Consider the following 282,549-nt stretch of genomic DNA (forward strand, 5'->3'; position numbering starts at 1 on the left):
CTCCTCTAACAAAAAGGAGGATGAAGGAGGAGTAGGGGCAGGGTGTAAGCAGGGAGGTGAGAACAGCCTGGAGGGTGGGGAGAGGAGGGAGAGTCGGCGTCTGGGGCATAAAGCTCACAGGACGGAGCAGCAAGAGGAGATACAGCAACTAAAAGAATGAGAAGGTAAACTCCATTTCGTATGCTGTGTCGAGACGCATTCCACTGTCTTGTATGACTAATTAGAACAAATGAAAAATAGAGAGATGTGGGTACCACGGCCCACACGAGGGGCCTTGACTGCCAGGTCATGGCACGTGGATGTCACCTGGCAAGCGCTGGGGCTCCGTGGAGGAGGGAAGTTGTTAAACAGGTGGGACTGGTATGGAGAATGATTAGACAGAGCAAGACTGCAGTCGGGGAGTCCCGCCAGAAAGCTGGGCAGCAACACAGCCAGGATCATGGTGTGGTGCACGTGGGGAGGGCCCCGGGCGTGGCCAGGAGGGCCTGTACTGGGAGCCAGGAGTCAGACCTGGCAGATGTGACTGGCCAGAGGTGGGCTCTGTTCGTCAGCTTTGGGCTGTGACAAAATACCTGACAAGAAGAGCTTAGAAGAGGAAAAGTTCATTTTGGCTCATGGTTTCAGAGGTTCGATCTGTGGTCAATCGATTCCATTGCTCTGGGCCCAGCTGAGGCGGACATCAAGGAGGAAGGGTGTGGCGTAGGTGCACTGCCCACCGCTTGGTGGCCAGGAAGCAGGGATGCAGGGGAAAGGACCAGAGGAAAGACTCACCCTTCCAGGGCACACCCCTAGTGACCCACCTCCTCCAGCTAAATCCCACCTGCTTACAGGTACCACTCAAATCTGTCCATTCAAATCAGGATGACTGGGGAATGAGATGGAAGGAAACCCTGCTACTGAGGAATAAGTAGGTGATTCAAGGTAGCAAGAAATTTGAGAGCGCTGGTGAAGCACAGAGGGCAAAGGAAGAAAAGCCCAAGAAAGGGGCCAAAGATGGAGGGAGGTCTGTGGAGATGCAGGAGAGGGTGTCAGGATGGAGCAGCAACTATCCCGTGGGTGTGCACCCATGTGCCTGGGAAGGTCCATGTTCCTGCCCCTCACCATTCTGGTGCAGTGGGGCCTTGAATCTGCACTGTAGAGTTCTACAGGCGCTGCCTCCATGCTAGAGCCTGAGGAGGGTCATGGAGAGCAGATTCCAGCCTACAGGCCGATGGAGGCAGGAACGTAAAGCTGGAAAGTGGGGCTTTCAGATCCCATGGCTCAGGAGGTCACTGGCAACTGTGAAAGAGGCAATCTGGGTGGTGTTGTGGGAGTGGAAGCCAGATTGCAACAGGCTGAAGACTGAAGGGGAGGTGAGAAAGAAGACAGCAGATGTGGACCCCCTGCCGGAGGAGTCTGGGTGAGAGGCGGAAGTGAGAGCATCATCTCACTCAAAGGCCACCTTCCATCTCCCAGAGCGAGCTGGCAAAGAGGACTAAGGAAGTCTGGAGGCTGAGTGACACATTCCATGGACCCTCACAACGTGCCAAGGCTGCAAGCTGGGAACGGCAGGGACCTAGTGCACTTCAAGCTGCCAAGTCTCAAAACCAAAATCATTGTAGCTGCCTTCTGTCTACACACTCCAAATCCAGCCCACTGTCCTCACCACCTAAGTGATCTTCTTGGATCTTAAATAAGACTTGTTACTGCCCTGCCTGAAATCCTCCAACAGCCACTCTCCCCCGTTCCTACCTCACTTGGGGGAGGACTGGAGTTCCTGAACCCAGCATCTGAACACCTTCTGTCTACTCCTACTTCCTTCTGGATCCTCACTCCCCTGGCCTCCCACCTGCACTACATTTGCTCTACATCCAAGCTTCACAGGAGCCTCCAATAGTCCCCCATAGAACTATTCTGTCTCTTGGGCTGGGGATATGGCTCAGTTGGTAGAGTGCTCGCTTCACATGCACAAGGCCCTGGGTTCAATCCCCAGCCCCACACTAGCAAAAGAAAGAATTGTTCTGTCCCTACTGATCTGTGCCTTTGGTGGAATCAAGGTGCTCATCTTGCTCCTCTCTGAATCACTAACACCTGGCCATGGCTGAGCTCCCAGTAACTGCCAGGGACAATAGAGGTTCAACCCCAAAGTAAGCATGAAGTAAATGTTTAAAATTACGGAGTCCCTCACGCACCCTTTGATCCACCCAATGTAATCTGCAATGTAATCTTCTGGCTCTTTCCCCTCCCCTTCTCCTAATTTTCGTTAATTGTCCAGCGACCAGGACTGGGCGACCTTGGAGGAGGGTGTGGCGCGATGGAAAGAGCACCTGGGTTCTTCTCCAGCGTCATTACCTTGTTTCCTTTAAGTGGTTCCTTAGCTTCACTTTAGTTCGGGAGGGAACGTGGATCCTACCAACTAAAAGTACTGAGGTGAGAACTGAGTGGGCTTCTGAGAGCCTAATAAAGTAGCAGCTCAGTGTCGCGACGCCAATAAAATTTGCATTTGTTATTTCAAATGTCGAAAAAAACCCAAGGTAATACCGCTTCTCCAAGTTCCTCCAAACCGAGAACTTCCGCCTGTCCCTGGCTCCTCGGGCACACTTAAGACGACTATAAGCGAAGCCCCGCCTCCCTAGCCTGTAAGTCACGCCCCCTTCCGTGCAAACCCGTGCGTCGTAGGTCCCTTCCACATGATTGACACTTTTATACACCAATAACAAGTGAAATTCCTGTCAACGTCCGGTGAGGGGGCAGGACTTCCTTGCTGGTTGCTAAGACACTCTTGTTTGCTCCTTGACAACCCTGGCGGGGGTGCGCTGGCTGCGGCCCCGGCTCCGGCCCCCGCGGGAGCAGGTGAGGCCCCGGGGCGCGGCGGGCAGCCAGGCGGGGAGGGCTGGCCTGGAGGGAGGGCGGGAGGCAACGCGGGGCGGACGAGGCCTCGCCCACCGCCGAGGCCCCACCTCAGTCTCCTGCCTGCTGTTCCCCAGCCCCAGGACCTCCCCCCCTCCTCCCCGCAAACCCACCAGGGGGACGTGCGTGCTGGGTCGCGACAGATTCGCCGTCGCGACTGTGCAGGCCGCCTCTCCCCTCTACCCGGCGCCCCGTCCAGCTTTGGGCTCGCTCAGCCTCTCTGATCCGACTCCCCCAGCACCGCGATTCCCCAACCTTTCGCGAAGTAATCCACCTTCCGCGTCTGGGCTGATGGTCACCTTCGCCTTGGCCCCAGACTGCTTGGCTTGGAGAGTTGGCAACTAGTGGGACTCTGGACTGGTCATTACCCTTTTGGGGACGCAGTCTCCCCATCTGTAAATGAGAACTCGGTTTGAATGATCTCGAAAGGCCTCTTGGACTTGGCGTCCAAGGATATTATTCTTAGACCCCACTGTAGGTTTTCCTGAGGATGCTTTCTCCGCGGGAGGAAGTGTGTGTGATGCGGAGAACTGGCCAACCTACTTTAGATTCCTACTTGCAGGACCCTTGCAAGTTACCTAACCTCCCTGGGCACCAGTCTGTGCATATATAAAGCCAGCGCATCTCCTTTGGGAATTCTGAGGATATGAATTGAAGTACAGAGTTCTGCCCAATGTAGAGTCAGTATTTGTTTCTCTTCCCTCCCCACATTTCCCCCCGCTCGGGGAAGTATGAACCAATTTCCAACAGCATCAGCTGTCATTTCTCCAGTTGATTCTCAGATCCGCATCTCCAGTTTTGATCGTTTGCCTGTGCTTTGTGGTTAGGGATACGGATGAGGAGGCAGGAAGCAATAAATACAGTGCTGCACCGGGTGGGACTCAATGGCTTCCCTTCTGCCTCTGGTCATCCACCATTCAGCGATTTCCTACTCTGACTAGATTCTGCCATTTGCACATCTTGTCAGCGACTTAAACCTAATAGTTCTAAAATCAAGCTGGCCTGCTCTCTTACCCCTCTGCTGGTTTCCCTGGTGTCTGTCAGTAGTGTACTCATCCTTCTAGGGCATCCGCAGTCACTCTACTGTGCCCATGCCACTTGGGCAATTGTCAGGTTATTCTGAACCTGTCATCCTCTCCATTCCTTAAGCCACCATCCTGGCTCAGATCTTTAATGTCTGTCACCTGGGCTTCCTGACTGCTGTCACTATCTCCTCTCTCCACAGATGAGATGATGACAGCAACACACAACCCACCAAAACACACAGCCCTGACACCAACCACCAAGGACACTCTAAAGGGCTTCCCATTCCCCGCCAAAAAAAAAAAAAAAAAAGCCACTTCTTAAGCCTGGGTTTTAGGGTCTTTTACATTTCCACAACCCAACCCTAGCCTATTTCTTTCCTTTTGGCCAAATTCTATACTGCAGTCAAATTGGACTATTGCATTTCCCCAGAAAATGCTTGGCACTTTCTGCCTAAGTGCCACTGTTCGGTCATCTCACTGCCTGGAAGGCTTCTCACCTGCCCACCTGTCAGGATCCCACTTACCTTTGAAGGCCTGATTCCAGTGCTGCCACTGCCCCCATCCCCAAGCTTTTCTTGCTGTCCTCTCTTAGCCTCCTTCTCCCCCTCCAGAATTTTCTTCCCTCTTCTCTACATCTGTCTTGTGACCCTTTCTGGAACGGTGAACCATAACTCCTTGAGGCATGCATGTTGGTCTGTTCGACTGTAAACTCCTTGAAGGCAGGGGCTCTCTTGCTTAAAGTAGTTGAAGTCTTATATACCTGGGTTGGAATCCCAGCTCCTCCATTTATCAGCTGGGTAAAGGATCTCCTTTACTCAGGCTCTGTGCTCCTCAGTAGAATAGGAATAATGGTGAGGGAAGGGACATCTTAAATGTCCCTTAAATGTGATTGGATAGCTTTGATAGGTCCTCTCCCTTCTCAGAGGCTAATGAAATATAATTTTTGTGTGTGTGTGATGCTAAGGATTGAATCCAGGCCCTTTTGCAAGCGAGGCAAGCACTCTACCAACTGAGCTATGTCTCCAGCTCCTGAAATATAATGTAATTACAATGTTCATATTTCTTGGACTTCTGCCATGTGGTCTTTGTGCTCCGGGACATCTAGAAGAGACCAGATGAAGTCCCTCAGCCTCAGGGAACTGTCTGGACTCTCAACACTTGGCCAAGTCGTGATCGGTTGTGAGATGTCACCGGCAATTAGCAATTGTGAATGAGTTTTTAAGAAATAAATCAGTGCTGGCTGAGTCCAATTTCTTTCTGTGATAATGTCATTCTTAGTCCCTGCGTTCAAATCTGTTCCACCAAGTGGGAAAGACGAGGGGTGGGGGAACTGCCGCCTGCATGCAGCTGCTCTCGCTCGGCGCTGGTGGCTGCACGGCCGTGACTTTCTGTATCTTGACAAAAGTGTTTGGGATTTCATCCAAATTTGGGTATGTCCACGAGGAGGTACCACCCTAGTCAGTGTCATTTATCACATGGTGTTAGACACAGATAGCTGTGGGAACTGCCAATCTCTACTAGTCGACAGATGTCCCTTCCCTCCCCCACCTCTCACCCCGCTTCTTTCCCTTATTTTCTTCCTCCTCCCTCTCATGTCTAAGGCACATGCAGTTTTCACTGGACCTCAGTAAAGTGAGAAAATTGAAGGACAGTGTTAACAAAACAAAACAGAACAGCCTGTGTGTGTGTGTGAAAGGTGGCGTCTTTCCTCGAGAGGAGCTGACCTTCCTTCTGCAGTCGTCTCCTTCTTCCCATCACATCTCCCTCTTGTACGGCAGGCGACGTGTTTAATGTTCTTACTTAGCAAAATGAAGACTGGCCCCCTGGGTTTGCCCCCGACTCAGCTGGTCTGAGAGCCCCAGGCCTCTGGGAAGCCCAGCCTTCCACCCTGACCTGCTGTGGCCCTTCCTCCTCACCTCCCAGCTTTGTTCGTTTGTTTGCTAGAAGGCGGAGCACAGGCGAGTCAGGAAAAGGATGTGCGTGACCAAGGTGCACATGCATGCATCCAGGCCGAGGCTGGGAGCAGAAGGCAGGCCTACACAGATGGCAGCACCCGTGGCTGCCGATACCGGAGTGACAAGGGAGAAAACGGAAGGAAGTAGTCAGAAAATAGATCTGGGCTCGGGTCCTGGCTCGGCCCTTGCTGACCGTGCACCTTGGGCCAGCCATAGCCTCCGAGCTCAGGTGCCTGGTCTGAGAGTCGGGTGCTCATACTTTGCTCGTACTTTCCTCGTAGGCCTCACCAGGTGGAAGGGAGAAAATGCGTGTAAAGGCACAAAGTGACCACACCCTGCCACCTGGGCCTGCACCTTGTGACCTTCCTCCTCCAACATTAACGCGGTGGTTTGCACACAGTAGGAACTTGGGAAATGTTGGTTTGCTGGGCTGAATGTTTCGAAGTGTGAGTGCTAGTCTATGAGGAAGGATATGGAAGGTTCCCATCAGTGATGGAGCTGATCCCTCTGGGAGGGAGAGGCCCCTCTTACTCCTGGTCCCAGCTGAGAGAACCAAGGCCGGGAGCAGTGGGCAGTTGTCTGACCTTCCTTCTGCAGAACTGAGATGTGAATCAGACCTGCCGTGGAGGCTGCTCTTGGAACCACCATGACAAGCTGGTGGCCTGCGGTCTCTCAGATGCATTGTAGGCCTTAGATCGTGGAAAGCTATGATTAAGGCTGTGAGTGACTGGGCTCCCCCACCCATCGAGCCGGCAGATACATTTGGCCTATTTCCCAGAGTCCACTCATTTCCCCACCCCTCCCACGCACCCTGCCCCTCTTATGTGTTCTCCATAACGGCTTCAGAAGCAAAATAAAAAATGGTGACTGAGGTCAGTGCCACACAAGAACAGGCTTGGCAACATGGGGGAGCCCTGCGTGTGCCTCTAGGCAAGGCCGTGAGAGGAACCTGGGAGGGGGATGGTAAAGGGCACCTGGGAGAGCAAGGCTGTCCCTGGCTTTGTGTGTCACTTGGGGCCAGGTGGCAAGGGGCCGGGCTTCAGCACCTAGCACCTTCGAGTCCCCTGGCGTGGACACACTTACATTATTAAAAGGCTCTTTCCAGCCTGACATGACTTCTCTCAGGCACGTGCTCATTCACGGGGGAGATTGATAAGGTCATTAGAATGCCTAGTCCTGCTATTTTGGGTAGCATCCTTTCAGCAGGGTTCTCCAACCATAGCTGAATGACTGCATCTGGACTATAATAATACAGTGTCATAAAAAATCCTCGTGCCTTTCTGTACTTGAAAACACACCATTTCCAACCACACATTTTAACCCCGTAAGTCCCATCCCTTGTACACAATAGAAGTATATGTAGTATAGCAAAGGCTATTTACAATAATAAATCACAGTCCTTAATAAAGTTGAGCGAGACTTGGCCAATAATAAGGTGGTGGTCACAGAGAACAGGCCAAGAGCAGCGCAGAGACCTTGAACATCTGTAATCTCCTGCACACGAGGTGGACCTGCATCAGCTTTCTGAACATGAGAAGATGGGAATCAGTTTCCTGTTTCACAGAGCAGACCAAGGCCTAGGTAAATTACTTGCCGAAGGTCAGAGAGCCAGGAAGTGGGAAGAATTGGACTTCCTGGGCTGGGGATACAGCTCTGTTGGTAGAGGACTTGCCTAACATGCACAAGGCCCTGGGTTCAATCCCCAGCACCACAGGGAAAAAAAAAAAAGAATTGGACTTCCCTTCTGGAACCGGCTTTCAGACGTACATGTTCTGACTTGAGGGCCAAAGCAGTCCTCTCCTCTGGGCCAGGCCCCATACCTGTCCTGGGGCCTTTCCCTCTTTGGTTCCTAAGGAATAGGCTCAGGTAGGCCCCTGAGGTCCCGTGGGCTTCCGCAGGACTCTGTAGGTAGAACAGGATGTGAGCAGCTGCCCAGACCCTGCCCACCTGGGTTGGCGCGCACAGTGGCTCTCAAGTCCCTTCCGGCCTCCTGCTTCTGGCACTTTTAGCTCCAAGGATGAATTGAACTGAATTGAAATGTTTAGGTGGAAGATGCCTCAGCAGCTGCTTCCACATTTGAAATCATTCCCACTTGAACTTCCCAGAGAGCCCTGGGACACTTTCATTATCAAGGTAGCCACCGGCTCTGTCACCCCTTGAGGAGGGTGGAGGAGGGGGCAATACAGTGGCCATCCTAAAACTGCCAGGACAGGGCGGGACTGGAGAAGGGCCTTAGCGGGATGAGCAAAGGTAAACCTGACCAGAAAGTCCAGCGAGATGGAGCTGGTGATCTGCCAGCACATGCAGAGACAAACAAAAACTGCAATATCAGAGTGGCTCAAATGCCCAGAATCATGAGATAAGAGGAGCCATCTGTTCCCTGGGAAATCAGAAAATACCAGCGTAGTGGGGCGGCAGAAACTGGTGCCAGGCTGCCAGCCTCGCCCAGGAAAGCCAAGGGAGTGCTGTGGGCTTCGGAGGCATCAGAGCCCAGCCCAGACGGGAAAGCATGCTCAGGGAACTGTGCTTGGCACCCAAGGTCACAGTCACCTTAGAACACTGGACACTGAAAGGGAAGATCAGAAACTCACATCACTGTGGGACACCCGAGCTACACTAGTGGCCAGGCGCGAGCGTGCTGTGAATGCCACCGCGGGTGAAGCCAGGAGGCCCAAAGAATAAAGCTGCAGAGTGCTCGTGTCAGGGTAGCACCTGGATGCCATCCTGCCTCTGCTGCTGCCTGGCTGGCTGGCCTCGGGCCGGCGTGTGAGGCCTCCTGCCTCCATTCACCCAGGCCCTGACTTGCAGGTCATCATCATGATGAGCTGCATAAATGCATGTGGAGCGCTTGGCATGGTGGCTGGAACACAGCACGTCACCTGTGACTATCTACCTGTTAGCCAGGCATAATAGCACCCACCTACAGTCCCAGCTACTCAGGAGGCTGAGGCAGGAGGTCCCTTGAGCCCAGGAGTCTAGGGCCAACCTGAGCAAGATGAGGCCCTGCCTTAAAAAAATGTTTTTTAATAAAATATTTGCACCTACCAGTTAGTTCCTGTGGCAGGCATCCTGAGTTGAGTAGTGGTGCAGTAAAAGTAAATTTATTTGGGAAAGTGAGACATGCTGTAATGTTGTTTGGCTGGATTTGTTCAATATAGATTATTAAAATAGTTCCACTGTCGCAGTGATCTGTGCTCGTGTGTCGGTACTGCTTCTGGGATTACAAAGCCCTTTGAATTGATACATTGATAAGGATAAATCAAAACATCCAGACATCCAGCAGTGCGCCCTGTCATTTCGGACCCAGGCCCATCTCTTTAGGAAAGGCCCCTTCTGTTATTGATACTAGATTTGGCGGGGGCCCTGCGTGGGTATAAGTTTTATAACTTCCGGTCATTCCCAGTCTCTCCCTTGGTCTCCCTAGGAAGCAGGTGGAGAGAATGACACGTACCGCCACGTGCCTGGCGTTGCTTTCCGTGCCTTGTCTCATTGAGTTCTCGTGGTGGCCCCTTTCTCATTGTGAGAGAGACGTGACTGTCCCTGGGTTGCTGATGGGGAATCTGAAGCCCAGGCTACTCTGCTGGTCACTGCAAACCATCACCAGCACCCAGTCTGCCCAATTCTAGGCCAGCCAGAGAGGACTCAGTGACCTGAGAGGGACAGCAATGGACCTGGTGTGCCAGGGAAGGTAGCGTGGCACCGTCCAGGTCCTCACAGATCAGGTCCTGCAGGGAGGACCCCTCACTTGGCAGTAATCCTAGATTGACAGTTGTCACCTGAACATTTAACTTCCTGCCCACGTCTGCTGGAAAGTAAAGCCGGTGCGTCGTGGGCACAAGGAGAAGCCGCGTTTGTTGATTGCTAGCTTGAGGCTCCATCCTGGGCCTGGCCCGCAGTCAGCATCTATCTTGACAATGACAGTGTGTTCTTACAGCATCTCGCGTTGACTCACCCTCCGTCTGCATACTTGCTGGCCATTTGGGAAAGGATGTGGGGGAGTTAAGATGGGGAGGTGTCAAATTGTTACTGAGACGTTTCTAATTTGTGATGTGTGGTTCTAAAGCCAAGTCTCCTCTCCTGGTTTTCCTGTTTTCTACAGCACCCCTTGGGGAAAGACATTCTCTGCTCCCACCAAGTTGGCAGGGCGTGCTTCCTGAGTCTCCTGGGCGTCCTTATTGCCAGTGCCGGCACCTTCTGAGAGCCCCACTCTCTCCTCCCGGGAAGGATCATGGGAGAAACAGAAGGGAAGAAGGATGAGGCGGACTATAAGCGCCTGCAGACCTTCCCTCTGGTCAGGGTAAGCCCTATGGGAGGGAGACACAGCCCAGGGCCCTTGCAGCCTGGAGAGAGGTGGGTGGAGCGCGTCCCCTGCAGGATGGTGGTGCCAAGAGGAGGAGGCTCTGCTGGCTCAGATCTAAACATCCAGGGGGCAACAGTGATTCATCCTTTCATTCATTCATTCATTTGCCAAGTATATATTTAGGCCTCTTGCTGTATGCCGGACATGGTTCTGGGCACTGTGGAGAGGGTGGTATGTGAGACAGATGTCCCTGGCCCACGTGAAAGGAATGTTTAAAGGACACGGTTGCAGACAGTAAGTGCTACAAAGCAACACGGAGCCGGTGTGCGGGACGAGCAGGCAGAGGCCAGCATTTTTGGAGAAGCTCCTCAGATCGGAGACCAGAATGGAGTTAGAGAGTAGGCCTCGCAGAGTTGTGGGGGAGGACATTCCCAGCAGAGAAACAGCAGGCCCAGGAGGCCCAGGAGGCCCAGGTGGGATGGGCACAGAATCCTGGAGCAGCAGAGAAAAAGGCCCCATGGCTGGCCCAGCGGGCAGGACATCAGAACATGAGGGTCAGAGTGACGGAGGAGCAGACGGGACAGGCCTGGCGGGGCTGCAGGGAGGACTGTGGCTAGGAATGCAGGTGCGTCCTGAGGTCAGGGAAGCAGGAGAGGGCCTAAACCGAGGTGTGATGGTTCTCTTTTTAAGATTACTCGAGCTGTCGCAAGAACATGGGCTTGGGACGCCAGGTGGCAGCAGGGAAAGCAGGGAGGCCCAGACAGAGCAGCGGCTGGGCAGGGCCTGGAGGAGGCCTGGAGGCAGCAGGGCTCATGGGGGAGGGGCCGAGTGAGGGGAGGAGGGTTGAGGACTGTTCCCAGAGTGACCAAGGAAGGGAAGATGTAGAAAGAGTAGGTTTGTGGGGAAAAGTGACTTTTCAGATATCTAAATGAGGTTGTCAAGGGGACAGTTGGACATGGGAATCCAGAGCCCAAGGAAGAGGTTAGTGCTGGGGAAGAAGGTGCGGAAAGCCTCTCCCTGTATAGAGGACACAGACAAAGTCCCCCGGAGCAGAGAGTGGGCACGGCCGGCCTTCCTGCAGCTGGGAGGAGGAGGCCAGCAAGCTAATTAAGAGAGAGCAGCCGGAGAGGCGCGGGAGGCACAGGAGCCCTCGGAGTGGTGAGGCTGTGCCTTCTGGCTCTGAGAGGTCTAATTGGAAGCCACACCACCACTGCCCCCAAGCCCGGCCTGCCCTTCTCCCCTTGTCCTGGCTGGGCCTTGGCACCTCGCAGGGCACCTAGGCTCCAGAGCACCTGGACTCCACTCCGTGCCACACCCCTTGGCCTCAACTGCAGGCCTGTCAGGAGTTGAGTCCCCTGCCCGAGGCTGTGCCAGGGAAGTCACCTGGTGTCCGTGCCTTAAGCATGAAATGGAGAGGCCAGCCAGGGAGGCCAGGCCGTGGGCTAAGAAGCCTCTCTTTGTTTGTCCCCTGCCCTCTCTAGCACTCGGACATGCCAGAGGAGATGCGAGTGGAAACCATGGAGCTGTGTGTCACAGCCTGTGAGAAATTCTCCAACAACAACGAGGTACTGCCACCAGCACAGGCGGCCCCTCGTGTCTCTGCTGACCCTGCGTGTGAACAGAGTGGCCCCCGACCCCTGTAGCCAGCGCCAAAGAGTCCTGCTAAGACTAGGCCCAAGGCTTCCTGGGATTCAGTCAGTCTGGAAGCCAGGGAGAGAAGAGGCTGCTGCTGCCCGGGCACCGAGGGTCACGCCCAGCCTAGAGGGAGAGAAGCCGGAGGGTCTCTGCAGCCCTGCCCCAGACCCTCAGGTGGGCTGCTGGCCCGGGCAGTCCCTAGGGCTCCATCTCAGTGGCGAGCAGAGGCCCGCCCAGGCGTTCATCCACGCATCCATCATCCATCCAGAGAAGTGAGGGCCCTCTCCATGCCAGGACTGTCACCGTGGCCGGGATGTGGCCAGTGGGCTTGTTTCCAGGGGTGGTGGGAAGGAGCCCGTGTCGCACAGTGGTGGGAGGCAGATCCTGGGCACCTGACTCTGGCCGAGCAGGCCAAGTCCCTGTCCCATCTTGGCCCCTCCTGCTCCCGACTCTCAGGCTGGCCTTTCTCATCTCTGAGCCCAGCAACCTAGTCTGTTAGTTCAGGATGGTGGCCACAGCTCCTTACTGGGCAGCCTTGGTTTACTTACTGAGCCTATGGGGACAGAGGGCTCGGCGTGCGCCTGTCATGGTGGTGGGTGATCCTGGTACACAGCGATGCCGGAGCATGGGCCGCACCCTGCAAGACGGGTGCTCTGCCCCTCACCAGACCTGCGCTTCCTGCTGGGGAAGCTTCTGGAGAGAGCCAGCACTGAAGGCAGTGGGCTGCCACCCTGACTAGGACAAACAGTCTGGCCTCTCCCTGAGCCCCGTTAGGACAAAGCCTTTCACCCAGGCGCCTGTGGGACAATGACAATCCCTTACAGTCTGCAAACTGCTCTCGTGTCTGCCATTTCATGTGGTCCCAAGATCAGCTTTGTGCCCCATTCTGTCAGCTCACAGCCGAGGACTTGGTGGCCTGGCCCAGGAGCCAGCACTGAGCACAGAGGCCGACTCAGCCCTGGGGCTGCCCTCAGCCCGAGCCCTCCCGCCCGCCCTCGCTGGTTCCCTCCTGGCTGGGGAGGGAGTGTCTGGTTTTGCTGTGTGATGGCCCTGGCAGGAGGTGGCCTGTGGGGAGGCCCTTCCTGAAGGTTCTAGGAGCAGGAGAGCAACAGAAATGGTGCCCCAGGACCATGGTGCCAGCTGATGCCTGCCCCTCGCTGCCCCCTCATGAGCTCCCTCTCCCTTCCAGAGCGCCGCCAAGATGATCAAAGAGACCATGGACAAGAAGTTCGGCTCCTCCTGGCACGTGGTGATCGGCGAGGGCTTTGGGTTTGAGATCACTCACGAGGTGAAGAACCTCCTCTACCTGTACTTCGGGGGCACGCTGGCCGTGTGTGTCTGGAAGTGCTCCTGACACTCTGTCCCCTGCAGGGCTTTATCCTGCCCCTGCTCTGGGATGGGGAGCAGCTCCAGGCAGGTCCTGGCTTTTCCAAGGAGTTTGGGGTCTTTTATTTTTGTCCTTGTGTACCAGTGTCTTGAGCCACGCCAGTGTGTGAATGAATTCGCCACTCCCGGCTCTCAGCCCTCCCACTGGGTCCCAAGCTACCGGTGGGGCCGAGGCAGCCCTCTCCCTGTAGGGAGGGTGGGAGTGACAGGGTAGGGAGTGGGTTTCTCCTGAGGACACGCCATCCTACCTTTCTCCAAGGGTGGCTGTCCCCTGGCATCCCTGGAGCCCGCTGCCTTCCATCCCTGTGCTGCTGGGAAATGCCCACTGTCCTTGTCATTAGTGGCCATATGAAAGTGGCCCCAAGAAGGAGCCTGTCCTCTCAAGGGACACGGGCAGCTTCTTGTCCTCTGGGGAAGTGGTGACCACCCCCCCTGAAGAAGCCCCTTCCCAGCTGGACCCCAGGTGCACAAGCCACCACATCCCACTGGACCTGCTCTCCCGGCCCGGCCTTGGCTGAGGACCAAGCAGTCCTCCCATCTCCCCTCCCCGCCCCGGGCTGCATGACCCTTGTACGCTGCCTCCACCAGCCGCGCAGTTGCAGTCGAGAGCGGGGCCCTCGAGGTGTCACTGAGCCTCGGGTGAGACGCCTGGGCCAGGAGTGCTCTCACCGCAAGGTCGCTTCAGCAGGGAACCTGGCCTGCAGTGGCTTTCATCAGGGACCGCATGCTGATTTGTACTTCGTATCTCTGCTGGGTTTTCTATATTCTTTCTGAGTGTGGGGAGAAGGGTTTAGTAGAAGGGGACGAATCATATTTTACACAGCGGTCTTATTTATATGAATGTTTTGGTTTTTACAATTAAAATGACCAAAAACTGACCCTGGTCTGCAGCCTCTTAAGGTTAGATGGATCCGTGTCTTCAGGCTTGGCAGGTCCCCGGGGGCCTAGGGAAGGTTCTGGCTAAATGCAAAGCCCTGTGCCACGCACGGCCGCTCACCCTGGCCCTGCCCTTCTCACCCATACCTCGTGGTCAGGGGTGGTCAGCGGCGAAGGCTGTTGGGTGGAGCCAGACCAAGCTCTGTCAGGACGTTTCCAGGCCACATAATGGCGCTCAGCTCAATGGTTGTGTATTCAAAAGCTGTGGGTGCCAGGCCCCGGGAGTTGGGGCTGCAAAGATGGAGACCCCCTGGCAGGGCGAGGCCTGAAGCCTACCCTGACTCCGCCACGGTGAGGGCTGCAGCGCGGTGGGGGACAACGGAGTAAACTCACAGACAAGGAGCGGTTGTGAACGGGAGCCACATTTCAGAGCCAGGAAGCCCCTTCAGTCCAGGACCAGAGAACACCAGGCATGGCAGCCTGTCTTCCCCTTGCCCACAGGTGCTCCCGAGATGGTGCAGCCAAACACAGGCCCAGAGCCTGGGGCCTTGGCCGGGTCCTGCCCTTCTCGGGCCATGTGTCCAGTTGTCGCAAGATCTGTCACCAGATCTGGCAGCTGGCATTGCAAGGAAGACCAGTGGGGTGAGGAGGGACCTTGCGGCTGTGCTGGGTCCTGAGCTGAGTGCAGAGGGAAGGCCGGGAGCAGGAAGGAGGAGCAGGAGTCACTGCCTCAAGGCCAACCCTCCGGCCAGGGGCTTGCCATCCTGGGGGCTCGAGGACCTAACCTCAGCAGGCCCTGGCCCTCCAGACTTGGTAGTGGGCAGCTTCTCGACCCAGGCAGCTCACTGGCAGGCTGGATCCCTGGGCCTCACCAGGTGCTGCTGGAGAGATGGGCACGCGTGCAGATGGCAATAGAGGAGTGAGGCGGGGGTGGCGCCGGGGGTGGGAGGGGGCCGGGGCCTGGAATAGCCGCGGATCCACCGCCTGCTTTGCATCTGTTCTGCTGCATGTGGGAGCCCGCAAGTGAGGCTGGCTCAGCCTCGGCGGGGTGGCGGGTGGCGCCGTGGCCCCAGGAGTGTAGACCCAACCTCCCCAGGTCTGGCCGGGTTCAGCCTTGCTCCTAGGGCTTCTGCGCCCCGGCTGTGGCCTGTGGAGTGGAACAGGAAGCGCCTGCCTCCCAAGCCCTGACCCGCAGTGGGGCTGTCGCTGCTGGGCACTCCTGCCAGCCCCCCAGGACTGGGCCGAGCTCACGAGATGGGCCTTATGCAGTGCCCTTCCCTCGCGACACAGAGCAGTGGTGCCACTGGTGGGAAGCCCCCCCCATCACATCCCTCTGCGGCAGACCCTCCTGCTCCCAGGGTGGCATGGTCACTGTTACATAAGTGACCAGGGCCCGTGGCAGTTTCCCATGGAGGCCTGTGACAGCCAGTTGCCCTGGCCTCCCCACAGGCTGCTGGAAGAGGAGAGGGACATGACCACAGAAAGCAGCGATCCTGCTGGCCGATGGCCCACAGTCTAGTGAGGGAAGGGACCTAGGGATGGAAGAGCAGCGCACAGCCTCTCGGGAAAGTGAGGCAGGAGATGGCGAGTTCGAAGCCAGCCTCGGCAACTTAGTGAGACCCTTCTCAGAATAAGCAGAAAGGGCCTGGGGTGGGGGGTGACTCCGAGGCAGAGCGCCCCTGGAGGGGGGCGGGGAGCCCGCTGAAGTGTAACTTGCTAGTAGAGAGCAGGTGGGGTTCAGGGAGTCCTGGGCTCCGGGAAGGGAGGCCGATCATTAGAGGCTGGGGAGGCTTCCCCAGGGAAGTGGTGTGGAAAGAGGCCTCGGCATTTCCTGGGGCCGGTGAGCCAGGAGGGTTCCCCACCAATGGAGGAGAGGGGCTCCCCTGGGGCTGGAGGAGGGGGGCAATCTGGCACAGGGTCCAGCTGAGAGGCACCTCCACAGCTGTCCACCTCGCAACAGCCGCTGCCTCTCTCAGAGCACAGGGCTGTCCTGGGTCTGCCTGACACCAGGTCCCCATGCCTGGTGCGCCCCGTCCACGTGAGGGCCCCAGTGCCTGGGGTGAAACGCGGGTCCCTCCACCGGGGCCACAACCACCAGCAGAGGCTCGCCTCCCTTGAGTAGCCGCGTGCGCCAGGACACTGAGGCCGCCGGCGTGAGGAGGCGCAGGGCCAGGACTTGGCGACCAAGAGGTGGCCTGCTGCCTGCCCGGGGGTGGGGGCCACCTTTGAAGCTCGTGGGGCTGGTGGGGAATCTCGGGTAGACGTGTAATGTCACCGTGGAAGTGTACAGAGCAACCTAGCATCTCATTTAACCCTCCTGCAGCTTCTCCAGAGGACTGGCCCTAGCAGGCAGGGGTGTCTGGGGGTTGTGGAGTCCCAGCCTGGCCACTGTCACCACCCTGCTCCCAGTCCTCCGCTGAGCAGACTCCTTCCCTAGCTCTGCGCCCTGGGTCTGGGAGGGGAGGGTGGCTTGGCCACAGCAGCACCCAGTCCCATTTTCTTTTGTTCTGCTCAGTGTATTTAAGGCAGCCTCCTCCCACCGCCAGCTGCCACTTCAATCCCTGGAAAGGCGGCGGGGGTGGCGGGGGCGGGAGATGGGGAGTATTAATCTGCGCCAGGCAGGCATCCATCGATCTGCTCTGTCGGGTTTACTTCTGTCCCTTTGGTGAGGATGCCACTCGTGTCCCCTCTTCAGGTGAGTGGAAGGGATTTGGTGGCAGAGCCGGGTTCACTGGGGGCTGGCACCTGAGCCCCCTTCAAAGCCTCTCAGTCGGCTGCCAGCCGGCTGGGACAGGCCACCTTGCTCCTCTGCGCCCAGAGTCCCACCTGCAAAGTAGGACCCACAGCTCCGCCTGCCTCCCCCCAGGGTTGACTGTGGGCCCGGGGGACGGGCGGTGGCCATGAATGTGCCCGTGCCTTGAAGTTGCCAGGGCTGGTGGAAGACTGGGGTCAGGGCCAGGGTGCGAACCACCCCCTGCTCCTGGGATGAGGCGTGGGCTCTGGAAGGCTGGGCTGAGGGACAGGTAGGGCACTGCTTCCCGGCCCCTGGGCCCCCCCCAGAGCCACAGCAGGGGAGCCGGCGGCCACACGGGCACACCCAGTGACCAGCACCCACACTGCTGGGATCAGATGATGTTCATCCTGAGCCAAGAGAGTCCCAACAGCAAGCGCACCCGGGAACCATGCTGTGACCAAGCAGTGGCCCCACTGTGTGTGCTTCCAGCCTCGACGACGTGGCCCAGAAGTGAGCCAGGGAGGTTCCGTGAGGGTCCCCCACCTCACAGTGAGGAAATGGCTTCCCAAAGATCTCAGGCCATGCAGAGCGGGGCTGGCCCAGGCCGCGGTGCACCGGCAGCACAGGGCAGCCGGAGTGACACCAGCCCCTCCAGGACACCAGCTCCATGGCACCCCAGACATGCATCCAGTCACTTGTGTCACTGCTGGGCTGTGTCCAGTGTCCACCCCTGCTGCCCCTGAGTAACTCAGTAGCTAGGACTGTGACCTGTCTACCTGTGCTTCCCCACGGCCTGGCACAAGGCCTGCCTGCAGCCAAAATGCATGTGGCCGGTCTCGGTGACGCACTTAACGCCAGCAGCTCGGGAGGCTGAGGCAGGAGGATCGCGAGTTCAAAGCCAGCCTCAGCAACTGGGAGGCACTAGGCAACTGAGTGAGACCCTGTCTCTAAATAAAATGCAAAGTAGGGCTGGGGATGTGCCCCTGAGTTTAATCCCCGGTACCAAAAAAAAAAAGAAAGAAAGAAAAAGAAAAAGAAATGTATTTTGACGAGTGGGGGAGGGAGGAAAGGATGAATGGACCAGTGGATGGGTGGGTGGTGGAATGGATGGTGGGTGGGTGACGGGTGGGCGGTGGGGTGGGTGGTGGGTGGGTGGATGGGTAGAAAAGATGGAAGAGACTTCTCCGGGAGGCTCGCGGTGGCAGGCACATCTGTAACCAGGAAAGTGCCTGATCCCTCTCCTTTGACTCCGATGCCCTCTGCCGAGCTCCCAGGCCTGCCACAACAAGCCCCGGGTGTCGGGTCTGACAGTACCGACACGGCTGGGCTTCGACCTGGTTCTTAGGATGAAACCCAGAAGCAGCATGAGTGGATTCCCGCGGGGGAGCCCCTTTGCTCACAGGGAGCGCGCGGGGAGCACGTGGGTGTCACCATTAGACCTGGGTTCTAGCACAGTCTTGCCACTTGCCAGCCATGTGGCCTTTTGTGAGTCCCTCTGTCTCCTGAGCCCGTCCTCCGTGTGTATGGAGTGGGGAGAGGTCCTTGCTCCTGACCCCAGAGGGCCACTGGGAAGGCTGAGGCATGGAGGAGGGAAGGCCAGTGCAGCCTAGGTAGCTTCCATGGCCAGGTGTCCGGGGGCCTAGCCAGCAGCAAGCCAGAGGTGACGTGGCCCTAGGCCTCGGCTGCCCGCGACAGCAGCTTCCAGCCTCACTTGCAGACGGGGCCCGGCCTGCTGTCCTGGTCCTCCCAGCGGTCACTCAGCAGGTATCCCAGGAGCTCAGGTGAGTGCTGAGCCCACTCGGGACAAAGGGACCATCCTGGCCTGGGGGTGGGGACTTTAAAGAGACTTCCTGGAGGAAGGCTGGCAGGGCTGGGGGTGCCTTCCCAACAGGAACCTCTTGAAGCCCTTTCTAGAGCCTTCCCTGACCACCGTGGGCTCAGAACCTCCCTGCTTTTGACTGCTCTGGAGGTCTGGGGCCTGTAGAAGCTGAGGGGCCTGGCAAGATCCTCTGTGGCACTTAGCACAGGGTTGCGTACACTTCTGGCGCTCAATAAATGGTTATTAAGTGAACATCCTTGTCATCCATTCATCAGAACTTCCTGCCAATTTTTTTTTTTTTTTTTTTTTTGCCAGATTCTGCTGGGACCAGGGACACATGACTGTTACCCTGTGTACTGCAGTCAGGCCTCTGGGGGAACCAACAGGATCACGAGTGTCCCGGCAGGCACCAAAGAGGCACCTTTGAACTGCATCTATTTTATTTATTTTGGTGCTGGGGATTGAACTCAGAGATGTATCTACCGCTGAGATCCATCCCCAACCTTTTTTATCTTAAGACAGGGTCTCACTAAGTTGCTGAGGGTCTTGCTAAGTAGCTGAAGCTGGCCTCCAACTTGTAATCCCCCTGCCTCAGCCTCCCAAGTTGCTGGGATTACATCAAATGTGCCAATGAGGCAGGAGAAAGGCTTAAAACAGGCACAAAGGAAATTTGGGCCCCCTCTGGTTCAGGTCTCCGTGTAGCAGGGCTGAGAAACTACAGGCACAAGCCAGGCCATCAAGGTCAGGTAGACCTGTGTAAGCAGAAAAACAGTGGGACATGTGTTGCCTTGTACCCAGACCCCCACCAAACAAAGGCACTGATCAGGTAACCTGATTGGACCAAAGGGCACGCCTCCGATGACTAATGACATCGAGCACCTTCTCACGTGTGAAGTGTGTGAAGAGCTCGTAGACACTGAGTGCCTCACCCAGCACTGGGTTGGGGGCTAGCTTCTTTAACCCTGTAGATTCACAAGAGCCCCTAGAGAGAGGCCACTCTCCGGGATCCCTGTCTTAGGGTCTTGGGACCTCCCACCGCCCCTTTGGGAGCTATGCTTTCTATTACTTTGTTTTTCTATTTTTTTTTTCTTGTTTTTTAATTTTTTTATTTTTTTTTTTTGGTACCAGGGATTGAACCCAAGGGTGCTTAAAAACGGAGCCATGTCCCCAGAACTTTTTATTTTTTATTTTTGATACCGGATCTCACTAAGTTGCTCAGGCTCTCACTAAGTTGCTTAGGGCCTTTCTAAATTGCTGAGGCTGGCCTTGAACTTGTGATCCTCCTGCCTCAGCCTCCCAAGTCGCTGTGCCACCGCACCCGGCCTTTTCCTGTTATCTAATACATCCTGTTACTTTGCTGTCACCCTGTGTCTATGGAGTTCATTCTTCACAAGACAAAGACCCCAACCCCGTGCTCCGTCCTGCATCACTGCGCCAGCTTTGAACTGCCTCTTCAGGAAGGACGCGGAGCTGAACCCAGAGGGGGCCTTGAGGCAGAGCAGGAGTGCGGGCACAAGTAAGGAGGACGAAAGAGCAGGGCAGTTTCCAAGGACAAGGCCTGGGCACAGCCAGAGTGAAGGGGCTCAGTGGGTGACAGTGAGAGGGCTCTGGGGAAGCTGGCAGGGGCGGATTTTGTGGGCCTCATTCGCTGAGGTGAGTAGAAATGTGGTAGTGAAGGGGGTGATGGTGTCCATGGGCAGGTCTGGCTGCCACACGGGGGGAGGTGACAGTGTGCTCCACTGAATGTTGGAAGCCAGGTGTGGGGAGAGGGCCTGGAGGACACATGGATGGTCCCGCTCTCTCGCCACCCCACCCTCGGCTCAGGGGCCTGTGGAAGGGGTCAGTGCCACCCTGGTGATGCACCAGTATCTGTGAGGCTTGTCCAGGGCAGACGGGCCTCTGTCACCGAGCAACTGGAGCCAGCCCTGCCTTCTCCAACCTGGTCCTGCAGGTCAGAAGCAGGATGCTGCTGCGTGCTGGGGAGAGGCCCGTCCCTCCCGCCTCCCCATCAGAGTGAGCTCGGACCCTCGGGACTCCAGGACAGGCCCTGGCTGGTTCTCTAGGCCCTCTGGGCCTCTCTGACCCAGGCTCCGTCCTCCCTCCCCCTCCATCCCTCTCACCAGGAGCTTCATGTGCTGTGGGCCCTGCCATTAGGCGGCACGCCTACTGCCAAGGCCTTGGACAAACCCGGCTAGAGGGGTGGTGGTTCCCGTGGGCTGGAGGTGCTGGGGAGCCCCGAGGAGGGGAGGCCTCAAGGCCAGGACTGGCCTGCAGACTTCTGAGAGGAAGTGTCTGAGCTGGGCCTGAAAAGGATTTCAGAAGGTAGCCCAGGAAGGTGAGGGAGGGCTACGGCAGCCGGGGATCTATGGGCAGGGAGGGGCTCACTGAAGAAGCGGGGGGCTCGCCCCTATTACTGGACCAGTGTCAGGAGCCGGGCAGGCGGCTTGTGGGATGGTCACGCCACAGATCAGGGCCTTAGAAACTCAGGCCTCTTCTCCCAGCTCTGAGCCAAGGGTATCCTCTAGCCAAGGATAGAGCTGGGCCTCAAGCTACACCACAGGCACAGGAAAGCAGTGGCCTCCTCCCGAGTCCCACTCCATCTTACCCGCAGTCAGCAGAGCGCCATGTCGTAAGCTCGGCTTAACCTCACTGCCCCTGGATGACACTGAAATCTTGAACCTGTCCTCAGGGTCCAACCTGTCCTGGTCCCACCACCCCTCGTTAGGGCCAGTGTGCTGGACATCCAGAGATTGGGCCTGCAGGCCCAGGGTCAGCGAGGTCCAAGCCAACTGGGACATGTTGTACCTCAGGAAGAGCCAGTTTCACCCCCATGCCCACACCCCACGATCCTCCCCAGCCTGCCCTCTCCAATCTCATCTGCACCGTGCTGCAGCCCAAAATCCAGGGCAACCCCCCTCAAGCTCCTGGTGTGTGCCCCAACCATGGGAAGGCCCTGTACAAGCCAGGAGGTGAGGACCTGGGCGGGAACACACTCTCTGCTCCACCACAAGGTAGCTGTGTGTCCTTGGGGCCAGCCATACCCTCTCTGGACCTATCTCTCCTTTGTGCTCCAAGGGCCCCGTTTTCAAAATGCTGGTCAGTTAACACCACCCCCAACCCGGGGCTCTGCAGGACTGACCTCCAGAGGGTCAATTCTCCATCCTTACCCAGTTCATCCTGCTTTTTCCACAGGATGAGCTCCTTCCTCTGAGCCCTGTGCCAGGCTTGTCTCGCTGCTGCTGACAGTGCGGGGCGACCTCTTGTGGTCACATGTGGGTATGACATGGTTCACCTGCTCCTGCCCTGATGGTGGCATGGTGGGGGGGCCCGTGCTGGGGGCAGGAGAGGATAGGACAGGCTGGAGGGCAAACCGGCCCTCGAAGATCGACCTCCACACCGCACTGCCACTTCCTCCAGAGGGTCATTCCCAGGTTCCTGCCTAGGGTCCAAACCCCAATCCCTCAGCGCCTCCCTCCACACTGGGCACCTCCCTGGAGCTCTGTGGGTGGCGCAGTGACCCAGACTCCCCCCAGAGGACAAGGTGACGCAGCTGGTTGAGAAGCTTGTAATAAGGGTCCTTGTGCAGATCGGGGGCCATCCCAGAATTTCCTTTCTCAGCCCTTCTGGGCTTTTCTGAGGTTTGCCTGCTGGTCTACCTAGGGGACAGACACTGCTCTCTAGACCCACGGCAACCTGGGACGGCCACCCTCAGCCCCAGAGGAAGTGCAGGCAGGGCCAGTCCCCTCAGCCAACTCAGTCCTCCCCAGTCAGCAGACACCCTAGGCGCACCTCACCCTGTGGCCTGCCTCCCCGGCTTACCGTCTCCCTGGGAACAGCTCCTCGCCCTGTTCCGCAGGCCCAAAATAACCCCGTCCCAGGCGGTCCTCCTCCACCCCCGCTCACATCTGTGAGGACAGGGTGAGGAAACTGAAGCCCAGAGAAGTTCAGTGCCCTGACCCGGGTCACACAGCCTAGGGAGGCTGTGCCGAGCAGACACGAAGCCCAGTGTTCTCGAGAGACCCACTTTCCTGGACCTCTGCCCTTGATTCTAGAATGGCCAGCCGAGGCACTGTCTGGAAGGGAGCCAGAGAGGAGGGGAGGGTTCATTTAAGTTCAAGGCCTTCTAATTCCATCCTTCCCAGAGTCCTTCGAGGCACATGTCATCATCCCACTTTTAACAGTTGCAGAAACCAAGGCCCAGGGAGGCGAGGCCACGCCCTGGTCACCTGGCTCCCTCCCAAGTGGGGGAGAGAGACCGGGGCTGCTCCCTCCACCAGGACCAGCAGTGGCCGCCTCTGGGCAAGCGTGGCACACCCCAGGCATCCCCAGTTCCCGGGACTGTGGGGTGGAGGGCCCCTAGGGAATGGGCCCTGTGGCTAAGTGGGTGACCAGTTCCAGGCAGAGGGAGCGGCCAGAGCAAGGGCCGAGGCAGACAAGGTGTAAGGACCTTCCGTTGCTGGAGTGATCCAGGAAGTAGCCCTCTCCCCGGGGAACCGGGCCCAGGAACCCAGGCCTCTCTCATTCTTTCCGGGAAAAGGTAAGTCTGGCGGAGGTTCCTTGAGTTAATCAATGGCCACGCCCCTTCCTGGGAGAAAACCGAGGCCCATGGAGGAGGCTGAGCCAATCCTTCCTTGAGTTAAAGGAACAGGTGAGCCCGGGACCAAGTCTGCTGGGACACCCGCGGCCCTTTCCATGACACCCCAAGCCTGTCAGGCAGTGCCTTCCTTCCTGGGCCAGCCTGGCCTGGCCATCGCCCCTTGCTGGGGCAGCATGGGCCAAGCTTGCCCTCCCCTTGCCTGGCACGGCTCTTAGCTGGGAGATGCACCTGGACTAGGGGGCCTAGGTCCAGGGACTCCGCCTGCTCAGCCTCATTGACACGACAGTCCTGGACTCAGGTGCCAGCCCTGTGGCCAGGGTGGGATCCAGGGTAGTAACTGGCCAGGTCAGTTCTCTTCATCGTCACCACTATCTTCGCTGACGTCATCTCAGCAGAATACTTATCTTCAAATACTTGCTCAGGGAACCCCCGTGGGTCAAGCCAATAGAGAGGAGCAGCTGTCATTGCAGTGGGACAGTGGACAGGGAGCCTCTCCTCAGATCTTGGGAACATTCTAGCGAACTGTTGCATGGGCCGAGGTCACAGCAGCTGCTCAGCTTGGGTGGCATCCAGGTCCACCTGCTCCCGGGCGGGGGCTGGCCCTGGAACTCGGTCAAGGCCACACTGCTGACTCCCTCCTTAGTGGTGGACCCTGAAGACTACAGCCTCCTCATTCCTGAGCACCCACGGGCCCCACCATTGTCCCTTATGGCCCCTCATTGGGGCTTGGAGGGCTTTCCTGGACCTGGGCATCCCCAGGGTGGCAGTGGCTTTAAGTGGGCAACCCCACACCCTTATACCCCATGTGTCCTAGGGGAGCCCCTTCCCCTGACCCTGCCTACCTTTTCCCCAGGGTCCCCTTGGGGCCTTACCACATCCTTCATCTCTTCCCTGCCTATTTCTTACCCCAGGAACCTGGATCAGCAGCATAACATGTTCAAAAGTCTGGTAATGAAGGTGCTGCTCGCCTGCAATCCCAGCAACTCAGGAGGTTGAGGCAAGAGGAAGGCAAGTCCAAGACAACCTCAGCAACTTAGTGGGACCCTGTCTCAAAAAGTGGGGGTGTAGCTCAGTGGTAGAGTGCCTCTGGGTTCCGTCCCCAGTATGGAAAAAAAAAAGTCTGGCAATGGCACCTCCCTACTCCACCTGGAGAGCAGGTGGGGGAGGCCAGGACCCACAGGGGCTCCCAGGAGTATGTGTTGTCCATGTTTCCTTGCAACTTTGTGTGTTTCTGTACCTGTCTGTCTCTGCGGCCTTGTGTGCCCATGTGTCTGTATGCCTGAGTGTCTTGAACCTGCTTCATCTCTCCAGGCGCTGACAGAGCAGCGAGGGCCACCCAGGCTGTTTGCCTGCTGTCCTTCAGGATTCTGACACTTCTGTGACCCAGTCCAAGTGAGGCTCCCTGGACTTCAGGCCGAGCCCAGACCTGGGTGCACCCAGGGTCCCAGTCCTTCCTGATCTAAAATGTGCAGCCCAGATTAATTAATTAATTAATATTAGATTATTTTTAATGATTAAAAAATCATTTGAAATGAAAATCATTTCATTTGACCCTTGCAATAACCCTACAAAATATCATCGTCCTCTGAGATGGGCGGTGTCTGACAAGGTCTCACAATGACTAAGGTGGGGCACCTGAGGCCTGGCGGGGTGGGCTCGGCGACCACTTCACACAGGGATGGTTGCCTTTTGGTCCTCACTAGAATAAGGGGTCCTGAGGGTGAGCCCAGGGTAGCTCCATTTCCAGCCTTGGTGACCCCACCTCCCTCCTGGGAGGGACAGCAGTGACTGTCCCAAGGGACAGGCAAAGCCAGGGTGTGTTCCAGCCCCTCCCTGGCTGCCCAGTCGGTGTCTTTGCCAACAGCACAAGAGTGTGATAGGAGGGGGTGTCCCTGGCCCCTGTCCAGCAGGGAGTGTTGTCACCTAGACGTGGGCCAGACCAGGTCTCCTGCCAGCTGCCACCAGCCTGACTCAGGTGTACCTCACTGTGTTGACAGGGGCCTCCCACCACACCATGCCAAAGAGAAACGGTCGTTCACAGCACGCTCAAGAGGCTTGAAGCCCAGAGGCTGCAGAAGACAGGGGGACCTCAGCTCCTCTGGAGATGCTTCCAAGGAATGGCCCCAGTGACACCGATTCTCGTGTCTCACTAGCCCAGGCTTGAGCCCACCTGGGCAGCTCGTGAGCACCCAGCCGCGTGGGCTCAGTGGCCAGGCTCAGACTCGAGAAGGTCCCAGCCTCCATCCCATTTGCGGCCCCCCCCCCAAGCCCTCCTCCGCTCTGGTGGGCTTTGATTTCTGCAGGCTGCTGACAGAACAGGGACAAGTTCTCCATCCTGGTCCCCACCACCCCCCGGAGATATCTGCCAAGAGACCCCAGGAATCAGGGCAGGGATCCCCCAACCCAGTACATCTCGACCCTGGAATCCCTGCAACAGTGTTAAAATGTCTCTGCCAAGTCTGCAGATGCCCCTGTGCCTTCTCCAACGGGCAGCTCTGGCAAAGTCCTACTGCCTGAGTCACGTCAGGTGGAGCCTCTGGCCCCGCAGCCCCTGGAGACCCCGGGACGGCAGCTGCCCGCACTGCTGGACACGACGCACAGGTGTGCAGACGGGACCCTCAGTTGCTGGCCAAGGGGCGCCACAGCCTGGCAGGGCCAAGCAGATGGGCACATTAGCCTCCGCAGCCCTGCCCCGCCCCACTGTGTGCCACTAAGGCCGGCCACCCGCCTCCCCACACCTGAAGAGTGGCCAGCAACAAGTAATGTCCCTAAAAAAATGGGCAGTGGGAGAGGAAGAAAGGAGAACCGAGTGAACCAGGGCCCAGATCAAGATGCCATCGGCAACCGGTGCAGCAGCGCACATCTGTAATCCCAGGGACCCGGAGGCAGGAGAAGGTTCAAGGTCAGCCTGGGCAACTTAGCAAGACCCTGCCTCAAAATACAAAATAATAAAGGGCTGGGGATGGAGCTCAGTGGTAAGGAGCCTGGGTTCCATCCTGAGTACCATAAAAAAGTTTTAAAAAGGAGGCACCAGCCATGGTCTAGGGCCCACCTGCTGGACAGCCTTCGTGAGGACTCAGCAGGACACCCCGGGTGCTCAGTGCTGCTCCCTCTGATGCCCACGCCTGCCCTGGAAAGCGGGCCAGCCACGCCCCAATCACACTGCTGCCCCAGGCAAGAGTCATCAGCTCCCTGGGTCCTTCTCCGCAGCCCTGGAGGACTTCAGCCTTGCCTCCTCCTCTGACCCCACAGCCACCTTGTGGGGAAGGGGAGGGGACGATTACTCTCCCCTTTCTGCAGGCGGGAAGCCAAGGCTGAGTGAAGGGGCGTGCTGCAGCCCCAGAGGAGGAGCTGGAGGAGGGTGGAGGATGGCACTGGGGTATCTGGATTGCTCCCGGCCGCCCAGCTCTGCCCAGAGGCAGAGGCGACAGTTCCAGGTTGCAGTGGGCCTGTCCATCAGGCAGCCGCCCGTGAGCTGGGCAAATCCCTGCTATTTCCCGTCTGTTCTTCTAGCCCTTGGATCATTTCCTCTGGCCGCTTCTCTGATTCCCCGAGTGACAGTTGGGGCAGCTCAACTCTCCATTACACAGAGGAGCTCTGCCAGGGCCCATGAACTTTTAGAGACCAATGGAAATGTTGTGATTATTATTTCTTATCAGAAGGAAAAAATGAATACAATCAGGCCCAAATTATATTTGCCTTTATACTAACACAGCTGCAAATTATAATTTTTAATATCTTTGTGGTAGGAGGGAAACTTTTTCAAAAAAAAAAAATTGTGCTATGAAAACATACAGAATCCCTGGTCACACAGGGGATCCTTAGGGCTCTGCATCCCCCCTGGGGCCTGTGTCTCACCTGGGTCCGGGTCCAAGCTCCTATGAGGCAGACATGTTAATGTCCCCATTTTACAGACGAGGACATTGAGGCCGTGAAAGGTTAATAACCTGCCAAGTTGTTCACCAGGACTGTCCGAGTCTCAAACCTGTCTGCACCACTAGCCCAGAAATGTCCCCAGAGAAGTGGAGTCTCTGGTGAATGTGTCAAGAGATAGTGACAGTTTCCAGGAGGGGTGGCCTCCCACGGGGGCCTCAGGCAAGTAGGCCATGTCAGCCCCTGAGTTCTGACCTGTAGCTCCCGCAGAGGCCCAGCCCTGCCCCCCTTTCTTTTGAGGGCTCAGCCCACCCAGGCCATTCCTCCCTGTGGCCACAGAGCCAGGCATGGTCTGGGGTGACACAGGGGCAGGTGATAATCGTAGCTCATGCTATCTGAGCACGAGGCAGTTTAATCCCTGTGATGTCCTCTGGGTCTGTGGACAAGTACTCTTTTTCCTTTTCCCCACCCACTCTGGTGCTCCACAACTGAGCTCTTTTGTTTTTTATTTTGAGACAGGATCTCACTAAGTAGCTGGGGCTGGCCTCAAACTTTCGATCCTCCTACCTCAGCCTCCTGAGTTGCTGGGATAGCAGCACCTGGCTCGTGGACATGGACTCTTCCCATCCTAGGGGACAGATGGTGGGGAGCTGAGGCAGATGTCCGTGTGGACCAGATGGCTAGAACTTGGGCTAGGAAACCTCAGGGAAGAAGAGACACGGAGCCTGTCCCCGATGGTTAGCAGGACTTCATCAGGCAGAGAAACGGAGAAGGGCTCTGCAGGCCATGACGCATCCTGACCAAGGGCTCTGCAGTGGCAGAGGCCATAGGCAAGGCCCTAGGAGGGAAGGAGGCCAGCAGGAGGTCTGCACCTGAAGCCACCTGGAGGCCACACCAGGGGTCAGATAATTGAAGCCTGGGAGTGCACACCATGGAGCATTTATTAGGAGCCAGGCCCTGTAATTGGCGTGGGGGGGATGGCGGTGACTAAGGCATACTCATCCGTGAGTCTGGGCCATCTCTGTGCCCTGTGGTCACGGACCCACATTCTGTCTCTGGCGCACCAGCTGACCCTCTGTGACCTGGAGGCTGCCCCTCCTTGGGCCGGACCTCCTCCTTAAAACAAGCTGAGCTGAGCTCGCCTCCTGGTGACGGGCTCTTTGAGCTCTCCGGATGAAAGAGTCTATAAATACGCCCCTAGCAGACCAGGCAGCTAGAGGAGCAAGCCCACATCAATCCTGGGGAGGCAGAGGAACAGCCCCTGGGAGCTGGGGCCACCAAGCTCCTCTGAGGTTACCGCCCACTGATAGCTGCTGCCAGGGAGCCTGACATGAAAGTCCCCACCCCCGCCAGGGCCTGCCTGTGATGGCTAAATGACAGACGCCAACATCCTGGCTGCTGACTGACGCTGAGAGCGGGGAGGGGAAGTGGAGGTGACTCTGGTTGCAGGAGGTGGCTGGAGACTCTCACAGCATGCCAGGCACCTACTGTGGACCTGCCATGTGTCCATGGGTGAGGCAGAGAGGAACTGCCACAGCGGGGTAACAGGGAGGCCCTGGTCTCCAGAAGCACAGAGAATCCACTTGACCTTGACTCTGGGTCCAGAACACACCAGGAGCCTCATCTCCCTCTTTGCACCCAAGACCACGCGTGTAGGTGGGCAGTAATTGGACGTCTATGTCCCTTTCCTCACTTGAACTCACACCTGAGAAAATGCAGGCCAGAGAATCTGGCTGACTTGTCCAAGATCACAGAGCCAGTTGGTGTGGCAGATACGACAGCTGTGATTATTAGTTGCATTTTATGAATAAGGAAAACGGCTCAGAGAGGTTAAGTAACTCACCCACGGTCACAGAGTGAGCAAGTGGTGCACTTGGCCTACATCAGGGCTGTGGGTTCCTTGTCCTCAAGTGCATTCACAGCCTCCATGGAGTGGGACCTCCTTGCTGTGCTCATGATTGTGCCAGGGCCCTCCCTCTCTCCTGACCATCCTCACTGACACCCCCATCAGACTTCCTGTGGACACTCAGACCCACCTCCCACCCTCCTGCCCCTCGTCCCTCCTGGTCTGCACGCTCGGCATCTGCTCCCCAGGCTCTTCTCTCTGCCCTACAGTCTGCTTCGCACTGTCCTAACAGGAGCCGGGGTGCTTGGGTGGGCCCCGTGCAGGCTGGGGTGGGAGCGATTGGGGCCCACTGCCAACCTTTCTCCTGGGCATGGCACCTGAGCTTTAGGGGCCCATGAAATATTTTCATCTTGATTTCTTGTACATCAGGAGAACCGAGCATGGTGCACACCTGTGATCCCAAGCAACTTGGGAGCCTGAGTCGGGATGACCTGGAGTGCAGGATGAGCCCGGGCAGCTGAGGGACCCCATCTCAAAACCAACAAACATTTTTCCCAAGAGCACAAATCCATCTTAATTTCTTTGGCATTAATTGAAATCCTTGAAGGGACCGCATGACACAGACTCTGCATCGCATGGCCTTAGCAGGAAAGTTGCTTCCGAATGGGGCTTGAACTGTCCACTGTCTCCATGGACACGAGTCACCTTCCCCCAGATTACTCGGGTTTGGCTTGCCACCAGGAGTCACTGTGCTGTTTTTTGCTTTGTACAGAGAAGCACAACTGTGGGAGGCCGCCTGCCCGCGAGCTAAGCACCCCCCCCAGCCCTGAGTAAAGGGGCTGTCGGCCTGGCACCGCAGCGCTGTGCGAAGCCAGTGGCCTTCACCTTCGCTGGGCAAAGAAGTTTGCTTCAGCTCTGGTCTTGGGCGTTACCCAGTGGGATTGGACAACCCCCTTTGAAACCTTATCACCTGCCTTATTTGGTGAAGAACATTCTGTCGAAACTCCTTTGTGTGTCCCCCCCCCCCCGTAAAAATAAAGAGAGTCCGGGTGCACGCACTCTTTTCCAGCGCCTTCCAGCGTGGAAGCTGATCCTTGAGGTCGCAGAGCCATCCCACCCTCCATATGAGAACTACTTCTGTGTCCTGGGCTTTCTTTTCTTAGCTCAATGCTGCGGCCACTCTTTGGAACCCAGCTCATCTCCTCAGCACGGGTCTCTGGTGAGACACATCTGTGCCCTGGCAGAATGAGTTCTATCTCTGACATCAATGCCTTCAACTTTAAGGGGGGCTGTGTGTGTTCCCTTTGGCTCCAGAGACCTCTCTCACAGCCAGCTAACTTGGCCTTGCATCCCGCCTGCTGACAGATTGCCTTCTGAAAGTTCTATTCCCAGCAGGCTCCACAGGCTCCAAGTAAAATTTGAAAAATGGACTGGGGATGTAGCTCAGTGGTAGAGCACTGGTTTGGTATGCACGAGCCCTGGGTCCAATCCTCAGTTAAAAAAAAAAAAAAGAGAGAAATATTAAATATAATGGAACTAGGGTTGTGGCTCAGTGGTAGTGTGCTCACCTAGCACACGTGTTCGATTCTCAGCACCACATAAAAATGAAATATATTGTGTCCACCTACGACTAAAAAATAGATACTTTTTAAAGTATCAAGTTTAGGGCATAGCCATCTTTGTACCAATATAACTTTAAATTATATATTTATTTTTTGGTACTGAGATGGAACCCAAGGTCCTGTGCATGCTGAGCACCTGCTCTACAACTGAGCGACACCCCCAGTCCCTAATTCTGTCCTTTTGCTCTTTTGGTTTTTGTTTTGTTTTAATGAAGGAAGGGGCCAGAAAGGTCTAATGCCAGGCAACCAGGCAAGTTATCACGTGGTTCTGCTCTGAGGAGCACAGTTGTCACTGATTCCCTGCTCTGGTTGGGGCAAAGCTGTCCCCTCCCCACCACGGTTTATGGAATCATGATGAGAGAAAAATGGAGCAAGAACAGAGCAAATGGGAGAGGAAAAGGGCCGCAGAGAGAAGAGCCTGGAAGGGAAGAGACGCTGAGTTTGCAGAGGAGGGGAGGCATGTGATGAACCCAGCCTAATTCCATCTTCAGATTGGGAGCCACCTCGTCACAAAGTGATGAAAAGTTCATTTCTGTTTTATTATAAAATACTAAGATTTTTATTTGTCCCGACAACCTGATGTTTAAACTTGTTTGAAATTCCTGCCCGGGCTCCAAATTCACCCATGCCTGGCTCTCTCTGACCAGATAACAACCCTCCCTAAAACCTCAGCGGCACCTCAAAATTCTGAAGTTGGAATCTCAATTTACTCCCTACCTTAAAATGTTACGCCATGTAGATCATTACCCTGCTATCTGCCTTTGTATTATGCTTGCCAGAATCCTGTTAGCTGTGCGTTCCCAAGACGGGGTCCCTTTGTAACTTTTCATGCTATAAAAACTTTTACCTGGAGAGCTGGGGCTGATCTCTAGCCTGGCTTTGGGAGAGACAGTCGCTGGCCTGCTTTTGTGTACACAGTACAACCTTGCTTTCATTTGATTTAAAATTGGAGTTGGTGGTCTTTTTTTTGCTTCCTGGTTCAACTCATGAGGTGGGAGGGGTCTGGAGACAAGGAGTGGTGTCCTGCAGGAAGTCCAATGGGAGTGTCAAGTGAGGATGGTCAGGACAAGGGGAAGGTCCTGGCACAAGTATGAGAACCTTGAATGCCAAGGCCAAGAATTTTCCAAGGGCCATTTGTCTTCTGTAGGAGATTTGCTGTAACAAATCTCCACAAACTTGGTGACTTAAAGCAACAGAAATGTATTCTCACACAGTTCTAGAGACCAGAATTGGAAATAGGTAGCCATAAGGTCATAAACAACATGTCCTCTTCTCTGTGTCCCTATAAAAAGAATGTTTGGAATTGCATTAGGGCCCACCCTGATCATCTAGGGTAATCTCTCCCTTCAAACCTTAATCTCATCTGCAAAGACTTTCCATTCAGGTGACAGTCACAGATTCCAGGATTAGTACCTGATAATCTGTGGGGACCACTATTCCACATACTGAAGGTTCACAGAGGCAGCACAGCTTCAGAGGCCTGTGGCCTGAGCCTGGCGTTCACAAACCAGGACCCTCTGGAGAGCAGTTCACTCTGCCCAGGTCGTTGGTATAGAGGGGAGCAGGTTCTGCAGTGAAGGGGTAGGAATGTGGAGGCTCCACTGGAACTGGTGAGGAAAGCACTGGGGACCACCTTGGTGATGGGGAGTTGAGAGGGCCCCTCCCCTACTTGGATGCCGTGGCTAATCTGAGTTCTCACTTTATTTTTTTAATCCATTAGTTCCAGGTGGAGTTTATTTAAGAAATGTAGTCCACTTCAACATCAGTAACTTAATAATTCACTATATGATAATAGACATTCAGAATAAACAAAAATCACTTTTCATTTTAAATGCACTTGATAACATTTAACATGGATTAAAAATAAGGATACTGCAATAACCAGGGGTCTAAAGAAATTACATAAAGGAAATAAAAGGCTACTCCAAATTCTAGAAATAACATACCAGCCCTGATGAACAACTAAAGAATATTATAAGTCAATATTAAGTGAATAACATTATTATATAATATTAAGTGAATAACAATGGCTATTATTACTATGAGTACTTATCATTGACTTAACATTTTTTATTTGATAAAAAATAGCAGGAAAATTACAAGAAAAGCTTAGAAAAGAAGTGAAACTGTACTTTTGCTGTTATTAATGTTGTTATATAACTTAAAAGCATAAAAATTTACTTAAGTAATATACTTTGATATGAGATAAGTGTAATAAAGAATAGCTTTTCCTCTAGATTAGCAATAACTACCCAGAAATACAAAACAGAAAATTTATAGTAGAAATATTAAATACAAAATAATTAAAAGGAGGAAAGACTATCACTACATGAAATGAAATTACCATAACATTTTCAGTTTACAGAATATTAATATATTGAGTTCTCCCTTTAATCTGCTGTTCAGTACATAATCAGAGAGCAGCCAGCCCTGATCCTCAGCAAGCTCCAAGTCTAAGCCCAGGAGCAACAACGGCATTGTCCTAAGATACCCTAAGGGCAGATGACACCACCCTTTTCAGGTGGGACAATGGAAGCCCAGAAAGGGGGGCTGCTTTTATCCAGAGTTGGGCTGGAGCCAACTCAGCAGGAGATCCTCAGTTTCCTCTGTTCCCTACCCCAGCATCTTCCAGCACCAACTTCCACCATTTGGTCATCTGTCTTGTTTCCTCTCTGCATTTCAATAAAAGTGAAATAGCAGCACTCAGTTTCATCTTAAAAGAGCTTGTACAGGGGCAAGGGTTGTGGCTCAGTGGCAGAGCGCTCACCTAGCACGTGCGAGGCCCTGGGTTCGAGCCTCAGCACCACATAAAAATAAATAAATAAATAAAATAAAGATATTAAAAAAAAAGAGAGAGAGAGAGAGAGCTTGTACAGGAAGTGTCTGTCCCCAGTTGTACACTTGTGGTATCTGTAGAGCTGGCAGGTGGGACCCAAGAGGAAAGACCCCTGGAATCAGAGGGCACTGTTGCTCATTCAGTATCAAGCACTCATTCCAGGTTGGAGAAAGGTGGAACAGGTACCAGCTCTGCCCTCTGGGGCACCGACCGTGGCAAGCTCCTTCCTTAAAACAGAAAAGCTGCTGTGAAACTCTGGGGCTCTGAAAGATGGGCTCCGGAGCCTCCTGCTAGGCCTGGGATCCCAAAGCCAAGGCTGAAACGGAAAAACAAAACAATAAAATGGGCTTGGACGTGGAGGGATCTTCTAGTCTCAAGTTTGCTTCTTTCTGTGTGGTTTTATGCAAGAAACTCAATACCTCTATTAGTAGGCTAATTTCCTTGTCTTTAAAATGGGTGTAGAAATAGCTGGCGTTAAAATGGGTGTAGAAATAGCTGGCAAAGAAGACAATTACTCAAGTGCCCGGGAGTTTAGCAAGTCTTCCCTGACGATCTTTACACGGAACCTGCTCTGAGCTAACAGCGCCAGCTCCCAGGGCGGGCCCGGAGCCAGGGTCTTCAGCCCCCACCATTCCCGCGGGCCATCTTCCAGGGCCTGTGCCTCCCCAAACCTAACGTCCCTAGGGCCCTGGCACCGCAGACAGGGAGGTGTTCGTGGAGTGAGGCGCACACGGGGCGATCTCTGGCATTCTAGGCCACCAGACCGCGACTTCCTTCCACAGACACCCGGGTGAGCCCCAGCCCCGGAGCGGGCTCCCGCCGCGGGCTCCTGAAGCCTGGTTTGCACCTGCCGGTGCCTCCCACGCGCGAACTGGGGGGCTGAGCGCGCAGAGCGGCCCGGCCCACGCGGAGGGCGGGGCGAGCCGGGGCCTTTGTGTTCAAACCGGCCAATGGGTGGTGACGGTGGGCGGAGACGGCCGGCGGAGTCTGGCCAATGAGCTTCGGCCTGTCAGCGTTGACTGACGGGCGCACACATACACACTCGGCCACGCGCGCGCAGCCTGGCCCCACTCGCGCAGCGCGGGCCTCCGCCAGCCGCATTGTCCGCTCGCCCGCCCGTCACCGTCCGGTCCCGCGACACTGCTCCGCGCCCGCCGAAGCCCCGGACCCCGCCGCTGTGTCGGACCTGCGCGGGGCGCCGCCCGCGAGATCCCGACGCAGGAAAGGGGCGCGCCCCGGCGGCGCGACGGGCCTCGGACGCCCGCGGCCCGGTACGGAGCAACCGCGGCAGTAGGTAACCAGGGTGGTGGGTCCGCCTCCCCTCGGCCCTGGGCAGGGCTGACCGCCGAGCCACGGTCGGGTCGCTCCCGCCCGGGCAGAGCTGCCAGGCCTGCTTCTTCCTCTCGGGGCCGAGCTGGGCCAGGCTCCAACCCCGCCGGGCGCACGCCCCTGGGCTGGTCGGGCAGGGCCGGCGTGGAGCCAAGGCCAGCGACCTGACTCATCCTGCCCCGCCGGCCCCCGCCCCCAGGGCTGGCCGCCCCACTGGTCAGCCGGGAGGGCGGTGTCTCCGGGCGGGACTTCCCCGCGCAGCCTCCCGGGAGGAGGAGAGCAGAGACCCGGCTGCCCCAAACCGGCCCAGGGCAGTGCCAGAGAGGCCAGGTCCAGGGACTGGCAGTTCCCGGCCAGTGACGCCTGTCAGAACTCTGGGAATAGGAAGGAGGCCGGTAGTGCTCAGTTCTAAAACAAAAACAAAACAAAACAGCCAGTGTGGGGGGCGGGGGCGGGGGCGGGGCGGGGTGTGACTTCAGTAAGCCCACCTTCTTCCCTGATGCGGGTTGGGCGTGTGGGGCGTGAAGGGAGAGGACAGTGAGCCCCCGGAGCGCCTTGCACGTCCCAGTGGAAATGGAGTGTGAATAAGCAGAGGAGTGAAAACGTCAGGTGCAAGATGTCCCAGATCTAGGTTAAATCTCAAGATCGGATGGATTTTGCCTTTTACATTTGTGATGGGGGAAGAACTGAGAAAAGAATGTAATTCTGCTCAGAAGTGTGGAATGGAGTTTTATTTGAGGGTTTCTTAACTGGTTGTATATGAGGGGAGTCTTGATATGTAAAAGATTTGGACTCCTAGAGGCTCACCTCTCCTTTGGGAGGATGGGGTCTTGACCTTTTCTATCTTGTGAAATCCAAACTGAAGGGTAGAGTGTTCTGTGATGGCAGGAAAGGCTTGCAGTTTTTAGCTTTTAGCGTGCCCCTTGCCTGGCAGTCAGAATGTGAAGATTCTTGCCAAGCAGAGTCTGGGTACTGTGTAAACATGTGGCTTTGTGTCTGCCCCTGAGCTGGAGGCTTCACCCTGCAGCAGAGCAGGGGTTAAGAGGAGGAGCCCCTGTGAGCTGTCAGGTGGGGGAGGGCAGTGTGGGGTGGAACTACCTTATAAGGAGTGGAATACAGCCCAGGACCCAGGCCAGCTTCCTGCTTTGGCTACTACCAGTTGGTTACTTTACCAACACCAGCCAAAGCCAGGGATGGTGCCAGATGGGCATCCCATCTGGGAAGATGCCCATTAGCCCAGACAGAAAGCTGCTTATTTTTCAAAAGAGGAGGTCCTAACTGGACAGACCTGATCTTCTGGTTTACATAGTCAGAGTTGGGGTGTGTTAGTGTATGCCCACCATGTGGCCCAGAGAACTAGTGATTTTGGTGTGAACCAGGAACATCAGAAGTGATAAATGTCACAAGTACCATGAGCTCTCCAATGGGTTTGGGATATTAACTGTTACTTTGTAGTCCTGCCTGCCAAGAGGCTATGTTGGAACTCCTCACTTCAGTAATCCAAGATTTGGAATCTGGGTGTCCAGAGCTGAGAGCCTTAATCTTGCTCATGTGGTGGAATGCCCTCTGGCCAGCCTTGCCACTTTGACCTCTTTTGTCCTCATTATCAGCTTCTGAGCCTTGCTTTCAGCCTCACATGGCCCGAAAACTGGGACTGAATGTAATGCCATCCTGTGGTGCCACTTCCCCCTGTGTCGTTAGTTTGAATATTTGTTGGGTAATCATGCAGTTTACAGCCTGTTCTGAGTGTATGTGGGGCTATAGAAGATTCTAGTTGGAAGACCCAACACATTCTTAAAACAACCTGCAAACTTTTTGGTGGAGTAGAAAGACCCAGGCCCTATGACCTGTCAGGTCTGAGCTCAGATCTTCTCTGTCACTTGTAAGCTGGGTGACTGGGGCAAGTTACCCATCATCTTAGCGTCCCAGGTTCCCCCCTTGATAGGTGGGAGTGATGATACCCACCTCCCTTGTGGGATCACAAAGGGAGACTGGTGCCAAGGAGGCATTTTTCAAAAAATCTTATCGAGTCACATCAGGAAGAGGGGCATGTCGTGCCTGGAGAGGTGGAGTGTGAGCAGTCGCAATGTGGGAGGCTCTACTGGAGTGGGCTTTTTGGAGTCAGGAATGACCAGGGACTCAATACTGTGGCTAAGGGGGAGCCCCCTCTGGAGGGAATCAGTGAGCCTGAAGCCAGACCCGCTCTAGGGAGAGGACAGTGCTGTGGGCAGCTAGGCTGGAAGCACCAGGGAGCCCCAGCACCTGGCTGGTGCCTGCCCTGTGCCAAGTTCTCTGCTGCATGTCGGAGGCTGAGGAGGCCCAGTTCTGGCTGTGTGCTGCCAAGCGTCAAGGAGGATCAAGGCAAACCGCATAAAGGCATAAAGCCCTGTGGAAGTTATGGTGGAGGCCCCAGGACGGCCCAGGGAGCCCCAAGGCAGGGCACAGTGACCACTGTGTCTTGGCCACACTGCAGGACCTTCACCTGAATGCAGGAGGCTCTGTCCTTCGTGGTGAGGCAGTGCCTGTTTCTCCTCCCTCAGGGACAGCCCTGAGCCTCACGTGCCATCCTTTCTTTCCCAAGACTTCTTCAAGGGACAGGCACATCCCCCCTCGCCATGTCCCGACGAAGCCAGCGCCTCACTCGCTACTCCCAGGGCGATGACGATGGCAGCAGCAGCAGTGGAGGGAGCTCGGTGGCAGGGAGCCGGAGTGCCCTGTTTAGGGACGGTCCTCTCAGGTAGGGCGCAAGGGGCTGCACGGCCCTGTCCAGGGCACGGCCCCCAGAGCAGGCGGCTCTTCCTGCTGCAACCTTCAGGGTGGCAGATGCCCGTGTGAGGTCAGGGGTTCTGCCCTCTCCACCCATGTGAGAGGTGCTGCTGCCCCGCTGCCTAGTAACAGGAAGTGGGCAGAGGCAGCTTCAAGCTAAGCCAGGCCAGAAACCCCAAAAGTGCAGGCAGGGCTCACAGCACCCCTCCACCCTGGAAGGGTGTGGCAGGCTGGCTATCCTTCTCACACCCACACCCACGCGTCTCACCACCTGCAGGGCCTCAGCAGCTGCCTGGCAACTCAGGAGCAGTGACTGCCTGCCTCGTCCTGCCCCTTACGGTCGTAGGCCCCGAGGCTCTGGGCTGCTCTAGGAGGCCAGGCTGGGCCTGTCAGGTTTGGGGCGGGCTGTTGCATTAAGAAGCTCGGGAAAGAACTTTGACTTTGAAGTTAGAGATCTGGCTCCATTCTCACTGATGCACTTGCCTGTCTCCTGTGAAATTTAGAGCTAACAGGAGCAAAGAGAGTACCTAGGGTTGGGGGTGTGGTGGCTCCTTGGTAGAGTGCTTGCCCAACATGTAGGCCCAGGTTCTAGCCCCCACTGCCAAAAAAACCAGGTGACAAAGACAGAAGGAAAAGATAACACCCGCATGAGTCGGCTGCCCCGGAACAAGGCTGACCCTGGGGAGAGGAGGCGCCAGGGCTGTGGCTTCGTCTGGAGTTCTGGCTGGGCTCACCACCCTGCTCCCTGCTTTCCCCTCGTGGCTGTCCCCAGGACCGTGAAGAGGAAATCCAGCAACATGAAGCGCCTGTCCCCAGCACCACAGCTGGGCCCCTCCTCTGACACCCACACCTCCTACTACAGCGAGTCCATGGTCCGGGAGTCCTACATCGGCAGCCCCCGGGCGGCCTCCCTGGCCAGGAGCGCCCTCCTTGACGACCACCTGCACAGTGAGCCCTACTGGAGTGAGTGTCCCAAACCTTCCTCCTGGGGCTTTGCTTCCTCCCAGCTCCCCCCTAGTGTCCCCTCATGGGACATGCTTGTTGAAGCACCCTCTGCGCAGCCCAACGCGCTAGGGCACTGCAAGGCCTAGAAGAGCCCATTCCTCCCTGGCCAGGTGGGGACCTGAGGGTGAGGAGGAGGAGAGGCACCGGAGGCACCGAGAGCAGCCAAGTCAACGGGCTGGCAGAGAGCAAGGTCTCTGAGGACTTCCTGGGCTCCTCCTCCGGCTACTCCTCTGAGGACGATTTTGTGGGTAGGTGGGGCCTCCAAGGGAAGCTGGGCAGGGGACACCCTGACAGCACGAGAGGGTGTGGTGTGGGGCATCCCTCCTGCGCCCAGCACTCCCTGAACCTGTCTGGGGTGGCCCCTCATGCACTGGGCCATGCACTTTGTCCCACCCCCACTGGTGTGTGAGCAACCCAAGGCCAATGGCTCTGTGTTTTGCCCGTTTCAGCAGTTCAGTGTGAGCCCTGCACATAGTGGGTACTTCACATAATATTTGTTAGATGCACGAGTGGTCCCTTTTGTCTAGTTCTGAACAACAGAGTGAGGGATTGTGGGTGAGGAGAGGCCGCCAATCAGAAAGCTCTGGTGGGAGAGAAATGTCAGAAGCCTCCCATGCCACTCCGCCCACAAGCATTTCCCCACCTACTGTGAGCAGGCCCGTGTGACGCTCTGGGGATGTGAAGGAGATGGCTCAAGTAGATGGTCAGGCTCCATATCCCCAGAGGAGGCTCTTAAAAGGGCCCAGGAGCTGGGCAAGATGGTGCATTCCTGTAATCCCAGCAGCTCAGGAGGCTGAGGCCAGAGAATTATGAGTTTAAAGCCAGCCTCAGCAATTTAGCAAGGCCCTGAGCAACTTACTTAGCAAGATTCTGTCTCTAAATAAAATATTTAAAGAGGGCTGGGGATGTGGCTCAGTGGTTAAGCGCCCCTGGATTCAATCCCTGGAACCAAAGGGAAAAAAAAGTGCCCAGGGGCTGAGCTGGTTTCCTCCCGTGTTCCCCTGCAGGCTACTCGGACACAGACCAGCATAGTTCGGGGTCTCGGTTGAGGAGTGCTATCTCTCAGGCCGGCTCCTTTGTCTGGACAGTGGTCACTTTTCCAGGTGGGTGCCGGCTGAGTGTGCTCAGTGCCTCCTGCTCTCCACGGCAGTGACTTCATGCTGGGCACCAGGCCCGACAGAGACAGGTCATTCTAGGATAGTTACTGGGGGCCAAAAGACCTGGGGACAGGGGGTGTGGAGCAGCAGCAAAGCAGAAGAGGGTGCACTAGTATGGGGTGCGGGGGCAGAAGGGGACCACAGACAGAAAGGGTGAAGTGCCGCACACGGCCTCAAGTCTTAGGCTCCGTAGCTGCTTTTTCAGGCCGGATCTTCGGACTTCTCTACTGGTGGGTTGGCACCACCTGGTACCGCCTGACGACAGCTGCGTCCCTCCTCGATGTCTTCGTTTTAACCAGGTGAGCGAGTCTCCAGCCTTGACAGTGAATCAGAACGCCCTGGGACTGAAGGAGCAATGCCCCATCTTAACCCGGGCGTGGCGATCCCCCAGTTTACCTGTAGCTTTCAACTGGGAGCAGGAAGTGCCCCCCAGAGCCCAGGACTGCCAGAAATGGGTGGTGTGCAGAGGCAGGTTTTGTTCCTTCGGGACAAAACTGTAAACCACAGATTCTTGTATCCTGGACACGTCCTACTAAGTGCCACCCCTCCAGCCGCTTCTGATGTATTTGTTAGATGCACGAGTGAGTCTCTGAGAAGGCTTGTGCTGGTGATGCCTTGAGGCGCTAGCTCAGCCGTGAGGTTCCCAGATAGTCCAGCTTCCCTTTGGGGCCTCTGACAGTCCAGACAGGTTTGCCTGCTTGTGTTCAGAAGCCACAAAGAGATGGTGCCTGAGGATGCTGTGAGTCCTCCCTCAAGTTCCCAGACCAGCAGGACCACGGTTTGGGAACTTGTTTCCCTTGGCAGAGGAAAGAAAATTGGACCAGAATCAGGATCCTTCTGTCCATGATCAGGTCAGGGCAGGCAACCAGCAATGCCAGGAAGAGGGCCAAGGACTGGTGCATGTCACCAATAAAGGTTCCTTGTTCTAGAAGAAAATATTTGTGTATAGGGAGTTACATATTATTTTCTATATTTGCTTGCTTACAGGGTCTCTCTTTACAAAAATGTTTATAGATGTCTCTGAGCCCACACTATTTATTGTCGGTAACATCCATAAGATTCCTAGAGTCAAAATTGTCCTCATCACTTCATGACCAGTGGATAAGGCTGGTGTCCAGTCTGACCCTGACCCCATGAAAAGCTCACAGGTTGCTCACCTCAACCCTAGTTCAGGGTTCAGAAAGCCTCCGGGGCTGTCTGGGGGTCAGAGGCCCGCTCCTCATGCTTCCCTCCGTCTGCCTGCCCACCACCCAGGCGCTTCTCCTCCCTGAGGACTTTCCTCTGGTTCCTGCTGCTGCTGCTGCTCCTGACAGGCCTGACCTATGGTGAGTCAGGGTGGGAAGTGCCAGGGGGCGGGGCAGAGCATGGCAGATGCTGGGCTAGCGGCCAGTGTGACAGGCAGGGACTGGGCAGAGCTCTGGGCCTGAGACCCTTCTCGCCCGGCCTCCACCATGTCCTCCACTGACCCGTGCTGCCCCTTCGTGGGGTGTCCCAGGCAAAGGGAAGAGGCCCAGTCTACTGATCTTGCGCTAAATTGGGACAGCCACATGGCAGTTCAGGGTGCCTTGAGAACATCGCCCTTGGCAGAACACACCCAGGACAGCTGTGCTGGGTGCAGCAGGAGCTCGGGGCTTTTATTATTAGCAGTCACTTCTCCTCCTGTCTGGGGCAGGACAGAGCCGTGCAAGCAGACCCATCTCACAAGACCAGGCTAGGGCTTTAGCTGTCCTGAAAGTAAGAACAAAGCAGTACACTATGGTGTAGCCACCTGGTCACTTACCTGGGACTCTGCAGGTTCCAGTCTTGGCCGCGGGACTGTCCCATTCACGTTTCATTTTGTGTGGGCAATTTTACCCGAGTTTCCTGATTTCACGGGACTTACCTATGTGGTCTGAGACTCACTTTTTTTTAGTTGTAGATGGACACAACACCTTTATTCTTATGTGGTGCTGAGGATCGAACCCAGCGCCCTCCACTGAGGCGAGCTCTCCACCACTGAGCCCCAGCCCCAGCCCGAGACTCACTCTTAATGACTGTGTCAACTTCTAAATATTTTTTAGAGTTGGTTTGATAGGCTTAGCATCTATTCAACTTGTATTTCTTTTATTAATATCAGGCAGAATATTTTCCCACCATGTTTTCTCTTTGCTTCCTGTTGCAAGAACAGCTTGTGCATACCCAGTGGGGCCTGGGCATTACCCTAAAAATAACCATGGTCCTTGGTAATCGCGTACCACTTTACCTGGAGAACCTTTCCCCAGACACCATCTCCCTGTCACGTGGAGATGCAGGTGGAGAGGGGTGCATGTCTGGGTGACACATGTCCACCTGGGACTTCAAGCCCAGAGGTCATGTGCTTCCTCTCAGCTGCTCACAGCTGATGACTGAGCTGCCAGGGTGGAGTGACCAGGACGGAGACTTCTCAGCCACTGACTTCTTCAGGCTCACACTCCCCACCCAGCCCCCACTACTCAGGAGTCAACACGTCACAGAGAGGCCACCCCCAAAGTCAGCAGGTGTTTCTGTGGCTGCAGCTGTGCGAGCAGCTGATGCCTCCTGTCCTCCTAGTGTCGTGGTGCCCAGCCTGACAGCCCGGTCACCTGGGGAGCTTCTCAAACATACCCTCACCAGGCCCTGAAAGCCAGCTAACTTCCCCTGGAGGGGGCAGCAGGTGCTGGGTGTTTGAAGGCTCCTGGGTGATGAGGCTGTTGGGCCAGACCCAGAACCACTGTCAGGTTCTACCCTGGATCCTCCCTAACTGGCCAGAGCCATTTTGAGTTTTGCCATCGACAGAATAGATGAAGGACCTCTGAGGAGGCCGCGAAGATGAGGATGAGCCTCATGCTGAGGCTCGAGGAAGAAGTGCGGCCTCTAGCAGAGCAGGGCTCCCTCGAGTAACACAGGTCACCATGCCCAAGGTGAGGCCGCCTCTTGCTGCTGGCCCCAGCCTGAGTGACTGTCTTCACCCTGTGCCAGGTGCTTGGTATTTCTACCCCTACGGGCTGCAGACGTTCCACCCTGCTGTGGTTTCCTGGTGGGCAGTGAAGGACAGCAGGAGGCAGCCTGAGGTGTGGGACTCCAGAGGCTCTTCCCCACAGTTCCAGGTGAGTGCAGGGCTGCGCAGACCTCCCCCACCTGCCTCTGCACTTGACTTCGCCCCACGCCCCTCTGTGTTCTGACCCCCCTTTCCCTGCTGTCTGGGGCACAGGTGTTAGGGTGGGGTGGCCTGCACACCAGTATGACTCAAAAGTGTCCAAAATGTAGTTGCAGCCTAAGGACAGAAAACAGAAGGAAAAGTGACCAGCAAATTGCCACCTGCCTTATTCCTTTTCAATACAATGCCACCGTGTTGCCCGCTCAAAGGAGCGGCAGCAGACTGGTGTGCAACGGCGACTTGCTGGCCTTGGCCATCCTGCTGCACTTTGGTCACCTTGCTGGATGTCCCAGGCTTGCTCTCTCAGTAGTTGGGCAGGGTTCCAAGGATGCTGGCCAGACTGCAGGGACCTGCCGGAGGCCACACACTGTCACTTCCATTCTTTTGGTGATGCAGAGCTCAGGGACAGTCCAGATTCAAGGAGACAGAAGAGGAAGACCTCTCGAGGGAGAAGCGGCAGGGTGTGCTGTAGAGGGCAGGCCCGGGGAGAAGCGAGGGTTTGTTGCCAGTTTTATAATTGCCAGTGTATGAAGATGGACAGGCCCAGGCTGTGCCCTCAAGGAGTCTGCAGTCAGTCAACGGGGACAGGAGGATGTGCAGCCAGAACATGGTGTGAGCATGGGTTGCTTAGGATTCTCTGTCCCCATTGGTTGCTATGGCGCCTGCCCACAGTCCCAGTGATAGGAGGCTGAGGCAGGAGGATCCCAAGTTTTTTTTTTTTAATGTGATGCTGGGGATTGAACCCAGGGCTTTGTGCAAGTGAGGCAAACACTCTACCAACTGAGCTTCACCCCCAGCCCCAGGATTCCAAGTTTAAGGCCAGCCTGGGCAACTCAGTGAGACCCTGTTCCAAAATGAAAAGGGCTGAGAAGTAGCTCAGTAGTTGAGCTGCGGGTTCAGTCTCTAGTACCAAAACAAAACAACACGATCCCCACTATAGTTACTTAAACTTTGCTTACACCTCGCTGACTTTATTTTATATCACATTTTAATCATATATATCCATGGACACTGCTTTCCTCAACATAATTTATTAATTTATAAAATGATGACATATTCTGTCATCTATGACTTCCTTTTTAATTATCAAAGATCACCTTTTGTGCAAAAAGGGGAAGTGAAGCTTGAACACAGCTTCACCTTTGCTTATATTTGAATAAAGACAGCAGATGGGGCTGGACAGGGCGGCCAAGGCGGGGCAGGCGGGGAGAGCTCTGCTTTTATTGGTTTTTTGAGGCCCGTGAACACGCTGCTATGTGAGATGGAACTTCTAAAACTCAGAAGCCCTTCCACCCGTCTGTGAGCCTCTTGCCATTTAACTGATGTTTGACAGATTGCATTTCATAATCTCTCTTGCAAAGATTTTGTTTTGTCAACAATATTCTCAAAATTTGTGACATACTATCAAATGCCACTCTCTGGTCCAAATGACCATTACTCCGCCTTCAGCTTCCCAGTGGGGCACCCAGCTAAAGAGGAGAAGGGAAGGGCTCACTCCCTAGTAGCTAGGGAAGGGGTGGAGCTGAGCACCGCTGTGGCTGGAGCTTTCAGTGCTCATCTCTCCCACCTACACACCTGCCTGGCGGAGGGGACAGGGCAGTGGGCCCAGCAGGTCACTCAGGCCACCCTACCCACACTGACACCTACTACAGCTTCCCATCCTTTATTTGGACCAACCCTATTCTCCAGTCCCCTCCCCTGCCCCTCTGCACCTCCTTGGGCTCTGATTCTTGCAGCTCTCCCTGGGGCCCGCCCTGGGGACCCCCGCCTTCCTATCTGGGAACACCTGCCTCTCCCTGGCATGTACCCCAGCCACAGTCCCAGCCTGAGCTTAGTCACAGTCTTCCTGGGGCTCTCTTCCCTCTCTGCTGGCTCACAGTGGCGTGTGCATGAAGTGTCCTTGTGGGGAGCTCCTGGGTCCCTCACCTCTGTTCCTGCCCTGCCCACCAGGCAGAGCAGCGCATCCTGTCCCAGGTGCACTCCCTGGAGCGGCGCCTGGAAGCTCTTGCTGCTGAGTTTTCCTCCAGCTGGCAGAAGGCGGCCATAAGGCTGGAACGCCTGGAGCTGCGGCAGGGTACCACTGGCCAGGGGGGCAGCAGTGGCCTGAGCCATGAGGACACCCTGGCACTCCTGGAGGGGCTGGTGAGCCGCCGAGAGGCCGCCCTGAAGGAGGACATCCGCAGGGATACCGCCACTCTCCTCCAGGTGGGGAGCAGAGCTGCCCAAGGGTGGGAACTCGGGACCGTGGGCGTTTGGGGTGGAGGGGACCCTGCAGGGTGAGAGAATGAGCACTGATAGGGTCAGCCAGCTCTGCCACTTGGCAGCTTCTCTGTCTAAGCCTCAGTCACAAACAGAACCTGTCCTGGTGGAGGCACCTGGAGCACCAGCCCCTCAGGAGACCCTGTCTCAAAGTAAATAGTTCAAAAGGCTGGGGGTGTAGCTCAGTGAGGGGGCGCCCCGGATTCCATTCCCAGGACAGCAAAACATATTTTAAAATATTGCTTTAAAGAGAAAAATGCAGATGCTGTCTTCTCTTCCCCCAAGCTGTGAGGGGTGTGACGTGGAGCGTGGCCGGGTGCCTGGCGCCACAGGCGTGGTGTGCCATAGAGATCAGGCGGGACTCTTGCCTGTTTCAGAGAAGCACGGTGGCCTATGGCCAAGAGCCGAAGCCCGGGAACCAGAGCCCTGGTTCGGATCCCGGTTAGAACACCTCCTAGTGGCAAGCGCCCCTCCAGCGCTGCTGTCAAATCTTCAGTCCTCCCCTCGTGTCTGACAGGAAGAACTGGTCACTCTGAGGGCAGAACATCACCAAGACTCGGAAGACCTCTTCAAGAAGATTGTCCAGGCCTCCCAGGTTGGTGGGCCGGGGCACGTGGGCCTCTGCTGGGGTCCTGACCCAGTTCCACAACTCTTCTTGATCTGAGAGACACTTGGGACCCCTGGTCCTTGCAGGGACACTGCTGGGTGTGCGTGGGAAGCACGAGGTCTCCTGCCTTCCCTGTGTGAGCGGAACTCACCCCTCCACAGGGAGCACGCTCAGGACCAGGACGGCTGTCCCTGGTTGTGCCCATGCCGAGGGAATGGGGACGTGGAAATAGGAGGGTGCATCAGATGTGGGGCGAGACTCTCAGGACTCTGGCCAAGTGGCCAGTTTGACCTTTGCTGTGAGGAACCCTGGGGCAGAGATGTGGTCAAGTAGGTGCCCAGTGGAGGCGTCGCTCCTCTCTGAGCTCGCTGTTTCTTGTGTCCCTCAGGAGTCAGAGGCTCACATCCTGCAGCTGAGGTCAGAGTGGCAAAGGTAAAGTCCCAGCCATCTGCTCCCCTCCCGCCCAGCCCCAGGTCAGGACCCCTGTGTGCAGCCTGTCTGAGGGGCGGTGCTTAGTAGGGGCTGCTCATGGTGGGAGGTGCCTCTGCAGCAGGACCAAGGTGTGTGGGCTGCCTGTAGCCAGCGTCATTTCTGCCTCGTGCAGGCCACCGCCTCACAGCCCACCGTCCACAGTTGGCGAGGCGAGAGGCTGCACCAGAGCGGGTCATGGGATCAGATCTGAATTAGCTCTGGGACAGGGATGCCACCCTCTGGCTTCTGGGCTGTGTCCTACAAGTCACTCTCTAAGAGCAGGCCCTGCTTAGTGGGCACCACTGTATGACAGAAGCCAACCAAGGGTTCCTCTTTCTTCCTCTCTCTGGGACTAGGATGACCCAGGAGGCCTTCCAGGAGAAGGCGATGAAGGAGCTGGGGCGGCTGGAGGCCCAGTTAGCCAGCCTGAGGCAGGAGCTGGCAGCTCTGTCCCTGAAGCAGAGCGTTGTGGCAGATGAAGTGGGCCTGCTGCCCCAGAAGATTCAGGCTGCTCGCGACGACGTGAGTTGGAACCATCTGAGGGCCCTGCCAAGCACCCTTTGCTCTGAGTCCATCTGCCCTGGGGTCTGCACAGCAGGAGCCTCCTGCCCCGGCCTGTTATCTCCAGGGTACCACTGCAGAGCTGGACTCGGCACAGGCCTGGGCCTGCCTGGCAGGAGTGCCTGCTTCTCCTGGATGCCCAGGGATTGTGGTTCATCAGCCTTTCCTCCAAGGGCCTCCCTCCCGCCCAGCCCTGCTCCCCAGCTAACTACCACCCCGCCTGGCCTGGCTTTGCCACAGCAGCCTCTGCTACTCCTGCAAGCCTCTTAGTAACACCATGTTTTGTCCCTAGGTGGAATCTCAGTTCCCTGCCTGGGTCAGTCAGTTCCTTCTCCGAGGTGGAGGCACCCGCGCTGGCCTCCTCCAAAGAGAGGAGATGCAAGCTCAGCTGCGGGAGCTGGAGAGCAAGATCCTCTCCCACATGGCGGAGATGCAGGGCAAGTCGGCCCGGGAAGCCGTGGCCTCCCTGGGACTGACGCTGCAGAAGGAAGGCGTGGTCGGGGTCACAGAGGAGGTGAGGAGCAGGCACCCCACAGACACGCTGCTGTTCTCACTGGGAGCTGGAGGACTGGGAGGTCTCAGACCCCAGCTCCTCACTTCCAGGACATAAGTGGCATGAGGAAGCTCTGACATTTGCCTTGGGCCCAGTGGAGGTGGGTGGAGGTGGCACCCATACCTGCCTGGGTGCCAGCATGGCACAAGCCTAGAGGGTCAGTCCACTGTGGCAACAGGATGGGGCAGGCTCATCTCCTTCCCATGGTGACTGCGTCCTGGGCCGTGCTTTAGCAGGTGCACCGGATCGTGAAGCAGGCCCTGCAGCGCTACAGCGAGGACCGCATTGGGATGGTGGACTACGCCCTGGAATCAGGAGGTGTGTGCGCCACCTCCTCCACGTGCCTTGTCATGGTCCCCACCCACAATAGCTGGGCCCCAAATCAGCACATGTCACCCAACACAGACTCTTCACCAAGGCAGGGATGGCTCAGGGAAGCAGGAGGTACCCAGGCATCGGAGGGGTGGTATCTCAGCTGCTCCCTGGGTCTGGGCTAGGGCAAAGGCTGGGCCTGGGCACCTGCCCTGTCCTCAGTGAGGAGACAGGCAGTGGCAGCCTCTCCTGGCGGCTCCAGCCTTCATGCCAGGGCTCCTGTGGCTGGCAGCCTGAGCTGGTCGTCTGGGTCTTCCCCTGCAGACACCCACCCTGTCCTTCTTTTCTGTTTCAGGGGCCAGTGTCATCAGCACCCGATGCTCCGAGACCTATGAGACCAAGACAGCCCTCCTCAGCCTCTTCGGCATCCCCCTGTGGTACCACTCCCAGTCACCCCGTGTCATTCTTCAGGTAGGCAACAGGGCTCAGGGCACGTTGGGATGTGGCCCCCTTCTCCAGTCAGCCAAATTGGACTTGGGGCCTCATACTGATTTATCTTCTCTCCACTCCAGCCAGATGTGCACCCCGGTAACTGCTGGGCCTTCCAGGGGCCCCAGGGCTTTGCCGTGGTCCGCCTCTCTGCACGCATCCGCCCCACAGCTGTTACCTTAGAGCATGTACCCAAGGCACTGTCACCCAATAGCACCATCTCCAGTGCCCCCAAGGACTTTGCTGTCTTCGTGAGTATCAACCAGTGTGGGGCTGGAAGGGTTGTAGGAGTGTCCTGTGGGTATCTGCCGAGATTCCAGCTGGGGTCACTGGCTGGGAGGAAGGGAGTGGACTTGGAAGAAGTGGAGCCAGGGACGGCACGTCAGTCCCAGTCATCTCAGGCTAGGGGAAGAAACCACGGCATGTGCTATTAAGTGATCATCACTGGATACAGAGAAGTCCTGTGGTAGCCATTTCCAGTGCCCAGACCCCTTGCAGCTCCTGGGGGATCCTGTCTGACCTGCAGAGTGGGAGGGAGTCACACTCTCACTCCCTGCCTCTCCCCTCCATCCTGTCACCCTCTTGCAGGGGTTTGATGAAGATCTGCAGCAGGAGGGGACGCTTCTGGGCACGTTCACCTATGACCAGGATGGGGAGCCCATTCAGACCTTCTACTTCCAGGTACAGACCCATGAACTAGTGGGTGCAGCAGATGTCTCCCTGGCAGTTACTCTGCCAGGCACAGGGTTCAGAGAGAGATGCAGTCCCTGTTCTGCCCTCCTCAGATCAGGCAGCAGAAGTGGAGAAGTCCAACTTTGTAGATGGCATAGGGGAGTGTCCCCTCTGGAAGGGCACGTCAGGGAAGCTTCCTGAAACGGGGCACTAATGAGGCAAGTTTATGAAAGAAAGATTGGGTTGCCAGGAAAGACAACTGAAGGGCATTCTAGGAGAGAGCAGGGCATGGCCAGCTAGGCTCAGACAGGACCTGTGTCTTAAACTCAAGTGGGCATCAGATCTCCTAGGACCCTTAGGAACAGACTCCAGCCTCCACCCCAGCAGTCTGATTTCTTAGGGCTGATGGGCCCCAGGGACCCGAGTTCAAACACACCATCCAGTGAATTCAAGAAAAGTGAAGAATTAGGTGGGTGAGGGATTGTGAGAGGGGAGAGAGGGGTAAGAGGCAGGAGGAATGGCCTCAGAGAGGCCCTCAGGGCCAGGGGGTGGGTGAGGACGGCATTGCTGTAGGTAACAGTATGATGTGCATTTTTGTTAAGGTCTAAATAGTGACTCCAAGGAAGGCCAGCCTGGAGCCAGGGATCTAATTCAGGAAGTGGTGGTGGGGAACATGCCAGAACTGATCAGGTCTGCACAGGGTGTGGGGGTGAGGATGAGGCAGTGGGAAGGCCTCAGAGCTCAGGCTGGGGGAGAACGGGGGGCAGAGGCAGAGCAGGGGACAATTTACAGGTTACCAGCATTAAGGGTCTAGGAGCTGGTACCCAGAGGGGCTAATGCAGAGCGGGGAGTGGGTTTGCCTACTGTTTTCCCAGTTGCTGTTGAAGGACTAGATGTAAGATGGTTGTCATCAGTTTGGGGATGATGATGGGGTCTTTGCAGGGGCTGGGTTTCTCAGGGTACGGGAGAGGCCAGGGGAGAGGATGGACAGAAGGCACTACACCTGTGGCATCAGGCAGGCGAGATATGCTGCAAATGCTGCCTCAAACATTGTGGCTTTGAAGCACAAAGGACAGGCTGACGGGCACTTGAGAAGGCCCACACCATCATGCACCAGGGCCTCCACAAGGGGAGCTCTAGCTGCTGATAAAGTAACAAAGCAACTGCAGAAGAACTCGACCAGCTCTTGACTGAACTGTGCTGTTCCTCAGCACCAAGACCACTTATATGTGGTCTGAGGGCAGGGCTTAGTGCAGCTCACATGGGTCAGTTGATGGCCAGTGTAGAATATTGGTGTCCCAGAGGGCCCTTGGCCCTTGGGCTGCAAACTCTGTGCCAGGAGGCTGAAGACAGGCACATAAGAAGCCAGAGACTCAAGGGAGAGGAGGGGTCTCTGGTCCTAAGGATGATCATGTCCCCCACCTACCTCTGTCAGTGAGGTCTCAACGGACTCTCTGACACCATCAACCCTTCTTCTCTACCCAGGCTACTAAAATGGCCACATACCAGGTGGTGGAGCTGCGGATCCTTACCAACTGGGGCCATCCCGAGTACACCTGCATCTACCGCTTCCGGGTGCACGGGGAGCCTGCTCACTAGCCCTGTGAAGCTTCTCATGCCTGCTGCCAGCCATCTGGGAGGCTTGCCCCTCCCACATGCACCCCTACTCTAGGAGTGCGTGTGCAGCACCCCACCTCCAACCCCACAAGCTTGATCAGCGCTCTGACTTCCAGGAGCAAGAAAGAAGAGCCCTAGCCCTGGGGAGATGAGAAAGAATGTGCAGAGTTTTGTCAAGCAGCGGGCAGCCCACAGTGGCCAGCAGGTTCCAGTGCTTCCAGCACCCTTCCTTCTCCAGACTGGGCTGGCACCATGGGGAGTACATAGCATACCAGGGGGGTGGGGAGGCAGGAGGCAGGGCCACCACCCAGAGAGCTCCTGGTGGGGGTAAAGCAGGTGGGAAGTGATGGTGGGCCCCACCTGACCGGGGGAGGAGGTTGCTCAATATCCAACTGCTGTGCTCTGCCCGCGAGGCTGGTGTCACGGATTGGCCCGCGGGGATCCCAAGGGGCTTCTTCAGAGGCCTGTTTTATCCTGGGTAGAGGTGGGCCACGGGGCTTCTTATACCCTGGCGGGGACTGCTCCTGTGCACCTCTTAAGGCTGCTGCCTATGCCAACCTGTTGGAGTCCCCTGTGCTGGGGGCAACCTCGGCTTTTTCTCTCCTGATGCCAGGGCAAAGCCTGCTCTGCCCCCCATTCCTGCTAGGGCCCGCCTGTGTCCCAGAGCAAGCTTCCCACATTTTCCAGCTGCAGGGGCCTAGGTCTGCCTTTGGGGTCATTAGCATTTGGGGTTACCTAGGAGGGAGGGGACAGGAGACCTCCTTGTCCAGTGGTAATGACCGTGACAGTGCCATATGACCCAACAGTGCCATTCAGGGTGTCAGGTGGGAGGAGGGCTGTCTGCAATGAGGAGAGGGGCTTTAGACCCACGGCCCTGCTGTATAATGTATATATTTTTCAAGGTCTGTTTTTTTAACTTCAAAGCTAAGGGCTTGATTCTTAGCCCCGTTCTGTGGGGCACTGGGTGGTTCTCAGCGGGGCTTGGTCCTGGCCTGTGGGGAGGGGGCAGGACCTGACTTGGCTCTGAGGCTCAGGTGACGATGAAGTAGTGGCCCCTGCACAGCCCTGACCCTGCCCCGAGACAACCAAGTCTCGTTCTGCGCTCTCCTGTCACAGATGCTGCACTGTTGGTTTTTAATTTTTTATCTTCAGATTCTAATTTATGGCTATGCAAAAATAAATAAATAAAAGGATGCCAGGATCAGCAGAGCATGGCTCTTCTCTGGCAGCTGCTCTTGGGGAAGTGGGGCAATGAATTCTTAGTCACATCAGTGTCCCCAAAGGCTTACTCCTGAAATCTGGAAACCCAGGGCATTTGGTCAAAACCCAGTCATGACGGGGTTGGGACACAAGGCAAGATCCTCTCCAGTGTTTCTGGGCTCAAGGGCTGTCAGGAGGAAAAAAAAAAAAAAATGGCTTTAGGAGCTGTCACTAATACTCCATGCAGAAGAGGCCTTTCCTGTCTGTCCCACTGGGATAGGCTCCTGCTTCTTCACCTCTAGGGTGTCAGTGAGCAGGTGGACCCATCTACAAAGTGGTCATCTAGCCCTCTCCATCCACATGCTGTCCTAGGACCTTGCTCCTGGTAAAGATCCCACAGATTCCTGCTCAAGTATAGAAGGGTCAGGCCACTGATTTGAGATCAAAGGATCAACAAGTTTATTCTTCATCAACTACAAATGGGCTGGTGTTCTGTTCCAAAGGGACACATGGGAAGGCTAAGACCTGAAGAGACCTGTCAATGACAGTAAACACTGAATTCAGTTAACTCCTTGCTGGCAGGTGTGGGACTGGGGACCAGAGCCACCCTCCTGAGTGGAGGCAGGGGCCAGGGTCATAGCTAGAGCTCCTGAGCACACAGAATGGCTTTGGCATCCACCACTGCTTATAGGGGCAAAGAGGTTAAAAAAAAAAAAGGAAGTTTGGCCATGGCTAGAGCCCTGCCCTGCCCGGCCCGCCCCAGAGCCTCATCAAGAAGGCACCAGGGGGGCTGGGGATGTGGCTCAAGCGGTAGTGCGCTCGCCTGGCATGCGCTCGCCTGGCATGCGTGCGGCCCGGGTTCGATCCTCAGCACCACATACAAACAAAGATGTTGTATCCGCCGAAAACTAAAAAATAAATATTAAAAAAAAAATTATCTCTCTCCCCCTCTCTTTAAAAAAAAAAAAAAGAAGGCACCAGGCCAGAGCCAGCAAAGCTGATGGAAAACAGCAACACACAGAGATGGCAAGAGCCCAAGGACAAGCCAGGCAGCCAGTGGGGAGAGCCGCAGGGCAGTCGCTGGTGCAGGCCGTGCTCAACATCCACCGTGCCCACCCCCACCAGCTTGTTTCCTCAACTAGGAAACCAGAGCTAACAATGCCTACCTCAGAGATGGTAGCCGTGTTATGTCCACAGCCATGTGCATGTGAACCCACCTGGCAGTCCTGGCCACTCAGCAGACACCCCAGTGCCATGCTTCTCTCCAGCTGCCCAAGGCGCAGGGCCTCAGGCAGGCACTCAACCCACACAGCCCCTGATGCAAGATCTTCTGCTTGCAGATGAGGAAACAAAACAAGGGTAGAAACGTCCCGTGTGACAGAGTTGGCCAAGGAGCCTCACCTGCCTGGAGGGAAGCAGGGTTCTTGGTGGCCAGCCCTGCTGGGCTGCCACCAGGCACTAAGGAGCAGGCAGATCCACAGTGTCCCTGTGGCAGCATCTCCACACAAGGGCCAGACAGGGAACAGGACACTGTCAAGTTGGAACAAACTTTTATTGTGAATGCTGGTCTGGTCAGTCCAGGGCCACAGGGCAGTGGTAACTAGAAACAGCTAGGAGGGAGGAAAGGACAGGAGAGGGCTGGGGACAGGAAAGAGGCAAGGCTGAAGGACCTAGCCCACCGGGTGTCTGCCCTGGCTAGAAAAGACCCCTTGTCCCTCTCACCCTAAATGAAGGGCTACAGAACAGCTCAGTCCTGGCAGGACGGGGCCATGTCACTGTCTGGTCTGGGCAGCCTTACTTCCCAATGCTTCACAAGGGCTAAATGCTCTGTGCTGGGCCTGACAGTCCTTCTCACTGCCCCACATGCCCTCCCTGTGCCCTAACTGGGGTTCAAACCCTGGGGCTCAAGCCCTTCACTGCTGTGCTCCAGGAGCTGCTCTGCTGGGTAGACACGGCGGGACCGGGGAGTTCCAGTCCTAGTCCCACTCACAGCAATGCCTCCTTTCCCAACAACAGGAGGCGCTAGAAAATGGGATCCTGGGCAGGTCCAGACCCAGCCTTGTACCAGTGCCCAGAGGCCAAAGTCCAAGCAGGAGGTGGCTCGTGGGCAAGAGACCCTCCAGACCGGGCAGACTGGCACAAGCCAGGAATAGCCGGGCCAGCCCAGGCAAGCACAGGATTGTCTCCAAGGGGAAGCCACCAGGTCTTTGGATCCACGGCAAGGGCCAGAGTTAGGGGAGAGTCCTACAGTCCAGTCACCATTCCTTCCACACGTCACAGTTATGACTGAAGAGTTTTTGTCATTACCTGTTTGAGGGTTTAAGGGGAAAAAGAGGGACAGAAAAGGGAAGCCACTACTTTCTCCCTGTTAAAATCCCCAGGATTGAGGATGCCCTGCTCTGGCAATGGAAGACACCAAATCCCAGAAGCCCCTGCCCTGAGGTCAGTCTGGTGGAGAGACTGCCAGTGCCCAGAGGAGCAGTGAGCTGAGGCTGCGGTGGCTCCGTGAGCTCCTGCCATCCCCTAAAGGCTCTGAGGCTCTCACCAAGACAGACACGTGGATGGAGGGACAGATGGTTAGTCAGGCAGCCAGCTCCTGGAGACTGGTGGCCGGCCACGGAGGAGAAAAGGGGAGAGACTGACAGGGCCCTGGTGGGCCTCACTCCTGCAAAACACACACACGCACACACACACTCACACACACACACACAATCACTGAGAGAGAGATATAATAAAAAGAATAAAAACTAAGGGCCAGATGTACAAAAGACGCATGAGTGAGGAAGGAGGCAGGGAGGGGCAGGAGACGGTCAGTCCTCAGGAAGCCTGGCCGCCTTCCTCAGCTTATAAATTACAACCCCCTGGAAAACAGGGGTGGGCAGCGAGGAGGCTCTGGCTGGGGCCTGGGGTGGGCGGGTGGCGATCAGAGCTGCTGTGCCCAGCTGGTGAGCAGTGGCCAGAGAGTGAGAATCCCTGGGTGGTAGGAATGAACCAGGGAAGATTCAGCAGCCGCTGGCAGGAGTCACACAGGCCCCCTGGGACTTCACCTTGTGGCGCTGGCCCCCTCGTCGCCGACCCCCACTGCCGGGCTTGGGCTGAAAGAGAGAAGAAGAATTTGAGAAGCACTGGTCCCTCAGGAGCAGGGCAGCAGAGGGGCAGTGGGCAGGCCAGGGAGCCTAGCCCCAGCCTAGCCAGGAGTTTATGAGGTGACCATGCACAGGACCTCCTGTCTGTAAAATGGAGCTATTTAGAGAAACAGTCAAACATGAGTGGACATTTACCACTGCTGAGGTGGTGACAGGTGGACAGGGACAGAAAAGAAGGAATAAGAGAGGCTCAATGAGGAGCGGGGAGTGTGAAAGCATGGGGGGCACACAGACCCAGGAGAAGCCTCCTTTGCCGGTCAGAGGAGAAAGACACTAGAGAGGTGCACAAGGGTGCCCGTCCTGGTGGCACACACAGCTTCTGAAGAGGCAGCCACAAGCAGGTGCCAGCACCTGCTACACAGAACATCCAAGGCCACCTCCCTTCACTCTGGCAAGGGACAAAGGAGGACCTCTAAGGCAGCATTCCTCAAACTTGCTGGACTGCTGTACACACACATCACTCACACAAATAATATTCACTCTTACAATGAACCTAAACCCTGCCCTTGGTCCACTCTATTTCATTAAAATCAAATGCTAGTCAGGACCAATTAAATTGGCTTTCTGTGGGCCAGCCATGTCTCTCTGTTTGGAAAACAACTTTGATGTTACCCACGTGCCAGGAGCTGTGGAAGTGCTCCTCTCCATGCAAGGGCTCTCCTGTGGTCCCCCTCTACCCAATCAGCCACACCCTTTCCTGCCACCCTGCTCAAGGCCACAAGAGGCCCGCTCACCTGTGGCTGGAGACTGCTGGATGCGGCTGGCTGCCCCGTGGCTAGAGAGGAAGCCTCATCTCCAGGCAGGGCTGCCCCTACTGCCAGCCCACCAGATGGGCCCCCTTCTTCTCGTTTGGTCAGAGGTCCTTTTTTTGTTGACTGCATTTTAATCTGCTGGGGCTTGGAGTTCATTGGCGAGTTGTTGGTGGTCTGGAGGAGCTGTGAGAGACGTGGGAATGAGGGTGAGGCCAGAGCTGAAGGGCAGCATAGGTTTAGCAGCCTGCCCCGTGTCCCTGTCCCTGCTCCATTCTAAGGGACTTCTCATGCTTGGCTAGCTTGGCTGGTCCCAAATAAGGCAGATGATAGAAGGACCATGCCAGGAGGTGGAGTCGACAGATCTTCCCATCCTTATTCTACTATGGACTACTATGACCTCAGGACTGTCACGTCATCTCCTGCCTCTGTGCACCCAGAAAGCTCCCAGTCCAGCTGTCATTCCTGCAGAGAACTTCCTGAACCTCTCTGCCACCTAGTACTCAATCAGCTCCTTGGCTGGAATCTAGCCTGGTCAGTCTGCTCTAGGCCAAGTTTTAACTTCAAGCCTCCCAAAGAGGCCAAGTGGATTCCTTATCAGCTGGAAATATTTGTAGCCCATCAGAAATCGTAAAAGCTACCACCCTGACACAGAAGCTTCCCCTGTGGCCCAAGTTCAATCTCAAAAATAGCAGGGAAGAAGCCTACTAAGTCCCAGAGAGTACTACATGTATGCTGTAGTCTCTGCCAAACTCTCAGCCCCAGAGGCAAGCAGGCCTTTAAGGAAATGGAGGGCCTGAGGAAGGCCATTTGGGAGGAAGGGGTAGTCTGTGGCTGATTCCAAGATCTTGGATTTGTGGAGACCACTTCTTCCTCTGAATAAACAGGGGTCAAACTCCTCATCAAATGTCCATGGCCATGGGTAAGGTCTGCAGAGGGCAAAAGGTGGGCTCTGAGACACACGAACAGCTCCTGCCCCAAGGGACTGCACACCCATGTACCCTGAGCTGTTCAGCACTCATTCCAACAGGACTTGCTGCCCTCGTCCCTCAGGTATAGCCCCAACCAGGCCAAGAGATACTCTGCCCACTGCTGCCCACAGGAGAACATCATGCCCCAAGGCCAGCTCCTCTTCTCCTATGTCATCACCAAAGCCTAGGATGGGAAGCCAGGCACACCTCCTATGGGAGTGACCAGGGTTCTTAAAAGGATCCTGTGGGGGCTGGGGCTGTGAATCAGCTGTAGAGCGCTCATCTAGCGCGTGCGAGGCCCTGGGTTTGATCCTCAGCACCATATAAAAATAAATAAGTAAAAACAAAAGTATTGTGTCCAAAAAAAAAAAAAAAAGGATCTTGTGGTGCTCACGATCACTAAGCTGGAGTGGCAGGCCAGGTCTGCCTCAGGCATACCTTGGTGATGGTGCCCACGGCCTTGGTACGGCCTTCCCGGAACACCAGCCGCTGGTCTATGTGTAGGTACTCAGGAGTCTTAATGAAGCGGAAGTGGACAGTGGCCTTGTCCCCAGTGCGCAGGCAGTCCTTGTCCATGCTCAGAATGGTGGCTGTCTGCCTGATGCTCCCACAGTGCACTGCCAAGGGAGCCAGGAGGTCAGGACAGGTTGGAGGCACCCTGGGGCCTCCGGCCAGGGAGGCAGTAAGCGAAGGCATGAGACACACCTGAGCTCAGCATGCGGGGTGGGGCTGAGTCAAGGGCATCGGATGCCTGGAAGCTGAGTGCACCAGGGCAGGCTGGAGGCCAGCTCCGCCTCCCTCAGCCACACTCTTCTCACCTTCCCTGTGGTTAGACCACCTGCCCCCACCTAGGCAAGCTCCTGGGATTCTAGGACTGTGAGCACCTGGAGGGATGGGCCCTCGCTAGTGCCTCTGTGGTCCTAGCACCTCAGCAACACCATTGGGCACAGCAGCAGCACTCAGCAGTCATGCACTTAGGAAGGAACATAAGGTCCTCACAGACAGGTCTGGAAGCCCCAAAGTCCCCATGGAGGGGACTTCAGTGAGCCTCTGCAGGACCTGATAAGTGAGGTAGGTGGCTCAAAGGTAGGACTAAGGGAATGACTTCTTAGGACAGGATGGAAACCTGTTAGAGCTGGAATAATGGGGCCTGGGTCAGCAGAACACCCTTTGTGGGGAGCTGGAGTGGGGCCTCCTAGGCTGGCAGAGCATTAGACACCTACCCATGGCCTGGTAGCGTGGGCTAATCGTGGTAGGGTGATGAAGTACAAGAATCTCGGCCTCAAATTCCCAGGAGGCTTGGGGATTCAAGCGTGGGGAAACCATCACCATGCCTTTCCGGATGGATGAGCGCTTGATCTGAAAGAAAGGAAGAACCGCAGATCTCAGGGATGATGGGGTCTCGGGTTCTAGTCCCCAGTCTTAGAGAATCAGGAGTCTAAGTACAGAATCACTCACCCAGCCCTGCCCATCATCACCTTCTGGGGGGACAGCACAGGGCAGGCTTACTGCCATATGGGAAGCTAAGCATCGTTCTGTCAGGTCAAGAAAGGCTCCATGCAGGAGCTGGCATTTCAGTTAGCGGCCTGGGAGGAAGGCGAGGAGAAAGGGCAGGCGAGCACTTAGGTGAAAGGAAGAGAGTGAGCATGACTTGACCACTGGAGAGAAAAGGCAAAGGGCCAATCTTTCTGGTTAATTTGATTGGTGGGAAAAGTAGGTGACCCCAGAGCTGGCACGCACTCCAAATCCCAGGAGTCAGAACACCAAAGGGGAAGAGGTTCTGGCCTAGGGACGCTCCTGTCTGACTTCATCATTAGCTTGGGGTACCTGCTCAGGCACCAGGAGGACCAAGAGGCAGGCAGACCTGGGATCAAGTCCTGGTTCTGGATTTTACTGTTTTTGTGTCTTGGGCGGGCAAGTCATTGGGGTCTGAGCCTCAGTTTCTTCATCTATGAAAATAAGGTTGGTAATCCCCACCTTGCAGAGCAGACACAAGGACCAGAAATGGGAGGTAAGCACCTGGCTTATCTGTGACATAGCCTACGGGGAGATTTTGGAACTACCCACACTCACCTTCTTCAGTGCGAAGGAGGCTGTCTGGCCACCCCGCACCTCCTTGACAGGCATGCGCTTGCGATGAATTGACTTGACAGCAATGGAGAGGAAGTTGCCCAGGGGATCTGGGCCCAGCAACAGCGTGTCATTCAGCTTAATCAGACCCCTCAGTGTTGTCCCTGACACCACTGTCCCCACACCCTGCCAAGGAAAGACCCAGACTAGTGAGTTCATCCCCATCACAGAACCATTCCCTGATGCCCCTGGAGGAAATGCCCACCAGCCACCCTCCTGCCCAGTCCACCTGAGGCCGCTCACCGGAACGGAGTAAGTGTCATCAATCTGGAACTCAGCAGGCTCCTCCTCCCTGTAGCTGGTGCGAGGGGACAGGAGGTTGAGGAACATCTTCAGGAGATCCAGGTTCTCACCTGTGACGTTGGAGATCTGGAATATCGGGCACATCCTAAGTGGAGCGGGAGGAGAAGGAAGAAGGGACACGGAGCTCAGGTGGCAGCTCCTGCCTTGCCGACTAATGGCCACCTCTGCCTCATCCGCCTCCAGGGGCTCAACCCTTCTACCCTCAGTCTAGTAACTCCTAGCCACTGCTGCCCCAAGGCCTTTTCTGACTTATTTTGTCTCCGAAACCTATCCCCTCCTGCCCACTGCTGCCCCATGTTGGAACCTCACACCTGCCTCTTCTTCCTCCAGCATACGTGCTTGCTTAAAATCCCTAACCCTCATCAGGGGACACAGCCAAGCACCTTCTCCCAGCACTCACAGCCCTTCATGCTCAGGCTTGTTGCCACCTCTGCAGATTCACTTCACCCAGGATCCTATATTACAGCCAGACCATAGGACCTCCCCTTCTTCGAAAGCTGGCTGCTTCCTGGTCCCACAGATATGCTCACTCGGACCCTCCTTCCCGAGTTCCTGCCCTCTTATCAATTTACCAGACTCTTCACATCCTCCAGAGTTCATTTCAAATACCACTTCCTCCTTGAAACCCTTCCTGGACAGACACTCTTCAACTTCCCGAGGCTCTGAGAGAGCTTTTGGTGTCTGTCATTCATGATGACATCTGATTTCCCATCGTAGTCATCTAAATGGCTGCTATCTCCTATTCAGGGAAAATTAAGCTCCCTGAGATCATGAATTACATATTCCCCAAAGCTCCTGCAATAGTGTCTGCACAGACTAGAAAAAAACAAAATGAATGGAGTGGACCTAGGTTCCCTGAAATGTGCCCCCTCTACTGGCCAACTGGTGACACTGAAGACAGCACCAGGCTGGAAAAAAGGAAAAAACCCAGGCTGCTCAGGGTCCTTTATACAGACCAAGCCAGGAGACAGATGGCTCCCAAGAAGGCCCAAGGCTCTGGACTGAGTTAAACAAGTTCACTGTTACCAAGAAAGTATCCCCAACCAAGAAGCTGAATGCCTTGAGGATCACGCTCAACCATCTCTGAATCCTTTATGTCTGGATGAAGAGCCTGAGAACAAACATCTAATAAATAGGGTCTTGTTTTTTTGCCCCTGGGGATCAAATCCAAGGGGCCCCGTACCATTGAGCTATGTCCCCAGCCCTTTTTTTATTTTGAGACAGATTCTTACTAAGCTGCTTAAGACCCACCTACCTCAGCTTCCCGAATAGATGGGATTAAAGGCATGTGTACCACTGTGCCTGGCTCCAATAAATATTTATGGAATGAAAAGATACATTAAGGAGGAATTGCCAAAACCAATCTGTGATTAGAGAGCTTTTGAGAAACAGTATAAAAAAGAAAGCTGGGCATGGTGGGCAAGCGTAATCCCAACTCCTCAGGATGCTGAGGCAGGAGGCTAACAAATTCAAGGCTAGCCTGGGCAACTTAGTGAGAACCTGTCTCAAAATAATTTTTTTTAAAAAAGAGCTGGAACACTGGAGGCAGTGGCGTATGCCTGCAATCCCAGTGGCTCAAGAAGCTAAGATTGCAAGTTCAAAGCCAGCCTCAGCAAAAAGCGAGCCACTAGGCAACTCAGTGAGACCCTGTCTCTAAGTAAATTACAAAATAGGGCTGAGGATGTGGCTCAGTGGTCGAGTGCCCCTGAGTTCAGCCCCTGGTATCCCACATCAAAGGGGAGGGCTGGAGCTGTAATTCTAGAGACTTGGGAGGCTAAGGCAGGAGGATCACAAGTTTGAGGCCAGCTGTGGCAATCTGGTAAGATCCCATCTCAAATAAAAAATAAAAGGGGTAGGATATAGCTCAGAGGTAGAGTAACACTGGGTCTAATCCCCAGTATTGCAAAAATAAATAAATAATCAAAAAATAAGATACAAAACAATCATAAAAATGGTTGTATATCTATCATACACCAAGCCAGACCCAGAGCTAAGTGCCTTACATATACATCACTTCCAACACTCATAAGAGTTCTGTGGGGAAGCTAATATTGTTCCCATTTCACAGCTAAGAACAATGAAGTCTCAGCTGGGATTTCAACCTCATTGAGGCCAACATTTCAGAATCTGAGCCACACTGGCCATGGGAGCTATACAGCAACCTTCTGTTTCCTCCCATCTCTGAATAACAAGTGTCCATGAGACCTTACACCTGGACAGACTGCCATTTCAGGCCTGCTGCTCCCCATGGCCCTGCAGACACACACTCTCCACCCATTACCTCTCAGAGCTGAAGTTGGAGGCAGTAACAATCACGTCATCCTTGCTCTGCACCAGCACAGGGATCTTCCGGCAGCCTGGTGACTTCAGCAGGCGCTGCAATAGCTTCAGGGTTTCTTAAAGAGTAAAATGGAACAAAATTAAGGGATATACCCATCTCTTTGGCCAGGCTTCCAGGGCAGAAAGGTCCATCATTACTGATGCAAGGAGACAGACAGACAGATGAACCAGTGTTAAGTGCCACATGCCTGAAGATGCAAAAAGAAGGATCAAAACTTTGGGTGGGTACATTTTTACTTGTGTAGAAAGGGCACAGATGGAGTCTCTTCTAGACTGAGTCTAAAAACTGGCAGATTTCTCCAGTCTCTTAGAAGATCCACATTCCACAGACAAGTGATTCAGGAAACCCCAAGACAGACAATGTTCTCCCCAGAATGTTCTGCTTCCTGGAAAAAATCTCATCTGACCAAAGGATCTCCTGGTCATTCAGAATTCTGCAGAATCCATTATTAAGAGGCTTTCTAACAAGACAGAGTCTACTTATCTTTCTAAAATTTGTAAGTGAGGAAAAGGTGCACAGAGAACTCGTCCTGCAAACCTGGTTGGACACTTTGGTGGTAAAAAGCCACCAGGCCCTCTGTTCAGATTCCTCCATATATATTCAGCACTGATGGCAGAGCCCAATACCTGCTGCCAAGGGTTTTATGAAAAAAGGAGCCAGATTAGGGACCTTAAGAATTCTGGGGCTGGGGATTTAGCTTAGTTGGTAGAGTGCTGGCCTCGTGTGCAAAAGGCCATGGGTTCAATCCCCAGCACCACAAACACACACACACACACAAAGAATTCTGCAACTGGAACCAAAAGTGACAAAGAGCAGAGGAAAAATCTAGGCTGTGCTCAGATCAAGAGCTAAATAGAGGAGGAATAAGCAAAAGGTTCTGGGCTGATAGAAATTCAGGTTAAGGTCTGACAGAAGATTCTGGGCTGAAGTCCTGGTAGCAGAGGTACAGTTGGTGACAGTCTCCAGCAGAGAGGCTACCACCAGCTGGAGGAGACTTCACTTACCTTGTAGGATGTTGGCAGGACACATGTCAATCTTGGTGACTACCACAAAGACGGGTACATTGAGTGCCAATGCCAAGCCCAGATGCTCCTTGGTCATTCCCACAATGCCAGCATTGCTGCCCACCTGCCCCAACGCAGAAAGAAACTGTCAGGACAAGGGAGGCAGAAGATGCCCTGGGTGGGCACGGGGGCTCAAAGAAGGCTATCAGTGAAAGCTGGGCTGGGCACAGATCATTTCAACCCTGTTTCAGCACTGTGGGCAACCCAAACTTGAGACTTGTAAACACTTAAACAGAAAACTCTTGGAGGCTGGGGAAACAACTGTCTAGAGTCCTCAAATTGGATCTGGCTTAACATCTCCAGCCCTCTGTTTCCCCCATCTGCAACATAAAGAGGATAAACAACCTCCACTTTGGTAGATCACTTGAGCTTTAGATGCCTTAACATATAAAGGGTCCAGCACACAGCTGGCATGAACTAGGTGCTTGTGCAATGGCAGCTATTTCTATTCCTTCCAGTAACAATAAAACATTTTCCAAAATCACCATAAAAACTGGTTAGTTTAAATAAATTAGGCCATGTACAAAAGAAAGAAGAAACGTTTATCTTCTTTTTTAAAAATTTTTTTTAGTTGTAGTTGGACACGATACTATTTATTTATTTATTTATATGTGGTTCTGAGGACTGAACCCAGGGCCTCTCACACGCTAGGCAAGTGCTCTACAGCTGAGCCACAACCCCAGCCCACTTTTATCTTCTGATATGGGCTAATCCCCAAGATATGTTCCTAAGCAGGTAGATGAAAACAATGTGTATACAATATCCCACCATAAAAAGAGGTGAGCAGGATGGGGACTCTCAGTGGTATAGCACTTGCCTTGCAGATGCAAGGCCCTGGGCTTGATCCCCAGCATTGCAAAAGAAAAAGAGGCATTGCAGGCAGAGAGGCACATGTTACTCAAGAGGCTAAGGCAGGAAGATCTCAAGTTTGAAGCTAGCCTGGGCAACTTAGAGAGACCTGTCTCTAAAACTAAAAAGGGCTGGGGATATAGCTTGGTGGTACAACACCTGCCTAACACACACCAGGCCCTGAGTTTGATCCCTAGTACTGAGAAAAAATAGAGGTAAAGGAATTGGATCCATATTTGAAAAAAGCAGCTGTAAGGTAAGCCATTTGGGGAACATGTGAGGTAATATAAATACAAACAAGACTGGAGGCAACTGTGGGCAACCCAAACCTGAGACTTGTAAACACTTAAACAGAAAACTCTTGGAGTCTGGGAAAACAACTGTCTAGAGTCCTCAAATTGGATCTGGCTTAACATCTCCAGCCCTCTGTTTTTCTTGGTTACAGTAACAGTAGATTACCCATACTTTTATAAGCTATATGCTCAAGTATTTGGGGTAAAGAGTCACTGTCTTCAAGATACTTTCAAATGATTAATTCAAAAAAGGAAAAAAAAAATTACATGTACCCATATGTATCTATCACATTAATTATTATTGAATCTAAATGGTGGGTTTAAATATTCATTGTACTGCTCTTTCAACTTTGCTCAATGTTTGAAATTAGAGGGAGAGAATATATACATATTTGCTGATATAAATATAAAGTGTCTCTGGCAAGTTCACAAAAGAACTAGAAACACTGGTTGCTTCTGGTAGGAAAGTGGAGAGAGGAGGAAGAGACTCCTCCCATCCCCTCACAGCCTCACACATACTGGGCAAGCACTCTGCCACTGAGCTGCACCTCCAACCTGGAGACTTGTCACCATAAGCATTTTGGTGCCCTTAACTTTTGTACCACATGAACGTATTACTCACTGAAACAAAATTAGGAGAGCAGCTGCCATGATGTGTCTGCTTGGTGCTTTGCACACTCCCAGGTGTCCTCTCTACCAGGCCTTGGTAAAATACCCCTACTTGAGGGGACGTCGCCACCCACTGCTGCACAGGGCCTGACTGTTCCTTTCCCCTTTATCAGGACACTTCCAAGTCTTCTTCCTGATTGTCCCATCCCCTTTGCAATCCAACTCAGACTTTGTTCTTCTCAAGCTGGATTAGGAAGTATTCTATCACTCTATTATTGATATATTTTAAGTGTTTTTCTTTCCCCTTAGAAACCATTGCCATTGAACCGTTATGAAGTATTTCACTGTTCTCTATAGAAGTTTTAATATTTGAAACATGGCCTAAAAGCCAGACATGAACATTCCATCTGGGGTGAAAATAATTCCATCCACTGTCTTTCTGTAGCTTAGTTAGAAAAGCTTATTTTTATTTTATGAAGAATTAAAAGAGGAAGTTGAAGTTTCCAAACAAAGAAATGATGAGGGCTGGGGATACAGCTCAGGGGTGGAATGTTTGCCTCACCTCTGCAAAGCCCTGCATTTAATCCTTAGCACCACAAAAGAGGAGGAGGAAATGATAAGGAGAAGGAAATGCTAATTACCTGATTTCATGGGTACACATTTTACACATGTATTGAAATACCATACTACGCCGGGCATGGTGGTGTACGCCTATAATCCCAGCAGCTCAGGAGGCTGAGACCGAGAATCACAAGTTCAAAGCCAGCCTCAGCAACAGCGAGGTACTAAGCAACTCAGTGAGTCCCTGTCTCTAAATAAAAATAGGGCTGGGAATGTGGCTCAGTGATCAAGTATGCCTGAGTTCAATCCCTGATACCTGGGCCCCCTATAAAAAGAAACACCACACTACTATACCTCCATAAATTTGTACAATTATTACATGGTCATCAAAAATTTTAAAAAGAGGGGCTAGGGGGTTGGGGATGTGGCTTAAGCGGTAGCGCGCTCGCCTGGCATGCGTGCAGCCCGGGTTCGATCCTCAGCACCACATACAAACAAAGATGTTGTGTCCACAGAAAACTAAGTATTAAAATCCTCTCTCTCTCTCTCTCTCAAAAAAAAAAAAAAGGGGGGGGGGCTAGGGTTGTGGCTCAGTGGTAAAGCACTTGCCTAGCATGTGTGAGGCACTGGGTTCGATTCTCAGCACCACATATAAATAAATAAAGGTCTATCAATAACTGATAGAATTTTTTTTTTAAGAGAGAGAATTTTTTAATATTTATTTTTTTTTAGTTTTTGGTGGACACAACATCTTTATTTTTATGTGGTGCTGAGGATCAAACCCAGCGCCCCCTGCATGCCAGGCAAGCGTGCTACCGCTTGAGCCACCTCCCCAGCCCCTAATAGAATATATATATTTTTTAAAAAGCTATTTTTAAAAAATTTTTAAACAAAAACAAAAATGTGGGTTTTTTTGTGGTGCTAGACATCAAACCCAGGGTCTTGCACTTACTTCTGAGTAACATCCCAGTCCTAGTAATTTGTGTGTGTGTGTGTGTGTGTGTGTGTGTGTGTGTGTGTGTGTAGGCATTGAACCTAGGGGTGCTCTATACCCCAAGCCCTTTCTATTTTTTGAGTCAAGGTCTTGCTAAGTGGCCCCGCTGGCCTTGAGAATTTGCAATCCTCCCTCAAACTCTTGTGTAGCTGGGATTACAGGCATTCACCACCATGCCTGGCTCCAGTGCTTATTCTAAACTGGTTTTTATCCACGCCTTAATAGCAGCTGCCTCAAATATGCTCTATGGATCTTCCACTGGGATCTCTTCCTCTAGCAGCTTTTCTTACCCAGTCAAGAGAGTTGGTGATGGTCCTTTGCAATGTTCAAAGAAATGAGAGATGAAATCACGTTGAAATCCCAAGAACCTCAGGCACAGAGCCGACTAGTGTTCACACAACATGCTCCACCTCTCTACTCCTCTCCAGTTTGTGGAGTTGGCCTGAGAACCTGTGTTTGTGGGGCAACTTGAGCAAGCTTGCCAGGAGCAGATGCTTGTGTTTACCACACTTATTAACACACACAGCTGAGGAACCGGGAATGGGGAAGGACTCTGGAAGGACTTGCCAAAGGGAATCTTGCTCGCTCGTGTGCTCACACGCATTCCTCCCACTCCCTCTGTGAAGACCAAAACTATGCACAGGTTGCAGTCCTCAGCACCTCCACCCCATCCAGGGAGGAAGCTCACGGGACATACACACAGCACGGTGATGAGATCCAACTCAGGGCCCTCTGCTCCCTCTCCTTTTTAGTGAATCTACATAATGAGTTGCTCAAAAATCACTCATGCCACACTAAGCTCTCTGGGAGCCCAGGATAGCCTGTCACTGGGCGGCGAGCACAGTGTCAGGCACACACTCCTCCCTTCTAGGCCCTCCTGGCTGCTGCTCTGCCTCCTCATGTGAGGCACTACCCTCTACCCTGCCTAAGCCTCCCCTCTCTGAGGGAGCCACCCGGAACACCTACTCAAAGTATCCCATGCTCTGAAGAAAACATTACTGAAGGCAATCAAGAAAGCTCAGGAAACCCCTATGCCTCTCTAAAAAATAAGAGACATCAAATGACACCATTTCTTAACCAAGAAGACCCCTCCTGATCTAACATAGAGGAGATCAAGGTCCACCCCTTGAGAAGACTATAGAGCTTGCCAAACATACCAACCTTACCCAGCATCAGAGCCCCAAATCAACAGGCCTTCTAAACTCTTGCACATGACCCCCAGCACCCCAGAAGCACAACACACTTACCATGAGCATGCAGAAGTCAGGCAAGTGGCCAGTCATGCCAAACACAGTGGTCTTCAGGTACTTCTCATGGCCAGCCAAGTCAATGAACGTGATCACCTTAGTGGATTTCTCACAGATCTTTGTCCACTCCAGGCTGCCACCGTGGCTGTCAGGTTTGTTCACTACATTGCCTTCACTGTCAAAACCCAGAATGTCATTGCCCACACTGCTGGTGCGACCAGATTCAATCTCATGTTTGTGGCGGAAAAGCTTCTGGCGGGCAAAGCCACGGCCATTGTCCAGTTCCCCATGTGTCAGGACCCCCAGAAGTGTGCTTTTGCCGGCATCCACGTTGCCCACAACTGCTACCCTGTGTACACAAACCCACACAGCATGTGAGAATCAGTGAAGAGAAAACTCAGAGCCCAGAAACTTGATCCCTGAGCCCAGACTTGCCCCATGCCCCTTGGGCTCAGAGCTTTTCCTGTTCCTGGATAGGCATGAGCTATATTCAGGGAGTAGAAAGTTATTCAGAAGGTCCTGGGCTCCCTCAACAGTGATTTCCCCAAACTTCTACCACTGGGAAGAGCCCCAGAGCTACCAGAGGCACAAAATGCTCTCCCTGCAACTTGGGCTTCTAGCATCTCAGACTGACTGAGCAGCTACAGGAGGCATGGCTGGGCCCCACCCACTCTCCCCACATGGAAATATTTAGGGATGGGAAGTACAGAAATCAGGTAGAGCTCTCATGACCCTGGGCATTCTTTCCTTGCCTCAGGAAAGGACAGGAGGGAATGGGCAGAGCCAACACATCAAGTGTCACAGGCTCCATCACTGTTCTCTGCAAAGTCCTAGCCCCCAAGGTCTTGCAGGGTGGACCTCTGCACTGTATTGAGGCCTCCTCACCTGACCTCCAGGAAGTCATTGTCTCCTACTCGTTTTCGGACCAGATAATCACGCACACGGCCACCAGCTTCCTGACGCTCCCGCAGGAGGATGACATCAGCTTCTATTTGTTCCGCCATGCTCTTCACGGTGGCGTAGGAGGCCTCCATGTCAGCTTCACTCAGCCCATACTCAGACCCATCTGGAGACAAGAGCCCAGACATCAGCAGGAGAGGGAGTCCTGACCAAGCAGCCTGCTAACCAGCTAGCCAGTCTAGCACACCTAACAAAGGCCCCGCCAGACACTGGGAAGACACGTACCCTACCCCAGAGAAAACTCAGGCACACAAAGAGTTAAGGTTTGACAGTGCCCAGGGCTCTCCCACCAAGCAGAGCAGTAGGTAACTCATTCAAGACAATCACTGAGACTCTCCTAGGATTTATGCCAAGCCTCCTGCTGGGTGCTGGGAATACATGTGCCCTTAGTGAGCTCACAGGCCTGCAGGAGAAACAGACAGGAAATTAATTAATGGCGATATACTTCAGTGCTGTGCAGAAGAGCTGGACAGAGAGAAGTCAAGCCCCGCCTAGGAAGCAGAGGGCAGCTCTGCAGGTGCCAACCCCAAGCTGGGTCTCCAAGGCTGGGAAATGAGCCCACACAGAAAAGAGGAAGGATGTTCTACCAGAGGAGCAAAGCATGGAGCATGGTATGTCATGGCACACTCAGGGACCAGGAAGTTGCTACATGTTAGGGAACAGGTCAGGGACACAGGATGGCAGAACACATGAGAGGAAGAAGCTGATACACCAGACGTCCACAAAATAACTTTTGTACCAGATCACAGGGAATCTGGGGGTCAGGCAGGGGAGTAACATGATCAGATCAAGGTAGGTTAGAAGATCTCCTGGGCAGCAAGTGAGGGTCCAGAAAGGGGAGCATAGTAAGGAAGAAATTCTAACAATCAAGGCAAGTGATGAGGACAGGAAGATGGGGAAATGGGAGAGATTTGGGGATCGCTGTAGATATAAATTTTTAACTGAGCAAAATGTGTGGCAAACAGCTGGAACAGACAGGGGAGGGGGAGGAAGGGAGGCAGATAGCAGGGATAGGCCAATCAACCACTTGTCACTGAGCACCTATGTGACAACAGCTGTAGTTGGTTTTAATTCCCACCATCACTGCCTCAGTTGGTCAGGAGGGAGGGCAGAGCCAACACATCAAGTGTTGCATGGCTGAGAACCCTCCAGTAGGGCAGCTTCTCTTTCACCACTGAAAAAAACCCTTGCTGCACCAAGCATGTTCCTGTCTCCTTCCCTCCTCCACCCTGTGCCCTTATCCCCTACAAACTAGCTTCTGACCCCTAAACTAAGAAAAGGAAAATCACCCGTTTCCCTTACCTTGTCCATCTCCTGAGCTACCATCTCCCGTTCTTCCTTTGACCACCAAACAGCTCAAAATAGTAGTCAACCCTTGCTGACTGTCCCCACTTCCTCTGAATCAACCCTTCCTGAAGAACTGCAGTTTTCAAATGTCTTCAATGGCTTTCCAGCTCTTCAATACCCCATGCCCTTCTCTTGACACCTAGAGCACTCACTGCCTGTCCTTCTGGAAGGATGTCCCTCTTTCCCTGCCTGCCAATCCCCTGACCTCTCTTCTTGTCCACCCTACCCTTTCTCCCCTGCTCCCGTCCCCTGAATGTCAGTCTTTTCTCACTCTATGGCTTCGGTCATCGCTTTGAAACACTCATTTCTAGCACTGCTGCTTCCCTGAGCTCCATACTGCATTTCCAATGGTCTGGAAGATAACTCCTAGAAGTCTGAAGTCCAAACTCAAGCTCCAGCTACCCTCCTCTTTTATTTATTTATTTATTTATTTGCAGGACTGAGGCTTCAACCCGGGATGGCCTACCACTGAACTACATCCACAGCTCTTTCATTTTGAGGATAGGGTCTCACTAAATTGCCCAGCTTGGCTTGCAATCTTCTTGCATTAGCCTCCCAAGATTACAGGCATATGCCACTCACTATGCCTGGCAAATATCATATTTTATTATCTATTTATTTAATATTTTTAGTTTTAGATGGACACAATATCTTTATTTTAATGTGGTGCTGAGAATTGAACCAGGTGTCTCATACATGCTAGGCCAGTGCTCTATTACTGGCTACAACCCCAGCCCAAATATCACACTTTAAAAAACAATAATAAAATAATCAGCATTCATAAAGCTCGGGGTCTTCACTATAGACCCAGGAAGTAAGTATTTTTGCTCCTTTTTTTTGCTACTGGGATTGAACCCAAGAATGTTTTAACCAGTAAACTACACTGCCAGTCCTTTTTAAATTTTTGTAAATTTTGAGACATGGTCTCACTAAGTTGCTAAGTGGCTGAGGCTGTCCTTGAGCTTGTGATCCTCCTGCCTCAGCCTCCCGAGTTGCTGGGATTATAAGCTGTAACATCACCCCCACCCCATCACCCACCCCTGCTTTCCCTGTTCTAATGATTAAAATACCATCCTTCCAGTCAGCCAAGTTTAACACTCATCGGTCCAGGCCAATTGATCCAAGTTCTTTATCTTGCCTTTCATCCTCTGCTTACCCTTTGGCTAATCCACTGCCACCAGCCTGATTCCAGCCCTTATTTTACCCAAATCACCACAATAAACTCCAACTGATCTTACCAAATTGGGACTCTATTTCTTCCGTCCATCCTGCATAGACCCACACATTTATGCTAAATAAACCACAGCTCTGAGATTGTCACTTCCAGATTAAAATCTCTGGCTTTCCAGATCCAGCAGCATTTCATCCTAATTCCCTAAGAGCCTCCCCAACTTATTTTATACCCCCTCCTCTGTCTACCCTGCAAGCTCTGTCCCAGTGCAAGTGGCCCAGTCACCAGTTCTCATGGGTTCCCGTGTGTCCAGCTCTATGTCTTTGCTCGTGGATTTTCTTTCCCAGACAGTTAAATCAGTACACCTCCTTCTGCAAGATTTGAACCAGTCTGCTCAGAGGCCCCACAAACAGCTGTCTTCTCTATAGCATTTGCCGTGTACTACCCTGTGCAGTGCTGTCTTAAGACACACCTTCCCCTCCCCATGCATCTTAAGGATGGGGATCACATCTCAACCATTCTCTGATGCCCCACAAGTGGTATTCATTTTACATTTTACAAACATTTGTCAAGTCTTCAAATGTCTGTAAAATGTAAAACGAATAAACCAAGAGAGCATAGCTCTGACAAAGAGTTTCTAAATGCATGGGCAAGTGAGCCCAGAACCCCTTCTGGGTTAGAGAAGGGCTTGGAGCAAGCATTACTAAGGGGAGGCTGCTGAACTCTGCCATTCTCACTGGACTCCAATTCTATCCAGCTTTCCCTGCCTCCATATAATTAATAGTAGTGCTTTCAGGTCCTGCTTTATACCAGGAACCACCACCAATGTCACCTTGTCCATCAGGGCTTTCAGTAGGTCACATTACTCCTCTCCAGCATGCATCACATTCCCCGCCCTGGAGTTGAGACAAAGGCCAAGGAGAAAAGTCACAGAGGACCAATTACTAAAGGCCACTTACTCAGCCATGCCCAACCCTAATCAGATTTCTGTCCTGCCAGCTTATTGACCTTTCCTATAAGCATTCTTCTGCTCAATGTGCTGCAGTGCTTTCCAGACTTTTGGGAGAGTAACCTCTACGGCATGGCATTCAAGAATCCTCAGGACTGGGCCCTGCCTACCTGTGTGGCCTCCCCTCCTGACCTCACACCATCCACTCCGACCTCACTGGATTATTTCTGGTCCACTGAACAGTGGTCTCTGGTGCCTCCAGGCCTCAGGGCATGTGGTGCCTTTGCCCACTTGTCACTCTTCCCTTTACCTGGACAATTCCTGCTCATTCTCAAGGGGCAGCTCCTCTGTGTGGCCTTTCCAGACTCCCCACGAACACCTACAACACGTCTATATCCCTTGTACTCTCAATACAGCACAAGGCTCTTTTGTCAGACTTAGTATCTGATAAGCAAATAAATTTTTTTTGTTTGTTTCTTGCAATGCCAATCGAACCTAGGGCCTTGCACAAGCTAGAAAAGTTCTCTACCACTGAGCTACAAGCCCTGCTCCACAAAGTTGTTTTTGAAAGAAATCTCATAGTCAATCAATAGCACAGGATCTTGAAAATATTACTACTGCAACTACTAATAATTATTCTCATTTAATCCTCACTATTTCACCACATGATAGGTTTTATTATTATTCATATTTTAAGAGAAGGAAAATTATTATTCATATTTTAAGAGAACCCAGACTCGATTAGAAATTTTTTCTTTCTTTTCTTTTCTTTTTTTTTTTTGGCGGGTATGTTCTGGATTGAACCCAGGGGAATCTCTACCACTGAGCCACATCCCCAGCCCTATTTTGTATTTTATTTAGAGACAGGGTCTCACTGAGTTACTTAGCAGCTCGTCATTGGTAATGCTGGCTTTGAACTCATGATTCTCCTGTCTCAGCCTCCCAAGCCATTGGGATTACAGGTGTATGCCACCCCACCTAGCCCTTTTTAAATTGTGCCACAAGGTCTTGCTAAATTGCCAAGGCTGGCCTTGAACTTACAATTCTGTGCCTTAGCCTCCTGAGTGGTTAGGATTACAGGCGTCACCCACGCCCAGCTTCATTAGAATTTTTTAATGTTTAATCTATCCATACAAAATTTCTTGGAGGTTGGGTAGGGAAGGTGTCATTACCCCCACTTAACAGAGGAAGGATGTGATAAACAGGTGAAGCACCTAGAACACCCAGGAAGAAATGATGAAGCCGACCGACGCCTGGAGGCCATGCATCTGGCTTAGTCCTCTGATGTTCAACTTGTTTAACTAGTTCTAACTCCTTCTGCCTCTAAAGAATTCCAGCAGGAAGGAGTCACTATGAATCTAATAGCATCCAACTGATCGATGCAAGGATGATGCTCGGGCTGATGATTGTTTGACATCTTCTCACACTTTGCCATGGGAGGGTTACTTAGTTGTGAACTGTCAAGGTCTGGTGAAATTCAGAGTCCACATTAAAGGACAAGAGGAAAGAGGGGGTCTTAAGAATCTAGGTCTTTGAAGACCAATCCCAACACTTGTCAAATTGACCTTTGTGTGGTTTCTGAAATTCCATAAGCATGAAGTGATCTTTGAGTAGTTCATCTTACTGAAGCAGGTCAGATGTGTATCTGACAAGCTTTCAAAAGGCTATCAATGATTTCTTAGTCACCAAGTTAAATGGCCTTTTCTGAACCTGGCATGATCAGCTGCCTACGTAGAATTAGACAATGCTGTCCAACTCCCTCCATCTCTTGATATGCATCCTGTTGGTTGCCTATCTTTCTGACCATGCCTCCTTTCAGGTGATAAGACCCACAACTGGGGAGGTGGCAGTAAAAAATGGAAAGGAAAGAAGAGATAGGAGAGACGTTTCAAAATAAGGCACAGCAGTATTTGGAGATCAAATTTTTCTTTTAGTCACTCTTGTAGCATTTCAGAACACTTCTTTATACCAAAGGTATTTGTGTACGTACCATCTTTGCTCCTTGGGGCAGGAACAAGATTTTTGGTTTTTTTTCTCTACAGTTCTGGGGATCAAGCCCAGGTACTTGCACAAGCTAAGCAAGCACTCTAGCACTGAGCTACATCCCCAACCCGGGGAACAGATTTTAAGTATCCAAAAGAGTTTTGTAACAGTATCAAGCCTTAGAAGATATTTGATAGATATGTCAAATAGTTAAAGAATGATTTTGAGATCTCAATCTGAAACTCAGACTATAAAAAAATTATCACCTGCCTTTACAAAGCCTACATTGAGTCAAGGGAACTGTTCCCTTAATAATGTATCCAGGCCCATTCTGGGCATCCTGCAGATAACAGAGACAAGTGCTGGTACAGTTTGAATTCATAATCCTCAACAACAGCAGCTGTCATTTCAGGAAAGATGTCATAGTGAAGATGAAGGTAAGTAGGCCTTGTATTGAGGGTATAAACTGGGAGTGACCAGGAAAATAAAAACCCACAATACAATCTGGAATTCTGTAATGGGGGCTGACTTCCTCTAGAACAGAGACCTCGTTTCAATGAATAAGCAGGTTGAAGGACAATAACCAGAATGAATTAAGTAAGACAAGCTTACTGTCTGACAGGATCTAGTGGGGAGAGAAGGGACCTCTGTTATTATAGCTATCGAAATGAATGGTCAGTGTTCTAGGCCAAGGCAGGGAATACTGGGCATTTCCTCACTGACATCAAGAAGAATCACAGAGGTTCTCAGCTTAGCAGGAAATGGATAGCAATGGGATCCACAAACAGGGTTTGGAGGGGGAAGATCTGATGCTGCCCCGGACAGGCTTAATTCTAGACTTAACCATGACTTGCTCCACTACCTTAGACCAGAAGTTTCCTTGCTTTGTGTTTCATTCTCTCTTATGCAAGTGGGAGTACTGAGGTACAAAGGAAGCATCTGTAGAACGCTTGGAAAGGGAATCTTTAGAGCCAAGTACGATGTGACCACTAAAGTGGGAATTGCCCTCCTAACAGTTTTGCAGCTACTAAAGCATCAATGCAACCAAGACACATGAGCAGTTAACAAAGAGGGAAAATGTGCTCTAAATAATTGTTGAAAATAAATGAAAGGAAAACTGCTCACCTGATCCCTGCCCAATGACATATATGGTCTCTCCGCATCCCTCGTCCATCCTCTCCCACATCTGCCGAAGTAGGCTGTCATACTGCTCTGATGTAGGGCTCACTAGAACCAGCTAGAAGAGAAACCAACAGCCTTAGGACCACACTTGCTAGAGAGCACCACAACCAAAGCCAATAGACAAACAGCCTAACCAAAGACCCTGACTGAACCCCACAGTATCCTAATTGAAAATATCTACACACTCCCCACATGCCCTGTCTCCTCGGATAGCATTATATGACCCAGAAGATGTACTACAATGACTCTGAGCCACAGCTTGGAACCATCAGAAACTGTACAGAGGGCATGGCACCCGCCTCCTGCTGCTCCCCAGGAGTGGCAGGACCCAACCAACTGAGAGTTGGGTCCCTTAATAATGTATCCAGGCCCATCCTGGATACAATGCTCTACACCTAGATGCCAGCCTCCTACCTGTAGTTTGCATCTGGAAATCAAGGACAGAGATCTCATACTGCCATGCCCTCCACCCAGAGGCTAATGACTCCCAAAATGGCAAAATAATTCTGTCCACCTTGTCGTATCTTAGATATCTTGATTATTTGGGAAACAACAGTGAAAATTGCTTACAATACTCATTTTCATCAACAGAACACCCCCACCACTAAGGTGAGTATCAGCACCACCACTGTGCAAATTTCTGTCAGTAACATTAAAGTATCAACTCTTATTTGGGGAGGCCATTCATCGATAGACATGTCAGACTTCATTCTGAAACCATTCCTGTGTGACCTTGGACAAAGAATTTAACCTCTCTGAATCTCAGTTTTTTCAATCTGTAAAATAGAAATAATACTACCTTGTATCTTAAGACCATTGTAAAGACCAAATATAATAACATGTAAAGCATCTAGTATACAGCTCAATAAATGGTCATAACAAAGTTTTCTCCACTTGGTCATTTCTAAAAAAAAAAAACTTGCAGGAAACTCAGCCACCACTGTTCACTAATTGTTTCTCCCTTTGTAAACTCTTAGAGCCTTAAATCTTCATAGTCAACTGTAGTAATGAAATAGATGTCTAGTGTCATCTTTTCAGGACTCAAATCTATTCAACCCAACCCTTTTCTCCTCCACATTGTGTTTTTTTCTTTTCAATATCATCAATATTTACATACATATAGCTTTTCAACTTCAAAATCATGAGACTTTCCCCAGCTACTTCAGTAATGAAGTGACACTTCCCTAACCATGAACTTTAAATAAGCTGGTCAGGAAATAAGGTAATATCTTCTTGGCAACTTCCTACTGTGTTTTCAGGTTTCTTCAGCACCTTGACTGTCTAATGACACCCAACTTGTCCAGTTTTGAGTCAGGTGCCTATCTTACAACTTCCTGAGTTGACTCATCAGAGGTTGTAATTGTAACCTGAATGGTACCTGGGTCACACTGCCCCATACATTCTCTCTATCTCTCCCAGAGCTTGGCCACCCTCATTATGGCATTAGAGATACCATAGGGGACTACTGTAACAAACAAAAACTAGCTGGTTTCCAAGTGCTCAACTGAGACTAGAAGAAGGAGGAGCAGTTGAAAAATTGCTTCTTTGGGCTGAAGGGAAAGTTCTCTCTAGTTTAGGGCCAAGTTTCAAGCACTTCTGCCACTGTATGCCAAATGTTTGCCAAAGTCACAAACATTTTCAAAGATTGATAAAAATCTCTACTGTAACTATCCTACAACCGGTAGGAAGTGTGTTGGTGTTCTATCTTCCATCAGCTCCTATTTAAGCTGCACAGGGAATTATGGGACACAGTCACTGAGTCTCTAGTATGGATCCAACACTATACTAGACATCTTAACATACATTTTAAATTTTTGCAATGTATCTGTACTTTCTTAAGATGAGGTAGCCAACTCTCCCAAGGTCACAGGGCCTTTCCAATGGCAGAGCAGGAAAGGGAAGCCAGCCCCGTTTGATTCCCAAGTTGGCATTCTTTTAGCGATGCTAAGCACCTTAAAAACAACAGTCACATCTAACACTTTATTTTCCACAATGCTAAGCAGATGGTGAGCCCTTAATTCCTGCCTATCTTCTCAACAACTCAGAAAACACTATTTAAAAAGCCCTCCATTATTCCACTCATACAAGATGAGGATCCACTCCCAGATGGCGAGATTCTGGGTCATGCCCATCTTTCCATTTTGTTTCGGGTGGACTAAAGTGGACATTCCTCTCCCTGCCTGAGCGGCTACTTTCAGTTTCCTCTACCGAGACCAGGAAAGGAGCGAGACCAGGAAGGGAGCGGGGGCCACCCCTGCCTCCCCTCGGGCTACCTGTCTGCGCACCTCGCCCGAGCCACCTGGACCCTCAGCGTCCCGGACGTTCCGGGGAGGGGGCCACCCTGGGTTCGGGGGTCCCCTCACAGGTACGAGAAGAGGGGTTGGCGGCGCCGCGCGGGGACCCGCGTCGCGCAGAGCGCTTCAGGCGTCGGAGCATCGGGGCACCGCGTTCCACGTGGCGGAGCCGGGGGTTGCGATCTCGGCGGGAGCCCCGAGCGCGGGAGGCCAGGTCCGCGCAGCCGGGGAACCGAGGTGGCTTCCAGGGACCGGGAATGGCCCCGGCCCGCGCACGTCCCGGGGACCGGCAGGTGGCGAGCTCCGGCCCCTCCCCGCGTCCCTGCCGCCCCGCGACTGGACGGCCGGCTGCCCGTCGTCGCCTCGGAGACGGCTCGGCCCTCCAGGGTCCCCTCAGCGCCCGCCGCCGTCGCCCGGGCCTACCTTGCTGGTGAGGTCCAGCTCCGGCTCACCGTTGAGCGCCTCGCCGTCCTCGCTGCAGTCCGACTCGAAGCCGCCGTGGAGGCGGGCGGCGGCCGCCGCGGCCCTGGCCGCCCCCGGGGAGCTGGGCTCGGGGGCAAACATAGAGGCCGGCACCGGCGAGTCCATCGGGGAGCGACTCCGCTCCGCCGCCATCTTTAATAACTTAGGCTAATTCGCAGCCGGCTGCCCTCCCTCCCCGGCTTATTTGACTAATCTATGCGTGGCCCCGCCCCCACCTCATCGGAATAATTTATGCGAAGCCTCTCCCGCCGCGCAGAGAGTGACACGTATCTCTAGCTAAGACACAATCGACCAGGCCTCGCAGCCACCAATCGCTGCAGCCCTTTCAAGTACCTAATGAATAATTAATGAGACCAAAACCCCAACAACAAATGTCTGGGACGTCAGGCGCCCGGGAGGGAACAGCACCGTGTCCACACTACCTGCCTGGAGCCTTCCCGCCAACAGAGGCAGTACAGGGTATGACTGATTCGGCAGCCAACCAATGAGGAGAGAAATTCAAAGAGCATTTCCCGCGCACCGCCCCTTCACTCCTGCTTTCCAGAGGCGGGGCTCAGCTCCCAAATCTTACTGCAAAACAGTCGCCGCAAAGAGCTTTCCAGTGATAGACAGGGACCAGACCCAATCCAGTCCTCCGTAGGTCCCGCGCCTCCCGCTGCCTCTCACAGATAGTAAACTGCAAAACGGGCCTCCCACTCTATCCAGTGACTGAGGCGGTCGCTGGAACGCGGAGTCTGACGTGCTGGCATGCTCCAGGCAATTTAATAGTAGAATCGATGCTGTATATCCCAAGAGTTGTAATACTGTAGTAGCCGGAGTAAGACAATTAATTCAACGCTGACCTTGCTGGGCACCGCGGCTTTCGCTTATCATTTCAGCGATTCGGGAGACTGAAGCAAGTACGAGGACAGCCTCAGCAATTTAGCGGGACCCTGTCTCAAAACAAAGATGGGGAAAAAAAAAAAAGTCCTGGGATTTGGCTCAGCGGTTGAGCGCCTGCAGGTTCAATTCCTAGTACCATCCAAAGGGCGGGGTGCGGGGGGTGGGGGTGGGAGGACACGCAGACCTTCAGGAAAATTCTGCATTCACTGCCTCTGCGTAGAGAGCAGTTTACACGAACAAAAAGGCAAGCAGAAAAATATAAGCCAAAACACCTCCCACATTTCATTTCTGGTGAACAGTTATGTCAAGATCTAAGGTCTGTTAAAGCAAATTGCAAGTTCGAGGCCAGCCTTGGCAATTAATTAAAGGAGCCCCTGTCTCATCAAAAAAATAAATAAATAAATAAAGGACTGGGGATGCAATTTAGTGGCAGAGCGTCCCTGGGTTCAATCCCCAGTACCACTGAAATAAATAAATAAAACGCTAACCTTAGGGAGAATCTCCCATTCATTGCCTCTGCTGAGAGGGCAACTATACAAACAAAAACAAAGGCCAGTAGCGAAAAGATAAGCCAAAAAGCACTCTCTCTCTCTCTCTCTCTCTCTCTCTCTCTCTCTCTTCTGGTGAACAGCTATGCCAAGATCTAGGGTCTGTTAAGGTAGTTTCCTTCAGATTTTTTTCCCCTACTGTCGTCAGCTGTGGAAAGCCCCAATCCAAAATGTCATCCAAAGTGCACCAATTTTAATGTCTTAAGTTTCTGTTTCAAACATCAGAAAAACCTTAGAATTTTACTGGTAGGTGAAAAGAAGGATTAACCCAAGATCTAATGCTGGCTGGCCTTGGCCACTCATCCTAAGCAATAGGTGAGAAAGCACAATCATTTGAGAAGTTACTCCAGTTTTAGGGTTTGAATTGCAAGATTTAATGAGCAACAGACAGGGTTAAATACATAACTGAGCATAGTGTGCTGGTGCAAGCTGTAATCCCAGAGGCTGGATTGAGACAGGAGGATCACAAGTTCAAAGCCAGCCGTAGCAAAGGCAAGGCGCTAAGCAACTAGGTGAGCCTCTGTCTCTAAAACAAAATAGGACTGGGGATGTGACTCAGTGGTCAAGTGCCCCTCGGTTCAATCCCTGGTACCAAAAAAAAAAAAAAAAGGCCTTGTTAGTCGCAGGGATCTATCTACCTGAAAGAGTCTCATCTTGTTTCTGTTTTAAAGTAGGAAAGTAGGTATCATCAAGTCTTGTTTGTACAAACACAGCTGGGCAGCTGGGAATCTGGAACAAGAAGTCATTAAACTTCAATGGTCGTGATAATAGTTCCTTTGATATGCTTTTTTCTTCTTCCTGGCCAAATTGTTCACCAGCATCCTACAACCCTATCTGGTCCCAAAATACTAAAATCTTAATTAGCAAAGCTAAATACTGTCAGACATGGTGGTGAATGCCTGTATTCCCAGTGATTCAGGAGGCTGAGGCAGAAGTATCCCAAGTTTGAGGCTAGCCTGGGTAATTTAAGTTTGACCCTGTGTCAAATTAAAAAATAAAAGGCATTGGTAGTATAGCTTAGTGGCCAATCCCAGCACCACAAGACATACAAAAACTGAATATTAAGACACTATATTCTACAATAATTTGTGCCTATGTTAAATGGCACAATTATTCAGTCTTCATTGCAATTCCTGTTATGAAGCTTCTAAATCATTGGCATCTCCCAAGTGATTGATGGTTTTTGTTTTTTTGTCATACTGAGGATTGGACACAGGTGCACTTAACCACTGAGCCACAACCCCAGCCCTTTTTATTTTTGAGTCAGGGTTTCAATAAATTGCCAAGACTGGCCTCAAACTTGCAATCCTCCTGCCTCAGCTTCCTGAGTCTCTGGGATTATAGGTGTGCACCACAGCAACTGGCAGTGACCAATGTTTTCTTGTATACTAGTAAATCAACTGACAGAGACTGGTTACAGAAAGACAAAAATCAAGGGTTGAGAGTTCAGGCCTATCCCCCAATTACTGGGGATCAAAGAAGAACTGAAGTTTAAGTTGATCATCAATGGCGAATTATTTAATCAAGTCTATATGATTAAGTTTCCATGAAACCAGAAAAGGACCAAGTCTGGGGGTCTTCCAGAGACATGAATGTCTCTGAAGGCTTGTACACCCAGAGAGGGCATGGCAGCTCCATGCCCTTCCCACACACTTTGGTGCAAGTCTCTTCCATCTAACTGTTCATCTACATCCTCTGCAGTATCCTCTATAATCAACTGTCAAACTTAAGAGTTTGCCAGAGTTCTCTGAGCTGCTCTAGCAGATTAATCAGACCAAAGAGGGACTCATGGGAACCCTGATTAACAGAGTTGGTCTGCCAAAGTTCCAGAGGTCCAGACTTGCATCCAGCATCTGAAAATGAGAGGCAGTCTTGTAGAACCCCGCCCTTAACCTGTGGATCTGATGCTCTCCCTAGGTAGTCAGAGTCCAACTGAATTGCCAGGTACAGTGGCACATGCCTGTAATCCCAGTGACTCAGGAGGCTGGGGCAGGAGGATGGAGAATTCAAAGCCAACTTTAGAAACTTGGCAAGGTCCTAAGCAACTCAGCAAGACACTGTCTCTAAATAAAAATAAAAATAAGGGCTGAGGATGTGGCTCAGAGGTTAAATGCCTGGGGGTTCAATCTCCAATACAAAAAAAAAAAAAAAATCCAACTGAATTAAAGGATATTCACCTGGTGTCTACTGCAGAACTGATTGGTTTCTTGGCAGGGGGTGCAGGGGGGTGCAGTCCACATTTTGGTGACCAGAGGTGCTGTGTTGTATTAACTCCATTGCTCAGACCAACATTTAGCATCTTAACAATTGGGTCTTCAGAAAGAGTTCAAGTTTGAAATGTATCCACTTGAATCAAAGTGTGAAATATGATATGTCAAGAACTATGTAATGTTTTGAACAATCAACAATAAAAATTTAAAAAAAAGTTTGAAATGTGCTGACACCTGATAGCAGACTAAAAAATATGCTTTTCCCACTATAGGACTTTGCCTAGAAAAGATACTCTCAGAACAGATGCTTCATGAATTGAATGGGAAAGTCTAAAGTAACATTTTAGAGGGAATTCCCTACCCATCTTATATCCTCTTTCTGAAGACAGGTTAGCCTCCGTTCAAATCCTGAATCCAAGACAGACTTAGGTGACTTCCAGTACTTAATTAACTTCTTTGTGTGGCAGTCAGAGGGATCTAATGGGATAATTGGCAGTAAATGTTAATATACGTAAAGCACTTAGGACAGTGACTTGCACTGCAAGCCTTTTAAGTACATCATTATCCCATAGGCCGCTTTCAAACAAAAAAGTTTAAGATAACTTAAAAGTAGTCTGAATAGAGGTACCACACTCAAAATCTTGAGTCAAGTTGAAGCATGGTCAAAAAACAAAACAAAACAAACAAACCAAAAAAAAAAAAAAAAACTGATTTCGAGATGTGACTTATTTTTTATTGTTTTACCCATTTTCTTAACAAAAAATTCAAAAGACGAGCAGCCAAGGTGGATAACGACGCCTTTCACAGCCCCAGGAGTAAAGGGAGGAAAAGCTAAGCCCACTCGGGTCTGCAAGTAGTTTGCTTCTGACACACACAATCGCTCAGCTGGACCCTGAGAAAGCACCAAAGAGCCCGTGAACACCGTTAGTGTGGCGAGAACCGAAATACGACACCACGGAGCTGGAAGAGGATCCCACTTTTCACTTGAAATGTGACCCCCGGTGAGGCGCACACCCTCGGTGCTCCTGGTAAGCTCGAGGTGGTCGGGCTCTCTAACCAAGAGATTTGCGCGCGACCGCGTCCGTAAGGTGTGTTACAACCACCTGGTGAAAGGCGCGCTAGGCAAACAAACAAAAAAACGGTCAGCGCAGGAACCGCAGTCCAGGTTCGAGAAAGCACTTTGCCCAGAGACGGGAGGGGTGGGCAGGGCCGCAGGCAGCGGCTGGCTGGGTCGCCGCCCCGGAACCGTGGCGCCGCGGCCGCCTAAGGGAGGAACGAGCGTCGAGGCGGGACTCCCCGCCTGGAGGGGGCCGCCGAAGCCAGACGCCCGCCCTACACATCCAGTGCCCTGCATTCCCACACCCGGCGACACGCGAGCCTCGCAAATCCCCAGACAGCTCCGCGCGGCCGGACTCTCGCAAAGGCGCGGCGGCCGCGGCTCCACAGCTGGCGCCGCTGACGTCAGGCTGACGTCAGGCATGACGCCGCGGCGGGGAGGGCGGGGACGGCGCGGGAGGGCGTTTCCGGAGCGCGCGCCGATTGAGGGGCGCTGACGTCGGGCTCAGGTGCGCGCGCCCGTCCGCGCGTGGCCCAGGTGGCGGCTAGCAGCTCTAGGTGGCGACCCGCGGCGGAGAGGGGGCGACCCACGGCGCGAACCCAAGCTGTCCCGGTGCGGCCGGGAGCCGGGGTAGGGGGCGCGGCGGGAGGGCGCCCGGGCTTGCACGTGACGGGCGGGGAGGTCAGGGCCGAGGCGGCGAGCCGGGTGGCCCGGGGCCCCGGAGGGCGAGGCGAGTGTCCGGCCCCACCCCTCCGGGCCTGCCCGGCGCCGCGCAGGACCGTCCCGCGGGCAGGGGCCGGGCCCGCCGCGCCCCTTCCCCAGCCCGCCCGCCGGGCGGAGCTGATCAGAACTGTCTCCTCCGCAGGGCCGCGGCGGGAGGACGAGAGCCCGCGCTTCCCGAGGAGCTGTGCCCGCCTCGCCACCGCGCCCGGGAGGATGGAGGGCTGCCCCCGAGGCCCCAGCGCGACCCGCGATCCCACGCTGGCCGGCCCTCGCTAGCTGCTTCGGTTGTGCGTTTTATCCACCACCCAGGCCTTGTCTCCTGAATCTGTGGCGTCGTGATTCTAAAGAAATGGAAGAAAAGGAACGATGTGACCGATTGTTTTTGGTCTTCCTGCTTTGAGGCCTGGTGGCATTTTCAGGGAGGAAAGAAAATACCGCAAGGAAATAGTGTCTTTTAGGAGCAGGGAGGAAGGGGAGGGTGGGAAAAGGGCAACGGATCTTACATTTTATATGAGTTTTTAAAAATTCTGCACTTTGACAGTGATGGTGAAATAAACTAATCCAAAAGCTATTTTTCTATTGAGAAGAGAGAAGAGGTGGCTTTTCCCCACTTTTGATTTCAACCTTTTCTCCCAGTGTCAAAGCATAAATCATGGACACCAGAGAATAAAGTGGACCTCAGGAATCCTGAAAAGACTGAGAAGTTTACATCTTCCTCAGGAGGGAAGAGTGGGTGTTTTCAACCCTCTTTGGAACCTCAAACGAAAAACATGAGTTGCATGCCATGGAAAGGAGACAAGGCCAAATCTGAATCCTTGGAGCTGCCCCAGGCAGCACCGCCACAAATCTACCATGAGAAACAACGCAGGGAGCTTTGTGCCCTCCATGCCCTCAATAATGTCTTCCAGGACAGCAACGCCTTCACGCGGGAAACGCTGCAAGAGATTTTCCAGAGGTAGGGCACCTCTTCTTGGCATCCTGATACTCACTGATATTTCTGAATTTGAGTGGATAGGGCGCATCAGGTGCTTAAGCCTTCAAACCTACAGGTATTAGCTAGATGCTGTCAGTGGGTATAAGAGATGCAGGAATGAGAAAGAGAATCATTATCATGTATGTGCTACCTACTCTGGAATAGCCTTAGTTGTGTTATTTCAAGTGATCTGCTCAACAATGCTGTGGAATCCATGTTATATCTGTTATTTCCATTTTACGGATAAAGACAGCTCAGTGAAGTTCAATGATGTGACCACTGTAGCGTAGCAAGCACTGGAGCCAAGGTTGAAGTTAGGTTTCTATCCTGCTGTTAACTACTGGGTTAGAATGCCGCCTCCTCAAGTCCTGCCACCAAGGAGTTTACAATGTAGAAGGGGGACAAGATGTGTCTACATTCAGTCAGTCACCTGTCATCAAAGGTGGAATGTGGCAGGTACCACAAGAAAGTTGTGCATACTGTGCTCCAGCTTCTCTTTGAGGCCATGTGCCAGCATTGATGCTTTTCATGCATTGTTTTGTGTGGCTACTTCTGAACAGTTTGTTTTACTGATAGAGAAACAGGAAGAAAGGTCAGGTAATTTGTCCAAGTAGCTTCTAAGTAGCAAAGCTAACATTTGAAGCTGATTCCAGATCCCTCCCCTTTCTACTTTATTCTAGATGGCTGGCCTTTCTTCCTTCCTTCCTATACCAGCTATTGAACCCAGGAGCGCTTAACCACTGAGCCACATCCCCAGCCCTTTTATTTTTATTTAGAGACAGGGTTTCGCCAAGTTGCTTAGGGCCTTGCTAAGTTGTTGAGGCTGGCTTTGAACTTGCCATCCTCCTGCCTCAGCCTCCCAAGTCACTGGGATTACTGGGGTGCACCACTGCACCGGACCTAGATGGCCTTTCTTACCTACTAAAGCAAATGCCACGAGTGGGTAGAAGTTCAGCTTGTTGTTCTTTGCTTTGATTTTCTGAATTATTTTGCCAGAGGGTTTGAGAATTAGTTCTGCAGTGTCTAGGTAGAGATAGCAGCACGTCTGCAGTCCATTGGCGGTGAGCCTATCTGATCACTCAGAGAGAGTTGGTTAGCCTTACTTAATTCTCAGTGCAGGGAAAGCTTAAGAATTCTATTCTCTCTCTCTCTTTTTTTTTTTTTTTTTTTTTTGTGCTGGGGATTGAACCCAGGGTCATTGAACCATTAAGCTTTGTCCCAGGTTGTTTTTATTTTGAGGCAGGGTCTTGCTAAGTTGCTGAGGGTATTGCTGAGTTATTGAGGCTGGTGTCCAACTTGCAGTCCTTCTACCTCAGCTTCCTTAGTTGCTGGAATCACAGGTGTGTACCACCATGCCTGGCAGCTCAAGAATTCTTCCAGCAGTGTATATTCAGCATAGTTCCAGAGGACCCTTTTTTGATTCCCTTCACTTAAATAGGAAATTTCTGCAGCATTGGAACCCGAATAATAGCTAAAATCAACCAGTTTGCAGTGATTTGTGGATCATTTACTCTGAGAGAACCATAGGCATTCTCTTAAAAAGAATGTTAATCCAAGTATACTAACAGAACTATAATGAGAGTAATTGTTTTCCAATTCCAATAATATACAAAGTAGTGCCTTCACCTTAACATACCAGATGTGTCTGCATCATGACCATTATCTGGCAGCAAGAAGATTTCACCTGGGAAGTAAGATAATGTGTCTCGTGTCACCAAGTCATGTGACATAAAGGAAGACCCAGTTCACTGAATTGATTTCTTTTGGCCAGCCATTGATATTTCTTATTTTCCTACTTGGATTATCTGCAAATTGTTTTCTAATCCAGAAATAGAAGGAAGATTCACAGTGATTACCTGAATGCTTTATGATATGTATTGGCAATCCCAAAACGACTGAATAGCAGTGGTCCTAGGAAACTAGAACTCAGTGTAGGAATTTGCCCAGTATTACCCACTAGTAAATATCAGATATAAAATTCTGCAAATGTGGGCTGGGGTTATGGCTCAGCAGTAGAGTGCTTGCCTAGCACATGTGAGGCACTGGGTTTGATCCTCAGTGCACATAAAAATCAATCAATCAATAAATAAAGTTATTGTGTCCATCTACAACTAAAAATTTAAAAAAATATATGAATGTAGTCATATTAGGTTAGAAAACATTTTACTTCTGTAAATTTGACTTCTGGTTGGACAAGAGGCGCAATCATGATGAGATCACTAACGTGAACAGTACAGTGAAGCGCTGTTCTGAGGGCTTCCCTGGGGCTAGTTCAGTCCTCACACTGAGCTTGGGAGGTAGACTTTATTTTCCATTTCTCTAGATGAGGAAATTGGCACAGATAGTTTCCAAAGATATTAATGGCAGGATTTGGACCCAAGCTTTGTGGCTCCAGGGCTTGCCTCCTAATTGCTTCAGCTGCTTGCTTTATCCTGGCAAGATTTGTCAGAGCTGTCCTAGCACCAGAGCTATTCCCCCTGCTAGTAAGTGGGACTGTGGATCTGGACTGTGATCAACAAGAGTTTGTGGCTATAGCAGTCTTTCAGCTGTGTTTTCCCTGAGTAGAAGAATGCTGGATGCTTGCTAAACACCTTTATGGAACCATGGTCCTCTATTTTTTTTTTTTTTTTTGAAGATTTTGCAAATTATATAGTGCTTCTCAGTTCCCTATTAGCACAGTATAAAAATCCACCTTAAAAAAAAAAAATCAACCTAAGATCCACCTCAGTAAAAGCAAACCAGTACATAAAAGAGAAGTCCAGTAGTGGAATTCTGTATGGAGCATTTTAAATGGAAAGATTCTATTAGGATACATAGAAACAAAAGAAGTATGGAAAGAATCCAGAGAAAAAGCAAAGAGAGAAAAGGTGAAGGAGAGTAGATGGAATTTTTAAAACAAACACTGACCAGCTGCTGCAGTGTGCCAGGCACCGCAAGCCTCCTTGGAGAACACAGCTGGACAGGACATTTTGGGGCTGTACCGAGCATGCCTTGAGAACATATTGAAGTGAGAACCACAGCAATTTGAAAGTGAAAATATCTTGAAGCAAAGGAGAGGAATGCTGGCAGGTTTAACTAGGTAACTTTAAGTTCTCAGATCTAAAGTTCTTTGCTGGTTTGAAGATATAACTGATGAGTGGTAGAAATGGGAGAAAAATGTCAGTAAGTGCTATTTGTTGAGAGGGCTTATCCTAACAGTTGAATTTTAGCCAGATAAAAGAGAAGAAATACAAAAATAGCAGGGTGGAGTTTGAATAGAGTTGTGGCTATGAAATGACTCATGCTTGGAATACAAATGAATAGGAATGTGGAACTGAGCTAATGGCTGGTCAGCAACAAGGGGCCAAGGAAAAGAAAAGGTGTAACTGAGGCTTGTGCCTAGAGAGAAGACCAAAGACAGTGGGCAAATGTCCATCAATTTGTATCTATGTAGATGAGGGGTTTGACCTTATGTGTATCCAGGCTTTGAAAAAGAAGGGTCAGAGAAGTCAAACAGAAAGTGCTCAGACCTCAGACATTTTCATTAGATTCATCCCAATTTTTCAGAGATCAAATGTTCTTGCAGCTAGCAATACATTCCTCTTTCAAATAGAATTGCTGTTCAAGTGTAACTGGATGAAAGCTGGCTTGATGGAGAGAAACTAAAGAAAGTTGGAAGGAACAAAGAGAATAGGGATAGTGGTAAACAACCAGCATTCTCTACCACAAAGGACAAGCACTCCAACTTCTCCATTAGAAGATCCCTGAGCAGGTAGAAAGGGCCACATTTAAAAGTGAGGCAGTTGCTGGCACTGTGGCCCCACTTGCAATCCTGGTGACTTAAGAGATAAGGCAGGAGGATTGCAAATTTGAGACCAGCCTCAGCAACTTAGTGAGGCCCTGAGCAATTTAGTGAGACCCTCAGGAACTTAGTGAGACTCTATGTCTCAAAAAATAAAAAGGGGTGGGCATGTGGCTCAGTGGTAAAATTTCCCTGGGTTACCTCCCCAGCTCCCTGCACTCACCACCCCTCCCCTCCCCCTCCCCCCCAAAAAAAAGGTTCCATGGAAGAGAGGATGTGAACTTGAGCTTGAAGAAGTTATGGGATTTGGGGTTGGGGATGTGGCTCAAGCGGTAGCACGCTTGCCTGGCATGCATGCGGCCCAGGTTCGATCCTCAGCACCACATACAAACAAAGATGTTGTGTCCGCCAATAACTAAAAAATAAATATTAAAATTCTCTCTCTCTCTCTCTCTTAAAAAAAAAAAAAAAAAAGTTATGGGATTTGGCTTAGAACCAGAAGTAGGAGAAAAGAATAGAGGCCACATAGTCATGGTACTGGAAGTGTACTAAGCCTCATGAGAAGGGAACAGCAGGTGGAATAGGGCTGGAGGATTTGGAGGTGGCCGCTCAGGCAGTTCGTATGTAATATTATGGGTTTTTTTCTTTTTCCTTTTTTTGGTACCAGGGATTGAACTCAGGGACACTTAACCACTGACCCACATCCCCAGTTTTTTTTATTTTTTATTTTGAGCCAGTCTTGCTAAATTGCTTAGGGACTTGTTAAGTTGCTAAGGCTGGCCTCAAACTTGGGATACTCCTCCCTCAGCCTGAGCCACCAGAGTTGCTGGGATTACAGGTGTGCGTCACCATGCCAGCCTAGTTCATTTGTAAGGGAAGGAAATGACAACTTGGTGAATGTGGCAGGAATATATAAGCTAAATCAGTGGAAGGAGTGTTTATAAGCAAGGAGATCAGTTTGGGGAACCTATTTCAAAAGTCCTGGTTTTAGTCTCTGTAGTGGCTCACACCTGGAGTCCCAGCTGCTTGGAGAATCACAAGTGTGAGGCCAGCCTGGGCAGTTTAGTGAAAATCCTGTCTTGCACAAAAGGAAGGAAGATGTAGCTTGGTGGTAGAGTGCTTGCCTAGCATTATGACTAACAGGTCATCCTAGTACTGAAGAGGAAAAAAATCCAGGTCTATAGTGAAGGGAGAGATAGAGGAAGTGGACAGGAAAGAAATCTGAGAGAGAGAAGATGAAGGCTGAGGAAGAGAGATCCTTAGAACACGAAATCTGAAAGGTGTACCTTAGAACAAATGTCTGTGGGGGTCAACTCTGGGAACTGAAGCATATTATGTAATCCCCTTTTTGGAGGTTCAAGGTGAAGATTGGCATAGGGGGACTCCCAGGAACCCTGTTTACTCCCTTGGTTCATTCATTTACTGTACAGAAGTATCCCATATCTTCAGGATCCTCCAATTATGAGTCTGGAACTAGGATCACCAGACGCATGCTCAAGAATTCACTGCCCTGCTGGGAGCCTGCTTGAAGCAGACAGCAGCATCAGCCCTGGGGGAACCTTCATCTCTGGGTGGAGGGAAGGGAGCCTGCTGGAGCTCAATACCTGGGACCTGACGGGTGCTCTGTCCTGTTGAGCTGTGTTGCAGCCCCAGGCTTTGGGGACTCTGCTGACCTTTCCTTTCACAACCCTGCACCACCTCCCACTCTGACTCTTGGGTCACTGCTGTAAGACAGCAAGCACAACTGCAAATTATTCTCTTTTTTTTGGTACTGGGTATTGAACCCAGGGACACCAAACCACTGAGCCACATCCTCACCCCTCTTTTTTTATTTTATTAGAGACAGGGTCTTGCTGAGTTGCTTAGGTCCTCACCAAGTTGCTAAAGCTGGCTTTGAACTCACAGTCTTCCTGCATCAGCCTCCCAAGCTGCTGGGATTACAAGGCATGTGCCGCCACACCCAGTTACAACTGCAACTTCTAATGAACATGTTTTTTAATAATTGTATCACTTGTAAGTGTTCATTGTCAAATCAGTTAAAACTATCAGACTTTGAATTTGTTTTTACAATACGGGGGATTGAATCTGTGGGTGCTCTACTGAGCTACATTCCTTTTTTTTTTTTTTAATACAGCGTCTTGCTAAGTTGCTTAGGACATTGTTCAGTTGCTGAAGCCAGCCTTGAACTTGTGATCCTCCTGCCTCAGCCTAATCCCCCGATTCTCTGGGATTATAGGCATGTGCCACTACACCTGACCCCAGATCTTTTTATTTTTTACTGTGAGACACTGTCTTGGCAAGTTGCCCAGAGTAGCCTCAAAATTGCCATCCTCCTACCTCAGTCTTCTGAATTGTTGGGGCAAGCATATGCCACCATGCCTGCCTTAGACTTCATGCTTTTACTTATAAAATATAAATAATTCATCCCCTCGTAGTTTCCTGTGAGGATTGAGACACATATTAAAGCACCTATCTTAGTGCTTAGGGTGGGTGTTGAGTACGTGGGAATTGTTTTACAGGTCAAGTGTTTGGTTACAGAATGGGGTTTGGTGTTCTTGGATTTCCCCATCTTTGCTAGCTCTGGAAGTAAGCAATAAGCCCTTTTATTTTAAAGTCTACTAGTATTTAGAGCAGAAGATAAAGAAAGAATAACAGAAATAAGCAGAACATTTCAACAAACTCCTTGAGTGTGTTGCCTGTGCCCTGTAGGTCCTGGGCGTGCGGTGTTGACTGGACGGTCAAGGCTCCTGCTGCACTCTAGAACAGAGGAACAGGCAATGTGTTCCGTACTGATGGAGGGCTAGAAGTGAACCAGAGCAGCCAGAAGATGAACGAACTGGGAGAAACTTACAGTGGGGTGGTCAGAAGGACCTTTCTGTGACAGTTACATTTAAGACCAAGTGATTAGGAGCAAAACCAATGAAGAGCTCAGGGAAGAGCATTGCAATCAGCAGGGACATCGAGTGAGTGCCATGTGAGGAAGAGCCTTGAGTCTTTAAGAAATAGAAAAAGGTCTTGTAACAGGAGGTGAGAACGGAGGTCAGCAGGATCCTGAGGGCCTTGCCAGCCAAAGTAGTTCGGGTTGTATTTATGTGCTGTGGGCATGGTTGGAGGGGTTTAAGTTAGTGGCAGCAGTGTGTTTTATGTTTGGACAAAGTATCAGTAAGGGGTTAGTGGTGTAGCTCTGTGAGACTGCTTGTCCAGCATGTGTCAGGCCCTGGGTTTGATCCCTGGCACCACAAAAAAATGGGGGTGGGATGGGCATGGGATTCAGTGTGGTTGCTGTGTATGCAGGAGAGTTGACATTTTTGACTGAAGTCTGGATTCTGTTCTGGAGATGGCACTTGGCAACCTCCTGGGTACCTCTCTTCTGCCCCTGTCCTAAGGAACTCACCACATTACCCTCCTTCCCCTTCTCAGGAAAGTTGAGGGAATGCAGACCCTCCTTCAAAATGTCCTTTTCTGAGCCCAGCATGGTGTGCACATGTGTAATACCAGCAATTTGGTAGGCTGAGGCAGGGAGATGGCCAGTTTCAAGCCTCGGCAACTTAGCGAGCAAGACCCTGTTTCAGAATAAAAACTGGGGGTGTGGCTTAATGGTAGAGCACCCATGGGTTCCATCCCCAGCACAGGAAAAAAAAAAAATTTTTTTCCCCAACTACTGTGCACGGTCCAGAATGCTTTTAGGCCATGCATCCCAGGTTAGCATGCGCCTCACTGCTTTTTATTGCTTCACATCTGTCTCCAGCTCATGCATTTATGCATAGGGACCCCTGTGTGCCTGTGTGTGCTGGTGGTGGGGAGAACTGAGAATTGAACCAAGGGGCACTCTGCCACTGGCTGGGTGATATCCTCAGCCCTTTTTAAAATTTTGAAACAGGGTTTTGCTAAGTTGCTGAGGCTGGCCTCAAACTTGTGATCCTCAGCTTCCTGAGTTGTTGGGGTTACAGGTGTGCATCCCCCTGTCTTGGTCCCTGTATACCTTTAGGTATTTAATGATTGCCAAGTGTGAAAGCCTTAAGTAGAAAGTATTTAAGTTATAAAAAGCAGGAGTGATAATTACTGACCATGCAAATGAAAACATCACCTATTTATTTTTTATTTATTTATTTATTTTTTTACTGTCTTTAAAAAAAAAAGATTGTATCAGGCTGGGGTTGTGGCTCAGTGGTAGAGCACTTGCCTAGCCTGTGTGAAACCCTGTGTTTGATACCCAGCACTGCACAAGAACATAAAAAAGTTGTGTTAGGGCAGGAAGATAAGCAAGAGGAAGACTGTAGAAAGACTGCAGTAGGCTGGGGATTTCATGAATGAGACTCAATTCATGGAATATTCTTTGTATCCATTGACTTCACTAGACACACTTTCCCCACATAGAGCCCAGGGGCCTCTACAACTGAGCTACACCCCCAGCCCTTTTTATTTTGAGACAAGGCCTCACTGGCTGGCCTCAGACTTGTGGTCCTCCTGCCTCAGCCTCCCAGGTCACTGCAATCACAGGTGTGCACCACTGTAACAGTCTGTAGACACAGTTTCTAAATGGCAGGTAGATAGGTCTCACCTGACTTGTTTTGCAGAAAAAGCAAGGTGAGGGCTGGGGTTGTGACTTAGTGGCAGAGCACTTGCCCAGCATGTGTGAGACACTGGGTTCGATTCTCAGCACCACATATCAATAAATAAAATTAACGTCCATTGACAACTAAAAACATATTAAAAAAAAAAAAAAGAAAGGTGATCCCTAGAGCAGCAGGATCCCAGGGAACAGAATACTTAAGTAGAAACGGGAAATTATACTTGATTGGGTGGGGGAGGGTAACCAGCTTCCAGTGTACTGGTAGAAATTGCTCCTTTGGTATGGCCAGGGCGCATTAGGCAGACCAACAAGTCTCAACATCATCTTTTCACATTCATAGGTTGTCTCCAAACACCATGGTGACACCCCACAAGAAGAGCATGCTGGGAAATGGGAATTATGATGTGAACGTCATTATGGCGGCTCTTCAGACCAAAGGCTATGAAGCTGTTTGGTGGGACAAGCGCAGGTAATATGATGGGGAACAGCAGGTTGTGGTGCAGGCCTTGGTCGGGGATTCCTGGCATGAGGGGACTGCATGGGACCTTAAGGCTGGCTGCCTCAGAGTCTGATATGGTTTCTCTTCTGCAGGGATGTTGGTGTTATTGCTCTCACGAATGTCATGGGGTTCATCATGAATCTGCCCTCCAGCCTGTGCTGGGGTCCACTCAAGTTGCCTCTCAAAAGGCAGCACTGGATCTGTGTTCGAGAGGTGGGCGGGGCGTACTACAACCTCGACTCCAAGCTCAAGATGCCTGAGTGGATTGGAGGCGAGAGCGAGCTCAGGTGAGTCCCAGTGTGGCTCAGCTGCTGGGCTTCTGGTTTGCTGTGTTGAGGGAAGTCAAGCTCATCTTTGGTTATTTGACAGAGGAAATGAAATTCTTATGTGCTCAGAGCCTCTCCCTGCCTTACTTGGAATCATGGGGTCTCAGACTGGAAAGGCCTTAACAAGGAATTTCATCCCTTTCGTAAGCAGGGTCCATAGCCTGGGGTATTGGCCTTCTGGTCTGGTGGGGCTGGTGAGGTAACGTTCTTTCTGCCTGCACCACTGACACAGTGTTGTTACCAGTTCAGAGAAAGGAAGATACATATTCAGCCAGAGGGTTAAATTGCCCTAAGATGAAAGTAGTTGGTTTTTTTAAACAGAAGCACTTCAGAGTACTTTGCGCTTCTGTTCCTCACAGAACCAGTTCCTCTCGGCAGTAACGTGAGGATGAGCAAAGATTCAGATTGGGATTTGAACTGGACAGACTTAGGGGTAACTCTAGAAGAACCTACTAGAACGTGTTAGGATTGCCAAGGGCATAAAGGATCAGGTGTCTGGTGACTTGTGGCCCCGAGAGTGGAATTTGCAGTTCACCAGCATTTCATTTTCTCTCACCTCTTCCTTTTTCCATAGGAAATTTCTAAAACATCATTTGCGAGGAAAGAACTGTGAACTCCTGCTGGTGGTAGCAGAGGAGGTGGAGGCCCATCAGAGTTGGAGAGCTGATGTGTAGCGCCGCTAGGTCCAACCCGCCCCTGCCTCGGTCCTCGAGCCCTCGTGATGCGCTGTGGCCTCTGCAGTGGGTCCGCCCGGCCACCTCCCCAAACATCTCATCGGGTTTCCCCTTCAGACTTGCCAGTGCAATAGGACGGATGTGTGGACTGTTACAAGAACCCCCAGCATTGTCTGTGCCTGGGGAAGGCAGGCGGGAGCTCTGAGGGCTTAGGGCAAGCCACTGAAGGCCTTCGTTTTATTTTGGAGAAGAGAAGGAAAGGTGGGTCCGAGCTTATTTTCCCCTTTCTATGAGGACCTGACACAGGTTTTCTTGGAGTCCTCACTGCTGCTCCAGGCTCACCAGAGATGCTGCCTCCACTTTCGTCTCCTGTGGCGCCCGTGTCTGAAGACATAGTAGTACACGCAAAGCCCAGTGACTGACTGAAGAACCCAGAGCATAAGCGTCTCTCAGGAAACCATCTCCAGAACCCCAGCAGCAGTGCTGCGTGCTGTCTGCAGTCCTAATGCCACCCCTCCCCCCCACTTTTGAGGGTGGTTTATGGACAGCCTTGGAGTTTTATAATGAAAACTTCTTGAATATCCCAAGCCAGGTGGTTGAGTCCCCCAAGTCTAGCAAGACAGTGGTAAGATAGACATCTAAGAGGATGTGGCTAAGCCAAACTGGGAAAAGCATGGGGTGGCTTTCTTCACTCCAGTTTTGTCCCCACCATTTCACTACATTGATTTAGGAAGCTCTGGGGCAAAACATAAGGAAAAGGGGCAGTTTCCCCAGTTGGCCCACTCTGGCAAAATCAGAAGAAACATCTACCCTTGACAGGTTGGGTCAGCCAAAATCACGTGAAGAGTTTAAGAGCAGCTGGAATTGGTAGCTGGCCTGGGCTTGAAGCCTGTCACTGTAGTGACAAGCAACAGCCCTCAAATTAGGTGGTCATGTGCATTTTGTTATAGGACCTAGGTTTGTCATCTTCTGGTAGTTTCCTTTAAAAATCAGAGGATTGACCTGCCTCCTACCTCTTGAAATAGTTGTAGGCTACTTTTCTCTTGTAACTTTGGAAAACAAGAGGGGAAATAAATAATACCACACGTGTCACCAAAGTGGCTGTGGTTGCCTCAAGACAGGAGGGCAGGCAGGGGTAACCTGGCCAGTTCTTACTGATCACTGGTCTTGGCAGGTCTGAGAGCTGCCCCATTGGCCAGACTTCTCTCCACCAGGAGAGCCAGCCTGGGGCTTGCATGTGGATCCTAAGCAAGTGTAATGGGGAGGCTGAGGCACTCTCCCCACTGTGACTGGAGTGCATGTTTACACCAGCACTTTTTCTGCACATGTATCTTCAATCCAACAAGGCTGTTTTTTAAGCCAAGAAAGAGGCCCCAAGCCGCTACTGCACATTATGCCCTCAACAACTGGCCGTGGTCTCTTCTGCACCATTTTCTACACCAGACCTGCTTGGCACCACAGGGAGCTCTCTACCCCTGCACAATGACATTCCAGCTAACACCAGCCAGAAGTTACAGCCAATCTTGCTGATTAATCGTCACAAGCAGGACCTTGGGGTCCATTGGCACTGTTGGTGATTGTAAGCCATTTCCTGGGAAGAGGAAAAAACTTCCCACAAATCTGCTTGGGCCTGTGCAAATGGCACTTCAAAGGAGTCCCATGCACACGGAGTCCATGAGCCAATGGGATATGCAAAGACGCTTCAACTTTTCAGGGCTGGTTTCTCTGTTCATATCCAATTCTGGTGCTTAGGAACAGGGACCCATGCTGATGCCCAAGGGCAAAAAGCCCCACTTCTTTTAAAGAAGGGAGCAGGCCTGACCCTGATGCCCCACAAGGGGCAACCCTAGGCTTTTTCTTGCTTTTATTCCCCCCTTTATTTTTTCTGTTGGCCTTGTGCTGGGTTTGTTTACAAAAGATGTATTTTGTTTAACCAAATATTAAAAATGGTAAACTCCATACGCGAATCTCCTTGTCTGCCTAATATAATTATATGAAGGGAGGAAAAAAAACCCCAAAACTTTAGTATGATGCAGCTTTAAAAGGAATTCCTTACCATCATCTCTCCACTTAGAGATATAATAGTTTGATCAAACTTCACCAAAAAATACAAAATATTCACTTAAGTGGAATTTATTTCAAAAGTTACCATTGAAGCATTTTTCAGTTTAATGTTAGGATTGCCAATTTGAAGAACCAATATACAAAACACAGCTTGTACCTCACTGACCAGCTTTTGTACTAGTGAAGCAAAATATGCATCCAAGCCAAGGACATGGAGTATGTAGCATGGTTCAGTAGTCAGGAGGCTGGATTTGAATCCAGATCCAGCACTTATTATGAGGCCTGTGGATATTACTTAATCTTTCCATGGCTGTTTCCTCCTTTGCAAAACAGGAATACTACTACCTCCAAAACTGCATAGTACTGAGAAAAAGATTCACATTAAAGACTCTGTTTTATGCTCAAAAATTTTTTTGTTAAATGGAAAAGCTGCAAAATTCAAATATGGGGCTACAACTGACTTCATCATCAGTTTCTCCAATCACTAAAGTAGGCACAAAAATGTCCTTTTTCCGAACACTAGAAATCAGTACTTCCTATAAGTTTATAACTGTGAAATGTCTATAGACTACAAAAACACTGGCCTGGCCCTTTGCTTAGGTTGGTGGAACTGAATTGATTACTTCAATTCAGTGCAAAGTTGTCATTAAGAGGTTCTTGGCCAATAGTGCATTTTCTTTTTCAAAATTTAACTAACTTTAGGCCTTGAAATTATCAGTGGAGATGGAGATGCCAGCTTAGATGAGAGGAAATGTGAGGCATTGTATATCTTTGACCTTGAAAAATGGTACAAGTAACTTTTAAGTACTTATTACAGACACATGGATGACACTTTGAGTTGGAATCATTTTTAATATTTAAATACAAAAAGTGAGCACTGACTTTTTTTTACACACAAGTCTAATAGCCAAAATGTGCAGAGGAAACGAGCCTTTGCTCTGTCCTCCACACTCACTGTCCCCATTTTGTGGCTGAAGCTATAAACAGCCTCCCTTCAGTATACATGGGGCTTCCTGGTGCTTTACAAGACAGCCACAGTGCACTTTGTCAGTTTTAATATTAATATGTGCATGTCCCTTCTCAACGTCTCCTTTAAAAAAAAAAAAAAAAAAGAAGAAAGAAACAAACAAACAAAAGTCATTAATGGTCAGGGATCCTTCCCTCCCATTGTGGGGCATCATTTCTACCCCATAATGAGATAGACAGTGAGGAGATCTTCCAGTTAGGAGCAATGTACTAGAAGGGGTAAGGTGGCCAGAGCTGGAATAACCGTCTGCATAGCTGCATTCTGGTATCAGAGCGAGGACAGAAGAAACATTGAGGACAGCGTGGAGGGTACAGTTGAAAGTTGGGAGCCTCTGTGAGACAATGAGGGGAGAATTCTTCCCACCAGGTTTGGATCAGTGTGCCACAGTTTAAAAAAAAAAAAATCCCCCCCCCCCCCCCAAATAATCAGTTCAAACATAACTGAATTTCAAATTTCTCCCATTGAGACAGCTCAAATATAGCAGTAACAATCTAGATCTTTCCAGGAAGTGAAGGCAGAGCCCCTGGCACTCCTCCTGACAGCCCTGTGTTAGGCCCTAGAAGTATCTGGAAAAGAAAAGGAGAGATGTAAGGCATTGTACAGGCCTAGATGTCATTTTCATGGTACCTGATGAGGCAGACAAAAACAATGCTGAGCACAGGCATCTAAAAGGGCCTGGGCCTAATCCCAATCCCCACCCACACAGTAACTGCCAATCTGCTGGTGCTGGAGAAATAAATAACTAGTGTCTTCCCCCTGGCAAAAAGTCAAGAGTTTGGGTTCACCTGCCGCTGTTGCAGTTGCTGCTGTTGCTCCATTTGTAACTTCTCAGTCTCAAAGACAACAGGAAGAACCAGTATCATAAAAGAAGTGGTCCCAATCCACAAGGCTGCCCTGGAAAACCTGCAGAGAGAGGGTGGGCAAGCAGAGAGAGATGCAAATAGGCAACAGATTAAGAACAAAGCAGTAACCAAACCTCTTTCACTATATACTCCAGTGCTTTTAATGTGTATTCTACCCACTCCTTGCATCATACTCCTCCTACCAGGGACAAGAGGAGATTTTTCTGGGAGTTAGCTATAGCTACTTAACAATCTTCTGAGTTCTTATAAAGCTACTTAAACATCAATCATCTCAGATAAACTAACAACCTTGTCAAGTAAGAACCCCGCCTTTATAGAAGAGAAAATTAGAACTCAGAAAGGTTAGGGTACAAGCAGTCCAAGGTCACTGAAACCCAGATCTGCTGCTTCCGAAGTCGGTATTCTCTTTTCTCATAGGTTCAGACATCCCATGCACACCCCCCAATGTCTCTGCCCTCTTGTCCCTTACCTGTACATTTTTTGAGCCACGAAGAGGGAGAGATCAAAAGTGGCTCCGGCCGCGGACCGGACCCTCTCCGGGAACATCTCCGTCAGACCCCAGAGTCTCTCAGACAGGGTCTCATCTAGCTGTGGTGAAGGAGGTGCGGGTTTTGGCCGAAGCAAGGGCAGGCACCTGCGGCCCTCTGCGACGTGGGAAGACGCGGAGGCCGGCAGAGCTGGAGCATTCCCAGCCCAGCAGGGCCCCTAACCCCGCCTCCCGAGAAGCCACCTTCGCGGGGATCCCGCAGCACGCGGATCCCACACCCCGGGGAGGGCCCGCTCCTTGCCCCGCACCCCGCAGGGCCCTAGTACCTCGTCGTCATCGTCCTCTTCCAACTCTTCCTCAGTTTTCTCCGCGTCGCCTTTCGGGAGCAATTCATCGGGGGACAGCGGCTCCCCAGCGCCGGCAGCAGCAGCGGCGGCGGCAGCCATGGTGTAGGGGACACCGGAAGCGGAAGGGAGCAGTCGAGCTGGGCCCTGGGATGGACAGAGCCGCCCTTCCGGGAACGAGCAGCATGGGGTCTGGAGAGAGCGGCACGGCCTGGCCGGCCGTTTTTCTGACTCGGCTCCGGGTACTGCCGCGGCGGCGTTCCCAAAGCGTCTCTTGCCTTATCCTGGGGGTTCTGACGTCAGAGGGCCGAAAAAAACGCTCGGAAACTTTAGAAAAGCAGCTCCGGGTACTTCCGCAGTAATTTTGCGCAGTGATTGGGAGTGGACCCAGTTTAGCAAGCCTCCCTAGGATCACACTTGAGAAACACCAGCCCGGTTTCATTTTCCTTGGGGGTATGCTTTTTTTGATAGGAATAAGCGACTTGGAGGTTTGTTGGTCTTTGGGGAAACCATCTATTAAACCGTTTCAAGGTACCAAACAAAGGTAAGAGGGAAGGTAGAGGCCCCAGGTCCTGCGCGCGCATGCGTACTCTAAAATCTTCACCACCCGTTGAGGTAGGCGCTGTTATCTCAGTTTTAAAAACGGAAGAACTCGGGGTTGGGGCAGTGTTAGCGTACTTATTAGAGTGCATCCGTAGCATAGATGAGGCCCTGGACTCAACCTCGAACACTGCAAAGAAAATTTTAAAAAAAGAAAGCGGGAGAAGGTGCAGGTTGCAGTAGTGGGGTGCTGCAAAGATTTCTAGAGGATGGGTTTCTAGAATTGGGCTTGCTGGCCAGAGCGTATATATTGAAGTTTTGCTAAGTATTAGTAACTACCCTCCAAAGAACTATATCCTATACATTCAAAACAGTAACAGGAGAGGCTGGTGGGGCTCAAGTCTGTAATCCCAGAGGCTCCAGCTCAGAGGCTGAGGCAGGAGGTAAGAAAGTTCAAAGCCAGCCTTAGCACTTTAGCTAGGCTCTAAGCAGTTTAGCGAGACTTGTCTCAAAACAAAACAAAAAATTAAAAGGGGCTGGGGATGTGGATCGGTGGTTAAGCACCCCTGGATTCAATCCCTGGTTCAAAACCAAAAAGTAAACGGAAGTGTCCTATTTCCCACACCTTCCCTAGCATTAAATATTATCCATGTTTTCTTTTTCTGTGTGTGTGGGAGTAGGGGTGTGTGGATACTAGGGATGGAACCCAGAGGCGCTTTACCACTGAACTACAAGATCTAACAGTAGTTGCTTAGAGCCTGACTTAGTTGCTGAAACTGGCCTTGAATTTATTGTCCTCCCTCAGCTTCCTAAGCAGCAGGGATTACAGGCATGCCATATTTTAATTTTTTGCCTCTACCATGAAGAATGCTTCTTTTTATAATGTGCCCCCACAAATTATTAATACAAGGATTATTTATATATATTTAGCCAACTGACCTGAATCACAGACTCTGAAGTTTGGATAGCCCAGATCCTTATCTGACCCATGAAAATGTAGTAATGAGTCTTTGTTGTATGCTTACATAGTTTGGTGGGGCTTAGAGGCTGGCAATATGTCCTGATACAGTCCTCAGGCTTTTCATCCTTGGAAGGGTATTTCTGAGTATGGTTTTTCTTTTCTTTTTTGGTACCGGGATTGAACCCAGAGGGGCTTAGCCATCGAGCCACATTCCCAGCCCTTTATATTTTGTTTAGCAACAGGGTCTCTCTAAGTTGCTTAGGGCCTTGCTAAAATGCTGAGGCTGTCTTTGAACTTGCGATCCTCCTGCCTCTAGAAACACCTAAGCCACTAGGATTACAGATATGTGCTGACTATAAGGTATTCGTGTCACACTGGTGAGAAGTCAGAATATTGATTCCTGTTGAGAGGATAATATTTGGGAAAGGCAATAGTGTAGCTTCTGGCAGTTGGGAAGTTTCCGTTTCTTGAACTGGGTGATTGGTACATTGGTATGTTCATTTTGGGTAATTCATTAAGCTGTACACTTAAGAATTATGCTCTGGTATGTGTGTTAATTTTTTTTTTTTTAAGTAGGCTAGCTATATAATTTTGAGGGCAGCTTAATAGCTCGGTGCCAGTGGTTTTTTAACTCTTTTATGGGTTCTTTTAAGAAATGCTAGAGCTAGGAGTAGCTCAGCATGCATGAGGCTGTGGGTTTGATCCCCAGTATTTCAAGGAAAAAAAAGAGAAAATGCTAGATCAACACTGTTGAAGGTAAAGCAGGCAGTCTTGTGTGAAAGGCACAGAACATGGATGATTTCAATTACAAAGTCATTCACAAAGCTAACGTGAAGAAGTTTCAGGAAAACCAGTTAATTTTATTGATATTTACAAAAGCAGTACATGATTTTTAAAAATATTTGTTTTTTAGTTGTAAGTGGACACAATAAACTTTATTTTATTTTCATGTGGTGCTGAGGATCCAACCAGTGCCTCACGTGTGCTAGGCTAGCGCTCTATTGCTGAGCCACAACCCCCGCCCACAATACATGATTTTTTTTAGATGGTACTAGAGATTGGACCTAGCTGTGCTCTACCACTGAATTATTCCCCATCTCTTTTTATTTTGAGACAAGAGTCTTTCCAAATAAGTAGTTTTAAGTCTAAAAGAGCTCTTTCAGTTATAAAATTGCCAAGGGATAAGAAGACATTGGGAATCATGCAGCTCAGTGCTTAGCCCTCTGGGCGGAAATGAGATGATGCATGAAATGAGAGAAAGCAGCATAATACAGAGGACAGAGCGCTGTGGAAGGAATAGTGAAAGGCTGGCATGGGGAGGACATGGGGAATGTGACATTGCTGAAGATTCCCAGGAGAAATGCTCAGCAGCAGATGCCACATTAGGTGAGACTGTTGCCAGTTAGAGGTCATGTCAATGGACAAAGGAACAATAAGGGTGCTTGCAAGCAATGGGTGATGCCCCATGCTGGAGCCAAGGGAATGCAGCCGTGGTGGGGTGTCCTAGAACCCTAGGTTCCCTGGCTCTTCTATCCCCCAACCCTAAAGCCCATGGTTTACACCTTTCCTGTTTCTGTCTTGCTGAAATTTGAAACTAGTGATATGATAGTTCTTAATAAGGGTAAGGGGTGGGTTTACAGTCCTTTTGAAAATTTTTTATTATTATTTTTTGGGGGTACTGGGGATTGAACTCAGGGGCACTGGACCACTGAGCCACATCCCCAGCCCTATTTTGTGTTTTATTTAGAGACAGGGTCTCACTGAGTTGCTTAGTGCCTCAGTTTTTGTTGAGGCTGGCTTTGAACTTGTTGTGATCCTCCAGCCTCAGTCTCCCCAGCCACTGGAATTATAGGTGTGTGCCATGGTGCCAGGCCCTTTTGAAATTTTTATAAAAGTTGTACGCCCCTCTCATAAATACGCATGTTAGGCTGGGATGTACCTCAATGGTAGTGTGCTTGTCTAGCATGCATGAGGCCCTGGGTTCAATCCCCAGTATCAAAAAAAAGAAAAAGCACATTAGCTTGTATCTCCATAATCATGCATATGGACTGTCTTGCTAGGACTCACACTGTAAGATTTCCTCTAATTATTGCCTCTAATACTGCACTCACTGCTCATGACCACAGAACTTTCTATTTTAGCTCTTCAATGACAGTCCTTCCCTAATTCAGTTCACACAAAAATTCAGAAAATTGTTACAGTAATTAAAGTGGCAGTGTCAAGGAGCTAGCACTGTTTTACGTGGGTTCCCCATAACTGCTAGATTTGGTTAAGAAAGGCTCTGAAGGGGAAGAATTTTAGCCAGAACCTGAAGGACCTGACTAAAAAGGTAAGATCTTGGACAAATATACTGTCTCAAAGGGGGGAAAAAAAAATTCCTGAAGGAAACAGTTCTGAGTGATGAGATGTGGATGTTTTTTTTTTTAACAGGATCATCCTTGACATCACACTCTAACTCCCATCAGCAAACACTCGGCTTCACTGCAAGTCCTGTCTAGAATCTGACTGTCACCTCCTCTATGGCCACCTTGCTGGTCCCAACCTGGCCCCCTTCAGCATGCTCTTAGCACACAACAGCCAGAGAGATACCAGTTAGATCACAGCATTCCTCACTCAACCTAAGGCCTTCACTGCCCCACATACCACAGGGAATTCTGGGGTCCCTGGATTAGCCCCTAAGGTGCTGCAGGTGATGCTGCTAGAAGGACCCACAGCACCATGATGACCAAGTAGGCCCCAGGATTCCATAACTTTCAGTTCTGCTCCATCCCTTCTAGCTGTGTCACTTTGCTAGGCTGGTTTCTTTATCTAAAAAATAAGGAGATGTGCTGGGCAGTGATATTAGCAAAACCATATTGTTTTATTGTGTGCAGGTCCAAATATGTAAAAACGCAGCCATTATGAAGTCAAACAACAACAAGTGCTGGTGAGGATGTGGGGAAAAGGGTACACTTGTACATTGCTGGTGGGACTGCAAATTGGTGCAGCCAATTTGGAAAGCAGTATGGAGATTTCTTGGAAAGCTGGGAATGGAGCCACCATTTGACCCAGCTATTCCCCTTCTCGGTCTATTCCCTAAAGACCTAAAAAGAGCATGCTACAGGGACACTGCTACATCGATGTTCATAGCAGCACAATTCACAATAGCAAGACTGTGGAACCAACCTAGATGCCCTTCAATAGATGAATGGATAAAAAAAATGTGGCATTTATACACAATGGAGTATTACTCTGCATTAAAAAATGACAAAATCATAGAATTTACAGGGAAATGGATGGCATTAGAGCAGATTATGCTAAGTGAAGCTAGCCAATCCCTAAAAAACAAATGCCAAATGTCTTCTTTGATATAAGGAGAGTATCTAAGAACAGAGTAGGGTCGAAGAGCATGAGAAGAAGATTAACATTAAACGGGGATGAGAGGTGGGAGGGAAAGGGAGAGAGAAGGGAAATTGCATGGAAATGGAAGGAGACCCTCAGAGTTATACAAAAGTACATACAAGAGGAAGTGAGGGGAAAGGGAAAAATAATACAAGGGGGACAAATGAATGTTAGTAGAGGGGGCAGAGAGAGGGGAGGGGAGGGGAGGGGAGGGGGGATAGTAGAGGATAGGAAAGGCAGCAGAACACGACAGACACTAGTATGGCAATATGTAAATCAATGGATGTGTAACTGATGTGATTCTGCAATCTGTATATGGGGTAAAAATGGGAGCTCATAACCCACTTGAATCAAAGTGTGAAATATGATATATCAAGAACTATGTAATGTTTTGAACAACCAACAATAAAAAATTAAAAAAAAAAAAACAAATATGTAAAAACAAGTCCTGTAATGCACCAATAAAAAATGCAAAAAAAAAAAAAAACCCTGATAAATTTGAATAATGAATGGTCACAAGAATGAGAAAAAGATGTCTGTGATGGAGGGTGCTCATTGAAAGGCTGCCCAAGATCCAGGCCTGGACCCACACAATCTCAATTCCTCCTATAATCTATACTTGAAAACATACACCCTGTGTGTGTGTGGATCCATCTCTAATAAACTTTCTCTCCTGTATCAGGAAGTGAGGTCAGGCTAGAGCTAGAAACCATCCTCTTCTGCCCACCCACTGCACTCTGCTGGCCAGAGCGTGCCAGCAGTCCTTGCTTCACAGGCTGAGGGGAGATGAGACAGCGTGCTGAACCCAGGGCTAGGAGTGTGTCGGTCTGGATCTGCCGACCTCAGCCCCAGGTGTAAGCCCCTGCTCCACACCCCCCCTGTTGCCGACTGCTTCACTTCAGGAGCTGATTCCCCTCCACAAGTCCAGCTCAGGCCGACACACTAATTCTGGTGTTAACCACCAGTCCCTGCCTTGTCCCAGCCAGTCCCATTTCTCCAAGGCAAAATGGCCAAGAGGGCAGTTTGAGCAGAGAGAGACCATTTCTCCAGGTTAGCCTCCACCCAGGCCTAGGAAAGCTGGAATGCTGCTGTTTCCCCACACCCTGAAAATTTCATCTTTCAGTGGAACAAGATTAGACTCCAGGCTCATGTACTTCTTGAGGAACAGAGGCTGCTTTTTTCAGTCATTTTGGCCACAGAGACATTATTTAACACCATTTAATAAAAAGAAGTAGTGTAGACAGGAAGGTAGTGCAAAAAATAGTGTTGCCATGAGGACTAGCACTTGATGCTGGGAAGCTAAAGCCAGAGGAGACCACGGGTTGGGGGATGAGCATTCTTTGAAGGCAGGTGGCCTGCAGGCCAGAGAACCAAGTGAGCTGCTCATCCCAGGCCCCTGGATATTGGGCTCTTTGGAACTGGTGAGTATAAGGGGACGAGATGTTGAAATCCAGCTGCTGCTCCCCAAAGTGTCTGTCCAACAGAATGACTGGGATTCAGGTAGCTGAACGCTCACGTGTGGAGGGCACCCAAAGGCTTGTCCTGCCCTCAGAGCTCCCCAGGTCTGCTTGTGGCGTGGCATCCCTAGGCAGTGTGCCTGGTGGGCCTTCCCAGCATCTGCCCTGGCCTGGCATCTTGGCTTCCTCCATGCATCACCTTCCTTCTGCCAGCCCAGGAGTGCCAGTGTCTGCTCATGCTCTCATCCAGGACCAAACCCACTGGTTTGGCTAAAAAACAAACTACTCAGCCACACCCTCTCCCCTGGTCAGTGGGATTCTCCCCGGTCAGTCTCCTGACACATGTCTCTGGGTCTTCATTTCCTCCTTCGGCTGATGCTCTTCAGTTCATCCAATTCTTTCTCCATTAAGTGGGATTCAGCAGTGGTCTCAGAGAGCTGGAAGTCAAGCAGCAGCAGTTACAAACAAGTTTCTGGACCATGTTTGGGGTCTGAAAGGCCACTCTGCACTGAGGAAGGGCTTCCTGGCATTCCTCTAACACTGCTGGCCTCTGTGATGGGAAGCCCTTGGCAACTGGGCAGATATAATCCCAATGACCCAGGACCCACAAGAAGAATATTCACAATCCACTTTTTTTGGGTGGTGGTGGGTACAGGGGATTGAACGCAGGGTACTCAACCACTGAGCCACATCCCCAGCCCTAGTTTGTAATATTTTTTTTAGGTGTTGATGGATTTTTATTCATTTATTCATATGTGGTGCTGAGAATTGAACCTAGTGCCTCACATATGCTAGGCAGGTGCTCTACCACTGAGCCAAACCCAGCCCCCTACTTTGTATTTGAAACAGGGTTGCATTGAATTGCTTAGCACCTCATTTTTGCTGAGGCTGGCTTTGAACGTGCCATCCTCCTGCCTCAGCCTCCCCAGCTGCTAGGATTATGGGCATGTGCCACCAAATCCAGTAGTCAGTGGGTTTTAATAGTCACAGGAAACCAATGCTAATGCAGTGTGTGTCCCTCAGCAGGTCTGTTTTGGGTGCTGGTTAATGCCTACTTGGTATAGGACACCCTCCAAGCCGTGGGCAGACTGGTCTCTCTTCCTGGCATACCCTCATCCCAACCTGCATTCCTACTATCACCCTTCAGCATTAAGCTCAAATATCCCTTCCTCTATGGAGCTCTCCTGACTTGACAGAATACTTCCTCTCATGTGCTGACAACATCAGACCACACAGACTATGTCACCCATACCACAAAGCAGTGTAATTGTGTGTACTGTCTATCCCTGTTACAGACCTTGAAGGTAGGACCGTGTCTCATTTGTGTGTTTGGATGCAAGCAATGTACCTGGGCTCACAGGCACGGTGAGATATAGACTGGATGCAACGATGAGGGTGGGGCCTCCCTGAAGGGAAAACCTAGGCATCCCTTCCCCGTCACCTTCCTCACCATGTCCAGGAGGATGTCCACTTTCAGCCGCAAGAGATTGTTCTCTTCCTCCAACTGCTGGTTCCGCCTGCGGAGGCGCTGAGCCTCCCTCCGGTCCACACCCGCACTGATCCCTGTCTCTGGCAGAAGGACAGAACCCGCAGTTAAAAGGGAGGTTTCCTTCTGCAATCTTGTTTGAAAAAAATGTCAGGAAACACAGCCCACCTGTTATCCAATGGCCATTTTCAAACTTCAGGCTTTGCCCCGTCAGGTTCATAGTGGGGGTTCCATAGTCGAGGCCCAGCTCCACCTCCCGGGTTGAACGATCCAACTGTGGGTGAGAGACCACACATGGGCTTCAAGAGGCCACAAAACAGCACCCTCGTCCCAGTTCTTCTTCCACTAATTCTAGACTAACAATCTGTTTCTATCCTCTAATCATTACCTGCCACCTTTAATAATTTTTTAAGGGCCCAAAAATCAAATGATGTATAACAAAAAATTTAACTATAAAAGAGAAATGTCCTGCTTTAAACATGGGACATTTCCCCCAAAAGCTACATATGCTGAAATTTGTAAATTAAATTATTTTACACTTAAGGAATATACTCTTTTTCTCCTGCAGGGCTGCAGGTTGACCTCAGGGTCTTGCACATATCAGGGAAGCACTCTACCACTGAGCTATGTCCGCAGCTACAGAAATGAATTCCGCTGTAAATTTTTAATAAAATATTCTTTTCAAAATGTATTATAAATTATCATTTGCTTAATATGGAGCTATATACATCACAGAAAAAGCATAAAATTATAAAACCCAATTAATATTAGTAGCAGAAGCCATGTAAGCAGGCTGCTGCTTTTACCATGTGGCCAGAATGTGGGATGTCCCAGGTGCACTGCATCTTTGACAAAGAGGATTGGGAAGCTCATGGCTTGTAGGCATCAGGAACAGATCCCAGAATGCCTAGCCCTGGTCACAGCGGGGCTGTCCCCTAGTCTGATTTTAATTGGGGCAAGGAGGCAATGGATTCAAAGACCCAAAAGCTGGGCGAAGCCTCAGCCTTAACAGCCTTGCTGCCCTACCCTACTGACCTGGGAAGGACTGGCTACCCTGCACAATCAGTTTTGTAGGAAAAAGTCAGAGAAACTAGAATACATCATTCCTGGTGTGTTATATCAGCCATGGCAGACAGAATTTTGGTGGGGATGAACCCAGTACCTGGTCGTGGACACCAGAAGACTTCAGGAGAGATGACAATGACTGTATGCGTGGGATCTATGTGTATTTATGTGCTGAGGACAGAATAGAGACAGTTGGGAATGGAAGTAGATTTCCACATGTTCTGACTTCCTGTTATATAATTCTTTTTAAACTCAGCTTATACATTCAAATGGGTAGTATGTTACTTCAGAAAGGTATCATTTATTCCAATGACACTGTTATTGACATATTCACAGATATTTTAGAAAATCTCATTTTGACCATCACTAAGGAAATCATCATCCTTGAGATTAAATATGATGATTTCCTTGAGATTAAATTTGATTCTTAAACATGACTGATTCTAGCTGAGCCTTGGGAATAAAGTAGAAGCCAAATTGAATAGTATTGTTTGAAGCATGTCATAATGCGATTGTCTTCTCTAGAGTCGGTTCTATTTTTTTTAACCAAGGGCACTTAACCACTGAGTCACATCCCCAGCCCTTTTTTTTTTTTTTTTGTATTTTATTTAGAGACAGGGTCTCACTGAGTTGCTTAGGGCCTTGCTAAGTTGCTGAGGCTGGCTTTGAACTTGCAATCCTCCTGCCTCAGTCTCCCAAGCTGCTGGGTCTACAGGCATGCACCACCATACCTGGCTCTTTTTAGGTTCCTGAATAAACTATGACAATAATTCCCAAATAGGAGTTCAAAAATGGTTTGGGCAATAGCAATAATATGAATCAAAAGGATGCCTTCCAATGATGATGCCTCCTCTGGAGGTCCATACTCTCCACTTGGGAGACCACACTGGGCACTCCAGTTACACTGCACACCAGGCTGACCCCAGTCCCCACACTCACGGAACGTAGGTTGGAGAGGGAAGCAGATTTCCGAGGAGGTGTCTTCTTTGGACTGAATATATTCCCAAAGAGAGGCATCTTTGGCCTGATAAAGGAAAGCCTACTCTCCCTTCTCCTAGGGTCAGAAAAAGTCAGATAGTTGGATCAGTGATCTTGCGCCACTGCTCTCATATCATAAAAACATATTTTCTCCCACAGCTACTAACAGCCTGGTAACAGTTCCCATGTGTTGAATGTTCTCTATGTGCCACGCAGTATGCTAAGATCTCTGCAAGAAATATTTAACTTACAACCTCCATTTGACAAGCTGCTTATCTGCCCCAATTGACAGCTGACGTTTAGAAAGCTAAGGTTTGAGTGGGAGTGAGTGGTGTAAGTGGCTCTACAGTTACATTAACCACAGGCAGGTCCATCACAAGTTGACATCACCAACTATTATGGCTTAGACGGGAGGTGTTCCCCAAAAGCTCATGGGGTGAGACAATGCAAGAAGGTTCAGAGAAATGATTGGGTTGTGAGAACCTTGACTCAGTCAGTGCATTAATCACCTGATGGGATTAACTCTGTGGTGATTGAAAATGGGTGGGGTATAGCTGGAGGAGGTGGGGCACTGGCATCATGGCTTTGGTGTATATATCTGTATCTGGCAAGTGGAGTCCACGTTCTGTGCTTCCTGATATTTGTGTGAGCCGTGTTCCTCTGCCACACTCTTCTGCCATGATGTTCTGCTTCACCTTGAGCCCCAAGGAATGAAGCTACTATCTATGGATGGAGACCACTAAAACTGTTGGCCCCCAAATAAATTGTTATTCCTCTACAATTGTTCTGGTCAGGTCCTTTACTCACCACAGTGAAAAAGCTGACTAAAATACCAACTTCACAGTTAAGAGCAAAGAATGCCATCTCTGCTGTTCAGGTCACTGTTAAGAACTGCTTTGGGAGTAAAAATATGCTCCATTTTGAAGAAACAAGGTTATACTTATATTTCACCCCCAGGATGATAAGAGAGCCACTTGGTCCACATGGCAAAAGGTCCATGTGCCCTATATAAGGTGAGGACGAAGGAAAGAGGAAAACATAACAGGCAGAGCTGACGTTGCCACCCACCATACATCCATCAGCTTTCAGAAGCCTCTGACCTACCTAGAACAATTCACACAGGCCCAGTGAAGTAGATTTACTGTCACCCAAGTTTGGGGGAGGAAGAGAGCAGAGGTAAATTTTTTATTTAAGTATAACATATAGATAGGTCTAAAATCATAGTGTAAAGTTTTATGAGTTTTTACTACACACACATGACCATCTTGCAGATCAGGGTACACAGCTTTCAGCACCCAGGACACACCCATCAACTTCATATCCACAAATTGCTATAGAAAGTTTCCTTTTGCACCTGGCTTTTTTTTTTGGGGGGGGGGGTCTTTTTTCTTTTTTGTACCAAGGACTGAACCCAAGGGCGCTTAACCACCAGGACACATTCCCAGCCCTCTTTATATTTTATTTTGAAACATGGTCTCATTAGGTTGCTTACACCCTTACTAAGTTGCTGAGACTGGCTTCTAACCTGCAATCCTCCTGCCTCAGCCTCCTGAGCTGCCGAGACAGGGGTGTCCCACCATGCCCAGCAGCACCTGGCTTCTTACACTCAACATCATGTTTATGAGATTTATCCACGTTGTTGTATGTGTTAGTTTGTTCACTTGCATGGGTGTATATATTCTACTGCAAGAGCATATCAAAAGTTATTTGTCCATTTTATAGATGGTGGACATTTCCCATTATTTGGCTATCAAAAATAGTGCTGCTAAGAACACATTTGGGGAGCTGGGGTTGTGGCTCAGTGGTAGGGCGCTTGCTTAGCGTGTGTGAGGCACTGGGGTCGATCCTCAGTACCACATAAAAATAAATAAAGGTATTGTGTCCATCTACAACTATGAAAAATATTTTTTAAAAAAAGAACTCACTTGGACATGTACCTCCATACACCTATGAACACTTTTCTGTTTCTTTACTTCGGGGTAATATTGTTGAATATAAATATTGGGGATTGAACCCAGAGCCCTGTGCACTGAGCTACATCCACAGTCTTTTTTTTTTTTTTTTTTTGGTGGTACTGGGGATTGAACCCAGGGCCTCAGGAATCCTAGGCCAGCACTCTACCACTGAGCTATAACCCCAGCCTCACCCCTAATCCTTTTTAAATTCTATTTTGACACAGGGTCTCACTAAGTTTCCTAGGCTGGTCTTGAACTTGTGATCTTCTGCCTCAGCCTCCTGAGTAGATGGAATTACAGATGTATGCCATCACACCCTGCTATATCTGTAGGGTTTTGTTTGTGGGGGTTTTGTTGTTTTTCAGTGCTGGGGATCAAACTCAGGGTCTCATGCATGCTAGGCAAGTGCATGCATGACTGAGCAGCAACCCTAGTCATATATCTTTGGTTTTAATAGGTACCGCCAAATAGTTTTCCAAAGTTACTGTACCAATCTATACTCCTAACTGCAGTGTTATGAGGGACCCTTATGAACATTTTCTGTCTTTCATTTTAACCATTTTGCTAAGTATGGAGGGATGCTGCATTGTTTAATTTGCTTTTCCACAATAATTAAGTTGAGTATCTTTTTTGGACATATGGATACACTCTCTTGTGATATGCCTGTTAGAATCTTCTGCAATCTTTCTATTGGGTTGTCTGTCATCGTCTTGTTGAGTTACAAAGGTGCTTTATATATGCTACATACTGGTCCTTTGTTATATATCCGTATAGTACTGAAAATATCTTTTCTCAATTTGTGACTTGCCTTTTTGCTTTCTTATTGATTAAAAATGTTCTTAATTTTAATTATTATTCAATGATAATAAACTTTTTATTCAGTTTAAGAAATTTTTGTTATCCTAAGGTCAAGATAAACTTTATGTCTTGGGCTGGGATTGTGGCTCAGTGGCTGAACACTTGCCTCACACATGTGACGCACTGGGTTTGATCCTCAGCACCACAAAAAAAAATAAGTAAACAAAATAAAGATATTGTGTCCATCCATAACTAAAAAATTTTTAAAAAAAACTTTGTCTTGCTTTTTCTTTTTTGTTATTTTTTATGATAATTTTTAAACTTCTAAGATTTTATTCTTTTACTTTTTATATTTGGAATTATAGTTCATTAAATGGGAATTAATGGTCTATGCCCAGCTGGAGACATTTAAAGAAGGAAAAGCAAGCCAGGTTGTTCTTGCCAAACCCCTCAATTAAGCTAAGGGCACTACATCTGAGTACAAGAGAACCAGCTACAGGCCTAACTGTGCTCCTCAGTTGATTGGTAAACCACAACATGTTGCTTAATTTCTCAGGTTTTAACTAAGGCACCTCGCTCATTCTCAAAACCTTTAACCTATTATCTGTCAACCATACAGTCATGCACAACATAACAATGTTTCAGTCAACAATGCACCACATATACAACATTGGTCCCATAATACAATGGAAATGAAAAAATCCCTACGACTTAATGACATCATGGCCAGTCGTATAACAGTACAGCAAATACATTTACGTATGGCATATAATAATAAACAACTATGCTACTGGTTTGTGTATTTGCTATAATTTTATCATTAGAGTACAGTGCTTCTATTTATAAAATATAGTGTAAAACAGCATGCCATGTTATGCCAATAGTAGCCTCAGACATTTCATTTCCCTGTCTCTTGACTGCATCATTTTCTCTTCTGCTTGATTTAATGCCCTGTTTTGTTCATTATGGCCCTAGGCGTAATAGGCTGTAATGTAAATATGCCATCTATATGCTAGGTATATAATACAATACCTAGCAAATAGCCTAGGTGTATGCTAGGCTATACCACACAGGTTCATGAAAGAACACTTTCTCATGTCTGCACAATAATGAACCCCCCCCCCCCCCCCCCCCGCCATGACACGTTTCTCAGAATGTGTCTCTGTCATTAAGCAACCTGATGACTGTATTACAGATGAGGGAAAGGATGGGTCTTCCTTTTAAGTCAGCTCTAATAATCTATAAACAACTCTGGAAAGTTTCTGGGATTCTGGGCCAGTGGAGGAGCCCTGGGATATAAGCTGTCCCTTGGCCCAGGGCAGCCTTCCTTCCTTCTAGTGAAACTCCTTGGGGGAGAGGGCACAGTACAAAGGAAGTGAAGAGAGGGCGCTTAGCTTCTAACATCCCCCCCCTGCTGCTAACCCTCAGCGGGACCCCCGCATTCATCCCCCTTGGGCCTGGCTTCTTTATTTGTAATCAGGAATAATAACAGAATCTGGATCACACACTGTTAAGAGTGTATTATTTGTAAGACATTGTAGCATTTGGTCCTACAATGACCTTGGAATAGGATCAAGTGTGTTCCCATCTATAGATAATAATACTGTTAATCAAAATGCAAAGCTTAGTTTCCAACAGCTCATAAAATCTATTATCTTATTTTAATTCTAATAAGAAGGCAATGGAGAAATTTTCGGCTTTCATCGGCTTCTCAAAGGGAAACGTGTCCCCCAAAGACTTAAAGCCAGGTACTGGTCTCGAAGACACCCGGGCCGCCAGGGCTGTTGGACTCCAGTAACGGTTGTGAACAAACCTTCAGACGCACGATTTATCTGACCACCTCCAGGCCGAGTTACCGGGAGGAACCCGCGCCCCGGTCGGTTCCCCGTTCGGGAAACCCTGGGGCCCGGCGGAGACGCCCCAGCGCACCGCCTCCCGGCCCGACGCCCTCTCAGGGGCGGCCCGCGTATCCCGCCCGCCTCGGGCGAACCAGACCTCGCTGCCCGCGGGTCTCAGAGACGTACCCGATGCGTCCCCAAAGTCGGCGTTCAAACCAGAAGCCTCGCGCGGCGACCCCTCTCCGGCCCCTGTCACAAGCGGCGGCGCTTGGGGCTGGTCGCCCCACTCTCAGCCGCGCGCATGCGCATCTCTGTCCCGGACTCTACCACAGCGGAAAGAGGGGGCAATGGCGCGGGGGAGACCCGACGCGTGCCTACGCGAGGCACCGGAAACTTTTGGTGGTCTCCCTTTGGTTTATCAAGTGGATGATAGAAAGGAAATGTCTTATGGAGCCGTAAGGAGCCTGTGTCATACGACAAGGAGGAACAGCACTCACTCTCCCCACAAACACATTGGTCTGGTCGTCCGCGGGTGTCGCCTTGGTAACGGCGTCTCGCCGACTCCCGGGAGGCTGCCGGCGGTTCCATTGTTGTGGAAAAGGTGAAAGTAAGGGCCGCGCCCGGTGTTGCCTGGAGAACGCCGAGACTCACAGAAGCAAAATGGGCCTCTCCCCGACTCCCTTCCACCCACTGCTCCCCACGGCCACAAAGCAAAGGGCGCCCCTTCTTGGTGGATGTAGGGCCGCGGTGCTGGTGCCAGGCACAACTTTGCTGGGTCCCTTGAGGGACCCGCGGGGAAACCCGCCCCAAGTTCCTTGGATTCCGCGGAAGCTTTTAGGTAAGACAATGGACAGGTGCACGATGACCCCACTGCGGCAGCCTCTCCCTGCTCCCTGACTCCTGGGCGGCCTCGGGTAAAGGGCACTGAGGCCCAGGGACCGCTGCGGAGTCGCCCAGTGAGCAAGGGGCAGAGAATCCGACAACTCCTCATCTCCAGGAGTCCTAACAGCATTTATTTATTGGCGCCATTTGGTAAATGAAAAAACTCGGGTCATTCAAGGAATATTTACTGGCTGCTTAGTGGATGTACCAGGTCATCCATGCAACTAGGGACAGGATCCAGAGGTGCAGTTCTCCTCCAATTATGCCACGCTGCATTACAGAGCGGAGAGTTCTATGCCCTGGCACCAAAATCTGCACTGTTCAGACCAGAACTGTTCATTAAAAACATAGCAGGCCACATATGTAATTTTAAAATTTTAGTAATTACATTTTATAAAGTCAAAACAAGACCCCCCCCAAAAAAAAACAAGTAAAATTAATGTGAATATTTCAACCCCTTATGTCCATGATATTCTCACTGCAAATATAATCAATATTTTAAACTTTACACTGCTTTATTTTTGTTTTCTTTTTGGTCCAGGGATGGAACCCTGGGTCACTCAACCACTGAGCCACACTCCCTGCCCTTTTTTGTATTTTATTTAGAGACATGGTCTCACTGAGTTGCTTAGGGCCTCGCTTTTGCTGAGGCTGGCTTTAACTCGCAATCCTCTTGTCTCAGCCTTTCAAGCCACTGGAGTTACAGGTGTTTGCCACTGTACCCAGCTAGTTTTTTAATTTAAATTAATTAAAATTAAAATTTAACTAGGCATGATGGTGCATGCTGTAATTTTAATGGTTTGGAAGGCTGAGGCAGGAGGATGGCAAGTTGCAGGCCAGCCTTGGAAATTTTGTGAGACTCTGCCTCAAAAATAAATAAATAAATAAATAGGCTGGGGATGTAACTCAGTGGTACCAAAAAAATTAATTAATTAAATTAAAAAATTTTTTTGAAAATTTTTTTTAATATTTATTTATTTTTTAGTTCTCGGCGGACACAACATCTTTGTTTGTATGTGGTGCTGAGGATCGAACCCAGGCCGCACGCATGCCAGGCAAGCGTGCTACCACTTGAGCCACATCCCCAGCCCAATTAAATTAAAATTTAACTTTTTAGTCACACCAACCAAATTAAGGGCTCAATTGTCACATGTGACTAGAGGCTACTGTATGAGTAGCCTTTCCAAACTTGCTGCCCTATGTTTGGATGACAATTTCCTCTCCCTGTTATCTAATTAACTCCAGTTCTTCTTTTGACAACTTGACTTCCTTGATTAGGTCAAAACACTATTTAAGTCCTCTAGCACTGTACAGTGCCCTTCTAAGCAATAGTGACAGTAGTAATTCATTTTAATTCATAATTATTTTTCATAAATTATAATTAATTATGTAATCATTTGATTTTTACAAGTCTTCCCCAGTAGATATAACCCCCATTAGGATAGGGTTCAAGTCTGGTTTAGTTTCACCATTCTTTCCCCAGTAGGAGCACTCTGCTGGCTTTTGGCAGAATTGAGTAATTGAATGACTAAAAGTTAAAGTGAACAGGTTCAAGGTCAGCATTGTTTTTACATGCTAGAACATGTTAACTTTAAGTGGGATATTCACGCCTCAGTGGCCAGGATGTACTGCTGCCTGGGGATAGAGTCCCTGACAGTGCTGGCCCTAGGACAGCTACTTAATGAATCTAGATTTGTTCCTCCTTTTCCTCCCCAAGTAGCAGGAAGCAAAAAAAGCTGGGAAGAGAGTGTGTATCTTAAACATTTCTCTAAGCAGCATGCTCTTCAGTCCTCCCATTAGGCATGAGTGATAAGGTTAAGCTAAAGCAAGAGGCCTGTGTATGTGTGTATTGTGTATGTGTGTATTGTGTATGTGTGTATTGTATATGTGTGTATTGTATATGTGTGTATTGTGTATGTATGTATTGTGTATGTATGTATTGTGTATGTGTGTGTGTATGTGTGTATTGTGTATATATGTATTGTGTATGTATTGTGTATGTGTGTATTGTGTATGTGTGTATTGTGTATGTATTGTGTATGTGTGTATTGCGTATGTATGTATTGTGTATGTGTGTGTGTATTGTCTGGAGATAGAATCCAGAACCTTAAAAAGGCTAGGCAAGCACTATACCACTGGGCCACATCCCCAGCCCCAAAGCAGAAGGCTTTTTGACAGTGTCACCTAAGTCTGGCTTCTCTGAGAAGATGTTGCCGTTTTCCAGTCCTGCTGGGGAATGGGTGGGAGGCAACTGAGAAACCCTACAATGTGGGTATCTCCTCTCACCCTCTCCTCTTGGCCTGTATGGCTAAAGGCTGGAACCAGGAGGGAGCAACTATATTGTCCAGGGCCTGAGCTGGCCTTTCCAGCAGTCCTAGTGACTTGGGGCAGCCAAGACGGGTAGCCTTTTTGCACCAGAAAGAAGTGTGGGCATGAGTCTAAAAGAAATCAAACACTGCATGAACTGAATCCCTAAGGCATAATTGGCCTGACGGAGAAAGATGTAGAAGCAAATCATTCCCGTCCAACGTTCTAAATGCTGTCATAAAGGATGAATGTAGAAACCTGAGGGTCTCAAAGGAGATATGGTACTAGTGGCCTGGAATAACAAAGATGTGTCACCTGGGATGAGTACAGTATGGAACAGCATATGCAGAAGCAGAGAGGCACAGAGGGTGCAGCATGCATGGCCAGGGACCAGAAAGGTGGCCAGTGGGCTGGGCGTATGGGATGCATCACAGCTGGGGAGAAGCAGATGGCCTGAACCAGGAGAGAGGGAAGGAGAGTGTGGAAGGGCATCCAGGTTTATTTTCCCAACATACTTGACCTTTTCTCCCTAGTTCCATCTGTATGTTCTGCTTGAGGACAGGGTCTAAGTCTTGGGCTTCATTATAATCAGGTCTGTAATACTAGGCTCTGGATATGGAGGGCCCACAAATGGTGGTGATGGCCCCTTGGCCAAGAAACAAGGACTCAGGAGAGCAGGCAGCCTGGAAGAGTAGTGAGGAGACTAGTTTTCTGAGAGGGAGCAGAAAGCCCCAGGTAGATGGAGAGTCTGGTGCTGAGGAAATGGACCCAGTATCCTAGAATCACAGCATCTGAGATCTGGAAAGGGTGTTAGAGCCACTTAATCCAAATCTCCTCCTTTTTCAGTTGAGTCTCAGAGAGGCAAAGAGATTCAATTTCATTTCTAGTTTGGAACCCAACTTGCCTGGTGATCTGGAGCGCTAAACTTTTTAGTGTTCTAGGCTTTTTATTTTAAGTGGAGAGAAGCACGGGCCTCAGCAGGTTGAAAGAACAATTGGGTGTGCCTGGAGGTCCTCAGTGAAGAGGGGCTTCACGGACAAGCCTCCTCGGCCCCCCACCCCGTACACTTGTGTGGCGAGCCTGGCCAGCCGCCCTGCTGAGCAGGTGAGTGGGTCCGTCTCCTCCTCCTGTGTTTTCTTAGAAATGGTTTTATGCTATTTGTGATTTGTGATTTCCAGGAGGATGACTGAACCAACAGCAAGATTGGAGTGGGAAATGACAAGCTTTTAAACGTGAAAACTCTTTGATAGCCAATTTACAAGAAATTGGACAATGGATTGTTCCAAGAAGATGGAGGTCATCAATGTCATTGCCTTACCCATGATACCAGTGGATGAGAAGCTGGTGGTTTCACTCAGTGCACAGAGTGCAAGGGCGAGGGCTGGGAGGAAGGACATTCAGGAGCACCGCCCCTGTATCCTCTGGTGGATCACCAGCAATCAGACCAGATGCACCTGAGTGCCACCACTGAGGAACAGTGTTACAGTCTTGGCATTCATCACTCGCTAGTCCACTCTAGTCACATCCATTAGGTCATTAATTCTTTTTCTTTTTCTTTTCTTTTTTTGGGGGGCGGGGTACTGGGAATTGAACCCAGGGGTGCTTTACCACTGAGCCTCATCCCCAGCCCCTTTAGTTTTTATTTAGAGAAAGGGTCTCGCTAAATTGCTTAGGGCCTCACTAAGATGCTGAGGGTGGCTTTAAATTTGCAATCCTCCTGCCTCAGCCTCCCAAGCTGCTGGGATTACAGGGGTGGGGCACCGCACCCAGCAATTCATTAATTCTTAAGCCCTACCTAGCCTCTAAAAGAAGGTGAGACTGTGAAGGATTGTTTGACCTGTGAGGTTGTTGTTGTTGTTGTTCTTTTGTGGTAGTGGGGATTGAACCCAGGGGTGCTCTAGATATCTCCCCAGCCTTTTTTATTTTTCATTTTGAGACATAGTTTTGCTAAATTGCTGAGGCTGGCCTTGAACTTTCAATCTTCCTACCTTAGCCTCTCAAATAGCTAGGATTACAGGTGTGCACCACTGCACCTGTCTTGACTTGAAATGTTTAAAAAACTAATCAGAAAAAGCCCAGAAGGAAGTCCTGGATGTATTTGTTGAAAGAATAAGGAAGAAGAGGGAAAAGTCTAATTTTTCCCAGGGTCTTCTTTCCCTCTGTCTTCTAAGAAATAGTAGGCCAACCCTCTGTCCTCAGACAAGTGACCTTTGGCCCAGCTTTCTGCCTCAGATTGCCTTCACCTCTCCTCACCCACCAGCCCTTCTGCCTTGGCTCCACATCTACCCCTCTGGCATCCTCCAGGGTCTGCCAGCACCCATCTTCCCTGGTCCTGTCTTCCTTGATCCTCATCTCACTCCTGAACTGAGGCACCGCAGAACCCCCTCTTCTGGAGGACCACAGAGCCCATCCAGCAGCTAGACCCTTCAGATTATAAATCCCCCAGACTTTCCCACTCACACCTTCGAGTGCTGTGCGTGTCATCCCGCACCCCTCCCCTTCCAGCCCTCTCCAAAGCTCCTCAAGACGCAGCAGCAAGGTGGGAGCCCATGTGAATCTGCCCCGGGGTCTTGCTTTGCTGGGCCTCTTTCGAATTCCCCTTCTTTTTTTTTTTTTAGAGAGAGAGAGAGAATTGAGAATTTTAATATTTATTTTTTTTAGTATTTGGCGGACACAACATCTTTGTTTGTATGTGGTGCTGAGGATCGAACCCGGGCCGCACGCACGCCAGGCGAGCGCGCTACCGCTTGAGCCACATCCCCAGCCCTCGAATTCCCCTTCTTTCTTCTTAATCCCACACTCATCTCAACCTGAGCAATCCATTTCACTTATGGTTTGTCCTCTCCCTTCTTGGCATCTGCATTTTTCAATTGTTCTCCGATTGGTAAGAGCACTTGAGGGTAAAGGAGGTAAGAGAGCTTTATATGAGAGGGGAGAGAGGAGTGTGGCCCTTTTCCAAAGGCTGTCTCCTACACCAGCAGAGGCTCAGACAGGAAGAAATGCAACAGTTGAGAACATAAGGAGGGGGCCGTAGAACTGAGCATATTTTAACTGTGATAAACAAGGTCAAGATACTCTGACCCAGTCATCCCTCACCTGAAAATCTCTCTTAAATATTCCAAGATATAGAAACCGCTCTCTGCATGGCCCTGTGGCCTCGCAGCATTAGTTACTGATGTGGGAAAAAAGAGGCTGGGCCCCCAAGGAATTTTCAGGAAGCAGGTTTATTGACTGCAGAGTCCAGAGAGGCTATCGCCTTAAACATTCTCTGGACCAAGGATTTGGAAAGTCTTTTAACTTTATACCCAGTGGTAGGAGGGGCTCGAAGATTTACATTTTTGTAGGAGTCTACATGACTGTATTATATTTTTTTTCTTGAGTTCACAGAAAGTGCTTTTTGTCCCACTTTTTAGATTAGTCAGAGGTTTTACAACAAAAGCAGAAGTGATATCATCGAATCTGTGGCCAAACTTAGTTTTTGCAAGCAGAATAACTTAGTCCTCACAAGAAATAGGAAGTCCTGTCTCACACTGAATTTTTTTTGGTAGAAATTTTTGCTAATGTTCTATTATAAAGCTTTCCAACAAGAAGAGGAATTTATATGTTACAAATATCATGGGGGTTTCTGCTTAATTAAGGTAAGGTTCTTCTGGGTATGTAGGGTCTCTGGTCTGCTTCATTGTAACTGCAATAAGTTGTAAATAGCTTAAATATTCAATAGCTTAAATGTATTAAGGTGCATCCTTTAAAAGGATTAGTATGTTATTGAACACAATTAGTATGAAGATTACCGTACAGAAAATGCCCCTAATAATAGCTGGGAGAAGTCAGAGCAGTAAAACAGGCATCCACTGAGATTGTAATTATGTATGTAAAAAATAATGGAAGGAAATCTCCCCTGAGTCTAACAGAATTGTTAGCCTGGTGGCATTACAGATGGTTCTTGCTCTTTTTTGTATTTCCCAAGGTATCTGCAATATGGTCAGCTTTCATTTATACTCAGAGAGCAATTCCCTTAAGATGAAGAGGTGTGATGGGGCTTGGGGTGTACCTCATACTTACCTAGCATGTGCAAAATCTAGGTTCCATCCCCCAGGAAAAGTGTGCATATTTGCAGAGAAAATAACTGGAGACAGGGCCGCCCTCTTTGCTAGGCAAGCCCCCGCTTCTTGTGGGTGATCACTGCCTGGAGACTTTCCTTAGCTGCCTCACCTCCCAGCCTGCCTAATTGGCTCCATGCTCCAGGTGCATCAGAAGATTGGGAATATGGACCTAGAGCACAGCCCGATGACCGACAGTCTGGTGAGTTTTAGGTCCTAGAGCTGAGGCAAGGATTTGGGGGACGGGGGGCAGGGGGCAGGGGGTCATCAAGATGTTGCAATGCCTGCATGCTCCTCCACATTTTTGAAAATATGTGAATATTTGAAAGTTTGTTTGCACAAATTTTTAAATTTAATAGAGCCAGACATGGGGTGGCACACTTCTTTAATCCCAGCAGCTCAGGAGGCTGAGGCAGGAGGATCAAGAGTTCAAAGCTAGCCTCAGCAATTTAGTGAGGTTGTACATAACCTAATGAGACCATGTCTCGAAATAAAAAAATTAAAAAGTATGAGGGTGTGGCTCAGTGGTTAAGTGCCCCTGGGTTCAATCCCTGGTATAATAATAATAATAGACTTTCTAAACAAAGTTTGACATTCACAGAAAATTTGAATGGAAAGTAGTTTCTCCATATAACCACAATCCCCAGGACACAACCTCCCTGAGGATTCCACACCTCAGTTGTTACAATCCATGAACCTGCATTGACACACTGTTACCACTCAGCATCCCTGGTTGACACTGGGTTCATTCTGGGGTTGCACATTCTGTGGGTTTGGACACATATGACCTGCATCTCCCATTGTACCTGTAGAATAGTTTCACTGGCCTAAAACTCCTCTGGGCTCTATGTGTTCATGTCTCCCTACCCTTAACCTCTGGCTACCACTGATCTTTTTACTGTCTTTGTAGTTGTACTTTTTCTTTTTTTAATTTTAATTTTTTTAGTTTTTTAAAAAAATTTTAATTTGTTCTAATTAGTTATATATGACAGAAGAATGCATTTTTGACACATTGACACAACGGAGCACTTCTCATTCTTCTGGCTATACATGGTGCAGAGTCACTCCAGAAATGTAATCATACATGTATATAGGGTAATAATGCCTGTCTCATTCTACCATCCTTCCTGTCTCCATAGCCCTTCTTCTCCCTGATAGATCCAACCTGATCTTTTCTTAAAATTGGGCATCTTGCCACAAAACCATGAAAAGATAATTTCGGCTTTACTATAAATTACTGCAAATTCTGAACCTGCTTGGAATGCCTGCCCGTGCCCTGAACTCACCCATGTCCGGTTTTCCCTGACCAGATAACAACCTTTTCCTAAACCTTAGTGACGCCTCATAAATTCTGGCCTTCCCTGGCCGGATAACGACCCTCTCTGAGTCTCTAAGATCTCCATAAATTCTGATGCTGGGGCCAGCAAAAATGTAAACTTGTGTTATGCTCCTCAGAGTGTTGTTATCTGTAACCCCCCTTTGTGTAACTTTTTGGGCTATAAAACTGGGCCGCAAAGAAGCCTCGCGGCTGTCCTTGGCTCCCACGATTTTGATGGGCAAGGCAGCCCGGCCGGTCGAAATAATAAGCTTGCTTTAATTTGATTTTAATTGGAGTCAGTGGTCTTTTCTTGCGTCCTGGTCTAACATCCCCTCACTCCCCTCTACACAATCCATTGGTTCCTTCATTCTTCCCTATACCCTCCCCTCCATAGATCAGCATCTGCTTATCAGAGAAAACATTTGGGCTTTGTTTTTTTGGGACTGGCTTATTTCACTTAGCATGATATTCTCTAGTTCCATCCATTTACCTACAAATGCCATAATTTGATTCTTCTTTAAGGCTGAGTAATATTCCATTGTGTATATATGTACCACATTTTCTTTATCCATTCATCTGTTGACAGACATCTAGGTTGGTTCCATAGTTTAGCTATTGTGAATTAAGCTGCCAAAAACGCTGATGTGGCTGTGTCACTGTAATATGCTGTCTTTAAATCCTTTAGCTATAAACCGGTGAGTGGGATGACTGGGTCAAATGGTGGTCCCATTCCAAGTTTTCTGAGTAATCTCCATATTGCTTTCCATAGTTATTGCACCAGTTTTTAATCCCACTAGCAATGTATGAGTGTACCCTTTCCCCCCACATCCTCACCAACACTTATTATTACTTATAATCTTGATAATTGCCATTCTAACTGGAGTGAGGTGAAATCTCAGTGCTTTTCTCTAATTGCTAGAGATAATGAACATTTTTTCATGTTGGTTGATTGATTGCATTTCTTCTTCTGTAAAATGTCTGTTCAGTTCCTCAGCCCATTTATTGATTTGTAGTTTTACTTTTTCTAGAATGTCATAGAATTGGGATCATACAATATATAGCTTTTTCAGATGGGCTTTCCTCACTTAGTAACATGAATTTGAATTTCTCTTCTTGTCTTTTCATGGTTTGGTAGCTTACTTCTTTTTAGTGTTTAGTAATATTCAATTGGTTGAGTATACCATAGTTTATTTATCCACTCACTTACTTGGGGCATCTTAATTGCTTCAAAGCTTTGGCAACTATGAATAAAGCTATTAAAAACAGCTCTGTGTAGAGTTTTTTGGAGGTGGATATCAGTTTTCAGCTTCTTTGGTAAATACCAAGGAGCAGAATAGCTGGATCTTGTAGTAAGAGTATGTTTAGTTTTGTTAGAAACTACCAAACTCTCTTCCAAAGTGATTGTACTATTTTGTCCTCCCACCACTGATGAGTGAGAGTTCTTGTTGCTCCGTCTACTCACCAACATTTGATGGTGTCAGTGTTCTGGATTTTGGCCATTCAAATTGGTATGTTTTAATTTGCATTTCTTTGATGACATGTGATGTGGATCATCTTTGCATATGCTTGTTAACCTTCTGTTTATCTTCTTTGATGAGGCATCTGTTAAGGTCTTAGGTCCAATTTTTAATGGAGTTATTTGTTTTCTTAACCACTGAGTTTTAAGAGCTTTTTGTGTATTTTGATCAACAGTTCTTTATTAGACATGTCTTTTGCAAATATTTTCTTCCAGTCTGTGACTTGTCACTTCATTGTCTTAACAGTGTCTTTGGCAGAGCAGAAATTTTTAATTTTAATGAAGTTCAGCTTTCCTCCTTTCATGGATTGTGCCTTTGGTATCATATTTAAAAAGTCATCACCAGGACCAAGGTCAGGTTTTCTCCTGTGTTATTCTTTAAGGGTTTTACAGATTTGCATTTTACATTTAAGATTGTGATTCACTTGGAGTTAATTTTTGTGACATCTGGAGTTCTTAACTCAAGAGTTGTGTACACTGAACCTTCAGCAATTCATCAGTGGTAGGTTAGGTTTTTCAACTGGTTCATGTGGAAGTTTCTGCTCCTGGGTTATGATTATCTGCATCTGCTTGTACCCTCCCCAACTGAGGAGGGTGCCCTGTGACTTTGATTCTCTGACAGGTCTAAGAAAAGTCTACTTTTCAGCTTTTTACTTATGAGGATATAGTGGTAGTTTGAGCTCCTTAAGTGTTGGACCATAAACTGGAAGGCTAAGGGTCAATTTTGATTTATTTTTATCAAAAAAAGTAAAACAAGCCCTCCAATAATTCCCTGTCTCTGTGTGTCTGTCTGTCTGTCTCTCTCTCTCATTCTCTCTCTCTCACACACAGCTTGTGGGAGGCCGGCATTTGAAGGTCCACTGCGCAGCCAGGTGTGGCTGAGCCCCTGTGAAAAGAAGAGCACAGGCTTGAGTCCCCTGCCCCTGCCTTTTGGCTGTCTTTGGATTTGGTACCAGTATGTGTTTGATTTTTATTTTCAGCTGAACTTAAGAACTCTGGGGCTCATGAAGAATATTTGAAAATGAGAGTAACAAAGCAGTGTCACCTGTCGGAGTTGTACCGAGGACCTGCCCCTCCGCGGAGTGGGGTGTGTCATTCAGAGTGGGCTCCACGGCTGCCCGGATTGTTCATGGGCACCTGGCGGCGACGAGGAGGGGGATGGAACCATGAAGACTTACTCTGGGGGGCGCCGGGTGCTGCGGGCAAGTCCTCGCTCTAACTGCAGGATTCCCGTCCACACGGAGGTCACTCACCTGCAGTCTGGGCCCGCTCTGGGCTTCCCTGTTTTCATTGTCCTGCACCAGGGGGCCTAGCGGCCTCAAGGGCAGTCCTGCGGTGGCCGAGCAGAGTGCGCCCTCTCTGGTCGCCCGTGTTCCGCTGCTCCCTATTCTTCGCACAGGTCTATTTGGCCTGCTTTCCAGTGTCTCCGGGCTCAGTGAGGGACTCCACTTGAAAGCCCAGGCCATCTGTTGGTAGTGCCCTTCTGTAGTTCAAGAGGAGAAGCTCTGTGTGTCCTGGTCCTCACTGGCGCCCCGGTGCTGTCCCTGGCCTTCCTCCTCCTCCTCCCCCTCCTCCTCCCCCTGGCCTTCTTCCTCCTCCTCCCCCCCTCCTCCTCCCCCTGGCCTTCTTCCTTCTCCCCCTCCTCCTCCCCCTGGCCTTCTTCCTCCTCCTCCTCTCCCTCCTCCTCCTCCCCCTCCCCCCCCCGCCTTCTTCCTCCTCTTCCTCCCCCTCCTCCCCCCCTGGCCTTCTTCCTCCTCCTCCTCCTCCTCCTCCTCCCCCTGGCCTTCTTCCTTCTCCCCCTCCTCCTCCCCCTGGCCTTCTTCTTCCTCTTCTCTATCACCCCCCTCCGTTGCTGTGGCCCGTCTTAACTCTACTCCTTCACTTCCTGCCAGTTCTCCACCTTAACTTTTTCACCCCTCCCACCCGGAATCTTGCTTCCCACCAAGTTCTCTGCCCCGGTATCCTGGCCTCACGATTGGCCTTCACCATTTTTAGTTTCCCCCTCACCCAACTTGTCCAGTACTGATTTGGGGGGTCAGTTAAATTCTTGAGTCAATCTTTTTGTCACACTTTTAACAATTTAAATAGCAATATGATGCATACTATTTCTAAAATTTTCAAACCATCTACAAGTATACAAGAATTAAAGTCACAGGGCAAGTCACAGCCCCCATTTCCCTCACTCACCCTAAGGATTGCTAATCCCAGTGGCATGTATCCTTTCAGAACTTTTATTTTTCATCCTGGAGATTGAACCCAGGGGCACTTTTCCCCTGAGCTACATCTTCTAGTCCTTTTAATTTTTTTTTTTTTTTTTTTTAAATTTTGAGGCAGAGTCTCACTACGCTGCCCAGGCTGGCCTTGAACTTGTGATCCTTCCACCTCAGCTCCTGAGATGCTGGAATTACAGGCGGGCACCACCCCACCTGGCCCTTTCAGATCTTCTTTAGGTTATTATTTTCATAGGTATTACATAATTTGGGGTTATTGTTTTCTATTTTTGACAAAGCCATGACTGTTACTTTGTAACCTGTGTTTGTTTTCTCTTATTCCTTTTCTCATTTATTTTTAGCATAAATACTTAGAGATTTTATAAGTCAGTACTACTGACCTGCCCTATCTTTCAATGGCTGTGTAATATTCTGTAGGTTGAAAATGGCATAATTTATTTAATTCATCCTTAATGCTAAATGTTTCAGTGGCACTTTGATGATACACATTTGAATATTTTTGTGCACATACCTTAGTGATCATTTGCAAGTATTTCTACAGAATAGAGCCTTATAAATAAATTTATAAAAGTCAAATTGTTTTTCATACTGAAGCCATTGACAGGAGAGAGACCAATAGCATTAGTCTCTCTACCCCACTCTTGAGTAGAGCTTCAAATTAAATTGTGGGTAAAAGCAAAGCAAAGTGCACACATACACACACACACACTGTTTGGAATGATTCCCCGTAAGGTGAAAAGTCATCTGTGGGAGAAAGTGTATGCTTTTGAGGAGAATTGTCAAAGTTTAAATTTCTGCTTTACTGTTCCCTCAAATCGTGACATTGGGGAAATGATTTAACCACCATGGGTCTCAATTTCCTGTAAAACATGGCAATAATGTATCTACCTTATAGGGTGCTACAGTACTTAGCTCAGGACACAGAAGTTCACCTGGCTCTCAGCAGAAGTGTTTTATGTGTATAAATGCGTAGGAAATAAATCTGGAGGAATCTACACCAAATGGTTACACAGGGTTAGCTCTGGAAAGAGGAGGGAATCCAAAGGATATGAACTCTTTTACTATTACATTAGATTCTTCTGTAATGTTAGGATATTTTAAAACAATAAGCATATGTCACTTATATGATTTTTTTAATAATAATTTTTGAAACCAGGAAGAAGAATGAAGTTACCTTCCCAGAAGCAGGCTCTGATGGGGAACTAGGGAGCATGGACATAGCTCCTGGGTGTTCTTGACTGCAGGCAGAACCTACAGGCGGGGTAGTGGGACTGCAGGAGCAACTTTGAGTGCCCATGTGACCTGGCGGAAGGAAGGGACCCCTTGCCTCTCCTCCTTGCCGCTCTGCCCAGGCAGCTCACAACTGCTGCTGAATCAGAACCATTCCTGGCCACCCTGGCCACCTTTTTGGGTCATGGTTTGCCATGCCCTTTATGCACTAGGCAGTGGCTGACTCAGCTCCTGCTGCCAGATGGCTTCCCCAGCCTCTGTTCCACCTGGTAGACGGCAAGCACGTGGCACGGGATGACTGCTGTCCTAACGCAGTGCTGGGCTTTTGGTTGATGATCAGTGCAACTTGTGGGTCACTGACGTTCATTTTTCTTTCTTTCCTTTCCTAAGGGGCAGGAGTGGAGAGTCAGAGTGATCAAGAGAAGACTCTTGTGGGGTCAAGGGTATCATGATTAATAACAATAGTAGTTTCCCCTTAGTGAGCAGCCCTATCTGCTAGCCTTTGTGAGAGTGTTTTAAAGTGCATAAGATACTTTATCTCTGATCCTTGTAAGGACCTGAAGGTGGGTATTGTTATCCCCTTTTACAGAGAGATTCAACTGGAGCTTATAACCTGTGAGGCTGTGATTGGAACCCTGTTCCAAATCCTGTCCTCAGAGGGGCAGTGTGAGAGGACTGTGGTGTGGAAGACAGATTGATGACACTTGGGGAGGATTCAGTGACACTGAGGGGCACAGATGGTGCCACCTGGGGGAAGACAGGAAGTGTTGGCTACAAACTTCTCCAGGCCTTTTGGGTACCAACAAGGAAGAAGCCTTGGTCCCCAGGATTTGCATTAATTCCTAATGCCCCATTTTTTTTCTTTCTGTTTTTTTTTAAAGGCAATTGAGAAATTTGAATTGGAGAAGAAGGCTTTAAGAGAGAAAAGCCACAGTCACGTCAGCGCAGGAAACAGAGGCAAAAATCCCTTCTCATAGCCTTGATGGGGTTGTCCTGGATTTGATTTTTTTTAGTTGGATATTTTAAGCTTTGGTTTGCTTTTCTGCATGCTGGGGACTGAACCCAAGGCCTTGCTAGAAGCAAGCACTGCACCACCCTGCCCCAGCCCCACCCCTGAGTTTTCGGTTTTGAAAACATAATTGGGTAGGAATTCAGAGTTGCAGGTGAGGAGACTCAAATCTGACTTCCTCATGTTGGGCAAGGACAGAGGGAAGAGGGTACCATTTAGGGACCAGCTAACTATGTGACACAGGACTCTAGGTGCTTTCCCTCTGGGTCCTTTTAAAAACATTTTGTGGAAGAGGAAACAGGGCTAGGGAGAGAGGAGCAACTTGCCTAAGGCCACATAGTTGTCCCCTCTTTGGTCTAATCTGATAGGGAGGGGGATCTTGGTTGTTCAGACCCATGGGACCTAGTGAGATCAGCAGGATGAGCGTCATTGGGCAGCGCAGGTTGAGTGACGAGTCCCAGTTAGGTTGATCACCCAGTAGTGCACACCACCTGTGGCTGCTCATTTCTCATCTCTTTTCCTCCACTCTGCAGTCAAGAAACAGCAAAGAACACCGTATATATGCCAAGGCTCCGAATTCAAGAGTGCCAAGTCTTCCTTTGTGAAAAAGGTAAGGGACTGATTGCTGTGTCTGTTTTGGATTGGTTTCTATTAGGCAAGAAATAGGTTTTACTCCGGGAGAGGGGAATTTGGTGACTGGGTGGAGATTGAATGGAAAAAAAAAAGTTCTCTTTTTCAAAGAAGATCTTAAAATTTTGACAACTTTGGAATTTCTCATGACACCCTCAAAAGGGCAGAGATGACCCAACCCCCGAGGAGGGGCATTGCAGAGCCGTGTGTGCTATTTTTAGAACTGAGAATGTATTTCTCCTTAGAAACAAGGCCTTTGGGTCTTGCTGAGGTGCCACAGGGCCTTCCTGGACTGTCCACACAGCAGGTTCCTGAGGGGCTGCTCCGACTCTCAGGACAGGCTAGTTATGGAGATCATTGCTGATGCCCCTGGAAATGGGATTCAGGATTAAAGTTAGGTGATGTGTCCAGGGTCCTGCAGCTCATCCATGGAAGGGCTCTGTTTCCCGCTTAGTCCTCTGACCTGCATTCAGGCCCCCTCTACTGGCCCTCGGCAGCAATCTGGCTCCGTCTCACAGCTACCCACTTAAGAATCTCCCTGCGGACTAGAGGTTCCATCCCCAGCACCACAAAAAAAAAAAAAAAAAAAAAAAAAAAAAAAAAAAAGATTTTTCTCTGCTTGTTCTTTAAACTACCCAAGAGATAAGCATTCAAAGCTTTAAGTGCTTGGGCTGGAATAAAAGAGAATAAAATCATAGCATTTGCAGGTAAATGGATGGCGCTAGAGAAGATAATGCTAAGTGAAGTTAGCCAATCTCTAAAAAGCAAATGCCAAACATTTTCTCTGATATAAGGAGGCTGATTTATAGTGGGGTATGGAGAGGGAGCACAGGAGGAATAGACAAACTCTAAATAGGGCAGAGGGGTGGGAGGGGCAGGGAGGAGGCAGGGGGTCAGCAAGGATGGTGGAATTTGATGGACATCATTATCCAAAGTAAATGTATGAAGACACAAATTAGTATGAACATACTTTATATACAACCAGAGATATGAAAAATTGTGCTGTATATGTGTAATAAGAATTGTAATGCATTCTGCTGTCATTTGTTTTTAAAAGATCAATTTAAAAAGAACCCCTAACTTGAAATTACTTTTTTCCACATATAAATTGTATTTAAATACTTAGCTGTGTTATGTGATCACTGTGATCTGTCCATTGCTTTTATTTTTGCTATTTCATCTCATATCACAATTTCCTTCCTCTGATCACACTAATACCCTTGAAGATGCTCTGTATGTGGGAACCAGAATGTTACCTAAGTCTAACCATAGGTGTGTATCTTGCATTTGACTTAATTAAATTTAATTGCATTTACACAGAAAATTGGTATGATGCATAGTTTAAACATGAAGAAAAAAGATCATTTTGGAATTCTCTCAAGTGTTGCTGTGGTAGAAGAGGAGTCAGGCAGATGCTCTTTTTATACCACTATTTAGGTTTAATCTAAGCAAGTGAAATTTACCTTTATTGTGAATGTTAAAGCTTAATGTAAAGTCTTTGTTGATCTATTTGTATGCACATGTAATTTTTTTCTTATAATCTTTGGCTATTCTATGTTTTTTGCTGTTTTGTATTAAAGTAATCACATTTAAAAATATATATAAATAAATAAATGCTTGGGCTGGGGTTATGGCTCAGTGGTAGAACACTTGCCGTGCATGTGTTAGGCACTGCTTTTGATTCTCAGCTCTGCATATGAATAAAATAAAGATCCATCAACAACTAAAAAAAAAAATAAGCTTTAAATGATGGACAGTGTGAAACACTATGCTATTTTCTTAGTTGTCAATGGACCTTTATTATTATTATTATTATTTTAATTTATAGGTGGTACTTAGAATTGAACCCAGTGCCTCACACATGCTAGGCAAGTGCTGTACCACTGAGCCACAGCCTCAGTCCACTATTTTTATATATTTTAGACCAGAAAATTCCAAAACAGCAAGAAGACTCATGGTTGAGGCTGCATTGAAATTGTGCTACTCACCATTGGTGGTGGCTGAGCAGGTATAAGTGTCCTGCCCAAGGTGGCCCAGCTAGTAAGTGGCAGAGCTGTCATCTGACTCAGGGTTGATGCAGCAGATCACCAAGCTGCTCTCCCACTGCCAGTACCACAGCTCAGTTAGAAAGTAGTTCCATTACTGGGCACAGTGGCACAGGCCTGTGATCCCAGCAGCTCGGCAGGCTGAGGGTAGGCAGGAGGATCACAAGTTTGAGGCCAGCTACAGAAAATTAGTGAGGTGCCGCAGTCTGGCTGGGCACAATCAGGAGCCACTTGTCAAAAGAAACTAACTTTATTTTTAGAACCAAACACGCCAAACAAACAGCCTCTCAGGAAAAACCCCTCAGAGCCTCAACTGCCACCACCGGCTTTCCACAAGCCCTGTCTCTCCCCCCACAAGCTTCTCTCCACCTCCCACAATCCTCCTGCTCTTGAGGCTGATTGGCTGGGTCACGTGGGCAGAGCCAAAAAGTCCCCCAATGAGCAGCTCCGTGGTCTGAAAGGGCAGGGAAACAGTCCAATGAGCATCACCGCAGAGGAGCCAATCAGCTAGATGTTGCTGGGGCCGCTGTGAGCCAATCATCAGCCGGCAGCTGGATTGCTGGCAGCTGGAAGTTTGCTGGGGCCCCTTCGGCTGTGGCTCTCAACATCTCCCCCTCTCTGTTTAAACAACAAGCATGTGGCTTAGGGACCGTGCCTGTTAGGCAGTCCAATTCAACATATGGTCCTTACCCGTCATCGGATGAACTGACCTCTAGGCGTCAGCCTCCTGTCTTAGGTTGGTACCACTGCAATTGGATCATACCCGTCACTGACTACCGGTCCAGCATACAGCTATACTTGTGGATAGGCCTTTGCACCAGTGGGGGGGTGAGGTTCTTTGCCTCACCTCTGTTGGCCCCCAAATTTTAGACCATCACTAGTAGAGGAGGATGCAAAATGCCATGACATTAAGCCAATTGAGGGCTCCTTTGAAAAATTGTACCACCGGTGACATCATCAGCAAAAATACCCCAACACTACCACAAGTCGCTGCACCAACAGATAGTTCAAAATGCATACAGGTGAGCTCACAATGTGTCCAGGCAAGTTCTGCAAGCAGTTCAGTGATGGCTATTGTAGAAGGTGTAGATTGGTTTTATCTTTGACTTCACCAGCACTGGGATGAAGATAGGAATTCTGGCAATAATGGCTAAAGAAAAAATTATGTAACATTACAGAAGGCACTAAAAGAAAACAATTTTCTTAACAATTTACATTGTCTTCACCGGCACTGGGATGAAGATAGGAATTCTGGCAATAATGGCTAAAGAAAAAATTATGTAACATTACAGAAGGCACTAAAAGAAAACAATTTTCTTAACAATTTACATTATCTTTAAGAGAATTATTAAATATAATGAAAAGGAAAGGTGAAAGTAAACAAACAGATCTGTTAACCTTCTTTTTTGTTTACATATTAAAACAATCCTCAACAGTTGTTTACCCAATATAAATTAAACCATATAAATCACGTGAAAAAAAAATATTTGGATCCATTTTATCATGAGCGCTCATCATATATGATATATGGACATTCAAACATATAACACAAAACACAAGTGTGCACACATAACATAATACATACAACACATAACATTATAGTAAAGGCCTTATAACTTTTTACAGGTGAAATCTCCATTGCAATGTTTAAAAACTCTATAGTCAAAAAATAGAACTGATCAGCAAAACATTAACCTAGGTCTGTATGAGCTCAAAAAACAAAATAGAACTTCATGATATGGCAAAGGGCAATAATAAAATAGATATTGAAAAAAGCATCCTGGTTCTGTTGCAGATGTAAGAATAGCCAAACTGGAGTTTTGGATATCAGTTGTTATGGATTTGAGCCAAATCATCTTCTTTTTGGTCTGTAGAAATCGCTTTAGTTAATCTTTCTGGAATCCAAATCGGCTGCTGTTCTCCCTGTGGAAACACATAAACAGACCCCCGACTCCAGACAATCACTGGGTCAGGACCTTGGTTAATCTCTCTGGAATCCAAATCGGCTGCTGTTCTCCCTGTGGAAACACACAAACAGACCCCCGACTCCAGACAATTACTGGGTCAGGACCTTTCCATTGTCCTGTTAGAATATCCTTCCAAAGTACCTTGGGCTTATGTACATTTTTTGGACACATATGCCTTTCCGCAGCACTAAGTCCTGATGAATCCAAATTTAAAAAGTTTAGAGTAAAAAGGGTTATTTTAAGTTTATCTTTGGGGAATATTTACCCCTTCCCAATTCCTTCTTTTTGCTTTAATAAGTACATTTTAATAGTTTGATGAGCTCTTTCAACTATGCCTTGTCCCTGTGGATTGTATGGGATTCCTGTTATATGAGTAATGCCAAATGTTGAGCAAAATTGTTTAAAAGAGGTAGAAGTATAACCAGGGGCATTATCTGTTTTTAACTGTTTTGGAACACCCACAGTGGCAAAATTTTGTAAGCAGTGAGCTATAACATCTTTAGTTTTTTCTCCGGCATGAAGGGAGCCCATCAAAAATCCAGAAGAAGTATCAACTGTAACATGCAAATATTTTAATTTTCCAAATTCTGGCAAGTGTGTGACGTCCATCTGCCAAATATGGTTAGGTATCAATCCTCTAGGATTGACTCCAAGATTAACTTGTGGTAAAAAGGTCACACAATTTTGACATTGTTTTATTATTTGTCTAGCTTGTTCCTTAGTTATTTTAAAACGCTTTTGTAAAGTATTAGCATTGACATGGAACATTTTATGAAAATTTATAGCTTCTTCTAGTGTAGAGAAAATATGTATGTCATGTGTAGTTTTATCTGCTAAATCATTGCCCAAACTAAGGGCTCCAGGCAATCCTGTATGTGCCCTGATATGTCCTATAAAGAATGGATCTTTTCTGTCCCAGATTAGACTTTGTATAGTGGAAAGCAAAGAGAAAACAGTAGAAGAAGGGGAAATCCTACCAGCATCTTCAAGAGATACTATAGCATTAACTACATACTGACTATCAGAAAATAAATTAAATACAGAATCTTTAAACATCACAAAAGCTTGTAAAACTGCATTAAGCTCTACCTTTTGAGCTGATTGTTTGGGTACTAAAAATGTAAAAGTTTGATCAGGGGTAACTACTGCTGCTGTACCATTATTTGACCCATCAGTGAATATATTTGGAGCATTCATGATAGGTGTTTTTCTTGTCATTTTTGGAAAAATTACAGGATGCAATGACCAAAAAGACAATAAAGGATTAGATGGTAAGTGGTTATCAAATGAAACATTAGATTTGCACATGATTATTGCCCAAGTATTTAACTCATTAGCTAACTCATCAATTTGATTCATAGTATATGGAATAATAATTTTATTGGGAGAAATTCCAAACACTCCCTTTGCTGCTTTTATTCCTTTGAGTATTAATTGTCCTACAGCCTCAGGATACCTAGTAAGAATAGTGTTAGGAGAATAAGATAAATGTATCCATAATAATGGACCTTCTTGCCAAAATACTCCTGTAGGAATATTTTTTGTTGGTAGTACAATAAATAATAAAGGCAAACTTATATCAATTCTATCCAAATGCATATTTTCCATATATGTTTCAATGATTTTTAATGCCTTTCTTGCTTCAGGCGTTAACATTCGGGGTGAATTTGGATCTGATGGACCTTTTAGGATATCAAATAAAGGTCCCAACTCTCCTGTTGGTATACCTAAATAAGGCCTTATCCAATTTATGTCTCCTAATAACTTTTGAAAGTCATTAAGTGATTTGAGTTGATCTACTCATATTTGAATTTTTGGTGGACGGACCATGGTTGAGGATAATAGAACTCCTAAATAATTAATTGGAAAATTTAATTGTACTTTATCTATTGCTATCTCTAGATTATAATTTTTTAATAAGTTTGTAAGTGTGGCATAACATTCTAGCAATGTGTTTTTATCTTTGTGTGCTAATAATACATCATCCATATAGTGAAATATTTGTAGTTCAGAATTTTGATTTCTAAGTGGCTGGATTGCTTTGTTAACATAAATTTGACACATAGTTGGGCTGTTAGCCATCCCTTGAGGGAGTACTTTCCATTCATATCTCTGATCAGGACCTTCATGATTCAGTGCAGGGATAGTAAATGCAAAACGTGGACTATCCTCAGGATGAATTGGAATTGAAAAAAAACAATCTTTAATATCTATAACTAAAACATACCAGGTTTTTGGCAAAGCAGACAACTGAGGAATCCCTGATTGAGCAGGTCCCATAATAACCATCTCATTATTAATGGCTCTTAAATCTTGCAATAATCTCCATTTACCAGATTTCTTTTTGATGACAAAAATGGGAGTATTATGGGGAGATACAGAAGGTTGTATATGTCCTTCTGCTAATTGTTGTTTGACCAGGTCATGGGCTGCTTGTATCTTTTCTTTAGTCAGGGGCCACTGAGGAACCCATACTGGTCTTTCTGATTTCCAAGTAATTTTTATTGTCTCAGTGGCCCTTTCTGAAAATCCAACCCATGTCTGTCTGTTCCTTGATCTATTTGTATTGGTGCTGCTATACCTTGTTCTTGTTTTTCTAATCTTTTTCCTTTCCTAAAACCTTGTCTAGTCATAATAGTGGGTGCATTTTGGTTGATGTTATTTGTTAATGTCAAACCTAATTGATCTAGGACATCTCGTCCCCATAAATTTACGGGAAGATGATCCAATACATATGGCTGTATAGTTCCTTCACATCCTTCAGGATCCTTCCAATCTAATACCATTGCACTTCTATGGGGATTAGTCGCCACTCCTAGGCCTCGAAGCGTTTGAGTGGCTTGTTGTAATGGCCAATGTTTTGGCCATTCTTGACGAGAGATGATGCTAAGGTCTGCACCTGTATCCAGTAGCCCATTAAATTCATGTCCTTGAATATTTAGTTTTAGCATGGGGCGAGAATCTAAATTTAAAGAAAGCATAGCCCAATCTACACCTGTGGAACCTAATCCCTTGGAACCTCTTTCTACAGTACGACTGGAAAATTTATCATGTAGGCTGGGTATTATTAGTAACTGTGCTATTCTATCTCCTGGTGAAATTACTGATATACCCTTTGGAGAACTGGCTATAATTTTTATTTCACCTTCATAATCGGGATCAATTACCCCAGGACTTATCATAAGTCCTTTTAGAGTAGAAGAGCTGCGTCCCAATAATAAGCCTACTGTTCCTTTGGGAAGAGGTCCTTTCACCCCTGTGGGAATGATTTGAACTCCCATCTCTGGAGTTAGTACTGCTCTGGCGGAGGCGCAGATGTCCAACCCTGCGCTCCCTCTGGTTTGTCTGATGAGGGATCTGATGGACAATGTGTCCTGGGCACTACCCTGATGGGGTTGCTGGGTTCCTCCAGTGCTCCGTATATTTGTGGTTTTGGGCCCCGGAGCATTGGGCCCCCTTGTCCATTTTTTGGCAATGGAGCCTGATGCCTTTCTCCACGATATCGTGGATAAACACCTGGTCCTTGTTCGTTTTTTGATAATGGAGTACCCTCTATGGTGGTTTGAGAACGGCATTCATTAGCCCAATGTCTCCCTCTACGGCATCGTGGGCAAATACCTGGTATTCTACTCCTTGGATACCTAGTTTTGTTAAACCCTCCTCCAATGGGGCAATTCCTTTTAAAATGTCCTGTTTGTTCACAATTGTAGCATGTTCTTGGCCTGGCATCTAAAGCCTGTTTTACTGCAGCTGCCACAATTTGCCCTTGTTCATTAATGTCTCTGGCATCTAAAGCCTGTTTTACTGCAGCTGCCACGACTTGCTCTTGTTCATTAATGTCTCTACATAATTTAATATATGTGTTTAAATCTTCATGTTTCCATGGTCTAATGATATCTCTGCACCAACGATTCGCTTGCTCATAAGCCAGGTGTTTTAGTAATGGCATTGCTTGTTCTGTATTCCCAAAAACTCTGGTAGCTGTTTGAATAAGCCTATCTACAAATTCAGCATAAGGTTCATTAGCTCCTTGTATTACCTTAGATAATTGACCTTGTAAACCTCCATGTCCTTGTAAAGTCTTCCTTGCCTTAATTGCATCTGCAGCAATTTGTGCGTATACGCCAGGATCATATGCAATTTGTTGCTGCTGATCCTCATAAGGTCCCTTTCCTAACAACATATCTAGATTTCTCTGAGGATAACCAGCTGCTGCATTTCGCCTAGCCGTCTCCTTGCAAAATTCCTCATTGGCAACCTTCCATAACAGGTATTGTCCTCCATTTAGCACAGCTTTACACATATTAGCCCAATCTGCTGGCGTCATGTTCAAGTTGTTAATGGATTCGACCAAGCTTACAGTGAAGGGTGCTTGAGGACCATAGGTTGTTACAGCCTCTTTTAGCTGCTTCACTGTTTTGAAATTTAAAACTTGGTAAAATCGCTGCCCTCCTGCCTCAAATACAGGGCATGTTAATATTTGAGATCTTGTCTCAGGATCCCAACTATCAACTGCGGGGGTTGGGGACCTCCCAGCATATGGAGGTGGCCTTGTTAGTTGGACACTTACGTCCTCTGGTGATAGAAAGGTGTTAGTAGCAGTCTCCTGTAGAGGTGGTGCTGTTGGTTGGACACTTACACCCTCTGGTGATAGAAAGGTGTTAGTAGCAATCTCCTGTTGTAACTTTCCCCCTGATGGCTTTTTCTGTTTTACACTTTCTTTCTCTGTCTGACTAACTTGAGAGGCCTTCTCTTTTACTTGAATCTTTTCCTCTGTCTGACTAACTTGAGAGACCTTCTTTTTTACTTGAATCTTTTCCTCTGTCTGACTAACTTGAGAGACCTTCTCTTTTACTTGAATCATTATGTCTTCTCCTTCCTCTACCATTGTCTGAACTGAAGGCTTTGGACTAAGCAAACAAGATACGAACGTCCACAATGGCAATGTGCCAACTGGCAGAGTCCCTGGGCTTTTCTTTTCTATTCTTTTTAAATCTTCACCATGATGGTTCCATTGTGATATATTTAACAACTCCTCCTTAAAAAGCCATGGGCTACATTTTTGTATTGTATCAACGTATGCCCTGACTGTTCTTGATTTTACTGAGATGCCTCCTTCCTCTAACAATTTACTTAACACTCTTTCAGTTTGTTTTTTACTAATTTCTGATCCCGTATTTCTACTATAATGCAACCCAACAAGATGACGCCAAACAAAACCGAGACAGAATGAGATAAAAAGGGAACAACAAAAAGTCATTATAGCCTTTCTATCCTCCTGACATGTGCATCCGTCCTTTCTCCCTATCTGTTCCTCAGACGTAAATAGTTTTTCCTCAGATGTGAGCGGTTTTTCTTCCGTCTCACTCATCTCCAGGGACAGGCAACTTAAAACAAAAGTGAAACAAAATAACAAAAGAAGAATCTTAAAATGGCTACCCATCCTCTCGCCCTGCCCTCAGGGGCGAGCAGTTTCACTTACCCTCAGTCGCTCCCCGTGCGAGCCACCAAATGCCGCAGTCTGGCTGGGCACAATCAGGAGCCACTTGTCAAAAGAAACTAACTTTATTTTTAGAACCAAACACGCCAAACAAATAGCCTCTCAGGAAAAACCCCTCAGAGCCTCAACTGCCACCACCGGCTTTCCACAAGCCCTGTCTCTCCCCCCACAAGCTTCTCTCCACCTCCCACAATCCTCCTGCTCTTGAGGCCGATTGGCTGGGTCACGTGGGCAGAGCCAAAAAGTCCCCCAATGAGCAGCTCCGTGGTCTGAAAGGGCAGGGAAACAGTCCAATGAGCATCACCGCAGAGGAGCCAATCAGCTAGATGTTGCTGGGGCCGCTGTGAGCCAATCATCAGCTGGCAGCTGGATTGCTGGCAGCTGGAAGTTTGCTGGGGCCCCTTCGGCTGTGGCTCTCAACAGTGAGGCCCTAACCAACTTAGTGAGACTGAGACCCTGTCTCAAAATAAAAAATCAAAAAAAGGTCTGGGGATGTGACTCAGTGGAAAAGTGTCCCTGGGTTCAATCCCCAGTACCAAAAAGGGGGAAAAATATGTAGTTCAGTCTTACAGAAAGTTTCCAGTGGGTGCCTTTGGGTGAGGAGAATCAACTCCCTCTTTCTACTTTTCTATGTTTTTACATTTTTATAATCATTATGTTTTCATTTTGTTCAAAAATGTTAGTGGTAGTACAGCACCTGCCTAGCATGTGTGAGACGCTGGGTTCAATTCTAAGCACCAAGTATAAATAAATACAATAAAGGTCCATCAACAACTAAAAAAAAATATTTTAAAAAAATCAATTGAATGGTATATATTAAATACTATAAAGATGGTCACAGCCTTTGATTTAATATTACCATTTTAAGGAATTTATGCAAAATAAGTGACCCAAGGGGGATAAGAACCACATGCTCCAAGATATTAATGACAGCAGTGTTTATTGGAAGTAGTTGGTGAGTAAATTAAATTGTAGTGTTTTATTTGTTGTTGTTGTCATTTTGTGTGTGTGAATTGAACCTTTACTGGTTTACTTTACTGCTTTACTGATGAGCCACATCCCCATCTCTTTTAATTTTTTTTGAGACAGGGTCTCACTAAATTACTGAAGCTAGCCTTGAACTTGTGACACTCCTGATTCAACCTCCTGAATTGCTGGGATCACAGGCATGAACCACTGTGCCTGGTTAAATTATAGCATTAAAAATTTTTTTTTTTAGTTGTAGATGAACACAATACCTTTATTTTATTTTTATGTGGTGCTGAGGATCGAACCCAGTGCCTTCCACATGTGAGGCGAGCACTCCACCAAGGAGCTACAGCCCCAGCCCTAAATTATAGCATTTTAACTGATAATTTTGGGGACAATGCAACTAGATTAAAAAAAAACTAAAGTAAAGTAGATAAAGCAGGATGTAAAAGTGTGTGTGTGATGATTAAAGGTACATATATGTATTTGGATACATTTGCTCAAAGCTATAAAGGAGAATAGAAATCATATGAATAGGTAAGGGCTTTGGTAAAGGGTACTGGGTCTTGAACACCCTCTCATTTTCTGTGTCTATACTGTCTTCATAATAAAAAGAGGAAGATATTCTATTATTTTAAACTGTCAAAACAGTGGTCCCCATTTTCACATTCCATTCTTTTGCTTCAGAAAACAGCAGAAAAGAATCTTCTGGTCGAGCTATACCAGCCTCCCAAATTTAACAACTCTGGGCCCAACAAGCTTCCCAATGGAGTGGACTTCTGCGACATGGTGGGCAACGTGATTCGGGCAGAGAAAAACACCTTGAGTGGCAAGGTAAGGAAAGAGAGCTGGCAGCTCACCCAGCCAAGGGCCAACTCTGGCCTATGGGAGGGGTGGCAGGGGGTGGGCAGGCACAGTTGTCCCCCTTTCACAGCCTAGGAGGGACTGAGGATTCTGCTCAGGGCCACATGCTCCAGGGGACTAAGCTGAGTGAGTAACCACAACTCAAGTTCACTCCAAAACCTCGATGCCTGGTCTCCAGGGGGTCTTGATGATCCTCCGATTGCCAAAACATCTGGAGCACGCGCCTTCATAGGTACATGTCTTTTTTATAATTCTGTACATGTTCCTCTGACAGCTACTCCATTGCATATCGGTGAGGTGAACTTTTTTCCTTAATCACACATTAGCTATAATATTTTCTTCCTGCCCCCCCTGGTGAGTACAGTACCCTGAGAACTTGCTCAAGAGCCTGCTGGTACCTCAGGAGGGGAGGATGCCAAGCCCAGGGGACCCACATGCTCATGCTGATGGGAGAGAACTGGAAAGAGGCCAGCAGAGGAGGACACCAGGAAGTAGCCCCAGCAGCTATACAGCTGGGCCTCTTCCTCCATCACAATTGCTTAACTCCTGTGTCCCCAGAGCAGCTCTGGTCATTGTCCCCCCAGTTCTTAACTAGTTGCCCTGCCTTTCCTGGGACCCAGCATCTTGAACCATCTCTTCTACCTTTACTTCTCCACCTACCCTCCCCTTTCTCTCTTTCTCTTTCCCTCCTCTCCTCCTTCCCACTCTCCTTCCTGCCCTTCTTCCTGGCCTCTTCCTACTGCTTGGCTGTGGCCATGTCTGAATCAGTCCCATCTAAGCGAGAGGAGAAATTAAGGTACACAGCCCGGTGGCAGACACCAAGGAAGCATCCAATAAATGTTGCGTGTTATATTCTGACAGTGGCAGCTTCAGATCAAGGGCAGGGTTCAGACCGGTTACATAACAATGAAAGCTAAATTTTCTGCTGCCCTGAGCTCATAGATAATTTTTTTAATTTTAGAATTCCATGCCCTCCCTCCCTCCCTTCCTTCCTTCCTTCCTTCCTTCCTTCCTTCCCTCTCTCCTCCCTCCCTCCCTCCCCCTTTCTCTCTCTTCCTTCCTTCCTTTCTTTCTTTCCTCTTTCTTCCCTCTCTCCTCCCTCCCTCCCTCCCCCTTTCTCTCTCTCTCTCTTTCTTTCTTTCTTCCCTCCCTTCCTTCCTTCCCTCTCTCCTCCCTCCCTCCCTCCCCTTTCTCTCTCTCTCTCCCTCTTTCTTTCTTCTTCCCTCCCTCCCTCCCTTCCTTCCTTTCACAGTGCTGGGGATAAAACCCAGGACCTCATGCATGCCAGGCAGGCACTCTACCACTGAGCCACATCCCCAGTTCCCGTATGTTTATTATTAACTCAGAAGAATCTGATGAGCCAAGTGGTGAAAGCTGCTAACACAGACACAAAAGCCAAACTCAGTGAAGCACTAGAGTCAGGAATACACAGACAACATTGGCTCGCAACTTAATGTGAATTGTTGATATTCAGGACCAAAAGATGATTTATATGAAAAAATGTTTCGGTTGGGGGGGGGACTGGGGTTGTGGCTCAGTGGTAGAGCACTCGCCTAGCATATGGGAGGCCCTGGGTTCAATCCTCAGCACCACATAAAGATCAATAAATAAAATAAAGGGATCCAATTACAACTAAAAAATAATTTAAAAAAAAAAAAGAAAAAATGTTTTGGAAGCCTGAGAGCTATATAAACAATAGTTCTGAAAACAGAAAGGAGTATAGAGGAATTTTCTGGTCCAGTCTTTTTCGTTTGTACGATATCTACAGGGATTGCTGAAGGTTGTTGTCAGTCGGCCCTGGGGGTGAGAGCTGGAGCAGGTGGCATGGAATCCCGACACGAGTTAGTGTTCCAGTCCTGGCTCGGCCACTTGCTGGCCATGTTACTCTAGGCCAGTGCTCTCAGCTCGTCAGTCCTCAGTCTCCTGACTTTTCTAGCCTCTCATTTCCTAGTCCGTGATGGTGGATGTGTATCATAAGATTATTGAGGGTTAAATGGGAATACATAAAACACCTGGCTTAAGGCCAGGCAAATTGTGGACACATACTACAAGATTAGGTGGCTTTTTTTCTTTCTTTCTTTTTTTTTTTAATATTCTTTAGATGCTAATGAACCTTTATTTTATTAATTTATTTATATGTGGTGCTGAGAATTGAACCCAGTGCCTCACACATGCTAGGCAAGTGCTCTACCACTGAGCTACGACCCCAGCCCTGAGCAGCTTTTTTGTTGACTCCAAAGATGACTGGCAGGCGATGGTGCTCTTTGTAACGATAGCACGGGCGGAAAGGCAGGTTTTGAGTGAAGACAATTATGAATCTGGTTGCGGTTCAAGGTGAATTTAAAAAATAAATATAATATAGATTTTGTGTTTTTCTTCCCTAAGTCTTTCTGTTCAGAGAGTGAATTAGAGAAGTTTCTCTCTTCTCCTTCTCCCAGAACCTTGTGGCTGGATAGCTTTTGGTGGATGTTTCATGAAAGGTACCAGGTAAATGAGGAACTGATTGTTTCTTTGGTTTGCTTACTTTTCTTTAGAACAAATTCCAACCTCTTTAACCTGAGCTACCAGCTCCTTGGATCCCGTGGATCGCCCCTGCAGGCTCTGCTATCACTCTGTCTCCTCCCTACTCAGGTCTCACCTGTGGACGCCGCACATCATCCATCATCCAATGTCCTCTGGCTCCCCCAAGCTTTAGGAACTAGTCCACGTTAGGTGACTGGCCCAGGGCAGTGCTGAGAATAGAACTCAGGACCCATGACCCAGAGTTGGTGTGCCTCCTTCAACAGCACACTGCCTCTGGGCACACGCTTTGTGACTCTGATGCCAAAGATGAGTCGGTTATTTCATAAAGCACGTGGGGTTCATTAGCCAGAGAAGAGGATCCCTGAAAGTGAGAGTCATACTTGGCTGTCTCAACAAGGGACTCAATAATTCCTTCCCCAATTCTGTTCCTGGCAGCCAAACAAGGAGGTCCAGAACAGGCTTCTCGACAGGATAGCCCGGCACTATGCCTTCCTCTTGTTTCATCAACCCAGATCGCATTTCATGGAAGCACTCTTGAAAGTGAGTATCATCCACTGCCTAGGAAAACATAATGTTGGGTTTCTGTTCACCTCTAGTGTCGAAGAGCATGCCCTAAGCATCCTTTACATAAAGCAGTGAGTAGAAAGTTGTGGTATTGTCGCCTTCTTCACAACTAAAATACTCAGGGTCACTCCAGGTGAACTGGGCTGCACAAAATAATCACACAGAGACAGAGATACCTTTTTCTTTGGGTCCTCTGACCTTAAGGTGGGGGTGGGGGGGTGGAGAGAGAGAGAGTAGGAGGGGCAGATGCTGAACCCTCCCATTGAGGAGAAGCCATTCAAATGAGGCAAGGGGTCAGGTTTCAGGGAGTTGAGTCTAGCTTTGTGATGTCTGCTGACAGCAGGTGACTGACATCTAGGAAAGCCACACCCAAAGGCAGAGCAAGAGAAGGGGACATACAAAGGGCATTTCCATGGAACATTCTATCCCAAATAGGGCAAAGGAGTAGTATTACAAAGGAACAGGTGAATGTAGCTCCTGAAGACACTCCTACTTCCTGGGCTGGAACAACACCCAAGTCACCACGAAATGCAATGATTGGTCAGAGCCTCTTGCTTCAGGATGGAAGGCATGGGTCACTCAGAGTGGCTCCCCACATGGTATCTCTGTAACCCACTTATAATATAGCAGCTATGAAAATATAATAGAATTCTACATACCCACAAGGAGAGCTATAATCATATATTTTAAGTGAAAAAGCAATTCATACAACTCTATGTTCAAATATATACACAGTCATGCACCACAAGTGACAGTTTGGTCAACAGTGGATTGCATGTTATGGCTGTGACATGAGATTATATTTCCCAGGGACATCACAGCAGTCAGTTTATGTAAGTGCACTCTGTGGTGTTCATTCAGTGACAGAGTCAACCAACAATGCACTTCTCAGAACCCAGCCCCATTGCTGGGTGGCACTTGACTGTATGTGTACGTGCCAAAGAAGAGAAGAAAATTTGAAAAAATATTTACCAAACTCTTAACAATATTTATCTCTGAGGACTGCAGTTGTGAGAGTCTTCCCTTTTCTATTTTACATATTTCTGTGAGATTTAAGTAAGCCTGGAATGTTAAAATTAAAAGTGTGAACATACATATGTACTTTTTAGATGTGTGTGAACATAAGTACTGAAGGGATTGCTGGGAGAAAACATGACTGAATACTTTACATGACTGGGGTGAGGGAGGGCTTTCTAAATATGACTTGGAGGAAACAAGGGAGAAGACCAATAATTTAACTATATAATTTTAAAAAATTAATACAGATAAAATTAAGAGGCAAATGACACACTGCAAAAATCCTGATGGCACACATGTTACACGATATAAAGGCCCATTACCGCCTTGGCCAATGGTAACAGGGGGATGTATCTCTCGCCATCTTGTTGGCTGCACTTTGGCCAAGCTGCAGAAGGGGCTAACGGCTCACATAAAGGAGCTCTGGGGAGGGAGGAGGCTATTGGCCAAACATAACTTGATGGGTGAGGAGCAACCCTCTTATAGGATAAGGAGATGTGGAGGCAGCGGAAGACAGACATTACTTCCCTTAAGAACAGGAAGTGGGGCTAGGGATGTAGCTCAGTGGTCAAGCGCTTGCCTAGCATGTGCAAAGCCCTGGGTTTAATCCCCAGGGCTGCAAAAACAAGAAACAAACAAACAACAACAAAAAACAGTCAGGGCTGTCCCCAGCGCATCTTGGTGGCACATGCCTGTAATCCCAGGAGGAGGCTGAGGCGGTAGGAAAGAGTTCAAAGCCGCCTCAGCAATTTAGTGAGGCCCTAAGCAACTCAGCCAGATCTTGTCTCTAAATAAAATATAAAAAAGGACTGGGAATGTGGCTCAGTGGTTTAGTGCCCCCTTGGGTTCAATCTCCAGTGCCAAAAAAGGAAGGAAAAAAAATAGGACCGTGGCACAGTGGTACTCGCCTATAATCCTGTGATTCCGGGTTGGGGCAGGAGGATCACAAATTCAAAGCCAGACCCTCAGTAATTTAGCAAGACCCTGTCTCAAAATGAAATGTAAAAAGGACAGGGGATATAGCTCAGTGGTAAAGCACCATGGGTCCAATCCCTAGTACTGGGGCGGGGAGGAAAAAGAGAAAAAAGAAAAAAACAGCAGGAAGGCAGCTTCTCGATGGAAAAGAATTTTAGTGCAGGCCCTTTCTGAATTCAGGGCTCTGACATGTCGAGAAGGTTGCCTGAGCTCTGCTTGTCCCCCTAGAGGTTGCCGTCACTTTTGAGCAAAGCCCTGTACACCAGCTTCTGCTGCTGCTTCCCACAGTCCTGGTTCAACACCCACGAATTCAAGTCGGACATCTGCAACACCATCAACCTGTGGATGACAGGTGAGAGCTGGCTGCTGCTCCCGGGGGCTGCAGTTCCGGAAGGATGCTGTCCACCAGAGCCCAGGTGATTCTCATTGGCCATCACATGCCTTCATCAGGGCCATCTTCCTTTTCTTTCCTAAATACCAACGAGAGTACAGTGTCCGGTGAGAGCCCAAGGAGCATGAGTTTTCCCGCTGCCTCAAGGCAGTCCCAAGACACCCCTTCTAATCCAGGTTTGGGCCCAGCTACATCTACAGGGAGCTTGGGAGCCTCTCTTAACACATACCCAAGTTTCAGCTCAACCCTGATAGTTAGCCACGTGCCATGGGTTGAAGGATTCAAAAGCAGTAGCTGGTTAGATAATCCCAGCTTTCTACCCTCCATGTGACCAAGGGGCCCACCATGGCCTCTCCATCCAGCACCCACAGCCACCCCCCAGTGCCCTTCCCCACTGCCCCAGCTCAGCCTAGACATTGCCTAAGGTCATTGAAAACTTCTATTTATTGCAAGGTTCCTTTGTGCCAGATTCTGTGCCAAGTAAGCACTTTTAACCTATCCTCTTGTGCTGGGGTTCCCAAAGTCCCCCCACACACATTAGAAGAACTCACGGGTCTCAGCACACAGCTGTAGTCACGGCTGAGCTTTATGAATAAGGATGCGGTCAGGATACCCGGCTGGATCCCAGGGTGAAAGACAGGCTCCTTTGTGCTGTCCCCCTCCCACAAAGAGTCCCACGCAGTTACTCTTCCTCCTGCCATGAAAATGTAGCAACTTGTATGTGATGTCGTTGTCCATTAAAGATGCAGTGGCCAAAGTTTCATCAGTACTTCTCACAGTTCTAGAAAAGAAGGTGTGTGGCATAAGCCACACCATGCAATCTGGGCACAGTGAGCCCTCTTGGTATCAGAGGAAGTTTTGTATCAGTGTAAGGAACTGTTTACCTGCCAACTTCCCAGCCACCAGCCAAGAGCCAGTCTAGCAGGCTTTTCTAAGGCCTCTCTAAGGCCAGCAGTCTCAGACCTGCTGTGCTAATGTTTTTCTTTTCTTTTCTCTGTTTCTTTCTTTCTCTCTCTTCCTTCCCTCCCTCCCTCTCTTCTTTCTTTTCTTTCTTTCTTTCTCTCTCTCTCTCTTTATTTCTCCCTCCCTCCCTCCCTTTCTTTCTATCTTCCTTTCTTTCAATTGAACCCAGGACCTCACACATGCTAGGCGAGCACTCTACCCTGAACCACAACCTCAGCCCCCACTAATGCTTTTCTCTCTTTTTTTTAAATTAATTTTTTAATTTATATGACAGCAGAATGCATTACAATTCTTATTACACATATAGAGCACAATTTTTCATGTCTCTGTGTACAAAGTATACACCAATTCGTGTCTTCATTCGTGTACTTTGGATAATGATGTCCATCACATTCCACATCATGGTTTTCTGAAACCCATTTAATCCTCTTAACATGGAAGATCAATGCAGTCCAACAGCAAAGGAGGGGCAGGGATTAGTTCCAGGGGTGGCCCCTCCCAAGCTAGGCCTCTGACCACTGTGGCATTCTGCCTCCCGTTCTCTGACCCTCGCCTTGCTCTTCCTTTTTCCCAGTCTTTTGCCCAAGGCTTTATCTTCCCCAACTCATCCTCGGTAATCAAGCTCCTGTCCATTGGCTTTGTCCAAGGAACTGCGGCTTTGCTCAGGGGCCCAAGTTTCTTAAGGATCCTTAGAAGCGTCACCATTCCTGAGAACCCATTTCTGACACTTAACTGAAAGTGTCATAACACATTTAACAACCCCTTTTTTTTTTTTTTCTTATTTCTTTTCCTTGTAGTGCTGGGGACAGAACCCAGGGTCTTGCACATGCTAGGCAAGCCCTACCTCTGAGCTATATCCCCAGCTCCTGCTTAACATTTGCTCGCTACTACCTATTATGCACCAGGCCCAGCAGGAAACCCTGGAGGCCAAAGATGACTAAGACCCAGCCCAGGCCACCAGAGAGCTCATGGTCCAGCAAATCAGGGGCAGTGGGGGAAATGAGAACTGTAGTGCCTTCACATTTACACAACACGGGAGAGTCACACACCTGTCATCTGACCTCAACCCAGCCATCCATTTGGCAGGGAAGACAGGGGAGGCAGGTGGCATCAGGCCCCATTTTCCAGACGAAGACCCAAAGTCCTCTAGAGAGGAAGTGACACCTCCAAGGCCACAGGCCAGCCTGGGGTGGAGTGGTACTGGAAGTCCCACCGCCCCAGAACTGGCAGGGCCTCAGAGACTCTGTCTTCCTCTGTCCTGGGTGGTCTGCCTCCCTTCTTTTTGGCTAGTGTCCTTTCTGGCTCTCCACTCCCTTAGGGACATATCCACGCCCCCAGGGGTATAAGAGTTGGGACTACTCGGAACTGGATCCAGAGAGATTCCGGAGAGAAGAATTAATTTTACAGAGAAAACGACTGGCAAAGGGTAAGATACCAGTTATAGGTCCCTCTGCCCTCTGCCACACCCAATACCATTTATGGAGACAGAGGGAGTCAGAAAATTGATGTCCCCAGGCCAGAGTCTCTCTTAGGGACTCTCAAACCAACTGAAATGTAAGTGCCTATGAGCTGTGGTTAGAGTTCATGCAGCTCGTTTGTGGGCTGGGAGGAAAGGGTTTGATTTTCAAATAGCAGATTCCTGTGAACGGGTGTCCACGGTAGGCTGGCACCATGCCGGGGGCGCTCTCTGTTTTATTTCATCCTCTTGACAACCTGCTGCCACACTATCCATCTCACACCACAGTCAGGAAACTGAAATTCAAACCTTGCCCCGGGTCACTTGATTTTATTTCACTCAACAGTCACATCACAGGCCCTGTGCTAACCACTAAGGGGCACAGTGGTGGAGGTGAGCCAGGGCCCTGTCACCATCCATAATGTAATCATGGCACAGTGGCTTGGGCACTGTGATGAGGGGCACAGGATGCAGAGGCATGCCCAGACAGCCCACCATGGTCAACGAATGCTCCTAACTGAGATCTGAGGGTCTCAGGCAGGGGAAGGAGAGGACTCGTGTGGTAGGAGGACCAGCAGCAACGTTTTAGGAGACAGAGTGAGTCAGATTTGCTGCATTGTCCAAGTCCCCAGTGCAGCTGGGGTAGCCCAACCTGGGCACAGGGAAGAGAAGACTGCAACCCTCGGCACGGAGCAGGGCACGGCTGTTTTTCTGGAGAAGCTGGCACAGCCACCGCTTATTCAAGCCAGACACACTCATCCGTCAACTTTCTGAGCCTTCACGATTACTTACCCACTTAGCAGACAGGCTTCCTGGTGGGCATGCGCACACACAGATCTTTTTTTTTTTTTTTTTAAACACATTAGTTGTGGTTGGACTCAATATCTTTACTTATTTATTCCTATGTGGTGCTGAGGATCAAACCCAGGGCCTTGACTGTGCTAGGCAAGTGCTCTACGGCTGAGCCACCACCCCAGCCCCAGGGATATTTTTCAATGTAGAAAAAAAAAAAAAAAACCCTAATTTTAATTGTCGTCATTTTAAAAAATTCCAGTGTTGCCTATATTCAAATTTAATGACATTTTAATGAATATTAAGTTTAACATGTTATGGGCTTAATAGTTGTTTGTCATTTTTTGTGGTACTGGGGATGGAACCCCAGGGCCTAAGCACACACTCTTCTGCTGAGCTACAGCCCTAGATTTTCTTTTATAAGGAAATTCATTCATTTCACCCCACATTTACTCATTGTGATTTTCTAGGGTTCCAGGTTGTTTTTCTTTGGGAACCAGTCCTTTTTTTTTTCCCCCATGAGAGTTGCATGCTTGCCTGCACACCGCAATCTGCAATCCCCGGATGATATTGCCTTTAATTAGCTGGACAGCCCTTCATGATAGACAGTGTTCAAACTCAGGATATGAGAGGTGAGGTGACTTGCTGAGGTCACTCAGCAGGCGGAAGGCATAGAGAGGCTCCAAATTGCCTGAGGCTGTGCTTAGGGGAGAGTTTGGTGGGGGTGGCTTGTGGAGTCCCTGGTGGCAGGAAGGGACTGTCTCCGAACTCCTGGCTTCAATCTTGGCATCCCATGGCCAGAAGGGACTAAAGAACAGCTTCTTTCCTTCCTTAGGAAGATATTTCTCTTTCTTCACTCCTAAGAAGACGTTCCAGGGCAGGAGATCCCACCGCCCTCAGGTAAAGGGGAGGACTAGACCGGGACCCCTGGAAGCTCCAAGCTGCAGACACCTTGGATCCTCTAGAGCATCAGTGGCCTCTTGTCAACAGCACATCTCTGTGCCCCTGCCCTGGTTCTACCTCATCTTTTCAGTGAGGGGTCCTGTAGGCCGCCATGGCCTGTGGATGAGTGGAGCACTGAGGGGCCACCACAGAAGCACAGCAGCAGGCCAAGCACAGTGACACACGCCTGCGATCCAGCTGCTCAGGAGGCTGAGGCAGGAGGATCGCAGGTTTGAGGCCAGCCTGGGCAACTTAGCAAGACCCCGTCTCAAAAAAAAAAAAAGGGACTGGGGTGTAGCTCAGTGGTAGAGTGTCCCTGGGTTCAATCCCCAGGAGCACAAAAAAATAAAATTAGATAAATTTAAAATAAAAAAGAAAAAGAAAGAAAGGAAGGCAGTCAGCAGTGGGGGAGCAGCAGCCCAGCCTTCTATCCTGGCTGCCATGCCAGGGGGCTTCCTGCCTCTTCTTCCCCAGCAGTCCCCAGGGCAGACCTACAGCCTGGCCATCACCTTGACCCCTGCTCTTCCTCTGCCCTTCCTCAGTGTCCCTCCTATAGGTGCTATATTCTCGCCTTTTCAGTCCTGCCACCCTGCTAACTGTATCTCCTGTGGCAGCTGCCGTCCCCCCACCCTGAATGCCTCCTTACAGCCCAAACAAAACACCTGTCACATGAGGAAGCGTCCTCTCACTGCTGGTGTGGACTTTCCTGCAAGGTCTTATCTGGACTGGTCCAACCCATCTGTACCCACGGGCTCTGGGGGCTCCTGCCACAGGCCTCTTCCAGTTCCTGTGGGCACTCCACTCTCTGCCCAAACGCGGCCTCTGTACTGGATGATGCTGGTGTCCCGGGTGAGTTACCCTCTCACCTGCCCTTGTTAGCATTTTTCCTAGAAAAGTCACATGGGTGGCATGCAATTAATCAAATGCCACAAATCACAGCCTTTTTTTTTTTTTTTTTTTTCTGGAGAGCTGGAAAAAACAAATGTCCAAGGCAGAGTCTGGTGAGATGAATGAAGCCTTTCCCTGCTTCTGTAAACAGAATTATTGTTCACTGCCAAGCCCACTTATTTGCTATCTCTGTACTGAAATAGCAGAGTTGAATATAGTGATTACTGAGAACCTGCGACTGGCAGAGATGAATATTATTATCTGACTTTTTTTTTCTTAGAAGAAAAAAATTTGCTAATTCCAGGTCTTTCTTTCATCTTCTTATTCTCCTCCTCCTTCCCCTCCTTCTTTTGTTTTTGAAACCAGAGGCATTCTATCACTGTACTTCATCCCCAGCCATTTCTATTTTATTTTGAGACAGGGTCTCACTAAGTTGCCCAGTTTGGCCTCAAACTTGCAATCCTCCTGCCTCAGCCTCCCAAGTCGCTGGGATTATATGTGCCCCTGTGCCTGACCCCACCGCAGGACTTCTTAAAAGACTTATCTGTCCCCACATCTCCTTTCCCCACCTTGAAAGTGTGCCTCCAGTTGGGGCCCTAACCACGCTGGCCATTGGGCCACTCTTGCCACCTGGAGGGTCAGTCCTACAGAGGGTTTCACAGGATAGGGCATGCCCACTGTCTTTTTTTTTTTTTAATTACATTTTTAAATTAACACATAATTGTCGTCCATATCAGTGAAGTACAGTGATGTATTAACACCTGCGTACAGGGTTCTCACATCCGTGTGATCAGCATTTCTGTTTCCTTATTATTTCTCTAGTGTGGAGCCTTGAGTCCCTCTCTTCTAGATCTTGAGGAAATGAGCTCTTGTGAACCACCCCACTGTGCTGCACGATGCCTTCCTTCTAACTCTCCTGCTACCAGTTATCCAACCTCTGTCCCACTGCCTGGTCCTGCCTGGCCTCTAGGGATCACTCTCCTGCATTCAATGGACCTTTCTTTTCTTTCTTTCTTTCTCTCTCTTTTTTTTTTTAGCTCCCACATGTAAGGGAGAACTGCTTTTCTTTCTTTTTCTGGCTTCTTTCCCTTGTGTATCCAGTTCCATCCATTTTGCTGCAAATGACAGGATTCCATTCCTCTTCCTGTTGTACACATCCTGTTTTCTTACCCACTCGTCCCTAGATGGCCACCTAGGTTGATTCCATGTCTCAGCTATTGGGGATAGTGCTTCAAGAAACCTGGGCGGGTGGGCACCTCTTTGATGTCTAGATTTTGCTTCCGTTGGTTATGTACCCAGAAGTGGGGTGGCTGGATCATATGGTAGATCCAGTTTTAGTTTCTTGTCTTTTCTTTTTGTGGTACTGAAGCTTGAACCCAGAGCACTCTTTCTCTCTGAGCTACATCCCCAGGCTTATTTTTAGTTTTTTAAAGACCCCCTCCCCCACCTATTGTTTTCCACAGTGGTTGGACCAGTGCTGTCCCTTGTTCTCCTGGTAACGTGGCTCAGCAGTCCTGAACACGCATAAGGCCTGGATTTGATCCCCAGAAATGTAAAAAAAAAAAAAAAGTTTCTTGATTTCTTGATTCTGTGTTGTCACACAGTTGTCACACACCTTCCTTTGTCGCTCACTGCCCATCCTCAGTCATCTCTGGCGGCTCCCTATCCTGCTGATCCAATCTGTCCTGGGTCCCCCTCCCTGCTATATTGATTTGTTCTCCCTTAGTGACCTCTGCTGGTTTGGTGGCTTCAAAAGCTATTCATATGCTAGTTCCCCCCAGACCTTCCCCTCCCTGGCCTCTCTCAGACCTCTCTGTGGGCTCTCAGCTGCCCTCGGCCTCACATCTCCCAGCTGTCTCTAGGAGCCGCCACCTGGGCTCCTTTTATCGGTAGCCCCAGCCTAGTGTCCACACAGGAACCAGAAGGACTTTTGCAGACAGACATTAGGCGGGGCCATTCCGTGCTTAAAACCTCCAACAGCTTCTCATTGCCCTTGGAAGAAGATCTGGTCTCGTTCCACGGCGTGAAATGCCCTGCAGAACCGGCCACCATGGCCTTCTCTCCCTTGATACCTGACCATCAGCCCACTGGATGTCCCTGTGCCCCTTGGACGCCCAGACATATGCCCAGTGGGCCTTCGTGCTCCTTGTCATCTTTTCTGGAAGGTGCATTCTTCTGGCTTCTGAGGGATGTCTGGTTCCTCCTGTGCTTCTGACTCCAGCTCCACTGCCCAGGCTGCCCCGACTCCCCTGCCCCTCACCACCCCCCAGCCCACTCCCTTCCTCTGTCCCGTGCTTGTCCTCTTCCACACGTCCAAGGGTTCAGGTATTGTTTAGGACGCCCACACCTTAAAACATAGATACGCAGGCTCTCCTTGTCCTCCGTCTCCTCGCCTCGTGGTCTCTCTCCTCGTGGTCTCTGAGGACAGGCCCAGCACAGAGGGCACTGAGCAAAGCTTTCTGGCCTTCATGAATGAGGTCACATACTCACCTACGAAGCTCTTGGCTGCGCTTAGCATGTGATGGGGCTCTATAAATGTCAGCTCCCAAAAGTACAGACGGAACAGGTGCTGTGGAGGGACACTTGTCACTCAGAGATCAAGATCAAAATATTATTCAGTGTTTGGGTGCTGCCTGTCACAACTGCCAGAAACAAATGCATTGCTTTGTACTGAGACATGTAAAGCCTTCTGACAGTTATTTCAGCAGCTCAGTGAAGAGATTCAATTTTCTGCCCCTAGAAACACAAATGATAGAACACTCTGGAACCTTGAAAACAGCTGAAGCTTTAGTGGCCAACCAGGATGGAGGGGGTGACTCCTGTGGGAGGCAGAGCTTCTCTGAAAAGGGTGTCTTGGAACTGCTGTGAGGCAGCAGGAAAACTCTCACTCATTGTCCTGTCTGCTCAATGGAGTAGCTGGCGGTGTTCAAAGTATGCTTTCCAGTGGCCACAGACAGTCTAAGAGTTCATAATTCAGAGGTGTGAGTTCCAGTTTCTCTAGGACTGACCTGCGGTCTGCCCTTGGAGTGTTAGGGATTTGCCAGGAGTGAGAAGTTATCTGCCAATCTGGCTCCTTCCGAGAGGCTCAGCTGTAAATTAGGGCTCCTACCTGTTGGAAACTGAGTCATTCAATTGTTTAGTGAATCTTAGAGAAGGCAGTGAAAGGTGGTCTCTGTAAGGAGGAATCAGGGGTATAGGGGTTCTAAGGGGTTCTAATACCCCTCAGGAAGTGCTTGCTACTCCTGAACTATTCAAATTGGTAGGAAAATAGGTTTTATTCAAATTCAACTTTGAAGGAAGATGGAAGAAACTTAATTATTTCAAAAGTTCCCTCTTCACAATCCTGGAAGGTGAGCAGGATCTTAGAGAAGAGGCAGGGGCAGGAAGTGAGACAAAAGGCAGGAGATGCACGTATGCAGGTTTAGTTAGTCCTGCTGCACGGGCCCCAGCGGGCAGCTCAGCTCCCAGCTGCTTTGGCGCCTTGTCTGCAGCAGAGGAAGGGTGAAGAGCCTCCATGTTCTCATCGGCAAACTGAGCCTCACAACTGGTATCACCTCTTACAGATTCTATCTGGGGATAAATAACATCCCATAAATTGTTGTATAGTCATGTCCTGTGAGAATGTCTCATGATTCCACCCCCACCCGGGACTGGGGACTGAATCCAGGGGTGCTTTACCATGGAGCCACATCCCCAGCCCTTTTTATTTTTTATTTTGAGACAGGGTCTCACTAAGTTACTGAGGCTGACCTTGAACTTGCAATCCTCCTGCCTCAGCCTTCTGAATTGCTGGGATCCCAGGCCTGTACCACTATGCCCATCTTGTTTTGGAATTTTAACCAGAATTTTCCCAAGTTCCAGAGCGTGGTCATTAACAATAATGACCTAAATTCCTCCAGCTCCTTCTCATACCTGTGCAGCCCACTCCTTTCCCTGGTACCTGTAGGCATCCCAGATTGTATCTCATGGTCGCTCCAAACAGGCTCCCCCTGCTTCTCTGTCCCCATAACCTGAGCCCTCAGCCAGGTGACCAAGTGAGGTGAATCAGCCCTGTCTTCTCTGTGCCGGGTGAGGGCAGTCTTCCTTTACCTTGATCCTAACCATGGTCACCTTGATCCTAACCATGGTCACCTTGCCTCACCCACACATGTGTGGCAGCTGGTCACAGCCTGAGAGAATGGGTGGAAAAGTGCTTTACTTGCAAGTGGAAAGGTGTGGTCATTAGGAGAGTCCACCGCTGCGGGTTTCTTTGCACAGGCCTAGCCTCTGCCAAAGCCATAGCCTCCTGGTCCTTACAGCAGCCCACAAGGAGGGTAATTAGTAACTGCTACCTTTACGCAAGAAAGGAAGAAATAGACCCGAGAGGTGAGTGACTTGTCCCAGGTCACTGCGTGTTTGTACATCATCCTGCCCCTTCTCCCCCAATGGGAGGATCTACTAACTTACACTCAAGCTCACCTCCTTGCACTGTTCTCTCCTCTGCTAGAGATTATTACAGGCCTCTTAAGAATGAATGTTGAGCCGGGTGCCGTGGCGTACTCCCAGCAGCTTGGGAGGCCAAGACAGGAGGGTCGTGAGTTCAAAGCCAGCCTCAGCAACTTAGCAAGGTCCTAAGCAACTCAGTGAGACCGTGAGACCGTGTCTCTAAATAAAATATTAAAAAGAGCTGAGGATGTGTGGCTCAGTGTTTGGGTCCAATCCCTAGTACCAAAAAAAAAAAAAGATGAGTGTCGATGTCTCACTGAGCCCTGGGAGTGCTTCTTACAAACCCCGGCCACAACCTCAACACCTCGAGCACTGGACACACAGCTGCGTGACTTTCTCCTGCCCACTCAGATACTGTATTTATTTAACAGCAAAGCAGTTGTGGTCACTCCTGGTGGACTACTTGTGCGCCACTTGGTGGGCCATTTGTCAGACACCACCAAGCTCCTACTCGTCCTCAAGGACAGAAAGCGAGTGTCTCCTCTCTTGGAAGCCCTCCAGCACCCTCACACAGCCCAGAGTCCCCCGCTCGGACTCCACAGTCCCCTCCGCGCTGTGTCAGAGTAGCCATGGCTCCCCGACATCTGCTGTCCTCCTCATCTATAAAGGAGCACCTCTGTCTTTTAACTGGGCATCTCATGGCCAGAATAAAGATGGTACTTCCTAGTCTCCCTGCATACACGTATAGCCATGTGACCACCTCAGTGAGAGGTAGGCAGAGGTACCATGTGGCAGTTTCTGGAAAAATTTCTTTAAAATCTAACTTGTATAAGCCCTTCATCTCTGTGTTCTTTTACATCCTGCTGCCTGGAGTGGGAAAGTGATAACTGGCACTCTAGCTGCCATCTTGGACCCTGAGAACGAAAGTCCCATCTTAGGACGAATGGAGCAGTGAGCTGGAAGAAGTCAGAGTCCCTGAGGGCTTGGCACAGTACAAGTCCTGCCTCTCTCCAGACTTTTATGGAGGAGATCAGTTTCTACCTAGTTTGACCCATTATAATTCTGAGTCTCTGTCACTCACGTCCCTAACATGATCCTAATTTATTTCCCCTAAGGAATATGGGCTACCTTCTATGTTTAGTGTACTTTTCAACCTTCTCTAATCTCTGCTGCTAGACTGGGAGCCATTCTGGGACGAGGGACGAGGTTTATTGACGAGGTTTCAGTGACTGCCTGTGCTAGGCTCATGAGCAGTGGCTCAAAGAAAAGCTGAGGAACGAGGCAGGTTGCGAGACTGCTAGGCCAGGGGGCAGTGCCCTGGGAGCCCCTCTGCCAGCCAGCGAGTGCTCCGTCTGAGTGACCTGGCTGAATCCTATGGAAACACCCACCACAGAGAGGCTCAAGGACTGGCCCAAGATCGGCAGTCTCCGCGTGCAGAGCTGGGTCTGGAAGTCCACTCGCCCCGTCCCCACCCCGTGGGCTCTCCGCTAGGCCTCTTCTCTCTGCCAGGACTGCCTGGATTGTCAAACTGGGCCTGAATGGTCCTCTTCTGTGTGTTCCTTGCTGAGAAAGATGAGGAGTAGCTAAGAAGTCGCATTATTCCTCTTGCTACCAGTTTCCTAATGACGTTTTCTCCGTTCTCTCCTGGAGTCTTCTATCACACCTTCGGCCAACGACAGAGTCTCCGCAGCCAGGCTGAATTCAGGAGAGAACCTGCGAGCCCAGAGTGCTACGAGAGGTACGCTGACTTCCACAAAGAGAAATGGTGGCTTTTGACTTGGTTCTTATCTCCCAAACCCTAGTTTCTTGGGTCATTTTGAACACAATTTGCTCTACCCTTGTGGCTCTAGCCTGTACCTTGGCACCAAGCAGCCTTCATGAGAAGATATGGCTGTCTTTTTGGTTCAGTGAGCACTGATCAAGGAAAATGGTCAATTATATTTCTTTTGTGTGGCCAGATAATTCCAGTTTCTGTTGCTTTTTCTTCAATCCTGAAGACCCAGGTTTCCCCGAGCTCTCATTTTCCTCCCGTGTGAAAACAAAACTTCCACGAGAATTTCATTTAAAATAGGCCTCTTACCGTGGCCTGCCATCCCTGACTTTTCTTCCGTCTGAAAATGTCTTTTTTACACCTTCATTCTTGAAGATGTTTTCCTGGATGTGGAATTAGGGTTGAGAGGTCTTTTCCCTTAGCACTTGGAGTTGTTGGTCCCGGCTGGGGGCATGGCACGAGGACCTTGGCATGAGCAAGGCCCTGAGCTCATTCCCCCCCACCCCAGATGTCGGTCCGCAGCCTTGCAGTCCCTGAGGTTCCCGATGAGAAATCCAGCCCGTCAGCTCTTGTCCGCTTTTGAGCGATGTCCCTCTCTCTCTGTCCTCAGGACCCCGCATGGTCTTTCAGCAGACTGATCAGGATGAAACCCTGTTCACATGACATCACAGCTTCTTTGGGGCTTACTGAGTTTCTTTTCTTTTCTTTTTAAGTTGTAGACGGACAACATACCTTTGTTTTATTGGTTTATTTTTATGCGACACTGAGGATCCACCCCAGTTCCTCAGGCGGGCCCAGGCGTACTCTGCCCTGAGCTACAGCCCCAGCCCCATTACTGAGTTTCTTAAATCTATGTGTTTTATCCAATTTGGGACTTTTTCAGCTATTATTTTTCATTTTTTTTTCTTTCTTCTTTCACTTTGGGACTCTGGTGACACAAACTCTGGACCTTTTCATAGTGTCCCATAGGTCCCTGAGACTCCACTTTTTTTTTTTTCTAATTTTTCTTTTAGATTGTTGGGATTGTGTGGCATAATGATAAACTCTATTTGGCATTTGTCCCAGTTCCTGGCACAGAGCCCCTTAAGCCTTTGTAATTTCCAGAGTGAAAGAAGTGACTTGTTCATAATGGGTCTTTTTCAACCACACTGAACTCAGGCCAAATCTTAGGGTGCAGCCCCTAGGGAGCGTGAGGAAGAGCATTGGTCACCAGAAAGACTAATATACGTCCTGGCTCCATCCCCAGCCTCCCAGGAGGAGAGGTCTGCCAGAAGTGGATCACAACAGCTCCAGGACCACCACGTTGGACAGCTCCGGGCTGTGCGAGTGTATGTTGTGTGTGTGTGTGTGTGTGTGTGTGTGTGTGCCTGCACCCGCAGGGCATCGGGCAGAAGAGGGCAGAGGACCCCTGCACCTCCAGCCCTGAGATGCCTCTGAGCTGGGAGATACGAAGGAAAAACAAATCCTTGTGGAACCAGGTTTGCATCTGGATTTCCTTCCAGTTTACCTGCTACTGTGCCTTTTTCAGAGTCCTCAGACAGTGGGGCCGGGGGTTCTGCGCAGGGTTTTTAGCTGCATTCACTGAAGAACAGAGTGGAATGCGCTTATTTCATCTTAACCTAATCCAGATTCCTGATTTTTTTCATTCTATCTTTCTTACTCCGTTTTATTCTGTTTTTTTGAAAAGTTCTATATTCTGTTTACATTCTTCATTGCAGTGGATCTCAAACAGAGACATTTCCCCCCAAGGAATGTTTAACAGGGTCTGGATATAGTCTTGGTTGCTGCCTCTCAGGGGCAAGGTGCTACTGGCATTTAGTGATTAGAGGTCAGGAATACTGATGACCATCCTCCAGTGACAGGACCTTCCCCACATCAGACAGCCCTCTGGCCCCTGACCTCAGTAAAGCAGAGGGTGAGGAAGTTGCTTTATTGTGAGCCTGTGAAATCCTAGCATGCATATTTAACTTTATTTGAAGTTAAATAATGACTTAGCCCAGCCCCTTTCCTGAACCAAACAAAGACCTCAGAGCCATGTAACCCCACCCCTTCCCCACAGGCTGAATGCATTATCGTCCCCAACTCTCCCTCAGTGCTTTGGTCATTTTGCTTGACTGTTTTCCGGTTCCATTGCTATTGCTGAGAACTCTGCAGTTGTTCTGATCACCTATTTAGAGATGATCTATTGTTTCTCTACTTATCTTTGAGATATTCTCTGTTAACATTCTGTGCAAGAAAGCATAGTTTTGTGCCAAGGTTGGACCTTTTTTGTCCCTTCCTTCCTGTTGCTATTTAACTTTTTTTTTTTCCTTCTCATTTTCTTCTAGTACTAGAGATTGAACCCAGAGCCTTGTGCTTGCCAGGCCAGTTCTCTGCCACTGAGCTACATCCCCTGTTCACTGCCTACCATTTTTTAAAGACTTTAGGCCTGTTCTTCTTTATTCTGTGGCCACACAGTATCTGTAGAGAATTCTATCATGACACCTGAGTTAGTGTTACATTGATTATTTACATGTCTGTTTTTCCCCCCTCACTAAACTGGGAGATCCTTGAAGATAATCTCTTTCTGGCACCCAGAAAGTGCCTGGTGCATACATAATAGGTATTCAATAAATACTTTCTGGATGGATGGATGGATGAAAGAATGGACAGATATTAGATGAGTAAATGGGTAAACACATGGCCTGCAGGTGTGTATCTGGCTAAAAAGCAAGTCACATAAAACGCATTCACTATAGCTGCATCCACCAGAGTCTCTTTAATGATCCACATCCCCAGGCATATCCCCTTTACGGGGAAGCTGAGACCTAGACCTTGCCTGCATCGGAGCCGGCAAGCTTCAGTGATCATTCTTTTGCTGTATCACATTGACAGAGGTCCGACCCTGGTCTTGAGGAAAGCCACACCACTGGTCAAGAGGATATCAGAAGCAAGAGAAAGTGCAAATCTGCTCACTAAAGAGGTAAGCACCTGACTGGCAGAGTGATTTAAAAAGGGGGTCAGAGATGGGCTAGAAAACCTAGCTTTATGACAATGTCAGGCTAAGAACTGGGGTAGTTCTGATTTTAACTCTCGTGCTCATTCAGGAAATCTCCTAAAGGCAATTCCAACATAGACAGAGCATTTTTTTGTTTGGATTTCTTTGGGATTCAAACCACCTGCTGGAAACTCAGGAACCTGTGTATAGTGGAAGGAGAGCACTGAGCCCCAGTTTCCTACTTTACAAAAAGGGACACCCACTCAGAGAGATCATGGTGTTCTTATGAGGCTTACCTGAGGTCATGATGACAATTAATATTTAATGAACACTTATTGTGTGTTGGGCACTATGCTAAGTCTTAAAGGCACAGTGTATTTTATTTTGCTGTGACAGTCCCCTGAGATAGTCACTACTACAGTAACTAGCAGTGTGGAAAAAAAATGCTGAAAGATGATACAAATGTGGCCAAGATCACAAAGCAAAAAAGTGATACGACTTAGACTTGTCTGTCAAGAAATGTCAACATTTTTAAAAATAGACAAATTTGAATATTTTTGTTGCTATTTTGCTTTTTCAACTTAACATATAATAGGTAAAATTCATTGAGTGTTGACTGTGTGCCAGATATTGTTCTAATAACATTACATATGTGTATAAATTAATTTGATCCTCACACAGCCCTAATAAGTTTTATTTGTTGTCTCCATTGTATAGATGAGGAAAGTGGAGCTCAAAAAGAGTAAATACTTTGCCCAAATTCAAATAGCTAGGAAGTGGTAGAGCCAAGATTTTTTAAAAGATGAAGTTCATATGCCATAAAGTCCAGCATTTGAATGAATGAATGAATGAATGAATGAATGAATTTCTGCAGTGCTAGGGATCAAACCCAGGGTCTCACATGTGCCAGGCAAATGCTCCACCACTAAGCCACACCCCAAGCAGTGTATAAGGGGTGGTTCATTCACAGAATTGGGCAGTCATCACCACTAATTCCAGAACATTTTATCACCCAAAAAAGAAACCTCACACTCCTTAGCAGTCATATCCTAGTCCTCTCCCCAGCCCCCAGAAACCCACCAATTCACTTTTGGTCTTGTGGATTTGCCTATTCTGGACATTCCATATAAATTAAATTATGTAATATGTGGCCTCTCGGGACTGGCTTCTCACCCTCTGGTTTGTCTGTGCTGTAGTATGAAAGTACTTCATTTCTTTTTATGGGAAACTATTTCACTACATGAGAACACCTTATTTTGTTTATTCATTTACCAATTGATGGACATCATTTCACTTTTGGCTCGTGGATAATGCTGTGTCTGTGAACACTCATGGAGTTGTTATGTGGACAGGTCTTCTGTTTTCTCTGGTGTACACCTAGAAGGGGGGTTGCTATGTCTGTGTCTAACTTTTTGAGCTCTGTCTGTTTTCCATAGCATTTTGCCATTCTCCATTCCTACCCGGTGTGAGCATGTTGGTTTCTCCACATTCTCACTAATGTTTATTTCATTTATTTGATTGTAGTGGAAAGGGGGTGTCTCATTTGACTTGCTTTGCTCAATGACTGATGGTATAGAGCTCCTTCTGTGCTTATCAGCCACTTGTGCATCATTTTTGGAGAAATGTCTATTCAAATCCTTTTCCCTTTTCTTAAAAATATTTTTTAATTACAGTTGGACACAGTATCTTTATTTTATTTATTTTTATGTGGTGCTGAGGATCGAACCCAGGGCCTTGCACTTGCTAGGCAAGCGCTCTACCGCCAAGTCACAATCCCAGCCCCTTGTCCTCTGTTCTTAACTCCTGCTCCACTTGGGCTGCACAGCTGCACCTGGCTCACATCCGCTTCAGGGTTCTCTGCCTAGAATGTCCAGGGATCCTCCCCCAGCTCCCTATTCTCACCTAGTTTCAGCCTGCTAGGATCTGACCCAGAGGCAGCCCTCCCTGACACCCCCTGGAAAGTGGTCCCCTCAGCCTCCACTCTTCACCCCTTGACCTCCTTGCTGCTCATTGGTCACAGCCATGTTGTCCTTCCAGTTGTTGGCTTAGCCTTTGTTTTCCTAGGATTTGTCTTGTTCTCTGCTGAGTCTTCAGTGCCTAAAGTGATGTGCAGACCTAGCAGTCAGTCAATAAATATTTGCTAAATGAATTGTTCACATTTTGGTAAATATCTTTCCAGTATCATCCATCTTTCATTTTTACTGATTTATTTAATATAATTATATTTATTTAATAATTATATTTATTATAATTATATTTCTTATCCTGTTTTGCATCTCAATTTTAAAAATTTTACTGTTATACCTGAAATACTTTAGGTTATCAACTCTTCATAAACTTTTTTTTCCTTTTTATAGTGCTTAGGATGCAACCCAGAACCTCACATGCTAGGCACGCACTCTACCTTAACCTAGGTCCCAGCCCCATAAGCATTTTAAAAGTGATTTGCTGCTCCTTCGGGTGGAGATATCACCGTCTTCTCCTTAAACATTTAGCCTATTCTGAAATGTCTGCTGTGTTTGGTGACCATCTCTGCAGCAGACATCTTAGTGCCTGAAGCTTTTCTCTTTACCTTGGTTATGTCCTTAGGCTGCATCTTAAAGCTGGAGTTATGGGATGGGAGGATGGGAGTGCCATCACGTTTCTTAATATGTGCTATGAAGATGGCAGTATGCTTTATCTTTCCCTCTTTCTTTCCCCCTCAGTCTCACCCTGCCTGCAAAAAGCCCGAGCCGTCGGCAAACCTCTTCAACGTGTACGGGAAGAGCCCCCTGATCGTCTACTTCATCCACCACTACCTCACCCTGCTGCATGCCGGCCAGGATGTGTTGGTAGTGAGGAGGGAAAATACCACGGTCATCCCATATCCTTATGGCTGTAGGCAGGTCACAGGTTGCTTCAGGCAACCTCTTCCAGGAAGTAGGGGTCAGCAAGAGGTCCTCAGACTGTCACTCAGAGCCTGGCACAAGGTGGGTGCTGGCCAGGGGTAGCCACGACAAGAGCCTCAGTCTCAGGGTCCTCCCCCCATCCTAATTCCAGGTCTGGAGCCACCTCCTGAGCCGGCAGGGTAACCCCAAGCAAGCTGAACTTCCCTGTGTGCAAGATCTTTCTTTTTCCCACTTACCGGAATGAATAGGCTGATAGTCCTTATTTTTGGAAGCTTAGTTTAGGAAGCTCAATGTCTTAATCTACTTATTCCTAAACTAAGTATAGTTATACCAAACTAATAGTGTCATGATTAAATGGCACATGGGACGTTTAGAATTGGTTCCAGAGACCAGGTCTGTTTGGACCAATAGACCTATGTCATTTCAAACAGAACTCAAGTTCTGATCCCCATGGTAAACTGCCAAGACTCAGCACCCCAACACATGCCATACCTGTTTTCTTGAGATCTGAAATTTTTACCAAATCTTTAGGATAAATAGAAAAAGGGCCAGGAATTTGTTGGTGGCCTTGGAGAAAAGGGTATGTGTATTAGATGAAACCCTCACACCGACACCAAAATTGCTGATCAGTGCTGTTGGTCCTAACCCTCATCATAACCCTCATCATTATTATTAACATCATCTAGAGTAGGTATTATTATCCCTGTTTTACAGCTTAGGAAATGGAGACATAGAGGATGACTTTTATTTTGTCTGAGGCTTGTGATAAGCATAGCTTAGATTCCATCCAATCAAGAAGAGGTGGAGCCCTGTAACCCCAGCAGCTCGGGAGGCTGAGACAGGAGAATCAAGAGTTCAAAGCCAGCCTCAGCAGAAAGCAAAGCCCTAAGCAACTCAGTGAGACCCTGTCTCTAAATAAAATATGAAACAGGGAGTTCAATCCCCAGTGCCAAAAAAAAAAAGAAGAAGGTGTGGAGGGCTGGGGGTGTGGCTCAGCAGGAGAGTACCTGAGCATGCAGGACACCTCCCATCCCCAGCACGGCCCCCACCCCCCCCAAAAAAAAAGAAGAAGGAGGGATGGAGGAGGGCTGGGGACTAGCCCTGGGTTTAATCCTCAACGTCACAGAAAAGAGTGGGCCTGGAGGGCATGTGGAGCAGAGAGGCTCTTCAGCATGCGACAGGAGGTGGAGCATGGAGCCGTGGCCAGAGGGAGAGGAGGGCCTGAGCCCTTCCTGTCCACCAGGTGAGCACATTAAGGATCCCAGGTGGCCTAAGAAGTGCTGCCTCTCCCATTTCTTCATCAGGGCAGAGAGGACTGGCTCCAAGGAGAGAGCTGAGGAGAGCCTCTTCCTTCCCGAGCAGACCATGGCCGCAAGTCCTCTGCTCAGACGCCAGCTGTCCTGTCCAGAGCCCAGGGTGTTCCCCGGCTCTGCCATCCCAGCTGCCTCAGCCCACACATCAGGCTCAAACCTCTAAAAATGCAAGACACAAACACAGTCCAACAGCACAGGGTCTTCCTTGACCATAAAAACCACCGAGTCCACCCCGACGTACGCCGATGTCATCAACTTGACCCTGAAAAACATGAAGATGCGAAAGGAAAAACTCAGCAAGCTGATCGAGTTTCACGTGGAGGAATGGAATTCTTTCAATAGTTACCTAAATGAACTGCAGGACAACTTCTTGAGGTATTGGAGGGGCTTCTGGGCGGGCCACGGGTCCAGCCCTTGTCCCTTGCAGCACATCATGTTGCACCGAGGGCAGGGCTGGCTTTCTCCCCGGCGCGAGCATCCTCAGCTCTCCTGGGGTAGAATGGGAACTCCTCAACTGCAGAGACTGACCTGGACTTTTAAAAGTTTTCTTGGGGCTTGGCGCAGACACACTTAATCATGACAGGCTAGTGACAGACATTCCCTCTCGTGCTGAGTTCAGAAGTCTCAAGCCTTAGGCTTTACGTCCAGCAGGTGCCCACTCACTCCGACCGCGGTGACCAGGTCCGGAACAAGGCAGGCTTTCCCTGGCGTGGAGTGGACGGCCGGCTGAGGAGAGGGTCGCGGGGAGAAGTTGCGGCTCTCACCAGGGTAGAGTTTGGAGCTGTGAGGATCACACAGAGGATCGGGAAGGATGACAAGTGATGGGATGTCAGGTCCTCAGCAGGCTCTCCAGCTCCAGTGCACCCTTGTTTCCGCTGGCTGAATCCCTGCTCATCAGCACTTTCATCGTTAAATACCCCTGCTCTTTGTCAGATAAGGTGTAGCTCAGGATAAAGCCCAGTGCACTTTGTATTGATAAAGTGATGCTCAAAGTTTTGCCTGCAGATACACAGTGGTCACCTTAAAACACATCTGTGTCACTAGACTCAGGGCACAGTGACCCTTGGGGGGGCTTGGGGAAAGATCCCCATTGTTGGAATTACCACTGGTTTAGGCCAAGTTCAATGCTAGCTTCTTACCAGTCTATAATTTGAGCCTTATGGTCCCTGAGTACTGGACCCCTTCTTTCCCCATGGAGCCCGGGGTCTGGTATCAGTGACTGGGTCATTGCTGTGCTCAACCCGGTTTCAGCCAATGTTCCTGGCAGGCTAAGGAGCTTGTAAATATTTGCCCAAAGACCACACCGCCTGTGTCCTCCTCGGCCATGTGTGTTGTTATTTTCCTGCAGGGAGGTGACAAACATCGATAAAAAAGAAGCAGATAAAAAAAAGGCCTCTGCCTTCCTCCCACCTGCGCCCGGCTGCCGCCCCGAGGAGCCCCGGAGGAGACTCCAAGGGAGCGTTTTCAAGGAAGATGCGTTTCTTTTAAGGTTTGTTCAAACAAAAACTGGGGGGAAAGTGCAGGAATTCCCAGTGAGGGAAAGAGCACATAAAAGTTCACTTTCTTTTATGTTTTATTCACTCTAGAGTGATTTTTTTTTTTTCAATTTTCCAAGTGATGGTAAAAGCTACCAATGGTTTTGCGTTTCTGTGTGGAGCACTGGCTGTTTACTTTATGAACTGCTTTCTTTTTCTTTTTTTTCCTGCACTGGGGGGCGGAATCCAGGTGTGTTCTAGGACGGCAGCCTTTTTATATTGAGACAGGACCTTGTTCAATTGCTGAGTCTGGCCTCAGACATGATCCTCCTGCCTCAGCCTCCTCAGTAGCTGGGGTGGCAGCGTGCACTGCTGTGTCTGGCTTTGTACTTTATGAACTGTATGGATCAGAGCTCTTTGGTCACAAATGCTAGGAAGCCGGCTCCAAGCGGCCTACACAGCACATTCCACCCAAGGGGGCTCGGCGACATTTTCAGGTGCTCCGTCCTTGACTCTCTCGGCCTCCTCCCTCTGTGTGCTGACTTCTTTTTCAAGCTGCCTCTGACAGGCACTAGGCCCCTGGACCTCCTGACAGCGCCTGGCCCACAGTGAGGAGAGCCACTGTGCACAGTCAATGACACGGGGTAGAATGGGTGACCGAGACAACTTGCCCATTTTATTTTATTTATAGCTCCTCAAATGCTATTTGATGCTATCACCTCCATTTTTACTGAATAGGAAATTGAGGCCCGGAGAAGCCAAGAAAAACTTCAGGGAGGACCAGCCATGCCAGGTTCCAAGGATACAAAGACATAAGGGTTAGGATTAGGGTTAGGGTTAGGGTTAGGGTTCAAGTCCTTGACCTCAAGGGCTCCCATTCTAGAAGGGGACACAAAGCTGTGAATAGTTAACATGAGGTACAAATGCGAAACTCCCAGGCAGTCCCAGGAAGTCCCTGAAAGTCCCAGGAAGTCCCTGCTCCTCTGCACAGAGTGCAGATCTTTGCTCATCAGGGGGCAGTTTGAAGAGCTCGCCCCTGGGTGTGGCTGATGGAAGGACAGGAGGGAATGAAGGGCAGCAGGAGGCCATAGGCCACACCCTCTGGAGCCCCTGGGCAGTCTTCCAAGAGCTCTAACAGGAGCAGCAGTCAGATCAACATTTTGTTTTTGTCAAACAAATACGTGCAGGTGGACTCTAAGAATCAAGCAATCCTGTCCAGCTTCTGAGGCCCAACAGCAGCCCCTGCCCTCCCCTCCCCGCCACCCTCCCCACCGTGATTACCACCCCCTTGGCGGCTTTTCTGGGATTCTCCTCTGTTGTCTAAATAACATGCTTACACATGTAGTTTGTGTTTCCTTTTTCATTTTAGGCCTTATCTCTAGATATTTTTTGGATTGCTAAAAGCTATCAAAAGCCAAGCAAGGTTATTTTCCATATTCTCAAACGCATCCTATATGCCACGGGTTTATTCCTTGATTCAGTTGGTCCCACAGTTCTCTCTCAGGTCCTGACCTCCTCCTGGTGGCCTGTGGCTGCAGGTGAGCTCCAGCCGACCACTCGGGACTTTTCTCTCCCTCACCTGCCACTTCCCCCCCGTCAATTTGACCTGTTGGGGTCACTGTTTTCGGGCCCCATATCTGTCTAGTAGCTCCTGAAGAAAAAGTATGCAGTCAATTTTCCCAGTCTCTCAAGTCCAGTGTGTGTTTTTTTCTTAATTAATAATTGTTAACGGGCTGGGGATGTGGCTCAGCAGTAGAGCACTCTCCTCGCACGCATGAGACCCTGGGTCCGATCCTCAGCACCACATAAAAATAAATAAAGGCATTGTGTCCAACTATGACTAAAAAAAATAATAAAATATTAAATAATTGTTAACTATTTTGCTGGGAATAAAATTCTAAAATACAAATCTACTTGCCACAGAATTTTGACCTTTCTTCCCACCTCCTACTTGTGCTGTTGGGAAGTCTGATGCCATTCTGATTCCTATGGATTTTATGTCACCTCCCCACCCCGAGGGAGCTCTGAGGATGTCGTCTCTATCCCTAGCAGGTGAGGTTTCACAGTGACCAGACCTGGCACCAACCTCTTTCTTGGTGTGTTCCAGTGGGGTTCTGGAAGGTTGTGTCCTTCAAGTATGTAAATTTTTTTTTTTTATCATTTCTTTGATAGTGTCCTTCCCTTCATTTTCCTAGTTCTGTTTTTCTGGAACTAAGCAGGACTCATGAAATGGGTTCTGAAGTACTTCTCTTCTATTTTTTGAAAATTGGTATTAATTCGTCTCTGGTAGAATCCACCAGTGAAGTCACATGATCCTAGACTTTTCTTTTTTGGAAGGTTTTTGTTACCGGTTCAGTCCTCTTTCTTATAACTCTATACAGAATTTTTATTTTTTTCTTGAGTCACTTTTGGAAGTTTGTATGTTGCTGGGAATTTTTCATTTCATTTGAGTTTACTTATTAACATTCATATTCTCTTATAAACTGATTTATTTTTGTAAGATCAGGGTCATGTTCCTCTTTTTATTTCTGAATTTTCTTATTCCTTCTCCTCCTCCTCCTTTTTGTAGTCAGTTGAACCAAAGGTTTGTTAATTCTGTTGGTCTTTGAAAATAACTAGCATTTTGTTTAATTGACCCTATTTTTTTAGGGGGGTACTTGGGATTGGACTCAGGGGCACTGGACCACTGAGCCACATCCCCAGCCCTGTTGTGTATTTTATTTAGAGACAGGGTCTCACTGAGTTGCTAGAGCTCACAATCCTCCTGCCTCAGCCTCCTGAGCCCCTGGGATCACAGGCGTGCACCACATAATACAATATATACTATTTTTTTAAATTCTCTATTCACCTTCTTGGCACTACTCTTTATCAGCTCCTTCCTTCTGGTAGCTTTGGGTTTGGTTTACTCTTCTTTTCTAGTCCTTGAATGAAGTTGTTGTTGAGATCTCTCTTCTTCACAAAATGTGGCTATGAATTTCCCTCCAACTCTTCCCTCCAACTTGACCATCCTTCAGCCATTTCTTCACCTGGTCCTCAAACCGGCTGAGCCACCAGCACTGTTTTTGCTTCAGGCCATAAATTTTGTTGTGTTGTGTTGTTTTCATCTCAAAATACTTTTAAATTTGTTTTGTGATTTCTCTTTTGAGTCTCAGCATGTTCTGTAGAAAGGAGGGCAGTGAGCCCAAAAAGAAGAACGGTGCTTTCGTCAACTACTAAAGGCAGGCCTTCAGGGCTCCTGGGGACAGTCCCCATCCTGTAGCCCAGCAAGTAACATTCTGAAGATCCACACCTGGAGCTGCAGGGTGGATGCAGAGCGTCAGTGAGCAGTACAGGTTTTCAGCTGCACCAGCGCATGTCACCGCCAACAGGTGCAGGACCCGCCCCTGGCTGTGGCTGGGGCAGCTTTCCCATCCCCTCAGAGAGATGCCTCCTGCCCATTCAGTCAGTCTCTGTCACTGCCTCCGTCCCCGGGACCCTCCCTATGTGTGTAACATCACCACTTCTTTTCAGTGGCCAGCGGTCAGTCACATGGTGATAGCTGCAAGAGAGGCTGGAAAAGTAGGGTTTTTGTTTTAGGGTTTTTTTTTTTTTTCAGCTTAAAAAAAAATCTGGACCCATTGCCATCTCAAAAACTGCCTTGTTTGCTAAAGAGGGAGAGTGAGCTGGTACACACCTGATTCCAGTTACTTTGGGAGGCCCAGGCAGGAGGATCACAAATTCTAGGCCAGTCTGTGCAACTTAGTAAGGCTGTGTCTCAAAGTAAAGTTTAAAAAGGGGCTGGGGAAGTGGCTCAGTGGTCGAGCACCTCTGGTTCAATCTGTAGTACCACAAAACAGAAGAGAAAAGAAAGAAAAAGGGGAGTCTGGCCAGTGGGTTGGTAACCGTCTCCGTCACCAGTAGATAGTGTTATACTATCCGTTTTTGAGATGAAGAATCAAAACTTAACAGGGTTAAAAATCTTGCCCACGGAAACCTTGTAATCCTAAACCTTCCATTTTTTTTTTTTCCTCTGAACTGAGCAAAGACCACAATTTTTTCTTTATTAGAGCAGGTTAACTTGAGTCAAGAAATCTTACAGGATTGGCAGTGGATCATTAAAAACAGATCTTCTGTGACTGGGGACATAGCTCAGTGGGTAGGGTGCTTACCTCACATGCACAAGGCCCTGGGTTCAACCTCCAGCATCACACACATACACACAAAAAAAAAACCAACAAAAAAACAGACTTTCTATTATCCATTTTAGATTCTTGGAAACAGAAAAGTCAACTAATTCACCAATATTATTGCTCTTCCCTCCAACTTGACCATCCTTCAGCCATTTCTTCACCTGGCCCTCAAACCAGCTGAGCCACCCTCTCCTCCGGGAAGTTCCCTGACCACCCACTCGGTGGCCCATCATATCCCCTGTGCTCTCCTGAAATGTTCTGCTCTAGTCATAGATTTGCTCGCCCACCTCTTGTGGGATTGTCATTAAGTCAGGAACCTCGTCCTGGATGCCCCTGTGTCTCCAGGGCCTAGGCCAGGGCCTGGCACTCCTAGAAGCAGAACGAGGGGGCACTGGGTATTGCTTAAAGCACTTCAGTTATTTTCTTCTGCCACCATCATTGACAGATCTGCAAACTTTTTCTCTCAACACTATCAAGATTCCAGCGAACCCTTTGGAGAAGTCACAGTGAATTTCTTAACCAGTTTTTGTCGATGTCTTGTTTTCCCACAGGAGGGAAAGAGAAGAGAAGCTGAAGTTTAACCACTCTCCTCTCTTATTTCCAAGTCCTGAGGACCCATATCCCCTGGAAGTAGGAAATCCCTACAGCGCCCAAGATATTTCTGCTAACAGGTGGGTTGGAGTGCGAGGAAAAAGACTCTGTGCCCAAAGACTGAGAAATGGAAAGTCCCTGCCCTCCACATTGTAGTTTTTTCTGGGCCAAGAGGAGAGCAAAAGGGGGCATTGGATGCACGGGGCACCGCATTTATTCATATATTCACTTTCACTCATTATTTTATTTAAAATGTTACATGTGACAGTGTCCCTCAGAGCACGCCAGGCTGGGTGCAGCTCAGGGGTAGAGCGCTTGCCCAGCCCACCCAGCCCATGAGTCCCTGGGTTCAACCTCCAGATGAAAACAGCCCCCACAGGGTGTGATGACCTCAGCTCCTTTATCATTTTCCAAGCCGGCAGCCTGGTGCGGACATACCTGGTGTGGAGGTGGACCTCTCCTGAGGCAGGTGGCATCCGAGCAGCACAAACCCAGGCCGAGAGGGGTCCTGCAGGTTCCCTGCTGTAGACAGTGGGGACTAGGGAGCGGTTAAGGTCATCCTGCTCTCCAGGGGCTGGTGGCGGGAAGGCAGGTGTATCAACAAGTGAAAGGCCAAGGACCCAAGGGAGGTGGCCGTGGGCAGCCGGGAACAGAGCAGAGGCCCAGGAGCCAAGCAGAAGCCATTGAAGGGGTGATGTCTAGGACAGAGGGAAGGTGTGGGTGGGGCTGAAGGAGAGCCTGAGGGAAGGGGCTGGCAGAGCAGGGCAGGGCGCAGCTGGGAGGAGGCCAGCTACTGTGTGAGGAACTGCCAGGGGGCATGGCCATGAGGGTTTCCAAGTGTGGGGAGCCTCTGAAAGGTGACAAGTGGGAATCTTGTGGTCAGATTTAGCTTTTTGTTGTTACTGGGGATTGAACCCAGGGGCATTTAACCACTGAGCCACAGGCCCAGCCCTATTATTATTATTATTATTATTATTATTATTTTGAGACAGAGTTTCACTGAATTGCTTAGGGCCTCACGAACTTGCTGAAGCTGGCTTTGAACTCACGATCCTCCCATCTCAGTCTCCTGAGTCCCCGGGACAAATCTGGCTTTTGGAAAGTCCTGAAGGTAACTGGGCATGGTGGTGCACACCTATGATCCCAGCCCCTCAGGAGGCTGAGGCAGGAGGATTGCTAGCCTCAGCAATTTAACAAAGTCCTAAGCAACTTGGCAAGACCCTGCAACAATTTTAAATGCTGGGGATGTGGCCCAGTGGTTAAGTGTCTCTGGGTTCAGTCCCTGGAACTCTCCCCTCTCCCCACCAAAAAAAGGATGCTGAAGGGGGAGTTTATATGTATGTTTTGGGAACTTGTAAAATCTCCCACAAATATTTACCTTTACGGGATACCTGGTCTGTGTCTCTCAGTCAGGAATACTCAGGCTTTCTTGCTCTTGTGTCCCTCAGTCCCTAAATATATTAATTATTAAGAGAGCATATACCAGGGCTGGGACGGTAGTTTAGTGGTAGAGCACTTGCCTAGCACGTATGAGGTACTGGGTTCAATCCTTAGCACCACATAAAAAAATAAACACACAAAGGTAGTGTCCATTATAACTAAAAAAATTTTTAAAAGAGAGCATATACAATTATTTCTGTACTAATACACTGTGTAAGCTATAAAACATACAGAAATTTAGAAAATTAAAAGGGTGATTTAAAAATAGGCAAGGAAAAGGTTCAGTTTCTTCCCCCCAACAACTCAATGGCTCCACCTTGTGGGTGGAGCGGCTGCTCTGCCTGAGCCCCAGTTAAAACAAGCAGGGAAAGGGCTCCCTTTTGGATTCCCCCACAGAAAAAGGTGGAGCTGAGGAAGCTTTGACTCTAAAAGGTTCTAAGGCTTGACTCCCTGCCCCACCCTTTATTTGCCCCATGACTTGAGGACAAATTTTCTAAGTTTTTTGTTTGGACTTGTTTCCTGTGGATGGTTGTTAGGTGTAAAACAATCTAAACTGCATAGAGTCTTGCCTAGGCCTGGCAATGATAAGCATTACATGGTTGTTTTTATTTTCATAGTCTTTGCAAAGCCTCTTACGTCCCTTCTTCCAGGAATCCCTGGGTGTGTGGTTGAGGGCCCCGCCCAGAACTCTGAGGTTCTCTGGGACCAGGAACTAACGCCTCCTCTGCTCCCAGGGCTTAGCTTGCTGCCAACCCAGTGCTGGGCCCAGAAAGGTGAAGCGTCAGAAGACGCACAAACTCTCACCCACAGGGAAGAGCCCTCCACGTGCCTCGGGCTTGACATTTAGACCAGGCACAGAATGGATCCAAAAATGTTCCTCTAGACCCCTTTCAGAAGTCCCTGAGGACTGGTGACCCAGACCTTTTGTAGGAAGTTAGAGTCCAGCATCTGCTCTTCGCACAGTGAACACTGGAGGGAAACTGAAGGGAAGTGACCCTGGCCCTGAGCTGCTGCACGCTCAGAAGGGGCCTGTGGGGCGAGTCTGTCTTCTCCTCTCAGGCTCTCAGGGGATCTGAGACTTGTGGTGGTCCAGACCCAGGCTCCTCCTAGGTCTCCCAGTGTCAAAAGAGGTCCTCCCAAAATGCACATCTCAGCCTGGGGCAGTACACCCCTGCAGCCCCAGCCACTGGGAGGTTGAGGCAGGAGGATCGCTGGAGCCCAATTCAGAGCCAGACCCCAAGATCCTTGTCTCAAAAGCAAGGAAACAAAAACAAACCAAAATCCATATCAATCCCACTACTCCTCTACTTAAAACCCAGTTTGTCCTCATTCCTCTCGGGACCCTAATGACAAAATCCACACTCTTCATGAGGTGGCCCCTGCTCTCCTCTCCTTCCTCGCCTCAGCTGTCTCTGCCCAGGGCTTTTGGGCCTGCAGCTCCCGCTTCTTCAGAGAGTGCTGAGGTCTCCTCCCAGGTGACCGTCCCTGACAGGTATCGGACCTTCTCTGAGCTCCCAGGGGTCCTTGCTCCTTCCCCTCCCTAGAGTGTGTTTCAGTCACTTGTCACTGGCTGACTCCTTCCCAATGCTGGAAGCCTAGCTCAGGCAACACCTCCTCCAGGAAGCCCACCCAGACGCCTGTTCTGTGCTCTGCATTTCCTGCACTTGCCCCACGGAATATATCTGACTGTGGTTGTGGAGTTGTCTGTCGCCTCTCTGTATAGTGAGTCTCTCAACCTCTGGGACTTTGTCTCATCCCAGGTCAAGTCCCCGATGCCCACTTCTGTGGCTGGGATCCAGGAATTCTTAGTGAAGAAATTATCAGTTGCTGTGTGCTTAGCCTTCCACTTCCTTTAATTGCTTATAGAAAAAAAAATTATGTTACATTTTAGAATGTTGCCTCTCTGTACTTACATGTGAAGTTAGGAATAAATCCTCTTAAAAGATCACACTGATTTTTAAATTTTTAAAATTTATTTTTAAAAATATTTTTATTAGTTGGTGGACCGTTATTTTACTTATTTATATGCAGGGCTGAGTATCCAACCCAATGCCTCACAATGCTAGGCAAATGTTGTACCACTGAGCCACACCCTAGCCCTCATACTGGCATTTTAATCCATTTGTCTGTCTTTATGTTCCTCTACAGAGAGGCAGAAATCCCCAAGAGGTCAAAAACAATGCAGAAAAATGAACTAGTCATCCTCAGCCTCTCTCCTTACAGTTCAAGGGCATCGAGCCCAAGAACGGAGAAAATCTTTACGGGTGAAGGCTGCTGAATTCCGTCTAGACAAGAAACGGCGAAACAGAAAACTAGTACTGTGATTTGGGACACGTCAATCATTCCCAATCCACCAGACAAAGAATAACATTAAAGTTCACTCCTACTGTGGGCTGAAGTCAGGATTTGAGTGGAAGTTAATTCACCTCCTTCATTTAGACATGTATTTACTAATGCTTTCATTTATCTATGTATTAATAATAGTTGAAGGAACAGGTGTTATCATATAACAATAAGAGTAAGTGAGCACCACTGGCTGCTGAGTGCTCCCCTAGTCCTCTGTAAACCTTCTCTCAGTCTCCCCTCCTGGCAACACTCCGAGGTAGGTGCTGCCACCTCTCCCCCTCTCCCAGGAGGAACCGGGGCTTGGAGGGCTTGAGGCAGTGCGCTAAGTGTCTGTTCTGTGCCCTCCCCGCACTGGGCCCTGGGAATACTGAGGAAGAGAGCCGCAGTCCAACTGCAGAGTGCTGCCAATCAGGAGGAGGATGAAGGATGTGAAAGCCAATAAATACATAATGCTTTCAGAGAGAGAAAAATAAAGATAAAATAGGATGGGAGGCAGGGAAAGAGGGGAGAAGTACTAGGGAATGACAGTGGCCAAATTATCTTGTGTGCGCATAATGAATATGTAACACCAAATCCCATCGTTGTGCACAACTATAATGCACCAATAAAAATGTAGAAAAAAAAAAACCTCTTGCCTAATAAATGGGGCTCAAAGGGAAAGGGATAAACACAGCCTAATTCCCCCTTAAGATTGGGAGCCATCTCACCACAAAGGCATAAAAAGCTAATTTCGGCTTTACTATAAATTACTGCGATTTCTGCACTTGCTTGGAATGCCTACCCGGGCCTTGGACTCACCCATGCCTGGCTCTCTGACCAGATAGCATCCCTCTCTGAAACTCTAATGACCCCATAAATTTTGATGTCGGGGCCAGCTAAAATATCAACTAGCCTTTGTGCTATGCTTGTCAAAATTTTGTTAACGGTAAGTTCTCAAACCCCCCTGTGTGTAACTTTCTGGGGTATAAAGTTGTGCTCCTGGAGAGCTGCAGGGCTGTCTTCTGTTCCCGCGGTTTTCAGGAGAGGCAGCCCGGCTGGTCGGAATTACAAGCTTGCTTTAATTTGATTTCAATTGGAGTTGGTGGTCTTTTCTTTGTGTCGTGGTCTAACAGAGGATGGAAGGGATTACAGAGAGATCTAGGGGAACTTGGGGTGAGGGAAATGCCCCATCACAGTGAAGGCTCTTGGACTTATATACCCCGTGTACTTTAAGTGCTTTCTCATATATAAATTATACTTCAATAAAGATGTTGTTTTTCTCTCTCCCTCTCGTACACACCATAGTTCCCAAGTCTGTCCATTGAAATGGCCTAGAAATAAAGAGTGAGCCAGCTGTAGTGACCCGGCCTGTCGTCTTGTAAAACCATCCGCACTCAAAGGATCCCAGTATCCTTGAGGGAATGATGACCCCATATCCAGGGCAGGAGGGTCATGGGATGAACCTGGAAGTCTTACCACACTGGACTCTGACAAAAGTCCTGTCAGAAATATGCAGGAGCCATTTTAAAGAGGGTCCCATGCGCTAAATGATGGGACCATTTAGGCACTAGTATTACTACTACTAGCCATAGACTGAAGTACATCAAACATGTTTCACAAAGTTTATGTTGTTACCTTAAAGAAACTAATATAGGTCACCATTGAAGGATATTAGGAAATCAAATTGTTATTTTGAAAACTGGTAACTACAGGGAACGTGTGAGCATTTATCATGCCAGTACCACATAAACCACGTCACCAGGTAACCAGAGAGAGGGCGAGGGAAAGTTTTCTCTTTAGAAACATTCCAGTTAATAAATTGAGAAAGAATGATAGAATTAAAATATCATCATTTTGTAACCTAGTGGGTTAATGGATCTAGGCTGGTCGTTAATGGCTGCTAATATCCCCAAAAGATAAGCAGCCACCGAGCGCCTCCTGCTGGTAGACCTAGGACCACCTTGATCTGACCTGGACTCCAGATCCAGCAGGAAGTATAGAGGACAGAAGCGCAAATCTGCAAACCGGGGCTGTAGAAAACTCCAGGGGAGGGGACTCCCTTCTTTTTAACAAACCTCCAGAGAAAATAGAGGATCTATAGACTAAAAGAGGTTTAAGGGCTGTGGATATTGCTCAGTGTAGAATGCTTGCCTAGCATGCATGTGGTCTTGGGTCAGTCCCCAGTATAAAATAATAATAATAATATTTAAAAGGCAATAAGGCATGGTGGGATGCACCCCTATAATTTTAGCTGCCCTTATAATCTTAGTGACTTGGGAGCCTCAGGCAAGGATCCCAGGTTCAAGGCCAGCCTGAGCAATTTAGGGCTCAAAGTATTGCTCAAAGTATTGCTCCTGGGTTCAATCTCCAGTGCCACTAAACAAACAAACAAACATCAGTCCATTGTAATTTGTGGCCATTATCTAGATCTTGGTTGGGAAAATCTTTTGAAAATATATGATACTTCTAAGACAACTGGATATTTAAGCGCTGTCTGGGCATCTGATATTAAAAATTATTAACTTTTAAGTGTGATAATGGTATTCTGATTATGTTTTTTTAAAAGAGTCCTTCTCTTTTAGAGATACAAACTGAGATACTTACAGAGGAAATGAGATGAAGTATGGGATTCACATCTGGATAATATGGGAGGAAGAGAACGGAGGCATCAGGTGAAATAAGATTGAGCCTTGAAATTGTTGCAGTTGGTTGACGGGGTTATCTATTCTCTTACTTGTGTATATATTTGAAATGATCCATAATTTTTAAAATGAGAGGCATTTATGAGGGAGACTTCTACACCTATTTGAGGTCTTATTTCATTGCCTTTCCACTACAGCCCTGTGAGTGAAGTACAGTTTTCCCTGTTCTCCGTGGCTGAAGCCACCCTGGCTTTGACGTTCACAGTGTCCTCTTATTACTCTCCTGCTCCCTGTGCCCCCCCACCCCAGCCCATTCTCCACACAGCAGCCCAAATGCTTTGACTCCCATGACAACTCAACTCTAGGTTTCTCTTGGTTTTCAGAGGAGGAAATGAGGCACCCAGTGATTAGATCATTTTCCCAGAGCTCACAGTTAATAAATGGCTGGAGGGCTGGGGTGGGGAGCTCAGTAGGAGCAAGCTTGCTGAGCACGCCAGAGGCCCTGGGCTCCATTTCCAGTGCAGCAAGAAGAATCACACAAACAGGTAAGGTTGCTGTCACTCTGGCTTGGGGGCCTTTCGCATGTGCACATTGCTATAAACAGAAAATAAAATCACATGTGAAGACACAGAGCCCATTGTTGAGTGGTTCAGCATGGCTCAGAGAGCAGACAGTGGAGCCAAACCCTGAGCCTGGGTCACTCTGTGCCTCAGTTCCACCATGGGTAAAGGAGGAGTAAAAATAGTCCCCACCCATGGTGTCTTTGTGAGGAGTGGGTCACTCAGATGCGCAGAGCTGTCCCGACACCTGGCAGTGCTCTTTGTTGTCATCGTCACCAGGTGTGTGGGGAGTGAACTATGCCAGTAACATACACCAAAACATCTGTGTCAGAATTACCTGAATAACAAAAAATTCACAGGCTACACTTCTTTCAGCAGCGGCAGGTCACCAAGTACTCATGGGTCACATGGGAGTCATAAGCAGAGCAATCACAAGTTCTTTTATTCCAATCATAATGACATATGACATAATTCCAATCATAAAAACATTCAAGTCACACAACACACACACACACACACACACACACACACACACACAACAGAGGGTTACAGCACTGTAGGGGCTCAGGGGCACTGAACTGAGAGCCAAGGCAGAGAGCCTGGTCTTGCAGAGTCACTGTAGGTGGTCAGAGCTGCAAAGTGCAAAACTTGTTCTAGGCCAGAGTCTGACAGGCTGAGGTTTCAGAGTGTCAGCTTGACACCTCGGTTTGGAGTAGGCGATGCATGGTTTTTGTGGACTTGTGAAACCATGCTGTGCTGAGGCCAGGAGGGACAGAACCAGAGGTTTGTTGCTATGGTGACTTTCCTGAACAAGGCTAGTGATGAGTGACCAGCGATGGGGTTCGAGTGCCAACGTGTCCAGTATCGCGATGGTGCTCCTCCTCTTATGGCCCTTGGGCAAGGGGGTTGCTTCATGCAGGGGTCTGGTGTGTTTGATAAGCTCACGGGCCTGATGTTTCCAATGTGGAGTTGATATACCCATGCATCCATGTGCTTCTGATTAAGTTAATAAGTTCACAGGTGGTTATTTTTATTAGCATGATTAATTTATCAGCTTCTGCCTTATGGTTGTGCTAGGTAGATAGTGGTTGTTTACTTACACCAACTAGGTACAGAGTAGTTTCTACCTTGGCACTAGTACTCAAAATGGAGTAACTCATGGCAAACTACTGTTTTATGAAAATGGAGTAACTCACCAGGCGTGGTGGTGGCTCAGAGGCTGAGGATTGAGAGTTCAAAGCCAGCCTCAGCAACTTAGCAAGGCAATAAGCAACTCAGTGAGACCCTGTTTGTAAATAAAGTATAAAAATGACTGAGGATGTGGCTCAGAGGTTAAGTGCCCCTGGGTTCAATTCCTGGCACACACACAAAAAAAAAAAAAAAAAGAAAGAAAGAAAGAAAAAAAAGTAACTCAGGGTTAGGGAGAGCTTGAACACTGTTGCTCCGTCCATCATGAACTGTGTTCCGCAAACACATGTTCTCTCCTGGCCTCTCCTCTCTGATTCTGAGAGCTCCATTCTCACCAGTGTCTGACTCTGCAGAAACACTTGCAACTTCTAGGATGAGCCTCTGAGTTCCTTTGCCTTTCCCACTGTGCCCAGTGGTCTTCCCACCCAGGTTGAGTCCCTCCCCTGTGGGGCTCCCAGCAGGGAGAACTCTACTTGATTTGCAGAGACCTGTCAGTCCCTCTTATTCCGCCCCCAGGCATTGATCACCTGTTTCCGGCTTCTCTGCAGCCTGTTGCTTTTTGAGGACAAGGACCTGTATTTATCTTGAAATCCAGTGGAGAGCTAAGACTGAGCAGTGTTTAATAAATGTTTATGAAATAAACAGTCACAGGTGTGCCTCTCTGGCAGGTTGGAAGTTTTTCAAATTTGGAAATAAACCTGAATAAATGAGAAAGCACAAAATATATTAGGTGTCATTCATATTATATAAATCTATAAATAACTATATAAAACATTTGTATATGTCATGTATGAATGTGTCTAATAAAACATGTTTGGTACTGGGGATATATATATATACACACACATATATCGAGATATAATACATTTTTTAAATATTTTGTTTTAGTTGTAGTTTGAGACAATACCTTCACTTTTTATTTTTATGTGGTGCTGAAGATGGAACCCAGAGTCCCTGCACATGCTAGGCGAGCGCTCTACCACTGAGCCCCAGCCCCAGCCCCTATATATATATCTATATCTATATATATATCTATATCTATCTCTCTCTATATATATTTATTTATATTTAGAGACAGGGTCTCACTGAGTTGCTCAGGGCCTTACTAAGTTGCTGAGACTGATCTTGAACTCACAATCCTCCTGCCTCAGCCTCCCAAGCCACTGGGATTACAGGTGTGCCCTACTGCACCTGGCCCAAGACGTGTTTTTATACATAACAATTATTTGAGCTTCTCATGCATATTAAATTATAGATATATTGTACATATTTTTAATATTATTTTTTAGTTGACAATAGTTTACTTTTGTTTATTTTTATGTGGTGCTGAGGATTGAACCCAGGGCCTTGAACGTGCTAGGCAAGCGCTCTACCACTGAGCCACTGTTTTATGAAAATGTAGTAACTCACCAGGTAAGTCCCTTTGAACTCTCAATCCTCCTGCCTCAGCCTCCGAGCCACCACAGCACCTGGTGAGTTACTCCATTTCTCTCAATCCTCCTGCCTCAGCCTCCGAGCCACCACAGCATCTGGTGAGTTACTCCATTTTCACCCCAGCCCTATTACACATATTGTAATGTATCAAAAGTTTATTCAAATGGTTATTTATAAAGCAAATTTAAGCTAAACCAGAAATTCATTGGTGCCTAGATATTTGAACTTCTTTAAAGCTTGTTTCAAATAAACATCCTCCTTTAAAGGTTATATGCACATGAAAATATTTGCTATTTAATTTCTCTATATAAAGTTATCATGATTTGTCTTTACTGGTTCCCTTTCTTCTGTGTAACCCCTGGAACTTCAGTTACACACAGCGGAGAAGTTGTCCTAACTCGTTCGGTTGCGTTCCTTGCAATTTCTGCAAGTCGTGGTTTTGCCTTAACATTTCATTTATCTAGAACTTGGTTGGAGTCTGAATTTTTCTCAAAACAACACTAATGGTGAGTTGAAATTAATATTATGTGAGCAAAGAAAAGAGGCATCTACCCACCTCGCTACAGCATGTTGGAGCACGGTGAAATGTTTATGAAACTCAAAAGGCAACAAATTAAAAGGCAAAGAATAAAAGACCATGAAAAACAAGTGCTACCTAAAACTGCAGGAAATGCCACATGTGGATCCTGTCACTTAGGTTTGAATGACCTGTTGGTGGGGCTGCTCTCCCAGGAACTGTGGCGTCACCTTTGTGTCCAGTGCTCAGCTCACTTTGGACTCCTTTGCCTTTGGCGTGCTTTGTTCCTATAGTTCTTGGCGTAATTATTTTTATAAAGTCTGTCTTCCCTGCTGGACTGCAGGCTCTCTGGGGGGAATTGGTACAACAAATATTTTCTACAAGCTTTGAAATTTTATCAAGATCCTTAGAGCGGTCTATGCCCTTTGAATCAGTTATCACACTTCTGGAAATTCATCCTAAGAAAAGTAATCCTGTGGGCACAGTGGCTCACGCCTGTGATCCCAGCGACTGGGAGGCTGAGGCAGGAGGAGTGTGAGCTCAAAGCCAGCTCAGCAACTTAACAGGGCCCTAAACAACTCAGCGAGACCTTGTCTCTAAAGAAAATATGAAAAAAGGGTTGGGGAGGTGGCTTGGTGATTAAGTGCCCCTGGGTTCTATTCCCTGTATCAAAAAAAAAAAAAAAAAAAAAAAAGAAAGAAAAGCAATCCTAACTATGAAAAAATTATGCAAAAAAGAGCTTACATTAATTTGTAATATCTGATGTTAAGGAAATTGAGTCTATAAAACACAGCCATGCTAAGGAATATGATGTATTGTGCAGCTGTTTAAAATTATGCTTAGTGGCAGGATGCTTGTCTAGCACGCCTGAGGCCATGGGTTCCATCCCCAGAACTGCAATCAAACACAAAACAAAGCAAAGACATGGAGAATGTTTATTAGAAAATAAAAGGGTAGGAATTGAATATATGTGAATTATATATAATGTAACAATTTTTTATTAATCAGTACTTTGAACAAAAAAACTTTTTGGTTTACACTTTAAAAATAATTTTCTTAGTTGTATATGAACACAATACCTTTATTTATTTGTTTGTTTGTTTGTTTATTTAAATTTTAAAGTTGTAGGTGGATATACCAGTGCCTCATGCATGCAAGGCACTGCTCTACCACTAAGCACAACCCAGCCCTTTGGTTTGCATTTTTATTTTTAGTTTGTAAACCAATAAATTATTTTTTTCGTGCCTAACCCAGAGAGTACTTTTTGAAACAAACAGAATAAAACATTGAATGGGCCAGTGAGGCTGCACACACCTATAATCTCAGTGACTGAGGAGGCTGAGGCAGGAGGATCAAAAGTTCCAGGCCAGCCTCACCAATTGAGCAAGACCATATCTAAAATTCAAAATAAAAAAAGGGACTGGAGAGATAGCTCAATGGTAAAGCACCATGATATGGTTCATTCCCCAGTATCTAAATAAATAAATAAACCAATGGGTGATTTTTTTTCTTTCTAATTTCTATTTTTCTTCCTTAAATCTGTAGGAAGCCCCCTTAGGTTAATACAAATGCACACATTGTAGAATGGTTATTATCTCTCAGAAAATTTCCTCCCCTGCCAGAGACAATAAGCACAATATTTGAAATATCTATATAAACTGGAAGTAGAAGGAAAATGGGCATGACAAAATGGATGAATCTAAAATACCAAGAGGAAAAAAAAAAAGGTATTCGAATGTTCAGAGAATACCAGAGGTGTTTTGTAGCCATACATTCTACAAAAAAAGTATTGAGCTTCAGTAAGCACCCTCTCCTGAGTCAGTTCCTGTCTCTTCTTACTGCCTGACTAACCAGCCACTCAAGAGCCTCAGCCTCAGCTTCTCCACCCACCAAATTCCCAGAACTCTATCAATTCTTACAACTGGAGGAGAATAAGGCAAGACTCTGGCTTAAGAATTTAACCAACACTGTACAAACAGCAGTCACTCCAAACCTACGTGTAGTCCTAAGAGCAGCCACTGAGAGGCATAGGGCTCAGCAGAGGCTCCGGGGTCTCAGTCTTGGAGGTGCATGATTTGAACATGGAGATGGAGCAATGGAGCGTGGCTTTTCATAATGTTAGGAAGTACTGGCTTCATTGCATGAGGGATGGCCCACAACAGAGGAAGTGAGGACAATATTTTTCTCTTATGGGCTTGGACTGTATCATTTGAGAAACAATGTTTGTCTTCAAGAAACCCAGGGCCCGGGTAGGGCAGTATTTAACAATTTCTTGCTAAATACTTAGGGGAATATATTTCACATTGGTAGAGGATCTCAAGGGGAACAAAACTGGTGAGCCCCCAGCTTCCCTGCACCAGAGCAAGAATCATGAATGCTAGCTTCTGCCTACTCCCAAGACTATTCTAGACCCTCAGATACCACCAGCCATCAGTGAGTATTATCCCAAAGGCTCCTCCTGGGGGCTTACTCAGCACCTGGAATAGTAACTGGCACAAAGTAGGAGCTCAATAAACATTTGCTGAATTGTTGCTGTAAGTAGAATATTACCTTGGGTACAATTACTCAAACCTGAGTAGCACATCCTGTGGGGTAGAGAGGAATGTATCCTGCTAAAAAAGACCAACCTCATTTTGAACATGGGCAAAAGTACCCAAAGCTAAGTAGAGATTTACAAGGCAGAGAAAGAAAACAGGTTTCAGGAGGGAAGTTAGTGGGAGGCGAAGAACCAGGTTAGAAACTAGACTTTCTCATTTCATGTCCTGACTGTGGGAGGCCAACCTTACACATGACTGAGTTACACTCCCTGGCTGGGTGCTGAGGCTCTCAGTCACAGAAATGTGGCACCCTTCTTGGGTGCGAGGGTCCGTGTCTCGAGCATGGGTGTTTCTTGCTACAGCCCCGTGGGTGAAGCTATGCTCACCTGTTCCTTTGTAATATAACCCTTTGCCCTGTTTAGGATAGAATCTTCCATGGAAGTGCCTTGTGTGTGTCCCCTTCTCTTACTGTGCCCTTGGGTGTGGCCTACCCAGGTGTCAGTCAACCTGCTGACAGTGGACATCATGAAGATACTCAGCCCCCTGAAACCTGACCCCTTGCCTCATTTGAATAGCTTCCCTCAATAAAAGGGGTCAGCGCTTGCTCTAGCTCTCTCTCTTTCTGCGGACCCTTAAGGTCAGAGGAACCGTCACAGTGACCCCAAAGAAAAAGGTATTTGTGTCTCTTGTGTGGTTATTTCGTGCAGCCCAGTTAGCCCAGTTTAACTGGAGTGACCCCTGAGCCTTTTAGTCGCAAGAACAGAAACCTGGCGCCTGACTACTCTGGTCAGTTTGGTTGGTAGGTCCAGTTGTGGGGACCAGTAATTTGAAAATGTAAACCAGTTCTTTATGGGCAAGGTGGAAGTTCAGAATTAAAGACAGGATAAAGTGATTCGTGCCAGCTAGAAATAATCTGTATATTTATATTTAAAGTGATTATATTGGTTTAAATAATTTATTAAATGTGAGATCTCCAGATCATTCTGATTTCAAATTAAAACGTATTAATTGGGTTTAGATTAGTTATTTTTAGTTGAAAGGGGTAAGATAATTTTGCAAAGTTATGGAATATTTATGAGGACTTGAGAGTTGCTATCTTAGACTTCAATGGAGTGGTTTAATTGCTATGAAAGTTTTATCGATCAGACCAAGCAATGGAAGAAATTCAAATATACTAAAGTGAATACTACTATTTAAATTTTTTTTTTAATTTAAAAATCTCTCCCACCAGCAATCTCATTTTACATATTAACTTGGACTTATTAAAGCATCAGCTGGCACTAGCTGTGCTCTGAGGTTTTTTTTTTTTTTTAAGAGAGAGAGAATTTTTTAGTATTTATTTTTTAGTTTTCAGCGGACACAACATCTTTATTTGTATGTGGTGCTGAGGATTGAACCCGGGCCGCACGCATGCCAGGCAAGCGTGCTTGAGCCACATCCCCAGCCCCTATCTAAATTTCTTAATATAATTTGGATATGATGGTGTACACCTGCCATCCCAGGCATATGGGAGGCTGAGGCAGGAAGATCACAAGCTTAAGTCTGAAAAAAAAGAATGTAATTTAAGTTGATATAAATAGAACCATTCATTTGAAGGAGTTTGGTCTGTTAAATTTGAGTTGATTAAATGTTAATCAAAGTTCCCCTTAGAAATAATTATTAAAATGTATTAGATTTATCAATTAAATATTATTGAAGGCTTAAGAAGAACTAAAGTGTTTTTACTTTCAGAAAATTGAATGTTAACTTTTAAAAACTGCCTTGAACTTACCTATATTTTAAGTTATCTACTGCTATGCTTTCAGTAAAATTTAATGTAATGAGACAGCTGTTCATCCGTGCATGTGTGGAATGAAAAATCCCCAAATGTAAGAAGTGGAATTCAATAGGGGCAGCTAGTATTTCTGCCCCTCTGGAGAGAGATGGGGCTGGAAATTTTTACCTTTAATATAAAAGGAAATATTCATGGAAAATTAATGATCAATGGAGGTCCACTCTGAGGGTAAGCCATGACAGTAGCACTTCCTGTGATTGCCTCTGTACTTGTCTGTGATCCTTTCTAGGGCTGGCATCTTGTTATTTAAACCTAGCACCCAATGCCTAGCACAATGCCTGACAAATACATATCAATATATATCTTCTGAATGAATTAAACATGTTTAAGAAAAGATCTACCAAGTGACACTTTGTGTATAACAATCTCTGCTTCCTCCCCCCGCCCCTCTCTCTTTCTTTCTTCCGTACCAGAGATTGGTACAAAAGAAATAATCTGTATAAATTATTTCTATACAGAAATTATAGATTATTTGTATATGGAGGCCTCGCTGAGCCACATCCCCACATATTTTCAAAAATATATTTTTTTGAATATATATTTTTGAAAATATATTTATTTCGAGACAGAATCTTGCTGAGTTGCTGAGACTGGCTTTGAATTCATGATCTTCCTGCCTCAGCTTCCCAAGCTTCTGGGATTACAGGCAGGTGCTACCATGTCCTGCTCCTCCTTTAGCTCTCTATCAAAGCATTTTTGAAATTTCACCTCTTGAAACTCCAAGAATGTAAATCCACAGGCAACAGTTTGAGGAAGACTAACTGTACCCACTGGAATCATGTGCCTTTATTGGTTATAAGGTGATTGTCCACAGAGGGGCAGTAAAGTGTAATAGTTTAAAATTCAGGTACTGATGATTATCCCCACTGCCTCCTTTTCTTTTCTTTTTTTTTGGGGGGGGGTGTTGGTTACTGGGGATTGAACTCAGGGGCATTCCACCACATCCCCAGCCCTATTTTGTATTTTATTTAGAGACAGGGTCTCACTGAGTTGCTTAGCGCCTCATTTTTACTGAGGCTAGTTTGAATTTGTGATCCTCATGTCTCAGCTTTCCATGCTGCTGGGATTACAGGCATGTGCCACCATACCTGGCCTGTTTTCTTATTTTTAGAATACAAAACTGACACAGAATTGGAGAAATTGGGGTTCCCTGAAGGATTTTTAAAAATTAGGTGAACTGTATTATCTAGTTACTACTTAACATGAAACCTCTCACTTGCCATGCTCCATATCTTGGGTAGGAAAGTTGCATTTTGCCATGAAGGATTTAAATATATATGTATATGTATATATATGATATATATATGTATATATTTGATAGTATATGGTTATTTATCAATGTCTTTATGGTTTCAGAGTTTTGGGTTAAAGAGATTTTTTTGTGCTATGAAATAATAAACTTCCCCATATTTTCTTCTAGTACATTTATTAATATATTGTTCAGATTAGATTTTTTGATCCATCTGGAATTTATTTTGATATAAGGTGTGAAATATGGTTCCAATTTTATTTTCCTTCCAGATGGCTACCTAGTCATTCCAACACCATTCACTGAATTCATCATTTCCCCACTAATTTGAAAGGCCACCTACATCATTTTCAGAATTTTTGTATGATATGAAAGACTCATGTATTTTTGGCCCTGATTTGACTGCAAAGGACTTCCCATGCACTTTTTAACTCCTCCAGGGCTTGTCATTGTTTTAAAATATTTTAAAAGTTGTATATAGCCATCAATATGATACCCCAACAAGATTCTATCCTCACTTCATGAATTTGTCATTACCAAGCTCACTTCAGTTTCTTTCTTTAAGTATACTACACACAACCTTCAAATATTATGAACATTTCTCTCTCCCAGCTGTCACTACACCAACTACATATGTTAGATTTCCCTAAATCATCTTGCTGTGCTCTTTACAGCTCTTCTGTAGTCTGTTGATGTCTTCATCTCACAAGTTGCTCAAAACTTACTATAATTATTTTAGGTGAGGACTCCAGAGTGAAAGCCTATCATAACCAGTTCCTTCCAAAATGGGCATTAATTTCCATATAACAGGGACAGGTTGTATTTCTGGAAAATAACAGATTTTGAAAAGCAACGGCAGTTATTTAAACAATCTTTAAACAATCCACCTGGGAGGGAGTTCAAAATGACGGCTGCGATTGTGGGAATTGCTTGCTATTTATTTCAACAAAATGATTCAGAAGAAAAAGGGCCGCCCTCTACCAGGTCTTGTACCCAAAGAACTGTTTGCACAGATACTCGTCCAAGATTCTTCGCAACCTCTACCTCAGCAGATGCTTTTTCAAATGTTTCATGACGCTCCTCCAGTCAGTCCCCATAAGGGGAGAAGAAAGAGGCCGCAGGAGCTGGCTGTGCTGGCACGAAGGCAGGCCTAAATTTTCTATTTAAAGGCAGAATCAAAATATGTTTGTCTTCTATGTTCTATTTAAAACTTCAAGCCAGGACAAAGAAAAAGCACTCTCCGTCTTGAATGGGCCTTTGGCGTGTCAATCACAGAGAAGAGTGGCACGTGCCGAGAGTTAGGGAATTGAGGAACACGGAGGTACGAAGCCAGGTATGGGACGCCTGGAGTGAAGAAAGCCGTGGCCCGTGGGGAACAGACCACCACATCCGACCTCCCAGCCCAGGGTCCCCATTATGGTAGACATCGATGGGTCATCTCCCGCTCACATCAGCCACCTGACTCAGCAACCCCGGCCCCGATTCCCAAGGTCCGCCATCCCTGAGCCTGCCTCAGCTCACCGGACGCCCAGCGCTCTCCTCCCACCAAGACCCCTCCTCAGCACTCTTCCTTCACGTCGCCGCAGCCCCATCCCAGCGCGCCACCCCCAGCAGGCTACTCTAGCGCTAGCCCCTGCTTCCCGCCCCTTGCCCTCCGCCCGCCCCTTTCCCCGCCCAGTGGTCCTCTGACCCGCCCATCGTAGGCCCCGCCCTCTGCGCCCCGCCCCGCGCTCCTCGCCCCGCCCACGCCGAGCGCGCGCCGCCCCCCCTCCCCAGTTGGCGCTAAACCTTTTGGTCAGCTACGCGCGGGTCGTCAGCCTGGCGTTCTAGGTCGGAGTTTAAATTCTGAGCTGAAGGCGGGAAACCTAAGCTGGGGGGCTCACCGTCAAAACCTCGTGGAGACTGTGGGTTTGGGGGGCGTCGAGTGACAGAAAGGGAAAGCGTGTGGAGAATCTGAGGGGAAACGCAAGGTGTGCGGAAAGCGCGCCTCTTTGTGGGCCTTCCCTGGCGGTCGTTGCCGGGTCCTGGGCCGACGACGGGGTCCCGCCCCACGCCCGGGAGGGAACCTAGGGGTCTTGAGGGGCTTCCAGTTGCGTTTCGAGTCGAGTCGGGCCGAGTTGCACGGGCCTCCTGGGGGGCCCGGGGCGGGAGGCGGCCAGGAAGCCAGCGGGGACCTCGGTCCTGGGCCCTTTGTCCGTGAGATGGGAGGAACGGGGGTGTGGGGGGGGTAGGTGTCCCTCGGTGGAGACGGTCCGTGGCGTCCTGGGAGTCGCGATGGCCAGCTGAAGGTCCCGCTCGCATTTTCCCTCGTTCGCCCCGTGGCCGCGGGTCCACTTTGCGCTGCCTCCAGCCCCTGACTTTGCCGTTCATCGAGGAAATGGAAGAGACCTGGAAAAATTATACTCGGGGCAGGTTTTATTGTAGAGAACCTGATAACTTAAAAAAAAAAAAATCTGCAGTGTTAAACTGGAGGCTATTTACTGCCTACCAGTCCCCCCACCCCCGCCCAGCGCTGGGATTGAACCCCGGGGTGCTCTATCACTGAGCTGCATCTCCAGCCCTTTGTAATTTTTGAGACTGGGTCTCACTAAGTTGCCCAGGCTGGCCTAGAACTTGCCATCTTCCTAACTCACAGGTGTGCCCCACTACACCTGCAGCCCTAACCTTATATGGGGTATCCACTTTTACAAAATCATGAGACTAGTCAATACTGCAAAGCAAAATATAGCAAATGATTTATGAAACAGTCACCAGAGCTCCTATTCACTACCATTAAGCAGGAAGGCATTCATTATATATGAGAAAAACAAAACCTGTTTATCGAGAGTAGTCTTAAGTTTGAGGTGGTGAGGAATACAAAGAAGAAAGGCACAATACTGAGGTTCTTAGGGTGTTGTTAAACATAAGCCTAAAAAGTTAAAAGTAATAATTCTGGCGGGGCGTGGTGGCACTTGCCTGTAATTGCAGCGACTTAGGAGGCTGAGGCAGGAGGATGGTGAGTTCAAAGCCAGCCTCAGCAACTTAGCAAGGCCCTACCCAACTTAAAGGGTTACAGATGTGGCTCAGAGTTTCCCAGAATCAGCCTTGGTTTAATCCCTGGTACCAAATAATGAAGTAATAAGCAATTCTAAATCACATTCCAAGTAAACAATAAAGATATCCTCAGTCATTAACTGCAATAGAAAATCGGAAGACAATAAAAAAGTGAACAGTGCTAAGGAAAGAAGAAACTAAGCTTCCACAATGCCCCCCCCCATACAAAATAATGCCATAAGCCCAGTAGAAAAGATAGATCAGCCTAGTTTTTCCAAAGCATTTCTTTTATTGTCCTGGTCTTTGGTGACTTTGAAATGAAATCAAAGAGTCTTCTAAGCAGAGGATTTTTTTTTAACTTTATGAACTATAATTACTTCTTTAAAAATATTTCTTATTTTCCCAGAATTGACTCAACATGAAAGAGGATCAAGTTGTACAGGAAGAACCAGGATTCCAAGATGAAGAGGTATAACAAATATGTTGAAAGATACACAGATATTCAGTCATTTCACACACACGCAAAATGAAGTTCCTTGTCTCTTAGCTACTATATTTGGAAACAGTAGAAATAAGACATAGTTATGCATTACAAATATGAACAGTTTGATTGGCAAGGGATGTTAACATTAACTACTTAGCAACTGGCTTGAAAGGGTTTTTGTTTGTTTTGTTTTTGCAGTTCTGGGCTAGACCCCAGGCCCTCATGCATGCTAAGCAAGGGCTCTACCACTGAGATACACATCCAGCCTGCTGTACAAAAGTATTTCAGTAACTTAACTGGTATGGCCATGCTGGTGCCTAAGCACATTGGTACTGAATAGCTGTCTGGTCCTAAAAGGAGAACAAAATTTGGAGGGGAAGAATGTTGCAAAAACATTTAAAATGGGTCAAATGTTCCACTGCTTTGGGTAAAGGTTTTAAAATTTTAGGGAAGCTGTGGCAAAGGTTATTGGCTTTGCAGACCTTTCAAAGTTGGTGCCTCTTCTAAATATGTAATGATGTGTTTGAAAAAATGTTATCAATACCACCACAATCTGCCTAAAAAAGTGGAATTTGAGACATTTTGGGATAGGTCTAATATTCAATTAACTCTTTAAAAAATATGTAACATTTGGATACAAAGAATCAAAACTCCATTTTTTTCTTTTCTGTTCCATTTCCTTTAGGAATCTTTGTTTCAAGACATTGACCTATTACAGAAACATGGAATTGTAAGTAGTTTTTCAATGCCATGTTGAATTGTCCGATTCAGAGTTTCCCAGCATCAGCCTTATAAATATTTGGATGATTCTTTGTGTATTTGGGGGCAAGGGGTTGTTCTGTGCTTTGTAGGGTGTTGAGCAACAAGCTTGGTATTCCAGAACAACCTGGTCCCAGTGTGACACCCAAGGTGCCATGAGATCCTAGCAAAGAGGTGGGCAGATCCAGGATTGCTAAGTGCAATATACTGGGGGAATTACTGACGAAAGCACAGCCCAGGCATTGGGAAGACCAAGTAGATATCTGTAATTTAGGTTAGAAGGAGGGTATATACTTGGTTAGAATGAAAGTGACTTCATGCAAACTGTAATGTTTCTGGCTTAGCTTTAATATCAAAAAGTCAGACACATTCCAGGGTCCAGTTGTAAAGCTCTACATATCACCCTAATGGTTTGTTCTGTTTATGGTAAGCTGGGAAATTATGCAGAAAAAAAAAACAACTGATATTATTCTGGAGCATTTATGTTGCATATGGCTGTGGTCATGTAATGTCCAGATGACTCCATAAAAATGGCCTCTACTTACTCATTTCATGCCAGTAGCACTCCTGCAGCTGTAACACTAGACACTATCATATGTACCCAGGAATCAGAATTGTCCCTCATTCAGAACCACTAATCCAATTGGAGGTATTAAGAACTTGCTCTAAAATCATTATAAATCTTCTTATCTATCTAGATTTATTCTATCCATTAACACAAAATTTAATTCTGTTTGTCAGGTGGCTGGCTTAAAACTAGATGGATTTCAGCAGTAATTATTGATAGTAAAATTCTGCTGATGTTATCTTTTGAGAGCCTCCTATCTAAAGTCTTTTTTTATATTTATTTTTTTAGTTGTAGTTGGACACAATACCTTTATTTTATTTATTTACATGTTGCTGAGGATCGAACCCAGGCCTTGCATGTGCTAGGCAAGCGCTCTACTGCTGAGCCACAACCCCAGCCCTCTAAATCTTTCTATTTTAGAAAATAGAAGCAAGGAAAAAAAATTCTGTCTTTTGGCGATCTTTTTATTTGCATTCTCCTGGGGCAGAAGGAAAAATAATCTTTAAAAAATTTAGAACATTTTAATAATGAAGTTCTGTAGAAGGAAGGAACTGAACTGAGGGGGTGAATGTGTGATAAATTTGTTAGTTTTTCCACCAACAGACTTTTCTTTTGAGTTCCCTGTTACATTGCCATTGTCTCACTAACATTCTTGGGAAATCAGGGCACAGCCAGAACATTTGGCAGCCTGGTGGGTATGTTCTACTCAGATATTTCCAGAACATTTGGAAATATTTTTTACCATCCTCCTTCTTACTTTTGTCTTGTCTTCTGAAATATACCTAAGGCTCTTGCAAAGCACTCAGTATCAAAGCAGTATTCCACCTGGTTGCTTGTATAAAATTGGCATCATGATGGAAGGAGATGGACAGAAAAGCACATGACATACATAGTACGGGAACCTTTTAGGCTGGCATTTTATAAATCTGTTGTGCCCATTCTTCCATTTACAGAACGTGGCTGACATTAAGAAACTGAAGTCAGTAGGAATCTGTACCATTAAAGGGATACAGATGACAACAAGAAGAGCCCTATGCAATGTCAAAGGGCTTTCAGAAGCCAAAGTGGACAAGATTAAAGAGGCTGCCAACAAACTCATTGTAAGCAAAATCCACTCTTGCTGTTTTAGTTTAGAAGGGCTTCATGAGTCTTTGTAGCTTTTCTCATTATGTGAGAATTCTGAATTTCTGTAGATCACAATATGTGATTATCCCCAAGTTAATGTTTTAATCATTTTGGTTCCAAAGCAATATCAATCAATTTCTCAAAGATTGTGGTAGGGAATTAAGAGACCTGGAACACTAATTAAGGTAATTATTTTTACCTAAAAACTTTCCTTTTTGTCTCCCTTTATGCTACTTTTGACTTTCTGTTTCGCTGCCTTTCTTTCTCTCATTTATTTTTTTACAACCTCCTTCTTACTTTTATCTTGTCTTCTGAAACATACCTAAGGCTGTTGCAAAGCACTCAGTATCAAAGCAGTAATCCTCTTCTGGTATAATAGGCCAGTTGATAAGAGCACATTGGTGAGCAAAAGGCTAGCAGTGATTAGTTCTACATGTGTGTGACTGATAGAAATGACCATGATGATGCCACTGATGATGCTCAAGTACCCATACTCTCCAACTGGGCCCATGGACTGTGAGTGGCCTATGAGCTGTCAGGCAAAAGTATATATGCCTTTGACCCAAGCTTTTTTGTAGAGCCCTTAGGGACCACTAGGGGTACCAGCTCTGGAACTAGGAATGTACCAAAAGTAGTCACCAAGTGTCCCTTTCTGCAGAAGATCAAGCCTCTCCATTTGTATGTGTGGGTCTCAATCCAGTCAAGTCCAGAAGTTCTCTTTACCAACAGTCATTTGGTTTCCTTCTTCGGAGACAGTCAGGACTGAAGAGAGATGCAAGTGGCATTGTGGTCCTTAACTTGGAGAAGACCCAGCTGAACTCTGAACCCTCCCAGTTGCTGTAGCTTCAGGTCCACTTTGGCAGTATATCCACAGTTCAATTCCATAATTGCCAGCGTGTCTAAGGAAGCCCTAAAGCGGTATCCAGGAAACAGTTTGGGAAACTACTACTTAATAGCTCTTAGATATTAGTCTTCTTTGGAACTTAAATTTCATCATCAAAGAAAAGAACCCCTCTTTTTCTGCACCCAAAGTCTTATCCTTTCTTAGTGAAAGCCAGGTCTGGGCTTGTTCCTCCATCTCCTAAGTTCTTCAAAGTTTGAGAACCACTATCACCATATGGAATAACAAAGGGAAACACATTCAACAACACAGGGATCTACTTTCACCACTGCACTGTGCAGCTCCACCACTGTAAAGTTGTAGCTCATTAATCAGCAAATATGTACTAAATCTACCATGTGAAAAATGTTGTCATATATTCATGGAAACAGGTATTTCTGTTCTCCTTGAAACTTCTAGAGCTGGAAAAAAAAATGATAATGTAGAATGAAATCATCTGAACCATTCAGTAAAATACCATTCTGCTTTGTGCCATGAATATATTTTATTTAATGTTCATAGCTATCATATGAGACACTATTATTATCGCCACTTGACCCAAAAGTGAAAATTGATTTACAGCAATATTAAGTAATTTATCCCATATCATATAACTAGTAAGGACCAGAGATACAATTTGAACCTAGGAAGGGTGGTTCAAAGTTAGTGTTTTTAACCATGATCTGGTCTACCTTCAAATATGTCAGAATTGTAGCTCATACCAAATGATGACCTTGATAATTGAGCATATAGTTTTGAGCAGCATTTGAAAAATTAAAAAAAAAATTTGTTGTAGTTGTATAGAATGCCTTTATTTTATTTGTTTATTTATTTATTATGTGGTATTGAGGATTGAACCCAGTGCCTCACACATGCTAGGCAAGCACTCTGCCACTGAGCAACAGCACCCCCAGCATTTGAAATTGAAACCATTATCTTATACCCTTTTTGAATCTGTCTTTTTATCTTTTTGTAGGAACCAGGATTCTTGACTGCATTTGAGTATAGTGAGAAGAGGAAGATGGTTTTCCATATCACCACTGGGAGCCAAGAATTTGAGTATGTATCTCAACATTTTTTATAACCACCAAGTACAATCTTTGGAATACCATGTTTCTTTTCTTTCATCTGGTTGTTATTTCTACTATAATCAGTAGAAATAGCTTCTTTTTTTGGAGTAGCTTGTTGGGTTTTTTTCCCAAAAAATACAAACCAAAGAAATTGCAGACTGCTTATAGGAATAGGATTAAATTTATTCCAAGAAATTCAGACCCAAAATATAAGTGATTTCTGAATCAGTCTATATTAATCTATAAACTATTTTAAAAAATCAGTTTAGCTTTTCATTTCCTTTCCTTCTCCACTGATGAAGAAAGTTTCATTTCACCTTTTGAGCTTACTTAAAAATCAGTTGTTAGCCAGGCACAGTGGTGCATGCCCATAATCCTAGCAGCTCAGGAGGCTGTGACAGGAGAGTCACAAGTTCAAAGCCAGCCTTGTCAATTTAGCAAGGCTCTGAGAAATTTAGCGAGATCCTGTATCAAAATAAAAAATAAAAAGGAATGGGGATGGGCTGGGATTGTGGCTCAGTGGTAGAGCGCTCGCCTAGCACACCTTCAAAAAAAAAATCAGTTGTTAGAAGCCAGATGTGGTGGTATATGCATGTAATTCCACACTTGGGAGACTGAGACAGGAGGACAACAAGCTCAAGGCCAGCCTCAGCAACTTAATGAGACCATTAGCAAATCAATGAGACCCTGTCTCAAAATATAATAATAATAACAACAACAACAACAGTGACTGTGGATGTAGCTCAGTGTCAAAGCAACCCTGGCTTTAATCCCCAGTAACCAAAAAAGAAAAAAAAACTCACTTGTTCGATTGAATATTTTAGAATAATACAGGATTGGTTTTGCATTTCAGCAGGGACAATTTTAATCTTACTCCTATAATTTTATTCCTTTTTGTTTACTATTTTATGATTTCTAAGACATATTATCTTCCCAAACCCACGCAAATTGATTAGAATGGGCTCTTTGCCTACCTTACTAGGCAGAATTAGTCTTTAAGTTAGAGTAGTGTTCAGGAGCAATTACAACAAAAGCAGTATTAAAGTATTCCTGAAAACTCTGGCTTTATAAGAAAGGGCAAGAAAAAAGGATTTCATAGTCAAATATACCTCCATTTTGAATGTTCAGTGAGCAACTCAGGCTTCACAGATCCAAAACCAAACTTTTGCTCTTTGCCCTGTATCTGCTCCTCCTGCAGGTCCCTCATCTGAGATCTTTTTAGTGATCTTCAGACCTAAAATCTTGGTGTCATTCTTGGTATCTTCTCCCCCACCCCCCACACTACCTATAATCCATTAACAAATCCTGCCTTCTAACTAACCTGTTTCTTTCAGACCTTGCCCCTACTGTTTATGCTTGATACAAGAACCAGAATAATCTTTTTACTTATGTATGTATTTTTTGGTACCAGGGATTGAAACCAAGGGTGCTTAACCACTAGGCAACATCCCCAGCACTTTTTTTTTTTTTAATCTTTTTTTGAGATAGGATCTCACTAAATTGCTTAGGGCCATGCTAAATTGTCAAGAATGGCTTTGAAGTGCAATCCTCCTGCCTCAGTTTCCCAGACCACTTGGATTACAGGCATGCACCACCTGTTCCATCCTTTTAAAATGTAGATCAGAATGTGACACTCTACTCAAAACACTCCAATGACTTCCCATTTTAGCTAGAGAAAAAGCCAAAGTCTTCCCCAATCCCTAATCAAATCTCATCTTTTATTCTTCTGGTTTACTGTGTACCTGAAACACTAGCCTGTTTGCATTGCCTAGAATGTATCAGATACATACCTGCATCAGGGCCTTTGCATTCAGTGTTCCCTCTGCCTGGAATACTCTGTCCTTGTATATCTCCGTGGCTTGTCATCTCTTTCAGGTCTTTACTAAAATGTCACATCTCAAGAAGGCCTTCTCTGATCACTTTATTTGAAAATGTAAGCTCCCCTCCTTTAAACTCTGTAATATTTATCCCATTTCTCCATCTTATTTTTATTCATACCATTTAATAATGTCTGACATGCTACTTATGTTTCTTAATTAATTAAATTTTTGAGGTGCCTCATATATGCTAAGCCAAGTACTCTATCACTGAGCTATCTCCCCAGCCCTTTACTTTTATTTTCTGACCTCCCTCTAGAATGTAAGATCCATGAAGTAAAGGATTTCAGTATTTTTTGTTCTTTGCTTTATTCGCCAAAGGTAAAGTGGTTCTCAATAAATATTTGTTGAATGACTAAATAAACACATAATGAATAAAATAAGTTTACCAAGTCCAATCTACTATATATTCTTCTTGAAGATTCACCATGCCTTCTGTGTTAATAAAGGATCTGTGAAATCCTTCAGTAAGACAAAACACCTTTTTAACCCAGCACTGCCCCACAGAACCTCCTCTCCAACCCCCATGGAAGAGTCTTTGGAAAATCCTGCCCCAAGGCAAATTGTTGAAAATCAAGTTGATCAATAAAACTTGATTTTCAGTGACAATCTGACATTCCCCAGTTACTCTGCCTGGTGGCTTATGAACCTTTGGGCTATATAAATAAATATTGAGTCTTCATTGATGTTTGCTTTTGGGCACAGAAAAGATCACTCGGGAGCTAAGTTTTTTAAAATTAATATTTGATTCATTAGAATTTCTCTTAAACTTTTAAGTTCTTTTATAAATCTAGTAAATTTTAAGAGGGTTTTTATGATATGGTTAACTAAATTTCCTCAAGCATTTAAGTTATACATTTAGTATATTGTATTTCATCAGTCTAAAAATAAATGGAGAGACAGGTGCTCCAAAATAAATGAATTTATTTGGGAATAGTAGAGAATTGCAATTTGGAGTACACAAGCTATGGCAGGCCACAGGTGTATCCAGGAGGGTGGGTGAAAGAAAAAGAAACCAAAATTTACAAAGATCAAAAGTCACAGGAGACTGTTAACTGTAGTTGGTGTTAGCTTATTGGCTGAGACAGCCATTGCTAGGCATGTATCCTTGTAGAAGCACTCCATCTAGAACATTGCAGTCTTGAAGTTCTCCCAATAAGTTCTATTACTGGTCTACTGAGGAATGTTTTTTAATAGGTCTTGTTTGAATCATGTATGTGTGAGAACTTCTATTCTGTGGACTTGTCAGGTTCTGTTTTGTTAGTTTGACATAAGTGACTTCATTTTGGTACTGGTAGCTCTCATAATTTCCTTTAAGAACTTTGTCTAATTATTAACAAGCAAGATCTTCCCAATTACCTAAATATCTTTTGAAAACTAATGAACTTATAAATATAGTGGGACTTTGGCACTCATAAATGTTCAGATACTGTTTATGAACTTAGATATCAACTTAAAAAATCATAGCTCTATGTCATTTAATTATCCAGAGACTATTCTGCTATTATAAAAAGATCAAATTTCCTTACATTTTAAAAGTTCTCAAAGAACAAATATAAAATCATCATGAAAATTACTGTGAAAATAGTAAGTTGTGGGTTTTAAGTTTTATCTCTATTTTAAAATCTTCTTAGATATAAAACATTATTTCTACATCTAATTCTGTATTTTCCTGAGTTTCACAAATGAAATAATTATATTACCCCAAATAATCTGGGGTACACTCCTAAACAAATTTTGGAGTTACCTTTGCAGCCTGATTGTATTACATATTAACCAGAAATTGTGTCTGGTATTTTTCAGAGCTATAGCCTTTCAGGGTGATTTTTTTACAAGATGAGGAGAGGCAAGTAAAGCTCTCTTTTAGTAGTTGCCTGACCTGTTACATCTCCAAGGGCAAAGCCTCCAAATGGGGTGATTGCTCAGCTTACATGTCCTTTAGATTCAAGCTACACAGGTCAGTATCTAGATTTTTGTGTTCTTCATTGAAGTCTGTATCCCTCACTAAGTTTGTTTGTAACTTCCAACATTGCTTCAATTTACATTTAAATTGCTCTCTTAAACTAGTAAATTCTCTATTATTCCCAAATTCCCAAACTACATCCATAACTCCTAAGGCTTTGTCTAATCAGTGATCATATCTCCAAAGACTTGCTAATAGAAACTACAAAGGTTTTTTAAGTGTTCCTACCAGGTATTAACACAGTTAATACAATGTTTGTTGTATTTGATGAATGAATGAAATCATAACTAAATTTAGTTCTTTTCATATCAAGAACATTAAATGCCTAAAACATTGGGTTACCAAATAAATATATGCTATCAAAACCTGGCAATTATTCTTCTGACTGCTAATATTACCTATAACATCTTTAAGCATTTTCTATTCTGACATGTTGTCCTTAAAATTTGGTTTATGTGAAATAAGCCAAATATGATGACAATCTCTGGATTCTCCTAATATCTGCTTTTTGTGTTTCTTTTTTTTTGGTACCAGGGTTTGAACTCAGGGGTACTCAACAGCTGAGCCACATCCCTAGACCTATTTTTTTATATTTTATTTAGAGACAGGGTCTCACTGAGTTGCTTAGCACCTCACCATTACTGAGGCTGGTTTTAAACTCATGGCCTCTTGTCTCAGCCTCCTGAGCTGCTGGGATTGCAGGCGTGGGCCACCATGCCTGGAGATTTCTTTTTGTGTTTCTCATTGTATTAAAAAATTGAATATTCAGTTGACTTTTAGAAACATCGTCCCTGCACAATTTGAAAAACCCAATTAATAACTAAGATCATTGGGCTGGGGATGTAGCTCAGTGGCAGAACACTTCCCTACAATGCACAAGACCCTGGCTGTGTTCAAACCCCAGCACTGTAAAACAATAACAAACAAAGACCCTACATTTTAATTGCAATTCAATTTAAAAGAATAGTGGAGTGCCTGTAATCGCAGCCACTCAGGAGGCTGAGGCAGAAGGATTACAAATTATTATAAGCCAGCATGGGCAACTTGGCAAGACCTTGTCACAAAATAAAAAAAAATAAAATAAATTGGGATTGGGGCTCAGTGGTTAAGTGCTCCTGTGTTCAATCCCATATGCAAAAAAAAAAATGACCTTACTTACTTATTTACTTTTGGTATCTAGAAGTAAGAATAGCAGGGCTTATAAGTTGCTTTGTTGATCCACCTGCCCATACACAATATTGAACCTATGAACTAAACAGGTAGAGTGCCATTTGTTCAGACTAGAATTCCTGTGCATGTTTATAAAAATAGATGGGTGAGATAGATGGATGGATGGCAGGTAACTAATATACAAATTCCTTCTCCTTTCTTGAAATCCCTATTTCTATGCCTATTACTAATGCTTTCTTTCTATTTCCAGTAAGTTGCTAGGAGGTGGAATTGAAAGCATGGCAATCACAGAAGCTTTTGGAGGTAGGTGGAACCTTAATATTTTGTTATATGAAATATATATTTATGCATATCTTTGTATACACACATATAATTAAACAAACAACAGGGGCTGGGTTGTGGCTCACTCAGTAGTGGAACACTTGCCTAGGTTGTGTGAGGTACTGGGTTTGATTACTCAGTACCACATATAAATAAGTAAATAAAATAAAATAAAAACATATTTTTAAAATAATGATAATTAAACAACAAATAGACAAATAATTTCCTATTTTGTAACATTATGAAATCTCAATTATAATACAAGATCATTTTGGGCTGCAAATCCATCCATTAACAGATGGTTCTTGGGGCTGGGGATGTGGCTCAAATGGTAGTGCGCTTGCCTAGCATGCGTGAGGCACTGGGTTCGATTCTCAGCACCACATAAAAATAAAATAGAGATATTGTGTCCACTTAAAACTAAAAAATAAATTTTTTTAAAAAACAGATGGTTCTTATTTATATTTTTCATCCTTTTATCTCTGATTACTATAGGAGGGAGTAAATTTTTTTCTCTTATTCCTTCAAAAGATAATTGAATAATGAGGTTGATCTTACATCTAGGCAATGCATGTTCCATGAACAAAGAGATTTGTTTCTCTCTTCCCTGATTATATTCTCTCATTTTTAAAGACAGTTCATGCATAGCACATTATATACCATGTTTGATAATTCAGTATTTGCTGTCCTTGAGGAACTAAATCCGTTTTGTTGTTTTTGTTGACTTGGGGAACCAAATCTGGTTTTCGTTATTTCTATTGACCCAGGCCTAGTGGCTTATCTTATTCTGCATTTACTGATATTTGTAAGTTTATTGTTTAATTTTAATTTATGAGAGTTCAATGGACCTAAATTGGCAGATAGGGAATATAGAGAGAATTTGCTTCTACTGGTTACTAGGGGTTGCCACCAGTTTGAGATTTCTTCAGTTCCTTCAGTTCAGTGGGAGAACCCCAGGTTTTCCTTTCCTTTCCTTTGGCACCTAAACTTTCATTATGTAAATATTCCCATGGAAATGGAATAAATTAAATTTAAATTAATTTTTATTTAAAAGACAGTTCTGTGGGAAAAAATCTTATTTTTGTAACTGTTGGTATTCATATGCGCAGAATCCACGTATGAATTGATACAAGAGGTATTTTTTCATGTTTTTTTTTTAGTTGTAGATGGACACAATACCTTTATTTTATTTTATTTATTTTTATGTGGTGCTGAGGATCAAACCCAGGGCCTCACATGCTAGGTGAGCATTCTACCACTGAGCCACAACCCCAGACCACAAGAGGTACTTTTGGAGTGAGATTTGACAGTTGGGAAAAAGAACAATAATATCTTGAGTCTGTGTTTGATTTTTTAATGAAAATATCTAAAAACTAACTCTGCATGTTTTTACTACCATTTCTATATTTCACAGAATTTCGTACTGGAAAAACTCAGCTCTCTCATACCCTTTGTGGTAAGGACACATGACAACAACATAATCGCAGTAATAATCATAGCATTCAATTATTCAGCATTTACTGTGTTCCTGACACTTTACATAATCTTATAATCTGAACAAATTTGTAAGAAAATTGAAGCTCAGAGAGATCAAGTCAACTGCCTACAGTTGCCCAGATACCAGAGCTGGTTTTTGAATATGAAATGCTTGAGATACTGCACCAGGAATACCTGAATGGAAATTTAAAAAAAGGCAAATTGGTATATGAATGTTTTGGAAAGGAGAGGCATCCACTGTCTCAATTTCCCCATTCCAGCTTTTCTATGTCATTTTATAAAATAACACAAAATCTGTTGACATCTAGAATCCTTTACTTTCTGTGAAGCAAGGTTGGCCCTAAGAGATACTTAAAAACAATTTTCCTAAGACAAAATAAGCAAAATATTTCACAAAGACACTACTTTGCATTTCTTTGACTTACATAGCAAAAACTGGAATCAAAATGTCTGACTCCAGTGTTGGCTTTACCATTAATACCTGTGTGACCTTGGGCAAATTGCTTTGCCTCTCTAATTTTCCTCATCAGTAAAATAGAAATAATGATAGTGCCAAATCTTTAAAAATAAATAAATAAATTTCATTTATTTTAAAATGAAATAATGCACATACCTGGTACAAAGTAACTCGCTAGTGTTAATTATTGCAGTGTGAAAAAAAAATCATCTTAAATTTTTGTCATACATTAATTGAAAGTAACTTAAATGAGTTATAGAGCATAAATTATATTTGTCATTATTTCTTATAAAAAAGAAAATTAGTAGCCAGATGCATTGGTGCATGCTTATAATCCCAGCTACTAGGGAGGTTAAGACAGGAGAATTGCAAGTTCAGGAGCAGTCTGAGCAATTTAGCCAGATCCTGTCCCAAAGTTAAATTTAAAAATGACTGGGGATATAGCTCAATGGTAGAGTTCTTGCCTAGCATTTGTGAGGAAGCCCTTAGGTTCAAACTCTAATATTGCCCTCCCGCTCCAAAAAAAAAATATTTGAATTCTACTTCCATTTCTTTGGAACAACTAAATTGCATGAGTATTTTCCATAGTGAAAAATGTTGAAATTCTTTATTGAATTAATTTATCCCACAGAATACTTATTATTTCACCACTGATTAATAAAATGAAAAATACCGCATACTTTTTAGAAACTAAAGGATCTTTTTTTTGGTTTTTTTGGGAGGGGGTACTAGGGTTTGAACTCAGGAGCACTAGGCCACTGAGCCACATCCCCAGCCCTATTTTGTATTTTATTTAGAAACAGGGTCTCACTGAGTTGGTTAGTGCCTTGCTGTTGCTGAGGCTGGCTTTGAAATCTCCTGCCTCAACCTCCCCAGCCACAGGGATTCCAGGCTCCAGGCGTGCGCCACTGCACCTGGAAAGGATCATTTTTTGGGCTGGGGATGTGGCTCAAGCGGTAGAGCGCTCGCCTGGCATGCATGCGGCCCGGGTTCGATCCTCAGCACCACATACAAACAAAGACGTTGTGTGCGCCAAAAACTAAAAAATAAATATTAAAATTCTCTCTCTTTTAAAAAAAATTTTGTGCTAAAAATAAAATTATTAAAAAAAGGATCATTTTTTTCTTTATCAAATTTACTAAAGAATTGCAACCAGCATAAATTCAATGTGTATTTATATATTCATTAGTACAAAGTTTATTTACTCCTATTAATATTGACTTTTTAAATTGCCCCCTAGTGACGGCTCAACTTCCAGGAGCAGGTGGCTACTCAGGAGGAAAAATTATCTTCATTGATACAGAAAATACTTTGTAACCCTTTTATTTAAACAAGATGCTAACACAATATGATATAGTAATGTGACTAACAGAGAGTTTGTTTGAAATATGTAATTTTCGTAATCATTCCATAAACCAGCAATAATGAGAAAAGCCAAAGGGAAAAACAATTACTGGTCAACTTCTCAAATCAATTTTTAGTTAGATTTTCATTTTCCACATGGGATTGGTGTAAAACTGACAAAAAAAAAAAGTGGTAGAGCATTCATATAGCACGTGCAAAGTGCTGAGTTCTATCCTTAGCACCACATAAAAATAAATATTTAAAATAAAGGTATTGTGTTCAACTACAATGAGAGGGGGGAGGGAATTATATCTTTTTAATCCTCTTCTCCAAAGAAATTTGCTCATAGAAGATAGAAGGACTTTAATTCATTCAAACTATGGCCTCAAAGGGGAAATATGGAGAGAAAGAACACAAAAGGAAGAAGGGCTGAAGCTGTTTGAGTCACAGAAAGAACTTCAGCTTAATAGAAGTGTGAAGTAGTCCAGAATACAAGGTGAGGCTGGAAAGGTTAGCCACAAAAGGCTTGGAAACCACACTGAGGGCATAAATTGCATACTTTTGCAAAAATCTAGGCAAGTAATGAGAAATTGATCTAAGTGGAAGAGTGACAAAAAGAAAAAAAGAGAGAAAAAGAAAAGGACAAGAAACAGAAGGAAAATGACAGGATTTAATGATTGCATTTTTGGATAAAAAAGTTTTGAGAAACTACTCGCAGGGATTTTGTTTAGATATTGGGAGAATAATGAGGCTAACAATAGAATTGGGAAGATTATGTTTCAGAGAAAAGTGATGTTCCATTTTTTAAAATATTTTTATTTGTGAATTGACCTTTATTTAATTAATTTATTTATATGTGGTGCTGAGAATCAAATCCAGTGCCTCACGCGTACCAGGCAAGTGCTCTACCACTGAGCCAGCCCTGATGTTTCATCTTAATGAGCTTAATGTGAGGTACAGGAGGATATACAAATGGCAGTTGGAAGTACTGAACTCAGCTTGAGGAAGGGTGGGACCAGAAATATAGATTAATTAACCAAAGCAGGAAGAGAACTTGGAAGAGGGAAGAGAATTAAGAACACAACTTTGAGGTGTGGCTAAAATGAGGAACTTACAGAGGTAGAGGAGTAAGAGGCAATCTGGTTGTTGAAGCCAAGCAAAGGAAAATTTCAAGAAGAGAATAATCAATAATAGTATACAGAGAGGGAGAGAGAGGTTTTGGAAATATAGACTGTAAACTGAAAAACATCACTGATATTGGTCATCGCGAGTTCAAGGGTTAGGTTACAGTAGGGTGAGGTGATGGAAGCTTCTTGCAAATAAATACTAAGGGAGTGAGGCACATGTAATTGCCCAGTGGATGAAAGAAGAAATACAGTAGTTGGATGAGGTATTAGGTTCTTTTTAAAAATATTTTTTAGTTGTAGATATCTTTGTTTATTAATTTATTTTATATGTGGAGTTTAGGATTGAACCAGTGCCTCACACATGCTAGGCAAGTGCTCTGCCACTGAGCTACAGTCCAAGCCCCACCTCCTCACCATTTCTATGATGGTTATCACACTATATAAGGTAAATTCAGGCACTTGTGAAAAATAAAATCTGGTACAGAATTTAAGTGGTTACTAGGATCCTTCAGAATACTTTTGCATGTACACAGTTTTGGCTCCGTTACTTTACTTATTTAAGGTGTTATATTTTGTAGTTATTGTGTACTTTTTTTTGGAATTGATTTATTGGATCCTTAATCATGGCAAACTCCAGCCGTCCGGATCGCCTTCGGGACATTGCTGATCGCTTCAATGTAGACCATGATGCAGTACTGGACAATGTGCTGTATGCGCGTGCATATACCAGTAAGAGCCCCTGCAATTGGATGTTTGGATTATTATAAGTTGGCAGGACTCAGAGGCCCTGGTTGAGTCATGCCATGATTCCTGGCCCATAGAAATTGTGAAACAATAAATGTGTTTTGTTTTAATCTGCTAAATTTGTGGTAAACTGTAATGTAACAACAGATCATTAATACAATCATTATTTCTGGTAAAAAATGTCTGGGATTGGGGCTGGGGTTGTAACTCAGAGGTAGAGTGCTTGCCTAGCATGCGTGAGGCACTGGATTTGATCCTCAGCACCACAAATAAAAATAAAATAAAGATATTGTGTCAACTTACGTAAAAATTAACAAATAAAATAACTAAAACGTAAATATTTTTAAAAATCTGTGATTTAAAATTATCCACTAAAATAGAGTTTCTAGGGATAAATTTTATAGTTTAATACTTTTAAATACATATCATTCTTTTTTAAAATTTTAAAAAAGTTGACAGCACTGATTTACAATTGAGTGACACAAAATTTGGACTGTTTTTCCTTGTTTTATTAACTTTTCTTCAAATTAGTTTTCCCACAATTTTATCATCTGCTAAGTCCTCAGTTACTAAAATGCCCTCAAATAATTTCTTATTCTTTGTCTTTGAAATACAGAGGTGTGTGTGTGTGTGTGTGTGTGTGTGTGTGTGGCTGGGTATTGAATCCAGGACCTCATGCAAATATGTGAGGTATGAGCTCTACCACTGAGCTCTGCCCCCAGCCCCCAGAGCAACATTCTTTTTGGATAAAGTAGCAATTGCCATGCATGCTAAGGCAGGATATGCAATCATGTTTAGTAAAGTCATAAATAATTAAGAGAATCCTTCAAGGACTCTTTGTTGCCTGGTTCCCAGGGACACGAATGATCTTAGCGTGTGCTGCTCCTACCTTTTCTAACGTTTTCTCACTGCATTTTCCATTAGGTGAACATCAGATGGAGCTACTTGATTATGTAGCAGCAAAGTTCCATGAAGAAGCTGGCATCTTCAAGCTACTGGTACAAGCTTTTAAATATTGCTCACTCACAGAGCTATTTACCATGTTTTTCTATTAATTCCTATATTTTAATGGACTTATTACTTCTATTTTTGAATGTATATTTACTTTACATTAATCCTGTGCAGATCATTGATTCAATAATGGCACTTTTTCGAGTGGATTTCAGTGGTCGTGGAGAGTTGGCTGAACGACAACAAAAATTGGCCCAGATGTTGTCACGACTCCAAAAAATCTCAGAAGGTAAATCTTTTTTTTTTAATATTTATTTTTTAGTTGTAGTTGGACACAATACCTTTATTTTATTTGTTTATTTTTATGTGGTGCTGAGGATCGAACTCAGGGCCTTGCATGTGCTAGGCAAGCGCTCTATTGCTGAGCCACAACCCCAGCTCTAAGAAGGTAGATCTTTAAAATAAAATGGCACTATCCAAATTACTATATGTTTTGCAGAGAAGCTCAGAATAATGTCAGGAGGTAATATTTTTTACCATCATGGAAATACAACTCTTTAATAAATAAAAAAAGGAAAAAAAATTTTTTTAAAGAAATACAACTCATGGGCTGGGGATATAGCTCAGCTGGTAGAGTGCTTGCCTTGCATTCACTAGGCCCTGGGTTCAATTCCCCAGCACCACACACACACAAAAAAAAAAAAAAAAGAAGAAAGAAAGAGAAAGAAATACAACTCTTAAAATTAAAATATTGATTCTGACTTTGATAATAAAATAATAACTTTAAATAAAATAATTTCTGTTATCAATGAAAAATGGGAATATGATCTTGTTTATAAAATAAATTCATGTATAATATTCCTAAGCTCTGAAACCTAAATGATGAACTTTTAATCTTCTTATTATCCTTCTCTAAGTTTCTTAATTTAATTTCTTTGTGCAGAATATAATGTGGCTATTTTTGTGACCAATCAAATGACTGCTGATCCAGGAGCAACTATGACGTAAGCCCCAATATTCTGCTTTTGTACTTTACAGGTTAATATCAAGAGGTTTAGAGTGTAGAATAAAATAATTTCAAAATAATTACCCTTGATGTGAGTACAAATATATCACAAGTCACTTTACTGCAGAATGCATAGTATTTAATAATTGCAAATATTATGTGTTATCTGGAATCTTGTTTTTCTCTAATTCTTTATAAACTAAAGCAAGAGTTTATTTAGCAGTACTGCAGGCTACACTTTGATCTGTGACTAAAGGCGAAATGAAAGACAATAAGAAAAAAAAAATACTAGGGAAATAAAAGCTTTTATTCCAGATACACAAATGGTTTCTATTACCTTGATAAATTGTTAGCCTAAAAACTAAAAAGCAGGCTTCCTTCAGGATATTCATGAGATATCTTTTTAAAAGGCCCTAGAGAGAAGCCTCCTGCTTCGAGAAACAATTTCAGTCTATATGAGTGAATTTGTGGCCTGCTTCGAGAAACAATTTCAGTCTACATGAGTGAATTTGTTGAAGTATTTATGCACATAACAGAACTACTAATGGCTCTGTGTGGAAGATGACAGGGAACAGAAGGATAAGGAAAAATCAAATAGGATAGTAAAAGCAGAAAATATAAAAAAAAGTTTGTTGTCACTATCCAAAATTTTGAGCATTATGGATCTGAATAGGCAGTCAAAATAACCCTAAATTTGTGATATTAAATGATTTTAAAGAACATTTTCTTTAGAAATTTTTTAACTGGAGGAAAGGTGCAAGATATGTGTGTGTGTGTGTGTGTGTGTGTGTGTGCGCGCGCGCGCGCATATATATGTATACAATGTACCAGGTTCATCAATTAACATTTTATCTCATTTTTTCTCCTTTGTGTATGTGTATGTGTTGGTATGTATGTATCTATAAAATCTCTTTGTCCATACACACAAACATACTCATACATACACATGCACATACATATGTATTATTATTTTGATGTGTGAATGATTGTAAGGAGTTACTTTATTTCCTCTGATCATTGAGAATTATTTGCAGACACCATTAATCTTTACCTCTTAGAACTAGTCTATCTCTTCTAAGAACAAGAATATTCACTTACATAACTACAATATAATTATCATAATCAGGATATTTAAGATTGGCATAGTAGTGTTATCTAATATACAGTGTCTTGCTGGGTACGAGGATGCCTGTCTGTAATCCCAGCAACTTGGGAGGCTGAGGCAGGAGGATTGCAGATTCAAGGGCAGCCTCTGCAACTTAGCAAGACCCTGTCTCAAAATAAAAAGGTCTGGAGATGTAGCCCTGTGGTAAAGTGCCCCTTGGTTTAATCCCCAACAACAACAACAACAAAGATAATATATATTACAGTTGTCTCCAGATATTATAATAATGTTCTTTATAGTTGTTTGTATGTAAACCATTTTAAAGGAGTTTGTTTTGTTTTTTTACCTTCAGTTTAGGATCAGTTGAAGATCATGTATTGCATGTAGTTGTCATATCTCTTTAGTCTTCTTTAGTCAGAACAGCTTCTCAACCTTTGTTCAATTTTTATGGCACTGACATTTTTTAAGAGCAATTCTGCAACATCCTCAATTTGGAGTTGATTTTTTTTGTTGTTATTTAAAATGCTAAGACTGGGGATGTAACTTAGTGGTAGCATGCATCAAGCTCTTGGTTTGATCCCCAGCACTACAATAAATAAATACATAAATAAATAAGTGAAATGTTAAACACTTTGGGCAGAAAAACTCTATAAGTGATACACCTACCTTCTCAGTATATCATGTCAGGAGGCACATGATGGCAGTTCGTGACATTTTTAGGATGTTTGATCATGTGATTAAGATGGAATTCATGAGATTTCTTCAGTGTAAAAGACAAAAATTTCTTTTCATAAAAAGTAATTTATTGGGTGAGAATCTGAAGCTTTGTAAATATCTTCTTCTGCAATAGCTTTCACCATTTATTTTAGTATCTCATGCCTAAATCAGTTATTGTTTTGATGGTTGCAATACAAAGTTGTATTACTTTGAAACCAAGGCAACCTATTACATAGTATCAGATGTATATATTAGAAGATATTTGATATGCTAATGTAAATTCTATAAATTGTACTGAGATGAATGTCTCTTTTTAGGCTTTTTCTAAAAAGTATTGTTGCATCTTCTGCAGTTTAATACATTTCTCATTTTCAATACCTTTTATGAGTATTTTCTACTTAATTACAAGAGATTTCAACATGATAATTATTAACTATACAAATGTTATTAAGAAAGTTAAAAGAGATGAGGAAGGGAACTGAGGTTCTAGCTCAGTGGTACAGTGCATGCTTAGGGAGACCTTTGTTCAATCCTTAGCACACAAAAAGAAAAGATTGAGGAGGATAAAATCAATCATTTTTTAATTCAACATATATTTATTGAAAATCTATGTAATTGAGATTCTGGGAAATAATTCACTAGTGAACCAAGAGACAAAACCCCTTAGACAGGCCTAGAGGTACACACTTTAATTCTGGTTACTTGGGAGGTTGAGACAGGAGGATCGCAAGTTCAAGGACTGTGCAACTTTGCAAAAACCCTGCCTCAAAAAGAAAATTTAAAAATCTGGAAAGTAGCTCAGTGGTACAGCTTGCTTGCCTAGCACATGTGAGCTCCTGGGTTCAATCCTCAGTACTGCAAAACAAAATAAAACAAAATTGTAAACATTTGCCTCCATAAAGAATAATAAAAAGAAGAAGAAGGATAAGTGTTGTCCATCTAATCTGACATTTTAAACTCTTGGTATGTTGTACATTGTCAGTAGTATAATCCTTGAGTGCCTAAAGCAACCTTCATAAAGTACTTCACAAAAAGAATAATTTTAAACCGAAGAGAAATGGAAGATTTTTAAAGGCTTGCTTTAAAAAGAAAAAATGACTCATTTGCTCAGAGGGAGGAAGTGGGTTGCATTCAAATAAAACAGCACAAGTTAAAGAGCAATGTTCTGTCTTCAGGTGTGGGGAGGGAACATTGAAGAGGCCAAAACTGTCACTCTGGAGTTGGAAGGCAAAGGAAATTGGTAGAAATTAGGTCAGATAGGGGTGCTTTTTCTTATATTTGTAGAAAGTTTCAAAAAGAGTAAAACCATTTTGAATTAACTCTTAAAGATGATGAAAGGAGAAATCAAGAAATGACAGAAAGTTAATAATTGAAGAATGAGTTGGAAAGAGGAGGAGATTTGTAGTGAAGAGAGCTAAGTAGCAGTCAAAGAAGGTAACAAAGGCTAGTATTTTTGCTGGATAGGTCTGCTGTGAAACATCTCCTCCACCTAGCTGAGTTGTAAGGAAACAAGGTTCACTATAATTAGTATGTTCTAAAGTATATTAAATTATAACAGTACAGATTAAATACATGTCTTCCTATAAAGCACAAAATTACTACATCTAAATGAAAAAAGCCAGGAGAGTTTTAAACTAAAGAATTTCAAATGCTACTAGTAAACCTCCCATAAAGAAAATATCTTTGTTTCTCTGTGTTGAAGAACTCCAAGCTGCAGCTCGCCTGGAGCCTGTCAGAGAAATATCACTATAATTGGTATGAGTCCCTAAGTACACTGACAATAATTGAGGCTTATATCCCATGCATTATACTTGATTGCACATCGTATTAAAAAGGAACAAAATTATAGAGGCGTGGAGCTGCCATACGATAGAGCGAGCAACAGCTCCTAGACAAGGCTCACAGATACAGACTTTAGAACTGAAATGATCCAACTGATGAAGGCCTGGGAAATAACAAGTCAGTTGCAGCCTGGTAAGCTGCACTTCGGGGCAAATAATGTCATGAACAACAAATAAGACCATGAAGTTGCCACCTACTTCTGTTGTGTATGTTTTCCTAAAACAAAAAGTCACCTCAGAACATTTGCAGGCTTACAAATGCACAGTTTATTCCCCATGCATGTCACCTACTGATTCACATCCTTAGCATAAATCAAGAGGTGATGTGTTTAGAGAGAAAAAAATATTAAACCAGGGTCACTAGTAAAGTGACTCTTTATAAAGCATTTAAACTATTTGAACTTCTTCTCCCCCAAAATGATTTTTTGCTAGGTACTTTCATGACTTATCTTATATGTGACCACAGTGTATCTCAGCCTCCATGGGTCTCTCTGTCTTTTCTGTGAACCCAATTTCAATATGTGGCTACATTCCTTCCACCCAACAAAAAACTAGAATTCCATCTTCAAATTTTTGGGGAAAAAAATGTAAGTTTTTTTTGAGGGGGGGGGGAGTTGTTTGTGTGTTTCACATATTTTAGGGAGCAAACAGAGGGAAGTGTTACTTAACAAACTTCTTAAACATAACACTCTTTTTAAAAATGCATCTCTATATCCCCCAAATTCTTCTCTCTTGACAGTCCTCTTTTTTCTCCATGTTCCCTTAATCTCAAAGCCTCCTCCTTCTTGGGCTAGTTCAATCAGCCCTCCTCTCCTCTATGGACCTGTTTTCAAAAATTCCATCTATAAACTTGACCCTTACAAGTCAAAAGCACCAGTGCCTGTTGTCCTCAGGCTTGCCCTAGCCTCTATCTCTCAGGGTCCATACTCCAACCAAAATATGAGTAGGTATTATGAGTATTCCTCACTTATAAAAGTGGGAATGGAGGCTCAGAGTACTTAATAGTTCTCAGTCACACAGTTTAAAAAAGAAAAATTAGGAAAGCCAGGATTTGCACCCAGGTGTCTGATGTTGATGTTCTTTCAGCCTCACCATGAAGCCTCCCATCTCACCCCATCCATAACTCTGTACCTCATGACCCCAGCATCTTAATTTGAAGTTGGTAAACCAGAATGTTCTGGGTCAACACAGAACTACCCTCAATGATATAATATTCTGTATTCTGTTCAACCAGAGTGGGAGAAATGAATAATCTCTCTCAGTCCCTCTTTATCTCTAATATCCACCCGTCTCTTCCTCCTCTTCATTGTACTTGCTGTCTTCTGAGAACATGAGGAAAGTAAGGGAAAAGAAAACATTAAAGAAGAGAAAATAGAGAATAGGGTAATGGAGGGATGTGGGTGGTTTTCTGATGCTGTTTTAACTTGGTCAGAAATAGAAGTAAATTAAAGCCCTCTAAAGAATGTGAAGTGCTATTACACCTTCTTGTACTTCACCTCAAGACTTAGCTGCTAGAATACTCAAGAAGGTCAACGAAACATGAAGAAAAATTTCTTAGTCTACATTTCATTGAAAAAGTGATTGTTTAAACTGAATAATTTAATTAAATTATGATAGTTTTCATTTATTGAGGATCTCTTATGTGCCAGGATTGCTGTGAGGTTAAAGCTGATGTGTATAAATGACCTGGCACGTAGTAGGCTCCCAATGGATCATATTAAACATATCTTGAATTTTCACCACATCCCTAAAAGGTAAGATCTTTTTATTCCCATTTCACCATGAAAGAAACTGAGGTTTCTAAAAGTAAGTAACTAACCCAAGATAAATAGGTAATCAGGTTGGGGTAAGGATTAGGAAAGTAGATAATAATATCAAGTGTAGTCACTGGTCTACTGCTTTACCTCAATTATTTTAATAACTGTCGTATCAGGTACAGTTATTATTGCCTATATAAAATGAAGAAACAGAATAGCTGAATAATTTTTTTCTGAGGTCACATAGCTGACAAATCAGAATTTGAACTCAGGACAAATCCAAAGCTTATATGCCATACAGTACACCAGGGTTGTACCTGTCAAAGGGAAGGCAGGCATCCTGTCACCTGAGAGGCTTTGCAGGGCATATCCACTACTCTGGTTACCTGACTATGATTTAGGACCTTCAGCCTTGCTGCCAGAGATTTTATTAAGTCAGTCTACTGAGAACTAATGCATTTCTCCAGGGCAGACTCACATTAATTAAGTTCATGAAACTCAATGAAAAAACCAGAAAACCAGTTTGTTGATAATGAAAAACGTAACTACATTTGAAGTTCATGTGACCAGTAAGCATGTAGGTAGACTTTTATCAGAATCCAAATTTTAATCTGTAATTATTTACTAAATACAGAGCCCAAGCAAAGGGAAATAAATTATATGATTTAAATAATGTCTGTCACATAGTGAGGACTCAGTAACTCTTGGTTATCATTATGATTAATATTCATGTACACCATAGGGGAGGTTCATGAATCTTCTAAACTTAAATGAAAATTTTATGTGTGTGCATATATGCATTTTGCTGGAGGAGAATCCAACTCTTTTTTATTAAATTATCAAAGTATTGATGACCTGTAATAAACATTAAAAGCCATAAATTCTACACAGAATCCTAAATACCCTACCATGATAGAGCAAACAAAATTGAATTGACTTGAAATTCTCGCAAGTCTAAGGTTTTTATGCTGTATCACAGTCTATTTTGATTAACATCTCAGTTTATCATTTTTGATAACTTTTTATCCCTATAATATCTTTTCTATAGCTTTCCTTAGCCCTTTTGCAAATTCTATAATTTATTTCCCCATACAGTCCATCTCCCTTAGAGATAACCTTCTTAATGTTCAGGCTTTCACCTGTAATAATCGGTGACAAGCAGCAGCACCTATTCTCTTCTGTGCATAGGGCATCACACTAGTAACAGCTGACAGTAGTTCACATAGAAAAAAACACAGAACATCTACAAGCTCCAGCTTCATGCTCTTCTTTAAGTTATTTGTCATGGCCAGGGGTTGGAGAATTACCTTAATGGTGGTGGGGGATCAATCTCCTTTTATATTTACCTTTCTGTCAGAGTACTTTTCAAAAGTTCCATGATTTAAAGCTTCTTTGAAGAGATGTCACAAATGTGTCCAGAAAGACCTAGATCAGGGAGAGCCAAATTATCTTCTCTGAATTTATTCCACAATGTTAATGGAGGACATTCTACATTATAGGCACTTTTTTAGACACTGGAGTTATGAAGATGAACAAGGATTGAGAGTATAATAATGGAGTACGCTTTAAAAGAGAAATACACACTGTGCCAGAAGACCACACAGGGGACAGAAGATCAGGCAAGGGTCCCTAGAAGGAATGGCCCTTGAAGGATGAGTAGGAGCTGCATGAGCAAACCCAGTAGAATAAGGTTTTCATTTTAGAGAGAACAGTGTGTGCAAAGGCACTGAGGTATAAGAAGACTTGCTTAAATAAGAAAATTTTTAAAAAAGAAATTTGAGAGGTAAGGAGGGAAAAATGAGTGCAAATGTAAATGAGTACATAGGCCGAATATTAGCTTTCCATTACTATAACAAATACCTAAGACAATCAACTTATAAATAGAAAAATTTTATTTTAGTTTTAGAGGTTCTAGTCCATGATCAGGCAGACCCATTGCTTTTAGGCCTCTGGTGGGTATGTCAGATGTCAATGGCAGGGAGTTTACGGCAAAGCAAAACCACGTCTTATCGCTAGAAAGAAAATGAGAAAAAGGAAGAAACCAGAATCTTATGTTTGCTTTCAAAGGCATGCCCCCAGGAACCCAAATCCTCTGATTATGCCCCACCTCTTAAAGGCTTTACAACCTCCTAATGATGCCACTTTGGTGATCAATCCCTTATTAACATATGGGTCTCTGGGAGACATTTAAGATTCAACTTATAGCAGTGATAGGTGTGAGAAACACATTCACATGTCCAAACTCAAAGAATGGACTGAGGGACAAAGGAAAGGAGAAAGTGAGGCTTTAATTTAATGATAGTCTTGGAAGATTGTTACACCCAGAATTGTTACAATCAGTATTTTATCCCCTAAAGCACAATACCCCTACCAGGTCCTCATTGGCTGAGTACTATGGGATGCACAATCTTCCCAAACCTTGCCTAGGTTACTTAAAGAAATATATCTTTAGTTATTCCAACCTATTTTGTTCTCTTGTGGTGGGAAGGCCTTTCTGGGATTGAGTGCATTTTGGCATGTATGACGTTTATCTTTGTTGGTCAGGAAGGCCCTTTCCCCTCCCCTCCTGTAGTCAAGGGGCTGTGAATCTGTCACAATCAGATGCTAACTGCTGGTAACCATTTGTTCTATTTCTTCTTACACTGATTTTCTTATATCCTCAGTAATTTTATATTTAAGGCTAAAAACTGTATTCTGAAATTGGACCACCACTTTCTATTTCTCACAGTGAGTAGAAAGAAGAGGAAGTTGAGGGAGCTTCCCTCTGAGGGCCTTTGTTTTCTTTATGAAGTAGCAGGCAGTGTCATCCTAGGTGAAGGGATAAGAATGAAAAGGGGGCTTAAGGAGATAACTGTGGAAAGAGAAGTGAAGCTAACCATGGAGGAGAATCACTGAGTAGAATTGAGACAGACTGTGAGAAGCAATAACATAGCTGTTGAGACTTCTGTAATATCCCAGCAACTTAGGAAGCTGAGGCAGGAGGAAAACCATTTATTTTGAGGCCAGCCTCAGCAACTTAGCAAGACTCTGTCTCAAAATAAAAAATAAAAAGGGCTGGGGTTGTAGTTCAATGGTAAAGTACTCCTGAGTTCAATCCCCAGTACCCCAAAACAAACAAACAAATTAATTAATTAAATAAAGACCTCTTTCTGTCCATTTGCCCATTTAGCTAACCCTAACCCTGACTATTTTCTCTTATCTCCTCAAATGGAACTTTCCAACTGGTCTCAATTTTATTTTTATCTATTTACTGTGAAAGCACTAATTTTTTTCTGAAGTCAAATATTCTTAGAATTTCTGTAGATTTGATATCTTAGGCTGAGAAAACATTTGTGAGCACCAACCTTGTAGCTGGTTGCTAACACACTAAATGCAATGTGGTTTGCTCTTAAGAAACTTAGTGATAGACAGTAAGAGAGGGAGCAAGAAGGAATATAAGAAGTAAGTGAATAACAGTACTAAAAACAGAATATGAACAGTGCATTACAGAAGCATAAATCATTATATTGTTTGCAGGTTCAGTGTCCAGAGCCCAGCTGAGAATACCATCAGGGCCTAAAACAGCCCATCTTTATAGAACACAGGCTCTATTTCTTTCTCTCTCTCTCTTTTTTTTTTTTTTTTTGGTACCAGAGAGTGAACTCAGGGACACTCAACACTAAGTCACAACCCCAGCCCATTTTGTATTTTATTGAGAGACAGGGTCTCACTGAGTTGCTGAGCGCCTTGCCATTGCTGAGGCTGGCTTTGAACTTGCGATTCTCCTGACTCAGCCTCCCGAGCTGCTGGGATTGATTTTTTTTTTTTTTACTTGTAGGTGGACATAATATCTTTATTTTATTTATTTATTTTATGTGGTACTGAGAATGGAACCCAGTGCCTCACATGTAGGAGGCAAGCGCTCCATCACTGAGCTACAACCCCAGCTCTTGCAGGGTTCTTTTAAGACCATGAAGAACCACCCACAGGAAGGAGTGACCCAGAAAGTTGAGAGCCACTCCACTAAAAAAAGTGACATCAATCTGTAAGCATTATGGAGACAACTCACTTCCTCATTTCTTTCATCTTCCTGTGATACTTGATTGCTTTCATGAACCTGCAGCTGCTGGAAAAGCAGCCCAGACTTCTGATTCCTCACTGCCTGGCTTTGCTTTCTTTTCTTTCTTTCTTTATTTTTTTTAAATTTTTTAGTTGAACATGGACACAGTACCTTTGTTTTAGTTATTTATTTATTTTATGTGGTGCTGAGGATCAAACCCAGTGCCTCACATGTGCAAGGCAAGCGCTCTATCAATGGGCCACAACCTTAGCCCCTTCTTTTCTTTATTTTTTAAAAATATTTTTAGTTGTAGATGAACACAGTACCCTTATTTGTTTGTTTGTTTGTTTATATGCAGTTCTGAGGATCAAACCCAGTGCCCCACAGTGCTATGTAAGTGCTCTACCATTGAAACACAACCCCAGTCCCTGAATTTACTTTCTTGATAGTGTTTCACTTAAAATTAACTGTTCTTGTTCATATTTTATATTTGATGAATCTTAACCAATTTCATCCATCCCAGCCAGGAATTTTCTGGTCTTAACCTCTGAGCCATTTAATCAAACAGCAGTTTATGTCAGCAGACTCCTTTACCCAAGAACTTCTTCTTCCACCAACCTATAACCTACATATTTAACCTCATGCCAATCATCCACATTCTCACTACACCAAGCCTCAAGCTTAGAGTAACAAGAATCTTGAACATCATGGAGCAAGCACAATTTGAGTTAACTTAAAACTACATTTTCTGAGAGCTAAAGCTATTATATTATATTAATCATAGTTTATTTTGGTCAAGTATAGCTAGTTAGTTTACACTCAGTTCTCTTTATTAATGATTTCTAGGTTTTCTTCTGCAGCAGTTGAGCTGATCATATTAGTTTCTGCCCCCTCCACATTTTAGTAATATGATGAATTACTAATTACTTGTGTTGAACCATCCTTGCATTCCTGGGATATATTCTGCATTATCATGGTGTATACTCCTTTTGATATACTGCTGGATCCAATTTGCTAGTACTTTGTTGAGGATTTTTGCAACTAGGCTTTTTAAAAAGATTTACCATTAGGGTCATTAAGAAACTCATTTCTTGCCATGTAATAGTCCCTTATGATTATGTTTCTCAAGATGAGTTCAATGGTATTTATAACTTCCTTCATTATGTTTTTTGAATTCTTGAATCATAGAGCTTATTTCTTAAATATCCTTATTTAGAGAAATAAACTTTAGGCAACAATAATAAAGACAAAAGATACTCCAAACATCATTCTCAAATGCATGACCAGCACAGCACTGAAGGGTTCCATCACACAGTTATTGAACAAAAGAGGTTCTCAATCTGCTTTCACGTACACAGCTTAACAGAGACAGCTTGGGTAGTTCTTGTCCATTACACTAGAATAGTGCCTGACACTTAATGGGCCATTAAGAAATATTTTTGATAAATAAAGGAATAAATAAATACAGTCTTTGTATTTTGTAAAGAATAAAATTTCTTAATCTCAAGTTTATCCTGACAGTGAATAATGTTTTATTTGTGCTTTTTCAATAGTATTTTCTTCTTAAAAAATCAAACAAAACATGAGCTATTTATCATAAGAATCTCAGGAATCTGAGCTAGATGGTAATAGGGTAGATAGTAGCTCCACCCCCGCCCCACAGCACTGTTTATGAACAGACCTCTACTTGTTTAGAATACACATCTACTCCATCTCCTACCACACTACACAGACAGGTGGCCTTGTAATTGCAAATACTCATGTGTATAGTTCATGTCATGAAGACTGAATAGAGGTTTTATTAATTCAGCTTTCAGGCAGACCCAAAAAAACCCATTGGGGGACACATTCTGGCTCATGCTTCAACAACAAGAATAAGCTTGCGCAAAGGAAGAGGAGAACTGAGAATTGCCAAGATTTATGACAGGTAAATATTTTCTTATTCTTCATCAGATTTTTGTGCATATAGTTTTAAACAGAATTGTTGCTCCTGAGAGGCTATAATTATTCTGCTGGCAGATGCTACATATTTGAGTTTCCTTTCAAAAAATTATGCAATGATTGGGAAGTTATACTGTGTGTTAGGTCCTAGGGATCCAGGGATTCTGTTGACACATATATTTGGTCTCTGACCTCTCAAAGTGAAGTAGAGAATGAAATCACATCAATTCCAATTAAAGGGTGCACGGTGCCAGCGAAGTAGAGTATGGGAAAATATTCTCTCCTTTCTCTTTGTACATTAATGGCATTTGCTTTCAGGTTTCAGTAAATATCACTTTCTCAGAGATCCTTTCCCTAATCCTCGTGATACAGGATATCCTAAATATGATATCCTTTATTTTCCACTGTACTTTAATTAAGAATTATAGGCTGGTTGATGTGCTCAGTGGTAGAGCACTTGCTTTTCATCACCTGTCCCTATAAAAGACCAAAATACATACAGCTATGTTCTAGGGAGCTTCCAGCATCTCTAAAAATTTACTGTAAACACAGGACATGATGGTATACACTTGTAATCCCAGTGTCTTGGGAGCCTGAGACAGGAAGATCTCAAGTTTGAAGTCAGCCTCAGCAGCTTAGCAAGGCCCTCAGCAACTGAGTAAGAGCCTGTCTTGAAACAAGAAATATAAAGGGCTGGGGATATAGCTCAGTGGTAAAGCACCTCTGGGTTAAATCCCCAGCACCAAAAAAAAAAAAAAAAAAATTAAATAAATAAATAAATAAATAAAAATAAATCACTGCAAATATCGGTGTAGCTCAGTGGTAGCATTTGTGTTTAGCAAGCACAAGGCCCTTGGTTTAAGCCTTAGCACAAAAAATATATATATTTAAATATGACAAATGTTCTTTGTTGAATTCAATAGACAGTTCCACTTGTTACTGAAATTTCTTGGTCTATTTCATGGACAGAATACTATGCCTAGAACTTTCCCAAACACTTTTCACCCTGAATTGTAACTCACTGTTCACTGTACATCTCCCTCACAACAGGGACTGAGTCTGATTCACTAATGTCCAAGAACCTAGCCTGGGACTTGGTACGTTGTAGACACTCAGTAGCTATTTGTTGAATTTACTAATGAATAAACTTAAGCTAAATGTTCAGTCATTTGTATGAACAGCTTTTGCCATTCTTACAGTTCTAGGAAGCTGTTTGGGCTCTACAAATTCAATAAAAAATAGTTATAGTAAATTATCATAGAGATTAGTTATGTCAAGTCCCCATAAACTTGATTCAAATCAGCAAAACCAGATCAGAGCTTAAAATATCAAAACTCAGCTATGTATCATGTATTCATTTCTTGTTGGCCCCTATCAATTTCTTATGATGAATTCTCCTTGAATTCTTTGAATAGAGAAGATGATAACACTAATATTGATATCTAACATTTAGTGGCTACTATGTGCTAGGCCTTGCTCCAGGTGATTTTTATATTTTATTTCATCATTTATAACAACCACCCTAAGAGGTAGTAGTTATTATCCCCATTTTATACATGAGGTAACCAAGGCCACAAGAAGTTAAACAGTGCTCCTTTCCAGTCTATTTTAAACACAGAAGCCAGAGTGAACCTTTGTAAAACTGTTGGATCATATCTGTCCTGTGTTTAAAACCCCATCAGTAACTTCCTATCTCCACTCAAAACAAAAGCCCATGTCTCTAGGGAGTCTGCATAGCAATCTGTGGATGGCCCTGTTCCTCTCCATCTCCCACTAGCTCACTGCGCTTCATCCTCAGTGGACAGGCACTCTATAGTTCAATAAGCATGCCAGGAACTGTTGTACCTTAGAATCTTTGTACTTGTGCCTTCTGCCTGGATAATGCCACCCTCATAGTCCCCTCTCTGCTTATCTCCTTCATCTACTTCAAGGGTTTGATCAAATGTTGCCTTTTCAACAAGGCCTGTCTTAACCTACTGATCAAAACTGCAACTGAGGGGCTGGGATTGTGGCTCAGCGGTAGAGCGCTCGCCTAGCACGGGCGGGACCCGGGTTCAATCCTCAGCACCACATTAAAAAATAATAATAATAAAGGCATTGTGTTGTGTCCATCTACACCTGAAAAGTAAATATAAAAAAAAACTAATTCCCACATTTTTTTAAAGAAAGAGAATTTTTTTAATATTTATTTGTTAGTTTTCAGTGGACACAATTATTTTTATGTGGTGCTGAGGATTGAACCCATCTCCTAGCGCATGCCAGGCAAGCATGCTACTGCTTGAACCACATCCCCAGCCCTAATTCCCACATTTCTAATCTCCCTCACTCAACTCTATTTTTCTTTCCCTATAGCACTTATTTTCTAACATAACACACCTGTGCCATTATTTGTTATCTGTCTCAACCCTCCCCAAATATAAGTTCCATAAAGGCAGAGATCTTTCTCTATTCTTTTCTTCACTTACAGATCTCAAGTGCCTACCACAGGGATATAATAGGTACTTGATAAATATTTTCTTACTGAAAAAAATTAATGTATTTATGCCATATCACACAACAAATTAAAGATAGAACCAGGATTAGAATCTATGCTGTCTGAATATCTATGCATTTTAAGTCATTACACTATTTCTTAGCTGAGAAATAGTATAATAGAAGTAGCTATTTAGACTAGTTATAGTTAATCTACTATAGTTACTCTTATGGCTTCAACTACTACTTTTAAATAGATATAAAATAAAAATTCTTTTCTTTTTTTTTTTGGGGGGGTGATACTGGAGATTTTCAGGGGTAACACTGAGCTATACTCTCAGACCTTTTTATGTTATATTTTTAAATAGGGTCTCACTAAGTTCTGAGACTGGTAACCCTCCTGCCTCAGTCTCTCCAGCATTTCTTACTTAACGAGAAAAAGAATCTCCAAGATTGGGCAGAAAAGGGTTCTCAGAAGAATTTCCAGATGTGCAGGAGTTAACCCAATCTGGGCTATGAGTTTGGCTCAGTGGGAAAAGCACTTACCTAGCATGCCCCAGATCATGAGTTCAATCCCCAGCACCACATTAAAAGAAAGAAAGAAAGAGAAAGGAAAAAGAATTAACCCAATCCTCCTTTCCCTTGAATATCACTATAGTTTCTGCTTTAGCTCTCCTGCCCCTCAATTATATATTTTTTTCTTTCAAACTTTTTTTAACATTTATCTTTTAGTTGTAGTTGGGCACAATACCTTTATTTTATTTATTTATTTTTATGTGGTGCTGAGGATTGAACCCAGGGCCTTACACGTGCTAGGAGAGTGCTCTACCGCTGAGCCACAACCCCAGCCCTTTTTCAGACCTTTAAATGAGCAAATAAAAACCCCACTTTTCTTTTCTTTTTTTTTTTGGGGGGGGGGGTGATACTGGAGATTTTCAGGGGTAACACTGAGCTATACTGTCAGACCTTTTTTATGTTATATTTTTAAATAGGGTCTCACTAAGTTCTGAGACTGGTTTAAACTTGTAACCCTCCTGCCTCAGTCTCTCCAGTCACTAGGATAACAGGCATAATCCACTACACCCTGCAAAAGTTCCACTTATTTTAATCCCTAGCATACTTGAGATAATAAACTTTAAAAACAAATAAATCTATTGAATTCAAAGTAAGAACAAAGTTTTTTTTTAAAAAAATACTACAATAAAATAAAAAGGTATACAGATGGTCAAGTTTCTGAAGTATTTGATTCTGATTCTATTTTAAGAACAAAAAAAATCAATCCTAGTTCAACTATTTTGTGTGGCTTCTTTCTTTTTTAGCTCCTTGTCTTTAGAGAGAACTTCCATTTAACTTTCTGCCATTTCTAAGTAGCTTATTGAGTGGTTTTCAATCAAGTCCAAAAAGTTATTTTGTGTTGGGCACAGTGGTGCATACCTGTGATCCCAGCTATTTGAGAGGGCTAAGACAGGAGGATCCCAAGTTCAAGGTCAGCTTGAGAAATTTAGTGAGATCCTCAGCAACTTAGCAAGGCCTCAAACTAAAATAAAAAATGGTCTGGGGATGTAGCTCATTGGTAGAGTGCCCCTGGGTTGAATACCCAGTACTACAAAAAAAAAGAAAAGAACAAAAAGTTCAAAACTCATTGCAGCAACTTAGTGAGTCCCAGTCTCAAAATAAAATTTAAAGGGCTGGGGATATAGCTCAGTGGTAGAGCACTTTCTTAGTATGCATCAGTCCCTGTGGGTTCATCCCCAGCACTGGAAAAAATTTTTTTATTTTGTAAGACCACTTAGGTCTTCTTACTCAACTTCAGTTTTAGTCCAGCAAGACCTACCTTATCTGTAGCTATCTTCAGAGGAGACACTTCTGCTATTTCCTCAGGGAAATAACCTTATCCATTGCTCAAAACTACACTGCCTATTCTCTACCCTTCAAACAAAACAAAACAAAAACATTTCAAAGTCTTTTACAGTTTTCCCCTACATTAGCCTAATCAGTAAATGGTACATACTCACTCCTATAGAATCAGGCCCCTCAGGCCCATCTAGGCAATGCCTGACTCTACACTGAAAGAACACTCAGTTACCCCTTTTGCTTATTTCCAAGTTTGGGATAATTTTTCTTGACATTCAGAACCTTACGCGTAGAAGTTGGTTAACAAATGTTTGTGAAGGTGGATAATACTTTTAGGTAAATTCTGTAGTCCACATTTAGCTGTACTGACTGTGAAGTCTCAGGAGACTCAGACTGATAGGAGCAGGATGCCTGTGACATGAATATAGTATTTATAGAAGTAAAGCTTTTTATAAACTTCTGTTCCCTTGTATTCTGTTAGCCCTGAGATGCCTGAAAATGAAGCCACCTTCGCAATAACTGCTGGAGGAATTGGGGATGCCAAGGAGTAGGTGGTGAATTGATGCAAATTGCTTCTCAGTGCTTATTAGGAGCTGAAGAGATGGAAAAGCAGTCTTGCATTTCAGATCTTGAAATAAGAATTTAGTTTTTTCATATGTTATTAAAGGAAAGTCAGCAAAAGAATTACATTTTATATTTATCTTAAAAGTCTCTGATATATAGCTATACATTGCATGTCATTTCAAGAATATACACATATATTCCTGAATTGTTTATACTAGGTGCATGTGTGTGTGTTATCTACTTAACAGAAACTAGTTGGGGAAAGGATGCCACATTGCTTAACTTTCATTTTTCCAAGTGAACCACTAAGCAAAATGAAGGTCTGGGAGCTCAAAAAGCCCCTTCTCCTGCAGATGTCCCCTCAGTACTTTACCACTGAGCTACATCCCTAGCCCATTTTTTATTTTAATTTGAGACATTAGCCTTGCTAAGTTGCTGAGGCTCTCACTAAATTTCCCAAGCTGACCTTGAACTTGGGATCCTCCTGTCTTAGCCTCCCAAATAGCTGGGATCACAGGTATGCACCACTATGCCCAACACAAAATAACTTTTTGGACTTGATTGAAAACTACTCAGTCAGCTACTTAGAAATGGGAGAAAGTTAAATGGAAGTTCTCTCTAAAGAAGTCAAGGAGCTAAAAAAGAAAGAAGCCACATAAAGTAGTTGAACTAGGATTGATTTGTTTTGTTCTTAAAATAGAATCAGAAGCAACTACTGTGGGGAAGTACTGGGGCACAGTACTGCTGACTTACAGAGCTTGATGCTCTTCTGCAGTAGGAAGATGGTTAAGCAGACAATGTTTATAGATACCAAAAAAAGCTTTTTAAATTTACACTATCAAACTATGTAGTCACCTTAATAGCAACAGAAAAAACAACAACATTAAATTAAGCCATATTTTAAATCATTTGACCTTTTGACAAGATGAAATTACTTTTAAAATGTATTTCTGATGCATGCATATTCTCTTGGGAAAGTAAAAAAGTAATTAGAAAATTTATGATATTGGATAATAAAGGTAATATGATTTTTGTATTTTAAGTTTTGGGTAGAGAATTAAAAATATTTTTTAAATGTTAAAGTTAAATTTAAAATTTCTGAATAGTAATTTTAGAAATGTATAAAAGACTATTGTTGTTTTTAATTGTTAAACAAATAAAATCTAGCTTTCAAAATATTTATATGATGAAATATTTAAAATTAAAAGATTAATGATATACGTAAGAACAATCTTTATAGACTTCAGATTTAATCTTTCATGTTGCATTAACTTATATGAAAATTCAAGTATTAAAAGCACTTTTTATAAAACTTATTTGATTATCCATTAAGTCTCTTGCTCACTAGTTGTTTCTGAATGCTAAGTGCTAAGGACTATACAAAGAAAGATGGTTCCTGCCTCAAAGAATGTACACTAGTTAGAAGACTAATTTTTATAAAAATAAGAAAGCAAATTACTATATAATTATTTTGTCAGTCGCATGGTCTTGAATTGACCCTTAAAAGAAAAGTAGAAATTCAAAAGTGGCAGAGAAAAGGTATCAGAGAGCACTTACAAAGGTACAGAGGCTGGGAACCGAAAACAAAGACCAGCCTGGAGAGCAGAGACTGCTCACAGTGCAGTAATGGAGAAGCAGAGCCTTTTCTTCCTTCTACTGTTTTTAAACCACAGAAGCTACTTCTCTGAGTAAAGCAGAAATAAAAACATGTAGGAGCAAAGTTTTTGTATTCTGCAAAATTACTTTAGTGGATACTTCTGATATGCACATTGTAAGGCATGCTTTTGTCCTGCAAGGAAGGGAAGGTTTTGTTACTTGATGCTTTGTTTATATTTTTTATTTTCTGTATATTTTGATTTATCTCAAAAAGTCTTTCTGGCCAAAAAAGAAACTGTTCCTCCTGGGGCTAGCCAATTTATAGGAATAGGAGAGGGCCTTTGATATACAAACAAACCAGTCTGCATCAGCCCTCCTGTAGGTGCTATTCCTCAATCATCCCAGGCCCTAGTACCAGCCCATTCCTGTAGTTTAGAGCCCATAGAGATTATTCCAACTGGCCAATCCTAAACCAGCTACCCAACCCTGTCCTGCCCTGCCTTGCCTTTCCCTCAGAAATTTCAGTAAAGGTCATGGTCCAGGCTCTTCCTTCATTCCAGTCTTCACCTTGGTGTTGTCTCCCATGCCCCCAAATGGCATGTGGTAACCCCCTTTCTAAAATCGGTAAGTATAAACTTTCTTTTCTATGAACCTTTCCTGTGTTTTCTCCTGTGGCTACGCTGACTGACCATCCTGTGCATACACAATTTGAACAGTCTTTAACAACATTCTTAATAAAAACTGAACATCTTGAGGTCAGGCATGCCTGTTATCCCAGCAGTACAGGAGGCTGAGGCAAGAGTATCACGAGTTCAAAGCCAGCCTCAGCAATTTAGCAAGGCCCTAAGCAATTCAGGGAGACCCTATCTCTAAATAAAATACAAAAAAGGGGGGCTAGGGATGTGGCTCAGTGGTTGAGTGCCCCTGAGTTCAATCCCCAGTACCCCCCAAAAAGAAAAAGAAAAACCTGAACATCTCCTTGAGATTCTCTGGTATGGACAGCCCTGAAGAGGGAATAGACCAATTGGTCTAGAAGCCCAGAGCCCTTTGGGGAGGAAGAAAACAAAACTCCCAAGATTGGAAAATCAGAAAGTTTTTCTGGGTGATATCGAGTACCCTGACAATGGTGAATTTACCAAGAGATGGGCAATAAGGTTGGAAACCAAGATCAACAGATGGGTTTGTAGTTCTGTGAGGAGGGCTGGTTTCAATATGGCATGATGCCAAGGCAGGAAACTTGTCAGGTCCAGCCACTCTGACATGTCCTGCTTTGGAAAACAGTGGCTGAGCATGCAAATGTGAACTAAAAAGCTGTAATTTCAGACCTAACTTTGGGTTACCGCTGCAAATCGCACAAGTGCCTGGGCCAGCAAGAGCATCACCAGGTGCCCACTGAACTTCTGTAGGCCGGAGTTCACTTTCTCACTTGTTTCCAAAGCATCAATGTTTCCCAATCCTCCATCTCCACCTGAGAGTAAAAGGAGATCTGGCTTCATATTTTAAGGGAAGTGAGGGTGTGGGGCCTAGGTGTGGAGCATTCAGAAAGAGAGTTTATTGCCCGGCACGGTGGTGCATGCCTGTAATCCCAGTGGCTGGGGAGGCTGAAGCAGGAGGATCGAGAGGTCAAAGCCAGTCTCAGCAACGGCAAGGCACTAAGCAACTCATGAGACCCTGTTTCTAAATAAAATACAAAATAGGGATGGAAGTGTAGCTCAGTGGTTAGGTGTCCCAGAGTTCAATCCCTGGTACTAAAACAAAAAGAAAAAAAAAAGAGAGAGAGAGAGAGTTTATTGGTTAGGGTTCTTTTAGTTGCAAGCCACATAAACGAGCATGTTCAAGACAAGGATTCATTGGCTTAAGAGACTGAAAACCGGGCTGGGGATGTGGCTCAAGCGGTAGCACGCTTGCCTGGCATGCGTGCAGCCTGGGTTCGATCCTCAGCACCACATACAAACAAAGATGTTGCATCCGCCGAAAACTATAAATATTAAAATTCTCTCTCTTAAAAAAAAAAAAGAGACTGAAAACCCAGAGGAAGAGCTCATTTCAGTCTCAGGTGGAGCTGAGATTTTAAACTACTCGTCCTTCTGTCTTCTACTTCATTTGTTTCTTTGCTGCCATTGTTATTGGAAAGGCTATCCCAGGACAGTAGCCGTGGCAGCTCTAGGCTACCATTCCACTACGTTAGAAACCCACTAGAAAAAGTATATCTTTTTCATCATAGATTATTCATTCTGTGAAGATAAACAAAAACCACCCAAATGAGAACAGAGGCCAGGCTCAGTGGCACTTGCCTGTAATCCCAGCTACTTTGAAGGCTGAGGCAGGAGGATTGAAAGTTTGAGGCCAGTCTCAGCCACTTAGCAAGACTGTGTCTCAAAAAAATAAAAAGGACTGGAGATGTCATTCAGTGGTAAAGTGCCCCTTAACTGAATTGCTGGGTTCAATCCCCAGCGTCTGATGCCCAGAAAAAAGAGAGCAGAGGCTATTTATTCAGAGCTTGCTATAGCAAATGAGTCTGTGGCCATCATTTGCTTTCAGTAGAGCCAAAGGCAGGTGAAGGAATGGGAACGAGTTGGAGCAAAAAATGGGAAGGTTTCCGGCATGCTCTGAGTGGAGTGAGAGAGATTTCCAAACAATCCTTAAGATCTGGAGTAAAGTAGACTATAACAAGGAAGAGCAGTTTCAAAGTCCTGCAGCCCACCAGAGAGGATTATGATTCATGAAGAGGAATAAAGAAGAGTAAAAAATCAGGGCTTTTACCTGAGAGGGTTATCATCTGAGTTTGCTAAGGCTGCCATAACAAAGTGCTGCACACTGCCAGTAAACAATAGAGATGTATTGTCTCACAGTTGTGGAAGCTGGAAGTTCAAGATCAAAGTTGATTCTCTTAGGGCTGTGAAGAAGAATTGGTTTTATGCTTTTTCCCTAGCTTCTGGAGGTCATTCCTGGGCTTGTAGAAGAATCATCGGGATCTCTACCTTCATTTTTCACATGATGTTCTCCCTGTGTGCACATCTTTATGTCCAAATTCCCCTTCTTATAAGGACATCACTCATACTAGAATAAAGTGATATCCTAATCCAACATGAACTCACTTTAACTCATGTGCAAAGACCTTACTTCCAAATAAGGTTGCATTTTGAAGTTTGGGAGTGAAGGACTTCAACATGAAAGTTGGGAAGACACAAAGCCTAAAATATTAAGAATCATGTATAACTGAGGGTTAAACACCAGGATAAACAAGACATAATCTGAAGTCAGTACTGACTAGAGTCATAAACATGCAAATCAAGGGCTGATGGTGTAGCTCAGTGACAGAGCACTTGCCTAGCCAAGTGCATGAGGCCCTGGGTTCCATCACCAGATGAAAGGAAAAGAAGAAAAAAAAATAGAAGTCAAGATCTGGAGGAACCTTTACTAGGAAAAACACAGAGGTAGGAATAGATGTTCTCTACCATCCCTCCTAATTTTCCTGCTCAATACTTCTTCAAAGAGCAAAGGAAAAATAAGAACAGAAAGTCATGAGATCAGAATAAAAAAGGACCATAAAGAAGACTGAGAGATTAAACGCAAGGGCTAGCTTTCATGGAGAGGAGAGGACTGGACCCTTGACACTGAGCTGCAGCCGGTCCCCTTTCCTGCTGACCTGGGCTTGTTAGATCAGATTCACGTGGCACTTTTGGGTTGTGGTTTCCATTTCTCTATCATAATAACACTCTGGCTCTCTTTTAAAAGTCACCTCTCCCTAGATCATGTAGTCTCTCCTGAGACACGGGATACTGAATGATAGTGAAGAGCATGAGTGAGGTCATGCGGTGACAGCAGGGATGGCAGGGCAAGCAGCAGTAGCAGTGACCTGAGCAGGCTGTTCTTGCTGCTAGGCTGGAGGCTTCCGACTTCCAGACTTCCGAGTTGCTCCGACTCCCAACTATTCCCAGGCTGGTTCTCTGGCCTCCTGCCAATTCAGAGACCCTGATGTCCATCTGATAAACTTCCCTCCACTTCAGCTAACCAGAGATGGATTCTATTACTTGCCTTCTAGAACTCCAACCAAAGAACCAACCTGCTTACTTCCAAATGTTGCTTCAGAGGACTGGAAAGCCAGGAGGACCTGCTTAATCCTTAGGTGGGTGTTCCCCATTATTCATACTCTCCCTATTCTCTTACCCCCTGGTCTTCACTATTTTAAAAAGAAAGTTGGTTAAGAGACCTTTCATTGGGATTTTACTTCGTTGAATATAGGAGCAAACTCCAAAATAAAAGTGTCTGATGAAAAAATTGAGGTTTATTTTTCTCTCTGAAAAGACAGCTGAAGCTAGGCAATCTAGAGACGCTGGGGTGGCTCCGCTCGGTCATCAGGACCCCAGGCTTCTGTCTTCTCATCTTAGCTCTTGACTTCCATCTTCAAGGTCAGCTCATGACTTAAGATGGCAGCTGGAACTCTAGCCAGAGAAGCAAAGTTGGGAGAAGAAAAATGAAAGGGAGAAGGGCACCATGTTTTAAAAAAGTTCCTTCCAGCTGAGTCAGCTCCTGGGAAGCAGGCGGCCCTCCCACACAGCACTTGGGCTTACAGCTCCTCCGACATAGTCTCTACAGACAGTAGGAAAATACAGTCTTTTGTTCCAGACAGTAAGAGGCCCAGCTCATATTTGGAGTTCTGTTACCAAGGAGGGAAGGGATAATGGTTTTTGGGTAAGCAGTCTCTACCACAAAATCTTCTTGTACTTTCTCATCAGTGATAAAGAAGGCAGAACACCTTTTCTATTCTATGCAAGGCATTTCAGATTTTGTACTTGTCCTGGAGGAGATGGTTAATGAATGTATCAGTTAGAATGCCTACAGCTGTAAGTAATTAAAAAAAAATCAAAGAACTTAAACAATGAGGAAATATACTACTGTACTGTATGAAGACAGAACTCATCCAGCTCCAGGGTGGGTTAATTCAGCAGCTTTGTGTCATCAAGGGCCCATAATGTTCTTCTCTTTATTTTTCCATCCTCAGTGTGCTGGTTTTATTCTCCAAAATCTCCCCTTATGGTCAAAAGATGACCATAGAAGTTCTACCTTCACATTCATTAAGAGAAAAACAAGGGAAACATTCTTTCAGAAGGAAGTAAAAAGCTTACTCATGCAGGTGCATTTAGCCAATGGGCTTGCAGGAGGATCTAAGATGGCCTCACCTATGTATCTGGGGTCTTTGCAGAGATGATCAAAAAGGTGGAGACTACTCTCCTCATTGTCTCTCACCATCCATTGGCCTCTGCTTGCCTCCCGTTGGCCAAAGCAAGTCCTGCCCCAAGCTTAGAGATGGTGTGGAAGGGGACACACACAGGTTTGGATCCCAGGAAGTATATGTTCTGGGATGTTATCAGAGGAAGTGTATCCCTAGCACTGTGCCAGGCTCTTTGGGAGTAGGGAGAGTTTATCTTCAAGAGTTTGAAAAATGATCAGGAACATGAAGCACAAACTCTTGAAAAGTTAAGTAGTAATAAAAAATTTAAAGACTTAAATAACATTTCTAAGACAATGTAATGAAGGCCACCATGGGACAAAAATGCCTTGAGGGACAGAGGTGGTATCTTTTCAGCTGGTCGCCACTGAACTCTTCTTGAAGCAGTCACTGGTCTCTTGTAAGTTTCCACAGAAAGTCGTACATCTTGCACACCATCCTGGGGCACTTTCAGCAACCTACCCACCACCCTGGCACAACTGAGCAGTGGACATCACACGAAGTAAAACATCATCAATGCAATTAAAGACCCCTGAACATCCTTGAGGAGTAAACCACCTTTCCACAGAATTTTTCATTCTTAAAATTTGTTGTCAATGTCCCTGTGCATTTCTTCATTCTTACACCGTGTGTGTGTGTGTGTGTGTGTGTGTGTGTAAAATACAGAATTTTGCCTTTCCTTCAGCCAATACTGAGACACCAGGTACAATGGAGATAGCTGTAACTAACAAGACATGCCTGGAACATGGAGTTGCAGGAATTGTCACCCAAATAACCAGTCACAATTGCGGTTAAGTGCCTCAAAGCAAGGGTGCACCTGAGCAGGTGCTCTAGGCAGTCACATTGTCTTGATGAGGCATTCTGTACCCACGTAATTCATGAAGGCTGTGTATGATGAACCCAGCCTAATTCCATCTTAAGATTGGGAGCCATCTTGTCACAAAGTCATGAAAAGTTAATTTCTGTTTTACTATAAATTACTGCCTTGAACTCACCCATGTCTGGCTTTCCCTGACCAGATAACAACCCTCTCTGAAACCTCAGTGGCACCTCATAAATTCTGATGTTGTGATCTGAATTAACTCCCTACCTTAAAATATCATGCCATGTAGATCATTAATCTGCTATCTGCCTTTATATTATGCTTGTCAAAATTCTGTTAGCTGTAAGTTCTCAAGACACCTCTCTTTGCAACTTTTTGTGCTATAAAACCTTGTTTCTGGAGAGTTGGGGGACTGGTCTCTAGCCCGAGTTAGGAGAGACAGCCGTTGATCAGCTCTCTTTGTGTGCACAAATACAAGCTTGCTTTAATTTGATTTAAATTTGGAGTTGGTGGTCTTTTCTTTGTGTGGGGGTTCAACAGTGATGTCAACCTCTCCCTTCCCCAAGTGTCTTCCCCATTTCTTGGCAGACAGCAGAAAACCTGTCCTGATAATAAGTACTCCAGAGGCATCGACTTCCTGTTTCCCACTCCAACAGTTGCTCTTTGCGGTGATTCCAGTGGGTAGGGAAGGCAGAGTGCCCGAGTCTGCCGACCCTGACCTGAAGAAGCTGTGTCTGTGTAAAGATCCCGCAGAATGCCTGACCTTGCCTCACTAGAACATGGGGATGCCATCAATTTATTTTTATTTTTATTTTTTTGGTGGAACTGAGGATTGAACCAAGGGCTTCATGCAAGACCTCTACCACTGAGCCACATCCCCCAGCCCTTTTTTCTATATTGAGACAAGGTCTCACTAAGTTGCCCAACATCAAACTTGCACTGTATTGGCATCGGATCAATATTGTGATCAGATTCGCCATTTCAGGTTGGGAGCCATTGCATCTAGAAGCCCCAAAGTTTCGATTCTGAGGCAGTGCTGCTTAACTTCCCATGAGAACACGTCCCTGCGAAACGATCAACCCACCCCAGCTTAAACTCCTAAGCAGCTTATGAAATTCCTTTTGTGGGCCACAAAGCTGCTCTTTGAGTGTCCATATGCCACTGCTGTCCTCGAAGGACAGCCTTGTCGGTTTGCCTCGTGCTACTGACAATAAGTCTCTTGAGTGAGATTCTGGTGTGTGGCATGGTCTTTGGACTTTGCGTGGATTCTGTGAGTGTCCTTTCACAATGCACCTGCCTCCACCTCCCTAGTAGCTGGGATTGCAGGTGTGTACCACCACATCAGGTTGTGATGATACAAAATTTTCACCCAAACTAGGTTCTTTTCCCTCTTGGAGTCATGGGATCAATAACAAAATCAAGAGCCTATTATGCAAAAAAAGGAGAAATTGGGAGAAATAACTCTCAGCTCAGTTTCTCCCCACAGTACAATTAATTTACTATAACAAACTTACTAGGACACTTAACTTTTCAAGAATAAGGGGCCAGCCACGGTGGCACACGCCTGTAATCCCAGCAACTCAGGGGCCTGAGACAGGATGATCGCAAGTTCAAGGTCTCAGCAATTTAGTAAGATCCTGTCTCAAAATTTAAAAAAATTAATTAGACATTACCACCCTATGTGCATATATGATTATATGACCTGTGTAATTCTACATCATGTACAACCAGACAAATGAGAAGACTTACTCCATTTATATATGATGTGTCAAAATGCATTCTACTGTCATGTATGACTAATTAGAACAAATAAAAAAAATATTTATAAAAAATTTTTTAAATGATTAAAAAAGGGCTCAAGAGGTGGCTCAGTGATAAAATATCCCTGGGTTAAATCCCCAGCACCAAAATAAATAAAGACTAAGGGAAGAAAGGGGCATACTTTATTTTAAAAGTAGGGTAATTTTGACTTCTTGGGGAGGGGGTGCTCTTTCGATCCTTATATGGGCCTGTTGCAATCAGGGTCACAAGCTGACCAGATTGCAATGGCCCTGGCAAGTGGGAATTTTATTGGGCCATATATCATGAAGATCTAGGTGGCAGTGCATCTGGGATGAACAGCAGGTCCACTTGGTCCTTTATGTCTGAAACCAACGGGTTTGGCCTAGTTCCATTTTGTACCTGGCTTTACAACAGCAGCCACGGTCTTGGAAGACTGCACCACTGGCCAGCTGATGTCTAGTCTGGAACAGAACCATGATTAGCAAGAAGGACTGCTTTTCTGGATTTGAGAGGGTGTTAGCCTGGTGACAGGGACTGTGGAGAGATGGAATGTTGTAGGTCAAGAGCCCAAATTGCCCGGGGCTATGTGAAGCTCCTTAGCAGCCATTTATCTTCACTTCTGAATATGACCTAACATTCTCAGGACTAATACATAAAGTTTCTTAAAATGTAGGTATGCCTAAGCTTAGCAGACCTCGAGCCTCCACCAGCCCTAAAGCTAAGCCTGCTATGACATCCGAAACCTGCAGAGAAGATTTCCCAGCCTCCTTGCAGCTGCCTACCTGATGCTCCTAGTGTAATTGGTAAATGTATTGATTTATGATTTTCTCTGTGACTATAAAAGTTCATATAACCTCCTCCATGAACATGGATCATGGAACAAACATGTCATTCATGGTAACTTGAATCGTGTTCCCAGGTGATAGTCACTGGTATTTGACTCAGAATAATTATTTCTTATTTCCTTTAAAGCAAAGTCATTATTTTATGTGGACCGACTCACTTACTCTGAGCAATAGCTAGTTCCAGGGGGAACCCCAGACCAATAGTACCCCCACAAGTTCTCACACTTGCCTGGAATCACATATACATACAAGAGCAAAGTCCTGCCTTTGACTCTGCCTCATTGCCACCTAATACCAGTCGGAACTGCCCCAGGATCAGGGATGTGAGTACAGAGGTGGGTTTGTTTGTCATAGTGGTTCCTTGGAAATAACCCTCCAAATGTGTGCAAACTCTATTTTGCCTTTGTGATCAAAATTATGTGAATACCAGCACTTTACTTCCTGTGACATAACATCCTAGAAACACCAGTTGGTGTTTAACTGACCCGTTGATGTTTTGTACTGTCTCTGTCTTTATGTTCTGATTTTTGGTGCCAGCCTGTCCTTATTCATGTTGCAATGGTCTTCCCTTATCCAGTGGCGTCTATTCCAAGACTCCCAGCAGATGCCTGAAACTATGGGTGGTACTGAACCCCAGACTTACTACTTTCCTCTAGATACACATACCTATCATGATAAAGCACGATTTTCTGGGGAGGAGGGGAGTACCAGAGATTGAACTCAGGGCCACTCAACCATTGAGCCACATCCCCAGACTTATTTTGCATTTTATTTAGAGACAGCATCTCACTGAGTTGCTTAGTGCCTCGCCATTGCTAGGGCTGGTTTTGACCTCTCGATCCTCGTGCCTCAGCTTCTAGAGCCACTGGGATTTCACGCGTGTGCTACTGGCTGCAAGATTTTTAAATTAGGTCTCCTTATAACAATAATATATGAGAACACTTATTTTAAAGAAGAAAAAATAGAACAATTATAACAATATACTATAAAATAAATGGCCAACATCACTACACCTGGGCATTGGGGCTATTGTCAAGTCAAATAAAGGTTACTTGAACACAGCAGTGTGATTCCATGATAGATGATGTGATAACTGAGACGGCTATGAAGTGACTATCAGGTGAGTAGTATATACAGTGTGGATGCTCTGGACAAAGAGCTGGTTCACATCTGGCAACAGAGCAGGATGGCATGAGATTTCATCACACTAGATGACATCTAGAACTTAGGAATTGTTTATTTTTGGAATTTCTCATTTCATATTTTTGGTCTGCTATTGACCATGGGTAACTGAAACTGTGGCCAGAAAACCCCCAATGAGTGGGGACTACTGTGTTAAATATATGTATTTGCACAGTTAATTAACTATAACAAAACATGGTTAGTTCTCCTCTCTGTTCTCTTCCTTTGCAGGATGCCGCCAACTCTGTTGCTCTCCATTCAGTCCCTGTCTTATCAATACCCTTTAACTCCCTGGGGAACACAGAGGAATCCTCTGAAAAATCAGGAAACTGCCCTCCTGCTCAGTCACTAAGGAATTGGGTCTCAATTTTAGCCTGTGCCTACCTCCTTCCCCTCCAGGCTGTGAAGGCAAACTTTTCCCAATCACCTATTCTTCAGGAAAGAGAAAGACTTGTTTGTGTTATCCTGCTAAGAGCAAGCCCTCCCTGCTGCAAGGCAGGAGATGTCTGGGTCTCTCCAGCACCAGAGTCAGTCATAAGGCGTTAACCTGGAGCCCCACCCAGAGACCTGGGAGACCGGAACCCTGCAGATGGTGGAGCACAGGGGCCATGGCCACAGTAATTGACCCCCACAGTTAGTATGGGTCAGTTTTATGGCTTCTGTAGAACTGAAGAGCTGCCTCTGATATGGCCTTGGTCACTCTGCCTTTGGCCAGTCCATGCCTGTGGTAAGTTGTTTCTATTCTAGCAAGCAGTCAGGAGTCAGTGAAGTCAGCTGGGTGTGGACTCACTACTGGACAACCCAGGGACACTGCAGCCTGGGCCACAGAGGGCGTAGGAGGCAGCAGCATAGGTATGAGGCAGGATGGAGAAGCTGGGGAGCAAGGAATCTAAAGAAGGCCTCACCCCTGTGTCTTACAACTTGCTGAAATATGTCAGTGTTTCTTCTGTAGGCTGAGAACCCAGCTCTAGCTGCATCCCACTGTCCGTGTTCTTGAGTGGAGTCCATCTTGCAGTGGACCCTGGCACTCCAGGGCGTGGTAGTTGTGCCTCTGCTACGCAAACCCTGTGGCAAGCACTAGTGAGCAGTATGGATTCCACGGAACAGAGAATCATTACCTCATCACTTCTTCTCCCAACTCTTCCTTGGACAATTTTTTCCCGCTTTTCCTGGCTTCTCAAATTTTGCCCCAGCACCCATCCTTTAACACTATCTTTAAATTTAGTTATACACAGAGTCTTTGTGGACTGAGATCACCAGGACTTAGAAGGCAGCTAGGATGTATAATAATATTTTCTGTCACAAAACAAAGTTTTATCATCCCACCCTAATTAAACTTCTTTTTGTCCCTGGGCACCGTGGTATACGCTTGTCATCCGAGCTACTGAGAAACTGAGGTAGGAGGATCACAAATTCAAGGGCTGGAGATGTAGTTCAGTGGTAGAGGGGTTCAACCTGGGTTCAACCCTTGTACAAAAAATTTTTTTAAAGGTTCATTTGTTGATGCAAAGGGCAGGGTGGCTGTATCATCCTGTGCTCCTGTGCATGCCAAGAGAGAAATGCCTCGCTTTTGTGTGAGTGTAGGATTTGTCACACCTTTTAATTATAATCCCCCCTTTGATTTAGTCTTTAAGATGTATTAATACTGTTCATCTTCATGCTTGTGAGTCATTCTGTCTTTTTAATTCTGAATATTTCATCTCTAGTGAGCTTAATGTGTAGTCTGAACCTCTTCTTCCTTCCCTTGGTTGTGTGTGTATGTGTGTGTGTGTGTGTGTGTATAAGGGTTTCTCAGTTATCTATAATGAGAACTGAAAAAAATACATTGTTTTTGGATGGGAAGTTATTAATGCCTCTCAGTGTCAAAGGACAGAAAATCACTTTTTTAATCCATCTTTTTTTTTCTTGGTGGTGGAGGTTCTAGTGATCAAACTCAGGGCTTCGTGTGTGCCAGCCCAATGCTTTTCTTCTGAGCTACACCTCCATCTCCAAATATGCATTGAGAGGGACTAACCAAAAATCACAGAGGTTGGAAAAATTTTAAAATGTGGGTGAGGAGTAGAGAAGAGACTTATTGAAACTCATTCTTGTGAGAGGTTGGGGCCAGATTTTGGAAGGCCTTGAATGTCAGACTATGGAATTTATCAAAGCTGAATTTGCAGGTCATAGGGCCACAGAAAGTTGTTTTTTTTTTTTTTTAAATAGTGTTGATGGACTTTATTTATATGTAGTGCTAAGATCGAACTCAGTGCCTCATGCATGCTAGGCAAGCGCTCCACCACTGAGCCACAAACCCAGCCCACCACAGAAAGTTCTGAAGCAAGAGAGGACACTTTACTTGAGTCCCTTTTATTTTTTATTTTGAGACAGGGTCTTGCTAACCTGCCCAGGCTGGCCTGGAACTTGCAATCCTCCTGCCTCAGCCTCTTGAGTGGCTGGGATTACAGGCATGTGTCACAGCACTGGGCTTAGAACATTTTTATTGGAAATGCCATTCTTATAATAAAGGAAAATTAGGAAACAATAGGTTCTGTGTCCATAGAATACATACTTTTGACTACTTTTTCCTTCCATTTCTATAGCTGTGTAAGAAATATTGATCAAATAATTTAGTAAGTGGGATTGGAAAGAGTTCTTGTAGTAATGTCACTTGATTCGCTAATTTTCCAATTTATATGTCCAAAATCCAGTATTCTAAGTTATTTTTTATCTATCTGCTGAAAATTCCACATGGCCCTCCTTCCATTTTGTTAGGAACAAAGAACTGGAATACTTGATTACAAAAGCATATCACCAACTACATGGAATCATTCACTTTCCCCCATCAATACGGTGTCTTTGTCTCTCTATCTGGCCCTTTGGAGATTGTTATACCCATGACAAACCCAATAGTGAGATTTTGAGTAGAAAAAAGTACTTTTTCTTTTGTCAAGTGGGAGGGTGCTACTGTGAACAATTTTCTGAGTCATAACAATTTCAGAAAAGAGTATGTATGAAAGTCCAAGCTCTAGGGCTGGGGACCTGAAACACCGGTCTAGCATGGGTGAGGTACTAGGGTTCTACTCCTAGTACCATAGAGAAAGTTCGAGTTCTAGAAACAAGATTTCTGAAGGCTCTCTGTTCCTACATGCCCCTTGTTTGATGGCCTCTGCTTTAGGGTGCCTTGTTGACCAAGTATGTCAGTAGTCTCAACCTCCTGTATCTCAAGTACAACCAAGACACAGAGAACCAACAAGGGTCCACAGGGAAGAAACAGAGGCACCATATCCCACATTTCAGTGAGATAATGACTCTTATTAGTTGCGAAGCAGACTGAATGAATGTTAGCTGCAAGGTGGGCTGAACACTCCGAGCCTCACCTGTCTGGCTCCTGATCGCTTATTTGCCTCAAGTCTGAACTCAGCCCCCGCCAGTCTGGTGCAACAGAAACCCACTTCTAGCCCCTGCCCAGTCTGCCTAAGGGCAGAAGATGACACCCTTAGCGATGACTGTATGTTCCAATCACTGCACACCAACAAGGCAGCTTGCAGACCCAAAGACCCATTAGATATTGGCTATAAAAACTCCTGCCGGGCCCTCTCTCTCTCATGCTTTCGCTTGCTCTGTCACTCTCTCCTCTCTCTCACCCTCTCTCTCTCACCCCCCCTTCTTCTCTCTTTCTCTGCTCTTTTTTCTCTCTTTTTCTCTTCCTTCACTGTTAATCAGACACTGCAGCAATTAAAGATCTTGGTCACTCCGAGTGTTGTGGTCATTTTCCTTTCAACTATGAGATTGCAAAGCTGCACAAACTGCATAGACTGTACAAAATTTTGATAGTTCACAGTAAAAATAGCTTAAAAACAAAAGCTCGGGCTTTAAAACCTAAACAGGAGTCATTCTATTAGTGGTTCAAAGTTAAGTCTGAGTCTTGAATATACATTTTATCACTATAAGAATAAAATAGAAACCATTTCAATAATGGCAGTGGTAGGTATTGGCAGTCTTCAGAAGGCAAACAACATCTGGAGAAAAATATGATCAAAAGAACAAAATCAGTTCTAAGGGAGGTTGGGCAGCAGAGTGACCCCACGGCACTGGTTCTCAATTTGAGTGGTTCTCAGTGTGACCCCAGAGAGAGCCAATGTCTTGTCATCATGACTTGGGAGAGGAGGAAGATTCCCCTGGCACCTAGTGGGTGGAGGCCAGGAATGCGGCTAAACACCTTATGATGCTTAGGACAGCACCCTGTCCTAAGAAATTGTCCATCTTAATTGTCCATAGCAAAATGTCAAATCTTGCAGGGGGCTGGGGATGTGGCTCAAGCGGTAGCACGCTCTCCTGGCTTGTGCGTGGTGCTGGGTTCGATCCTCAACACCATATAAAAATAAAATAAAGATATTGTGTCCACTGAAAACTAAAAAAGAAATATTAAAAAATTCTCTTAAAAAAAAAAAAATCTTGCAGGGATCCAGGCACGACTTGAGAGGCTGAGGCAGGAGCCAACAACTTTGGTCATTACATTCTTGAGACTCCCCGGTTCTCCTCCCTCCTTTCCTAAGGAAACACTGTAGCGCATCAAGACCAGGACAAACGAAAACTTCACAAATCAGCTTTATCCAGGAACAAAGTTTCACACCGGAGAAGGGGATGCAGGGACAAATGATGCCACGGTGGGACCCACTTTTCTGGTGGGAAATGAGCCCCCAAATAAAGGAAGGATCTGGGCTTATATAGATTATTCTGAGAGGTGGTCTAGGGAGCACATCAATCTTCTTTGTGAACCCAGGGATTTGCAGTTAGTTCTATCAATCAGTGAAGGGGTCAGTTTTAGTGCCTGGGAACTAAGGGTCTGTTTTACGGGGCGGAATGAGAGGGAGTCTAGGGTCAGTGGTCAGTTTCTGGAATTTATTGAACTGGACCTGATGGAGGGCCTGGGGTCAGTGCTGGTATGTGGGAAGAATCTGTTTACAGAAGGGTTAAATGCTTCAGTCTCTTCCCAGAGATGCTTTCCAGGTTCGATGGAAACCTCTTCCTCAGGGTTTGTTTTATCACCGGGAAAGAATACATTGGGAAAGGATCAATGCTCTCAATGCATGGCTTTCCTTCTCACTGCCCTTTCCCCAGGTCTCTCTACTTTTGGGGTTTGTCATTTCCCATACCTAATACACTTTCTCCATATTTAGAAAAAACAATAAACTTCAACCATCTTTGGAATGAAAAGAGATACATAAAGAATGTGAAATAAGAGTCTCTGGATTCCTTTTGTATTAAAAAAATTTGTCTACCAGAAGAAGACTACACACTTTGTTTGGAAGGTGGGAATAATTAAATAAGGACAAATATATATTACCTACTGTGATGTTTTATGAGGACAAGAAAGCTGAGATACTGTAAGAAGGGACCTGAGCTAGGACCAAAATATGAATTATTCCCCAGCGGTAAAATACAGGGAGGGCTTCAGTGGGCCAACCTGACTTTCTAAGTCATTTATTGTTACATAGAAAGCCTCAAGGTTAATTATGAAATATATATATGAAGAGTAGGCAAACCAGTCCACAGAAATCCCTCTGCCTATCACACTCGTGGGGGCACTTAAGTCTTCATCACCCTTGTCTCTTCTTTATTCCACTCCACCTAGCAGTAAATCACTGGCTTCACTCTTACAAATAACTTCCCCCTAGCCCATCACTATATACCCGCACCAAGCCCCCTCTTCTTGTCTGGATTAATGAATGCCCTTGCCTTCTAGTCAATTCTGAATTCATTCTCTATATTGCAGTCATAGGGGATGTTCTTTGTTACTGCCTAAAACCTTCCAGAAGTTTCCACCTTATTCAAAAGGTAAGTTGTTCAGAGTGGCCCACAAGCCCATAAGGCAGCCCTCTTCTGTCTTTTCTCCTTGCTCTGCTCTACTCACCCCTGCCTCCAGGGCTTTGCACTTGTTCTTTTCTGGCCAGCTCTCTCAGGACTGAACCTAAGTGTCCCTGGATCCAGAGGCCTGACTGCCCTAGGTGTACTTCCTCACAGAACTTGTGCACTCTCTATCCCTTTTCCCACCTTTAAAAAAAAAACTTTTTTTTTTTTAAAGCAACTGCCTGAAATAAATGCTCCCCCCTGACAACCCCTCCAGGGCAAACTGGGTGCCGAGCTCGCTGGTTCAGGGGTGCCCGGCCTAGCAAAGGGCCTGGTCGTTGGGCCACTCAACACTTTTTCCGCAGGTCCACGATTGCCGCTGTCTGGCTCCAGCGACTTCCGAGTGGCCTCTCGTGAAGCTCCTCTCCTTTTCCAACAGGGTGGGAGGCACTCAGGACGGCGGGGCCCCACGACCCCCTTCACCCATCGGTAGAGATGGGTGAACTGAGGCGCGCAGGTCTCCGGGCCCGGCGGCGCGGAAGCCGGCCAGAGGGGACCGCCGAGGAGGCCCCAGGCAGGCCGGGCTTCGGTTAGCACGTCGGCTGTGCTCAGCGGGGACGGTGACATCGTTCGCTGCAGAACAGGCAGCTCGGCGAGCACCGAGGGAAGCACAGAGCACCCTAAGCTACCGGGACGTCGCCGCCTGCCCAACTCGCCGAAGAAAGGCATCCGGTGCATCCATTATGGCGCCGACGGCGGCGGGAGAGGGGCAACTGAAAGGAAATGGCGCCGGGGCGCGAGGCCAGGCTCGGCCGCCCCGGGCGGCGCGGCCCAGGGCCGCCAGGGCCACTAGGAGGGCCGGCCAGGGACCCGAAGATCCTGCTGGCTTCTGGCACTGCAGACCCTGAAACTTTGACTACAACATGGAGGGCAGTTATTGTCTCTGCACCGCAGCCAGCACAAGCAGGCCTCAAGTTCGTCCCGCGGTCGGAACTCAGCAAAATCCTCTATTCTCTAAACAGAATGCGCTACGCATACTGCGCATCTACGCAATAGTGGGCCGGGTAACGACGCACAGAATGTTACGTCGCGCCGGAGGCTCTTCCCCCCTCCCACTCCACGTTTGGGTTCAGTTGGCGCGAGAGCTCTACGCCCTCTCCGTACTTTGTTTTTCTTAGCCCAACCGCAAAAAGCGCCCATTTCCGCAACTGACGCAAAACGCTTCCAAGAATCGCCGTAGCGCCCCGCGGACCCCCTCGGGCTATTCCGAGACGCTGTTTACGTATCATCTCCGACGTACGTAGCGTTAAGTTGGAGCAGTCTCAGCGGCGGCCGCCATTTTGTGCAGTCGCTGGGAAGGAAGGAGACGCCTGAGCCGCGGCACTGCCGGGTTTGAGCGTAGCCAAACCTACCCACCGTTTTTATCACCCCGATTCTCTGTGTTTTGCTCCCGTCTCCGACGAGAGAGGCGGCGACGGTGGCGTCTGCGACGGGAGACAGCGCGTCGGAGCGAGAGAGCGCCGCGCCTGCCGCCGCCCCAACAGCGGAGGCGCCGCCGCCATCGGTCGTGACCAGACCGGAGCCGCAGGCCCTCCCGAGCCCGGCCATTCGTGCCCCGCTCCCAGATCTCTACCCATTTGGGACCATGCGCGGAGGCGGCTTTGGCGACCGGGACCGGGACCGGGACCGCGGAGGGTAAGGGGACCGCGGGGGCGCGGGGAACAAGGCTCCGCAGCGGCGGCGGTGGCCCTGAGCGCAGGCCTCGCCGCGGGGTCCCGGCGTCGGCGGCTCGGCCTCAAGGAGCGTCACCTTGCGGGAGGCCGTCGTGGAGGCTCGGCCCCGCCTTGGGGAGCGAGCGGGAGGGGCGCCGCAGCCCCGCTGGCCTCGCCCGCTTCCCGGCCTCGGGACCCGGCCGTCGCGCGGAGTCATTTGATCCGCAGGCCACGGCCTCACCTGGAAGGAACGCGGTGGGTGTTCTCGGTCTGCCGAGGGCAAGCCCGGCGCCCAGTGGCTCCACTTGGGCCGCGTCTCCAGCGGTCACCGCTAATGGCACCGGAGTGTGAAAAAACACTTTTTCCCCCCTTTGTTATTTTATTTTATTTTGCACCCAGGGTCTCGTGCAGCCCCGGCAGGCGCTCCACCCCGGGGCTGTACCCGCGGCCCCACCTCTGGTTTTATAACACAGGTTTTAATCGCCTTCGGTCACACCTCGAATAACCGCGAGGAAGCACGTTGGGATGTAAAGCCAGTGGACTTAGTTGGCATCCAAATGATTGTGTTTGAGGAGAGGGGTTGGGGTGGCGATTTTGTACTTCTAATTTTTTAGTGTGCCTGTGATCCGATCTTTTTTCTTTTTCCCTCTTAATTGTACTGCAACATCAACTTCTCGGCCTAAAAGGAAGTTTTTGATGTTGTAATGCCATAGTTAACAACACCGAGGTTGGACTTCAACTTGGGACTAAACCTGAAGTCCTCTCAGATCCAGAGATTTAAATCTTTTATTATAAGTTTACTAAAGGACCATGTTGCTTAAGGGATACAGGTATTTGCGCAGTCATCTTTTTATTTATAAAAGTGACATTTCTGGTTAAAGAGCATTGTGACTTTGGGCAGGATCCTTTTGTGACCCTCTATTTCTTCATCTGAAGGCAGCGGTAATGCCTTCATTTTGTTGTGTTCTCAGAAATTAAGAGAATGTGGGTGGCGCATTTGTCTTGCTGTAGTTAACTCTTCAGTTAATAATATTCTTTTCAAACATTTGTCTTTGGTTCAGAGGCCCAACTATCAGCCTTACTTAGTCGCAGGCACTTCAGTTATCACTTAGGCCAAATAAAAATCATTTCAGTTTATATATTGTTAGGAAAATATTTGATCTTAGTGCCTGATTTGAAGGGGAGAGCTCCACCTTTAGCCAAGTTCAGAAGTGGACTTCAATACCACCACTAAGAAAACATCTGGGAAAGTTGAAAGGGACCTTCTCTAAACTTTACTCTCAGTACATAAGACCTAGAGAAGTCCTCCCACATGTGTCCCAAGATCCATGTGCAAAAATGCTTTTTACCAATATTGTTCCTGACACAAGGATATTGGAAACAAATGTCTGGGTAAATTGTGGGTGTTCATATTTGAATACAATATAATAGTGGAAAAGAAAAAAACTTTGTTCAACTTGGATGACTTACAAACATGTTGAGCTAAGAGCCAAAGTTGTAGTAAGACAAGTTTAAGGGTATATAAATATGATATAAAAACCAGGGGGGTAAGCTGGGCCCAGTGTTGCATGCTTGTAATGCTGAGGCAGGAGGATTGAAAGTTAAAGGCCAGCCTGAGCTATCTCTACCAGGCTGGGGTGGGGGTAGGGGTGGTTTATTGGTAGAACGCTTGCCTAGCATACATGACACTCTGGGTTCTATCCCCAGTACTGCTTAAAGAAAAAAACAAGGGAGGGGGGTAACAGAATTCAAAGCAGTGGTTATGGTGGGGAGGGGTTTAAGCTAAGAATAGGCACGTGGAGAATACCAAAATACTGGTAGTGTTTTATTTACTTACCATGGGTGTTTGGTTTAACATTTCCTTTCACCATATTTATACTTTAACAATAAAATTATTTGAAAAGAGAAGAAAGTTTCTGGTTCATATTTTATCCCATACTGGGTTGTTGAGTATTAGATGACATTTAAAAAACAAAAGCTTTTTTTAAAAAGTCTCAAACAAAACAGCATTCTTCATAAGTCCAATGCCCTAACTCTGCTTTGCCTGAATTTTCCTTTATAATTTGAATTGCTATTGTTTTCATTCTTCACTAAATGTTACAGAGCTGAATTATTGTGCAGTGTAGGGTACTTTTTAAAATTTTTTTGTTTGTTTGTTTGTTTGTTTGTTTGAAAAGGGGATGGATGAGATCAGCATGTGAATGGTCCAAAAAAGATTGCACATTTAAACAGGTGTGATTTGTATGTTGATAAAAGAATGTTGAAGTCTTAAGAGCTGAATTTATTGCATAGCCAAATAAACCATTTAATCATTACTGCTACTAACTTGATAAAAGTATTTACTGAACATTGTAGTATACCGGAGAGTAGGATATGGGTAGGTGTGATGGGTGGCATGGAGATGCTCAAGACCTGGATGGGGTAAAAGACTGCCTTGAATTTTGGGGTCAGCATTATAGAGGAGATGGCATATTTTCTAATAACTTTAAACTTCAAATTATATATTTAGTATAGAGTCATGTGTTTTGAATAATAAACCAGCTAGAAAAGAAAAATGCGAGTGATCCTTTTAGAACAAGCCATAAAGGAGGTCTGGGTACGTAGCCCAGTGGTAGAGCACTTGCCTAGTCTGTGAAACCCTGAGTTTGATCACCATATTTGCATTTTTTAAGAAGTTTTGTTTTGGGGCTGGGGATGTGGCTCAAGCGGTAGTGCACTTGCCTGGCATGCGTGCGGCCCGGGTTCGATCCTCAGCACCACATACAAACAAAGATGTTGTATCCACTGAAAACTTTAAAAAATAAATAAATAAATATTAAAAATTCTCAAAAAAAGTAGTTTTGTTTTCTCCTAGATAATTTGCTTAAGGTTTGGATAACCAACACGGGAATACAGCAGAAACAGTCGATATGAAGTAGGCTGACAATCGCTAGAAATTGGGTTTTAGTATTTTAATTTTCTTCTTTGCAAGACTAATAATCTAAAAGCTTGATTTTATATTCCCCCACTGCCCCAGTGCTGGGGGTGAACCAGGGCCTCATCTATGCTAGGCAAGTGCTTTACCACTGAGCTAGACCCTCCAGCCCTTTTAAGTTGCCTAGGCTGACCTTAAACTTAGGTTCCTCCTGTCCTGGCCTTCAAGTACCTGTAGAAATGTGTGTGGTGGTGCAGTTAGGTTATATTTCTTGAAATAGTACCTGTTTCATTTGCAAGTGGGGGTGGTATCCAACCTAGGTATTAAGCCTTAAGCTGAGAGCATATTAAAGACAGTGTAGTGTACTCTTTGTGTAAGAGTAAGTTACTCTGTATATATTCTTTTTTCTCTCTGCATGTGTGGTGATGGAGATTGAACCTTGGACCTCATGCTTGCTAAGCAAGTGCTCTTCCTGAGCTGTATCCTCAGCAGCTACATGTATTCTTTTTTTAATAATATTTTGTTTTATTTGTAGTTGAACAACACTGTCTTTATTTTATTTTTATGTGGTGCTGAGGATTGAACCCAGAACCCCCGCATGTGCTAGGGGAGTGCTCTGCCGCTGAGCCACAACCCCAGCCCTACATGTATTCTTGTACTGTTAAAGCTTCTCCTCTTTTGTTTCCTGATTTCTCCTTACCTGTTAAGCAGCAATATAAATGAAATGAAATTAGCCAGGTTCTGTCCATTGAGATACCTAGTGATCCCAATACAATTTCCTGCCAGAAATGGAAATAACTAGTTATTCTCAAAGCTAAAGATTTCTAATAGTTTGAATTATAGGAAATTGAAGCTCTTTAAAATAGCTATTGCTGAACTTTCTGCAAGATGATACAAGTGAGAGTAGATGCAACAAATTAGATTCAATACAGTGTTTTACATGGAATAAGTAAATGCAATTAAAAAGGTGCTATATAATTTGTATACCAAAATCTTATTAATGTATATTAATTTAGAGAAATGAAGGCCTTCTTAGTGTTAGGATTCTTCTAGGAAAAGAAGCTTCTAATATATTTTAGGTTTAGCTAGTGGCCATGTTTGTATTATTTAGCTTTCTTATTTTAAAAGGTATATAATGGGAGATTGATTTTGTGTAATTTGTTAAATTTGAAAACCTGGCGCTGGGAGGCTGAAATAGGAGGATCACAAGTTGTAGGTCAGCCTGGGCAACTTAGACCCTGCTTCAAATTTTTTAAAGGGCTGGGGATGTAGCTTGGTTTTAGAGCACCCCGTAGTTCAACCCAGTACTTGGGGGGGGGGGTGCGAAAAAAAAACACTTTAAAAAGGTTTATTGAAGGTTTCTTCTGTCAACTAATAGTACTGTTTGCTCAGGGTTGGAAGATAAGATGGAAACAGGAGGAGGGAAAGCTCATAAATCTGATTCCTTTGGATGTTACCATAAACTGAATTTCAGTTTCAGGTGAAGACTGTCTTACTACTCTGCTTAGGTCCCATAGGCCTTTGCAGAAAAGGAAATGAAAAGTACTAGTCATGGTGTAAAGAGAGGAGGGGCCCAATAAGCTGTTCTAAGATTTGGAGATTTGGTTGATTTTTGTGGTTTTTCTCTCTGACCACAATCTTTTTGTAGATGGATACAGTGTCTTTATTTTATTTTTTTTATTTTTAGTGGTGCTCAGGTGCCTCACCCATGCTAGGCAAGCAATCTGCCACTAAGCTACAACCTCTGTCCTCCCTGACTGCAGTCTTGCCCTTAATTTAAAGCTTAAACTAATGTCTTCTATTACATGGAGTTGGGCATTGTAATGTATCTAGCACCGCTCAAAATAATATCTGGCACCAACTATTTGTTCAATATATTAATGCAACTAACTGGCACTAAGTGCTTGCTGTGGTGAGTATTGTTTAAGTACTTTACACATGCCATCTTCACAGCTTACACAGTTGGTGGTACTTCTCTTTTTGCTCTATATAGGACATTGAGGCATAGAGAAGTAAATAATTTGCTCTGGATCAAACATTAAGAAGCAGAATTAGGGTTGGAGATGTAGCCCAGTTGGTAGAATGCTTGCCTCACATGCACAAGGTCCTTGGTTCAAACCCCAGCATCTTGCAGGGGAGGGGATTAAAATTCAAATCTTGTCTCATGCCAGAATGTGTTGTAATCCCTGTGGTGTATAGTTCTTTAAATATAGCAGTATGATTTTTTTTTCTGATTTTTATCACACTTATAATAGTGTTGTTGGGTAGTAAAGGAAGTTTTTAAAAACTTCTCTATCTTCAAATTCATGTATAAAATTATTTGGGATGGGGGTGGGAAACTATAGAGTCAACGCTGTGGGCATTTTTATGGCATATAAGATATATCACTTGGGGCTGGGGTTGTGGCTCAGCAGTGGAGTGCTTGCATCACTTTAAATTAAAATATTAATGAACCAAAGACTGCACTGTGTAGCTTAGTGGTAGAGCACTTGCCTTACTAGCATGTGCAAGGCCCTGGGTTCAACCCCCAGCACTGAAAAAAGAATTTTTTAAAAAGACTAATGGACTAAAAAAATTTCTTTATGTTTCTAGATTTGGAGCAAGAGGTGGTGGTGGCCTTCCCCCAAAGAAATTTGGTAATCCTGGGGAGCGTTTACGTAAAAAGAAGTGGGATTTGAGTGAGCTCCCCAAATTTGAGAAGAATTTTTATGTGGAACATCCAGAAGTGGCAAGACTGACTCCAGTAAGTGAGCGAGTGTGTGTGTGTGTTATCTTATACAAATTAAAGTAGACATACTGGCTGGAGTGTACTTGTGTACTGCTATTGCTATGTTATATTTTATTCCAGTGTATTAAGACTGGATACTCAGGATAGGGACCAGTTTAAATAAGCACATAATGTATTCCTTGGTTCTCATTTATTGATTGTTTCCCAACCTATTTGTCATACATGATTTTAACTATTTTATGCTAGGTCAGGTCTTTTCAACAATGAAATACATTTTTAAAAAATAAATTGGCAGTGTATACTCTACTTTTAATTTAATTATAATAATTATTTTAGATTCAACCCATGAAATGGCTTTTTTTGTTAAGGGAAAAAAGTAATGAAAAGAGCACTTGGGCCAGATTTCACATTTTCTCCTTTTTCCTAGTTTTGACCTTAGGCACATATCGCTCATTCTGAGTATGTTTTCTCCTATGTAAAATGGAACCCCTTGTTCACCTGTATCATTAACTTATAAAGTTGAAGTAATGAAAACATTATATATTTAGTTTTGTTAGTGTGAATTGGGAGGTAATTGTCAGCTGGATTGTAACAAAGTTTTGAATTGTTGAGAATAATTTATACTTACTAGTCTTCATTTCTTTCTTAGTATGAGGTTGATGAGCTACGCCGAAAGAAAGAGATCACAGTGAGAGGAGGAGATGTTTGTCCTAAACCTGTCTTTGCCTTCCATCACGCTAACTTCCCACGTAAGTGTTTTTTAATTCAGAATCTTAATTGTGGGTAGAATAGTAAACATGAACATTAGGCTATTTAAAGGTTTTGACATTGGCTCTGGATGTTGTTGAAAAAATATGTATAAAGCCTTTCATGAAGGTAATAATTTATTCCATGTTACGGTTCCAAAAACATGTAAACCTGCTCAAGGCAAATCTCTTCTTGCATAAGTAAAAAATTTTCATGCTCTTCTGTTCTTCAGTTCAGACTGAGAAAAAGGTTTTTTCTATCTTCCCCTGGGGTTTTTACCTCTGTGTATTACAAAGCAGAATAAAGTTGCTTTCTAACTGGAGATAATATAAATTTGGCTCCCAAAAAAGGACTGCCCGTGATGTTAGATGCTTTAGGATAGTGGTTTTCAAAGATAGCAGTGAACTTCAGGGCAGAGTTTTAGGTTTTTTTGATTTTTTTTTTTTTTTAATAATAAATTTATTAGAGAGATGTAAAGCTGGGTAAATCTTAAAAGCCTAATAAGTTTTTGTTTGTTTTGTGGTTTTTTTTGTTGTTGTTATGGTTACTGGGGATTGAACTCAGGGTCACTTGACCACTGAGTCACATCCCCAGACTTATTTTGTATTTTATTTGTAGTCAGGGTCTCACTGAATTGCTTAGCACCTCACCCTTGCTAAGGCCACTGGGATTACAGGCATGCGCCACTGCCCTCAGCCCTAATAAGTTTTTGAAGCCTGTTTTGTCTGCATTCTTAGTTTTACTTAAAAACAATGACATGTTTATTCTCTTACAGAATATGTAATGGATGTATTGATGGATCAACATTTCACAGAACCAACTCCAATTCAGTGCCAGGGATTTCCATTGGCTCTTAGTGGGCGGGATATGGTGGGCATTGCTCAGACTGGCTCTGGAAAGACATTGGCGGTATGTACCAGCAAGTGGTAATTATTTTAGTATCCTAATTGTTACATATACTTTTAAAAAATATTTATTTTTTAGTTATAATTGGGCACAACTATAATACCTTTATGTATTTAATTTTATGTGGTGCTGAAGATTGAACCCAGGGCCTCACACGTGCTAGGCGAAAACTCTACCGCTGAGCCACAACCCCAGCTCTGGCACATATACTTTTAATTCTTCATTAAAATGTAATTAGTGTAGGTAATATTTTAGCTGTTAAATGTGTGGAAGTATTTTTAAAATTTACATTATCATGAACACAGTAATGTTGAGTTCTGTTTTTCAGTTTCCTGTTTTAAGTATTAACTAATTACTGTTGTATTTTAGAATTATTAAGATAATGGCTTGTTTTGGGGTTGGGAGTGTAGCTCACTTGGTAGAGTGCATGTCTCACATGCACAAAGCCCTGGGTTCAATCCCCAGCACCCCACAAAAAAAAGATGGCGGCTTGTTTTTAATATAAGATTCTTGTTCTCCCCAGTATTTGTTGCCTGCAATTGTTCATATTAACCACCAGCCGTACTTGGAAAGGGGAGATGGCCCGATTGTAAGTGTGTTTCAGTGTGTTTATAATTTTAATAAGAACTATAATTGTTGTATTTTAAGTTTTATGCTTTATACACGTTATCTGATTTTGTTCTTAACTCCACTCTCCATATCTGGAAGTGGTATTACCACAGTTCTTAATTGCTCAGTGATGCTGTGAGAAATATAGAAAAGATGTGAGATGGGTTCCCTGCCCTGTGGTTCTTAAAATCAGGTTGGGATTTTGTGTGTGTGTGTGTGTACTAGCCACATATATTTGAAATGAGTGTGTATATTCTTGATGTTTCAAAATACAAAATGATATATTGCTTTGCTTTATATAACATAGTGTATTCTATAGAGATTGTTCTTTTATCACTAGCTGATATGAGTGGATCAATGCATAGAGAAGGATTACTAGTTGCTCACAGTTTGTATAGTACATGTTTCAAGAGTCTTGATTTGGTATTATTTGGGCCAGATTCCATGTGATTCTGGCAGCTTACATGAACTGTTGTTTTTGCTTATGTACCCAGTGAAGAGAGCTTAAATGAGCAGTGTTGGCTCTGGCTTTTTTTTTTAAATTCATTTGTATTTCTTGCTAATATTTAATCCATAGTTGTGTTGCAGGATATTTTTAAAACTGTTTGCTTGTTTTGCAAGAGTTGTATAGTTAAAACTAGGTAATAAAATTTGTAAATCTATTTAAGTGGTACATATAAACTGTAATGAATTATAATGCATCAAAGGCAGGTGAGAATGCTGCCAGTGTCATTCCACATACTAAATAGTGAATTCTAATCATTTTTCCCCCACCCCATGGTGCCCTTCTACTTCTCTGTTGACCACGCACCCTGTCACATGATTTGAAAAGTATTAGATAATAATGGAAGAGATATTTTATTGTATTTCACAGTTATTTATGGGTTTTTATTGTTATTGTTTTCTTAACCTGCAATGTCTCAAGTGGGTTTTTGCCTATTTCAGTGTCTGGTTCTGGCTCCTACCAGAGAGCTTGCTCAGCAAGTACAGCAGGTGGCTGATGACTATGGCAAGTGTTCTAGATTAAAGAGTACTTGCATTTATGGAGGTGCTCCTAAAGGTCCCCAGATTCGAGACTTGGAAAGAGGTAATTAAAAAAATTATCAGGAATATTAGTTTATCTTACTTTACCAATTTCTGTGAATGATATAGAAGAAAGGAGTACGATATTGTGGGGAAAAAAATCAGTATTTTAGGAACTTAGAAATCCTCCGGTTTATTAGCTATTTTGGGAGAGGAATTACCATAGCTGGAAAGTCTTAACTTTGTAAGATTTAATGGTTATGCAAGAATTCTTAATGAACTAGATCTTTTTTGTTTTGCAGGTGTTGAGATCTGCATAGCTACTCCTGGGCGCCTGATAGATTTCCTGGAGTCAGGAAAGACAAATCTTCGCCGATGTACTTATCTTGTGCTGGATGAGGCTGATAGAATGCTTGATATGGGCTTTGAACCCCAGATTCGTAAAATTGTTGACCAAATCAGGGTGTGTAAAACTGATCTTTCACTATCTTTATATTCTTTGACTGTTGTTACAATTCGTTAGCCTAAAAGAAAGCCTTTCCTTTCCTGATAGCCTGATAGGCAGACACTGATGTGGAGTGCCACCTGGCCAAAAGAAGTGAGACAGCTTGCAGAGGATTTTCTTCGTGATTACACCCAGATCAACGTGGGCAATCTGGAGTTGAGTGCCAACCACAACATCCTTCAGATTGTGGATGTCTGCATGGAAAGTGAAAAAGACCACAAGTATGAAAGAGATGTTACTGTTTGTTTTAATAACACTGATGATAATGCTCATAATGATCCAAAATTAAAAGTGAATCTTAAAATTTTTTAGCCAGGCATGGTGGTGTATGCCTGTAATCCCAGGAGGCTGAGGCAGGGGGATTGCAAGTTAAGGCCAGCCTCATCTCCTTAGAGAAACCCTGTCTCAAAAAGGATTGGGGATGTAGCTCAGTGGAAAAAGTGCCCCTGGGTTCAGTCTCTAATACCAAAAAGAAAGAGAAACTTTTTTTTTTTTTTTTGCTTTCTACTAATTCATCTTTTGTGTCATTTATTGGAGCATTGTGGTTAAAGAATTTTTACTGTGATGTGAAAAGAAAGTGCTGTAGTTTGGGGAGTTAATACTGCAGAGATCTGCATAGTATGTGGGGAGGCCTTTCCTGCATGATGGCAGTAGTGTTGGTCTTTTTTTTTCAGGTTGATTCAACTAATGGAGGAAATAATGGCTGAAAAGGAAAATAAGACAATAATATTTGTGGAGACAAAGAGACGCTGTGATGACCTCACTCGAAGGATGCGTAGAGATGGGTGAGTATGGCACTGAGATGATTAGCCTTGGATTTCTAAACTGGTGTTGTGAATGTTGTATTTTAATAATGCCCCACATGCAATTTATTTTTTAAATGGATAGTCATCTTTTGCAGCCTAACAAACCTTACCAAAATTATGTAATAGCATTTCTTTTTAAGGCTTAGCTTTCCTCTTTAAAGATTTTTAAAATATTGGTTACTTTTTTCCTGCTAGTTGGCCTGCTATGTGTATCCATGGAGATAAGAGTCAACCAGAACGAGATTGGGTACTTAATGGTAAGTTCCAAACTAAAGGGCCAGGTAGTGTTTTTGGCTTTACAAACCATCTGGCAGTCCCTGTTGCCACTGCTAAACTCTGCCACTGTAACACAGAAAGCAGCTGGCCATAGACAACATGAGAAGTCATGGCCTGGCTGAATTCCAACAAAATTTTACTAAGTGGCAAAAGTAAGTATTTAAGAACTGGGTGTGGTGGTATACATCTATAATTTCATGATTCATGAAGCTGAAGTAGAACGTTCAAGTTCCCGGGCAATCAATACACACACATCTTGCAGGGGTGGGGGGTAATAATAATGGTTTTTCTTCTTCATTCCACAGCTTTTTAAGATGTCCCCTAGCTTGTTTGTATAACTTGATTTTTCATTTGTTTTTGCAGAGTTCCGCTCTGGAAAGGCTCCCATCCTCATTGCCACGGATGTAGCCTCCCGTGGGCTAGGTTTGTATAGATAGGTGTCTGTGTCAAGGGTTTATGTATCTTTTTGGTTTAAAGATTTGTCATTTCAATTTTAGAATTGTATAAACATCTGTTTAGTAAAAAGAGAAGAATATAAGTGTGACTCCCTCCCCCCACAGTTTTTTTGTTTTTTGTTGGTCTTTTTTGTTTTTTCCTCAAAACCTTAGTTGTTTTTTGTTTTTGCTTTTTTTGGGTTTTTGTTTTTTGGGGTTTTTTTTCCTCTCCTTTTATTTTCAAAGTCTCTTCCTGCTCCTAATAAACAGGCTTTGGTTTGCAGCAAGACCTAGGCATGACTATTCAGTTAGAGGGAGAGGAGACATTCACTTGAACAGCTTAACTTCTTGCTGGTTTTGCTCTGTTTTCTGGCTTTTTAGAAGGAGCCTGATTGAACCTAGCTATTGAAAGCTAGTTTCTTCAGTTATTACTTTTCCTTTTATCAGTCTGTTATAGATAAATTATAGAGGCCCAATTCTAAATCATATTTAATATATTTAACAAACTTATAATACAGTATCATTCAGTTAAATCTGTATTGCCCGGTGTAATTTACTGAAGTTAAAAAATGGTGGGCATTCTGTTATCTCCTCCTACTACTGTACTCATATCATAGATGTGATAATATAGAAGTTAAGAGCTTAATTTGAAAATGTTTTTGGAGTTTCCAACTCACTATGATGTAAGGTATATACAGATACTCTGGTACTTTAGCCCATCATTTTGAGCTAAACAGGTCTGACTCAAAACTTTTATATTTAAAAACAATTATTTCTGTTGTAAGGAAATTTTAAAACGATTGGCAGGTGTTTGATTCCTTGTCTAGTAAGGTGAGAAGTATCATATTCCCTAATACTATTTATTTAATGTAAAGAGGACACATAATCAAACTGGAATAAAAAAGTAATGGAGCCTTTTTGTCCATTGGACTTATCATTGCCTCCTTCAGAGGGGGTGACCTGCAGCCATGATGGAAAGTTGTCCCTGCCCTCTGAGGTCCTGTCTGGGTCTGTGCCGGTAGAACTTGGACCTGTTGGGAGAGGAGGTGGAGGCCTGAAAGCACTTTACTCAAAAGCTTTCAGTAATGTGGTTTTTAAACAGGCTTGCTATGTGCTGGTAGCTTCTTTGTGCATCTTGCCTAGACAATTAAAAATATTTGCTCCATGTCCCCTTGCATTTCTAAATCGAATCAATTGGCTACCATTAGAATAACTTAGACTCTTCATCCCAGTCCCCCTCATCCAAGTGAGGGGAGAGGGAAGGTACCTGAGTCTGTTTCTTGTTACTCAACATCAGTGCTTGTTTTGGGCCCCTTTGTTTGCTGCCTTGTAAAAAATCAAAAGGAGGGAGAAAACCCACCAAAATGGCAGAATTCTGACCAAGGTCCTACAAGATCCTGGAAAGTGAAGGCTTCTACCTCATAGACAGGGGTGCGATTTTCAGCTGAGTCACCAGGCCTTTTTTCACTTCCTGTCGAGCGATGATCTCTTAAATGTTCCCTTCAGGTAAGTTCTTTGATTCCCATAATTTTGTAGTAATCATCCTCAAGGCAACCACTATTCCCTTTCCACTGGGATATTTTTTATTTCTCCTTTTTGTTTAAACTACACGCTGTTAAACTAAAAGTATTGAATTTATTTTGTTTTGTTTTTTAACAGAAGCTTTGATATCAGCTGCAGATCCCTCAGTACATGGCCGAGGCAAATCTACATTGGCCCGAAGCAGCTCTAGATGGGCCTGTTGGCTAGCCTTAGACCCTCCCAATTAGTGATTGGAGATTCAGGCCATGTCCTAGGGCTTTCCAGACCAAAGGTTCTTAGGCAGCTGGCCAAAACATTAACTTTTCCATTTCTTACCCTGCTACAGCATCTTCTATAAAGGCAGCAAGATAATATTGTGGCAGTGCACAAATAACATCAGGGCAGGCTTGACTGGAGAAAAACAAATTCTGCGCTTGCTCCTGTGTGCCTTCCGCCAGCTATGTGCACACACAGGACAGCTTTCTAGTGAAGAACTTGCACCATGTCTGCCCCCTATTGAGCCCCTCCAGAAGTACTCCCAAGTATTAGATCTGAATTGTTGACTGCAACCCCCACCCCACCCCCACCCTCAATGCCAGTGCTTTCTGCTAGGAAAGCATACTTTTGTGTGTTTGTGCAGTAATTCCACTTGCTCTGCTTCCAAGGGCTATACTCAGTGGGAGCGACTAACTCTGAAGATGTGGTCATGGATTATAATCCCCCCACCCCCACCCCTCCCAACCCTTGCCCTGTAAGTTTTTTTTCTTTGTGGCATCAACGACCCTAGCCTGAGACTCACGCTGCCCCCTGTGATAAGTGCCTTCTCGTCTTTCTGGTGTGATTCGGGACTTTAGGGGTCAGTAAAGACCGAGGAGCCTTTATTGTAATAAGAAACAGACATAATGCCCCTTCTTCACAAGCCCTGTAACAACAGCCAATTTTTTTTTTTTTTTTAAATCATCTCCCCTTTCCCCCTGAAATTAATCCAGTCTGGGCAATAGATGCAGTCTGACCCTTTGGATGTAACTTACATTTTTTTTTTATTAATTATTTTTTTCTACAATCACCCCAATTACCTTGGGGGAGGCGTTGGAGGACCTGAAATTTTTACCCGAACCCAGGTTCTCCGGCGCTTGGCAACCAAATGGGGCTACAGAGAAGCATCTAAGCCAGTTCACAGAGCGAGCGTGTGTGGGGACTTCTCACTGCCACGGACCCTTGATGCATGCTCCCCGCGCTCCAGTGGTCCCGTGTCAGAAGGCGGAGTTTTCGAAAGGAGGCCGCCAAAAATAAAAGGCAAAGAGACGGGATCGGCTGCAGCGGTTTCCCAAAGGAGGAGGGAGTGTGCATCGGTCTGGTAACAAACAGAGAATGTTTTTTCATTATTTATATCACAAAAATCTGTGTTTTATCTAGGATATTTTCTGAATATTCTTTGTAAAATGCAGATTTTTTTTTCCACAAAACATTAGGATTCTGTTATATTCTTAAATTTGTTTGTTTTAAGTAGGTAAAAAAAATACATTTAGCTGAAAGCATTACACTAACATTTACATACTGTAAGCATTAGGAGATTATTCAGCCCAATTCCCAGCAGTAGAGAGAATATTAAAACTTGTGTCTCAAGGTTTCATTTTTTTCCCATGTTCTTTGGCTATCTATTTAATTTCCCAGGTCACATAGACAATCTTTGATCATTGAAACAAGTACTAAGCCTGAAGTAACCTTGAGTTGGGCAAAAAACTTCATTTGACAGAAGCTGGGTTTGGTAGTATAGTGAAATTTTAGTGTAATGTGTGCTTGTGGTAATTCAAAGGGGAAGGATATTTTTTTGCAAAGGAAATTAGGTGTGTACTTTGGCTCTGATCAGTTTGTTGTTTTTTTTTTGTTTGTTTGTTTGTTTTAATATAAGAGCAAAAAAGAATTAACCTAAATGTTAAGTCTCCTTGAAAATGTAGTAATAAAACACATGAAGCTCCTTTTTTCATTTTGCTCTGTGACTGGTTCAAAGGTAAGTTTGTTATGTTGTTGGTAGATTTTTGCCAGGCTTCTCCCAACAGAGTAGAAGTGATTTGGCCCTGTAACATAACAGTGGTTAGCACTTGCTTTCTGTATTCCAGTTTTGGAAAGGATGGCACTGGAACTTGGTGGTCTAAGGACCAACGTTGGTGCAGCTCCTGTCAGTACATTGGTCATCTATAGATGAGGCAGGAGTTTGATGGCTGGATGGGATTTCCTTAGAGTTCAATGGCCAGTAAAGATGCCAATTCCCATGCATGTCCCAAGAATCACTAATCTTCTTTTACTCTGTTGGGATGAGTCTTTTTTTGTTCCTGCTCAGAGTGGTTACTAACTGCACCTTCTCTCCTCTTGCTGTCATCTGCATTCGTGCTTCCCACCTGTTGTTGGCATGTCCTTTACCTTCTCTTTCCCTGCCACGTCAACCTACACGCTGACTCACCATTGACGTGGAAGATGTGGAAGATGTCAAGTTTGTGATCAACTATGACTATCCAAACAGCTCAGAGGATTATGTACATCGTATTGGCAGAACAGCCCGTAGCACCAACAAGGGTACTGCCTATACCTTCTTCACCCCAGGGAACCTAAAGCAGGCCAGAGAGCTGATCAAAGTGTTGGAAGAGGCTAATCAAGCTATCAATCCAAAACTGATGCAGCTGGTGGACCACAGAGGTGGCGGCGGAGGAGGGGGTAAGGGTAAGTCCTGGAGTTTTCCAGGTACTGCCAAGGTATCTTTTACATTTATTATGTCTTGGTTTATCTTTATTTATTTATTTATTTATTCATTCATTTAAGTGGTGGGGCTAGGGATCCAACCCAGGGCCTCATGCATGCAAGGCAAACACTCTGCCAACTTAGCTATATCCCCAGCCCCTGTTTTGGTTTATTAATCCTGTGGAAGCTTTAAATATATTGCTTAATAACAAAGGAGAGTGCTTAGTAATTTTCCTGAATTTTTATATATTTTTCATATATTTAGCAGCATAGTATTTCTGTAGTCATCTAAAATTGATCTTTGTGAAATATATGGTACATGTTCATCATTAAGCTAAACTACTTTTTAATACCTTAAATGCTTAGCATCTTAGTTTTCAGTTTCTATATGAAGTCAGTGATTTTACAGAAATTGAGACATGGTTGTCTACCATTGCAGAATATACTAGGAGTTAGACTTCCTAACTCCAGGTTTGTTGTGTTAAGATTGTAGTCTTGGTCATGCTCAAGAAAAGAGCCTAAAACAGTGGAGTAAAGTGCCTACTTGGGGACTGGACTAGCTGAAGGTCAGGGACTTTTTTTTTTTTTTAAGTTATTGATGGACATTTATTTATTTATATGTGGTGCTGAAGACCAAACCCAGAGCTTCACACATGCTAGGCAGGCACTCTACCACAGAGCCACAACCCCAGCCTATACCCCTTCATTTTTATATTTGTTTTTTTTGTTTGGATCATAGGCTTGGCATTAAAAAATACTTTTTATCCTTCCATCAGGAGGTCGTTCTCGATACCGGACCACTTCTTCAGCCAACAATCCCAATCTGATGTATCAAGATGAGTGTGACCGGAGGCTACGAGGAGTCAAAGATGGTGGCCGAAGAGACTCTGCAAGCTACCGGGATCGTGGTGAAACCGATAGAGCCGGTTATGCTAATGGCAGTGGCTATGGAAGTCCAAATTCTGCCTTTGGAGCACAAGCAGGCCAATACACCTATGGTCAAGGCACCTATGGGGCAGCTGCTTATGGCACCAGTGGCTATACAGCCCAGGAATATGGTGCTGGCACGTATGGTGCTAGTAGCACCACCTCAACCGGGAGAAGTTCACAGAGCTCTAGCCAGCAGTTTAGTGGGATAGGCCGTTCTGGGCAGCAGCCACAGCCACTGATGTCACAACAGTTTGCACAACCTCCAGGAGCCACCAATATGATAGGTTACATGGGGCAGACGGCCTACCAGTATCCTCCTCCTCCCCCTCCCCCTCCTCCTTCACGTAAATGAAGCCACTCAGTGGTGGTGACTCCTGTAGACTTAATTACATATAAAGGAACACTGTCTTTACTTCCCCCCTTCCCTTTTTCTTTATTTTTTTTATTGTTTTTTTTTTCCCCTCCCAACCATTGTGATTTGTCTTTTCATGCAGATTAGTTAGAATTCACTGCCAGGTTTCTTCTGCCCCCGCTCCCCCCAATCCAGTCTATAATAACAGATTTTGTAAAAATATACATAATGACTGGAAGAGAAAAATTTCTTCCCCCAACTTCTTGCATGTTGAGGATATTTGAGCTATTTTTCATCTTAAAAGAAAAAGTAAGGTATTAGGAGGTCCTTTTATGGGAGCCCATTTTTTGTTGTTGTCCTGAGTTTGTTGGGAGGCAGGGGGGGAGGACTGGATTGTCTTGCAGAAGAAGATGGCATCTGTGCTGTGAATTACTCTCATCACTGGGTTAGAAAACCAAGAGGAATTTCCCTGCACATTTTCCATGATTTTTTTTTTTTTTTTTTAAGCATTTCTCAAGTTGGATCAGGGTTCCTCCGGCCTGATGAGGTTTTTTTGTTTTGTTTTTTAAGACCATGCTTTGCCATTATCATTTCTGCTGATGGCTTGAGTGCATTTGACAGTTAAATATTTTTAATTGGTTTTCTCTTCTCTTACAGTCTGCCTTCCCCTCTCCCAGTTACTGAAAAATAACCAGTGTAGTGTCAGGTTAGAAATTGCTGAGTGTCAGTTTAATTCTCTCTTTTAATTAAAAACCACAAGGGTTAATGGCATTGGTTAAACTGCAGCATCTTGGCATTGGGGTGGAAACTTGCCTGTTTTTTCTTCCCCACTTAACCAGGGACCATCTGTGAAATTAATTACCTGGCCGGACAGTTACTGTGAGCAAATGAATGTCAGTGCTCACTGGGAATTTAATTTTAAGTAGTCGAGCCTCTGCATTCACCTGCAGTGTGTAAGGAACCTTTAATGATTAAACATTGTATTCAAAATGGGCAGATTTTCCTTTTCAATTCAGTATTTGTAGAACTAGGATAAAAGCAGCTCTCTTTGCCAGTCACTCTGCCCCTTTGGCCAAGCTATTGTGAGCAAACACTCTTAAGCCCCCCTAAGCTCTTCATGCCCTGTCCTGCGTGCTTTCTAACAGCTTCTGAAGGTATGCTATCCTCAGTATCCCTTTGCACTCAGCTTTTCACAGGTAGGTAACTCTTAGGAAATGTTCTGGAGGACTCAAGCCCAAGTCCTTTTTAATTTTCCTTTTTTAATTTTTCTCCATATGAAGGTAGGTGGGTTGGTCCCCTTCATAGTGATATTGTCTTATTAAGACTTGAAATAGCAGATGGACCTGGAAAAAATATTCTGCTTTGTGTTCACCATAACCATAGAGCGGGCGGGCAGGCAAGCAGCCTGCCTGCTCCAGAAGCCTCTTCCAGATCCACTGTGGTGGAACTGTTCATTTTTATGCTGTTACCAGTATCACAGTGCAGTTAAAGGAAAGGCTCCCCTGCGTTCTTAGGCTACGGCCTGAACATGCTTGTTGGTTTGTAAGATCTAAGAATTTAAATACTTGAGGATTTTTTTGTTTTTGTTCTCCTTTTAAAATCCTTCAGGGGGAGAGAAGGGATGGTTTCTGAGGGGTTCTGATTCAGTTGCAGCATACCAGGTAGGTTGTCAGCATAAGCTGAAATGTGTGCATGTAAAAACTTTGGCATCCTTTTTTACTTTCCACTTCCTTCCCTGCTCTTTTTGTTCCCCATCTTTAAAAATAGAGGCCGAGGATGGTAGGCACAGAAGAAATACGGCAAAACTGTTCTGTGCTTTCAAACCAAAGTGAGTGTCATGTCCGCCCCACACCTCACCCCATCCCTCCCCAAAGAGAAGGTATCTAAGCACTGATCAATCTCTTGTGGACATTTCTGTTTTACAACCAAATTCTGATTTTTTTTTCAACATAGAGATTTCACCACAGGGAATGCCCTACTCTATTGCAGCTCCTAAAAGCATCCATTTCAGGGAAAGGTACACGAGCAATATCTGGACTGCTTGCTTCCCTTTTCCATCAGGGACATAATCTCAAAATGAAAAAATAGCAAATTTCAAGAGTTCTTGTGGCCTGAGCACAGCTGAAATTTAGTAGGTTTTTTTTTTTTTTTTTAATGTAGCTCTTTGAATTTCTGCCTCTATGTCGTGATTCAGGTTCGTCTCTTGCTTCAGAACATGAGCAGACAAATCCTCATCTGATGCCGGTTACTGCATTCACAGTTGAAACTCATTTAGGGAAAGGGTTTTCAGTATTAAACCACAGGCCGCTTCTCCCCAGTCCCTCCCTAACAATTCATTGTGCGGACTTATTTCATCTAAAAGGTTGGTGGCTTTTGCTTGGGATCAGTGCTCTCTATATACATGTCCTTGCTGGTCTCTGAACACATTCCTGTTGCATTAAGACTTGAAAGATTTGTAGGTGTGTGATGTTCAGGCACAGGATGCTAAGAGCTATGTTACTATTCTTAGTTTGTAAATTGTCCTTTTGATACCATCTTGTTTTCTTTTGTAGGTATAAATAAATAAAAACTGTTGACAATAAGGTGTGAACTTTTTATTCCTTAAAATTTCTCTGAGTAACCCAGTATAGAGCTTTTGCTCTAAGACATTAAGTTGGGTGGCTAATCTCCTTAAACATCTAAAACTGATTAGTTTTAGAGCAAGAATGTGAATCACAAAACAAGATGAAGGGTACTTCTTGTAAATGCTTGGGTATCTAGCTCATCAGGAAAAGGGTGATCTTTGCTAATGGTGCCCCACTCGGGCCATTCCTTAGGGTTAAGGTTCTAAGTTCAGGGCTCCGGTGAACCTTAAGTAAAATTTAAGCCAAGTAAAGGGGACTCACAGAATGACTTCACTCCTTCCAAAGCTGGTGAATTTGGTTTGTTTATGGCTTGAAGTCCATATTAAAGTGAGATAGCTGGCTATAATCTTACCCTGACCAGTTTGGTCTCTTACAGTGACGTTTACTACAGGAACATGCCCGTAATATAGCCCACCAGGTAGGGCGGTCTCCCATGGACATTGTTGCACATTGCCCTTTCCAGGCAGGAGTTGTGCTAATATTAATCTATTCATGGATCAGGCACCTTAGTTTCTCTTTCCAGGTAGCCAGGGCTTTAGGTTTGTATTTGGCCCCAGCTTCTTGTTACCTCTTGCGTGGGTATTGAAGGAAGATCCTGCTGATGAGGCCTAGATAGAATGACCAGTGTTTTGCTGAAATCCATACTAAGCATTTTTCTGGCTTTAATTTTAATATTTGATCCCAAGTCATGGATAGGTCACCAAGGAGAACAATCAAAATGGCTTGCTCCATGTCCTTATTAAGGTGTAGGTCATCTCTGAGGGCCCTCAGATTGGCATTGGAAGACTTAACTTCTTTCCTTTAAGTACTGGAAGAAAATGGAAATGAAGTTAGAATGTATTGTATGGATCAAAGGACTGGTTTGTAACCACATAATCCTGTCTCCACATCCAGCTCCAGGTGTTGATGTTAAGGCCATAGGGGAAAGGGTTTTCAGTATTAAACCACAGATGAACCATGGACTTGCTGACCTCCGTCTTGGTTACTGACACTCCATCCCTCTTAGGGTGTAAACTTAACATTTGGCCTCAATGTTGTATTCTACCTCTTAAACCTGGATAATGCAGCAGTTCCCTAACTAGCTAGTTCTACTGCTCTGGCTTCTTTTGACCAACATAGCAGCTAGAGGATTGGTTTTTTAAATGGCTCCTCCAGTCACTGCTCTTTTTTTTTTTTAAGAAATTTTTTTAGTATTTATATTTTAGTTTTCGGCGGACATAACATCGTCGTTTGTATGTGGTGTTGAGGATCGAACCCGGGCCGCACGCATGCCAGGCGAGCGCGCTACCGCTTGAGCCACATCCCCAGCCCCAGTCACTGCTCTTGATAAGTGCAGACCCCTTACCTTGGCAGCCCAGTGACCTGACTTCTCCAGTTTTGTGGATTGGATCCTGCTAACCTGCATACTTAACATTGCACAAAGCTGGCTGATGCTCAGGAGTGTTTCACCTGTATTTTCCCAACTAAGTCAAAGGTCATGGCTCTTTTGGTCTGTTTTCTCTTGGTGCAGCATACTGAAAATCCTTGCCTTCCCTATTAGACGGAACACTGCAGAGAGGAGCCCGGGCTCACCCCTGTTCCCTTGGGTATTATGGGATGAATGAGTAACGGCCAGAGCCTGCTGGACATGCTTTCCTCCCAGCACCTACCTTTGGTCACATACAGGTAGAAGAAATCACAGTAGAAGATGGTTTGCACCACTCCTGACACCACCGCAATCTGGTCATAGAAGTTCTCAGTCTGGTACCGCCTGATCCAGTTGGCCAGGTAGAGAGCCCGGTAGAGTCCCAAGAAGAACAAGTAGTGAGTGGTGATGGTCTCGGCCTCCCCAGTCTTGCTGATCATGAAGAGCTGGGGCAGGATGGCCACTGACTCCAGGTAGATGGAGAAGGTCCAGAGGATCTGAGCCCAAGAGACAAGCACAAAGGAGCTCAGCGAGGCCAGGAAAGGGCCTGTGGCTTTAAGAGATGTAAATACATGTTTCCTGGAGGGAATATGTTCAGCAAAATGGTTTAAATTCACATTCTCAATAAAGAACTAAAGGAGTTGTGCCTCTGGCTCAGGTGGAGCCCTTGCCTAGTATGCTGGGTTCCACCCCCAGCAAACTGCACATGTGGGCTTTGAGTTTTTTCTATTTCTGGTTCTGGTGATGGAACCCAGGACCTTGCATGTGTTAGGCAAGCACTTCACCACTGGGCTACACATCCCCAGCCCCACACTTCAGTATTTTGTCACCTTTTTTTCCTATGTAAATATAATTTTGATTTTTAATATTAAGACTACAATACATAATGCTTAGAATGAGTATTTCTAAGGAACATAATTTTTAAAGGTTGCAATTTTGCTGAACTTATCATAATTGAAGCCAGAGTTTCTCAAAGTGATCCATAAATACCAGCATCAAGATCTCAGGCTTGTTGTCCACAGATTCGTAGCCATCAGGCCAGGCACACTGGCTTAAAACTTTGGCCTAAGCTTGGTCTAGGGATCTGCTAATCCTATGTTGGACTCAAGGTCTCAACAAGCAGAAGTAGGCTGGAGCCACTGGCTCATGAGCCTCTTGGCTGCCGCAGGTGTGCCTCTCTTCCTGTGGAGGACTGTGACAAGCTTGTTGCCATTTTCCAAATTTGGAACTGAACAGTCCTTGAGCAAGGGTCACAGAAGGCAAGCCCAGATGCCTCCGTGGGCCTGAGGGATGGATGCTAGGGGCACGTTTGGGGGATGTGGGCTCAGAGCCTCCCTCACCTCCAGGGGTGTAAAACTGTAGTTCTCCAGGAAGGAAAGGCCAATGACGGGGACCAGAAGAAACTCCAGGCGGAATGTGTCATTCTCGATGTCAAATGTTTTCCGAAATTTCCCATAGATCATGTACACTGTGACATAAGCACAGAGGAGGAAAACCACCTAAAAAGGGAAAGAGCCGTGAGAGCCTAGGAAGCCACTCCCCAGCCTGAAGCCTGCCAAACCCAGGGCTCTGTGCCTGCCGTCTGGCCAGCAGGTGAAATGTGCTCTTGCAATCCGGAATGAACAGCTTCTAACTGGGACTGAAATGTGCGGCCCGGTTGTCCCCTCCATCTGTGGAGTACTGGGCAAGAAAACAGGACCAGTATTTCTTAGGGGATGAGGCAGTGGCATTCTAGGGCTCCTAAAAAATCCTCCAGCTTCCTGGATCCGCATCAATGGCTTTCGAACATTCTCCCTCAGACTGACCTCCCTGGAATTATTTGGCCAGTGTTCCTTTAGAAAAGCAGTCTAATTACCCTAGCTGCCGCCCGGCAGGTAACTTCATTCAGATATGTCCTCTAACCTCCTTGGCCACATGCAGACACTCAAGCGTGAATCAGAATTACCCAGATGGGTGCACACCTGCAATCCCAGCCACTCAAGAGGCTGAGGTGCTAGGATCACAAGTTCAAGGCTAGCCTGGGCAAAAAGTAAACCGGGCTGAGGATGTGGCTCAATAGGAGAGCACCCCAGGGGGCTTGTCCCAATATTGAAAAAAAAATCCCTTAGATGGGCTGCCCTGCCCCAGCCCCCAAAATTCTTCCTTTGCTTGTTAGGTCTGAGAATTTTTGTTTCCTCCTCTAGTTGTACACGATACCTTTATTTTTATTTATTTTTATGTGGTGCTGAGAATTGAACCCAGGGCCTTGCACACACCAAGCAAGTGCTCTACCGCTGAGCCCCAGCCCCAGCCCCTAGGTCTGAGAATTTGCTTTTCTAAGTTTCCAGCTGATGGAGATGCTGCTGGCACAGTGGCCTAGATTTACCTGTCCTTCAAGACTCAAGTGACATAATTTCCTCTTCACTAGAATGAAGGACACTTGCTGTCACTACTGCTCCATGTGCAAATGTTCCCTGCAGCCCGGGCTCCTGTGTTCTGTAAATGTGTATGTACAAGTCCTTCTCCCATGCAAGAGGGCTCACAGAGGGCAGGGTCCACCTCTGAATCCCCAGCTCCTAACTCAACGCCTGGAACAGACAAATGCTGGAAAGTGCGGATGCAGCCGTGGTCCCCTGTCTCACAGATGTGGAGACTGGCCAGTTCAGGATTCCTAGGTCTCACCAGCCATGCTAAGGGCTGGTTCTGAAGTCTCAGCCAAGAATGTCCACAGCAGATCCTTGAGCAGAGGAATGGACTAGACAAGTGGCATCTGATATTCAGGTGAATTTAATTAGGTGATTTGAAGACCCCAGACTCAGGTTCACAATGAATGAGTTCAATACTCCACAAGGAGCAGCACCCTCCATCCTACCAAGCCTTGTACCCAGACGCCTAGGAGGTGTCCCTTTGGGTTAAATACCTTCTAGCTTCTGTATATTACCTCGTAATTTTCAGAACAGTCCTGTGACATAGGTAGGACCTCCCCCCCATAGGACTTCTATCAGATAATGCACCAACTAAAAACTACACTTCCTGGCTCCTTGGCAGATAAGGACACTCAATGGCACAGGGTGGAGTTTGGGGAAAGCTCTTACCCAGCTGGCAGGCACTCTATTATTCTATTTCCCACTTCCTTTTTCCTGCCCAGAATGCGATATAACGTGGTAGGAGCTGTGGTAGGACATGCATTCTGTGACCCCATGCCAACCTGGGTTCCAACTAGGCATCATTCAGGACTAACTACATTGCCAGACCCACTGTCAGACTAAAATGCAGAGCTTCTTGCTTTAAAAAACAGAATCTCAAGATGGCAACATTAAACCAAGTGGGGGCCCTGCTAATCCACTGCACAGGTCACACACCTATAAGCCCCAGTCACACAAAAAATGGCAGAGCAGAAAGTTGAAAGGAGCCTGGGCATCCGTGGGGCTGCCAATCCCAGCCCTGGGTTGCCTGCCCCCAGATTTCATGTTATGCGAATGAAAAAATAAGGCCTTGTGAAGATCACCCTGAAATCTGTCACCAGCACCCCAGCAGTCCCCGCCCACATTGCTGACTGCACCTGTGCTCCTTCCACTGAACTGCGCTGCTTAAAGAGCCAGGACGGTTCAGCAGAAGCAGGACAGTCCTCCCCCAACAGAAGGAGGGACACCTATGGCCAGGGCCTGGGGCATCGGGGTGGAACTGAAATGCCAGTTTCTTCTGAAAACTGGGGCACACTTCAGAGCCACAGCTTCTCCTCAGGACATTACATCCACACTGCAGCCTGCACCCTGCCCTCCCCAGTCCTCTGCAGGCATCTCCACCACACTGGGTGGCCCTCGCCCATTGCGCTCTGCCATAGCAGCCCTCTGTCTTCTCCGCAGGCACTGAGCTTGTTCCTGTCTCCGGACATCTTTGCACCAGCCATGTGTTTCGCTCAGAATCTTTCTCCTCTGATTGTCACAGGGCTGGTTCCTTGTCGTTCAGATCTCCACTTGAGCGTCGCCTCTTCAGAGAGGCTTTACCTGACCACACTCCCCAGGCTGGCTCCCTACTCGTCCTCTATCAGGGAACCATTTTTGAAACCGTTTGTTGTCAGGCAGTGGTGCACGCCTGTAATCCCAGCAGTTCAGGAGGCTGAGGCAGGAGGGTTGCCGGTTCAAAGCCAGCCTCAGCAATGGTGAGGCACTAAGCAGTTCAGTGAGACCCTATCTCTAAATACAGTACAATATAGGGCTGGGGATGTGGCTCCGTGGTTGAGTGCCCCTGAGTTCAATCCCTGGTAATAATAATAATAATAACTCAATTGAAGGAAATGTCCATTAAAATATGACTAATTATTTGCATAGCCCTGTCCCTGATTAAAGCCTTTCTTATTTATGATGCCTCCCCCATGAAATGTCGGTTCCATGAGAACAGGAGCCTCGCACAGCAGAGGATGAAAAGTACAGGGCACAGACAGGCAAACAAGTTCTCTGAAAGCTCCGGGTGATCCGTTGAATTGGTTTATTCTTTTCTTTCTTTCTTCCTTCCTTCCTTTCTTTTTTCTTTTCTTTCTTTTTTTTTTTTTTTTTTTGGTACCATGGATTGAACTCAGGCACTCAACCACGGATCCACATCCCCAGCCTTTTTTTGTATCTTATTTAGAGACAGGGTCTCTCTGAGTTGCTCAGCACCTTGCTTTTTGCTGAGGCTGGTTTTGAACTCACGATCCTCCTCTTGTCTCAGCCTCCTGAGCTGCTGGATTGCAGGCGTGTGCCACTGCACCAGACGGTTTGCTTATTTTTTAACCATTATAACGTTTGATGTGTGGCAGGCATTTCACATTTACTGTATTTTTTATACTTGTAGATGGCTAGCATGCCTTTATTTTATTTATGTATTTTTATGTGGTGCTGAGGATCGAACCCAGAGCCTCCACATGCTAAGCAAGTGCTCTGCCACTGAGCTACAGCCCCAGCCCTCGCATTTACTTTTATTACCTAACTTAACTTCCACAAGCAAACCCTCTCAGCTAAGGACAAGTATGATCTTCATTCTGCACGCAAGGAGGTGAGCGCGGAGAGCCTGAGACCTCGCCAAGCCAGGCTGCACGGCCACTGAGCTCTAATGCCATCCCCCTCGTCCTCCCAACCCCTCACCTTCATGACAGTGTTGTAGATGGAGATGAAGTTGGTGAAGAGGTCCAGGTACCTCGTGGTGAAGACGACAGCGAAAAGGATCTGGCTTTTCCCAGAGATGCCTGCACCAGAGGGGACAGGAGACACTGAGAACGCACATTCCCAGGCCACCCACACATGGAGCCCAGAGCCAGGGGCGTCACTGCCTGCCTCATGAAAACCCTGCCTGTTGCTCCCCAAGAGCCAGGTCACTTAGCCGAGCCCATCAGCTCACTGGAGTCCTTGTTCCTCTCATTAAGCTGAAATCAGTCTCCCATCTCCAAATAAAGATGCGAACACTGAGTTCCCAGTCCCCCTGCGTGTGCCCGCCTTGATGCTTGCTCTGGGGGTGGTGGGAGTCGGGCGGGGTGGGGGGTGTCGAGATTCCTCTCTGCTCCACCCCCAGAGCTCCAGCGACAGTCCCCCCAAAGCTCAGTCCCGGGGGCAACAGCTTACTGACTCTAAGATGCTGATTCACCAGGGAGACAGGAGCAGGCGGAGGAAGGCGCGGGCCAAGGAGCAGCCAATTTCATTTTCCAAAATGCAAAGATTTAAAAAGCCCTTTTCCTAGTTATAAAAATTATGCCTATTTTTACTCTTTATAAAACAAAAATCAGGGGTGGGGGCGTGGTTCACTGGTAGAGCACTTGCTTAGCATGGGTGAGGCCCTGGGTTCCATCCCCAGCCTCATAGGGAGGGGAAAAAATCTGACAATATAGAAAGATGCAAAGAGAGAGACCTGAGAGTGCACCCCAAGGATCACTGTGTGTGCACACACACCTCGTGACACTCACACACACGTGCTAATATGAATATCGGGCCTGGCAGCCGTGCTGTGTCACGGTGAAGATGCACCTGGGCCTGCTCTGCCCCACTCCAGCCAGCGCCCCTGTCCATAGTCTTCCCACGGCTCAGGGATCTGGCCCAGGAGTCCATGCTGCTCGGGGACTCTTGTGACCACTGTTGACACGTCATGGGGCGGGTCCCTGGCCGGGCCTTACTTTTCTCTTTCCCAGTCAGGCCATCAGCAGGGGAGCTGCAGCCCCATCACCTCCCCAGACTGCTCCTGCTCACATGCCTACTCTGTCCTCTCTCCGGAGCCTCACTGTCCTGGCTCCAGGACAACCTGCTGGCTTCCTGCCCCTCTGGCTGAGCCTGTCCTCACCACCTCGGCCTCACGCTGCCTCCTCCCTGGCCTCTGCCATCGCAGCCATTCCTTGGCCCATCACCCCATGCGCCAAGGACTCTCCAGGACCAAGCTCCCCTCCACGTTCTGACCTGTACATTCGTCTTCCTACTCTGACCATGAGCCCCCAAACTCACCACGGTCCAGCCCAACTCCTCACCTTTTCTCAACCTCCTCCTGCTCCTTCTTCATAAACGCCCCCCACCCTCCTGCCCAAGCCAAAAACCTAGGGCTTCCCGCAAGCCTCCCTCCCCTTCGTCCCTCACGTCCAGCCACCAGGCCCAACGCCATTCCAGTGCCACTCAGATGGCCCAGCCACCATCCCTAATGACTCCCAGACTGGTCTCTCCAAATCCTCCATTGCACCCCAATTCCATTCTTCACCCAGCATCCCAAGAGCTATTTAAAAAATAAAATTCTGCTTAAAGCTCTTATGTGGCTTTGAAATGCTCTTAAGATAAAGTCCCAAAGCCTTATCCCAGCTCTGAGGTCCTGGGGTGTTCCCTCCCCTGGTCTCCTTCTCCCTCCCTCCCTCCAGCCGGGGTGACATGTCTGGATTTGATTCCGAATGGAACAAACTGTCTGGGGAGTGTGGCCTCGAGAAGCCACACCCACTGCCTCCCGTCTGGTTCCATTGAACCCCTGGACTGTGCCTCAGCTAACTGTCCCTCTGGTGCTGGACATTTTCAGGGTGGGGGGACATTTTTAATGACCAAGGAGAAACACCCCTTTTAAAGCCTCTCACATTCTGCAGGGTGTGGGGTCAGTGTACCACCTGGACCAAGCCTGGGCCTCACACCTGCGTCCAGTTAGTGTCCTCCTGTGGCCTGGCACTTGAGCACTTTGAGGGTAAGGGTCCCAGTGGGGCTGGCTGTGGACAAATGAGCCACAGCAGGGTGGTGGAGGAGACTGGAAGGCAATCTTCCCAGAGGCTGCGGAAGGCCACCAGGTCCAGAGCACTGCCCCGAAACCACCTCCCATCTGCACCTACTCCAGGCCGCAGCCTCTGTCCTGCTCTCGCCTGGATTCAGGAGACACTTGTCAGGTCCCCTCCTGAGCCCCTGCCATTGCTCCCAAGCCCAGCTCCTCGGCCTGAGAGAAAAGGCCTTTCGCATCTGGGCCTCACACTCCTGGACCCTTTCTGGGACATGCCCTGCCCTCCGTGACCTCTGTGGGTTGGTGCCCCTCGTACACTCAACACCACCAGCTTCCTGGGCCTACCCCTCTCCACGGCCAGCACAGAGCAGCTCCCTCCATGAAGCACAGCTTTCTGCCTTCCCCGCTCACCGGGGTACCCCTTCACCCCATTGCCAAATGGAGGCAGCACCTCCTGGGCAGCAGGTCAAAGATGGCTGCAGGAGCCCCTGATGGCACTGGGCCCGTTTGGTGACCACCAGTCCAGCCTGGAAACTTCCAGTCCCCTGCAGGACAGCCAGAATCCTGGGCCAACAGGTGACCTCCACCCCCTCCCTGGACCTCTGCTCAAGTGGCTCCCTGCCTACTGGGCCAGGCTGGTGCCCCTCTGCCATATCACAGCCACAGGATCACCCAAGGCAGGGCAAGGCACAGGGCCTGCCTGGAGGGGCTGGGAGGGAGAGAGGAGGAGGACAGGGGAGAGAAGACCCTGAGATTGGGGACCACTCCCTCAGTGTGTCCCCTCTCTTCCCTGGTGAGGGTGGAGAGAACAATGGGGGACCACCGCCAGGAGAATAGGTGTCACCTCCTCTTTCCCATCCTCTTCCAACTAGCAGGGACAATGCCAGTTGGGGGGTGGCGATGAAGCTCAAGGCCACCCTCCCCCCACACCTCCAGGCTCTTGGTCCTTACTTTTTATGGGGGCGCTGGGAAGCTGAGCTCTTTTTGTTTCAAGGACTCCACCCCATGCCAACGTCCCCACCCAGAGCAACCTTTGTGGAGCGCCCTGCCCAAGGCAGGGGCTGGCCACCGAGGGTCCCCCTTCCCACCCGGTCGCCCCTCACCCGCGCAGCACTTGGACCTCCAGATCTTCCCCAGGAGCAAGATCATGGCCAGGAGGTGGCTCAGGTCGCCGAGGATTCGGAACACGTTCATGGTGCCGCCCGCCGGGGCCGCGCCCGCGCGCAGCAAACTTCAGGAAACTTTCTGGCGCGCGGGCGACTGCCACGTCCCCGGCCGGCCTCGCGGTGCCCCCGGCCCCTGCCCGCGCCTCCTGCCCGGCTCCGCGCGCGCGCCCGGCCCGCCGCGCGCCTCCGCCACGCACCCTTGGCCAGTCGGTGACGTGGCCAGGCCGGCCGCGGCGCGGGGTGGGAGCCAGGAAGCGGCGCCGCCGGGAGGTCCCGCCTCCCGCCTGTCCCAGCGCCTCGGGCCCAGGCGGCCGCCCAGAGCCCCGCCGCCGCCCAGGGCGCTCCAGGTGCCCTCCGCGTCCCCGGAAATAGGAGGCCTGGTCAGGGCACGGGGCCGGCCACAGAATCCCCTCTGTGCCCAGTTCCCTCTCTGTTCATGGGCCTGAGGACGCTGGTGCCAGGTGAGGCTCAGTCCTGTGTGCCTGACCTTGGCATGAGCCTGGCAGTTGGGGGTCACCCTGGATGGCGACCCACTGCTGTGATGGTCAGCATCCTGGGGTTGGACACCTCTAGCCTTGGAATGGGGTGGGGAAAGGGCCAGAAGAGCGTCCCTGTCCTCTGGCCTGTGAGTTGGACATGCACGCTGAGTGTGCACAGTGGTCACGACAAGTCCACGTGTCTGGTCAGCTGAACTTGGCTCCAGCCTCATGCTGTGGGCCTCGGGGGGTTTTGTCGTAGTGTGGGGTTGCTGTAAGATGAACGAGGGCACACTGGCCAGGGAGACCCGGGAAACTCATTCCCACCACTTCCTTCTTGGCAGGAAGGGTGGGGGCAAGGAACTTCTGGATGAGAGTCCCCTCAGTACTGTGTGGCCTGGGGGATCAGCCCCTCTCTGGGCAGCAGAATCTGCCTCCGTGAGCAGAGCAGATGAGCCAAGGGCCCTTGCTGCTGGACCCTGCCCCTCCCTGCCCCTTCCCCTACTCGGGACCCTCATCTCTCCCTACACAACTAGCCTCCGTGCACACCCACCTTTTGCCACAGATGGCCAGAGAGCCTTCCAGGATGAAAATCTGTCACTCCCATGTTCAAGACCCTCCCGTGGCCCCCCAGCTCTTCACCATAGCTCCCAGAGCAAGGTAATCCTGAGGGGCAAACTGTGGCCTGAAGACCAGCAGCGTTGCTATGCCTTGGAGCGCAGAATCTCAGCGCCTCCCAGCCCTGCAGGGTGACTCGGAATCTGCAGTCTAAAAGATGCCCAGGTGACTCAGGTCTCAACAGTGTGATGAGGAGAGATGTTATTCCCACATAGAAACAGGCACAGAGAGGTTAAATGATCTGCTTCCAGGTCACACAGACACTAAGTAGCCCTGGAGCCCAGAATCCAACACACCGTCTGACTCCAGAGCTCATGCAATTGAATCATGACATCACACTGTGGGTTACCATGACAGGTGACGAGCTCCCCGTCATGGGGGGTGAGGTGACGGCCCATTTGTCAAGGCAGGCCTCCTCAACTTCAGAGCGCCACTTCTCAGGTGAGGGAGCTTGAGGTTCCTGAGATGATCTGCACGGTCCAGGGGCCTCTAGGAGGAGGAGCCAGGCACATCCCTGGGCTGTGGCAGGTCCTGAAAGGACCCCTCCGTACCCTACTCCCCCCAGCCCTGTCCAGATGCCTCTCCTCAGCCAGCACCCAAAGAAGGCGGTGGCTATTTAAATCCCTCAGGTGTGGCTGCGGTTCTTTCTGCCCAACCAGCTGGCATCTCCCTCTCAGCGCCCACCTCCTCCATGAGCCAGGGAAAAGCACGTGCATTTGCCATTTGGTGAAACATCTGTCCTCCCGGGAAGGGGCTCCAACCCACAGTTGGAGACTGGAGTCCTCCCCTTCCCTTTATTTCTCTCCGGAGACCACAGGGAACTGGCCGAGGCTGGGGAGGTCTGAAGTGCCACCATCACAGTAGTGGAGGGGAAAGAATCAGGCTGGTGGCCCTAGGGTGCAGCTGAGGCTTTGAACCTGCCAGGTCCCCTCTCTGGGTCTCAACTTTCCTATCTGTTAATGGGGATAATGAGAACAGAGGCGCTGCTGACTGGGTATTTGGCGTCCCTTGCACCAGGTCTCTGCAATCCCCCTCTGAAATTGATAGCTGCATTCTGATCTGACAAGATGAGGACAGCGAGGCTCAACTTTGCTGCTTGTTCCCCCAAATTATATTAGCCTCCTCCCCAAAGTTCTCCTGCTTAGTACTCGGCCCTGCTTTTTTCCCACTCACCCCATCTCCGAGCGGGCACATTTTCAAAGCTCCCCAAGGAGAAAGGAGAAATTCTGTACTCACTTAAAACACACGCTCTAGCCCACACCAGGCCACCTCCATTCACTCCTGGAGGGTTAGGGTTAGGGTTAGGGTTAGGGGGGACCCTGATGTAGTTAGATACTGGCGTGACCCTCACCCTCAATTTCCTGACACCCCGAAACGTGTGTGCTATAAAATGCAATGGAGGGAGAGCCGAGAGGGACTTTTCCTTCACTTCGGAAGGACAAGGACTGTTTTCTTCTCATTGACAAAGCAAATTTTATGTTTAAGGTCAGAGTCATGGGAGAGAGACTGGGAAGGTTGCTCAACTCTGGGGCCTGGGGGACGGCAGACGTGGTGCACAGCTGCGATCCCAGCAGCTCAGAGGCTGAGGCAGAAGGATCACAAGTTCAAGGCCAGTCTCAGCGACTTAAAGAAAACCTGCCTCAAAAGAAAAAAAAATAATAAAAAGGGCTGGGAATGGGGCTCAGTGGTAAAATGCTCCGGGGTTCAACCCCCAGGATCACAAATAAACAAATATGTTTTTTAAAAGGTTATTACAGAAAAGTGTATTTGGAATCTTTTTTCCCTTTGTTGTATCAAATATCCTGCAAAGGGCCTCGGATTCTGCGAGGAAGGAAATGGGTGGAAAGTGAAAATCACTCGCTCAGGACACCCCACCACCAGTCTCGCCTGGTGGGGCCCCTGAAGGAAGCGGGAAGCAATGGCCCAAGCCTCCGGGCGACTCCAGGCGTCGCCTGGCCTCAGGGAGTGAATTCCGGAAGGAATGAACTCTTTCCTCCACGCAGTCCAGAGGTCCCCGCCCGAACCTCGGGCGAGTCCATTTCCTCTGCGCGGAGGTGGGCTCACAACCCGGCTCTCCCCGCGCCCCGCCCAGGTGGTCGCGAAGCTCTCCTGCTCAACACCTTGGGAGGCGCGACAGGGCCAGGCGGACGGCACTTTACGAAGCCAGAAGCCAAGGTTCTAAAAGCTCTCTCCACTTTAAGCTTCCAGCACATTTATTGGAGACCAGCTGTGCCTAGCACCTTGAGGACTGGAAGCAGATGCCACCTCCCGGGACTGTTCGGGCACCTGGGGGAGGGGACAGGAGGCAGAGAGCGCCAGTACCCTGGCGTGGGGGGATCGCGGGGGACGATCGCAGTTAAGGAAGGCGCCAGGGCCAGCGATGCCCTAGTGGGTTTGGAGAGGGTGGCAAAGCCTGGAGGAAGTGGGGGGAGAGGGCCAAGCCGAAGAAACCAAGTTTGTAAAGGCTCCTTAAAAGAGGCCAAGGAATGGAAAACTAGGAATGGAACCACCATTTGACCCAGCTATCTCTCTCCTCGGTCTATACCAAAAGACTTAAAAACAGCATACTGCAGGGACACAGCCACATCAATGTTTATAGCAGCACAATTCACAATAGCTAAACTGTGGAACCAACCTAGATGCCCTTCAGTAGATGAATGGATTAAAAAACGCTGGATAGATACATAGTGGAATATTACTCAGCAATAAAAGAGAATAAAATCATGGCATTTGCAGGTAAATGGATGGAGTTGGAGAAGATAATGCTAAGTGAAGTCAGCCAATCCCCCCCCCTAAAAATGCTGAATGTTTTCTCTGATATAAGGAGACTGAATCACAGTGGGGAGGTGGGGGAGCATGGGAGGAATAGACAAACTCCAGATGGGGCAGAGGGGTGGGAGGGGAACGGAGGGGACAGGGGGTTAGCAATGATGGTGGTATGAAGACACAAATTGGTGTGAATATACTTTATATACAACCAGAGATATGAAAATTGTGCTGTATATGTGTAATATGAATTGTAATGCATTCTGCTGTCATTTATTTTTAAAAGTCAATTTAAAAAAAAAGAGGTCAAGGAAGCTAGGCCGTGTTATTACAGGCCGCAAGCCTGTAATCCCAGCATTTCAGGAGGCTGAGGCAGGAGGATTGCAAATTCAAGACCAGCCTCAGCATTTTAGCAAGGCCTTCAGCAACTTAGCAAGATCCTGTCTCAAAAAATAAAAAGGGCTGGGAATATGGATCAGTGGTAAAGTACCCGCTGGGTTCAATCCCCAGTATCCCTACCCCCCACCCGCCCGTCCCAAGGAAGCCAGGAGAGTGGCACCAGGCAGTAGTCCCCGCACTTGGGAGGCGGAAGCAGGAGGATTGCTTGAGCCCACAAATTCAAGACCAGCTTAGCTTGGACCACACAGGAGAGCTGTCTCACAAACAAAAACAAGAAAAGTCGAGGAAAGAAAGATGAAAAAAAGGACCGCCAAGGTCAGGCAGGTACGTTGGAGTCTCAAGCTCTGCCAAAGCCCGATTTTCGTCACAGTTTCCACGTTGGTAAGCTGAGCATAAACCAAGGGCCGACTTCCCAGGGCAACTTCAGGGCCAAAGCAAGTAGCGCCAGCGCTTTTCAAGGAGTGAATACGCAGCACCTCTCGGTCCCTTGCTCCCCTTTTACAGGAAGCTGACACCCAAAGAGGGCCAGGGGTAGGGGCCGCAGAGCCTGGAGAAGACCGGGGACTCGCGTCCTCTCTCTCCCTGCGCTCATCCCGGAGGCGGAGGACTTCAGGAGCGCGGGAAGTGCCCATCTTCATCCGGGTGGTGGTGACGGGGTTCGCATATACGCAAAGATTCCAGGAGCACGAATGCCCTGCTGTTTATAAGGCACAATTTAATTAAAAGGAAAAGGACTGATAACCCAGGTCACGAAGCCCCCACCTTCGCGGCTGGCGACAGGTGTCTTTTGGAGATCCAAAACGCTGCTGTCACCGCGAGGGTGCTCAGGCCCCTTGCCCGGTACCCAGAGTCGTGCGCCGAGCGCCTGGCCCCGGCGAGGTTCCCACGGCAACCGCGAGCCGCTCTCGGGCGTCTCCTGAGTGACAAGGCGAGAGCGAAGACCCGGAGCGCGGGCTGCTAACTGGAGCCAGAGAGAGGCTGGAGAGAGATCGCGGCCGGCCAACTGAGCAGGGGAGCCACGGGCCGCCCTGTGCCCTTGCCAGGCATTCTGAGGGCATCCGGCACACAGCACCCCAAGCTTTGACTGTGGCCTCAGGCTGCTGCCTGGCGCACCTATGGTGATTCTTTCTCAGCTTTCCAGGTGGGCTTGGCTGATCCCGGTAACACTGGGCATATCAGGTGCAAGGCCAGGCCAGGCCCCGCCACCCTGGTGGCCTGCCTCCCACCCCACAGTGCAGCCAGGTGCACGGCCAGTAGGGCTGGGCTCTGGCTCTTCCTTGGTTTCTGGTTCTGGTTCTGCTAGAAACTTGCTGTGTGTTTTTGAAATCCCCTCTCCTTCTCTGGTCTCCGAGATGGGCCACCACCACTAATGTCTCAGAGTAGCTGTCACCAAGTGTGTGAAGTGATCAAGGAGTGTACTAGCAGCTTGCAAACTGTAAAGTGTTTTGCACATGTCAAGGACCGTCACCATTGGCTCTCTATTGCCACCTTGTCCTCTTCATCACCCCAGCCCCAAGGGCAGCCTTGGTGACATTCAACTGCACCGTGAACCTGGGTCTCAAAACTTCTCTCCATGCCCAGAGGTTTCAAGACTGCAGGTGAGTCCTCTGTGCTTCCCTCCCCATGGAAACGGTCCAGGACAGCTCTCCTAAGACCGCCCCCAGACTTGGAGGGATTCACAGAGGTGTGACCCTCTGTCCCCCTGCCTGGACACATCCTCCTTATTCCATGTCCTGTGTCTGGATCATAAGGTCCCCACTAAGTGGGGATGCAGAAGCCCCAGCACCTGGCCCCTGGACAGGGCCCACTGGGAAACTGAATACCCTTCCGATGCCTCGTGCCGGGCATGAGTTGGGACGGTTGTGTGTATCTGTGAATGTGTGTGTCCATGGACTGTGAAGGTTGGCTTCTGTGTCCATATGCCTGGCTGCACACATTGATGTCTGTGGGCACTTCAGATGTGTATTTGCGTGTGTGTATGAAAATGTGTGTATTTATGGCGGCGTGGAGGGCGCGTGCAGGTGTGTGTTGTGCGGGTGGCATATGTGTTTACCCGCACAGCTATTTGTGTCTCTGCTGTGTGTGTGAATGTCTAACGGGCATGTGTGGGGCTGCTCTTGCATGTGCACTGGCGTGTGAGGGTCTGTGGCCATGTGTGTGTGACAGTGTGCTGGGGGTCCTGGCTGCAAGGGCTGCAAGGGCTTCTCTCCTCCTTCTCTTCTCACCTGAGTGACCTTTGTCCCCACGGGCACACACTGGCTGGCTTCTGCCCTCTCCACTAACCTGTGGCTGCCCAGGTCTTTGGCCAGGGTGGCCGCCAGGGGCCGGGATGGGTGGGTGAGCCTGGGGCCAGGGCTCATGTGACACCCCTTCCCGCATGGCCTCCTCCCCTCCCCACAGCAGGAGCAGCAGCGGGAAAGGTTGGCGGAGGGGGGCTATTTTGGGAGCGTCTCCTTAGCAACAGCTGCCACGGCCGTCTGTGGCGGTTTTTCTATAGGTGCTAAAATATTCCACCCTGGTGACTACTGAGTGCTGGGGGGTGGCTGACGGAGGGGGCGGAGGGCGGGAGAGACCCCTACAGTCCTCCATCCCTGGGGTACAGCCTGCTGGGATGGGTCCTGGCCCATTCTGATAGCCCTTTTGCCACCTCCAGGATTTAAGCGCTCTGAGGCCGGCCAGCTGTGCCCTGATCTGATTTCTCAGCTAAGCAGCTGGGTGGCCTCAGTTTGTCTCCTCTGCAGAGTGGGCAGACCGGACTTTAAGGAACTCTCTGGGCCCAGAACTGGACTTTGTGAGTCTGGCATTTCCAAGTGACCCTCCCCTCTCCTCCCAGCTGTCTCACCTGCTTGGCCCAAGTCCCTCTGCCCTCCTGTTCTACATAGTCCTCTGCACATGCCCTCAGGACCCCTGAGCAGGCCGCCGGAGTGGGCTGGCTAGTGAGCACTCGCTGGCCTAGAATGACCTGTCACCAGACTCCAGGAGTTGGGCCTGGCTCAAATCCCGGCTTGGACATTTGCTTAACCCTGACTGACCATGCCAGGCTCCTCCCTCCCTCTGGGTCTCCACTCAGTCTCCTTGCCTGTGAAGTGAGGACATTCGTGGCCTCTGCCTCCAAGTTGTGAGGGTCCAAATGGGAGAAGGGGACAGGCTAGGGAGCTTTGGTGAAATGGAAAGAGGGACAAAGGACGTGTATCATCAAACTTCAGGGTGGACCTCACTCTCCTGGAGGTTGCCTCCGCCCTCAGGACGCATGCTTCTGCTTCTGTCTTGGATGATGACGACGAAGTCTACTTGCCCCTTGGGGACCCAGTCCAGCTTGTCCCATTACAGACCTGGCCTCTGAGGTGCAGAGAGGACAAGCACCTTGCCCAGGGTCACAAAGATTCTGATACATGACCCCCTTTTCCCCAGCCCACTTACACACACACACACACACACACACACACACACTGGCAGGCCTGTGCACACCTGTGTCAAATCACCCCTCCTGACCTCAACAGGGCCAGAAATTCTCAAACATGGGACGGACGATGGCAAATCCTTCCTTGATCTTTAATCATCCTCAGGAGAGCTGGACCTTGTCCCTCCCACTTTACCTATGAGGAAACCAAGGTCTAGAGCACATGGCCTCAGAGGGGTCCATGGGGGAGGAGGGACCCTTTCCTGACACCCTTGAGCCTCTTCCTTCCTGGAAATGCCCTTCTTCACTCCCTCCCAGTCCACCGCCCTTGCAGGGGCTGAGATGCCCCTGGAGTGCAGCCCAGGTCCAGCAAGGGGACCTCAAACTTGTGCTGAGTGACCTGGCACTGGGGACTGCTCCTATGGGACTAGGCACTCTGGATGCAGACCTCCCTGTCTCTCTACCTACCTCCTTCTCTCAGCTGTCTTCTTCCCTGAACCTCGGGCTCCCAGGGCAGCCCCCAGGCCAGGCCTCTGGTGAGGGGAAGAGGCTGTGGTCATTTGTGTCATCTGCATCCTCCCACTTTCAACCCCAGCAAAGGTGCTATAGGCCCCCAGCACACATCGGTTGCTAAGGGGCCTAACCCCTCTTCATTCCCACAGAGGACTGCGCCAGGTAACATCAGTCCTGGCCGTCTGCGCGGGGGCACAGCGGGTAACAAGGGGCCCAGAGCAGGTAACGAGGGACGCAGGCGTGGAAGATGCCCACCCGTGGAGGTGTGCAGTACTGAAGGCTGCACCAGGAAGGAACAGTTGTGCTAGCATAAGCTGTGAGCATGAGCTGTGCATTTCTGGTGTGTCCACCTAAGCTCATTTGCCCCTGGGGGGAGCTGTTAGAGTCCCCATTTAACAGGTTAAATAAAACACTCGCTTAAAAGCACTTAGCTCCTAAGTGCTTTTGAGCCCAGGTTGGGCTGACTCCCAGACTCATTAAGCAAGAACCATACTGTGTCTGGCCCAGGGGCCAGCACATGGTGGGCACCCAGTGCTGGCTGAGTGAATGAATGAGCAGGTAGAAAATGACTTTTGCTTGGGCATCAGGAGGCCCCCGAGGGAGGGGGACTGAGGCTGGGCTTGGAGAACAGCATTGCAGGCAGGAGGAACTTCGAGCAGCGGAGAGGTATGCAGGCATCTGGTGTGTTCTGCCATCTGTGGGAATCAGGGTGTGTGTGGGGGGATATGGTGTGCGGAATAAGGTGATGCCTGAGTGTACACTATGCTGAGGACTTGGGACCCGGGGACAGGGAGGGAAACGAGGTGGTTTGCACATTGGTAGTTTTCTGCTCAAAACCAGCTTGGAGTAGGAGCCTCTGGGATTTCTTACCCAGCCAGTTCTCCACCCAGCTTTGGGATGCCTGACTCTCCCTCTCTGAGCAGGGGCTAGTCAGAGATGGCCAGGCTCCCAAGAAAGTTCTTCTGGAAGTCTAACCACAGGTGTCTGCTCATCCTATCACCACAGAGACAGACTCACTTTCCCTCCTGTCTCCTTGGAGAACTGGAGGAGGTGGCAGAATGGCCACCAACTAGCTAGTTCACCAGGGACAGTGGGGTGCTGGCAGCTTTGACCTGGACACACTGGTGGTGAGTCTGGTAGAAGTGAACAGATCCTCCCTGAAGACGGCTTAATTAGACAAGGGCAGTGGGGGACGGTAGAGAAGGAGACAAGTTTGGTGTGGCTCTGCCACCTCTGGGTGACCTTGGGTGAGCTGACCCTCTCAGTCTGTGAAAGAGTTGATCATGAGGGTCCCTCCTGCAGGGCCACCTCGGTTTCCTGGAGCCGGGTGCTTGGGGCCCTTAACTGCAGGCACTTCGGGAAGGATCGCGGCCGACAAAGAGAGGGGCCGGCAGCCCCGGGACCCCAGGCCCCCCGCTCCCACCCACCAGCCTCCCAGCTCCCAGGAGCCCTCCCCACCTGCCCCGGGGGGCTGGGAAACACGGGAGCGGATCCCCGGAACGGGTTCTGGGAGGAGCGCTCCTGGGGCGAGGAGGAAAACCCGGGCGGGATCCAGGGCCGGAGCGGGGCCGCGCAGCCCCCAGCCCCGGCCCCTGCCCCGCGCCGCGGGCCCCGCGGGGAGCGGGTTGGAGACTCGTGCAGGCCGGGGACACCGGGCAGGGCAGGGCCCCCGCGCCCCGGGGCTGCCGAGCTGGGGGGGCGCGTGGCCTCCGCAGCGGGGCGCGGGTCACGTGTGAGGAGGGGCGAAAGTCTCGCAAAGCGGGCGGCGGGCGGCGAGTTGGGAGTTCTCGGCGCGCCGCGGGCGGCGGGAGCTCGGGCTCCCGGGCGAGGCGGGGACGCGGCGAGCGGGGGCCTGGGTCCCAGACAGAGGGGGCCGCACCGAGAGTGGGAGGGAGAGAGACGGAGGACCGAGCCGCGGGGGAGACGGCTAGAGGCGGGCAGGGGAGCGACAGGGCAGAGGCAGGGGGAGACCCGCAGGGCGACGGGGACGTTGGCAGACCCCGCTGGGAGAAAGCGACAGAGACACAGGGAGGCGGGAGAGACCGGAGAGAGACGGAGCAGAGAGGCAGAGACCAGAGGAGCGGGAGCCAGCCACCGGGGGCGAGGGCGGGAGGTGGCGGCTGAGCCGGCCCGGCGGGAGCGGGGAGGCGACCTCGGACCCGGAGGCCGAGGGTCGCGGGACCGGGGACCGGTGACCGGTGCCGGGTGCAGGGAGTAGAGCGGAGGGCGGGAGGCAGCGTGCAGTGAGACCGAGTGACAGGGAGGGAACCGCGGGGGGCGGCGGAGCGACAGTGCCTGCGGCGGGGGCGGGGGGCGCGGGCGCGGCGGCCGGGCGCCCTGGGTCCCCGAGCCCCGCGCTCTGAGCCCGGGCCTGGGGCCGAGGATGCTGACGCCGAGGTGGCGCCCAGGGCGCGGCGAGTGGCAGCGCTGAAAGTTGGGTGGCCCGCGGGGAGCGGCGCGGGACGGCCCGGAGGCGCCGAGACCCCGAGACCCCACGCCCAGACCGACCGGCAGCCGGCGAGGGGGCGCGGGCCGGCCGGCCGAGATCGCGGGCCGGGGGCGCCAGGACGCCCCTCTCCCCTCCCGGACGCCGCCCGCAGGACTGCGCCGGGGGATGTAGCGCCCGCTTGCCGTCTCCCGGACACTCGTCGGACCCTCAGCCCCGCGGTAAGCCGGGCGCTGTCCGTCCGTCCGTGCGTCTGTCTGGCCGCCTGTGTGTCTGTGTGTCCTGGGGCCGGGCCTCTCGCCTGCTCCGCACCTTATCCCTGACCCGGGTCCTGGCTGGCCCGCGCGAGCGTTTGGCGCGGTCCCGTGACTTCCCCGGAGCTGGTGCGCTCCTGCGCTCTGTCAGGCTGTGGGTCAGGAGCGAGGTCTGGGTTGCAGGGAGGAAGAGAAGAGTGGGTGGAAAGTATCTTGACCTCCTGCCCTGGCCATGACCTTTCCTTGCCTCCACCCACCCACAGTTGTCATGTCCGGGAGCTTTTAGGCAGGTGACTGTGGCAAGGTGTGTGTGGAGGGTCTCTTCTTCCCAATCCCCTACCTGCAGCCTATTTCCAAATGGCCCCTCAATTTGACAAAAAATCCTACTTCTCAGATTTTGATCACCTACTTTGTGCCAGGCAAACCCAGGGTGGGTGGGCAGGGATTCTATGAATGACAGGTGTTTTACAGTTTTGGAAACTGAGGCTGGGGAGAAAGGCAGAGGCTGCGTTTCCCTCTGATGACTCCCTGAGCAGGGAGAGCGGCCCTGCCACCTGCAGAATGTCCCCCAACCACTGTCATCTACTTTCCCTCCACCCCCACTCTGCCTCCAGTGCCCAGGCTGCAGGATGGGAGAAAGCAGGGGAGATGGCGGGCTGGAGGGTAGTGGTGCATGAGAGGCTGAGCGGTCTGCTGTGTGGAAAGATGGGCTTGGGAGTGGTGGAGTGACAGCACTGAGCCAAGAGAGCCAGGCCTGGGTCGTGCAGAGAGAGGCTCGAGCCCTGTGTGTGTAGCATCTCCTCTGATCCCATGACCTCTAGGGCTTTAGGCCCAAGAGCCTTGTTGTGGCCCTGGCATGGCCTCTGATGAGGAGGGCAAATGGAAGAGAGGGCAGTTGGGATGAGGGTGGTGTACAACTTGGCAGAAGTAAGGGCCTCTGGCCACCAAGAGAACCCATAGCCAAGTTGGAGCCAGAAGGGCAGCGCCTGGAACCTTCTCCACTGGATGGAAGGCTCTCGGGGGTTTTCCATGCAGGGCATCAAGCCTCCCGTATCCTCCGCACAGCCTCAGCAGTCCACTCCCCTCCCCGAGCCTCAACTTCCACCCCTGTGGAACCTCATTCCCAGAGGCCACATTCCCTGCCCCACTGACCTCCAATGGAGAGCTCTGGACTCCATGAGCAGAAGGCTGTCTACAGGCTGGGGACATGCTGGGCAGATGGGGGCAAGGACTCATTTCACCTTTAAAGAGGTGTAGAGCTGATGCGGGGGAGGGGATGTGAAAGGACCGTGGCTGCAACAGAGGCCCAGCCACTGGCCACCGTGGAGTGGAGGGGCCACCGTGGAGTGGAGGGTCGGGAGTTAGAAGGGGCATCTGGGGCTTGGAAGCTATTCCTCAAGGTCCCTTGAAAAGAAATTTCTCCCAGAAAAAATCCTTTGAGGTGACCATGACCAAAAAGAACTAGCCATGGTTTTCTGCTGGGGTGACCTTGGGCAGCTGGCTTGACTTCTCTGAACCTCAGTTTCTTCGTCTGGAGAATGGGGCTGTGTCACTGACTTCTTCAAGGCACCGAGTGGCTTACAGACCCTGTCAGGTCTCAGAGCAACTTGCAGGAGCCTGGCGCACAGTAGGTCCTTCACAGACATTTGTGGAAGGGAGAGCAGAGTAGCTCTAGGGTGCTGCAGTTAGACTCCTAGGCTTGGGATGGGAAGGAAGGGAGAGGAGCCGGGCGGGCTCCCAGGGCGGGCTGCTTCTTAATGTGGATCTGGGGGAGGTGGGGGCGAGTGCTAAGGGGGGTGTGAGGAGGAGGGGCCCCCTCTGCGGGGACCACTGAGTCACGAGGACATGTAAGCGACATGACAACCAGCAACGTGGTAACCAGGAAACTAGCGGTGGGAAATGAAGCTGAGCTGTGTGGGGTGGGGGTGGGAGGGCGAGACTGGCAGCGCCAGGCGGGAGGTCCTGGCAGCAGCTGGGCTGGCCACCCAGGCAGAGGAGGTGAGGCCCCGGGCCAGCAGGTGGGCCGGGCAGAAGCAGGGGGCCAGAGTGGAGGGAGGGGACACGCCC

At 46.9% G+C, this 282,549-nt stretch overlaps 10 protein-coding genes, 1 long non-coding RNA gene and 1 other non-coding gene across 17 annotated transcripts in view; 6 read left to right on the forward strand and 6 right to left on the reverse strand.

Annotated features, from left to right (window-relative positions):
• The window catches only part of LOC139704976 (uncharacterized), a 7,963-nt gene extending 5,396 nt beyond the window's left edge, over window positions 1-2,567 (reverse strand). The window contains exon 1 of the long non-coding RNA XR_011706904.1: window positions 2,332-2,567. This is a non-coding gene — a long non-coding RNA (uncharacterized lncRNA). The remainder of the gene's footprint in view (window positions 1-2,331) is intronic.
• A 174-nt stretch (window positions 2,568-2,741) lies between these two features.
• Dnal4 (dynein axonemal light chain 4) lies at window positions 2,742-14,068 on the forward strand. The gene is made up of 4 exons (XM_027930377.2): window positions 2,742-2,832; window positions 9,969-10,166; window positions 11,651-11,734; window positions 12,994-14,068. The coding sequence occupies exons 2-4, from the start codon at window positions 10,098-10,100 to the stop codon at window positions 13,156-13,158; spliced, it is 318 nt and encodes a 105-aa protein (XP_027786178.1). The 5' UTR covers window positions 2,742-2,832; window positions 9,969-10,097; the 3' UTR covers window positions 13,159-14,068.
• A 20,355-nt stretch (window positions 14,069-34,423) lies between these two features.
• On the forward strand, window positions 34,424-51,552 carry Sun2 (Sad1 and UNC84 domain containing 2). The gene is made up of 18 exons (XM_027930536.2): window positions 34,424-34,687; window positions 37,304-37,459; window positions 38,261-38,451; window positions 38,604-38,741; window positions 39,501-39,596; window positions 39,856-39,949; window positions 40,905-40,975; window positions 42,627-42,754; window positions 44,755-45,009; window positions 45,581-45,658; window positions 46,059-46,102; window positions 46,498-46,663; window positions 46,995-47,216; window positions 47,489-47,573; window positions 47,923-48,038; window positions 48,140-48,307; window positions 48,645-48,737; window positions 50,214-51,552. Exons 2-18 carry the CDS (start codon window positions 37,338-37,340, stop codon window positions 50,325-50,327), a joined length of 2,181 nt encoding a protein of 726 aa, XP_027786337.2. The 5' UTR covers window positions 34,424-34,687; window positions 37,304-37,337; the 3' UTR covers window positions 50,328-51,552.
• Window positions 51,553-53,078: 1,526 nt separating this feature from the next.
• Gtpbp1 (GTP binding protein 1) lies at window positions 53,079-77,326 on the reverse strand. Of its 3 annotated transcripts, XM_027930642.2 has the most exons (12): window positions 77,112-77,325; window positions 74,338-74,449; window positions 67,688-67,868; window positions 66,803-67,151; window positions 62,190-62,313; window positions 61,126-61,240; window positions 58,785-58,929; window positions 58,485-58,667; window positions 57,635-57,770; window positions 56,850-57,028; window positions 55,426-55,626; window positions 53,079-54,640 (listed from the first exon to the last, which is right to left on the reverse strand). In XM_027930642.2, exons 1-12 carry the CDS (start codon window positions 77,301-77,303, stop codon window positions 54,548-54,550), a joined length of 2,010 nt encoding a protein of 669 aa, XP_027786443.1. In that variant the 5' UTR covers window positions 77,304-77,325; the 3' UTR covers window positions 53,079-54,547. The 3 variants fall into 3 exon arrangements, with proteins under 3 accessions (XP_027786443.1, XP_071465572.1, XP_071465571.1); XM_071609471.1 differs by lacking the exon at window positions 74,338-74,449 and having other exon boundaries at window positions 77,112-77,175; XM_071609470.1 differs by lacking the exons at window positions 53,079-54,640; window positions 55,426-55,626 and adding an exon at window positions 55,633-56,369 and having other exon boundaries at window positions 77,112-77,326.
• Window positions 77,327-82,347: 5,021 nt separating this feature from the next.
• On the forward strand, window positions 82,348-95,384 carry Josd1 (Josephin domain containing 1). Of its 2 annotated transcripts, none has more exons than XM_027930751.2 (5): window positions 82,348-82,498; window positions 82,734-83,546; window positions 92,259-92,387; window positions 92,510-92,704; window positions 93,318-95,384. In XM_027930751.2, the coding sequence occupies exons 2-5, from the start codon at window positions 83,362-83,364 to the stop codon at window positions 93,415-93,417; spliced, it is 609 nt and encodes a 202-aa protein (XP_027786552.1). In that variant the 5' UTR covers window positions 82,348-82,498; window positions 82,734-83,361; the 3' UTR covers window positions 93,418-95,384. The 2 variants fall into 2 exon arrangements, with proteins under 2 accessions (XP_027786552.1, XP_027786605.1); XM_027930804.2 differs by having other exon boundaries at window positions 82,348-82,480.
• Window positions 95,385-96,307: 923 nt separating this feature from the next.
• Window positions 96,308-98,334, reverse strand: Tomm22 (translocase of outer mitochondrial membrane 22). Its single transcript, XM_027930871.2, has 4 exons — window positions 98,185-98,334; window positions 97,841-97,959; window positions 97,294-97,411; window positions 96,308-97,074 (listed from the first exon to the last, which is right to left on the reverse strand). The coding sequence occupies exons 1-4, from the start codon at window positions 98,302-98,304 to the stop codon at window positions 97,000-97,002; spliced, it is 432 nt and encodes a 143-aa protein (XP_027786672.2). The 5' UTR covers window positions 98,305-98,334; the 3' UTR covers window positions 96,308-96,999.
• Window positions 98,335-104,286: 5,952 nt separating this feature from the next.
• Window positions 104,287-112,955, reverse strand: Cby1 (chibby 1, beta catenin antagonist). Its single transcript, XM_027930999.2, has 5 exons — window positions 112,848-112,955; window positions 108,032-108,146; window positions 106,196-106,301; window positions 105,992-106,110; window positions 104,287-104,978 (listed from the first exon to the last, which is right to left on the reverse strand). Exons 2-5 carry the CDS (start codon window positions 108,107-108,109, stop codon window positions 104,898-104,900), a joined length of 384 nt encoding a protein of 127 aa, XP_027786800.1. The 5' UTR covers window positions 108,110-108,146; window positions 112,848-112,955; the 3' UTR covers window positions 104,287-104,897.
• Window positions 110,137-110,208, reverse strand: Trnap-agg (transfer RNA proline (anticodon AGG)). Its single transcript has one exon. It is a non-coding gene; the product is annotated as a tRNA-Pro (tRNA).
• Window positions 112,956-120,058: 7,103 nt separating the features above from the next.
• Window positions 120,059-173,194, forward strand: Fam227a (family with sequence similarity 227 member A). Its single transcript, XM_071609267.1, is given in 18 exon segments — window positions 120,059-120,152; window positions 127,788-127,864; window positions 139,053-139,199; window positions 141,615-141,716; window positions 142,188-142,292; window positions 144,537-144,660; window positions 146,981-147,088; window positions 148,746-149,029; window positions 155,816-155,903; window positions 157,183-157,264; window positions 158,811-158,898; window positions 161,619-161,776; window positions 163,337-163,489; window positions 164,463-164,586; window positions 164,589-164,603; window positions 166,565-166,641; window positions 169,310-169,429; window positions 172,938-173,194. Coding segments are annotated over 16 exon segments (1,806 nt in total). The 5' UTR covers window positions 120,059-120,152; window positions 127,788-127,864; window positions 139,053-139,151; the 3' UTR covers window positions 173,068-173,194.
• A 13,673-nt stretch (window positions 173,195-186,867) lies between these two features.
• Window positions 186,868-222,784, forward strand: Dmc1 (DNA meiotic recombinase 1). 2 transcript variants are annotated; one of them, XM_027931513.2, is made up of 14 exons: window positions 186,868-187,045; window positions 188,515-188,577; window positions 189,278-189,322; window positions 190,873-191,019; window positions 192,901-192,983; window positions 198,255-198,307; window positions 199,740-199,781; window positions 201,520-201,592; window positions 203,388-203,479; window positions 204,419-204,492; window positions 204,620-204,734; window positions 205,389-205,449; window positions 216,721-216,837; window positions 221,659-222,784. In XM_027931513.2, exons 2-14 carry the CDS (start codon window positions 188,527-188,529, stop codon window positions 221,726-221,728), a joined length of 1,023 nt encoding a protein of 340 aa, XP_027787314.1. In that variant the 5' UTR covers window positions 186,868-187,045; window positions 188,515-188,526; the 3' UTR covers window positions 221,729-222,784. The 2 variants fall into 2 exon arrangements, with proteins under 2 accessions (XP_027787314.1, XP_071465579.1); XM_071609478.1 differs by lacking the exon at window positions 199,740-199,781.
• Window positions 222,785-240,436: 17,652 nt separating this feature from the next.
• On the forward strand, window positions 240,437-257,293 carry Ddx17 (DEAD-box helicase 17). 2 transcript variants are annotated; one of them, XM_027931363.2, is made up of 13 exons: window positions 240,437-240,729; window positions 246,253-246,403; window positions 247,038-247,137; window positions 247,911-248,044; window positions 248,565-248,630; window positions 249,596-249,737; window positions 249,976-250,136; window positions 250,227-250,399; window positions 250,853-250,963; window positions 251,180-251,241; window positions 251,624-251,683; window positions 255,691-255,933; window positions 256,728-257,293. In XM_027931363.2, exons 1-13 carry the CDS (start codon window positions 240,680-240,682, stop codon window positions 257,231-257,233), a joined length of 1,959 nt encoding a protein of 652 aa, XP_027787164.1. In that variant the 5' UTR covers window positions 240,437-240,679; the 3' UTR covers window positions 257,234-257,293. The 2 variants fall into 2 exon arrangements, with proteins under 2 accessions (XP_027787164.1, XP_027787244.1); XM_027931443.2 differs by having other exon boundaries at window positions 255,691-255,927.
• Window positions 257,294-257,668: 375 nt separating this feature from the next.
• Window positions 257,669-269,806, reverse strand: Kdelr3 (KDEL endoplasmic reticulum protein retention receptor 3). Its single transcript, XM_027931636.3, has 5 exons — window positions 269,548-269,806; window positions 266,365-266,465; window positions 262,603-262,761; window positions 261,507-261,759; window positions 257,669-260,665 (listed from the first exon to the last, which is right to left on the reverse strand). The coding sequence occupies exons 1-5, from the start codon at window positions 269,636-269,638 to the stop codon at window positions 260,625-260,627; spliced, it is 645 nt and encodes a 214-aa protein (XP_027787437.1). The 5' UTR covers window positions 269,639-269,806; the 3' UTR covers window positions 257,669-260,624.
• Between the last annotated feature and the right edge of the window lie 12,743 nt (window positions 269,807-282,549).

Source organism: Marmota flaviventris, chromosome 3, assembly GCF_047511675.1.
Source record: "Marmota flaviventris isolate mMarFla1 chromosome 3, mMarFla1.hap1, whole genome shotgun sequence".
NCBI lineage: Eukaryota > Metazoa > Chordata > Mammalia > Rodentia > Sciuridae > Marmota > Marmota flaviventris.

Coding starts and splice junctions, on each gene's coding strand:
- Ddx17 (XM_027931363.2), top strand. CDS start 240,680: ATGCGCGGAGGCGGCTTTGGCGACCGGGACCGGGACCGGGACCGCGGA. Junction 248,045..248,564: donor GCTCTGGAAAGACATTGGCG/GTATGTACCAGC, acceptor TGTTCTCCCCAG/TATTTGTTGCCTGCAATTGT. Junction 251,242..251,623: donor ACGAGATTGGGTACTTAATG/GTAAGTTCCAAA, acceptor TTGTTTTTGCAG/AGTTCCGCTCTGGAAAGGCT.
- Josd1 (XM_027930751.2), top strand. CDS start 83,362: ATGAGTTGCATGCCATGGAAAGGAGACAAGGCCAAATCTGAATCCTTG. Junction 92,388..92,509: donor GTTTGGTGGGACAAGCGCAG/GTAATATGATGG, acceptor TCTCTTCTGCAG/GGATGTTGGTGTTATTGCTC. Junction 92,705..93,317: donor GGAGGCGAGAGCGAGCTCAG/GTGAGTCCCAGT, acceptor CTTTTTCCATAG/GAAATTTCTAAAACATCATT.
- Gtpbp1 (XM_027930642.2), bottom strand. CDS start 77,303: ATGGCGGCGGAGCGGAGTCGCTCCCCGATGGACTCGCCGGTGCCGGCC. Junction 57,029..57,634: donor CCCACGCTACCAGGCCATGG/GTAGGTGTCTAA, acceptor CTCCCTTGGCAG/TGCACTGTGGGAGCATCAGG. Junction 55,627..56,849: donor CCGTGGGCACCATCACCAAG/GTATGCCTGAGG, acceptor CGTCTCTCACAG/CTCCTCCAGACCACCAACAA.
- Tomm22 (XM_027930871.2), bottom strand. CDS start 98,304: ATGGCTGCCGCCGCCGCTGCTGCTGCCGGCGCTGGGGAGCCGCTGTCC. Junction 97,412..97,840: donor GTGGCTCAAAAAATGTACAG/GTAAGGGACAAG, acceptor CTCTCTCTGCAG/GTTTTCCAGGGCAGCCTTGT. Junction 97,075..97,293: donor AGCAACTGCAACAGCGGCAG/GTGAACCCAAAC, acceptor TTTCTTTTCCAG/ATACTTCTAGGGCCTAACAC.
- Dnal4 (XM_027930377.2), top strand. CDS start 10,098: ATGGGAGAAACAGAAGGGAAGAAGGATGAGGCGGACTATAAGCGCCTG. Junction 10,167..11,650: donor AGACCTTCCCTCTGGTCAGG/GTAAGCCCTATG, acceptor TGCCCTCTCTAG/CACTCGGACATGCCAGAGGA. Junction 11,735..12,993: donor AATTCTCCAACAACAACGAG/GTACTGCCACCA, acceptor TCTCCCTTCCAG/AGCGCCGCCAAGATGATCAA.
- Kdelr3 (XM_027931636.3), bottom strand. CDS start 269,638: ATGAACGTGTTCCGAATCCTCGGCGACCTGAGCCACCTCCTGGCCATG. Junction 262,762..266,364: donor TCTACAACACTGTCATGAAG/GTGAGGGGTTGG, acceptor TTCCCTTTTTAG/GTGGTTTTCCTCCTCTGTGC. Junction 261,760..262,602: donor ACAGTTTTACACCCCTGGAG/GTGAGGGAGGCT, acceptor TCTTGGGCTCAG/ATCCTCTGGACCTTCTCCAT.
- Cby1 (XM_027930999.2), bottom strand. CDS start 108,109: ATGCCTCTCTTTGGGAATATATTCAGTCCAAAGAAGACACCTCCTCGG. Junction 106,111..106,195: donor AAATGGCCATTGGATAACAG/GTGGGCTGTGTT, acceptor TCCTTCTGCCAG/AGACAGGGATCAGTGCGGGT. Junction 104,979..105,991: donor TGGACATCCTCCTGGACATG/GTGAGGAAGGTG, acceptor CTTGACTTCCAG/CTCTCTGAGACCACTGCTGA.
- Dmc1 (XM_027931513.2), top strand. CDS start 188,527: ATGAAAGAGGATCAAGTTGTACAGGAAGAACCAGGATTCCAAGATGAA. Junction 204,493..204,619: donor CTGGCATCTTCAAGCTACTG/GTACAAGCTTTT, acceptor AATCCTGTGCAG/ATCATTGATTCAATAATGGC. Junction 205,450..216,720: donor GATCCAGGAGCAACTATGAC/GTAAGCCCCAAT, acceptor TTATTAATTCAG/CTTTCAGGCAGACCCAAAAA.
- Sun2 (XM_027930536.2), top strand. CDS start 37,338: ATGTCCCGACGAAGCCAGCGCCTCACTCGCTACTCCCAGGGCGATGAC. Junction 38,742..39,500: donor CTCTGAGGACGATTTTGTGG/GTAGGTGGGGCC, acceptor GTTCCCCTGCAG/GCTACTCGGACACAGACCAG. Junction 39,950..40,904: donor GATGTCTTCGTTTTAACCAG/GTGAGCGAGTCT, acceptor CCCACCACCCAG/GCGCTTCTCCTCCCTGAGGA.